Raw genomic sequence first — 288,358 nt, forward strand, 5'->3', positions numbered from 1 at the left:
AGCCTTCTAGTTCTGTCATTCCACGGTTTCAAGAACTGGGCTCAATTAACCACAAACAAGTGGCTGGAAACCTCAGTTAACCAGACTCTTTCCCAAAAGCTCCTTCCTTGAGAGACACAGGCAAAACCTAAGAAAGTGTGGCCACGCACTGTCCTTCTGCAGTTTTCCCCCACTTACCAAGAACTTGGGCCTACCTTGCTTCCTTGGCTCCTTCCCTGCTGTGCAGAAAAGCAGACTGAGGCTCAGGGCAGCCTGAAGTTTTTTCCCAGTCGGGACTAAAGCTTAAAACAAAGGTGGAAGGTCAGCATCTAGAACAGCATTGTGCACAGAGCACATGCTTTATAACAACCCCAGAAAGCACCTGCGTTCTCCTCTCTCTCGTTGGCTAAGCCTATGGCTCTGCCTGTAGAATGAGGGGATCAGATGAAGGGTCCTGCTCCCTGCTGTGCTCTCACAGTTTATCCTCCGAGCACCCAGCACGTGAGGCTGGAATTTGCTCCTGGTCGGCCCTCCAGCCCCAGAAGACTGAGATGCCGCCTATAACAGCATGCCTCGAACATACAGTGGGTTTGGTTCCAGACCACTGCAATTAAGTGAGTCGGAATATTTGCACTGGTGGAGGGTCTTGTCTTCGATTTGTTAAAAAAAAAAAATCTGTGAAGGGCAATGAAACGAGATGTATTCATCTTTGTCATCCTGGACAAGCCTGACCCCAGATCAAAGCAGAACAAGCTATAGAAATGATTACAGGAGGGTGGGAAGAAAGGAGGGAGGAAAGGAGGAAGGAAGGAACAGAGGAAGGGAAGAAGGAAGGGAGCTGGAGTCCCCCCAGGACTAACATTCTATGATCCCACAAAGCTAAGTTCTAAGGCAATGAACCAATGATGTCTATGAGGCACAGCCGCATCAATGGTGGAAACACCATAGGGGAAGCAAGAGAAATGAATTTTAGATGTGAAATGGCATGTTAACCCCTTTCAGCCTTGACACAGCTAACTTCCCAAAGTGCAGGCCCTGTGGGCCCATGTGTGTGTGAAGGCTGCCAGGCTGTGCCAAGTGGGAAGTCCCGCCTGCGTAGTAGGTCCATTGGTGATGCTGGTGTCAGAGGCCATGACGCGCTTCCGGCGACTAAGCTCACCAGTTACTTGGTTCAGCCCGGAGCCTTACAGCTCCTTTTCAGGAACAGGATATAGCAGGATTCTGCAGGATTCAGGAACATAAATAGGAACAGGTCTTATAAATAACTCCTGGTTAAAACAGAGCTGAAAATAAGGAGGCAGAAGAGGAAGCAAATCACTGAGCACTTATGAGTCGATAACATTGGCTTGAGAACCTTAGTGCAAATGGCTGGTCTGGTTTATTTCCTTCTCATCAAAAGATCAAACTCAGGATTGAACCTGGAGGCACCAAGACTGTGTGTTTGTGTGTGTCTGAGGATGTGTTTGGAATGGTGTGGCTCTCCTCAACTGACAGTGCCTTGCATTAGCTCTCATGGTGTCACTTAAAGGACTCAGATGGTGTAACCTTGGCTGGTAAGTCTCTGGACTTCTCTGAGCCACTCTGTCTTCCCAGGAAGTTCTGGTGGCTGGGTTGGCCTCTGAGCTCTGAGATCCTAGACAGCAAATCAGGGCTGAGGCCTTGGAATAAAACTCAGGAACCCCAATGTCTGAATTAAATCTTGCCCTTGTCCACATGTCCCATCCTCAGTATCCCTGTTTTCCACTCTCTGTAGGGTCTTCCTTTAGCTGTGACAAGGCCACTATAGTTTGTGCTGTCTTTCTTCAATGCTAAAATTGAGTGGAAATGTGCTTTATTCACTTGCAGTCCCCAGGGCCCAGATCTTGAGGAGTGACCTAGCAGCATGCTACCATATGCAGGGCAGAGACACAGGGCCCAGACTGAGGCCCAGGGCGCCTAACACAGAGCTGATTCTGTCTGGAAGCCCATCCCTGACTCCAGGCTGGCAGGTCCCAAGCATGAAGCTGAACTACCAAGGGGGTGACAGCTTTTCAGCCAGGTCTTCACATTGCTCTGCCTGGCACAGGAGGGAAAGAAGGAGCCAGGTTCTGGGGACCGGGCAGGGCCAGGCCAGGCTGGGCAGCCAGCATGCCCTCAACAGCAGCTGCAGGTGCCTGTGTGCACACGGAGGATGCCACGGCTGTGCAGGTGCAGGAAGTTGAAGATCTCAGAGGGCATGGCGTGAAAGCCCGGACGGGGCTTGACGTTGTCATAATAGTGGTGAGTGATGTAGAGGCCCGAAGGGTTCATGGGGAAGGCCCAGAAGCCGAAGAGGTGCACCTCCTCACACAGCTCCAATGCCGCCGTGACCAGGATGAGGCCTGTGCTGATGCGCTTGGCCCGCACGCCCAGGCTGAGCCAGTAGCGCGACACGTTGACCAGGTACTGTGGGTGGAAGTAGTAGACGGCCTGCGGCGACTGGAAGTCGTCCAGCACGTACTTGACGCGGATGGACACGTCGGTGTTGCGCGTGTTGTAGAAAGCAGGCAGCAGCACGGACGCGTTCTCGTACACCTGCAGCACACGGTAGAAGGGCCGCCGCCACTTCTCCAGCTTGTGGAACCTGGGCAGGGGACGCAGGGGGAGAGCATCGGCCACTCACTCCTGGCCCCAGGGGCCCAGCACCCTTGCTTCCCCACCCCTGCACTCTGGGGTCTTTTCCAAGGACGCAGGGGTCTTGCGGGCCATCCCTGTCTCCTTTCATCTCAGTCACCTCAGCAGATCAATGTCCAGCCTTCCCTAGAGACCATTATATTTTTGTAAGCAGTGCAGGAGAAGACAGTCTGGACCCAAAGGGACAAATATCTAGTGTGTGGCTGCAAGGGAAGGACTATGCTTAACTCATATGGATGAGGCTGGCCTGGGTGAGCTCAGCCAGAAATGGTGAGGGAGCCAAGGCTCGCCCTCCAGCCCTCAGGGAGTTCGCCTGTACCGCCTTCCCTAAGGTTTCCAATGGACATCAGACTGGCTGCCTGTCCCGTCAGCCTCCGCCCCAGCCCCAGCCCCCTGCAGCCCCTCACTCACCTCCCCTTTGCATCAGACAGCCTCGGGGTTGGCTCATCTCACACCTGTCTAACGCTCCTTCCCTCTGCTGGCTGTCATGTCCCTGGGCCATTGACCCAATTTAACAACTCCCCCTCCTCTTACCCTTCATCTGACCTGGGTGGTGTGACTATGCCCAGGTTGGAGTTTTAACACATTAACCCACTCCCCTGAGGCCTCCTAGACAGATAGATCCCAGGAGGGCACCAGGTAGGGACCTGAGATCTTTGCATGAGGCTTCTCCCCAGTGTTGCCTGGACACACGGCATAGGGAGCCACCCTCCCTGTCACAGCCTGGAAGCTCTCTGACTCATCACTAGGTGAAGGCAGTCTAGACCAGCGCTGTCCAAAAGAAATATAATGCAGGCCACATACACAATGTTGAATATTCTCGTAAGAGCATCTAAGTAGAAAAGTGGGTGTGATTAATTTTTATAATATATTTTATTTAACCTGATATACTCAAAATGCTATCATTTCAACATATGCTCAATGTAAAAATTTCACGAGACATGATCCACCCTCTTTTTCATATTACATCTTGGAAATCAGGTGTTGTTTTATAATCACAGACGGCACTACTCAGTCTAGTCCAGCCATGTTTCAGTGCCCAGTTGCTACATGTGACTAGTGGCTACCATAGAGGGCAGCACAGGTCTAGAAAGAGGGCCACTGACCTCTCTGTAATGATGCTGGGGTTCACAGTGACCACATCCGTCTTCACCCCCACGTCCATGGTGTACTTCTCTGAGATGGGGGGTAGGTTGCACCTGCAGGAGAGACGGGGCAGCCCGACGGCATGTGGTCAGTCATTCCAGGCGGAGCTGGGAGTGGGCAAGGGCAAGGGGAAGGGAGGGCAAGCGCATGGGAGGAGGACTCAGAGGCAGCCAGCTGGGTGGGATCTGTGCGGCCTGGGCATGGACGGGCCAATTCAACCCCTTCCCCACCAACCCTGGACAGTCCACTAACTATGAATCTACACCCCGTGAGAGCCCACTGTTGCCTTACCCCAAGTCTCTTTGCTTTAAGCTCTTACTTTCAATCCATCTTCTTTATCCAGACTAAAGACATAAGGGAGGATCCCCAGAGGTAAAGGGGGCTCTACATAAGGAAAAAGAAATACAAGGACCCATCCCTAGCTTAGGCAAAGCCAGGGCAAAGTACAAATTGGTATCAGCTACAAGGCTACCCTGGTTCCAAGCGCCATCTCTGGAAGAGTAGAGCCATCTGCACAGGGCCCCAGTGAGACCTCAGTGTCTTCCCCTCTGATATGGCTACTTGCTCCCGTTCTGCAGGGGTGGAGGCTGAGGACCTGAGGGGTTCAACCATGTGCCCAAAGGGACAGCGCTGGAGAGGAGAAAGGACAACCCAGAGCATGAGGCTCTGCAAGGATGAGGAGTGGGGGATTAATCATGTAAAGAGCATCACTGAGGGGGTGGCGCACACAAGGGGAAGGGCACAGAGGCAGAGGGCTGTGGGGGCAGAAGCAGCAGGCGCAGACCAGAGCGATTCTTTTACCGGAAGACAAAGTCGGCGCTGTCGATCTCCCTGCCGCAGCGGCTGTTCTTTAGGATGCCTCCGTTGCCCACCACGGCACACTTCTTAAACTGGGACCGGTTGTAGGGCATGTCCTGGGGAGACAGGGGCACAGCCTTCAGCGGCTGCTCTCAACTCCGTACCCACATCCGCCTCCACTCCTCGTGGCCCCACACATCAGCCTTGTAGGGCACGTGGTTATTCCACTTTGCAGTTGAGGAAAGGGACCAAAAGACTTGTTCTCACTTCTACAGACAATTAAGCTGGGACCAGAAGCCATGTCTCCACAGCCCTTTTCAATAAGCCCTGGGATGCTCTAGGTTTCCAGAGTGAAGAGCGGACAGCTTATGGCAAGCCCTGCTTGCCTTTGGTTTTCCCCACGTCTGGAAGCTCAGCTTTCTGTATGGCCGCCAGTGTACCTACCTGAATGATGAATGCGGATATTCTGGAGATGACGGCCGCAGAAATAAGGGCGGGACCACCCTGGGACCAGAGCCCTAAACCTCACCTCTTTCAGCTCAGGGCAAGGTGCAGACCCTCCCTCCACTAGACAAGGAGGACACAGACCTGGGGCAGAAAGGCCATATGGACTGGGGCAGGTGCCAGGACTTGGCAGCAGCGGGGACAAAAAACTGGGGGTGAGCAAGCAAGGCCACGTCAGGGGAACAGTAAGAGGCCGGGATACCCCTGGTCTCTGCAAAGAAAGAGCTCTGAGCACAGGGGAGCCTAGGACTTTCCCTGAGTAATGACGACACTCACAGGCACACTGTGGGTGAGCACCTCACAGCGCTTTGACCTTGTCACGCGTCACCTGGAGGGGTCACCTTGGTCTGGGCACTGGCCAGCCACAAAGGCTCCCTGGAGCTGCTTTCCAGGGGACCACAGGCAAATTGGCAGGAAAAAGCAAATATTGGCCTGAGACTTAGGAGACCTGCTCTGTCATGGCCCAACTCAAGGCTACAATTCCCTCATGGACCACCTGATGCAGTGTCACTGGACAGTTCAGGAGCACAGACCTGGAGTCAAGGGTAGGATGACCAAACATCCCAGTTGCCCAGGACTGGCAGACTTTGCTTGGATGCAGGACTTCCATTTGGCCAAACCAGGAAAGTCTGGGCAAACCAGGACTGGGTATCCCGGTCATCAGCCCCAAGTTCAATCTTGGTTTTGCCCCATACTGAAGTGAGAACAACATAGGTAAGTTTTTTGAGCTCTCAGCAACGTGGTTTTGTAAATCTTATGAAACTTTTTCCAAATTAAAATGTGTGATTTGTGCAATTAGAATGGTCATGTGTGTTTCCTGCGATTCATTGAGATAATGTATAGCAGAGTTTCTCAGCTTGGCCCTACTGACATTCCTTGTTGCTGGGGCTGCCTTGTGTACTAGATGCCAAGAGTTCCCCACAGTCATGACAACCAAAAACATCTCCAGGCATTGCCAAATGTCCCCAAACCGTCCCCCTGTGGAGAACCACAGGTGTCAATGTAATGTAAAGCCTACATAGTGCAGGGCTCAGCCCACAGGCATCTCGGCAAGGGGACCAGGTTGTTATTATTGGATGGCCCTGAAGGCCCCTTCCGTCTCTGACACCAGGAGGCTGCGGGGCAGCTGTCCTCCCGGCACACGCCAGCTGGCCGGCCTGCAGGAGCGCGGCCCCGTCAGCACGTTGGGCTTCCGTTGGGACTGACTTCTAGGCGGGCGTCATGGAAAATCACACTACAACAGGATCGTTGGGAATGAGGCTGAGCCTAAAGGAGAAGTGGCATCATCTGTGGGGGACTGTCCCTCCTCGTGGCCCATCTTCCTCAGAGGGATGGGCCCAGGGGGCCAAGGTGGGGAAACAAGGGTGTCTCATGACCAGTGTGGGAAACTGCACTGCTTGATTTTTATCAGAGAAATGGAAGAAACAAAATCATCTTTGGAGAGACCCTCAAAGGCTTTTTATGTTCTATGTCAGTGTTTCCAAAACTGTAAATCAAAACCTACATGGGAAGACTTTCTGAAAATATGAGGGTCTGGGCCACAGGACCACAGAATCAGAATCTTCAGGGTGGGGATAGGAGACTGAGAAGCTCTGCTTTTTACAAACTCAAAGAGATACATACTTTCAGAGAAGTTTGTGAAATACTTGTGTTGTATGTTTATCTCAGGGACCTTCAAACTATGGCCCCACAAACATCTGATCTATCACCTACTTCTGCATAGCCTGAAAGCTAAGAATGGATTTTATATTCTGTGATGGTTGGGGGAAAATCTAAAGAACAATATTTTGTGATATGTAAAAATCATATAAACAATCTCGTGTCTAAGATGAACATAGTGCCTGAGTGTTACTGGAACTCGGCCACACTCATTTGTTTACTCACGTCCATGGCTGCTTCATGCAAGAACAATAAAGACCAGCTGGCCTGCAGGGCCTAAAATATTTAATTTCTGACCCCTTTCAAAGAACATTTGTCAATTCCTTCTCTAATCCCCTAGGCCTCAGTGCTCCATACCCATGGCCTTCCTGGGCCCCGATGGGTACCACCCACTGGCATTACCTGCCTGAGACGCAAGCTCACCTGCTGTCAACTTCATGCCCCAGGCCTTGCAAGACCCACCTCGTCAAGATGGCTCACACCCCATCATCCTCCAGCACTGTGACGTGGGAGGGTATATTTGACACCTTCAGCCCCTCCTGGTGCCCCCGCAATGCCCTTCTTACCAGTACACTCTGCTGCGAATAACAGAATGCAGAGTGACCCAGGGCTGTGTTTCATTGGCGCTCCCCCGAGTAATGGGGCAGCCCAGGCCCTCAGGTTTCATCCAGGAAGACCTGAGCACACCCCCAATCAGCGTTTCTGCAAATTGGACTCGCAATGTCCTTCCTTGAGCCCCACACTCTCCAGGAGGTGGTAATGAACATGTCCCACGGAACCTTCTCCTCCTTCAATGGCGACGATCAGAATCAGCTGAAAATGCAGCCTCAGAGGTCCGTTCTCTGAGGGTCCAATGCAGCAATCAGGCCAGAGTGAGTGCACGGACCTAAGCCTCAGGAATCTGAGCAGTTCGCTCACACGGATCGCTCACTGTGAGGTCCCCGGGACCAGGGAGCCTCCGCGCGGGCCCTGCATGGGCCACTGCCTCCAGATTTCTTTAATGTGGAAGGAAAAAACAATGCCTATTTTCTTTAAGTCTCTGATATTTTAGATTTCCCCTTATAAGCAGCGAAACCTATTGCTAATCCAAACCCCAGAGTTGCAGACAGGCAGACTGAGGCTTTGAAAAACAAGGTGACCACCTAAGGTTATCCAATACCTGACGAATCTTTCAGTGCCTCGCTTTGTATTGGTTGGTGATTTCTTGGGCACATACAACATTTTCATGGATGTTTTTGCCCTGTGCCTCCCTCAGGTGGAGGACAAGTGCACATCATCCTCCCAGATATCCTCAGGATGTCTTCTACAAGCAATGCAACAACTAAAATTTTACAGCTACTTTCTTGCCAAAAGTCACCCAGATAATAGCCAGCTGGCATTCATTGTGCCAGACAGAAGCCCCAGGAACCCCAGGAGACATTCTACTGAGCCCAAGAGAAGGGCCAACTGGGGCCAGGACAACTGGGGGCAGCAGGCGCAGCAGAGTAGTGCCAAACCACAAGGACATGGCCACAGAGGGCCAGGCTGGACTGGCTCCATCCCCCGCACCCAGACCATCCCGCCCAAAGCAGCACCTTGGGAAACATGCGAAAGATCTCCTGGTTGATGTGGTAGATGCCGCTGGTGTCCACCTCGTACTTGAGCTTTGTCCCCAGGGGGGTGTTCTTCTGGGTGGTGAAGAGGAAGGCCGGGGCATTGCAGCACCTGGACAGAGTGGACCTGCCAGATGGGAGACAGACGGGAGCGACTGAAGACAACGGGACAAAGCAGAGCCTCTCGAAGAACAGAGGGGCTGTGGAACTGAGGCCCCTCAGGGAGAGCAAGGAGCACCATTTTCTACTGCATACCGCCTTCTACCCCACACCTCTGTTCATGTTGTCCCCTCCCCTTTTGATCCTCCTCCCAGTGCCTGGGCCTTTCAGGTTGCAGCCAGGTTCCTCTCCTTTGCCCTGTCCCCACAGACCCGACTGACCTCCAAAGGTCCCACCTGTTTCATCGTCTGCCAACTCCCTCCGCACTTGAACGAAAGGCCCTTGATGGCAGGGACCCCACCTCTCCAGACCCTGCATAATGCCAGTCACACAGGTGTTTGACAACCAGGTGCCTGCCAATTGCAGGACAAATCGTTCCTCATTTGAGCTTTCATCAAGATCCGCTAAGCATTCTACTACTTCCTGGAAACATGCCAATGGGAAGGGGAAATGAGCCCTAATGGAAACCCAGGGATGCAGGTCTCTCCCTTAGGTTCCTGGCCCCACACCAGACGCTAGACAAGGTGCGCACCCTGTACAATGCGGTCAGAAGGCCAGGGCACACACGCTCAACAGAAATGGGCTATTTTAAGAAACCTTTTTAGGAACAGGGGAGGGTCAGAAATTTGGGATGGTGGGTTGATACTGGATGACTTCCTGGCTACGAAAAGAAGTTTTCAGAAATTTATTGTTTAATTAAAAAAACAAAAACAAAAACAAAAACAAAACCCTGTGGTTTTCACTCACAAAAACACTCCTCTAGGAGCTCCCAGAAAGGTTAAAGCTGAGAGGATGCAAGAAGGCTTAAAACACTCTCCAAGGGAGACTGTGGCTGACAAGGCCACCTTGGGAGTCAGCCAGGACAGAGGAGCCTGGTTCTCTCCTCCCTGCAGCTGGCACGCCACTGGCAGTGCGTTCTCCCAGGCCTGCTGGCGAGGCTCACGGGTGGGCTCAGACCCTGGACACAGCTCGCTCCCTCGACCTGGCTGCAGAGGGTCTGGGCTTGACAAAGGATGCAGATTGCTGCCTACTCGTGCTGGGTGGGGACTTTGGGCCCACGAGGACACAGTTTCTCCTAAAACAGCGGTGGGGGACTGCGTACACCCTGGCCTTCTTCCTCTGATACTGGATCCAGGCACGGTCACATCCAGTGTCCACGCACTGGAAGGGACACCTTTTCCATGGAGCCCAGGTGATTAACTAAAATTGACGGAGAGCTGTCTGGAAAGTTCACACCCACAGTCCTGGATGGAAACTTGGCTTGCCGACCAGGTGTCGAGAAGCCTGGGTTCTAGTTTCTGCTCTGTCCCCACCAGCTGTGGGGCTTTGGGCACGTCTCTCCCCCTTGCTGGGCCTCAGTTTCTTCATCTGGAGAATGCAGAGCCAGCTCTTCTGACCCTCTGTAACTCTGTGACTGCAGGCTGTCGGAGCCAGGAAGGTTATACAAATATATTTTTATGACTTGATCTCTTGCGTGGACTTCACTGGGGAGCTCAGCTGACTACTGGTTATGGAGAGCATCCTTTCCTGTAGAGGGCTGGGCTTCAGAATGTGGCTGAGGCTTCCCCAAGGGAAGGCCAGAGGCCTAGCCAGGTAGGGGCCTTTGGTCAGCATGACAACCCAGCCTCTGGCCTGGTTCATGACAAACCAGCCTCTGGCCTGGTTTATCTTTGCTGGTCCAGAAACGTAATCTTGTCAGCCCACTAGGGAGTATCCCATTGCAAGAGACTGACTCATACTAACCAAACTCACAAGTGACTGATACAGACACCAGAATGCCAATGGGTCTACTTTGACAGGACTCCGTTGCTGTACTAGGATGCTCACGCCTGTCTTCTTGCACACCCTCCCGAGCCCCCCGTACTTCACTGCGCCAGGCTCCTGTGAACCTGATTTAAGAATCTCGTTATTGTTCCATGAGCTTGTAATAAGAGCATAGGGAAGTAATGACTAGCTTGAAGGGTTTTCCTTTTAGAACAGGGCCAGACCTGTTGTCACCTCCCTCTCCCACACCTGAAACCACTCCCCCGCCCCCACCCAGAAGGGTCTCAGTTTCCCAGAACCTCTCCCCTGCAGGCTGCTGGCTGAGCCGTGCCAAAGGATCCTATGCTTCTTTCTGTTTTTCTCCTGCCAATTATCTTCCTGTTGCTTATTATTATTTCCTTAGGTATGTGAATCCCGCGGATGAGGCTTCTGGCCACTCTCAGCTGGACAGCACGCTTCTGCATCTCACTGGCCTCGTCTTGCCACTCCGCCTTGCCACTCCCTTGGCGCTCTCAGGCCTCACCCACGGGCAGCGGCAGCGGAGGGAGGGGGCACTGAATCTGCCTGCGCAGTCCCCACAGTAACACCTTCTAAGGGGTGGATTTGGAACAGCACTTGGAGCCCAGACCTTGGACCTGATCCCCTCTCTTCCTCTACTTGGCTCAAGTTCACGTTCTACTCCTACCACAGGTGGGTCTCTGCAAACTACTCTCAGGCCTTACCTGGGTTCCACAGTCTCACAGAGGCCCCTGGTTCAGGGCTGTGGGTGCCTGCTCTTCAAGGGTGATCACTTTAAATGACCACATTTCTAAAAACGTGCCGCCTCAAACTCAGCCTCTAGATGGCCTGGAATTACAGCACACTGGAACAAATGTCTTATAAAGAAAATACAAATAACTTAGTGTTATTTGCTTTTCCCAGCCTCCCAGGTAGGGTTCCTCCATGCTAACGACTCCTCAGTATCTTTAAACTATGACCTGAGTTGCCAAAATCCTGCTTATACCCACATTTCCACGGTCCTATCAAGTCTATTTAGTAAGTTCTACCCACACTAAAGTAATACCGTAGACTCAGATTTTAGAGGTGCCAAGGATTCCTATAGTTAACCATCAGTCAAAACAAGCGTACAAACTTTGCTAGCTGCTTAGCTCTCAAAGATGGGAGCATTTTAAAACACAGCTCTTGTCTCTCTGGGAGCTTATGATCTGGCAGTTTGGTTAGACAGCAATGGGAAAAGAATCTGCAGCAGCACCCACATGTCCAGTATCAGTTGCAAGAACCCACGAGCTCGAAGAAGGGTGGGGCTGCTGAGCTGGAGCAGCTGCCCCAGGGGGGCGGGGGGAGACAGGGTGAGAGCAGAGAAGGCGCGCAATGCGCCTTAACACACAGCCTGCTGGAGACCTCCTGCAAATCGCTTCACTTTCATGAGTCTCAGCGAACCCCAGCTTTACTGGCGATGACACCACGGACCTTGCAGGGATGCTGCAGAGGCGAGAAAGTGGAGGGCGCACCCAACAGGTGCCCGCCTCTGCCTATGTGCTGAGTCAGTACCTCCCTGTTGCCCAGACTCCAAAGCCCTGTCAGGGCCAGCTCCAGGGAGGTGCCCCTGGGGCTGGGCCTTGCAGGACAAAGAGGTTCCGAAGAGGTGGCAGGAACAGAACCCCCAGGGCAGGACAGACGAGTCATATGTACTTGAACTGGTTGGCTTCGGAGATGTTCATCGCCCATTTGCACATCTGCAGGCTTCTCCACCTGTCGAACAACTCCGACTGCTTCACCCTTGGAGAATGGAGGACAGAAGAGTCCATGAAAAGGGCCAGGCTGGACAAAGCATCGTCATTCCCAAACGTGCTCCTTCCTGCCGCCCCACCTGCCAAATCCTGGGCTCGCCCAGTATATTAACTGTATTTTCTTATCTTCTGTATTGTTAATGCCCTGGCACCGCAGGCCTTGCTAATTCCTGGAGATGGCAAACAACGCTCCTGCAGGTGCACTTTTAGTCGGCACGCCAGCCAAGCCAGAGCTCAGGCCTGCAACCGCCTCCTTTATCAACCCAGCCACCAGTTTCCTGTCCTAATCATCCCAAGGCCAGATATCAGCCCCCTGGGGGCAGTCCCTACACCACAGCGCCCACCAAAATTATTCAAACTAGCCAGTCCTAAACCTGCCTACCCCACCTTGCCCATTCCTTTCTGTGAGAACCACAGTGAAGGTTGTTACCCTGGTTTTCCCTCCCCGCTTCTGCCTCCACCCCACGCTGGGGCTTCTCCGTGCGGCCCTGCCAGCGGCGCCTCCTTTCTAGGGACCTGGGAATATAAGACTTCTTCCTTCATGATATCAGTTCCTTTTTCTTTTAAAGGTTTTATATATTTATTTATTTAGAAAGAGGGGGAGGAAGGGAGAGAAATATCAATGTGAGAGAGAAATATCGATTGGTTGCCTCTGATACACGTCCCAAATGGGGACCAAACAGGCAACCCAGGCATGTGCCCTGACTGGGAATCAAACTGGCAACCTTTCAGTTTACAGGGGGACGCTCCAACCAACTAAGCCACACTGGCCAGGACCCAATGTCATTTCTGTGTGTGTATCTTACCATATCTGATTAAAACAAACCAGGGTACATTTTATTTTATGCTTAATTTTTTAAATTGATTCCAGAGAGAGAGAGGGAAAGGAGAAAAGAGAGAGAAACAATTGTTTTGTTATTCCACTATTTTATGCATTCATTGGTTGATTCTGACCAGGTATTGAACCTGTAACCTTGGCATATAAGGATGACGCTCCAACCAACCGAGCTACCCACCCAGGGCTCCAGGGTGCATGTCCCTGCCCTGATGTCCAGGGACATCTGTCTATAAAGGGCAAGGTACTGTTTCCCTAAGGGAATGTCTGGACGCCACTCACACTGTGCTATCACACGTAGGGCTCATGACAGGGCATTCCCTTCTCTTTCTCCCTCCCAAGGGCCGATCACAATCTCCGGATGACACAAAGGAAGAGGTGAGAAACAGGAGTGGTATTCCTTCTGTCTGAACAACCATCTGCAAGGCTTTAACTCATTGGTTTTTAAGCATCTCAGCTTGTGATATGCTAAAGCCCTCTCTGGAAAGGGAATGTCTAAATCACGTAGGGTTCTCCCTCTGACCGAAAGCACCAAAGAGCATTAAATCATGGAACCCTATTTCTACTGAGCAGTGCATCAGACTGGAGTTTCCCTGGTATAAGAAAAAACACAATAAAAAAATACTATAATTAATGAAAGGCAAATACTCACTTAGCTGTAAGACTAAACAAACAAACAGGTTCATTCTACAGAGCTGTTACCCTTTATTTAATTGCAGGGGAAATAGTTGTTCCCAAATAGGGCAAGCGCTCACCGACAGAGGGAATACAGGGCGGGTGGGGGAGGGGTGATTGCTGGGATATGGGGAGAGTCACATAGGATAGCAACAAAGTACATGAATTTGGGACGCAGAGGGGGCCTCGGGCCTCCGAACCAGTTCAGATACCTTCTAACTATGGGATGTGTTTGGAACTGTAAAGAGTTGAAGGAGCCCCTCCCCTCATCCTGACCCTTCCTTCTGGCTTTCCTGAACCTCCCACAGCAGCTCACGTGACATCAGAGGAGACGTGCCATTATACAGCTGCACCCTGCCTCACACACTGCTTCCCTCCCCCACTTCCTGCAACCCACAGGCCCCAGAGCAGCCCTCTATTTTTTGCCAGTACCTCAGACACAGCTGCAGCCACACTGCAGGCCAGGGTCCCAAGTTCAATTGTTACCAATGTCCGAGCCCCATTCTCTGTGCCTCCAATGCCTTTGTCACACACTGGACCAAGATCGGGGCCTGAACACCAAGCCTGGAATCTGCGCCTCATCCCCAACTTGCAATGTGACCTCAGATAAGTCATTTAACCCCTCTGAGGCTCAGCTACTTTATCTGTAAGATGGACACAGTAAACTCTGCCCTGCCCACCTCAAAGGTTGTCAGAAAGATCCAATGAGATAATGCTTGTGAAAATACTTTATAAATTGCTTTATAGATCATCTCGAAAGAGGAAGGGTGGATCCCAGGCACGTATCTCCTTTCTCCCAAGGTACCGACCACTAACACCCTAAAAGAATAAAAAGGGTATAAGCCTGTCGGACAAATAAAATCAATGGGGTGGAGGGGGTCTCAGTAGAAGAGATTTCAACAAGTGTGTGGAAGGAAGAGGGGCGACAGAAGGAGGAACAGCACAGCCCAGAGTCAGAGCCCATTTGCACAGAGAATGTGAAAGGGGGTGGAAGGGGGGGAGGACAAAGTGTTAAAATGCGGATCAGTTGGGAGTCCGTATCCGGAACTATCAAGTCCACCCCTACAGCAGCCAAATACTGAATGTCCAGCAGAGGAGGGACGAAGGATTGAATCATACTGTCAGTTTCTGCTTTTAAAGCAACCATTCCCAGTGAAAAGATCTGGATGTTCTAACAGCAAAAGGGCGGGCAGCAATCTGGAACACCTACCCCTCACGGAAGCCTGCTTGCAGACTCCGAGCTCCTGTCAGCTTTGCATTATGTAAATGAGTAAGTAACCACGGGCCACCTGGTCAACCTGAAGGAAACAGACCAAGCTAAACCATCTGATGAAATGACCAGATAATTTATTTCAAAGAAATCCAAAACATTAATTTGAAAAGACATATGCAGCCCGATGTTCATTGCAGCATTATTTACAACAGCCGAGATATGGAAGCGACCTAGGAGTCCATCCACAGACAAATGCATAGAGTAATGTGGTACACATATACAATGAGATATAACCCAGCCATAAAAAAGAGTGAAATCTCACCATTTGCAACAACATATATAGACCTTGAGGTTATTATGCTAAGTGAAATAAGTCAGTCAGAGAAAGGCAAATACCACAGGATTTCACTTTATGTGGAGTCTAAAATACAAAATAAATGAAAAAACAAAACAGAAACTCATAGAAAGAGAGAACAAATTGGTGGTACACAGATGGGAGGGGGGTTGGGAGAATGGGTTAAAAAGTAAAAAGGATTAAGGGGTAACAATTGCCAGTTATTAAAATAGTCACAAGGATGTAAAGTATAACTTAGGGAATAGAGTCAGTAACAGTGTAATAACTATGTAAGGTGTCATATGGGTATCACAATTATGACAGATGGGTACTAGACTTACTGGAGTTATAATTTCATAGTCTGTAAATATCTAATCACTACATTCAACACCTGAAACTAACATAATACTGTATGTCAACTATAATTGAAAAATAAACTTAAAAAAAGAAAATATTTGATTTTTTGGTATGTTATAATTACGGATATTATTTTTCTATTTTTTGTTTTCATTACTTTTTTTATACTGCTTTTGTGGCATAAATTTCTTCAAAATAGTAGCCTGTATATCTAATTAAACTATTTCATATTAATTATTATTTGTGCCTACATACAAAAAAATAAATTAAAATACTGGTTAAAAAAAAATGACCACAGAGAACTATTGGAGGAACAAAATAGAATTTTAAAATATTCTACTTAGTGTCCCCAGAGATATTCAAGAAGTATGATGTCCTTAAAATAAGAACAGACTGCTCTAAGAACAAGGAAAGAGCTCTTGGGGGAAAAAAAAAGTTTAAATGAGCTAGAAGATAAAGTCAAGAAATTTTCTCAGAAAGTAAAAGCAAAGGGCAAAGAGATAGCAAAAGATGAGATTAAAATATATGAGTGCTAGAGAAGCTCTCGAGAAAAGCCAGCATCCAATTCTTAAACATACTAACAAGAGGAAACAGAGAAAAATAAAGAAAATATAAAGAGACCTAAGAGAAAGTTCGAGTTTGGACATGAGCCCCAGTTTAAGAAGTCTCTGTGGGTGTGCTTCCTGGGGAAACCATCAGGACGCTTCAGAATTGCCATGATCTGAAAAGGCAGGTCCCCTCCAAAGGAACACGCGGTATCATGTCCTGCGGCCCCGGGCACTAGGCGATGACAGAAAAGGTCTTCAGCCTTCTGGAGAGAAATGACTTTCACCTAACATATGAAATGCCACCAAACCAACTATCAAGTAGAAGGGGAAAATTAAGTCATTTAGACACAGAAGGAATCAAAAGTTTACCTCCCGCCCATCATTTTGGAGAGTTTGCGTAAAAGGGGGTAGAAGCAAAATGAAGGAGCGAACCAAGAAAGAAGCAACTATTAGTTCTAGGCCAAGGTGAATCCGACCTAAGGAGGCAGAGAAGGAAGGCCTGGAAGAACGGTGAGTGAGCTGGCAGGAGGGCAGCCTGTCCCAGGTTGCAGCAAGTTGAAGGAGAGGCGGGGGTGGGGGTGGGGGAATAGGACAAAACAGAGTCAAGAGTTCAAGGGGGAGAAGATGACTATAAGCCTCAGAAAAAAGGGGGGGAAATGTACAAGAAAGGAGATGGAATCACTGTTGTCTGATGTTCAACTTTTAGAAACAACAAAGTACAGGATCAAGAGATACTGCCGATATTGGGTAGAATGAGAAACAGGTCACTTAGGGGATCTATAGATAGAAGAACTAAAAAAAGTAATCGTTCTCAACCCGAAAAAGTGGGGAAGGGGTTGGGCGGGGGGTAAGGGAGCTGAATCCTCGCCCACCAAAGCAGGATGTCAGCAAACACTGTGCAGTCGGGGCTCAGGAGAGAGGAGCATGCAGGAGCACTGAGAGGCGAGGGGGCGTCACCAGAGAAACAGCCAAGAGCCGGAAGGGGCAAGGCTCGGGGAGAGGCTATGGGTCAGGGGACCGTCACTTTTTATTATTATAAGGTTTCATATTCTACTTAATTTTTCTAGCATGTGCTCGAGATGGTAATAATAATGAGATGATAGTGGTGCCATCCACTCTTCCACTCATCCATTCACTTAACAAACGTACCCCGAGCCCATGCAGGGTCAGACTCCAGGACCCAGAGGCACCTGGAGGACCCTGCCCAGCCCTGGCCCCCGCCCTCCCTCCTGCCTCAGTGAGGGCTCCTCACCCCAGAAAGATGGGGCGGCAGTGGGGCCAGCAGGTGAGGTGAGGCCATCTGGGTGTGAGCACAGGCAGCAGCTGATTTAAAAATAAAGAGGCTCTAGAATGACTACATTCAAATATAAATAATTCTTACAAGAATAGGGACAATGCATTTTCATAACAAATCATCCGAGTGCAATTCCTCAGCATCTGACATTGTCAGGAAAGGGGTCCTTGCCCATGTGGGAATTTTCCGGCTGACAGACTTTAACCTTTGATGGGAGCACTGTCGGGTGGGAATCATTCCCAGATGAATCGCACGCATCCTCAGACAGGGTGCCAGCCGCCATTCGTGTGCCCGAAGGGCCTTAGAGCGCATCCATCCAAACCCCTCCGTTCACAGGCGAGGATTTAACCTTTCCCCGTGCCTCACAGTCTCCACCCTAAGCAGGGCCCCCGGCTCTGGGCTGGAGCCCAGCAAAGCCCGCAGGTGCCCAGGCGGTGTCAGAACCGCTCAGGTCGGAGGCAGGGTTCTGGGCGCTCCGATTTCAGCCCTGGAGGGCCCACCGGCCCTCAGGCTGAGGACTCTGAAAAGCAGGCACAGGGCCTGCTGCTCCCCGGTGTCTCACCGGGCTCACGTGCTGATGCCCAAGGACAGCCCGGCCTCGCCCTCCTCTCCGACTTCCAGTACCACCAGTGCCGACGCTCCCAGGGCCTGGGGACCACAGAGAGGGCAACTGCCATGGAGAGACAGGGTGGTGCAAGGCCCAGAGGGCACCTGCTGGGATAGTTGCTCAGTTCAGGGACCAGGACAGGTGTCCCAAAGGCAGAAATGAGAACTAGAGCCAAACATGCAGAGGATAAAATGCCACCACCATGAGTCATGACAAGGGACAAAGTGTGGGCACAGATCATGGGGAAATATTAGGCTCCTCATTATACCCCACAACATTCAGGCTGAAAACAAAGGGCCCAGGTAATTTCTAATTTGGTCCCTAAGTGGAAGGTATAATAAGGACTATTACAAGCTGAGAAGTGTCTTCCCCAAAATTCATACATTGAAGCCCTAACCCCAAACATCTCAGAATGTGACTGTATTTGGAGATAGAGCCTTTAAAGAGGCAGTTAAGTTAAGATGACATCACCATGGTGGGCTCTAATCCAACGTGCCTGATGGCCTCATAAGAGGAAATCAGGACAGTCACAAAGAAGGATAACGGTATGAAGACAGAGGGGGAAGGCAGCCATCTAAAAGCCAAAGAGGGATAGACTCAGAAGACACCGGCCCTGCCGACACCTTGATCTCAGGCTCCCAGTCTACAGAACTGCGAGAAAATAAAGTTCTGGTGTTTTGAGTCACCCAGCCTGCGGTCCCCCGCGATGGAGCCCTAGCAAACCAATACAGGGATGAACACCAGCATGTAAAAAATACATGGGTAGGGAAATGGGAAGCGACACAGAAGGAGGCCCAATCTAGGGGGTCTCTCCGGCCCCGCTGTGCAGACCTTGAAGGAACTATGAAGAAACTCTCTGTGTTTCATAATTGACAAAATTAATGATTTACCCTTTGAAGACTCATAAGGGTGCTCTCAAGGAGAGAGCCCTGCCTTCCGCTGTGCGACCTTGAAGGGCCTGCAATCTCGGAATCCCGAGAAAAGGTAAAGGCTCTCTGCTCAGCAGCTTATGGATCTGGCTTCTAACTGAGGTCCAGGCACCCGCCTTCGCCACTAAATCCCAGCTGCTCAGTGGAGTATATTGAACACCGATCACATCGTATCCCCTAACACCTGCTTCAACCCCTTCCCGGTGCCCTCAGACACAGAGAAAATGTAAATCTGTCCCACAAAGTCCGGCCCCTTCCTGCCCTGCTAGCGACATTGCTTCCGTTTCCCCCTCTCACACTGGCACGGAAGCTGCCCTGCCCCTGCAGAGCCCGGGACCCAGCAGGCTCCTTCCTGGCTCGGGGCCTTTGCACAAGCTGCTCCCTCAGTCGGGAATCCTCCTGGCCTACTTAACTCCTGTCACTCTTCAGACCAGAGCACCAGTGTCGCTTCCTCCGACAAGCCCTGCCTCACAACCCCTCCCCGCCAGCCTGGGTCAAGTTCCCTGCCACCCCCTTGTCTCCCTAAGTAATCAGTTATTACTGTCTGCTTCCCCTGCTGGGCTGCAAGCTCCGTGGGGCAGGGTGGGACGGATGGGAGGGTGAGCTGCCTCACGGTTCTCCCTAGAGAGGGCATACAGCCGCTGGGTAGTACCGAGACCATAAAAACACAGCTAACCCCAGCTGGACGTTCGGCCTTATCTTGGAAATTTCCTGCAGCCACTCAGCCCAGAAAAGCTGTTGCTGCTGCCCACGATGGTCCCAGAAAGGAGAAGAAGGGGAGGGGAGGAGAGGGAAGAGGCACATGAACACTGTTGAGCGGCCCCTGTGGGTGTGACTATGAACGTGGGCTGCTGGGCTACTACCTGCAATACGGTATTTCGGCTAGTCTTCACGGCAACCCTTAAAAGCGAGGCTGAGTGTCGCCATTTTGGTAGGGAAGAGAAGGCTCAGAGAGGTCAAGTCATTTGTATAAAGATGCAGGGCTGGTAAGGCCCAGCATTGGCTTTGGATCCCAGGTCTGCCTGAGCCTAACGCCTGTGTTCTTTCTATGACCCATGCCGCCTGCAAACCATGTCAAACAGCAAAAGGGGCCGCCGCTCGTGCCTGTGGGCCACGGGCGGCGCTCCAGGGATCACGTCAGGGGCCCGCGAGTGCACGGGAGGGCCCAGCACCGCCTGACTCTGAATAAACTACATTTCTTCCATATCCATATACAACTGTTTTCAAATAAATATGCATCCTGTCACGAGGAACACAACACAAATTCCTCTAAATGAGTTTGCTGAATTCACGGCCTTCCTGGGCGGGAGGGGAGGCCAGGGTAGGCGCACACACACTAAAATGTTCAGCACGGAGTGTGCTTTTTCTCACACAGATTGTAAAACAGCCATCAGTGATATATTGTTGAATGGGGAGGGGTGAGCACAGTTCTTTTGCCATTTATGGGGAAGGAAGGAAGGAAGGGAGGGAGGGAGGGAGGGAGGGAGGGTGAAAAATATCTATGCATAGGTGCCAGTTTTGCACAGACTTTCTGGAAGGATGCACAAGGATACAGGCAGGGGCTGTTTCTGAGGAGGACTAGGGGACTGGGGGCAGGGGACTCTTCACAGTATACCTTTTTTGTACCTCTTGAATGTACCATCTTAAATTTAAAAAAAAAACAATTTAATGAATATAAAAATGTTTTAAAGACGATAGCAAGAAGGCGGAAGGACTGAATTTCAGGTAAGATGCTCCTATGCCCTCTTCGATTTCTATACATGAGAACCGTGATGATAATCTCAGAGACTGGTAATTGAGCCGGAGACTGAAAGGCCAAAGTCACCAGAGGTGACCTTGCAAACTTGGATTTTTTTCATAAAACGCAATCATCCCTGTGCAGCCCTCTAGGGCTCTCCACATGCCAGGGCCCTGGGAGGGAGACCTAATTCTTGCTCTGCCCAGATCCACTGCGGTTCCTATTTCCTTCTGCCCACTTCCCCACCCTGCCCACCACCCGGCCCTGCCCCACCCACCCGTGCGCCATGCACCCACCACCCACCCCGGCCACACTCACATGGACAGCACCTTCACCTCCAAGATTTCGTTCCTCAGCTCCAGACATCTTGTGGAGTTATATTCTAAAGGGCCCTCGTAAAATTCAAAGTACCTGAGAACCAACAGGGACACAGGTTACTATGCAGGTAAACCTGCCTGACTTTCAGGAAGGAGCCTTACTTTTGAGGACCCTTGCTGTGGGGGGAGTCTGTCCTGGTCAAATAAATAGAGCAAACCTGCCCCACCCACCAGATGAGCCAGTGGGAGGCTCCAGGACCTCTGGGGCCTCCAGCTCGATCATCAGGTGAGCGATTACTCACAGCACCCCCACTCCCCTGGGAGTGTAAGCATTTATGGGAGCATGGCCTCATTTCAGCAAATCATGACGTTCGGAAGCAGCTTCGTTCGGTTCCAAGCTGCAAAGGGGAAGGAAAGGAGGCGGAGGCTCTGTGCAGGTTCTCACCCCGGCTCTTCCTGGGATTAGTCATTGCAGGAGGCAGCACGGCGGTCAAGTGGCAAGGCTGCTGCCTTCAGCCAGTCCTGCCCTCTCCTCCCCTTTATCCTCCCCTTGGCAAAGTTACACAGTGACAGCCACGAGCATCGCTGAGACCTCCTGCTTTTCCTACTGTGCAAGCCTTTCCACTTCCGTCAGCTCGCTGGATCCTCATGCTCACACTGTAACTAGGTGAGACTGACACTTCTTTCTCCTCATTTGACAGCTGGGGAAACTGAGGCCCAAAGCTGGAGCTCCAGGTCCCCCTGTCAGTGCAGGGCACAACAGGCTTGGTCTAGGGGTCCCACTGCAGAAGAGCCCAAGCCCCTTCCGACACCAGCCAGCCCGAGGCATGTCTGAGGCCCCTCGGTCCTGGGGCAGCTTCGTGGAAAGTAACAAATCCAATTTCCGCCAATGCTTGCCGAGTCCTTACCACAGGCCAAGTGCTGGGCCAGCACTTGACAGGGAGGCAGCCACATTTGACCTTTATAACTGGCCTACAAGGAAAGGGAGCGTCATGAGCATCACAACAGGCTCTGGGAGTTCACTCACATGCTCAGAGGCATGCACATAGCGGGTGGCAGAGCTGCACCATGAACCTGCACGTTGACTCAAGGCTGCTCTTGTCTTACTTATCTACAAGGACAGCTGGTGTCCCCTGGGAAGGGCCCTCGGGCCTCCCACAGCCAATGGGCAAGGAGACCTTTGAGGCCTCCCCTTCTCACACCAGGGAAGGAAGAGCATCTCCGGGCGGGGGTGGGGGTGGTGGGGGTGGGTCGTCGAGGGCCGAGGTTTCCCTCAAAGATAGAACACAGTAGTTCCCTGCTGGGCTCAGCCAAGGTGCAGCCTCCCAGGGCAGAAGCCAGGCACACCCCCTTCTTGTGGGCTTTGTCTGGAGGTTGTTCAGAAGAGGCAGGGCAGAGTAAGCTGGGAGACTGGACCCCAAGACAGCCTCAACAGCACAGAATCAAGAAGTCGCAGAGTCAAGCCACTCGAAGTGTGGGGTCCGTGACCTAGCAGTAGGTAGCGCTGGGGAATCAGAAGCGCAGAGGCGCCCCAGGGCTGCTCCTGGGCCCTGCAATCCATGAGCGAGGATTTTTTAAAAAGTCGTTCCTCGGGCATTTCCCAGAAAGCTCCCCAACATGTGTCAGCAGTTATGGTGCATGTCCTCACACATCTGACTGACATGTGCCAGCTTAGATATGGGCTGCCTTAGGGACACTAAGTCATTTTACCCAATAAATCAGCTTCTTCTAGAAATGTTTGTATGCTAAACAACTTCTAATTTCATATTGAATACTTTCAAAAAATTCTATTTATAAATATTTATTTTTAAATTTAATAAAAGTTAATAGTTAATTTTAAAGTATTACTATGTATTTAAATAATTAGAAATATTTAAAAATATTAGAACAAAATATTTGTGCTTTAAATAACTTTATAATTTCATAGTTAATACTTCAAAATATTATATTATAAATAATTTTAATATAATGTAATAGTTAATTTTAAAGTATTTTAAAGTAGTTTAAAACACTACTTAAAAATATTAAAACATTTTATACAACAAATTGACTCCTATTTACAAAATAAGCCAGATCCTTGTTCTCTTGTCATAAAAGAATTGAAGAAGAGTTCATAAGAATCAGGCATTTTCTATGTTTCTCGTGTTTTTGAACTCCTTTCTCTGTCGTCCTCCCGCAGCAAACTCATACTGAGCTTTTAGTACCCAGTTCAAATGCTCCCACTTATGGGAAGTCATCTTGACCCTATCTCCAAGGTCCCAGTGTTCATTGTCTTTTAATTAGCACGAATAACTTTGTATTAAAATAGTCTGTTTGTATATCCATGTCCCTCTCCAAACAGTGAGCATGGGAACTGTGTCATATCTGTACCTTCTGAACTAGAGGCAGGAAAGCCAAGAACTGCATTTCCTAGACTCCCTTGCGGCAAGGGTCTAGATGAAGTTCAGGTTCAACCAATCGGAAGCACTTGCACGAGACAGTTATTGGAGAATGACAAGGCTCATAGAATAGTTTTGCTGGTGCCCAATGGGGCAGAGGCTGCATGGCTCTTGGAAACTGTAGTGGTGGCAGCACCTTCATGATTATATCAGAGGCAGCGGCTTTCCTGGTGGCCTCATTTCACAATGTAAGTTGGGAAGGCATTTCTGGAAGGTCTGCCTGGTGTCTTTCTTCAGCTTGTACCCTTCCCTGTCTGGTTGAATTAGTTCAAATGGATTCTGCTGTCTGCAACTAAGAACAAGAGGTCAGCCTGGGGCCACAAAAAAAGTCCCTGACCTTGGCTCTAACTCACGTCGTTTTCCAGTCACACAACAGCAAGTGAGGTCTAGTGTCCTATCACAGAGATCATCATTGCAACCAGACCCAGTGGCACCAAGCCCTTTGGAATCCACCGGGTCACCTGAAGCCGTGATCTCAGGCTGCTATGAGAAAACCTCCTGATTCAAATGATGCAAGAGATCATGAGGAGGAGACCTATCCCAGAAAGCTCGGGGAGTTGGGAGCCTGTGGACACATCTCAGATATGCCTCTAAATCACCTCTGTGACTCTGGGCAAATCATATCCCCTCTCTGGGCCTCCGCTTTCTCCTCCTTAGAACCACCTGTTTGAACTAGGGGATATTTACAGGCCCACTCAACACTAAAATTTGATATTGAGGCTCCCCTCAGTATTTCTCACTCACTAACCGAGGTAGATTGACACTATGAATTGATAGTCCACAAACAGAAGGAAGTTAAAACAGATCAGCACCTTCTGCGACCAGCTAGCCCCTCTGCTGCCTCCACAAGGCCATCTCCGCCTTACCTCCACCACCTCCACTCGGTTACCCTTCCTCTTGAATCTCCAACATCACTCACATAAGGAACTAGGCAGTACAATGATCCCAGACGGTCTTGTGCCACGTGTTTAGTGACTGTCAGGTGGAGATGCTTTCGGAACTGCGTTCACATACCTTCTCTGCCCCTCGTTGGCCACTGTAGGCCCTGCTCTTTTCTGAGCCTGTTTCCTCATCTGTAAAATCAGCATTAAAAATGCAGCATATGTGTTAACGGGGTTAGGATAAGATATTGATGACAGTTTCAGGGAAACAGTAGCACAGTGCCAGGAAGTAGCACAGGAAGTACCCAAGAAATCTTCACTCCCTCTTTCCCCCTTATCCCTGCTGTTAAAGGGCAAGAGCTGAGAGTGGGTGCCCAGGGAGTCAGACACTCGTTTGCTGGTGGCAGAGCTGAGTCAGGGATGAATAACTCAGGAAGTTTCTCCAGTGTCTGGATCCTCCTTCTGCTTCTGACAGGACACCCAAGGACTGTGTTCCAGAGGTAGCCGTGGAAATCCCTGTTTGGTCTGGATAGAGACCATTATGCAGACATCAAAAATGAGGCTTAGCTCTCTGGTGTAGCTCAGTGGATTGAGTGCCCCTGTGAACCAAAAGGTTGCAGGTTTGTTTCCCAGTCAGGGCACGTGCCTGGGTTGTGGGCCAGGTCCCCAGCCGGGGGGCAGGTAAGAGACAACCAATCGGTGTCTCTCTCACACATTCATGTTTCTCTCTCTTTTTCTCCCTTCCCCTACCTCTAAAGATAAAAATAAATGAAATCCTTTAAAAAAATGAGGCTTAAATTTTTGTGTGTAATGGCATAGGAAGAGGCCCATATGATAATATTGAGTGGAAAATGCAAGTTATAAAACTGTGATCTCCAAAAAGAACTATATATACATGTGTGAATGCATGGAAAAAGGGAGGGACTGTAACAAAATAACAATAGTGGCTTTTTCTGAGTCATTTTAAAAATTGTGAGGGAGTTTAAAAACAGTTTTCTGCAATGGGGTTATGACTTTTATTATTGGGAATCACTAGTAAATGCCCCTTTAAGTCCCAGATGTCCCTCGAAATAGCTCTAGCTTCCTCTTAACCTGTTAAGAGGTTGCGAGAAGCCGTTTCTCCAACCTTCTTAACTCCATTAGCCTCTCAAGGTGAGTTAGTCACTGTCTCTTCTTTCAATTCTGGAAAGACAACCTCTATGCAGCTCGAAGGGGAGGGGACCCTGGCATCACATTCGGGCACCTCACTGGTATAAATAGTCCCAGCCAGTGAGATCAGGAGCCGCGCTCATCTCAGATGCCACTCGGTTTCCGGCAGCCAAGTCTGGTGCTGGTGCCAGGCTGCAGCCGTCCTGCCCCCATCTCTGTGCCCCCGGGACTGAGGTGGGCAAGTCTCAACAGCCCCGGCTGCCCGAGCCGCAGGCGATGGCCTCTACGAAGTGAGCAGACGAATGTAGGAGGCCAAAGGCAGAGAGAGGTGACCTTGGTGGTTTCTAACGTGATTCCCCTCCTCCCACCCAGACTTGGGCTCCAGCTTTACAGGCCACAGAGGCCTCCTCTCAGCAGGCCCAGGGTCTGGTGTGCAGGCAGCCTGGCTCTGTCGCTCTGCCAGCCTTTCCCCACACGTCTGCCCCACAGAGGGCCCCCTGTTGGCCTGACACCGCCCCCCGCTCCAGAGCTTCTTCAGGACCACGGGGTCTTCCTTAGGGGCCACAGTACACGGAGCCCTGGCAACGACTGGCTCGCATAGGACAAGGCCCTGCATTCAACTCTCTACCTAACACTCTGCTTCCTCCCAGACACTGACAGCACCTCAGGGAGCAACAGTCCAGGGAGGTGGTTGTGTTGTGCACGAGCACGACTGTTGGGCCTCCGCCAGCCGGGGAGCCGGCAACTGCCCCAGTTCAGCAACCTAAGCCCCTGGGCTCCTGTCAGGCCTCATACAGGGTCTCCCAGAGCCACACGGTAGTTTATTTACTCTGCAGTGGGTAGGAAACAGTGTACATATGGCCACTCTATGGTACAAGGTAGGGAAAACCACCTTTTCCTCCAGGTGAATTAAGCCACATGCCAGGCACACGGTTTGTCAAGTGAGAGTGAGCTGGATTTCAGCCTCACGTGACCCCCTGGCTGGGTATTTGTGTGCAGTGCCCGCCCTGCACAGCCATACGTGGCAAACTGCCACTAGACTCTAATTTTGTCTCATTTAATCCTCCTAAGCGCTATCCGAGGCAGGCATGATGTCCCCATCTTATACCCAAGACTGAGGCTGCAAGGGGTAAAGTAACTTGCCCACGGTCATTCAGCTAGTAAATGGTGGCACTAGAAAGGGAACCTCAGGTTTCTGTGAGCCCAGAACCCAAGTTCTGACTCTGACAGGCCACGGCCAGGTCACCGGGGTTCCCACAGGGAGCGCCCCCTCCCTCTCCAAGGCCCACAGCCCCCTTCGGGGAGCTCAGTGCTATTTCTAGAGCCAGAACAGCTGCTGCTGTCTCGAGACAGCAACTACCCGCCAGAGCAAACGCACAGAAATCAGAGTCTGAAAATTGCAGCCTGACAACTCAGAGAACTGAAGCGTCTTCCCCAGAAAGGTACAGAGAGAGGCAAGAAGGGCTCGGCTTTGACAACTGCAGGTCACAGCTGCCAGCGGGAGACACTGCCCTTCCTGGCAGTGGACAGACCTGGCTCAGACCCCTGCCTGGACCATGGCCCTCTCTGAGCCACGGTTTCCTCATCTGTCCACAGGAGTCCCCTGGGCTGTTTGAGATATCAGAACTGAAAGCTAAAGAGCCTGATGTTCTGAGTGCACCCCTGGATAGTCTTGTGACCAACCTGCTCCTGGCATGGGCCTCCTGAAGGGTCAGCCCTGGCATGGGGTGGGAGCTGGGAGGTCAGGGGCAAAGCCTAAGGTGACATTTCTCCTTGCTCTCATCTGTAATCTGCTGGGCCCCAGGTCACATGTCTAGCACATTCCTGCAACAGCATATATTCAGTGGCCTTATCTGGGGCAGGGCCAGACCAAGCGGCCCTGAAAAGCTCCCCTTGTAAAATTCAGCTCACCAGCTGGAAGCCTCCAGATGCCTAAACTCTGGTTAGCCTTCCTCGCGTACATCACCCTATGGCTCCTGGGGGACTTCACCGCCATCCCCCAGGGGCCCAAGGCAAGCGTTGCATCCCAGTGGCCTCTTCCTAGTTATCTCCCGCCCAGTCTGATCCCTTCCACTTCCTTAGCAGGCCTCGTCTTCTATTTCAGGGCCAGGAGCTGTAACCAGTCTTCTTTCTCCCCGAGACTGGTCCCTCTGTCTGGAACCATCTTCCTCGCTGTGTCTGCCCAGTTACCACACAGCAGAGGTCAGCTTCCTTCGGCAGCCTTTCCTGCCCTCCGTCACGGCCATTGATGAAGGGGGTGTGGCCACGCACGGCTGCGTGGAGTGGAAAACTGGGACGGCCTCGGGTGCCTCACCTTCTGAGAGCCCCTAAACTGGGCATCAAGTGGGTGCTCAGTTCTCCTGGCCCGACCCAGGCTCTTCTTTCTATTTTCCATTTCTTCCCATTCTCACTCCATTCTATGGCTGCCTGCCTTTGCTCGGTGACTGGCGTCAGATACTTACACATGGTCTAGGAGGCAGGAAGCATGGGGGCCATGAAGGAGTAGAGGAGGGGGAGTGGGTGGCGGTGGCCACTGAAGGGAGTAGCAGACGGACGGCTCGGGGAGCTGGCGTGCGAGGAGGAAGAGGTGAGGCCCCAACAGGCACCCATGATCTTCTGATCGGGAAACGTGGTCCCCGGGAGGGGGTGTCTCCTACCAGCTGTGAGTCAGGGGCGAAGCTGGGGCCAGACTCTACCTGGGAGGTTCACTCAGTGGATCCCACCAGTGACTGAGCAAAGATGAGGAAACTGAGGCACAAAAAGGTTCAGGTAAGTGGTTATTTGTCCAGGAGACTCAATTCAGACCCAAGGCAGGGCCACCACACTGAGGGGGGCCAGGGAGCTCATGGATGCCAGCTCCTGAGGAGCGTCAGGGTGCCGTCTACTCTGCTGGCACCAAGAGCCTCCTCTGGGTCTCACCCAGGCGTCAGGCGCTCGGGAGGAAAGGGGGAAGCCGCGCCATCTTTGTTTCTTTTCTTCCAGCACCCAACCCAGAACGCTCTGCACGGCTTTTCAAACCTGAGCCTCCAAATTCTCCCCAGCTGGCTGGAGCCCAAGAGCTCTGTCCATTTATTTACATATTTATTTTTGTCCTTTTCCGCAGAAGTGAAAACTGACCAGAAAGGCGTATGCTAAGCCAGCCTGCACCGACGATGCAGGTGTGCAGACCAGCAGCTGCCGGGCCCCGACAGCTGTCACCGCAGCAAGAGGTCCGCCGTGGAAGAGTCTATCTCTTGGGGTAACCTTGCCACTCAGGGCTCCTCTTTGAAAGGCAGGATTCCCAGGAGCAGGTGGAAGGGGCCATTTTTTTAGGGATAATAATCAGAAAATGCTAAGCACGAGGACTGGAGTAAGGTATGACACGGAAGATAAAAAGTGGGAAGAAAGAGAGGGGAGAGGAGAGACCCTACAGATCATCTTGCCTGTAGCGCTAATGACAATAGTCATTATAGGAAGGGAATATGTGCATAATCACCTACTTGGGTCAATATGGCCATTTCACTACAGACTAACAGCCAAGCGCTGCGAGCAGGACTAGAGAGTATGAGAGGACTTGGGAAGGAAAGCTGAGGGACCCAGCCCAACCCTGGGTGACCTCTCCACAGCCCAGAAGGAAGAATCCCTCTGTCCAGCCTGGCCTGTTAGTGCTGGGACCCTGGAGTCGCCCTGCATGGGGTGTGTTCCAGTTCCCCCACCTGCCACCTGGAAGTGGTGACTCAGTTTCCTCATCTGTAAACGGGGGCAATGACAGCGGCCACCCCAAAGGTTTGAGGATGGGGAGTCAATGCAGTAAGACGCCTGGCACACAGCCCCCGATGGCGAGGCCCGCGGAGGTCCGAGCCAAGTCCCACCCCTCCACGGGCGCGCCTCTGATTTCTACACCAAGCTCTCAGAGCGCTCGCCATCTGGCCCACACAATTTATTACCTAATCATACACTGTCTTGAAACAATTAGGGAACAATTCAATACCGCATAATAAAGTGCTGAATTGAATTCCATCAGGTTCCTTCCGGCTCCAAAATATGACAATTCCAAACCCCGCGCTGTGCAGCACACGCTGGACACACACACAGGTCTCGCCCCGGAGAGAAGGGCTCTGGCCCAGGCCCCGGACGCGCAGCTTGGGGCTTGCTCTCTCCCGCTGTGGCTGGTGCCGCCCTCCCATGAGGAAGCCCCCGCGCCCCAGTCCGAAGCCCGGCTGCACAGGGAGAATGCTGTGCCAGGGACAGGCGGCTCAGGTGGGTGGCAGCTTGGCCGTCTCTGCTCCAGAACTCAGAGAGAAGCTTCCCCTGAGTCGTCTTTGTGCCCCACTTCCTGCCACTTTATCCCAGACCCGGAGGGCCAAGGCTGCGCAGAGTCTAGGAGACGGGGCCAGCCAGCTGGGCCACCTGTGGGCTGTGTCTGAAGTTAGAGGGTCCACAAGACCCTGCGTACACAGAGGTCCAGCCCAGATCTCCAGGGCAGAAGAGTTCATGTGCACTGGCTGAAGAGTCCTCTGGGTGCTTAATGACAGAAATAGCCCTCTGGGCAGATGCATCTCACAGAATGTAGAGTTAAAAAGGCTATCAGGGCAGGCTTCAGGGAGGTGGTGCCATGGGAGTAGGCACTGGCAGGAGGACAAGGACTTGGATGTGGAACAGGGTGCAGCTGGCTGGCATTGAGGGAAGCCCTTCGTGCTGCGGCGGTGGGCCAGGCTGAGAGTCAGTGCCCAGGGGGCTCCTGCCTTAGCTGCCGTCAGCCCCTGTGACCGCGGGTCCTGAGGCAGCGGGTGCAACACTGGCCACCCTGCAGGCCCAAGACCACCAAGGGCACTGCTGCCTTTGATCACTGAGTGATCGACCACTGGCCAGGCAGACAAGTGGCCAAGCCAGAGGGGTCAAGACACTCAGCTGGCCAGGGAGGACGGTGCCCTTCCTCCCTTCCCTCACCCTACCCATCTACCTTTCCCAGAACCGTGAAGCTCTGGGGGGTGGCGGCGGTTGCCAGGGAGGGTTTCTCAGCCCGTTATTGCAGTGTATAATCTGCTTTTATGCCTCCCCTCTCTTCTGCTGTACCCCTCCCCCACCTCAGTCTCCCTTTGCCCACCCTGCCACGCAGAACTCTCAGACCACACTACTACATGCTCTTCTCAAGAGAAAATTCTCTGATCAACCCAAACTGTGAATGGGTTTATGATTCCAAAGTGGATTCTCTTTCTGGGGATTAATTTTCAAAGACAGGGCCAGAAGAGGCCAAGGTTTAATCCAAAGGAATAAACCTCTAAGGAAGAATTCAAAGACAGTGACATTGAAGTTTGCTTTCTTACCAATAGCCTTTACTATGTCCCTGCTTAATTCCTTCTTGTATTCAAGTAACATTTATTGAGCGCCTACTGCAGGCGGGTGCCATACTGGGAGCTGAGAACTCAAAGATGGAGAGCCACAGTCGGTGTCTCGGGGGGAGATGGAAACATTAACACATAATTTGAACATGATGAGAACTGTCAAAGAACTTCCTGTTTCTTCAAAGCACCCACTTAAATGGAAGTATTTGCTGATTAAAAATTATTCCTATCTGCTCATTAAAGCAGCTCCCCTAAGACGCTATTGGATGCCACTTTTACACCTAGACTTGAAATTATTAAAGCTATATGTCAATGTATAATTTATAACCCACTCGCTTTCCATTCTGGCCTGGACTTCCTCCTGCTCAGGTCCAATGAGAACACCTGGCCACGGCCTTCACAAGCTCTATCTGGCCTGCGTTTTCTTTGTGATCCTGTTTGGTGTCTTCCAGATGGAGCATTTGGATCCTCTCCTTCTCCTTGTGACTCCCGGTTGAGTATACAATTCCCAAGTCATTTGCTTTTTTGGCTCTCTTTAACCCCTGGTTATATATACGGTACCCCTGATTTCCCTTCCAGTTCTGTTAATAACGAACGATAGCAGGTTGTACCACCCTTCAACACACCATACAACTATACGTAGCAAAACATGGCATGCGCTGAATTATTCAGTAGGCGAGTGATGCCACCACCCACAGGCACGGAGGGTGTGCGTGGGATGACGGGCTTCACTCTGCAGAGCGCTTCCCATGCGTTCCGGTTGCAGCCCAATTACGTCCTCCCCCAGGCCCTGCAAATCTGCTGTGGGAACGGGCCTGCCCATTTTGAAGATGGCAGAAGCTGCTCCTCCTTTGAGGTAGGAAAATGATCCTGCACATACAGGTCAGTTCTAATTACTCTCACCATTATTTCTCACATATTGTGGTTTCTCAACCAAAAATTGGGATCTGAAATTGGGAGCACTTGGGACACGTGCTCATCACATCTCTTAGGAAGTCTTTGGTCAAATAGTGGCTCTCCAGAAGGAAATCAGCTCAGCTAGTGACAACGTTGAATAAAGGGCCCCTTAATTCCAAAACCAAACCGACACTGCTAGCAATCTCTGACCCTGAGGGATCCCAGCAGACAGGGAAGGCGAGGCTGACTCAATCACCGAGAGAGGAGAAAATCAAGGAGAGGGACATGAGACAGGTTGTAAGAAGGAAGGAAGTGGAGGAGAGAAGCAGGAAATAGGGACAGAGAAAGAAGAGTGGACCAAGAAAGGGTGGCAGGAAGAAAGGGAGAGAACAGAGGGGGAGGAGAGGCAGAGAAATTAGACAACGTTGCAGAAAGAGGGAGGAAAGAGAAAAGGTGCCAGCAGTCGGAAAAGTTAGAAACAACCCTTGGGTAGTGGTCTCAGCCACAGCTCAGGGACATTAGCCAAAATGGCCCCCAGCAGCCTTCCCATCCTACTCAGCTGTTAACATTTTATAGCCAGAACCTCTTGTGAGCTCTTCTCTGAGCCCCTCCCAGGGAGGCCGAGGCTTGCCAGCTTGTCTAGACCACTCCCCACCTGAGTGGATGGGTCACGCAGCAGAAGGGCCAACACTGAAGGTTCACTGTTTGGAAGGGAAAACCCTGGACTCCTCAGTCTCCCTAGGTGACACCGCAGAGGCCAAGAGGGTGGTGGCTAGGGCTTCCAATACAACTTATGGAAAGAACTGAGCTCTTAAAAGGCCAGTATAACTCTCTGATTCCAGTTCATGGCCTGCAGCCGCCTAACCTGCCGCCCAAGCCTGCGGACACCTCCCAACTGATTTTTGACATTGCAGCCATGTCTTTCCCAAAGCATGGAACAGAATCATAAGTATTGGTGGTCCCTGAAAAACATACTACCTCTCTGCAGGGTCAGTTTGTTTTGGGGTCAATATTAACAACAAAAACACTCAGGCTTCTTTGGCAGGGAAGCAGATTGAGAGTTAGCCTGTACTTAGAAGTGCAAAAATTAAGAAACAAAGCAATCTGCTCAGCCCCTGGAAACCCTTAGCTGGCAGGTTCTGGCCACATGCAGCTCCAAGCAGAGAGAATATCCTGCCTTGTCTGAAAAAAATTCCCCACAATGCCCTCCCTGCAATGAGTGTATCCCACCTGAGAATATTCCATTTTCATTCATTCAACAAATAATTACTGAACTTCCACTGCTGATATGCAGGGTGCCCGGGATCACTGATTTTAGCTCCAAAACACTACAACAGATCAAGAAGAAATAACCACGTGATGGTATGAATGTCAGATCTCAGAGCCCTCTTGATGGAAACAGGTCTTCCCCAGCCAAGGTCAGCCTCACCCACAAGAAGGGGAGGAACTGCCTTCGCAGTGGGATTTCAGGGGGCAGGGAGCCCACACTGACATCCTCCCCTGACGCCCCGCCCCCACACACCCCTACACACACTTGCAGGCTGGTATCCAAAATCCTTGCAGCAGGTATGAAGCTGATGCCCCAACCTCAGATGGAGGCTTGAGGCCCAGGCCACCCCTCAGCCCACCTCCCAACAGAGGGGCAGGCCTGTGAGTCCCTGCTTTGTCGTGGCTGGTCCTAGCCCTCACCCCTCTTGTCGAAGGGGATGAGTCAGGGTCCCCAAATGCAAAGAGCTTTGAGCCATTGTGCGGAGCAGGCTTCTTCCCCGAGGGCAGCTCTGGGGCTGGGCCATGGGGCGGGGGGCTCAGGGTCACCCCAGGACAGGCTTCCCCCTCCCTGGTTATTCACCCGGGTCTGTACCTGGAGCTGGAGTCACTGCCGCTGGGTGACTCTGGGACGTCCGTGACATTAAAGAGTCCCGTCCAATTGGCCAGCTGGTCGTCACTCTGCCAACCAAACTGGAGGCTTCTGGCAAGAGAACGAGGCAGTCGGTACTCACACTCATGTGCTGGGTTAAGCCTGTCTACCAGAGAGCCACACACTGTCCTGTGCCAAGTGACACATTGCCTTCATCGCGCACTTAGTGGAGAACGGGGTGATGTCCAACCAGGAGGATGGTGATAATAAGCCTTTATAGCATTCTCTGTTCATCTACCTCCATCCCCTCACTGCACCTTTGTCGGCAGAGCCGCGGTCACACATAGTACACGCTTAGCCAGACTTAGCCAGACCGAGGCCACTGGGCCCTCCTACCTCCCACAGGGCGCCTCCCTCAGTTCCCGCCTCTAGAGACATGCACCCGAAGAGCTCTCAACGGAGCACCAGCACTGTCCTCAGAGGCCGAACACCCTGTGAAGCTTCTAATGAATCTAGTTTTCCACCGCAGAAGGACACTCCTCTGGTTTAAGACCACGGACTCAGAACACGTGGTTATCACTGCTCCCTCCCCAAACCTGGCTGAAGTGAGAGCAAAGGAATAAATAAGGACATGAGCTTGGAGACAGGGCTAGAAGGGGGCTGGCAGCAGCATCGGCGGAGATGGAAAGCAGGTGGGTAACTGCCTCAGGTCAGAGAGTGGACTCCTGACTCCTCAAGAAGCCAATCTACTCACCGCACATGACTCGGGAAGTGAGGGATGGTCCCGCAATGCCCTCGCTTCCCCTTAACAGCTCATCATCTTTGCTCTCCTTGGATCATTTGGACGGCAACGCACCCTGGCTAAAGTCCAACCAATACATTAATACTTTATGCTCCCACAAAATGCTTCCTTTCCACCAGGGAGCGAAGTCAGGCCTCCAGGGGCCTGACAGGGCCCGAGAGAAGCGGATGAAGTGAGGGCGTGTGCCCCCCGTCAGGGAAGGTGCCCTGAGCTCCAGTCCACTGTGGCCTCGGTGCCGTGTGGGAAGATAGATGCCTACCTCAAAACGCCACTTTGTTCAGTCTTCCAAGAGAGGCTGGAAATCCAGACTTTTAATTCCCCAAATTTTGATCCCAAAATTTGGGAATGATCCCAAATGCTGATCATTCATTCAAACTTGAAACACGGGGCAGACCTGCGACCCCCACGGGCAGGCCCACTGCCATCATCTTGCTTGATCCTGACCTTAGTCTGACGAGGGAGACAGGGAGGGCCTCCTCCACCACAGCTGAGGACACTGAGGCAGGCAGTGGGCTCGAGGCCGGACTCCAAGTTCAGTTCTTCGGCTACTCAAGTTCCAGCTCCTGTCCCAGGAGTCGGCTACACACAGCACACCTTGGGGTCTTCCAGTTTGGGGGCTGGGCCAGCGACCCTCAGCCTCTGCCTCCTGCACAATAGACATGCTCACCACCTCAAAAGGCACCCACAGAGGACGCCCAAGTGAGCCAGGCCTGTAACCACCCCTTTCCCTCCCACTCCACAGAGCACATCCTAGAAATGCCAATGACTGAGCTGTTATTATAACCAGGATAGCCTTGAATCGGCTCTATTAAAAAAATAATAAAAGAATAAAATCATTCACAAAACATCAGTACTTTCCTGGGAGGATAATCTACTGCATTATTCCTCTGGATTTTCCCTCCCCCATTCCAAGAAGGGAGCTTGGCTGTTTTTCCCTCTCAATGTAGCGCCTTGTGGGGTGTGGGGACTGAAAGAAATTGTGTTGGGCCATTCTAGAGGGAAGCAGGAGGGCCTTGGGCCTGCGGGGCAGGGGGGGTGGGTGCCGGCTGCCTGCGCTGGGACTACAGCTGAGCAGAAAACCCCTCAGGCCCAGGAAGCCCCTCTGCCGGGTCTTCCACTAGTTCTACCTTTAAATGGACAGCAAGACCCAGAAAGACTGCCACTTGGGGACCTCAGGAGGCTGGACTCAGGGCTCTACGGCCTCCAGAAAGCACTGAGCAGATCAGCGGAGGCGGGGGTGACCTGGGGAGTGCCCCCATCTTTGTTCCTCCGAAGCCTCCATGACCTTCACACGACCCGGAGTGGGGATACAGGGAAGGCCCTCAATAGGGACAGACTAATTTCCCCACCAGCTGGTGCATACGGTTTAATCTTTTTCTTAAGCAAAAGAAAATGAGGCAATGAGCCATTTCTTTCATACCAAGCTTGTGAAATAAAATGTAGCAACACTCTTCTATTATTAATCAGCAGATCACTTGCATTGGACCTCACAGCTGGCTGGGGATAACTTTCCTTTATCCACTCATACTATTTTTATTTTATTATATATGTATGTGTGTGTATGTATCTCAAGTATTTATTTTGTTGTACTATCTTACAGTTATCACCCAGCCAGGCCAGGCAGGGTGCTGGGGTTCTTCGGTGAACAAACGGAACAAGCCCTGTCCCCGTGCTGATCCCTGCGAGAGGGAGACAGGTGCATCAGCAATGAACAGGCGATGCACGGGTAACGGTCAGGTGGTGAGAAAGGCCACGGAAAAAAATAAAGGGAGGCAGTGGGGAGAGCAGTTTGGGGTGGGTGGGGGATGCTATTCCACATAGCACCCTATGTGACAATAGACATGCTCACATGGCCTTCTTCCTGAAGAAGTGTCACCCGAGCAGGACACGAAGCCGAGTGATGAGGATGGGAGCACGTGGGTCAGGAAAGAAGCTCCAGAAGACTAGCGCCTGCGACGGCCCTGGGCGCGAGCGTGCAGGCTTATTCTAAGGCTTGCAAGATCGTGCACGCAGTCGGGGCTCGGTGAGTTAGGGGCTGGTGGCAGGTGCTGCGGCATCTGTTCAGAGAAGCAGCGCGGCCTTTCTGTGGTCCCTCGAAGCCATCGAAGTGGGGGGCCCATCTTCGGAGGAGCAGAACTCAGCCGGGGCACAGGGTGCCGGTGAGTGCTGGGCCCTTCCTGGGGCAGCCGGGTCGCTCTCCTCCGCCTCCCACAGGCGTCTGCGCTCCCCGGTCCACACGAGGAGCTGGGCAGGCGGTTGGAAAAGACCCCTCAAGGAAGGGGCTGAGACCTTCCCACTCAGATCAAAGCGGAGACGCCTGCCCACTGGGAAGCCTTTCCAGTGGGATGATAGGGCAGAACGGTCAGTTCCCCGGTCCCCCTTGCTGTCCTCACCCCTGACTCACTGGCTAGTGACTCACATATGTCCCTGTGAAGCACCCGATGCTAACATTCCCCCACCCCAAGAACCTGGTGGGGGAGGGGTGGAGGGAAGAGGGTTCATCAGAGGCAGGGACCTTGATTCAGAGAAACAGAGAGGAGGCCGCAGGTGAGAGCGTGCTGAGGGAGGAGGGCGATGGGGCGTTCCTCGGGCTGGCCCCCACACTCTCCACTACCCCCCCAAGAAGGGAAGGGAAGAGACTGGTGGAGCAAGTGGCAGGAACTGGGGTGGGTGGGGAATCTAGGGTGGCAGAGGACTGGCCTTCTTGAGAGGCCCCAGGCCTGGGGCCCAAGGAGCCACTGAGCAGTCAGAGCCTCCTGGGTTCTGGGCTGTCCACAGTTCTGCAGAGGCTTCTGGCTGAGAAGTGGCTGGGGCTGGGCCCAGGGGGAGTCCAATGTTGGCAACGTCCAGGCCGAGGCAGCGGAGGGTGCACATGGGGACACCCAGCCACGGGAGGGTTCCAGGACAGAAACCAGCAAGCTCCAGGCACAGCTGTGAGCCCATCTCGCCACCCCAGCCTCTGCACCAGAGAGGAGCCTGCCCCCCAATGCAGGCCAAGCTCCAAGCAGCCCTGCTCCCCAGCCTGATGTGCCAGACCTCCGCTGCCTGCCCAGCCTCCCTGAGGGGCCAGGGACACACGAGTGGGCGCCCCAGACCATCCAATCGCGTCCGGCCCCTTTCAGGTACTCTTTGTTCAATATTAGGTGAAGATCGATCTCAGGGAAGAGCACACACCAGCCTTCCCGCTCTGCTCTTCCGCCCAGGCCCCAAACTGCGATCTTACCCGGCTATTCACCTCCCTGATCACTGCCTCCTCTCAAACCTACAAGATTTAGTCTATGTCACACAATTATGCGTGTATTTTTCACTGTCTTATGTATTTTTCATGTTTGTCTCTTTCAGTGTTCTGGAGTTCCTTAAGGACATGAATCATACCTAATAATTGTTTAGTAACATCCACTGTTCCCCCAACACAAAGCTGAATGGGTACTTAAGGGATGTTCCTTGATGGTTAGAGAAAAACTTTGGGACTCCCTTTGCAAGCATCCATTCATTCAACAACTGATGTCAGGCGCTGTGCCAAGTCCTGGGAATTCAGAGATGAATAAAATGTCTCTTTCAAGTGTCTTACAAGCTCTGGGACCTTATGCAAGTTACTCACCCTCTCTGAGTAAGTGTTAAATAGGGATGATTCTATGTGTTCAAAAGGACGATTGTGAGGATTAAATGAAATAATCCTCATTCAGAATTTTCTACATAGAGCCTGGCCCATAAACCCTTAGTGAATGTTAATAATGAAGAGTATTACTTGATGAATCCATCACCTGTGTGTGTGTATGTGTGTGGGGAGGGTATCCCTACACATGGGGTTAAGAGCTGAATTAGAGAATTATTGGGTGAGAGACTATTAGATGAGAAGTGAATGGGCCTGGATGAGTCAAAGAGGGGAAGCTAGATTCTCTAAGAGGTAAAAATTTCCAGAAAGTACAGATGTCAAAAAGAAAAAGACTAGAGAGAGATGGGCAAGGGAGCAGAGTGAGAAGGCAGCACTGTGTCCCTGGAGGACAACTGGGGAAGGGACAGGAAGCTGCTGTCTACCACCTGGTGCAGGCCGGGCACACAGCAGGCCAGGCACACAGCAGGCCAGGGCCAGGACGAGAGCCAGGCAAGCAAGGCGCCCAGGGCACAAAATTGAGGGCAGCCCACTCTCAGACCTGTGCAAGAACCAGGTCACCCCCTGAGAGGGAGCCTCCTTAAATTCTGTCCCCTGGGTGCCTTGCTTGCCTCACCCTTGTCCCAGCCCTGCAGCAGGTACTCAGTATAACTTGCTGTGACTAGTGGAACTGTGGGTGTTCAGCCAGTTTACGACACTCCCAGGCGGCAGTCAGCTCTGCTCTTTCCTCCTCTCTAGAACCTCCACCTTGTCCCCACTAGACACCCTTCCCCACCAGAGCCACCCCTTGCTTCAATCTTCTGTCCCATGGTCCCCATCTCCCAGGTCCCCACTGTCCCTAGGTGCAGGGACAATTGGCTCAGCGATGACAGCACTTTGAATATACACTTTGGATACAGCGCAGAGTCAGGCTGCCCTTTTCCTTGACCCAATTTCTTATCCTCAAGTTTCAGGCCTCCACCAGCCACATTCAGGCAGCCCGGATCAACACCCTCGAGGTGCAGGAGAGAGAAAGGCATCGGGAGGAGACAGCGGACAGGAGAGTCCTCCCTGCCCAGGGTTGGACGAAGTAGGCCCGGCCTCCGCTCCTACATCCTGCGCAGCCACACGGAGAGCAACAGGACAGCCCTGGGCAGAATGGGCCGAGCCCAGACAACCCAGGCACGACGGATTCAGAGCCAGGGAGGAACGCCGTGGGCTGCGACCCAGAGGACAAGCGCTATTTGGCCTGGCAGAGAGATGGCTGGGATGGCGCAAGGGGGACACCAGGTGGGAAAAGGCACGGAATCAGGCCAGATGCGGCGTGGATAAGAGACTCCTGGCTGACAGGCGCAGTGCGCTCCTGTAAGAGCGGGGCTTCAGTGCCTGGCCTGGTGGCTCCGCCGGCGGCGCATCCCCCGATCACCAAAAGGTCGCCTATCGATATGATGCTTCTCTCTCACATTGATGGTTCTGTCTCTCTCTCCCTCCCTCTTTAAAATCAATAAAGAAAAATATCCTCAGTTGAGGATTTTTAAAAACGATACATAAAAAAATAAAAAAAATTTTTTCAAAAGAATGGGACTTCAGGCACAGACTAATCAATCAGAGGGGGTGAGACCTGTTTGGGGAGGGGGAGGAATGGGAACATTCAAAGGCCTCCATTTCTGGTAAAATGGCAGATGGAAAACCCTCTGTGGCAGGTGCCCCTTCAGGAGCAGGTGCCCTTCAGGACTGAAGGATTTCTTCCTTACATGCTGGGGGTGCAGGGAGCGGGCAGGCCCCCCTCTCAGGCCCCTCTGGGAGTTGTCGCAGGTGAGAGGAGTCAACTTGACCAAGATACTGCCTCTTCCAAAGGTGGTCCACATCCAGTGACTGAGCACTCCTCACACGGACGTAAAGGTCGGCCCCTTCACACTGTGGCAACTCGCCAGGGTTCCCAGGGTTTCATTTTTTTTCAATCCTCACCCAAGATATATTTATTGATTTTAGAGAGAGAGGAAGAGGGGGAGAGAGAGAGAGAGAGAGAGAAACATTGGTTGCTTCCTGTAGGCACCCCGGCCAGGGACTGAACCCACAACCTAGGTATGTGTCCTGACTGGGGATCGAACCTGCAACTTTTTGGTGTATGGGGACAATGCTCCAACCAACTGAGCCGCCCAGCCAGGGCTGACGAGGGCCTCCTCTGGGGCTGCACTGCAGCTGTTTCTCCCGCGGCTCCATCTCCCTTCTTCACGTGTGGATCCCAAGGACACATCTTACTAAACATGCGCACTCTAATCTCTGGCTTAGAGTCTGCTTTCCAGGGAACCACTCTACAACATCTCCCACTAAAGAACACTAAAATAATGATTAAAATGTGTAAAAATGTCTTCTTAAATGGATGAATAATCTGGCAAGGAAAGAAGTAGTAGATGAGTTTTAAAGCCAGTTGCTGCCTCAGGGGCATCTGCCAATCCCGATAATTCCCGTGCCCCCTGTAATGGCCATTATATTACTGGAATGAGCAAGTATTAACCAAATAGAAGCTGTCTCACTATATTAAACAAAATGGACTTTAAGGCTTAAAGTATTACTAGAAATAAAAAAAGTCACTACATTATAATAAAAGATTCTGTTCATTAGGCAGACGATATAGCTAAACTAGTATACATCTAATAATATCACTCCAATATGCATGAAGTGAAAGTTGATAAGGAGAAATTGATAAATCCACTATCATGGAGGATGATTTCATCATACATCTTAGAAATTGATAGATCAAGCAGAACAAAAAAAAACAGCAATAAGAATAAAGAAGATTGAAAAATACAAAACCACTTGATTGAACAGACATGTAATACTGCACTTATTGAGAGAATCACATTTTTTTCAAGTACACACATAGTACTTAAAAAAATCACCCATACACTAGACACAAAGCAAATCTCAACAAATCTCAAGGACTCAGCATCCTAAATACCATGCTGTCTTACAACAAAGCATTTGAGTTCAAAATTTTAAAAGATAAGTTAGAAAAGAGAATATTTGGAAATTTTAGAAAATTTCTAAATTTGTGAGTGAAAAAAAGGATAATAGAAAATACTTGGAATTCAAAATAATGAAAATACTTCTGGTAGTTACTATGCATAGGACCTTGAACAATGACCTCACTGTGCCTTCGTTTCCTCATCTATAAAATGAAAACAGCAATGGTATCTATTATTTGTTAGAACCCAGTATGGTAATATATACAAAGCACTTGAACCAGGACGTGGCACACAGTAATGCAATACAATTCTGAGTTATTATCATCCTCATCATCCCCAAATTTAAGGGCTATAACTAGAGAAGTACTTAGAGGACATTGTATAACCTTAAAAGTTTACATTGGAAAATAATAAAGACTGGATTCAAGAGATAAGCATTCACCTTAAGAAGTTAGAAAAAGAGCCTGGTTCAGGGTCTGGGTGGCCCCAGGAAGAACTGACCAATGGACCAGGCCAAGTCCTGCAGTGGGAGTAGGGTCAGACCTGGGAGGCGCGAGAGGAGGCGTCGCCACATCTCTGCACCATTGCTGCTGCTGCCTGCTTTAGTTCTGGATGCGCCCTTCCCCTCCACCTACCCAAATCTTATCTTTCCTTCAGGGACCCACTCAGGTTCTACCTCCTCCAGGAAGCCTTCCTTATTTACTTCAGCCAGTGGTGCCTCCCTCCCCAGATATTTTAATACTTCATAACTGTCTCATTTGTGGCCATTTTGTTTCCCCCAAAAAGAATTCAACTCCTCTGAACATCAGGACTACATCATTCTGGCACCTTCCCAGAATGAGATACATACAAATTTTGCTTGCTCGATTGGCTATTGACCAAGTCCCTGTAGTCAAGTCCTGGGCAAGGTGGCATCTGAGACTTAGAGTCCCAGGTTTCTGTGGGGGAGGATGGGAAGCAACTGGTATGCCTGCTGAACTCCAGGCAGCTAACGCATCCACCCGGGGCCTGGGAGGGTTTGCAGAGGTTGAGCTGGCATTGGCCACGGTCGCTGATATTCTCCCACATCTGGCAAGGCAGCAGGGATCCCTGAAGCCCCTGCAGTTCTGGGTAGATGCCAGCAGGGGGCAGGAACCCAGAGCCACCATGCTGAGGAACAAGTGCAGCAAGAGAGGGCTGCAGCAGGCCATTTGGGGCTCAGCTATCCTTGCATAGGGATATGGGGGTGGGGCTCAGTAACCAAAAGAGGAAGCAGGCCCAATGGGATCCAGTAAAGCCAGGAAATTCTCCGAAAATGCCCTTCAAAGCCTCCAGCACCATGCTCATCAGCTGCCTTCTACCGGGGAAGAACACTCTGGGATAGTCAGGAGCAGTGGCTTTCTGGAAGCAAATGTCCCAGACAACGGGCCTCATTCCCCAGCCCCAGGACGTGGAAGCGGGAGACAGCCTACCGGCTTTCCTACTGCGAGTGCCAGACCCAGCAGCAATCCTCACTCTCCTGCTCCCACGTGCAGTTCAGATTGGGGGGCAGGGTGGGGGGGGGAGCAGAAATGACTTAGTGGAACCCAAAGGATGGAAAGGGAACAACTGTTTTATTATTTGGAAGTTCAGAGAAGAGATGGGATGTTTATATAGCTGGAGAGGCATTTTGTTTTCTGTCTGTCCCGGGGGAGGGGCAGTGAGCATAGGGAGACACTGGCAGCAAAGAAAAAACCTCCAGCAGAAAGGAGAGATGGGCTCTTTGCAAGAGATTCCGATGTGAGTGGATCCTATCCTACGTCCGCGCTCTTCCCAGGCCCTGAAACCAGGCACAGTAACCCGAGGCGCTTCTCCTCAGCCAGCAGAGCGGGCAGAAGGGGCTGAGTCTGGGCCCGAGTTTCCGAGTGGGGTTGGAGCAGAGCCCGACAAGGGGAAGGTTAACTTCGGCCGCAGCTCTGACCTTCCGCGGAGGGATGAGAAAGGACCACCCGTTTCAGAAGGGATCAGGTTGTGAGTTTCACAGGTCCAGAGGTTTGTGAGTTCACGCTCCCTGTAGATAAGTCTCAGCCCACTACCACCCCAACATAACCCGACGTTCCTGGGCGAGGGAGGGATTTGCTTTTACTCCCAAGGGCCCTCACAGTTCAGAACTCACAAGGGTCTGGTTCTGAGCCTCCCATTCTCGGGAGCCTTACCTCCAACCAAATGGCCATTGCACTGTAGATTGGGGGGACACCAATCTAGCCCCTGTGGCCGCTCTGGGCATTCAATGGATTCACCGTCAGCTTGGCCACTCAGAATTCTAAACTGCCCCCCCCTCCCATTTTTCACAACAGAACAAAGTTGTTGGGCCCCTCCAGCCAGCGCTGGGCAGAGGCTCCCTTCTCTGGCTGGGAGGAGAGATGCGCTTCGGAGCACCCCCGTGTCCTAAACCCCACGCGGCCGTGCTGGGGCTAAGCGCAGACCCCACGGTCACTCACCCCGGAAACGCCCGGGTAAACGCTGCAGATGCTACCTGGGGCTCGCCCGCGGGCTGTGCTCACTCCCACCCGCACTTGGACTTTCTCACCTCTTGATGTAGTTCCTGCCATACAAGATCTGTTGCAGCAAAGTCACCAAGGCAAAGGCGCAGATGAAGATGAAGAGCAAAGTTCGGTTCCCCAACAAATCCCTGTTGGCCGAGGGGTCCGCGTAGCGCATCCTGGCGGCCGCTCGCGCGCGGCGGAGCGCGGCAGGCGCCAGGGGTCCCCGCAATCACGCGCGGGTCTCCGGGGCCCTGCGGGGCACACGGCCGATTAGGCGCCTCTCGGCGCGGTCAGGAGGATGGGGACTTCTTGGGGCAAAGTTTCCGGCTGGCGCGGTGGAAGTACGGGGCATCCGAGCGTCGCCGGCTCCGGGGCGGCGGGCAGGGCAGGGCTGGTTGCAGGGAGCTCGCCTACGGCCCGGGCCTTCCCTCTGAATGCCTTCACCTCAGGCGCCAGTGCCCGGCATCCGCCGATTTCCCTGCGAAGGGGCAATGCCAGGTGCCCCAAGCTTCGGGCGGCCCCTCCCGCGGAGGTGACGGCCAATGGGGAGCGGGGCCGGAGCGCCGTCCGCGGGTGCGCCCAGGAGCGCCGCGCACCGCCCCCTGCGATCGGGCTCCGGCTCGTGGTCGCCCAGCGCGGTGCCCTGCCCCGCGTCTGATCCCGGGCCCGCAGCGAAGGAGCGCGAAGGCTGGCCTTCAGTTCTGCGGATGGGAGGTGGGGAACAAAACACCCGGACGGTCTGGTTAATGACTAGCGGGCGGTGGAGAGGGGGAGGGGTAGAGCGGAAAACGCCGGGTTTGAATCGTGGAATTTAAAAAGGGGGCAGGAAAGGGAAGCCGCGGCTGCAGAGCTGGACTTGCTGGAGGGGAACATTTGCATGCGGCGCGCTGGGCACTGAGTCACCACCGTGGCCGCGTCCTCACGCTCTCCCAGAGATTTCTCCGGAGAATGCGGAGCAAGGTCAGCCGGGCAGCCCTTCAAGGACGGCGCGCTTGGCTCCTGCATGCTGATGGCCCCAGACGCCTAACTCCTGCGAGGAGGACATTCAGGGCCTCTCGGTCCCTGCCACAGGCCTCCCCTCCCTCCCCAACTGCAGCTCTTGGCTGTTCGTCAAAGACCTTGTTGTCACCGAGACACTGGGAGCTTGTCTCATCCCAGTAACCACTCGAAAATCTTAGGTGAGGCAGCTAGCCGCCTTCGAGTACCACACTCCCTCAAAGCTTAAGTCGCTAAGTCTACAAAGGTTTGGGCTTCAAGAGTGCACACCAGGGAAAATAAACATGGAAATGCAATGCTAAGCCGTGCCTCTTCAGAAACCCTAACCCCTAAATGCGCTCCCTTTTCTTCCCACGCCCCGCCCCGCATGCCAAGCGGCAGCCCTTGTCATCCTCACACCGCAGTCTCCGGGCGCCCGGAGAGTCACGTGCCCGCGGCATTCGCCACCGAGCCCGAGCTGGACGCTTGCAGGGCGCCCCGCGCAGGGCCCTCCAGCCTCTGGGGGAGGTTCTAGAGTCAGGTCAGGGGCTCACCTTGACTCGACCGAAACTCCACCAGCGGCAAGAAAAAGAACTTTGGTGGGGAAGTGCCCTGACTCCACTGCTCTGGCCTTGGCATTTAATAGTTTCTTTTTGAACTGGAAAGACCACAAATGCATGGTCCAATCTCATGATTAACGTTCCACACATAACTTGAAATTCGTGTGAATTCACAAGGTGGAAATGGACCCTGTGCATCTATAAAGAGTTTATGTATAAATAAATATTGCCTGTGAGCTCACAGATATGCTTTTTACCCAATTAAGGAAATAACACATAAACATTTAGATGGCCCATTATAACAAACCTGATATACGTTTGGTGTCTTACACATCAAAAAGTGCTTGCTCTTGCATATCTTAATTAATTAGCGCCCCCTAGCCTCTGGCCGACCTATTTTACAGTGGGAAGGATCAGAGCTCTAGCTGCCCAAACTAGCTCACCTACCAAGGAGTCTTCCGAATCAGAGATGTGGCTCTTTCTCCCTCTCGTACAGGGAGGACTGGCTTCATGGGAGCGGGACCAGTGCCTACTCTTAACGCCCACTCCCGGCTTAATGTCCCACTCGTGCTGTCTTCCAATTCAGAGTAACTTTTGAACAAGGAGACCCTGCAGTTCACTTTGCACTGGGCCACACAAACCGTGTGGCAGGTTCCCCCCCACAGGTCCAAGCTGACAGAGTTCCCACTTTTCACCTAGTTGGCTCTCCACCTGCAGAGGTCGTGAGGCACCACCATCACCACTTCAGGCAAGACGCCCTTTTTTCTTTTCTTTTCCTCCTTATCCTCTGCCCTCATCAGGTGCCCACTCTGACAGTTGTCTTTGGACACATACTTCCTTAAGAAAATAAATCTATTTTAAAGTAATAAATCCAGATTATTCTAAAAACATATGTATTGCTGAATTTCCCAAGCTGAACGCACTCATGTAACCAGGACAAAGACCAAGAAACAAAAACATGATCAGTCCCTCAGAACTCCCTCTTTTTCCAGTTACCATGTACTCAAGAGTAACCACGCCCTGGCCGGTGTGGCTCAGTTGGTTGGAGTGTCCGCCACCTAGACTGAAAGGTCGCAGGTTCCATTCCCAGTCAGAGCACATACCCAGGTTGCTGGTTTGATCATGGTCATGGCTACCTATGAGAAAGCAACCAAATGATGTTTCTCCCTCGCTCTTTCTCACTTTCTCCCCTCCACACCACTCTCCCTAAAAGCAATGAAAAAATGTCCTCGGGTGCGGATAAAAACATAAAAAAAGAGTAACCACCCTTTGACTGCTAACACCAAAGATCAGTGCTTCCTGTTCCTATAGTTTATACAAATGAAATTGGACGTTACATATACATTCGTTTCTGACTTCTTTTGTTCACCATCGATTGCAAGGTTCATCTGCACGTTGTGCGTGGTAGGTGGAGCTCTAAGATGGCCCCCAAGATTCCATCAGCTTCTCTTGGACGCACACCTCTTGCAGTTGGTCAACTGAACATTAACCTAGGTGCTGCTGTAAAGGCATTTTGCAGAGGCAATTAAGGCTCAAATCAGTTTTTAGTGAGATTGTTCTCAATAGATCTGATCGCATGAGCCCTTAAAAGAGACTGGGCTCTTCCTGGAGGAAGAGATTTGAAGTATGAGAGGGATGGATATGGGGGAAGTTCTTCATTGTTGGCTCCAAAGACAGCAGAGTCCACATGGCAAGAGGAACGGCTGGCCTCTGGGAGCTGAGATTGGCCCCTGGCTCTCAGCCAGCAAGGAAATGGGGACCTGACCTCCAGTCACAAAAAGCCCCTCAATTCTGCCACATGCTAAACCTGACAAGCTCAGGGGAGCCCTGCACGGCAGGCCTTAGACCTCAGAGATCTAAAGTAACCACGTAGGATGGTCTGTACATAAAAACTCCTAACTGAAAGCAAGTCACAGCGGTAGTCACGACGTGGGCCTGTAGCTTCTTCCTTCACAACCATCAATCTTTATTTTAAGTAAGCCTGTCTGTTGTCTTTTTGCATCTAAGATAACGTAGCTTTGGAAGTCAGAGTAATCTCCTCTTTTAGACCCCTCCGGGTACACTCTGTACCAGGGCACAAGCCCACAGGACCCCTCATTGTTATCTTATTCCCACAATACCATCTCTATGTCCCGTAAATATTAATTACTAATTATACTTTACCCACCAATGTAAAATTAGTATTTGTCTCTCCATTTTACTCTTTATCCAGTCTCAGAGATTTCCCTACTTTGCTTTCTCCCACCTCCCTATTCTACCAACAATGGATTTCATGTAATCCCTCCGCCACGTCTCTCCTCCTTTGATTCTAATGTATAAAATAAACTGTAAAACTGCCATTCTCCAGAGCATTTTCTCAATCAGTTGAGATTTTGCTTCCCAACGACTGTAAGTTCAGTTCAAATAACCTCATAAAAATTCTCTACAGGTTGGGATGTTTCTTACTTTGACAGGATCCTAGGCTCCAGCCTCCTACACCTTCACTTCCGCCTGTGAGGCCCTCAGCAGAGAGAGCCCCGTTTAGGACCCATGCACTTGCGAGCTCTTTTATTTTCTGCCCTAATTTTGTAGTTTGTGGTAATTGTTTCATTGAGAGAGAACACTGATAGCCTGCGTGTTATAGTTTATAGATAAAGTTAGAGTTTGTTGGATCTTATTGCTGTGTGGCATGCCACTGTTGGACTGCACATACTGTATCCGTCCTACTGTTGATGGACATTTGGGTAGTTGCCACCGTGAACCTTCTAGTACATGTCTTTTGGTGAATATATATGCACGCATCTCTGCTGGCTATCAGTACTTAGAAGTGAAATTTCTGGGTCATAGAATGTGCACATGTTCCTCTTTAGTGAGTCCTGTCAAACAGTTTTCCAAAATATCCATTATTTTTTCAGACTTGCCATGACCTAATAAGGAACTGGTCCCCACCCTCACCGACACTATCATTAACCGACTAATCTGAGAGCAAAAAGCCAAGAGCCAAAATAGTCAAGGGAAAGTAACAGTTTTAAACCCTGGCACTGACCCTCTCCTCAAAGGCCCCGGTCACCTGCCTGAATAAGTGCCAGACAGATGCTGGCACTCGCTGCAGATAGGACTTGGTGGCAGTACTCTGTGTGGGTTAGGTCTGGCTCACTGGCTACTCGGCAAATGATCAGCACTGGCCAGTGCCCCTCTGCTGACCCTGCCCTTCTAATCCTGACGGCGTCATAACCCTGACCGCCTTCACAGCAAGTCAAAGAAGCGTCTTTAATACGCGCACGAACACAAGCATCTGTGCTGGGCCGGACACCGAAAATCTTGCAACATGGAGGTCTGCAGTCCCCGTCGTTGCTATTAATATGGATCTGGGTTCCATTTGAAGCTGAATGCATGTTCTGATTGTAGAATCGCAGCAAACACTCAGAAAGCCTTGCAAACAAAAGAGTAAACACATGCATAAGCGATCACATGCCAGAGTCAGTCAGAACACCATTTTTACATCCTAATTGCCAAGAATGGGGACAGCTGCATCATTGTTTCAAACACACACTCTGCACACAATTAAGCCAAGAACAAATGTCAACACTGGCACAATCTGCTAAATTGCTGATAACTGATGGGCATTGCTCATGCTGTGAGCCCTGTCTCCAATGTAAAATGGAGAGATTCCTCTTTAACAAAGACCTTGAGTTCCTACTGGTTTAAGAAAGCCAGGTTTTGTGTCAGATGGCCAGATTATGTAAGTGACATTCCACCCACGTGTTCAAGGAGTTTGTGATAAGTACATGCTGTTCTTGTGCCTCTTTATATTTGTGTTAACAAGGCAAGCTTCAAGAGGCTGATGTCTGGTTTGGGGATACTTTGTCTGTGACAAGAGGGTCTTGTCGCCCCTAAGCAGAAATGCCCATGGTTTGCCGTGGCGTGGGCAACTGCAGACACTAGACTCTGCTTCATCAGCCTTGTTTTCAATAAAATGTTATTACAGAATAGAACTATGACTTAAATCTCTTGTTCAGTTCCCTTATGAAACGCGAGTTGTGTTTTAAATAACTTATTAAATAATCTTGAACATGGATATGAAGTCACCTTTTGGCCTTCACATCTCCAACCTGAGAAACATCCTCCTCTGTCTTTTTTTTTCCCTTTAAAGTAATTTCTATACATTTATTTAAAAATTTTTTAAATTTTTTTTCAATTACAGTTGATATTCAGTATTATTTTATGTTAGTTTCATATACTCTTTTGTCTTAGCACCACCTCCCAGGCATTCCTCTCCTGCATTTGCCCCAATTTATCCAATTTGTTTCAAATGGTAGGTACATTATTATTATTACTATTATTAATCCATAGGGTTTTATGCATCCAATGCACTCCAGCGCAGAAAGATTCGTTTCCACCGCAGATCTGTCCGATTTCCACAGGTAGCCAGAAACAGCGACACTATTTATAATAAGGTCACTCAAAACACATTCAGATGACATGGTGGACAAAATGGACCTGGACTCTCCTTTGCAAACCTGAAAGGCTGAGCCCTGAGCTGCAAAGACTGGGATCAGGTTCTGCCCTTTGAGAAAGAAGAGTGACAAATTCAGCCGAGAGCATGTCCGTCATTTCCGATCTGGTGCAGGCGCCAGGACGTGACCTGCTGGTGGTCTGTACAGTGCTGGCGTTTCAGAAGAATGCTCTGAAAACAGAGCTGCTTAGGAACGCTTCACACTCTTCGGGTACCTAAGAGAAAAGGGAGGAGTGTTCTACTACGGTCACCCACTGCTAGAGCCCCAGGGGGATCCCCAACACCGATGCCACAGCCATAGCAAAGCCTGTGCCATTTCACTGAAAGAACCCGCCGTCCTGGGATCTAAATAAAAGCTCCAGGCAGTCAGCAGGCACGGGGGGAGGGGCACCTGCATGCCAGGTATTGAGTGATGTGCCAAGGAAAGGGGATCAGCGATTGACAGTCTGTGCCCTTAGCGGGGCCCGTGGTGCAGTGAAGGAGGCAGAGGGACAATAGTGTGCAATAGGATGAGTGTTTCTCCAACCCAAATTGGGGGTGGCAGGGTGGGAATGTGGGCAGGGGGCAGAATGGCAAGGAAGGTGACCTAAACTGTGGCGGGTAAGGACAGTCAGCCAGTGAAGAAGAGGGGCGAGGGGCGCTGGGCGGGGGACGATGTGGGCAAAGGCCGGCTGCGGGGGACGTAGTATAGTTGGCTCAGCGTGGCGGGAGAGAGGAGGCTGGGTTGGGTGTGCAGGGGTCAGGCATAGGGAGCTGGGATTTCACCCATGGAACCACTGCAAGATGTTAATGAGGGAAATGACATGATCAGATCTGCATTTTAAATAAATCAACAGACAGGCTGTTGGGGAAGAGTTGGAGGGAGAAGTGACTGAAAAGGCATGGATGTGACAGTTTATTTTTCTTTTCCCTGACATCAGACCCCTCCCTGCTGCCACAGCCCCCCTGCCCCCACCCACACCCCAGTGACGTCTCATTATTGTACCAAATTGAGAATGAATTCTCTGCCCCTTTCCAGGGCAGCAGGCAAGGAAGGGAGGCCAAGGATCACTGCCTCATGAAAGCTGGCGCCGTATGGAGTGCTTCATCCTCCGATTCATTTGATATTCAAGGAAATGAGTTAGACGTGGTCACTCAGGGCTGGTCCACTGAGCACTGGTACAGTGTCAGAGCTTGTCTCTGGCACACTTTTTTTTGCTCCTTTCTGGGATCCCCTCTGCTCCAAGGTTCCTGGTGCAAAAACACTCTCTTCTCCCTCCCTTTGAAAGCCCTGCTGCTGGGAAAGGCTCTGGTATCTTTTGTGTATATTCTAGTGTTCCCAGTGGAAATTTAACCAGAAGTATCATCTGTGCCCACAAGAAAGGTCATGTCCCATTAAAACTGCACTCAGAGCACTGGAAAGGAACCGCCAGGGGACCGTCACCTGAACCACATCCTCACACATTTTCAATGTAATCTAATGGAGTTTTCTGGAGAGACACATGTCTGATGTCATAATAGGAATTAGTGGGAAAAAATTCTTTTAAAGAAAATGTCTTGTCATCCAATAATGTCAATACTTACATATGAAAAGTAAGAGGCGTACTCTGCACGAGCACCCTAGAAACAAATGTGCCCGCCCAGCTACACTGTGGGTTTGCCCAGACTGTCATCACCGACAGGCCGAGCGGACAGTGCTGCACCCCAGGCGTCAGCGCACTGTTTCTGAAAGGGCCAGGCAGTAAATCCTGCAGGCTTTGTGGGCCATCCGGTTTCTGTTGTATGACTCTGCTGTTGCAGCATGAAAAGTATAAATACTGCAGAAATGACTGGGCATGAGCAGAGTTGGCCATTCCCGTGCGGTATGCAGAACCCCGTGCAAAAAGCCTTGCCCCACTGACATGAACAGCCACAGTGAAAGTTATTCCCCTCTGTCCAGGCATTCTATTTACAAAGGCCTGGTAAATTATAACATGTTAATCCATTATTCACCAGAGATGTGTCAGCATAGATTCATTTGAGGCGCAGCCTGGAGATCATAGGATGACATTTCCATGCCTGAATTGCCCTCTGTATTTGACCGGCTGTCTCATAAATACACGCCCCTTGTCACCACGGACTACTGAGCATAAATATGGGTTGTGTTCCATGAGTCCTGAATTCTTGTGTGTGTCACAAGATCAGTGTGTCAATTAAAATCTTCTGACTAAAGTAACAGGAACCGCAGAGACATTTATTTTCCCATGTATCAGAAAAACTAGAGGTGGGGTGGGCTCCACAATTACCTAATCAGTAGTTCTAGAACCCAGGTTCTTTCCATCCTCTGCTCTGCCTACATCTGTACATCTAAAGTACAGGCTTCTAACGGCCCCTCTGGTGCAGTGGGTGACACCTCAGTCTCCTAACCTAAAGGTCCTCAGTTAAAATGTGGGCTTCTAACTAAGTGTGGGCATCCTTATGGTCATGTGATGAATGCCCACAGTAACTGGGGCAATAGGAGAAGGGAAAAGGGAGTGGGGCGGGGAAGAGAGAAAGAGAGAGACTGACTCTCCCCCAACCTGGCACCAGTAATAATCAGGAGAGGGATGCCAGGCACTGATTGGCTTACACCTGGATCCCTGCACCAATCACTGACAAGAGAATGATGGTATTAGCATCGTTGGCTTAGTCTGCTAGGACCCCATCCCAGGAGCTGGGGTCATTTTCAGCAATCACATTACTGCTCCGCAGTGGGAGATGGAATGGACATTGGAGAGTCAGCCCCCGTGTCAGTCGTCATCACGAGCAGCACTTCTTCCCATTTACGTTCCCCTTTCCTCCTTTAATGGGCTGTGGATGCTGTGATTAGGTAGTGCTGTTGACAGAGAAATGAGAGAGTGGGGAGATGTGCCCTTCAACACCCCAGAAACAGTTCAGAACCATGTACAGGGTCACCATGACCCTATATTCTGCTCATTCCCCCAAACATACACACACACACACACACACACACACGCACACACACACACACACACACAGACCAACCTCCTAAGGAGCCAGGCAACAGGTCAGCCAAGTTACTAATGTGGAAACAGATTATGTTTGTTGTCTGAAAGCCTCAGTGTTTGGCTGCAAAGGCTGTGGCAGGCTGGAGAGTGGCTGACAGTGTCCTGGTGTGTGGGAGGTGCTGTAGAACAGTAGCCAAGATCTCAGGACCAGGAGTCAAGAGGAGATATGCTTTAGGCTACAGCTCTGTGAGCTCTGGAAAGACCTCTTACTCCCTGAAGTCCTCACACGTACACTGGAAAATATAATACCAACCTCCCAAAGTAGAAGTTTGTGATGGTCAAATGTAAAAATGTAAGAGCATCTTGTAAACTATGAAGTTATCCTTGTCTAAGGTGAACAGCATTATTTGCTATGGTCTGCGATAGAGGGAGAGATCTTACAAACGGAGAGTCTCAGCAAGCGTATGCCGGGGATCGGGCGTCCTCTGTGGCTTCCCTCTGCCCTCAGCAGCACTTGACCGACTGCAGCAGGTGCCCGGGACTGTCTGCGGGCCATGGCTCTCCAGCATCCCCACAGCAGCCCAAGCCAGGATCTGCCCCTACACCGTCCGCCCACCAACACTATGTGCCTTCAGTCTCACTACCTCATCTCCTTAATATGCATCTGAAGTTAACCTTCCAGGAGAGTTAACTGCCTGAAGGTTACCTGTTAGCCTGAAGCTAACCGAAGGAAGTACGGAATAGTGGGGCAAGCTAAATTCCAGGTCTGGCTCTGGAGGCTCCACGTCCCACTCACTGGCCTTCTGAACTCAGGCTTGATTTACCTATTGGCAAACTGGGACTTCCTGTTAGCCCATAAAATAAAAGAGAAACGTAGTTTTTAAAACTTTTCCCAGCATAGATAACTAGGCTTAAAAGCAAAAGGGAGCCCTGTGTCCTCTGTCCTCCCCTCATGCCCCTTATTTCCCTAAATGGCAGCCCCCTAGGCACCATCTCAGAATGTGAAGGCTTGAAAGGCACTGGGCTAAATGACCCCCAAGGTCCCGTTCACCTTTAGAGTTCTCTAACTTGGTCTCTACTTCTGAGGTAGTGGCTTCATGCTAATAGGAGGTACTCCTCCCTAGAATCATTTGTATTTGATGAGGAATTCTTATAGCTATATAACCTTATGAAAATGGAATTTCAGGCACCATGCATGTGAAAGAGGTATTTGAGAAATGCCCTGGATCCCATAAAATCATTCCACTTGGGTTATCCTTTCAGTTTTCATATGGGGCCTTAATGTCAGTAATTGGTTAATGGCATTTTTCATGGTGGTGAGAGACCTCTTGGTGTTTCAATTTGGAGCCTGTCAAAGGGTGGGTTCCCATCAGATCCTTGGTTAACCATTAGGCCCAAGGAGGACAAGGAAAGGCCACTGTGTCTTTCATGGGGGGAGTATGTATTAGAATCAGGTTCGGCTCTGAGGCACAAAATCTCCCAAACGACAAGATTTAATACACATAACATTTTTTTCCTCTGTCATATAACAGATAATCTAAGGGAAGCAATCCAAGACTAGGGGAGTGGCTCCATTTGAAAAAGTCTTCAGTGATCTGGGCTCCTTCCAGCTCATCATTCTAATATCCCAAGAATGTAGCTCTTGTCCTCATGTTCCAAAGTAGAAACCAGAGCTCCAGCCATCAAATCTAAGGTCCAGTTAATAAGGTGGAGGAAGAGACAAGGAAGGGTGGGTCTTTCTCCATTTAAGGACATTCCCTAAAATCTCACCTAACTCTTCTGCTCACATCTCATTGGCTAACCTAACTCACGTAGTCAATCTAGAGTCAAGGGAGGCTGAAGAAAATAGTCTTCTGGCTGGGCAGGAGAAGGAGGGCCTATGACCAATGGTGGGTTCCACGTCAGGAGCTAGTCAGCCACAGAAAGGATCAGCAATTCTCAGAACTAAAGTTCCAGGGTCTGTACGTTGACCCAGACTCTTGGGAATTTTACCTGGATATTTTCAGATTTTTAAAGGTAACTTTTAATGTCATTTGAAGAGAGGCAGATGAGAGTTGCATATGTAATAATATAAGTATGAACTTTAAAAATATATTTGGACTCCAGAACTGTATGCTACAAGGTTCCTATTTTGTTTTTAACCTTTAAAAAAACAGTGCAACATATGTCCAGAAAAGTACACAAATCATGGCGTGCATCTCCATGAACTATCACAAAGTGAAGACACCCATATAACTACCACTAAGAAAAAAAGAAACCACCAGCTCCCAGAACCTGCCTGCTGCTCCTTCCAAGTTAAAGTGCCCATCTAAATCCTTTCCTTTTCTCCAGCTTTCTCCCCGGCTCTGCCCGAGCCCCATCTGTTCTTCTGCTCACCTCACTTCCCAGGACTTTTAGACACCCTAGGTTGGGGGCTGGGAGGCGGTCAATTCTTTAGGCTGTTTCGCCTTCTGGCACAGAGGAAATAGTAAGACCTTTGGAGCCAGGCTTATCAAGGTCTAGATCTCAGCTCCTCTGCTTACTAGCTTTGTGAACCTGGGCAAGAGACACAGCCTCTCTGACAGCGACCCAAGTGCTGTCCTGAAGGTTCCATCTGCTGGTTCTTGCACTTCCCGCAAGAACCCATAGCATGCTGGGCACTCCATATGTGGCGGCCTATATGTCACTGCATTTTCATTTCAATTCTTTTGCTTGGGCCTCTTAAAAGCCCTGGGAGGCAACACTCATTCTTTCCGCTTCACAAATTGACACCATGATGCCCACTGAGATGAAATGACTCACCCAGCATCCCACAGCATGTCGGCAGCCGAGTACAGAACCTGACCCTGGGCTCCGGGGCTGGGCCAGTGCAGGACCTGAGGCTGCACCTTCCTGGTCCAGGCGAGCTGAGACTGGGGAGAGCACCCGGACCGGCCCTCACTCCCGTGGCCACCCAGACGATTGTTTGGCCCAGGGGCACCTGGTTCTTTAACAGATTCCCTGTCATCCTCACTGATACATGTGTCAGCCTCACCTGTTTTCCTAAACAGACACACAGATGCCAACCTTATGACACTTCTAATAAAAACAACTCCCTCCACAGGATTGGGTTCCGATGGTGTCTAATAATAACTGCAGCCCTAAAGGAGTAAATAGCTGGCCATGCAAACAGTGGGTGGGACCTCCAGGAGTAGACAGAATGTGGAGCAGTCAGAGCCAAGGCAGCGGCTGCAGCTGGGGTGGGGACAGGGCCTGGAGCCGGCAAACAGGGCACTGGGCAGGGTGAGGAGGGCAACGAACACCGTCAGGTCCCATCCTGGCCACGCTGGCAAAGCTGGGGTAGTTCATGCCATCATCCAACAAACACTATTCGACAACCCGGGTACAGGTGCTGGGTGATACATGGCATGTGTCGTTTGGGAGCTCAAAGGAAAACTCCCCAAGATGCTCAGAAATTTAATTAGAAGGGGTTGGGTCTTTTCTTATATTAGAAACATAAGACTGACAAGCTAGCAGCCTGAGGAGAAGAGGCCTAAGGATGCGTCCACAGTGATGTCCAGGGGATGAGGGTGACAGCCTTCCTGGGGAGGCCGTTTGGCCCAGCCCTGTGGTTTCTCCTTGTCCATTCTGGAAGCCTCTCCTCATCCTCTGCTCTCCTCATCTTGCTCCACTCTGTCACAGGTCCTTAGCTTCTGCACGGAGCTCTGACACAGCAGCATCAACAGGACCGAGTGCTCACCATGTGCTGGGCACTGTGAAAAGTGCTCATCCACTTCATCTTCACAGCCTTACGAGGTAGGAACTATTACTATGCCCCCACACACGAGGGCACAGGCACAAAAGGTTAACTTGCCCGAGGTGGCACAGTGTAAGAGGTGGAACTGGGACCCGAACCTAGGGCCTCTGGCTCTAGAGTCCACCCTTCTCCCGCATCAGCGGCGATCTCATGCTGGGGGGTGCTGGTTCCCTAGACTCCTGTGTTGTCTTCCACGCCTCTGAACTCTAGGGGCAGGGTTGGTGTGCGACGGTATGGTCAGCTCTCGGCTCCTTCACACACTTTCAAGGCCCCCGTCACCACCCTCTCCTCGCCCTGGTCTGTAAACTCAATGTCTGTTACTGTGGCTCATGGCCTTCCCCTCCACCTCATGCCAGGCCGTGACGCTGTGGGGTCTGAACGTCCATTCAGAAGATGCAGCCAGCGGCCACCTCACAGGCCTCACCTCTGCGTGCTTGCGCGCTTGAGGCCCCCAGGGCAGTGTAAGGCAGAAGAGTGGGCGAGGCTAAAAGCTTGGGCCCTGGAGTCACATGCCAACCCAGCCAGTTACCAGTTTTGTCCTCTCAGTTAAGTTTCCTGACCTCTCTGAGCCTCGGTTTCTTTATTTAGGAAGTAGGCTAATAAAAGAAGCTACCTTCCAAAGTTTTGGTGAGGAGTGCAGTTAGACGTGTCAATTACTTAAAAGGAGAAGGCTGCACAGGAAGCACGTGGGAAATGTCAGCACTTTCTGTGACCACATGTTGTGAAACCAACTGTGAAACTGTAAAATCAGAAATTTCACTTTCTAACCACAACATCCTGTTTGCCATTCTTAGAGACCTTCTGCCTCTGACCAGGCTACGCTGCTGTTAGTGCCCCAAGGGCGGGATGCTCCATTCTCCAGTTGATCAGTCACCTCCTGCCTTCTTGTCCTTTCTTATTTTGTTAGGACCCCATGGTCAATCACTATTGAGATTCTTATAATTACCCATAATTTCCCCATACTTGGTCTGTTTCTGTCAAGATTAGGTTCAGTGGCCTGTAATAGAAAACCCAAAGAACAGTCTTTAAAATCATAAAGTTTATTTCTCTCACACACTTAAAAAAAAAAAAATCCATAGTTAGCCAGCCCAGAGGTGGGATGGTGGCTGTCGGTGCATCAAGGACCCATGCTCCTCTTCTCTTGCTGTTCATGCATTTTTAGCACATTGTCTCATAGCCCAAGATGGCTGCCAGAGCTCTGGCCACGGTGTCTACCTTCCAGATAGCATGAAAGAGGAAGGGAGAGGAGGGAATAACAAAAGGGAGAGCCCCAGCAGTCTACCCTCGTATTCTAGAGCCCTTCCATCCAATCATCAGCCAAAATCCAGCCCCTGCTTACTTCCTGTCCCAAATAAAAGGGGGAAGGGGGGAGGCTCTTCCTACCGCTGTACTGGTCTAGCCAATCCACAGCTACTGATGATTTCACTATCCACTTCTACTTCCAAGCTGTCTGCCCCCACTACTGGAGAAAACAGCACAACCACGCTGACAGGCAACGTTGCGGATACACAGCTTGCAGCCCAGGAACCCCTACACTCCTGGACAGGCCATTTTCCTCTCTCTCTCTCATGCCTCATGGCAATTGTTCCAAATGCCCAATCACTTCCCTGAAACGCTCTTCCCACCCTTGTTCCTGGCAGAAGGTCTTGCCTCCGTCCTCCCTCTCATCTGTCATTACACTCCTCTTTCGTTCCTGTAAAGCTGCTCCAGCTCCAACCCGGGGGTGACTGCCACCCTGGCAAAAGGAGGCCACCTCTCCCCTGAGTCCCCTCATAAATCTTAGCACAGAGCTGAGTGCACATCAACAGAAATAAACTGTTGCGAGCCAAGGCGCTGGTAGCTAACAGCTTAACTTGCACATTCTCCTGCAATGGTTTGTTTCAACCAGAGCCTTCAACGCTTCACTCCAAAGGAGGCCCCGACCGGGAAGCTGGAGGCCCCGAGGAGGATGACTCTCGCTATTTCAGGGAGAGTGACCCCCAGCAGCTGATGGGCCTGGGAACAGAGACCAGGTCCCCTGAAAAAGGCTCAGAATCATTGGCTCAGCCAGCCCCAGCCCTCTCCGACACTTCTGCCAGTCCCCCTGGCACCTGGTCACTGGGCACACCATCCGCCTCCAAAGAGAAAAAATGACTAGAGAGAGAATGTCAGTATTTCCCCATGTGAAGGTGTCCATAGTCTTATGAAAGTGTCCGCTTTGCCTTGCTGGTTGCTTGTGAGGAACAGTCTGGGTATGGGCCTGCCTGGGATTGGGGGCGATTGAGGTAGGCCACCCCATTCTTCAATAAATGGAGAGGAAGTGAGAGAAGGGCCAGTATTCAATGCCCACCGCCTGCCCCCTGCACAAGGCTGGGGGGTGCGGGTGGCGCTTGGAGGGCTCATGCTGGTTTTGGGGGGCCCCCAAAGTGCCCCCCCTCCTGCGCTCCCACCAGGCTAGTAAGGGCCTGGGCTAGGAAATCACTGAGGAGCTAAGGGGTTCCTACTTCGGGTGAAAAGTCCGACTTAGAGGTTGCTATAAAAAGGAGCAAAAATAACAGATGTGCCTCTTCGTCAGTCTTTATGTTCCATTTCCTCTGTCACATACGTCTTGCAAGAGCTACTCATTTTCACATTTTCCTCAGTCACTTCCTCCCTCCAACGTGAATTACTTAAAATAACAAGTGCCGCTCCGGGTGAGCCTCAGGGCCACGCAGAGCAGGCTCGCTCCAGAACGAGGACTGCGCCCAGAAGCCGCAGGCGACCCTGCCCCCATCACTGTCCCCCAACTGCCGAAGGGGGCGCTGAGTGCCGAGGCCTGGGGCCTCGCCATCCACTGTAGGGGCTGGAGTGACACTGGAAACTTGCTGAGGACAAGGTTGGTTAGGAGAGCAAGAGAGAGAACACAGGCCATCTGACCCTGGAACAGCACATGACCAGAGGCAGGACCTGGGTCCTGTGCCCAGAAACGTCGTCAGTGGGCTGTGCGGCCGTGAGCAGGTTGCCCCCCTCCTCTGGGTCTGAGACCTTGTCTCTAAAACAGGAGTGTGTGAGGGCCCTTCCTGTGTGGGGTCCATGTCTGGAGCCTCTTCAACATTCAGTCCTGCCTCCTACATCCCTCTTCTCTCCACCCTTCAGCAGTCAGGCTTGCCCATGGCTTAGTTAGCTGCCTGTGTATGCCATGCCTGGCCAAGTGCAGTACATTCAGACTGTCCTTTCAGCCCCATCAGCCCCCACAGCCTGTTCTGCACACCACAGCCAGGCTGCTCAACGCCGATCTCACGCGCTGTTTAAAATCTATTGCTTCAGGGCTCAGCTCTCTGGTGAGCGTTATCACCGTCTTACTCTACCTCTTTGCATAGCTCCCAACCGCACTCGCAGATATGTATGAAGCACCCGCTATGTGCCAAACACGGTTCTAGGAGCTCAGAAAGCAGCATAAGCCCTCAAGGCTCGGTTCAGTTGTCACTCGCCCTGCAAAGCCCTCCCAAGCCCCACTCCCCGATGCCCACGTGCGGGGCGAACTCTGCCTCCTCCTATGTGTGCAAGTTGTTGTACCTAACCCTACTATGAGGTAGCTGAGAACAGGAACCTTCCTCTCCTTCACCGCTGTGTCAGGGAAGTTAATAGTCAATTAATGTTTGCTGAGTGTGATGGTTGTGTCAATCTGGTGAAGCCACAGTACCCAGATATTTGGTCAAATGCTATTATAGGTGTTTCAGGGAAGGGCTCTTTAAGGGTGAGATTACCATTTACATCAGTGGACTCTTGAGTTAAGCAGATTCATCCTCATAATGTGGGTGGGCCTCATCCAATCAGTTGAAGGCCCTAAGAGAAAAAAAACTGATCCCCCCCTCACCCCCTCCCTAAAAGGGAAAGGAAATTCTGCCTCCAGAAGGCCTTCTCCCGGAGCTGCAATACTGACTCCTGCCTGGGTCTCCAGTCTGCCAGCCTACCTGCAGATTTTCTATTTGTCCAAGCCAATTCCTTAAATTTTCTCCCTCTCCCTACTCTCTCTACACACACACACACACACACACACACACACACACACACACACACACGCACGCGCGTGCGCGTAGCCCTGTCAAGATGGCACAGAAGATTAACCATCACATTTACATACAGTAAGATTTACCCTTTTAGATACACAGTTCTATGAGATTTAACAAAACTGGAGTTGTGTAACCACCGTGAAAATTTAAATAAAGTTCTCCAAAGTCCAAATGACCCTCTGTAGGTGATCTTTCCTGCTACCCCATCCCTGGCAATTGCTGATCTCCTTTCTTTCCTTGTAGTTTTGCCCTTTCCAGAATGTCACACAAATGGCATTAAACATTATGTAACCTTTTGATTCTAGTTTCTTTCACTTAACAATGCATTTGAGATTCATCCATAGTATTGTGTATATCAGCAGCATTTCCTTTTTATTGCTAGATATTCCACTGTATAGATGCATCACAGTTTATCCATTCCCCAGTTGAAAGACAATTCTATTGTTTCAAGTTTAGGGCAATTATGAACAAAAATGCTATAATTATTCACGCATAGGTTTTAGGGGGAATACAAATGTTCATTTCTCTTATATCCCTAGGAGTGGGACTGCTCAATCGTATTTTAAGTATATGGTTAATATTATAAGAAACTCCGAAACTGTTTTCTAAAGTGGCTGTTCCATTTTTACATCCTCCTAGCAATGTATGAGTGTTGAACCTGCCAGGATGGTATTTTCTTTTTTTCTTTTTTTCTGGCCATTCTAACACATATGTATTGATATCTCACTGTAGCTTTAACTTGCATTTTTAACAACTAATGATGTTGAGCATCTTTTCATGTGGTCATTTGCCATCCATATATTCTTGGTGAAATTTCTATTCAAATTATTTGGCCCACTTAATAATTAAATGGTCTGTTTTCTTATTCTTGGTTACATATACACACACATATATTGATATTTTTTCTGGACATGTATAAGTATTTTGCAAGTATTTTCTCTTAGTCTGTAACTCATCTTTTCTTTTTTTTAACAGTGTATTTTAAAAATAAAACTTTACATTAATGAAACTCAGGGTACCTTTTTTCTTATTGAATGTGGATGGTGTTGAGCTAAGAAGTCTTTGCCTAACATAAATCATAAAAACATTTTCCCTGTTTTCTTCTATGTTTCACAATGTTAAATATTACATTTAGGTCTATGATTTTTTTAATCCAATATTCTGTTCTTTAGCGGCAACTATTGATATTTAACATATGTCCATGCAATTTTTTAAGATGCAAAAATTTAAACGATTTGCTTGTATACACTGCCTTTTAAAAAACACTTTTTCAGAACAGTTTTATGGTCACAGCAAAATTTAGCAGAAGGTACAGAGCCTTCCAATGTACCCACCGCCCAACCTCTCCCCATACACAAAGCCTCCCCTAATATCAACATACCCCACCAGAGTGATACATGTGTTATAATCAATGAACCTACGTTGGCACATCATTATCACCCACAGTCTACAATTCATATTAGGGTTCATTCTTGGTGTTTTACCTTCTCTAAGTTTTGACGAAGATTTAATGACATATAGCTACCATTACAAAATCATACAGAAGTCTCGCTGCCCTAAAAATCCCCCACGCTCTGCCTAATCATCCCTTCCTCCCTCCCCTCTCCCCCTCGGCAACCACTGATCTTTTTACCATTTGCATAATTTTGTTTTTTCCGGCATGTCATATAGTGGAATTATACAGTATGTAGCCTTTTCAGATTGGCCTCTTTCACTTCGTAATATGCATCTAAGGTGCCTCCATGTCTTCTCATGGCTGGAGAGCTCATGTCTTTTTAGTGCTTAATAAGTTTCCATTGTCTGAATGTACCACAATTTCTTTACCCGTTCACTTACTAAAGGACATCTTGGTTGCTTCCAAGTTTTGGCCATCACCACTAAAGCTGCTATAAATATCCATGTGTAGGTTTTGTGTGGACATAAGTTTTCAACTCCTTTGGGTGAGCACCAAGAAACATGATTGTTGGATCATATGGTAAGAGTATATTTAATTTTGTAAGAAAACCAAAACTGTCTTCCTAAGTGGCTGTAGCAGCAATGAACAAGAGTTCCTATGGCTCCACACCTTTGGAAGCATTTGGTGTTGCTGGTGTCTTGGATTTGGGCCATTTTAATAGATTATTTTAATTTGCAATTCCAGCCCCTGCTGGTGTGGCTCAGCAGATTGAATGCTGACCTATAAACCGAAAGGCTGCTGGTTAGATTCCCAGTCAGGGCACATGCCTGGGTTGTGGGCAAGGTCCCCAACTGGGAGTATGCAAGAGACAATGTCGATATTTCTCTCCCCGTCTCCTTCCCTTCCCCTCTCTAAAAGTAAATAAATCTTTAAAAAAATAATTTGCGATTCCGTAATGACATACGATGTTAAAAATCTTTTCATACATCTATTTGACATCTGTGTATCTTCTCTGGTGAGATGTCTGTTCAGGCATTTTGCCCATTTTTAAAATTAGTTGTTTTCTTATTGTAGAGTTTTTAAAAGTTCTTTGTGATTTAGAATAACAATCCTTTATCAGATATTTCTTTTGCAAATATTTCCTCCCAGTCTGTGTCTTATCATTTCCTTGGCAGTGTCTCTCACAGAGGTTTTTAATTTTAATGAAATCCAGTTTATCAATTACTTCTTTAATAGATTATACCATTGGTGTTTTATGTTAAAAGTCATCATCATACCCACAGTTGTTGAGATTTTCACCAATGTTATCTTCTGGTGAATTTATCATTCATTCTGTTCTTGTGCCTATTTCTCCAAAAAATCATAAAAACCTTGAGGAAAGCATCCTTTTATAAAAATCTTTGTACTCCCCACAGCACCTTGGCATACAGTAGATGCTCAATAAAATAATAGCTGAACAGTCCATAAAATAAAAAAGAAGCTTCCCTCAGATAAAAAGCAGCTTCCATAATCAGAGACCACCCCACATCTTTCTGGCCTCAGCCCACACCAGCCCACAGTCCATCTGCACGTTCAGGCAAAAGGATAACAGCAGGAGGCTGCTGCAAGGCTGTGGCACCCTGGGGCCTTCCGTATCCCTCCCCTCCTTTTCCTATGACCGTGACCCCTTCAGTGGCCTCCATGGTTTCCTTATCTTTCTCCTTGGTGGCTGCCCAAAGAAGAAAGCACTCATATATGCTTGGAGTAAAGCTTATCCACACTAATGCTTGCCAGTTTCTTTCATGCCATCAAAGTTTTTTTTCTCTTATAACGAAGAAACGAGAGTCAGCAATAAGTAAATGAAAGTTTTAAGCGGCTCTTGGTCTGAAATCATGCCATGCCTACCACTGGTCCTGAGGAGTATGGAGCGAGGTCTGGGCCTGTGCCCTGAGAAATGTGGGGGGGTGTGGGGGGGGAGAGAGAGAGAGAGACGGTGTGGGGGAGGCGAACAAGGGAGATATCAGGTAACAGAATACTATAAACATCACTAATTAGGAGTGCTTACAGAGGAAAAAATGTTAATGTTAGCTCTCAATATAAAAATAATATTAACTGCATGTATTTAGAAGAACTGCTTGCCATTTCTAGCACATCACCACGCAGCATGGTAATAAGTACGAGTCAGTGATTTTCAGACCCTTCTTCAAAACCACGCGTTTCCTCATGTTCCAGCACCCACCACATTTCACCTGTGCCACCTCTCTTCGTCTACTTCTAAGGTTTAATTTTCACCAAAGATGAAGAAAAGAGAGTAGGGCCAAGGACAAGGGGGGAAAGAACTCGCAAACCATAAACATGAAAAATTAAGTCTAGGCCAGATAAACTTGTGATTTTAGATTAAATCTTTTTCTCCAACTCTGAAAAAGCAGCACAGTAATAGGGAAATAGCTTGACTTAAAGTAAACGCATTATAAAGTGTCAATCATTAAAACAGCATGGCAGAGTCACTTGAGTGGGTAAATTATTAATGGAACTCAACAGAAAGTAGAGAAATACATCAAAACACACACAGAGATTCAGCAAACAGTAAAAGTGGTTTAGAAGATAAAAGAAAAACAGCAGCTATGAATTATAAAATGCTGCTTAAGTCAGATGAAAAGTCGCCTGAATTCTTGAAGGAGGTAGGCTCTGAAGGGACCCTCTTCTCATTCATTTTTTCTGTGACTTTGGGTCTGCCTGAGCCAAAATAAAATACAGCACTCACTATAGATGTGTGTTCCTTTCTAAATTCAGATAATTCTGGGCAGCTGGACAGCAAGCTGAGCTCCTGCTTCATTAAGCCTCTGTACTGCTGCGCTTGGCTCCTGGCCCCTAAATTCCAATTGGCCTGGGATGTGGCTTGGGTATCACAATTTTTACAACTCCCCTGGAATGTCCAGTGTGCAGCTAAGGGTAAGAATGGCTACTTTAAGTTGTAAGGTATCTTTCCTTCTATAAGCTCTGGTAAATCAGTCTTTGATTATGCATAAGAGCATATTAAAGTACTTTTAAGCTACGATGCTGCCTAAATGTTATCCATTAGTGTCATCAGAATCTTCAGGGTGGGGACAGCGGGGTGAATGTGGTCTCCATCTCTGGGGATGCTCATGTTTGTGCTGGGAGCAGGTGAGGTCTTCCGTGGCAAATGTTGATTTCAGGCTGACCGGACCTCCTCCATGTTTTCTTCTAACAGCTCTACTGCTGCAAAATACCCAAGTCGCTGGTCTCTCCTGGGTATTCTTAGGTGAGCAGGTTTCATGAGCAAAGAAGCATCCCTGCTGCCCAGCCTGGGTCTGAGTCCTGGTACTTTCTCTGCTTCCCTCTCCACAACCTTCTCTCCTGGGAAGGCTTGGGGGATGGGGGCAGTTCGTAAATTGCCATCTATTCCATTACGTATCTTAATGTTAAACACACTGCTTCGCTGTTTACATTGTCTTGTGAGTCACCTTCAAAAAATTTTTTTGTAAACAACTTTGTAATAGGTTGGAATTTTCTACACTTTTTATTAGTTTTAACTCGTTTATTTTAAAATATAAGCACATCTATTTTTATTCATTAGTTCACATCAGTTTAATTAGCTTTATCATGACTTTAGCAGTTATACTTTTTACTTATACCCACTAAGTACAAATAAACTAGCCCACTTATACACTGAATTTTATAACTCTCAATCTTCTTAATAATTTTGGTTTAAAAAACCCTGTGTGTGCTAAATGAGGTAACTTTATAAAATTCTTTCTCTTAGTAATAAAAGTTTCCTGATTTGTCAGCTGTCCCCCAATTTTCCCTTTATCCTAAGTGATCCTGGGTCATAGCTAAATCTAAAGATTTGGGCTTCAGGATGGGATGGGGGGCCTCAGGGAGAGAGCTTTGCAGCCTGCCACTCTGGACTGTTTTTGACCCCTACCAAAAAAACACTCATGTTGAAACCTGAATCCCCCGTGTAATGGTACTGGGAGGTGGGCTCACTGGGAAGTGGTTAGGTCAGGGGAGGAGCCCCGTGAATGGAACCAGTGCTCCCTCTCCTCACCACGAGGACAGAACGAGAAGTGAGCAGTCTGCAACCCAAAAGCGGGCCCTCCCTGGAACGGACCATGTTGGCACCCTGATCTCAGACTTCCGGCCTCCAGAACGGTGAGAAATACATTTCTGTTGTTTATAAGCCACCCAGTCTGTGGTACTTCATTATATCAGCCCAAACTGACCAAGATGCCTTCGAAGTTCTCGTAGGTCCTGAATGTCAATTTTGACTTTGCATCTGTGTTCCTTAGTTGTGCCATTTTATATTTTTTTTCTCCTTGATAGGACCATGTAACCTGATAAGCAGGGGTCAGTGCAGTTCCTTCTCAGATGCTTCTATAAAAACTCAGCACCGTCCTGAGTCCAGGGTAGGGCATCAGTGAATAACTCACTCAGAGGTGGCTTTACCATGAAGTTGAAGAAGCTTCAGCTCCAGGGCCCCTTTAAGGGCCCACGAGGGCTCTAGTTATCTGTTCACCTGGCCACATGTATTTATAAAATTTACAGATAATGCAACACATACAATTATAAATGCACCATGATTTTTTATCATCAGGATTGTGAAAAGTAAAATGTATCAGAATCCCTGTGTTTTTCAAGCACAAGCCTGCAGTGGCCCTGTAGAGAGTGGATACATCTGTTGAAGTTCCACGCTCTGTGCTTCCCAACTATCAGTAGTAACAGATTCTGATCAACTGAATTAGCTTTCTGTCCTCTATAGAAAGTATTATAAAATAGCGAAGAGCATGATAAATATATGAAATGTAATAGGTCGTTTAATCCTTTGTAGAATGCTTTCTTTTAAATTTCTGGCATATGGAGGTCAGTTTACTAATAGGTGGGTTATGGCTGATTATTTGAATATTGTATCAATACAGTTTGCTGTTAGTTAAGCTAAGGGCATAGAAATACAATCCCACTGTGGGTAAACATGTCAATACTCTGGCAGTTTCAATTATGGTGAGTTTCTCTTTCAGGGAAAGTATTAGTCGAGGTAGCATTTTTCAAGTAAAAAAACAAGACTTAAAAAGCTATTGCTCTATCATACTTCCTAACATTGTTAGGAATGTGAATGTTTTTAGAACAATGGTCTGAATGAAATACAATTAGAATGCTAAAACTGCCACCTCCCCCCTCCCCTTTAAAATAAAATGCCTTTAAGGAACTAATCACACTACTAGGGCTTTGAGACATAGGTGGGATGCTTCTGAATTGAGCTTTCATTTGATGACATAACGGGACTGACTCTGAGGAAAGGGCAGATGGGAGAAAATGCGTGTGGGCTCTCTCAGCCTGGGCAAGAGGAGGCACAACCAGTGAGGAAAGACTTTAGACCAGGGAGGCTGGGATAACCAAAGGTAAGCGTTGCCAAACTTGGCCCATACATGGCTCCGCTGGGGAGGGAAAGTGGTGCTTTCTTTCCTTCTCATCTTATTTACTTAAAAAGTATTCAACATGTTCAAGAAACAGCTGGAAATAGTGTTTTGGGGGAAAATTAACATTTAATATTACTGAAAATAAAATCTGCTGCTTCTGCTTCCAACTAAGGTGGACTAACAGGAGTCAGATTTAATCTTCTACCTGAAACAATGAACCAAAGTATATGAAATAGTTCTCAAGACACTGAACATTTGGCAGTGAAAGAAACTGATGCCAAGAAATGGGACAATAAAGCAGCCATATGACTGACCCATCTTTCCTCCTCAAGAGATTTTCAGGCCGCAGGACAATGGATGGGTACATGGGAGGAGGCTGACAGTCTCCTTCATGAGTTGGAGAGAGTCCAGTCCAGCATGAAAGGAGCTCGGAAACTGTCATTCCCACCCAAGAAGAAAAACTAAACAAACTGAAAACCAACAACTCTTCTTAGATCCAGCAGATAACTAATATACAGTGTGAACCACTGCAATGAATACTGGAGAAATGAACAGACAGAAACCTTCGAAGGAACCAGTGCTGGGTTCCTTTTGCCTAGCACATCCTGTCTGGCTTTCAACAAAAAAAAAATCACAAGGCATACTAAAACACACACACACAAAACACAGATTGAGGAGATAGAGCAAGCATCAGAACCAGACGCACATACAGCAGAGATGTAGAAATTATCAGATTGAGACTTAAAACAACTATGATCAATTAGATAAGGGCTCTAATGAAAAAAGTGGACAATATACAAGAATAGATGGGCAATATAAGCAGAAATATAAAACCTCCAAGAAGCAATCAGAAAGAAATGCTGGAAATCAGAAATGCTGCCACAAATGTGAACAATGCCTTTTACGGGCTCATCAATAGACTAGACGTGGTTGAAGCAAGAATCAGTGAACTTGAAGAAATGTTCGATGAAAACCTCCAAAACTAAAATTCAAAGAGGAAAAGAATGGGGAAAAAAAATATACCCGCAAGACAGAATATCCAAGAACTGTGGGATACACATAATGGGAATGTCAGAGGGTGAAAAAAAGAGAAGGAACAAAAGAAATATTTGAAACAATAATCACAGAGACTTTCCCCAAATTAACGACAGATACCAAATCACATATTTGGGAAACTCTGAGAACATCAAATAGGATAAATACTAAAAATATCCACACCCAGGCATATCATATTCAAATTTAGAAAATCAAAGACAAAGAGAAAATCTTGAAAGAAACCAAAGATATACAACATCTTATCAATAAAGGAGCCAAGATTAGAATTACATTGGGCTTCTCTTCAGAAACTATGTAAGCAAAAATGGAGTGAAAGTGTTATTAAAAAAAACAAATAAACCACCAAACTAGAATTTTGTACCTAGCAAAGTTATCCTTCAAAAGTGAATAAGAAATAAAAACTTTCTCAAACATAGAAAGTTAAAGGGAATTAATTAAAAACAGACCTGCCCAGTAAGAAATGTTAGAAAAAATTCTTCATAAAAAAAGGAAAATGCTATGTAGGTGAGAAATGTGAATCTACATTAAAAAAGGAAGAGCATTACAGAAGGAATACATGAAAATACTCATAAAATAAAAATATTTTGTATTTCCTATTCTTATTTGAAGTTTGTTCAAAATAATTGCAGTAACAAAATATTCGGTGACTACAGCTATGGATAAGTTAAATAACAGCAATACCGTAAGGGAAGGGAGGAGGAGTTGGGACTATTCTGTTACAAGATGCAACAGTGTTATTTGAAAGAGGTCATGGGTTAGTTGAAAACTCAAGAGCAACCACTAAAAATGTTTTTAAAAAGTGTAATTGATATACTGAGATGAAAAAAAATGAAATAACATAAAATGCTCCATTAAACTAGAGAAGGAAGATGAAAAGTAGAGGAAAGAAAAACAAAGAACATGGACAACAAATAGAAAACAGGAAAAAATATACTACATATTAATTAACCCACCCATATCAATAATCACTTCAAATGATTAATGTCAAATCATTTTCTTCAAATCAAAAACTTCAAATGTCAATGGTATAAATATACCAATTAAAAGACAGCAACTTGTCAGAATGGATCAAACACAACAGGACAAAACTATACAATGTCTACAAGTACCCCGCTTTAAATATAAAGTCACAGACAATGAAAAGGAATGGACAAAGATGCCAACGCTAATCAAAAAAAGTTGGAATCACCGTATTAATTTCAGACAAAGCTATAAAAATTATCAGTGATAAGGAAAAGACTTATCAATTCTCCACGAAGACATAACAATCCTTAAGGTGTGTGCACCTGGTATTAAGGCGGGTCCCAATCTAGTATGACTAGTGTACTTACAGAACGGGGAAATTTGAACAGACACACATGCAGACAAGACAATAGGAGGCAGACACAGGGCAAAGGTGGTCATCTCTAAGTCAAAAGGAGTGGTCTAAAATAGGTCCCTCTCTCAGAGCCCTTATAAGGAACCACTCTTGATTTCAGACTTGCAGCCTCCAAATTGTGAGAAAATACATTTCAGTAAGTCACCCAATTCATGGAACTTTTTTTACAGCAGCCCCAGAAAACTAAAATATGTAAATTATATCTCAATAAAGGTGCTACCAAAAAACTAAACTAGATGCTGTCTACAAAAAACTCACTTCCAATATGACAACAGGTTAAACATAAAAACTACTCCAGACATTTGCAATAACGTGGTTAACAAAACCAGAAACAGAAGAATCCTAGCCTTCCTGAGCGTTTGGGAGCAATGGCTGTGTGTACCACGAAACATGGGTCAAGGGGCAGGGGAAGGGCGGCGAACCAAGCAAGGTTACACCTACACTTACATTTCCAGGGAGAAATAAGAGAAAAGAAGTTCCTGGTAAGTTAGGGGAAAAAAATGTCACCAAAACCAAGAAACAGAAGGAAGTGTAACAAATGTGGATTTTCAAGTTAGTAAAAGTCAAATCCATGGAACTTGACAATTATGTGTGCATTTTCACTCCAGCAAGAATACTTCCAGAAGTGTGATTCCATCATATCAACTGCTTGCCAATATCCTCAAGATGTTATTCCTATCATTCTTCTGTTCACCCACTTTAACCCTGAGCATTGCTGAAGTCCCTCAGATAAATGGATGCCACTGTAAGGCTATGGTGTCCAACTCACTGCTGTCCTCTTCTTGTCCCTTCTTCCCATTCTCTAGGACCACTACTTCAAACTATCCCTGCTGTCGGTGTACCTCCCTCCTCACCCCTCCTCGCTTCTGGAACTGGCCACATCACTCAGTTTGCCTCACTTGATTCTCAGACATGAAAGCAAAATCATTAGATGAGAACTTCCAATCCCTGCCACTGAAATGACACACACGCCTGTGCCCATACCCATCACTTTATCTGCCTGTGATACGGATCTCAACTTCTCCCTCCCGCTCAGGAACCTGAGTGTACTGACGGTCTTGGCCTGCCTCCCCACTCCCCTGCCCGCCTGCATTTTCACCTCCCCCACTGATTCCATCCCACGGCCCCATTAACATTTACACATGAGGCTCAAGATGTTCCCGTCCTTAAAATTCCTGTCTGCCGCAGTTCCATCGCTACAGCCTCGCCCTTCATCACAGCCGGTTCTTGAGTGGTCCGTATCTGCCCCCTCCGCTACTTCGCAGTCCTCATCCCCCTGCAACCTGGGTGCAACCTTCATTCTCCACTGAAATTGTTCTTGAGGAAATCACTAGATACGGCCTGGGTGGGGAAGTCAAAGGAAGATCTAGATGACCACAGTTCTCCAGTTCTAAGGTGTATATCCGCTCCTCTCCTACATTTTAATGGGCTACCTCTTTACAATCAATGGAACTGAAAGCAATGGGCCACTGCTGCTCGGCCTTTTGGCAAAGATCAAGAGTAGTATCTGTTCTTATCAGTTTAATAGCTGATACACCCTCTATGCAAGGATAATTTATTAACTGGATTTGTAGAGCAGTGAAGATGGAATGGGAGCTTCCTCTGTCCACTCCACGCAACGACCCGATATTGCAGTACTTTGGGGAATGGCGCATACACACACAAAAAAACAATGGGTCATAGTTTAAGTTCTTGATTTATATAAGGACTTAATCAGGTAGATTCAATCAAATGGTGTTTTTAAAATGTTTTTGAGACTTTCACATATCAAAAGCTTTTAAACTTCACTCTTCCTGAAATCCTCTTTTGGCCCCACACCACACCCTTCTATCTCAATTGCTCCTTCTCAATCTTTCTGTTGCATTCATTTCCGAGAGCTTGTCTTTCCTCACTGACTTCTCCGGGTGGACTGTTGCACTTTCATGGTTTTGCGACCACCCATGTGTTGTAGAGCAAGCCTGTAGCTCATCTAATGGCATGTGGCCATGACTTCCAGAGATATCAGATTACAGTTCTGAAGTACTGAGTCCAGCAATGACTTGGGTCAAGTTGTTAGCCTTGAGACATAAATTGGACCATCTGCACCTACAACTGTACTGAGTAATTCAAGTGTAACATACCTGACCTAGATGAGCGGTCCTCAGTCTGTAATGCAGATTACATGCAGAATTTCCCCAGCCTTATACGTAGATACAGTAGGCTGGACCTAAAAGGGGTCACTGAGGCTTTCAGGTTGAATACAACACCTACTCGCACATTTTCCCCACACTATGCATGCCCTACAAATCTCCCATTCCCAGCCCTTGTCCCAGAAGATCTTGGACTCTAGGTCAGTGAACTGACTTTTCCAAACTCCCCAAGCACCTTTCACCCCATCATCTGCCCCAAACACGTACTTCCTCATTTTCCTCTCTGGGTGAACACCAGCTACTCAAGCGTCAAATGATTTCCATAGAGAGCGAAAGTCAAATACAGTTACCCACCATTTTTTCATTCACAAATATTTATTGAGCACCTACTATGCACCACACCATGTTAGGCTCTGGGATGCAAGTGAAATAAGGTTATCACCCCTGCCCTCATGGAGCTTACAATCTAGTAGGGGAAACAGACAGTACACAATGACTAATACATAAAGTACAGGTTGTAATAAGTGCCATATAATATATAAACAGGATGTGGTAAGATTAGGAAACACCTATTTCTTAGAATAATCAGGAAAAGGCCTCTCTTGTGGCTAAAAGCTGGGTTTGAAGCCTGGCTCCTCACAAGCTGCATGACCTTAGGCAAGTGACTTACCCTCAGGGTCTGTTTTCACATTCATAATATGGAGATAATCATACCAAATTCAATACTCATTACTATTAATAACTAAGAACTCTGCATTGCCTTCTCACTGCTTTACAAGGCCCTTCATTTCTGACATACTTCTTTATATTCTTGAGCAAATGTCCAGCCATTGTGAACATTTTAGTCCTTTTTATCTGACAAACTTCCAAATCTACTCTCCTGTTTCTTCTTGTATGTTATGTCCACCAAATAAGTTGTCTCATCAATGTGCTTCTGGAGCACCCTCCACTTAAAGCCTTTTACTGTTGCATTTTAATCTCCTATTTTGTTCTTTTGCATATTCTACCCAAGTACAACTTCGGTGATGGCAGGGACCTATCCATTTCATGCTCCAAGTGCCTGATACAATGCCTGGCATATATAGATGTCAAAAACTTGACACTTTTGTAAGCCAAAGCTATAGAGATGAAAGACATGAAGGAAAGGGGGCAAGTCCGATAAAGGTCCTGAGGGTGACAGGAGGAAAAGGGTGAAAGGTCTACATCATCCTCTGAAATTGGAATGAGGATGAAGATGAGCATAGGTGGGGAGCAATCATGCTGGATCTTCTGCTGGAAGGGGTAATAAACGTAATTGGTGAGAATGGGTGAAAGAACCATGCCATGCCAGGTTAAAGGACTGATAGAGGACCGTGAGGGTGGGATCCAAGGATACTTTCCAGGCTGTGATGATGGAGAGCAGTCTAAGTTGAACAAGGAGAGAAAGAGAGGTGGAATGGCCATAGGGCTTCAGTGGAAGATAGTGTTGGAGGTGACATAACCAACAATCTCACAGGCTACACAGTGGGGTGGACCGTAAGAATGTAGATACTGAGAATACCACCACCACACGTCAGGAAGTGAAACCTTCAGCAAGTCAGAGTGATCAGGCTAACTGGTGAGGGTAGCTGACAGTGGAACCTCTTGGCATGGGCTGCAAAGGTGCAGATTTTTGTCAGAATTATGACAGAAAGGGCAGCAACGGCCACCTCTTGAGATACATGGAATACAGAGACCACACTGGAGAGATCTGCAGGACATGGCTGCACTTCAGGCAACAACCAAATTTGTTATGAAAAGGTTTAGATGCAGCAGAGCATGATTAGGGAGGAGAGGATGGTCAATTGGGAGTGATTAGAATATACACAGAATGAAGACAAATGAAAGCGAAGATGGAAGACATGGAAAATGTGCACTTCTTAAAAGACTGCAGCAAAAAGGTGAATTTCATGGATGCTTCCTTACTGAAATCTCATGATTCTATGAAACTTACCATCATCTCCCCTAGAAGACTGATGTCCATTCTGCCTCCTGTCTCTGTGAACAGCACCATTATCCTGGTTGTTCAGGCTTGAGGAATGGACTCAGCCCCTACACCGATATCCATCCAGACACTGTCTTGGGTATTCCATTGAACGACTCCAATATCCACTCCTTTCCTTATTCCTGTGTCCATGTCTAAAATGAATTCTCATAATTTGTCTAGGCTCTCTTATCAGTCTCCTACGTAGCGTACCTAATCAATGCCACTTCAGTTTAGTTAGAGGGCTGTTAGGCTCCCAAGTCCACTGCAAAACTTACTTACATATGTTTTTTCATTTGTAAAATGGGGACAATACCTCTTTCCTTTGAAGTGCTATTATAAGGAATGAGACATTTTTGTAAAGCCCTTAGCACACTGTGTTAGGTAAGAATCTTGATTTTTTATAACTTGATTATAAACCTTTTGAAGCTTGGGACCAGATCATTTATACTACTGAATCCTACATACACTTACAAAACATACTGAATACATATTTATTGAAGTTTGATGAAGGCCAAAACAAGAGGACATTCTATTTTATAACACAACACTCCACACTTCATTTAAAAGTTTTGAGAATTCAAAATAAGCTTGATAAGCCACTAATAAAAAGCAGTTGGTAAATAATCAATGTGGTATTGTAATCAAGAAATTAACACACAAACACCTGAAGATGGCAATGTTTTTCCTTCCCCACAGCTGCCCTTAGAAACATCCAGCAACACAAAGTGAAATAAGCAAAGCTCGGCCCAGCTGTTGTTTCAGCCTTACCACATTTCCAGTTTGGGTTGGACTGCCTTTGGCTCAGGAGATCCTACTGGCTTTGGGGAGCTCAGAAAGGCCAAAATGGAGCCTATAGGAAGAGGAAAAAAGAGAGCTGGCTACTAAGGGCTTGCCCTAGGCACAAAGGATATTATTTTTAAGTGTCAATATTTTCTAACTAATGCTGGAAAATGTATTCTGGCAGTGGGCTACTTCACAGCGCAAATAAAACTATATAAAAAAATAATTGGGATGTCTACATATAGGTGTTTGTGGAACATATCAGGTATACATGAAACTGAGGAAGCCCAGAGAAATCTCTAATTACCTCCAAATCAGTTAGCCCAGCTCACCAGGGTCAGAAGTGCCCAGGGTCTCAGTTCAGACACCTGCACAGAGGTAAGTCGTGCATGTTCTTGGAATATACAGACAGCTCTTCTCATACCATATGTTTGGAGTATAAATTAGTATATCCACTTGGAAAGGCGATATGAAGCAAGAACTACAAAATGTTCATATCCTTGACCCAGAAATTCACTGCTAGGAATTTTTCCTAAGGAAAAAATTATGCACAAAGACACTCAACTGTAACATGAGATGCAAGCTAAAAGGTCCAATGGGGAAAAGTGATATGAATCATGGCACACTCAATTGAGTATCATGCAATTAATCAAGGTTGACGTAGCTTTTAATGACATGGAATAGCATCTTCAGATTGAGAATAAAACCAAGACACGAATTATACTGAGAATGAATAAAACTATGTAAAAACAAGCACAAAGGAACAAAGAGACTGGCAAGAAATATGCAAAAATTAACTAAAGTGCTTTCTCCCTACCCCAGGTGACAGAATTACTTTGCTGTATTGTCTAAATTTTCCATAATGAGAATGTATTACTGTGTTAAATGAAACAAAAACATTATTGAATCAGGCAAGCAAGCATTAAAGAAGAATGGGCATTTTTATATAGCTTTATTTGTTTCTGCTGGGAACTAGAGTGTGGTTCCTAGCAACAACAATAAAAAATGCTTACAAAACCAGTCATTTATTTGACAGTAGCATCAGATTCTTAAAAAAGCAGAGAAATTCTTAGTCTTTTCCACAAGTTTCACCATATTTCTGTAAAACTGTAGCAAAAAGATGGTGAATCAGAATCAGATTAAATCATAATCTACATGACTGAGCTCCCACATCACATGGATCCAGGGCCACTAAATACAATGTCAAACCCAAGTTTAAATGGCACACTGCTCTACATTTTTCATGATGAAAAAAACGAGAAAAATAAAAGTACTTAAAAAAATTAAATGCTTTTTGACCAACTGGAGGCTAGAAATGCACAGATATCTGGGACTTAAACTAATGCTTTGCAAAAATCGACTTTAAAAAGACACAATGTAACTAATAAAGACTTTATTGGCAGAAGGAAAAGACAATTAATCACTAAGTCATAGGTGTCCAGGATTGGTCTGAAGGCAGAATGCCTGAAAGGTCTGAATCTCAAGGTCAGAACAGTCTCTGGGGAACACTTCACCTAAAGTGCAACATCTTATCTTTCTTCAAATTCCTTAAGATTCTACCCTAGGGAAATTTGTTTTATATCAAGAGTTATAATTGACTTAATTCACAATTTCTACTCAGGGTATTTTCAGTCTAGCGTTCCTGAAACACATTAGATAAATGCCACATAGCCTAAATTTACCTCTACTGTTTCACTGGGCCTTTATAGTTGTCCTAGGACCAATGCCAGGTATTTATACCTTCTGGGCAGAAATGGAAGTAAACTCCTAAAGTGGCTTCACCTAATGGTCAGAAAGTTAGTGAATGTAAGCAGACCTTAGGTGTGAGGCTATACTCTGCACTCAGTACACTGTCAGGAGTTACCAAAGCAAGAAAAGCCCTTAACATTTCTATGGGGATAAAGATAACAGTAACAGGTGGCAGGTGTGTCCCTCCATTAAGAGCCTCCAAACTGCAGATCCTTTCCATATACAGCACACTCTACATAATCACCAGCTCGGTGAAATCTAAGCAACAGTTAAGATGACCTCCTCTGAAACTGCATTACACTTGGTTAAACCAAAAGTCTGGGCTAGCAAAATCGACTGCTAAAAACTGAGGGTCCTGGTAAGAATATTTAGTGACCATACTGTGAGTGAGAAAAGGATAATGGCTTAATAACCATGCAGTTATCATAAGGCCAAAGGCATAAAGGAAAGTGCTCACTTTCAAAGATACATAGACAAAACCCCAATTTTAAGATTATAAACTTAAAAGTGATTTTTAAAAATGTTAAGTCGCCTGCATGAGATAAATTAAAAATGTATATGTAATTTCATTGGAAAGCACCAAAAATGAACACTAAAACTGTTCACATAAAATATCAAAAAGGAAACAAATCACAGCTACAAAAGCAGAGGTATCCATTACAAGAACCAAGTAAATAAACTAATTCCTATTAATATTTTCATTTACTTTATAAAAACTCTGTTGGTTAAATTGGGGAGGGGAATTCTCTGAAAATCTAAAGGGTAACAAAATGATAACAAACATACTTCATTTCTTTATTAACATATTATACCACACAAATCAGCTTACTTTTTCTATCTGATTACAGAGTTAACAGAAATTACATCTGTATTTAAAGCAGCAATATAAAATTTTACCATGACGAAATTCTGTATCTGGACCAAAGGACTGTAACATGAATTAGTACTCTAATGACAAGATAGGACTGGCAACTATGGTGCAACTACTGCAAGTTTATTAGGTAAGGGGACTTTGCAGTCAAAGCGATGATATAGAAAATCACATGAACTTAAATCAGTACAAAAGGTACACACAGGCCATGAAAACTTGAGAAGGTGTAAAAACCAAGCACGTAACAAGTCAGCTCCCTGGAGTTGTAAGGGCCCTGAAGTAATGCGTCTCTATTTTAACTGAAATTGATAGTCTTCATGTGGGCACTTCAGCCTGAGAATCAGTTAGGTTAGTCGTTTTACAAAAAGGGCTTTATCTTTGAAGTAGAAACAGATTAGGGAGAGAAAGCTAAGCATTGGGAAAGTATTAACTCCTTGAGAACTCGAAAATTATTTAGGAACCCAAATGAATAATAAGAAAATACAGAATTCGGATGAAAATGTTTCTCTATGGGTAAACTCAGTTTCTTGAGGAATTTAAAAATCAAATGCACACTGTAAGACAGTGGTTTTCAAAGTGGGGTTCAGGCTCATCCTCCTAACTGCTTCTTAAATTCAAACATTTCTAATTCTGTTTTGTCTTTCATCATTTCAGGAAAGATTTCCCTTTTGAAAAAGAAAAAGGAAATCTGATGCCATCCCTATCTCTTGCTATTTGCTTCCCCCCCCCCCCAACATAATCAGAGCTCTAAAATGTATTTTTTGGTCAGCGTTAGGAAAATCTGAAAAGTTTCAACAAAGATTTGAATATTATTCTATATTCAAGAAAGTAAATGGCAAAAGCAGTACTTAGAAATAAGTAAAATTTTGTTATTCCCACCTCCCCTAGATCTGTTCGTCCACTGCCTCCAAACTCTCAATATTTCTGGATGGTATGAACATAATTCTCACAAACATTCCAGCCACCTTTCTCCAAAAACATTTCCTTCAATGGCTGCATAGAATTTCTTTTTTGAGAAGGCAAGCCCAAAATTTATAGAAATCTCCAGAACAAAAACGTTCAATTATCAAAAAATAACACACATTGTATCAGGGTGGATTTTGCGTAGTGTTCTTCAACATACTCGCTAATACAGAGCAGCCAAATCCTAGAGCTTCTCTCTGCATTCAGTAGCAAACAATATCAAAGTGTAAATGACAACCAAGAAAAAAAATGAGTAACACAAAGGCCATTGTTCTTTGATGGAATCAGGAAGAAAACTGGAACTGCAGAAGAAAAGTGGAACCCAAGCTTTGGCCACTTACCAAGACTTCATCAGTTCAACGAAAGAACAAATCTCCATGTTTAGGGACTCATTTGGCAAGCTTAATTTCTTTCCACATATTTCTCCTTCACATCATGTTAAACAAATGTTGCTGTCATTTCAGAACCATTGATTACATCTTTTTTTTAATTAGAAAAAAGTTTACTTGAACATTTACATAATTTTATTGCTGTTTATTACAACAAAAAAAAAAGTTTAACTGATTTGTAGAATCCATCCAGTAAATTGGAATCCACCTCCCAAGAAGATACAGTTATGGCTGAATGCATCTGATGCTGAGAATACATCATGAGTAAGAAAAGTCTTCTGTGTCATTTGGTTCTTGCTGCAGTCATCTGTGTTTACCTCTCAGAAAGCAAAAGAATCCATTTGACATTTTAATAAATATCAAAGTAATTGTTATCAAAAAAATAGTTTCCACGGACCAGAGATCCAAGAAAGAGCAGTTTTGATGAATGATTCCTAGAATCGAGTGAGTCCTCCTTCAGTCCAATGAGATGATGTCAGGAATGTTACTTCCACTGCTGGTTATGACCCCTGTCTCACTCCTGTTGCTGGATGAACTAACATGAGTACTGCTTTCATGGGGGCTGGTGGTGGTGACAGACGTACTGCTTGCTGTTAAGGGCGAGGTGAGACTATCCAAAAACATAGGAGGACAGTACTGCTTGAAACAAACAATGATGCCGATGAGGAAGAGGCTACATTGATTTTAAATAAAGAGACTAGAAATTGTTAGATATGCACAAGTGAGAGCCACAATTATTTAAATCCTAATGGGATTTAAAATTTTGTCAAATCTTCCCGTCTTTCGATGGAAGGTGGCATGAATTTAGCTATTTTACATTACTCAGTGAATGTAGCATATTCTTGATTCTCTCAAAACTTGTAGAATTTCTTTGTTGACCAAATATATAGGTACAGTTACAAAAATGTCAACAGTGTTTAATAGTACATATGTGCTCCACAATCATGACTCATAATTAACCTCAAAAAGGTTCTGCTCACTAAATGTATTTATACCAGCTTTAAATCACATTGCGAAAGGCTAGTAAATACTTATTTTTAATGGTATTGAACAAAATGCCAATGCAAAATTCAAGAATTCTTTCAAAATTTAGTATCAATCCGGCCATTTAGGAATGATGCTAAATAGTGGCATTTGACTCCTTTGTACATACATGTAACAATACCTGTGTAATTCCAAGGCATCGTTCATCCTAATATAGGCGCATGATAGCTAACTACCACGTGATGCTCGTAACAGAGAATTATCTCACATAATCACAAATTTTCAAAATAAATCTCAAAGCAGATCTAATTTAATCTTCTTGATACCACTCTACAAGAGTTCATATTTTGTTTCCTTACCAGCTCATTTGCTGACTCCTAAACAAATTCAAACTTTAGTTTAATACTCTAGTACTGACCAAGAGGGAGAGAGACAGACAATAGCTAAAAGCTTTATTTTATATAACTGTAGACTATTTTATGTAAAAAACTGCACTGACTTAGTAAAATAAGTGAGGTTGAGTGTATACAAGCGATGTCCTAAGTTTATCTTCAGATTGTATGAAAGATGATCAGTAAGGAAATCTGATCAATATTATCAATTCTAGAGTTAGCTATAATTAGAGACACTAAGTTACAGAACAGGAAATTTAAAACTGAGGTTGTTTAGACTACATGATCTTCAAAAAGATATGGGAATGGCAGCCCCAGGTTTCAGCTGCTAGTCAGTGGGAGAAAAACTAAAATTCAGGCTGCCTTTCAAAAAAGTAATTTAATGTTTAGTATGAATAACTGTCTTGGTTCAGCAATAAAATGAATGCCATGGGAAACCAGTTAAGAGGAAAAATGAATAGTTCTTAAAGAGTTCTAAAAATAGTTTAACTCTTAGGTAGTAAACTTTTCTAAAAGCAAATCAATTTCCTACTTTCCACCACAATTGCAGAAAGAAGCTGAAAAAAAGCCAGACACTTAAATTTTATTTCTCCTACTTCTCAGGCAAATTTGACTGCCTAGTAGTAAGAATGTACTCTTCATTTTTAAAATGAATGCTACTATAGTACTGCCTTGTTACTATAGGCTCTATGCCCTGAATTTTGATAATACTCAGGTTGAAGCTATTTACCTCTAACTCTGTATCCTTTATGTGTATTGGAAACATCTGCACAAGTATAAGAAATCTAATGAGTCTTAAGAAAAACTGAAGGCACAATCTCACCCTTCTATTGGCTTATCAATTAGGTTAGCCTGACACTAAGCACGCCAAATAACACTATGAATCAGAATCCTCTAGGTTCCAAGATAATTTCTTTTAAGGATGGTTCACATAACATCAGTAATATCTTAAGTCTGAAGAATCCATTTCCTAGAATACATACTTTTGCCATAGATGGAATCCACTGATTTCACAAAGTCAACTTAGGGTGAAAAGAAATTCTTCATTCTATGCATGTTAACTTGGGCTCTAATTTCTGATTTTGGCCCTGGCTGGTGTGACCCAGTGGACTGAGTTCCGGCCTGCAGACCCAAAGGTTGCTGGTTCAATTCCCAGTGAGGGCACATGCCTGGGTTGCAGGCCAGGTCCCCAGCTGGGAGTATGCGGGAGGCAACCAATCTATGTTTCTGTCACACATCGATGTTTCTCTCCTTCCTTACCCTCTCTAAAAATAAATAAATAAAAATCTTTAAAAAAAAAAAAGAAAAAGTCCGGTTTTGCCTGTGTGATCAGATACAAAGTAGTCAAATAGGAGGCCATGCGAGACCTGTAGTTAGCAGAATCTGAGCAACCTAGGAAGCGGTGGTCCATGTTCTTTCTCTATTCCCTCCCTACTATCAACACATCTCTCAAAGCCTCTCTTGATTTCACTTTCCCCTTTGGCTTTTCCCATGCCTTTTCCTCCTCTGTTCTGATCTGCTATGTCAGCGAAGTCCATGCTCACTGCAAGGTCTTTTTGTTGGGATTCTAGGATACTAGAATTCGTTATCTCTGACAGAAAGCAGGAGCAACTGATTTATAGCAACTTGAGGTTAGAGCATCCCCAAAGTCTGCATCTGATTGCCTTTATAAACAAGGAAGAATCAAGATAATGATTCAAGTCAGTTTAGTCAGCTTTAGCTATTTTCTCTGTATAGAAAGAGTGTTTCACAATTTCTGTAAAGGTTTATCTTCTCATTGTTTGACACTGCTTTCCCTCATCTGAACCACTCAAATGCTTATAATAACTGCCAAATAATAATAAACTGAATAAAATATAATTAAAAATTCAAATATTAAGGCCAAAACATCATAAATTGAAAAACAGCAACTTTATTTATCCAAATAAAATCGTGAAATATTTATATAGTACTTTCCATCAATTTAAGTAACTGAGAGATGACTGTCCTGATTTTATGCAACTGGTCATTTTTAGTTAGTATGATATAAGCAACAATCAAGTACAAATTAGTTGCTTAAATTCAGGATACATACCTGGGGATCAACTGGAATAAGGGAAAGAAAATCCAAACCTAAAACAAAAATGCTTTGTTAATAGTTGTCTCATATTTTGGAGACAGTAATTATTTCCCAAAATCATTTTATATTTATCATAAATCATAAAACATTTGGGGTAAGTGCTTACCATCTATAACAGGAAAGTTCTATACCAGAAGCTCTAATATTCAATGTGTACAAAACCCCAAAATGAACATACTGTATTATGCTGTGTATAATGCATACTTTTTGCCCAAACTTTTGAGGGAAAAATAAGGATGCACATTATACATGGGTAGTACCTGAAATACCTTGTATCTGCTCTTGTGTTTTATAATTATTTGTTACATAAAATTTCTTGTACCATATGTTCAAAAATAAATGTGAAAACTCCTTTCAAATACAAAACACAAGTATCTAAATATAAATGAATAAAATATTGAATTAAAACCTTAAAACAAAAATTTTTTCCTGAAAGTTTGGGCCAAATACTTGGGTGTGCATTATACATGGCAAAATACGGAATTCCCTGACAAAACATCTGGAAAAATCACTTCCCAGAGACGGGAGGAGTCTCTTAAAGGTAGGAGTCCAAAAATTTCCAGAGAAGTAGGACTAGTCAAAGCAAGCATTTCTTCCCTTCATCACTTGACAAAATGAGAAGCAATAAAAATGATGAGATAGCAATCTGGATATGAACCATTTAAAAAAAATAATACTTAAGATCCTTCACATCTTTTTTTTAGAAACACACCACACTGAGCTTCATCTAAAATACTACTTCTTAAACAGATGTCTATTTCAGGAAATGTTCTCTTTCCCCTTGTACCCACAAGAGCAGTACACAGTTCCATGCTCTACACAAAGCAAGCACTTGGTTCATTTCTGTTCACTAACAAGCCAAATCTTATCAAGGCTTTACTGGGTTATAAGCCAATGCTGTTTTCTAAACTAAAGATGTGAGAGTCTCCAATTAAGCTTCAGAAATAGGAATGAGGAAAAGGTTGCCCACTAGTACCATTTTGAAGCATTAGAGTTATAACAATATATAATCAAAAAACTTCAGGTGTGAAAAGTCTAGCAGTAAACTTCCAAGTCACTTCCTTTAGACATTTGACTAAATTTCAAAATATAAAATAAAACAAAAAAACATACTAAGTATAGGTCACTAAGGTCAATTTCTATTCAATTCTATAGATTTTTATTTGTTGGTGTTCAATGTCACCTTAAATAAAAATCATACAGAGTAAAAGTCTGATATGGGACTATTACTCAAAATAGAGTATTAGTAGGAGTGGTACTTAAAACATTTAATAGCCAAAAGGAATAATTTATAACTAAAAATTCTGAATTATACTTAAGTCCTTTATAATCTCTACTAGGGTTGATAAGATTATCTAGTGATAGGAAGCTGTGGCACCAATCATTGGAGGAAAAAAATCATTCCATTTCTAAAGCATGTAAAAAAATATTGATGTGATTTTTTATTTTGTATGTCTGTTATTATATGATACAGCAGGGTTTGAGCCAACAGTGGACAAAGGGAATCACAACAGACTTTTCCAACAACTTCCCCATTAAATGGGCAATCAGTAGGCGATGTTACCTCCATAAGCAGAGTTTCTTTTCACATTAATGATCTTGTTCAGTAAATCCTTTCTCTGCTTCTGCTGAACATTAATTCAAAATTTGTCTAATGCTTGTAATATCTCCTGGAAGTTTTATATAGTCAACATCTCCATTATTGATTAAGTCACAAAGATACTTTATTGGCATTATCATTTAATTAATTGGCTTTCATTTTATTTTGCTTCTAATGGTGTAATATTTTTCTTTTTATAACTTCTGCTTTTACAGTTTATTTAATTTTACATGTTCAATTATTTTTAATGTTTGTTGAATCACTCAGTCCACTAGAATAACAAACTTTTTTTCTAAAGCTAAGAAAGTACTGCTTTCTCTGTTGGAATATCTGTACTGAAGCCAAGTCACTCAAAAATACTTATTTTCTAAATGTTTAACTATTCCCACTTCATAACTTCCATTTAAATCAAAACACAGGCTTGATGTAATTTTTCAAACTGTTTTTGCAGCTCTAGCACTGAAGGCTGCCCACTGAAATGCAAAAACTTCCTATTTTCATTTTTTCAATTCCCAGCTCTTCAGACCTACTATAATTCTTTATAATTTAATATGTGTGCGCGCGCGCGCGCACACACACACACACACACACACACACACACCCCCATTAATTTAACAGATTTACTTCATCTGTATCTTTTGATTCCTCATCCAGGAGGGATCACTAAAAATGGTGACTTATACAATGCATAGTAAAACACCTAGACATATTTCTAAAATCCTGCTTGAAATTCTAGGCTCTCTCTCCAGCATTACACGAATGCTATCTATACAAAATTCAAAAATGTTCTAATGTAAATATTTCTCACTGAAACCATTTTTTCTCAAACACTATCACTAAAATTTGATATACTATTTCAGATATTATTCCTTCTAATAAACTTCATTATCAAAGTCCTGCAGTTTACATTTTAAGTAGTTTATTAAAACTCATATAGTTGAAGTTCCATGAAGAGTGATTGTTACTTGTCTTATAAGTTTAGCAAAAATGCTGTTTTTCTATTTCACCATAAGTTTCAAATGCAACAGTAGTTTATATTGATAAATATTTATGTCCCTCTAAGTATTTCATGGTTGAAAATGCACTCAATTATTTTTAACTAAAAAGAAGATAGTGTTAAAAACTCTGATGGTACATTCTAAATGTTTGTTCTATTAACATTGATAAAATTGTAGCTTTTAGATTTGAAATGTCTTTAAGTGAACCTGACTCTACATGCCTTATTAATAACACATTTTCCTTACCTGAGCCATGAACTTACAAAACATGATTGCTACATAATTAAATTGGTAAGTGGTTAGCACTTTCAAATTTCAATGACACAACTTTTGAGCACCATTCACACCTGACAATATGTCACTAGTAATAATAAGGCAGTCATATTTTTTTCTTGAAATAATCAAGCTGTTTTCCATTCCATAAATACAAATTATGTTTTATTTTGAATTCAATGTTGCACAGTATCAGAAGACGTTCCAAGCTGCAGTTCATTATTAATATCATTTCTTCTTTGTTCCCCTGCAGATTCAGAAGATTCATGTTTATGATGTTTAAAAAGAATGTTAAGAAATGTATTAAAACTCTGTCATCTCTCCATTCATGGTGTTCTATTTATTATTTTATTATAAATTATTAAATTTATAAATATCAACTCTGTATGACTACATAAAAATTATGCACAAAAATAAAACCAAATTACTAATTACAAAAGAGCACATTAACAATAAAACCAAGGTAAAAACTAAGCTATTTGGATGTAATAACTGCCACATGATTCACAGATGACGATAAACTGACAACTCTTGTAAAGTACAATAGATTCTTTTCTATTCAGTTTATCAGTAGGTAGAAAGCATTTCAATATTTTAATAACCAGTATCACCGTATTGGTTTATATTGGCTAAATACCAACCCCAAATATTAGTCTTAGTTCCCTAATACCAGGGTTGAAGTGCATTCTACACAATATACAATTTATTTTACTGCATTTTTCTTCAAATGTGTACATTTTATAATCTCAATGTATGCCCAAATTTTGAAAACCTGTAAATTCTCTAAAGTTAAAAATTCATCCAGAATCATATAATTTGAAAACTAACAGCAGATTGTTTGTAAATGGTGTCTATTATCCTGTTAAATGGCCAGGGTCACTTTAGTAAATGGAGCATTTATCATCTTTTTTCAGGGTCAATTTTTAATTCTAAGTCTTTAGGAAACAAATCCTTCTGGAATGTTGTTCATAACATATACTAGGATGACATGTGGACACTCTTCAACTTCATTTAAAATCAACCAAGGTTAAGGAAAAATATGGCAGTTAGGAAGTAAGAGTCTCCAAGTTTCCGTCTTTCTTATGGACCATAAAACCTCACCTATCTATTACCTTAGCATCAAGCTTTGTATACAACAAATACTTTTCAACTGGTGATAACTGGATTTACGATGAATTTTTTTTTTTAAATACCAATGCCCAAAGTACATGTGGACATATTTAAGAAGCAAAAGGTACTTAAAATTTTTTGATGGATACTATTTGTAGTCTCTTCTTTTCCATTACATTTTATTTGAATTGGTCCAGATAACATAACTATCAACTATTTCAAACACCACAAATTTTTCCCAATATATATTGTTCTTAAAATAAAAACCTAAGAAGAATAAGGAGAATAAGTCATAGGTCAAAATTAACTTCACAGAATCTAGAAAATTAATAACCTAGGGAAAGAATTACATTACATTGCTAAAAGTGCCCTTCAGAGAGAAATGAAGTCATGAATATTAAGAGGCACTGGTTCTAACTTACTCACATTTGACAGACAAAAAATGTCAGCAAAAACAATAGCTACAGAGAGGTAAGAAGAATTGGGGGGTGGGGGCGTGTTAAATTTATAATATGGCCTGGGTTGCACAAGTTTTGGTATTAAGGTAATTCAAGCAGCCTTGAATATTTTAAATGTTGAGTTAATGTATATATAAAATATATCCCCAAATATTAAGCAGTGCTCTAGGGAAACAGCTGGTAGATACTATTTTTACAGGGGGAAAAATCCATGGGGTAAAGCTGTAGGCAATACTCACCCCACAGAAGATGTGATAGGCTACCAAGAAGGGTATGAGAAAATAACTCTCCCTAACCTGTGAAGCTTGCATAATAAATAAACCAAGAAAAAGCCTCCAAGTACAAACTCTCCAAAGGGGAAATAAATTTTATAAAAATTGACTACTATCCTACTAGATTTTCTATCATGAGGGACCTATAGACTGCTCTTTAGTTAAAATGACAGGAACTGGCTGTGATATTAAAACATATTAAAACAGATGCTACCTTTACATGAAGCTTTCAAATTTCTTTAGCATTTCTATTTAAAATTGTAGAACTCTATTTGCTCCACAGATTAAGATTAAAAATGATAAAAGTTGATTAAAAAACACAAAACAAAATAAAATAACCACATACCTGGCAAATCTGATGACATGCTTGATATTGGCGTGTGGTGGAATGGTACTGAGTAGTCTGTTAATGAAGGCGGAATAGCAGCAGGATCAACCGAAGTCACACTGGGCACCCTTACAGAAGATGGCTGATACATGAGAACCCTGTTTTAAATAGCACGGGAAATTACAATCTGGCTATTAGTTCACAAGAGAGAAGGGCTGTACTACCGGGCTTTCTCAGTGGTTAAGTTCACTAAGTCTCAGCACAACTACATGGCAGCTACTGACTACACAGCACTCCACTCTCCTCTTTCGTTAATAGTCTTCACTTTAAAATGAACATACGTGGGCTCTCAACAGCAGCTGTGATATAAGAGCAAGTCAGCATTAAAATAGAGTGTACAGTGCTGGAGTGACAGATAAAATATTCATCTACAAATAGAAATATACTTTGAATATGCTGTTATTAATGTGTGTAACATATGTAGATATTAGTTGTTTTATCTATAATAAATTTTAGAAATAAAACAGAGGACTCCTAAGATTTGATTTAATCTTCATCAGGGCAACTTCATGAGTGAAGCTACTTACTATATAGCTCAACCACAATTTCATCCATTCTAACTTGAACTGTGTTAATTATTACCACTCTTACCTGGGAATCACCTCAGCAGAAAAAGCCAATTCTAAAGCCTGACAACTTGATGAAAATAGGCAGTAAACAGAAATTAAAATAAGATGACTACTCAGGATTTAAGATATAATATCCAGAAATAAAATGTTGGCCACCATGATGGCCATCTATGTTGGCCATCTACTATTCTAAGAGAGTTTATGACTTTAAAATTAAACATATTTTAAGAAACACTTTACAAATGGTATTTTGTATAATACTATAATTATAACTTTATAATTTCAAGAAGCACTATAATTAAACATTTTTTTTCAAGTTCAGAAATAAAAAGTGACAATTTTGCCTTTTTCCTAGTTAACCTTCATTTTGTCTTTGCTCAGGGCAAACAATTAGCTGCTCTCTAAGTTTCGTGACGCCACCCATGGATGACAAGATAGGCGCCATTAGCCAAAAGAGATGAAGACCCAGTGACCACAAAGAACTGGTCCAAAGGCTAAGTTTGGGACAAGCATAATAACCTATTCTTGTTTGATTAAGCCACATACGACAAACTCTGCAAGAAGTTCCCAACTATAAACTTATGTAACAGCAGCTGTTCTGTCTGAGACCCTGAAGATTCATTTCCTTGGCCAGGGCAGCCCTTCAGGAGCTCCTCAATAAAGGACCTTTTAAACTGGTTTCAAAGTACAACATTCAAGTAATTTACACTGGAAGTACCATGGATGGGGATGCCCCAGCTGCTAGTAAAGATTCATAAACAGATCCCACCTACTGTACATTTTGAAAAATAAAACTTTATTAAATAAGGGGGATGGGCCTGGGGACATGTGAACATTAGGTTAGCATCTCTTAGCGCTGCCAGAAAACTATAAGCTTTGAGAGGCTCTGAATTCTATAGTTGAGAGGGACCACAACAAAGATGAAGAAAGTAAAATTAAGAGAAACTTAAAAGTAGGACCATGATCACAAAGCAAGACTGAGATGACAACAGGGACCTCTAGATGTCCTTTCTGTTGGTTGAAATACTTCCTGTTATTGCCCAGATTATTAAATATTAGTTAAGAGTAAATAAAGACATAATTGCATGACACTCTTCGTACCCTACAAACAACTAACAACTATTTCATAACTTCAATTTAAATCTCAAACCACTTAAATTATCAAAACCTATTTAGACACTGGAATCCTTCTATAACTAATTTGCATTCTGACAGGAGGATCATGTCTAGCTATTATTCTGCAGTATATCAAAAATATAGGTGCCACTAGGAAATGTGCAAAATGAAGTCATCCTGAAAGTATATATGAGATTGTGCTGGCAACCTAGTCTCAAAAAAAAAAAAAAAAAAAAAAAAAAAAGAATTGAATAAACAGCATAGGTCAGAATTCAGAAATCTTAAAAACAGACCCATTTAGGAGACATAGGAAATATACTATGCTTGAGACAAAACGCTTGGTATTTCAGAAGCATATTGCAGAGGGAGGTGAAGATGGAAGGAAGTAATTTTTCAAAGAGCATCCCCTTAGCTTAAAATCAGAAGGTTTCTTGGCCTCCAATGATATCTGGAGACTTAACATCACAAGCAGGTGGTGGAAAATGTTGGAAAAGGCAGACTATGGAGGGATAAAGAGAGAACTTGGGATTAGAGCAAATAAATTATATTGTATTAAAGCACATATTTTCTGGAGGTTTGAAAAAAGTAATGCTCTACAGGAATGAGATTTTCTATAGGAAATTGCCAAAAGTGGATTTCAAATTATACATAATCCTATTTCCCACACTGGAATGCCTATCAGAAATTGTGGGAGGGGGCAGAGGAGATGAGAAGAGAGTTTGGTATGTTAGTGCTGAGTAGAGAAGTTTAGAAAGTGCCTTTGATTATTCTGGCTGCCTCACAGAATTAATATCTTAATTGTAGTTTAAAAATATTTAAGAGGCAAGTTTTTGAAGACATATATATACACACAGGGTAGGGCAAAAGTTGGTTTACAGTTATTGGTATGGAAAATAATACAATAATAAATAAGAATAAACTCTTTTGCATACTCACAACTGTAAACCTACTTTTGCCCCACTTTGTATATATACAAACACAATACACATACACACTTTACATATGCACACATATATGATTTCATTTGTTTTAAAAAGTTCCTATTAAAAGTACATTTTAAACTATTACTTTTCTCTGACATGGAAAGAAAAGGAAAGAAAATGCTCAGGGTTTATAAGGAAAAAAACATGCCCGCCTTCCTCTGTTCCCATTTCTCTTCTTTTAATATATCACACTGGAGATTTTCTTTTGTTTTCATCCCAAATTGACTGTTCAACTTGGATCAGATTTACCAGAAACAACAACAACTCACTCTCCTCCCCCGACCCTTGTATCTGTGCAGGTTTTCTTTTGTTTTCATCCCAAATTGACTGTTCAACTTGGATCAGATTTACCAGAAACAACAACAACTCACTCTCCTCCCCCGACCCTTGTATCTGTGCAGGTTTCAGATCAGCACACTGTCACCGCAGCCACATAATTACTGTACACGTTCTGTTCTCGTAACATGAAACTTTACTTTAAATGATGAACTTTCCTTGTTTCTGCAATACAAAATGTCGACTGCGACAGCCATGTGAAAATGTCAAAATCCAATGAGGGTAGAAATGATTAAATCAACACGGTAAATGTCAACAAACATCTGAAAAACTAAATTTACTATAGGGTAATTCCTATTACCGGAACTTCACAATTATTAACACAAATTAAACTTTACATAGAATGGGTGAAATTAGTCATTTGTTAGGATTATCAAATTATGTACTAATACATTTTTGTTTTAATCAAATCCTCATAAGGACCATATTCAGAAAGGTGAATGATTCTAATGCCTATGCAAATCCCCCCACCCATTTATAGATATGTAATAACAGAATTTGGAGAACTGTAAACAGCTTTGCCCGGGGAAACTGTGAATACAGAAGTGTGATGCTATAAAATAATAAATATTTTTTAAAAGCTTTTACCATTTGTTAGTGCCTCCTCATAGAATTGGCAAATACACAGGCATATGTATAGATACATTATCAATGTGTACATATATACTTTAAATTTTATAGTTTTATGCACATATCACAGCACAAACATAAATTGCTAGAATGCTGCTAGACAGCCAATGTTAGTACTCAAGACTGTGTATTGAATTTATCATACTTAGTCCAAGCTTAAACATCTAAAAATGGGTTAACAATTCAAAAATTTATGGAATTGTTATCCATAAGCCTGAAATTCACTACATGCTCCCTCCCACTTTATGATCATAAAAAAATTTAAAAAGACCCCTGATCAGGTGGCTCAGTTTGGAACATCATCCCGTACCAGGCGTGTTCAACCCCGTGGGCAGCATGCAGCCCAGCATGGCTATGAATGCAGCCCAACACAAAACTGTAAATTTATTTAAAACCCTTTTTTGGGTTTTTTTGCTCAATTTTCTTTATCGTTTGTATATTTAATGTGTGGCCCCAGACAACTCTTGTTCTTTCCGTGTGGCCCAGAGACCCTGAAAGGTTGGACATCCCTGCACCAAAAGGTTGTGGGCTCATTTCTGGGTCAGGGCACATACCTAGGTTACAGGTTCAATCCTTGGTCAAGGTACATACAGGAGGCAATGAGTTGCTGTTTCTCTCTCTCTCTCAAATCAACAAACACATCTTTGGATGAGGATTAAAAATATATATATACACATATATATATTGAATTCTGCGACCAATTCCTAATGATCTTTAATCCACAGAAATACATATTTGTTTTTATTCTTTGTTTCCTGTCTTTAGAATACTTCCATATTAATGACAAAGTAACATTAAATTTCCAGGAAATAAGGAAGGCGCTTAATATTTAAAATTACCTCCTAATGTAGAAAAATACCAGAGATTTTCTAAAAAGTCTTAAATTAAGGTGCTGGTTTATTCTGACAGAAACTACATGACTGCATTTAAGGACTATAGTAGGTATGCAAGTAAAGAGGTTAGAAAGATTACCATCAAAATGTTAACAGTGGTTACCTCTAGGCAGAATGTTTTTTACTTTTGGTACTCTGTAAAACTGTTTATAATTTTTACCAAAACAATACCTCTTAAAAATAACTGCTCATAAAATTTCTAGACTATAACTTAAAATTAGTTTTCCTGGTTTTTCATTCTCCATTCTTTCTGGTTTGCTTACTTACTATCATTGACCAGGAAGTTCTGTGATTAACTTACACAGCAGAGGAAAACCATAAAACTTCTAGATGCTGAGCTACAAAACAGGATATGAAAAGAATGATTAGGAATAAAAGTATTAAGAATTGAAAAGGATTAGAGATGATATAACCACAGCATGAGTCTCCACTATGACACTGGGACAGGTGGCACCCACTTCAGCGTAACATAGAACAGTGATTTTAGCACAAAACACCAACTATCTTGGTGTTCAGAAAGCTCCAGTTTTCCCATGTATCTTTCCTCCACTGGACTCTGATCTACCACATGTTATGACAAAGAATAAACTTAATCCAGTTAATCAATGTCTCCCATTTAAGAACTACAAGAAAGCTCTCAAATAGTCTCTTCTCCTGGTTTAATGGTTCAGTCCTTAGACCCATTCATCCATCACGCTATAATTCCACTTTTCACCACCCAGTTCCCCAACTCTGACTACTCTCATTTGTTAATACCCTTCCTGATGATCAACACTGACTAAAACGGTGTTAAGTGAAAGTCATCAAATCTAAAATTCAACAAAACTGGCATGTATGTGTATCCTCGACACTATACATCTTTTATTAATGCAGCCTAAGGACAAACCAGCTTAAGTGGAGATGCTTTCAAACCGTTAAGTGAATTCTGACATTTCAAAAAGTATCTATCAAGAATGGCTATTAATTTACTGAATGCCTTTCCAGAATCTATTAAAATGACTATATAATCACCAGAGGAAAAAGGGTTAGGGGAGACGTAAAAGAGAGTACAGAGGCGATAAATGGTGATGGAAGGAAACTTGACTTTGGGTGGTAGATATACAGATGATGTATTATAGAACCATACCCCTGAAACCTATAATTTTATTAATCAATGTCATCCAAAAAACCTCAATTTAAAAAAGTAAAAAATAAACAGAAATGACTATATAGTCATCTTTACGACAAAATCCATTTTATCAGCATAATTCTGAATAATTAAGCATTCTTGGATAAACCTTACTTAGTGGTAATGGATATCATTTTACTATATAATTAAATGAGTTCCAAAAACTGAATTAAAATTTTTCATTGATCTCCTAATGTGAGCCTGTTTCATAAGAGTTTTTCTGCATGGCTGTTAATGTGTAAATCTAGTTTGAGTTCTCTGAGTTATACTGACTTCATCGAATGAGATGGGTAGTTGCAATTTTTGTGTGTTGCTGGTTTAGTCACAAATTTCCAGCTTATATTTACAATATTAGTTTTCGTTTTCTTTAACCTACATGAGGAGCCTTACATCTATTTCTATGGTAGCTGACCATGGGAGTGAACTATCCTTATTCCTCTGAAACCATTTCATATTGTTCCCCAATGTATACCCCATTCCTCCAGATTCGTCCTTATCAAATACTGGTAAAAATGTGCTAAAGGAGCCCTGGCTGGTGTGGCTCAGTGGAGCAAGTGCCAGCCTGCTAACCAAAGAGCTGCAGCTTCGATTTCCAGTCAGGGCACACGCCTGGGTTGAGGGCCAGGTCCCCGGTAGGGGATGCGTGAGAGGCGACCACACACTGATGTTTCTCTCCTTCTCCCTCCCTTCCTGCCTCTCTAAAAATAAATAAAATCTTAAAAAAAAAAAAAAAAAAGATAAAAATTTTTAAAAACTGTGGTAAAGGACAGACAGATAGAAGACCCTTATATGGCATGCCTCCAAAGACAACCTCCAAAACCACATCAATTCATAAATCATCATCGTGTACAACCTTTCAACCTGGCATGAATCCATCTAACTATAATACTGTGACACCTGTGTCTTTTCAGCAGATTCTAAAGGATATCATTAGAAAGTAAATTATGTAAATACCACATCTAAGTAAGTATTCATTCTCATGATTTTCCACTCCAGTAAATGTTTCAGAATTTTATTTTTTTATTTAACATTTAAATTATAGAAGTGCCTAAAAGGAGAAATGATCAGCATTCTAGAAAAAACTCACTTGAAATATTCTTCTTACTTTCTGTTCCACTTAAAAAAAAAAAAAAAAAAAAAACAAACAATAAAACTTGCATCCTGATTAAATGGGTAAAAAAAAAATTCCCTTACTGCAGTGTGTAAATCATATCTAGAAACAGAACTCTTTCTAACAGTGAAGAAAGCAGCACGAAAGCTTTAATTCTCCTGGTTACAGAAGTAAATATAAGACAAGAATGTTGCAAAAGTACACTGAGAATACAATTCCATTGATATTAAAAGGTCTAGAATAGGCAAATTCGTAGAGATGAAAAGAAGATAAATAGTTGTCTAGATGTGGGGTGTAAGTGGGGATTAACTGCAAATGCACGAGAGAAGTTTACTGAGTGTTGCAAATACTCTACAATTTAATTGTGATAATGACTGTATAACTCTATGAAGTTACTAACAGTGCAACTGAATCTTTAAGATGGAAGAATTTTGTTATGTAATAAATTAGACCTCAAAAAGCCATTAGAATAAGTGCACTGAGAGGCCAAAAAGAAAACACTGGCACACCCCAGTTTGAAAGAATGTGTCATGCGACGTCAAGAGAACCCTCTCCACTTTCTTGCAGGTTTCAAAATCTTTAGGAAATACCTATTGCTAAATACTGAAACTTGTCACTTATTATAGGTCAGTAGTGGCTTCTGCCAGATGAATCATAAACAATACATACTAGAAGGCATTCAACTTGCCCATATTTTGCCCTGGTGAGGATGAAAAGGGAAGGCAATCTTTATTGAAAAGCTGCCATATGCCTATCACTGGGGCTAAGCTCTTTCGTTGTTACTGAAACAACAATAATCTCATGAGGTAGGCATTTTTTAACCCCATTTTACAGAACAGAAAAAGGAAGCTCAAGCAAGTTAAGTATTTCATCCAACATGACAGTAAGAGTAAGCAATGTATCAAAATTGGAATCCACACCTGGTGTATTCCTAATTCCACACTCCATTACATGAGGCTTCCTCCTTCTGGTCTGTGACAGCAAATTCGCTGCTTATATGAATTACTTACACATGAGAAGACTTCAACTCTCACTTTCCAGAGATGGGAATACTTCTTCACCAAAATATGGGACATATTTCAAATGAATTGAAGGCAAATTAAAATAGCCTTCTATGATTATGCTACTCTCAAAGAGATATTTAGAAATCTATCCCAATAACAGTTAGTTTTAAGTGTACTATAAATAAATAGTGAACTATAAATTAACAAACCCTTTGGTTGGGCTGCTTTGTGTTTCTGACATAAAGATGCACTTCCTTTTGGCAGGAGGGTCTTCCTCTTCATCAGAAGAACTTTCTATTGTTAGGTCAATAACATCCACTTTCTTCTTGCTTGCCTCGTTGGCTACAGTCACTGAACAAGGCTTACTGAGGACACTTGGACCTGCATGTATAGGGAACAGAAAAAAAAGGAAAAAACTCAAAGGTGTGACATAGACTCTGGCCACAGGAGTCTTAACTGTGTAGCATGTCTGGGAGAACACACAGCCAATAAAACCACATACTTGTCCTACGGAAAGAGACCAATTCCCTAACTCCAGACATCTCTCTGTAAAATGACTACTAACCTGAGGAGACAGGATGCGCTCTATGCCTTGACAGAGGGCCAAAAGCCTCCTTCAAACATGCTCTTAGTTATTTCCCTGGTACTACCAATGGTTTGCTCATATCCTGCTGCTCACTCTGTCTCTGCAAGTAAGCAGTCATTCTATAGCCAGACATCTACAATTAGGGGGCTGATTTCCAGCCATGAAGAACACATTATTTGCCTGACTGAGTATTCAGGCATGCGGTAGGCGGTGTTCAGTCATAATCAGATACTTCCACTCTAGAAAAACAATGGTGCTCATGTCAAAGAATGTATATATAGGCTCTTCACCATGAGCCAGAACTTGATAAAAATTTTCACCTTGAAAAAAACTCCAAACTTCTTATTTGTTATTCAGATACTTAAAACTTTTCTTATCAATTATCTACTAATCACCTAGGTTCTTCTCTGCCCACTATGATAGTACATTGTATATTAACTCACCATTTCATGGAAAGTATATTATGCCCTGAAATCTATTTAGTAGCAAGTAAATGCTAGTTGATAATAGAAAAGCAGCAGCAACTAATCAACTAAATCACTATTTTTCTCAGAGATGAGGGAAACCTTGATCTTTCCACCCGTAGGTTCCATAATAATCACAGAATGATAAATATTGACATTAATCCTTTGCTTTTTCCTCCCTTCTTACTCCATTATCCATTACATTGTTACAACATCAAATTTGGAATCCACACCTGGTGGATTCCAGTCAGAGCACAACTCAAATTCAGTGAGTATGGCAGATAAAAGAAACTTTTAAGTTCACACATGGGTTTCAAACATTCAAACTGCCCTTAGTTTCCCTACTCACTGTGGACCAGTGAGGGAGCTGGAGGCTGAATACACATCCTAAGTAACCAAGGTAATGGTAAAATGTCTTCCCACTTTTGTCAGCAACTAACCTGTGACCACCTGCCCCTACCCTCCATTAATGGATGAAGTAACCTCCCCAGCCACACTGCTACCTGGGGTTCCCTCAACAGGCACTCTAAAAACAATTCTGAAAAACTGTTCATAGACATGTCATTTATAACAATTTTGTTACAAACACCATATATTAAAACAGTTTTAGATTATTTCATTTACTTTTATATGAAAAATATTTATAAAAAGGCTGATTATAAGACAGCATAAACTTTGGCACATTTCTTAAGAATGTAAATTAGTTAGGGGAAACTACACATGTAATAGATAACCAAAAGATAAAGTCAGCAAACTGAGCTCCAAATGTAGTTCTAGTGGCCAATGTTAACAATAAAGATAATGCTGCAGGAGTTTTACTGCATTGCTCCCTGGTGCCATTCTGTACATACTTTCTATTTTTGTACATGGCTGGCTGGATACTTTCATAGCCTCTTTCTTCGGCCTCATTGGACACCAAGAGCCATCTTCTTGGAATTTGATCTCATCCACATCAGAACAATCATTGAGAATTTCCATAAAAAGCCTATAAACCAATCAAGTACACAAATGCAATCAGTGACTTTTTCAAAGGGGAAATTGTAAGAAAGAAATACTTATTACCTCAGAGACAAAAGTAATACTATCTGACTTTAGTTTGTTTTCTTTTGGTATTTTAATACTTCAGACTTTAACACAAGTATTATACCGCCTTTCCCCTAGATTTTAGATCTTTAATGGGCAATAAAAAAAGTTAAGTGACTTACTGGGTCATCTAAAAAAGTTATTTGCTAAACAGAAATAAGACACCAGGAGCCTCCTAACTGAGATTGGCAGTAAAGAACAACCTTCAACACAACACATAAAATACACATAAGCAAACAAAAAGGTTATACAAAAAATAATCTGTAAGCTTATTATCAAGGAAAAAGTATCACAGGGGTGGGGAATGAAAGAAGGAAGAGAGAGATGTCTCAATAAATTTAAAATAACTCAGCATACAAGTTATATACAGTGTTTCTTGTATCTTCATCAATAAATGTCTCTGTTTTTCATTATTACATGGCTGGATACCTTCTGGACAGACCTCATATAATAAGAGGGAATGTTATAAAACAAATGTGGCAGAATGTTAACAACTGACCATCTCAGTCAAAGTTACATGGGAGACTGTGCTCAGCTGCAACTTCTCTGTAAGTTCAAAATCATTTCTAAATAAGGTTAAAAAGATTTAAAAAGTAAAAATCCAGTAAAGTTAAAGTTTACATTGAGAAAAGTGACTCATTCACTCTTGATTGCTTCATTCCTCTTATGTAATACTCTTTTAAAACTTAACAAAAAATTGTATCTTTAATAAAGATCCAGGATATAGTTCACTCTATATTGAGTGAAAATCATATGTACATACATACTATGTAAAGTATGATTTCAATCTTTTTAATACATCAGTAACAAAAATCATCACCATAGGATGGAATGCTAATGATTTTAACACTTTTGGGACATAACGGATACGTGCAACTTTTTATAAAGTTATTAAAAAAAGGGTATCTCACTTATTAATAGTTATTTATATCATTTTCCTTAATTCTGAGACATGTAGTATGGTATGAAAGATAATGCTAAGAGTTTGGACTTCAGAGTCTGAAAAACCTGGGTATGAATCCCAGTTTTGAACTTACCAGCTATGTAACATAACTCTCTCTACCCTATAGCCTGCTCTGTCTGCATTTTTGCAAAAACCCTAGTTGCTCTTCACAAAATTCTAGGTAAGCAAAATGACATCACGAAGCAGACCATCACCTCTTTCGTACAAGCTATGAAATATGATCTTGGGAAGCAAAAAGAAAATTACTCTTCCTCTTGCCCCCAACAGAAATTATAGAGATAAAAGTTCCGCTAGCCACAGTTTAAAACTAAGATTGAATATAATTAAGTACAAAGCAGGAAACACATAAACATCTGGACTTTATGCTACAGGAGAATTTATGAGAGTCTGTACTAAAGGGGGACAAAGATAGAATTTATGTTGACACACACTCACCCATCTAAAATTAGACTTTCATAGGCAGCTTTCTTGTCACACACAGGACAAATCCAGGTGGGCTTCTTCTCATTCATTTGCAAATAAAGAGCAGCATCAAAACATTGTAGATGTGTACAAGTCACTGCTCGGCACGGGATTGTCAGCCTCATTTTCCCTAACTACAGGCAGGAAAGAACACATGGGAAACCATTTCAGAAAGGAAAACAAAACCTCAAAGGGAAGAGTCAGTCAAAAAAGTCTGAAGAAGTCATACAAGAAGATCAAAATGAAAAAAATTCAAACCAGAATTTATTTCCATCAAGATTATTGTATATTTTATTAGTATTCACTGGTTGCCCTGTAATTTTTAAAGGATAATTTCACTTTTTTGAAAATAGGTAACAAGTAAATTCACAGGGAGGAAAAGATCTATATACAAGGAAAACATGTTTCTTACTTGTTCTCCTATTTAGAAAAGAGAACCACTGCGATCCATCTCTTTCATAGATATTCTACCCATAATCAAGCGTGTGTTTTAAAAAACATTTTCACACGAATGGCAGCATGTAACACACATAATTCTGAACCTTTCATCAATATAACTTGGTATTTGTTTCACATATATCAGTACAAAAAAAGCTACTACCATATGAAGATACAATAACTGATATGAAGTATATGCTATGAAAGACCAGAACATATGCTTGAAGCCTTGCACAAAGCTTACGAGCACAGAAGGCCCTGGGCCCTGACACACGTCCTATGGGGCCTCTGCACCCGCCTCCGGGCATTAATGTCATCCCTTGTGGCAACTATACCTTTCTGGGTTTTACAACTATAGGTTCTCAGTTTCTAAGGAATCCCAATTTCATGTAATTCTATCCCTTTTCAACAAAGATAACTTAGTTTAAGTTAATGATTAAAGAAAAAAAAGCTTTGGAAGAAAGATATATGCAAACATTGTTTTTCAGGATGGTCAAAAGGTGGACTTATAATCAGGTATTTTTATGTTGGCCAATGGGGCAATATGGTATATTGTTAAGAGAACTGGAATGTTGCCAGAAGACCAAAATTTTTATCCTTGTTCTACTAGTTATTACTGTGCAATTTGGGTTAGCGAATCTTTTAGTGGCAGTTTCCTCATCTGCAAAATGAAAACAACTCCCATACAGGTTTTGCTAAAGCAGTTAAATAGAAGCACCTTATAGGAACTTGACGAATTATTCCTTTCTCTTTCTCTCTGAAACAATTCTTTCTCCAATTAAAAAAAATGTACAGGGTGGGGCAAAAGTAGGTTTACAGTTGTTTGTACGGAAAATAATACATTAATAATAAAAGAATAAACTCTGTGTTTCGCATACTCACAACTATAAACGTACTTTTGCCCCGACCCTGTACATCTCTCACAATGGCGACTGGTCACCAAATGCCGCCCCACTACATTATAAATTCCTGATTCCAGATAAAGTTCCTTTCATATAGAAGGGTCTCCTCCAACAGTACTGATTTTAAAGAAGTCCTCATCCACTATTCCTGACCTTTCCCATCTCTCCTTTCATAATCCAATAGCGCAACTATATGTGGTAAGTACAGTTTTCTGCCTTTTCATGTGAGTTGGTTTTCTCTCTCAAACAGACTATTAACTTTCTAAAAACTTTTAATCAAGTCTTCAGTATTTTCTCCCTCAATTAGCTCAGTACCAAGCACATAGGAGGGCCTAAACTGCTGACTGATTCTACCCATAGTCTCTATGTTAGGAGATATAAAATAAAAATTATTGTGCAACTTAGAAGTACATTACAAATGATTAAGACATCTATTGTCCTGACTGATGTGGCTCACTGGGTTGGGTATCATCCTGCAAACCAAAAAGTCACTTGCCAGTTCGGTTCAATTCCCTGGCCAGGGCACATACCTGGGTTGTGGGCCAGGTCCCCAGGCATCCAATCAATGTTTCTTTCATACATGAATGTTTCTCTCCCTCTTCCACCCTCCCTTCCCCTTTCTTTAAAAATAAATAAATAAAATCTTAAAAAGAAAAAAAATCTCACACATTCTACCTCATTAAAGCAGAACCATCAATTAACATTTTATAAGGTCATAGCAATTTTATTTTGATAAAATGAGCAACTTTCTCTATATGCTTATTATTAGCTGCGGATTATCTACAGCGCTAACTGTAACAGATTGTTCTCAGTGTAAAGCTCTCTTCCCTCTTCAATATTACTGGGTTGGCCAAAAAGTCTGTTTAGTTTTTTCTATAAAATAAAAGACACATTTTTAATTTTCACTAATAACTTTATTGATTTGGAGATTCTGAATATGTCAGCCATCTCCCCCATGGTCTATAATGTTGATGGCTCTCAATTAATGTCTCAATTTGATCGCTATCAACTTCAACTGGTCTGCTCAACCATGGAGAAATCATCCAGTGAGAAATCTCCAGCAGGAAACTTTGCAGACCACTTTTGACATGCTTGATCAGCCACAGCACCTTCTCCATACAATGCACAAATCTTTCTTTGTGTTTCAGTTGCATTTTTACCTTTCTTCAAATTATAAAGCATAACATGCCAAAAATGTTGTGTATTTTCTTCTGTCAATATTAATATGGCTACACAAAAATTCACCAATTTTGGTAAGTTTTTAAAAAAAGCACACTGATATGACAGCTGTCACAACACAATCTAACAAAATTGTTTCAAATGATGTTAAAGACAACTAAGTGTTACTAGAACCATCTTATTAGAAAAAAACAAACAAATTTTTGGCCAACCCAATAATATCCTTTCAGGACTCCTCTTGGTTATTAGTCTGAGGAATGTCTGCATACTCTGGAATTATAATGTTTAATCGTGAAGATTCCTGAGTGGAAAAATGACAAAAGTAAAGAATTCTACCAGTCATTACCACACTTACTTTTAAAAGAAAAGTATCAAGTTATAAAAATTAAAGCACCCTACAATGCTTTGTTGCTCTACTTACAGGGCACATCAAGGATACCCGAAGGCTAGTTGTAGCAATTTCACTATCAGGATCAGCAGTAAGTTTTTCTTTAACTTTAAAAAGAAGGAAAAATAATAATAAACATTTTAAAAATTGTGATGTATGTACAGAATTATAGAAATATCTATCATCTTATTTAAAGTTTCTCAAACACTTTGAATAGTCAAGAAATTTAAAAAAATAAAACAAATAACCAAAATATTAAGTATCAATGTAATAAAAACACAATCATACTTCCACTATTAGGTTAAAGAATTCCAAACCTGCAAAACTCTATACCACAAGTTTAATTGAAATTTTAAATAAAATTGCAGGTAAGAAGAGTTTCAAAACAGAAAGCTATTTAAGATTTAAGAACAAAACAATTAGGAAAAGAACTTGGAAAGCACCAGTTACTCTAAGCTTCAATGCTGTTTTAACACAATTCCATGACCATTTTTATTAGGGAGTATTGGTTGGTTCCAACAATTACTGAATTTGTAAACAGAAAGGTAAAATATTCTTATACTTCCCTTTTGACAACTGAAAAATACTACAGATATGATAATGTGCCTGCAATTTCATTCATGAGGTAATGTATACCAGTTACTGCATATAGAAACAAGTAAGTATATGCACTGCCTTCAGATGCCTAGTTCTCAAAACTATTACAGGGAGAAAGGGACTGGACTGGATACAGTGGAACTGGATGGGGCAAGAAAAACTAGGAGCGAGCTTCCCTAACTTCCAGAGCTTCCAGGTCTAGGCAAGATGATCAGTATTGTGCTATCTGAGAGATGAGAAATGGTCTTAGTTAAGTAAAACAAAATACCATTTCAAAAGCTCTACTTGGCTCCCTTTTCAATCTTTTCTCCTTTCTGGTTCATTCAGTGATTTGGGAGGTAATCAGGGGAAAAATAGTCTCTTTCCCAGAAACATGTCTTGTTCAACTAAATAAAGTTACTGAATTATTTACAGTTTGGGTTGGACTTTTTTCTCTACCTATTATTATATATTATAAAAGAACAAAATAAAACACCTCAGAAGGCAAATATAATTGTCAGTTAATATCAACCTTTAGCAAAAAAAAAAAAAAAAAGCTTTTCATTATTTAGAATTTTTTAAAATGTACATTCCATTCAACATTGGAGGTTTTCAAATGTTGCATTCCTACTCTCAAGCCAACACATACATCAACACTACCATAAACCTGATGCTTATTTAATTAAGTTTTCATGAGAAGGCCCAAAATCAGACTAGCTGGGTTCTGAAAGTGATCCTCTTGGGAGTAGTTTCTAAGAGAAGGGTTTTTCCAATGTATAGGGCTGTGTTCTTAGAATACTTTTAATTCAATATTCATTTTAGGTTTCTAATAATTTTTCCTATATTATTCCTATATTGATATATATGTGAGGCTCCCCCCCGCCCCCGCCCCATTAAAGCATCTCATATGCTCAATCTTACAAACATTACTTACTTAGTGCTCTGGAATGATCAGGGTTTCTAATACCTTTCATTTTTAATCTCTGTAATAACATGGCTGATGTGAGCTGTCGTACAAGATATACAGACATGGAGTAATTCTACAAAGAAAGATAATCTGTATTAAAGACGGAGATAATAGTCTCTTTATTTACATAAAATACTTGTCTAAGAACTTCTGGTTTCTAAAAATAACATTCAAAGTAAGTTTGACAAGGTCAATGACTGCTAAGGGAACAAAATCAACACAGCTCCTTTAAGAAAGATAAAAGCTCAATCATATTAAAGGTATTTCTCAGTCACTTATCACTTTAAAACATCCATGTGAAAGATAACATAGCTTACATCAGTTGCTTTCAAACTGTTTCTAATTAAGCAAAACTGGTACCTTAGGGACCATCATGGTATGAATGAGAATGTACCTACCCCTCCCATGCCAACTTCTGATTAAACTGTTTTTATGTGATGAGCTTTCACAATATTTTCATTGACAAATAGGTTCTACTGTAGAAAGTTCAAACATCAGTGGTCTGAATTAACAATTCAAATCTAGAGTTTCAAAGTTCTAATTCTGGCGTAAGAGACCACTTGCTTCATGGCCTTCAGCAATCACTTAAATAAACCCCAAATCAACTTTTTTCCGAGAGAAACTGAGAAATTGACTCTGTTTTGACATGGACATTTTACTAGGAAAGGAGCACCTAGTGGAGTATGTAAGACATGAGAAAAAATGATAAAAATTAAAAAGACAAGGCCATAATGCCATAGCATCCAGGGTTCCATACCTCTTAGATCTGACAAAAGGAACCTTCATTAGCTATTTATAGAGCTATAAAGGAGTGAAGTATAATTTTATTACCAAAATGCTAAAATCTTACCATTACATTAAACATACAAATCCAATCAATTCAACAATAAGCAGACCCTGGCTGGGTAGCTCAGTTGGTTAGAGCATTGTCCCCATACATGAAGGTTGTGGGTTTGATCCCCAGCCAGGGCACACACAAGTATCAACCAATGAATGTATAAATAACTGGAATAACAAATTGATGTTTCTCTCTCTCTCTAAAAATCAATAAATTTTAAAAAATTCAAAGTGGGGAAGGATTGAGGGTGGAAGGTGAGGGTGGGCGGGGCAAGGGAAAGTGGTGGCACGAAAATGGAGACAAATGTATTTGAACAATTAAAAAAATTTTTCTAATATTTTTAAAAACTCTACAATAAACAAAATACTTTTAGTAGTTGCCAAACGAATTATTTTAAATATTATTTTTAATGTCCTGAAACAGTTTTTTAAAACATCTGAATACCCAAATTAGTGTGCGAATTTTAAGTCAATTAATTATTTTAATTACAAGGTAAAATACTATTCCCATTACGTGGCAAAAAGAAAAAAGCTACCAGCTCTTCAATGTCTACAATTACTTATTCAAAACTCAGAAAGTTAATAATCATTTCAAAAAAATAAATTGTTCTGTTCAAATTCCTCTAAGCTTTAAAGCATCAATCCTTGCTCATTTAATGTCCCTTACCTTTGTATACAAAACCCATTCTCAAGATTTTACTTATTCTTTATAGCAAATAAGCCTCATGGAATTGAGCTACTTTGCCAAAATCAAACAATGACCAACTTGGCACTAAGCCAAGATTTTCTGAACCTTTATCCAATGCTTTACCACTGCACATTCAGTTCATGCAAATGAAAAATATTAGAAATCAGTGCCCTATGATAATACTGGTAAGTTACAGTAAAAATTCAGAAATGAGAGCTCAAAAGAACGATCATTAAAAAGACAGTAATATCTTTATAGTCCAAGAATTAATATAAAAATGCTGTTCTTTATGTCTAGCTCTGCAATGACCTTGGTTATAAAACCAAAAAATTTTTGCTACAAACATGACTCAACTTCTCTACCCATAAAATGGAAAATGGTATCCTTTTCCCTTATAAAATAGCAATATTCAAGTTTATGTTCAGAAATGAGCTGAAATTTTTTGTTATTCTGTTATTTTAGTTATATGAACAAGCAGATCTTTTTTTTCTTTTTGGTTCTTTTTGTTTTTTATATAATCTTTATAGTATTTTTTTCCACTACCATTAGTTCCCTTATACCCCTTTCCCCCAGCAAATGAACAAGTAGTTCTAATACAAAAATCCCTTGTTGCAGGAATCAGTACCTCATAACTGAGATAATGCATTTTAAGACTAAGAATCAGCAGAAAACCAGTTCATCAACCTAAAGGTATAGAGGAAATGAAATAATTCTAAGTAAATATTTTCATGAGATGCCCACATGTTGTATTGGCTGAGGTATTGGCTGTTTATATAAAGGCTGGAACAGATTACTTCTCATGACAACATGAGTAAACGTGACTATTTTCCCAAAAGCTAAATAAAGCTTTTTTTCTCTTCATAAATATGTAATATCACCCCTAAGTTTCCAGCTTCTTAACACAGTATTTAAATACAATTATGATTAAACCATTCATTACCTTAAGCAATATTATAATTATACTTATTTCCCAAGAAAGCCAAGAGATGACAGTCAGGAAACCTTAAAGTTTTTAACCTTAAGAATAACTACACCTCTACCTCTGAATTGGAAATTATTGCTTTTTAGAAATTCCAGTCAGAAAATGAATAAGCTGGAGCTAGTAGCATAAGAAAACACAAAATAAATCGGCTCCTAGTGGGATTGGTTTCATGCTGCCCAGAGGAGAGAATCTTTACCTTTCCAATTTCTGATGCCCAGGAAATAGAAATCTGATTTGGCACAGCTGAAGATAACCTAACTAAAGACGTAATATTCAAAGGGCGTCCAGGGCGCTTCTGTTCAATCCCATTTTTGGGTGGTGGTGCATAGCCCTATAACCATAAGAAAGAAATTAAATTTAATTCTCTGTAGGCAATTAAGTATTTTCTCCAAGATAGATACAGGATGATCTTGCCTAATTTCAGTTACACTGATTATTTTTATTTTATACTGGAAATCACAGAGTCTCACTCAAAGGTCATCAATCCAAAAGAGGAAAATGACCTTTTTAAAACATTATTAAAATATTTCACAAGGTCAGAAAAGTACCCACCCCCACCCCCAAAATCCATGTTCCACCATTAAAATTAAAGATGCTGACATTTTGTCAAGATGGGCTATGAATCTTTTTTTTCTCTTTACAAACGATAAAGCTGCGCCTCTTTGTTCTGCCTCATCTTAGGAACTTCCATTTAAAATGCATTCAAATACTGGGGTTTGGGAAGAGGAATTTCAAAGGAATTATTAAAATCTTGTGAGTGATGCCCTGGCCAGCATGGCTCAGTTGGCTGGAGTGTCGTCTTGTAAACTTAAGGGTCACAGGTTCGATTCCCAGTCACAGCATGTGCCTAGGCTGTGGTTTTGATCCCCGGTCAGGGCACCTATGAGAGGCAACTGACTGATGTTTCTCTCCTTCTCTCTCTCCCCTTCCCTTCCCTTCTCTCTAAAATCAATAAGCATGTCCTTGGGTGAGAAATAAAAAAATTCTTAGTAATAATTGGTATTCAATTAACTTGATTGCTATAATACTGCTATTTATGCTTTATCCTTTTATAATCATTAAGGATTTGCTTTAAACAGCAAATGTACTCACTTTTGATTTATAGTACATCCAATTTTCAATTACCACCAGACTTTTCAGTATGTGATTTTCAAAACCAAAATAATGTACTTTTTAGAAAATTTAAATTCTAAGATGCAAAAATATCTACGTATTGAAAAGCAGGTATCATATTTTACTAAATAAGATGCTACTGATGTAATTTAACTGTGCACCAATGAGAAGGAAAAAACACTAATTTAATGATACAACTGAGTGTATCATTACTTATTTCTGCATAGATAGCAAGGAAATATAAACGGAATGAAAATATATTGAATCTTTTGTATATCCATAAGAATCTTCCAAATTACTTTTCATTTAGCCATCAGTGGATATGTTTCCACACAGTACTCTCCTATATGCTACCACAAGCTCTGGAAATAAAAGTATTCTATATATTTTATTTCAATATAAAATTATACTCTACCTCCACCAACATCTCTCAGATTTCCTTGCAAGTCACTGACACTGTTTCATTAACTGCATGTGTTAATGCAGATACACTCTGGATCTTTGAGAACATACCAATCCATGGTTTCCCAACAACACCCTGGATTCATGAAACTTCCCTAAAATGTACTTAAATCATTTCTTGACTGAAAAACTGAGGGAGTGCAGCTAAACAGTTATACCATGGAAGTAACATCAAGGTTGTACAAGTGCAGGCAATGACAGCACATTACAGCTGCCACCTGGTCATCAGCAACTGTTAACTCTGGATTTAGGTATGTTAAAAATATGCACCTTAGAAAAAAATGAAATATCATGTTGGTGGTATTACACAGCAGGGCTAAAGAATATATTCTATCACAAGTGAGAACGTTCTTCACTGCTTCACAGGAGATAGGATAGTAATCACTAAGTGAAAATTTACATGATAACTTGTAATCTACAACTTTGCGAAAATACTTTAAATATCATTAAAAACAGTTTGTGAGGGGGAATAGAAGACAAAGAAAAGAACTCAACTTCCATTAGACCATGGAAAAGGGAAATGTGTGTGGAGGAGGGTTATGCTCATCTAAGGTTTTTCAAGAAAATAAAACAAATCATTTAAAAAGTCCTCTTACAAAGGCTCTAGAAAACAGTTGAATGAGCAACAGGTAGGGGGAATATCAACACCAAAGTCTGGGTAAATTTTAATAAAGCCTTTGTTTTACCTTAATTTGGCCTGAAAGATAATTCTGTCTTCCAGTATGTCCACTGGTAGGTTAACCAAATGAAAACAATGGCACAGGGTGTGCCAAGAGGGTAAAAACTCATGAACGAGCTTAAACAGTGAACTCTGAAAACTGGAATTTGAGACAGCAAGCAACAATGTTTGACAGAGAAAGAGCACAACAATAGGAGGCAGGAGAATAACAACAACTATAAGAATGAGGTGTTAGTAGATTCAAAGTCAAGTATGGTACTACTCTTAATCATCTCGAGTATTTCTTTAAATTGTTGACACTATTATAGACACCCCCCTCTTCCTCCCTTTCCCCCGCTCCAGCCTTCACCACATTATCATCTGTGTCCATGGGCTGTGCATATATGTTCTTTGGCTAATCTCTTCCAGCACTCCCCCTCCATTCTAAGATCTTTCAGTCTCTTCCATGCATCCATGCCTCTGATTTTACATTGTTCATTGGTTCATTCTGTTCCTTAGATTCCACATATGTATGAGATCATATGGTATTTGTCTTTCTCTGACTGGCTTATTTCACTTAGCATAATAATCTCCAGGTCCATCCATGCTGTCACAAAGGGCTTAAGAGTTCCTTCTTTTTGAACTAATTCTCTATCCCACTTGACTAGTTTGATTTCATTGGTAATTCTGAGTTATCTGTCAACTTGTATGCTCCCTCTGATTATCTGCATCACTCCCATTACCTAGTTATTAAGCATAGGACAGAGTTGGAATTTCGTAAAATATAAATATTTAACCACACGTTTCTAACAATTTTCCGTATCTTAAACGAAAATAAAATGAAGTACATTTGACAGGGGGTCTCTGGAGCAAATACAAAAGCCTTCTAACTAAAGGCACCTGAAGAGCCAGTGAAACAAAGATACATTCAAAGCTTTTCTGTTACACTCAAAAAAGCTATGACACCATCCTATCTTACTTGTAAATTTGACAAAAGTGACCACTACTACTTTAATACTACCAACACAGATTCACTTTTTTACCTTGTATTATAAAAACTTTCATATATAACAGTAGAGAGAACATTAAGTACCCACCGAGCTTCAATAATTATCAACCTGCTAATAATTGTGTTTTGTTCACTTCTGGCCCCACCATCAGCTCACACCAAAACACACACCTCACATATATACACTTTTAGTTTTGCTCCTGAGTACTTAAGTGCCAATTCTAGACATGCCATTTGACCCACAGATACCTTTATAGCATCTTTATTAGTACCTTTAAAAAAAAACAAACACAACCTTACAAAATTAACTGTAATTTTAAAAAATTTTCTAATTTACAGTTTATATTCCAATTTACCAACTGCCTCAGAGATGTCTTTTATCTTTTCACTACTGAAAATTTCCAACATACACAAAAAGAGAGAAAAGCATAATGAGCTCCCATATACCCAATCAATAATTTATTTACTCATAATTAGTCTTTACCTATCCTACCCCACCCTCAAGGTGAATAAAAAGCAACTTACAGGCAAAGGAAAAAGTTTCCCATTTACTTTTATACATAGACTATTGGGATAGTTATCTTCTTGAGGGCAACTTGTCTCTGCCAAGCAAAGTCTGCATTGAAGAAGAAAGAAAATATTCTTAAGTAGTATACACAAACATGCTTACACATTTACAAATTCCTGACAGTATGCACATAGTTATTAGCAAGTGTTATTAAAGCAACTGAAAATTTCAAACTCACCTCAGCTGAACTTGAACTGTATAATCCCTCCTACCACCTGGCAAAAAATCCCTGTTGAAAAGAGAAAGAATTTGGGTTAAGAAAGCACAATGAAAACTCAGTCACATTCCCGCCAGAAAAAAAGAAAGAAAAAACAAAAAACCAACATTAGTATTTTGATTCTCGTTTTTTAAAAGATGAACACTAGCATACCAATAGTACAAGACTTAAGTAAGACACTGTAGTGATGATAACCTTCATTTACTTAACCTTTAATCAAATCTTTATGGTAATTTTAGGGTATTTTTCACTTCACAGAAACTTTTACAATGCAGTATGTATCTCAACAGCAACAGTATTGGTAAACATAAAAAGGCACCCTCAAGGTTCTAAAAGAGGTTAATAAATTAGCTTGCTTATAGTGGTTCTTAACCTTAGCTAACAATTCTAATCACTTGCTCATTTTTTTTAATTTTTATTTTTAATATAAAGGCCCACTCACTAGACAGTCTTACTGGGCTGGGGGACAGTCTGAGCATTAGTAGTTTTTACAGGCACTCAGGTGAATCTAATATAGAACCAGGATAAAGAACTGGTGCTTCCAGTCTCAGTATCTCTACACCAGCAGTTTTCAACTGGGTGCCATAAGAAATTTTAAAACATGCAACACCTGACTGTTTAGTCAGACGCACTGATCTCTTTTCCCTTAGACTGTCAAATTAAAAAATGACAACAGCCACAATAGCCATCCAGTGTGAATGCCTGTCTTTAACCATAAATATATAGGTCATGAAATAAGAGTTGCATCTTACTGGTCATGTTGAATAAGAAGGTTGCATGTAATTGGTTAATTTTTGGTGCCAGAAAACCTTATATACAAGTACAGGCATCTGATGTTTTCAAAAGTCACTTTGGACCAAAAAAAGTACGTAATATATTATTTTTTGTAAATCAATCAAAATTATACCTACCTTTTTTTGGGTCAGATTGGCAAAAATATATTTTTTGGTGTGCTGCAGAATTTTAGTAATTAGTTTGTGTGCCATGAGATGAAAAAGGTTGAAAACTGCTACTCTATACCATGGCAAGTTGATAATTACATACCCAATTAAGGATACAGAACCTCTTAGAATTTCTACATGAGAACCTAATAGAGTCCCACATAAAATATCTTTGGTAGTGACACCTTCTAAATCCTTGCCACTCAAAATGAAATCCCCAGTGGAGCACTATTACTGTTTGGGAGCTTGCTAGAAATGGAGAATCTCAGGCCCCACTCCAGACCTCCAAAATAAAAATCTGCATTTTAACAAGAGCCCCAAGTGGCATGTATGAACCATTTAAGAAACATTGTCCTTAGCCATTATCATAAATCTTGGACTTTGTCAGAGAGCTTATCTTTAGAGATTAGTCCTTTCTTCATTCAGAGTACATTTAGCCCTCATCTTGCTCTAACTGGACCATTCTTCTCACTGTTTCCAGTTCTCTACGTTCACCAGAAGGCAGTAAAGCACAACAGGGACCAGCTTGAGTTCCACTGTCTCACACTGTGTGACCTTGGGCAGATTAACCTTTCTTTCTTTCTTTAAAAAAAAAAAAACACAACAATACTGATTTTTAGAGAGAGGGCACAGGTGAGAGGAAGAGAAGGAGAGAAACATCGAAGGGAGCAAGAAATATCAATCAGGTGCCTCTTGTAGGCACCCTGACCAGGCACTGAACCTGCAATCTAGGAAGGTGCCCTGACTAAGAAACAGACGACCTTTTGCTTTGCGGGACAATGCCCAGCCAACTGCACCACACTGGTCAGGGCTACTTAACCTTTCTGTTCCTCAGTTTTTACATCTGTTAAAGATGGAAAATTACTGCACCTACCTCATGAAGTTGCGATGATTAAATGTGTTAATAATCCACATAAAGTGCCTAAATATAAGAAGTGCTCAGCCTGTGTGAGCAGATGGCTCCTATCATTAACTCTGCTCTCTCTGTTTCCCTTGCCAGAGGTAGTCTCCACCCCTCTAAAACATCTATTCGAAACATCCCAATATCCTAGACAATACAGAGCTCTTGTCAGTAAACCCATTCTCATTCCACTCATTCAATTCAAGGAACATTTTAGACTGGGTGCTGGAACTACAAAGGTAAGACATTTTTGGTTTTGTGTCAGAAGTCTTATGTTGCCAGTAGTTAACAGATACACAGAACTAAAGTAAGATGTGCTAAGTACAACCAGAAATAATGAAAAATAAGTGCTGTAGAAAAAGAAAAATTTCATTGTCTCAAAAGTTCAAGGCAGTTATCACAATGTTCAGAAAATTAGAAAACAGGATTTGTACAGCAGTAGTTCCTTATTCCTACTTAAAAGTAGACACACACTTTCAATACTAACAGTGGCTTCACTAGTGCAGTGATTCTCATCCAAAGGCAAGGCTGAGGATCAACCAGAACTACACAGCAAAATCTCGGTAGGTTAGGGAACATAATTTGAAAAAAGAGAAATGGCAAAAAGAGGAACACATATAGAGAGAGAAGGAAGCATATTATAAATGGTTTTTAGTAGCTCATTAAGGATTTATACTTTGTTCTAGTAAGAGAAATTAACATAAAGTGGGCAATGGGCTAAGTATCTTCACAAACACTACTGAGTAATGACTACGCAACTTCTGACATTCATTTTCTGCCAGTTTCACAATTGTGGGAACTTTCACATGTTGATCTCATTTATCACATATAAAGTAAGCATTTACTATATGACAGGCACTGTGACAGGCTTTTGGAATATAAATATAACTAAGAGATGTTGCTTTCATTAAGTTTGTAAATGCAAGTAGTCAAATAAATGCAACGGTGTTTTCACTTAATACAGTACACAGTACAATGAGAGACAAAGGATGTGTTTGGGGAAATTGGGAAAGGTATCCATCCCAGAAGAGGTAAGACTGAAATTGGCCCTTAAAGCAGAGTAGGAAGGAAGAGAATATGCAAACAGCTGTGAAAGCCTAGTCAGAGTACAGGCTGCTAGAGAAGAGTGACTGGGGATGAGATGATAGAGAAGATGAGTAAATGCAAGATGGTGAAGAAATTGCCAAGTAATGAAGTGTGGACTTCATGAGAAATCACCAGAGGTTTTAAGCACAAAAGAGAAAAAATACTGAATAAGCTTTAGAAAAATCACATGGTCACCTGGGTGAGTTACGAGAGCATTACAATTGTATAGGCAAAAGATGAGGGCTTGAAAGCTCAGAAGTATCACTGAATGATACTTAGATATAGTAAATAATACAACTCAATGAATGACTGACTAGATACAAGAAAGTAAAATAAGGGAAATGGAGCATTTAGGAGCATCAGGTTTTGGAATGGTGCCACTGGACTGATGGTGATGCTACTCACCAGGATAAGAGATAGAGCAAGTTATGACATTCAATAAGTTGAGTGAGGTGGTGATTATTTTTCCAATTTTATATACAAGGTAAATAAAATTCAATGGGCTTACCCAGGGGCACACAGACCTAAGTGGTTGACTGAGAATTCACATTCTAGTTGGTATTAACTCTAAAGACCATGCCAGCTACCTCAAAGGTAGAGTTAAGTTTTACATTTAGAGTTGTGTTGTTTCAAATAAAACGATCAATGGAGTACAGCGAATTTACCTAAGTGGTAGATGAAGTGTGGGCTAATACAAAGAGGCCTCTGTCCAGGCAGATCCCATGCCATCAGTGAAACAGGCAATAGGAGAAATATCCCAAGCAAACATCTCCTTGAGGCAGTTTATTTTTCAACTGTGCACCCCTAATGCCTGGAACATTGTCTGGGCTATAGTAGACAGTAAATCAATATATGCTGTGAGACTACATGATAAATGGAAGAACAAAAGACAAACAAGCAAGTTTGGAAAGAAAGCAAGCACAATTCTGAATGTGCTTTGTTTGATGTGCCTGTGAGAAACCGGAGTACAGGGAGTGAGAAAGGTCTCCAGGGCGAGGTGCTGGGGGTTTTGCATACTCAGACACATTCAGAGTAGGGAAAAGAGAATCGCAAGAGAAGTCAGTGTGAGAGACTAAGATAGCATGATTAGAGGCAACGGAACCAAGTTGGGACGGGGTGGGAGAGAAGGGTGCTGAAACCATAAACAAAGTTAAACTCACCGATCAATCTTCACAAGACGTAATAAAAAGAACAGAACCCAAACTTGAATGTATTCAAGCCTCTTATTTAGATTTTACTATCATTAGAGGCCAAGGGGGAGAGCTGGATGCCAAGGCAATGGAAACACCTGGGGAGCTTTAAAAACTACTGTTGTTTGGGTTCTGTTCTCAGAGATTCTAATTTAATTGGTATGAATAAAACATGGCTATTTGGAGTCTTAAAAGCTCCCTAGTTGATTCTAATATGCAGCAAAGTTTGAGAACCTCAGAAATATAAGTTAAATGACACCACAAGAAGCCCAGTCATCCAAATCCAGAATACATGATATGCTATAGAGTCAAATGAACCACTTTTGTTGTTGCTGTTGTTTTGTTTGCAAGAAAGTGGAATAGGAAATACTGTAAGACAGAAACCAGAGCTCCTCGAAGAAGTGATTAAATCCAGAACTAGGAAAGAGAAATTACAAGATAAACTGGGAACATCTTTGTTATGCCAAAAAGTGATTTAGTGCTCAAAAATGGATGGAGACATAGCAAAAGGGCACAGGACCTTGACTGGTGTGGATCAGTTGGTCAAATGTCATCTCACAGAGCAGAAGATCCCTGGTTTGATCCCAGGTCACGGCACATGCCTGGCACGTGGTTCAGTCCCAAGTTGGGGTGTGGAGGAGAGGCAACCCAAATGATGTTTCTCCCTCACACCCATGTTTCTCGCACTCCCTTTCTTCCTCTCTCTCTCAAATAAATAAATAAAGATAGATAGATATAGATAATTTTTTTAAGGGCATTGGAGTCAATCTGAAAGAATGCCTAATGGCCAAAGGTAGAACAACAACACAACAGAAGTTACTATAGCATTGAATTATAACCCTTAAAGTACCCAAGAGACCATATGGATACAATAAATAAATGGGGGAAAAGATACTGCTCTTCCATACAAAATAATACCCATGTGAAAAATATTAAGGACAATGAAAAAAATCACACCACTAGACCACAAGAGTGTTCAGATAAAGTAATTGCTAAAGACAACATCCACAAGGCAACACAAACTGGTAGGCAAAAATCAAAAAGAACCAGTATGTGCTTAGTCTCCAAGTATCTCCCCCAAGATATTTTTTAAGAACAAAGGAAAAAACCAGCAATTTTAAAGCACAAAAATCTTATCCAATACCTTATCCAAGTGATCAAGGTTAACATTACCAAAATAAGATGTATCAATATTATGTAGCCAAATTATGACACACTGAGAAGGGACTATAACTTGGGGTATTCCTCCAAAAATGCCTAATCTCAACCTAATCATGACAACAAGGCAGACAAACCCAAATTGAGGGACATCTACAAATACCTAACTAGCACTCTTTCAAAAGTATCAACAGTTATGGAAGACAAGGAAAAACTAAGAAACTGTCACAGATTGAAAGAGACAAAAATGGCACAATTAAATGTGATTTAGGATCTTGGATTAAATCCAAGAACAGAAATTCAATGGCAGAAAAACTGGTACAATTTGAATAAAGCGTGTTGTTTAGTTAACAGTATTATACCCAGGTTAATTTCTTGGTTTCAATAATTACAGTGTGGTTATGCAAAATGTTAACATCAAGGAAAGCTAAATGAAGAGTATATCTACAGTTTTTACAAGTTTTCTGTAAATTTATTATTACTTCAAAATAAAAAAATCTTGAAAGTCCAAAATAACACATGGTCATGTTTAAATACTGAAACAAGTCAGAAAACCTGAATATAGGTTACACACAGTTTTATATTAAGGAATTATTAATTTTTAGTGTGATTGTGTTAAAAATTAATCAGAGATGCATTTTAAGGTATTAATGGATGAAATTATATGTCTGTGATTTGCTTTAAAATATTTCAGGAAAAAATGAGGAGAGGTCAGACAGACAGACTACCAAAATGTTGATAATTACTGAAAGCACAGTAATGGGTACCAAACTTTTACTTCCACTTAGAAAGGTGTTTTACTATTTAATTAGACAACTCTGAAATGGCTGGGGTTTATATATATATGTGTATGTGTTTCATTTCTTTTTGGAGGGAGAATTGCAAATAGCCCTACTACTGTTAATTAAAAAAAAATTTTGGTGGTTAAATACAGATTAAAAATTTGATGTTAACCATTTTGAAGTATATGGTTCTGCACCATTAAGTACATTCATTATGGTGCAACCATCACTATCATCCATCTCCAAAACATGATTAAAATTGTAAGTTGAAATTTAAATTTTATTCATTCATTTCTTGATTAGTAAATACATCCACACAGATCAAAATCCAAAAACATGTTTTAAAAATGTATCCTTGAAATCTGTATCTTTAAATCTACTTACTGTAAATAATCTCCTTCCTTCAAAGGCCTACCCAACACTCTAATGAAGTTTTCCCAGACATCCCAAAGTTAGAAGTAATCTCCTCCTCCTGTAAATCAGCTCTCACTTTTCCTTACTGAATTAGCTCTTTTCATATGACACCTCATAATGCCAATGATCATTTTATGTACATAAGCTGGTTCACTAACAAGACTACAAGCAACTTGTAGAACGGGGTCATTTCATATAACATAGCTCTTTGTATCTAATAAAATACTTAGTGAATTCTGATTTCAAGCCAGGGGTTATCCCTGAATAACAAAACTTAAGGTTAATGATACGGTTTTGGACATAAATTATATTATTTAAGTTACTCTATTTACTTGTTTATTACTATCCCCAAGATTGAAAGTACTTCCAATTTACAGAAACTCACTCAATACCTTGCCCCTGATGGACATGAACTACATGAACCTACATTCATTTCACTTCTTTGGTAATTTCCTCCTCTAAATTTTCTCTTTTTTTCTGAAGCCCATATTATTTGAATACTGGATTTTTTGGATTAATACCTGTACTGGTTTTTTTGTTTGTTTTTTGTTTTGAATTTAATTTTAAGAGTGGGAGGAAGGGAGAGAGGAGAGAGACATCAATTTGTTGTTCCACTTATTTAGGCATTCATTGGTTGAATTTTGTATGTGCCCTGGCTGGGGATCAAACCCACCACCTTGGTGTATCGGGACAACACTCTTAACCAACTGACCTACCAAGAGCTAAGGAGAGAGGCTTCAGGAGAAAGCAAATCTGCCAATATCTTAACCTTAGTCTTTAAGCCTCCAAAAATGTGAGAAAATAAATTTCTGCTGTTTAAGCCACCCAGTTTGTGGTGCTCTGTTATGGCAGCTTTAGCAGACTAATACACCAATATTCACAGAGAAATATATTCCAAACATTCCTCTTACCTGGATATGCATATCTCTCTAACTTGTTGAGGTGTCAGAGCAAAAATAAAAAACTTCTCTTGAAATCGTTGAATACTGCTTTGAACTGAAAAGGGGGAAAAAGATAATATTAAAATAACAAATAGAAGGATATTAGCTCCTGCAACAACTATAGGTAGTTTATTTTAGCAATTACACTCCTAGAAATCATGTCAGAGATTGCCTCATATCCTCCCAGAACATATAAAAATGGACAGAGGGAAAGAGGCTGTTTATGATAGAGGCCTAAAAATGAAACAAAACTGTAAGTCATAAACATAACTATGCCGCATAAAATACAAGCACAGAACTGCAGTAGTGTCTCTACTTCTTCAATTCCTACTCACTCCTCAATTATTGTGCGGTTTCCACTTTCTACTTTCTATCACCAATGACTTTTTAACTGTCAAATTTAATAAACTATATTTGGAGATAAACACACTGCATTTTCAATCTTACTTAATGATAGGAGCACCCAGTCTCTCCAGCGAGAAACCCCAAACAGTCCAACACAGGTACAAATGGAGTCCCAGAAGGAGTAAATAGGGCTTAAAAAAAAAAAGAAAATTTTAAAAACTTGCAGAAATAATGGAAGAATATCCCCTAACTTTGGTAGAAGAGAATAAAGCCCTTACAGATCAAACTGTAAACAAAATAAATACAAAGAAAACTAGTCACATCAAAATCAAACTACTGAATATCAATGATGGTTATAAAATCCTGAAAGCAGTAGAGAAAAGACAAACCATACTTACAAGGGAACAATACAAATAAAGGCTGACCTCTCATCAGAAACAAGGTAGGCAAGAAATCATCTTCAAAGTGTAAGAAATTCTCAACTGAAAATTCAATACCCTTCAAAAACAGGGTAAAATAAGGACTTTTATATAAACAAAAGCGAAGACAATTTGTTGGAAACAGACATACACAAGAAATGTAAGAGGAAATTACCAGAATTTTAAAAAATGATACCAAATTCAAAACCAAATTTTCAGGAATGAAAACAACCACTAATAATATGTAAGTGGAAAAGGTACAATAATATGCTGGGGTTTTTTCCCTTATAGTTTCCTTAAAAACGTAACTTTGTAACTTTAAAGCACAAGTAATGGCATTGAAAGGTATGAGCAGCCCTGGCTGGTGTGGCTCAGTGGATTGAGTGCTGGCCTGCAAACCAAAGGGTCACCAGTTTAATTCCCAATCAGGGCACATGCTTAGGTTGCAGGCCAGGTCCGCAGTTGGGGATGTGCAAGAGGCAACCACACATTGATGCTTCTCTCCCTTTCTTTCTCTCTCTCCTCCCCTCTCTCTAAAAATAAACAAATCTTAAAAAAAAAAAAAAAAGGCAGAAAGGATAAAGATGTAACATTATCTACCCAACATGTGTAATTCTTGCTTCATTTTCATAAGTCTCATTATCATAAATCTCCAGAGGCAGATCCACTCTTACTGTATCCAAAATGCAAAGCTAGATGCAAGACCTTCAGTGAACTCACCAATGTAAATGCCAGTATCTGAGGCCCTGTCTACATGACTGAAGTCAGTCTACGCAGAAAATTACCCATAAATGCTTTTATGTTGACAGCAACAAATGAAAAGGAAAAAGACCATGACTCATAGACATGAATCAGATATGACTTTGTTCAAACCCTTTCCTTTTTCAACAATCCTTCAGATTCTATTATTCAAAGATGGCTACAGTATCTCCCACATCCTTCCAATAACGTAACCTTGATGCTCTTCCAATTAACTAGTGAAGTCTGTTATCACCTGAATAACAGTTTGTGACTGTTTCAACCAAAAATATATGGTATAAGTAATGCTATACAACTTGCAAGGCTAGATCATAAAAGCGTCATGCACTTCTTCCTTGCTCACTCTTGAAACCCAGCACTCAGGCTATAAAGAAATTCAAACTAGACCACATGTACGTATTCCAGACAACAGCCATGCTGAGTGCAAGTCAGTAGGTGCCAGAGACGCCAGACATGTTGAGTGAAGAGATCCCACCTTCTAGTCACGCCCAGCCTTTAAGTCTTCTCGGCTAAGATCGCAGACATCTTAGGAGAGAGACAAGCCAAAAAAGATGGCAGAACACAGGCAGAGAAACAGTTAACTATGTTAGTTGATAATACATGAGATTATGAGGTACTTTCCCATTCTGTTATAGTTAAATAATGTTTGAATTTTCAATTACTAGCTTAATGTACTTTTGTAATCTGAAAAGCACGATAAAGAAATTGCCAAGGAAGAAATTTTAAGAAATCAAAGACTCAAAGTACTTTGAAGGTATTTTACAACATACCAAGCACCTAGAGATAGCAACATACAGATACTTTACCACAGGAGAATATACATAATATACCATTATATAAATTTCAAAAGCAAAATAATTAAACATTAATATATACATATGTATGGTAAAACATGCAAAGGAGAGGAACACAAATTCAGGATAGTGATTTAACTAAGAAAAGGCAAGTATGTGGCTTCAAAAATTCTAACACTTTTTTTTTAAAAATGGGTAGTATTTTCACACGTTATTTAATGTTTTATATATATTCTTTTGTACAGGCTGAACATAGACCCATTTTTTAAATAGAAATAAAATTCCTGCCCCAGCCAGTGTAGCTCATCTCTCACACATCAGTTGTTTGGGAGTATCGCCTGTACACCAAAAGTTGGCAGGTTCAATCCCTGACCAGGGTGCATATGGGAGGCAACCAATTGATGTTCATCTCTCTCTAAAATCAATAAACATATTTTTAAAAAATAATAAAAACTTTAAAAAAAGGAAATAAAATTCCCAAAGGATTTCACCTTCAAAAAAATTACCTTAAGAAAAAAGAAAATTGAAAAGAAAAAGACTACCTGTGAGAGTACACCGGAAAAGCTATTTAAGAGGAGGACAGAGATTTGGGCCAGCTTGTTTTTAGATTAGGGATTCTCCACCTGTTACAGTATAACCATAGGTATAGAGAACCTCATTTAGTATTATGTATACTCAGGTTTTCTAGAGGCCAATCTGTCATTTTAAATGCTAAAATATTTTTATTTCAATAATTTTTAATAAAAATAATTCCAAACTGCAAAATATATCTTTTTCTTAAAAAAGTTTTAAATAACTTTTATTTATTTTAGAGAGAGGGGAAGAGAAGGAAAGAAACATCAGTGTGGGGCTGCCTCTCACGCACCCTCTACTAAGGACCTGGCCCACAACCCAGGCATGTGCCCTCACTGGGAATCGAACCTGAGACCCTTTAGTCCCCAGGCCGGAGCTCACTCCACTGAGCCACACCAGCCAGGGTAATATTATCTTCTTAAATAGAATATACCATGTTGGTTTGGGTTTTTTTTGTTTTTGGGGGGTTTTTTTGGTGAAGGGATGGTTAGCTTCAATATATGTGTCATGCTATAACAGCAATTATTTCAAACACTAAAGGGCTTTCGGTTTCAAAATCCTAATAGATTTAGGAATGATATTTTTGACCTCTTGTATTTGTTTTTTTCAACCATGGCTCTTCCAGTCTCTCCCATTCTGTCAGTTCCTACTCAACAATATGTTGATGACTTGGAAATCATCTAATCGATTGTATATAAAACAAAAAACACAAACTGGCTTGCAGGTATCAAAAATACATGCTTTGAAATTTGGATTTGATATCTCTTTTGACTCCTACAGATTATTATTTCTCAGTTCCCAAATGTAAGCAGGTTTCTCCATACCAGTGTCCAAAAAAATAAGTTTTCCCAGAATTAAAAAAAATTTTATTTATTTATTTTTAGGGAGAGGGAAGGAGGGAGAAAGAGGGCGAGAAACATCAATGTATGAGAGAAACATCAATTAACTGCCTCTTGCATGCATCTCCACAGGGGACCAAACCCACAAGCCAGGCATATGCCCTGACAGGAATCGAACCCACAACTTTTCACTTTGTGGGACAACACCCAAACCAACTGAGACACACGGGTCAGAGCTCCCAGAATTTTTTTAAGTATTTTCAACATCATAAAAACATATCATATTACATTGCCTTAGGCATGTGATACAAAAAATTTCAACTAAAGGTCATTACTGAAAAGTATTGTATTTTTTCAGATTTTATTTTGCAGACTATATGGTACTATGCTGATTTTTTAACTTTCTCAAATTCTAAAAGAGCATTTCTTAGATCACTGTTTTATCAATCACACATAGTAAGACTAAATACATTAAGAAAGTTCTTTTTTCTCATGTGTAGAAGGCAGAATAATGAAATGTTTAAGCCTCATTTTAAAACAAGAATCAGGCTATAATGTTTATAAAAACAGTGACAGATAAGTCTCCTGGAAAATATATATTTTTTAGCTCAGGAGTAAAAAGTTATTTTATAAGCTCTAAGGTTATATATATTCCTTACATTCTAATTATGTTGAAAAGACAGGTTTTCTACCTTCAACACAAAATACTTCTGGCATTATTTTATCTAAGCCAAATGAGATTAAAAAAAGTTTTATTTTAAAACTTATAAAAAGCCTACTACTTTTCTTTAACTTTATTGAAGTTCATAAAAGAGAAATTCTATGAAGAATACAGAAAAGCAAAAATATTTCTATTTCTGAACAAAGCAGGGAAGAAAGGAAATAAAAGCAGCAAGTTCCCCCAGAGTTCACCCCTCGGTGCACCACAGAGGCTGAGAAGCAGAGAAGACACACTGCTGCATCTTCTGTCTCCAGTCTTTTCTTCCAGGCATTCAGCCCTGTCTCGGAAACCCCTTCCACTGTAACCATGACCCCACAGGCCCTCATCTTCTCAGTCCCCCACCTTGACCATACTCCAGAGGAGTCCCATGAGGTGGGATCAGCCAAGCAGGTCACTAGTCTAAATCTTTCTCAAAATATACACAGAAAAATAAATTTGCCCCCCGGCTGGTGTGGCTCAGAGGACTGAGTGCTGGTCTGAAAACCTAAAGGTCACTGATTCAATTCCCAGTCCGGGCACATGCCTGGGTTGCAAGTCCAGGTCCCCAGGGGGCGGTGTGTGAGAGGCAGGTGCACGAGAGGCAACCAATCTATGTTTCTCTCACACATCACCACGTCTCTCCCTCTCTTTCTCCCTCCCTGCCCCTCACTCTAAACATAAATAAATAAAATCTTTAAAAAAAGAAATTTGCAATAATTGCTGAGAAAGAAACATGTATAAGCCATGACATTGAACACTGGTAAAAACCAGAAAACCATGACAAAGGGAGGAATAAAATTAATTATGGAAACATTTTAACTAGATAAATGAGGTTGTAGAAAAAAGGAATAACGATGAAAACAAAATCTTTTTAAAAAGGCAACTGAGTAATAAATATTTAAAGTGTTTGCTCCTATTAATTTCAGAAATTAAAAAAATCTAAAAAAGACACGAGTCTTCTTTATCCATCAAAATCACAAAGATTTGTTTTTAATAACTCTTAATAAAGGCAGGAAGTAAAGTGCAATAAGAAACATTCTTTCACTTAGTTTAATTTAAACTGGCACAGCTCTTCTGGAAACTAATTTAGAAATCAATATGTTATCAAGAATAACAGTTCTTACTCTTTGATGCAGTAATTCTATGCATAGGGCTTTGCACAAATAATAAAATGTGAACAAACACAAAATCCTTATTTCAGAATGAATGTAATGAAGGGATATAATGCATTACTCTACCTGCCTGGCTCAGTATTGTTAAATAAAAACAAAGCAAGGAGAAAGGGCCTGGAAGAGGCATGGTCTCCTTGGCCTGCCTACCAATCAGGTCATATTGACCTCCATTAACCAGCTCTGTCCCTCAAAATTTCCTTATGGTACAGCCAAGTAGTACTGTAGTATAATCCTACACAAAGGATGGAAAAGAAAATAATGTCCCAGATTAACTATGAAGTATCACTTTTTCAAACAATTTATTATCAATAAATCCAAATACCTCTGTATATCATTTCACTGGGTAGCAAGAAATTAAGCAGTTACAACACAGAAGTCATTAACCTAAGTAAAAATTTGTTAAAGACACATGTATCAACTTTAATATGATAAAATTTATTTAAATTTTCTGAACAGGAAATCATTAATTAATAGTTGAAGGCCTCTTGTTTTCATTGTTGTCCAGAAGAAATGGACTTATCTAACACTTACCTAAACTCGTGGGCTTGATGAGAACATCAAGAACATCATAAAAGGGCAAGTTTTTTAACTGTACATCAGGATGGACAGGAGGAATGGGGGGAGATGGCTGCTGCATCTCAAACGTGGGTTTATTATCTTGAAGCAACACAGAACCTACAGGGGAGGACGGTGAATGAGGTGTAACTGAAGTGGAAGGCAACGTGTGGATTCCAGCCACAGCCAAGTCAGGTTCTACAGGTGATGAGCTACCATCCAAACTGAAAACCGACGATTTGATTGTGGATAAATCAGAAAGTCCTTCAAGAGTCCGTGGATATCGACGTCTATACAATTCTCGGATTTTAATCTGAACCGCAGGGCTGCAGCCGCTCTTCAGTAAATGCAGCGCCCTCATCAGGAGGTCATGTTTGCGTCCACTTTTATTCCGTCCAGCAAAGCCTAGTAACACTTGTAGTTCAGAAACCCTAAAACTAGAAACCATATTCTAAAAGGAGAGAGGGGGAAAAAAAAAAAAAGACATAAGCCAATAGTCACCCACAAGTATATAAATACTCCATTTAACATATACTACAAAATCTTATTCTTCCAGCATTTGATCAACTGGCATGTGCTGGTAACCTGAATTTCTACATACCAGTTAGAACTGTTCCTGTTTATGCTGCTAGCCCCACGTGACCCAAGTAACATTCAAGGCATGGTGTTAATTATGTTTTGCTGTACTCAATTTTGGTAGCCTACTGGTTTCTTTCAACCACTTCATTGTGTACTTATGCTCAAGTGAAAACTTATAGATGCTTTATGACTATGAAATGTATAACCAACGAAAATGTTCCTTTAAAACTAAGTCCTACAAATACACATTATCATCATCAATTAACCAATTAGATTTTTACAACGCTATAAGCTTAATTTCTGAGGGTAAGCAGTAAATCTACAAAATCAAGGCAAATTTGTGATCCAAAATCCAACGAATTTTTTTACCAACTCAAATATGAAATAGACAATGTAAGAAAATAGTATTTGTTAAAATTAAAGCTAAAAATCCATACATCTTATTTAGCAGACAAATTTCTAGAACAACTGAAGTTCTCAGCTGAGTACCCAATGAGGAAAAGACCTCTGAAGAGCAAGGAAATGAGTAATCACAAATCTCAAAGGTCAAGATTCCCTCCAAGCCCCTGTTGACTCGTTCTTGGATGTAAAATGAACAGGCAGTTCCTGCTTCAGATCTTACCATCTATTTGTTCAACAAAGCTTCATATATACTTTAAGCCCCTCACTGCCTCATAAATCCACCTACTTAATGATTTTCAGTCAATTCTGAACTCAGAAGTAACTCACGCGTGGGTCAGATTTACTTGTACACATGTGCACCATCTAGCCAGAAAGAAGAGTAAGACCCAGAGCTGACCAAACGCCCTTTCAGAAATCTACCCTTTCAAAAATTGGCCCTAAGGAAAGCCTTCTCCCACCTCTCAGTGCAGCACACTCCACAGCTACCTGGGACTCCTTCTCAACCTGGCAGGTATGCACAGGCGCAATACCTAGTGCTGGCACTGACTCATGATATGTAATTCCCCTGTTCTGTACTTTTAAGTCTCATTGATAGCCCAGATGCAATTGTTTAAAACTCTTCTTGACTTTTAAATAGTTGTCAGAAATAGTTGCTAGTTTTCTGAACTGCAAGCAAATTTAAATATATTAAATATAGCTGCATATAAAAGCTGTAACAAACTCGTAATTCTACTTCATATATTATGTCTCTGTATTTCATATTGTAGAGGCAAGAGAATTAAGTAGCAATCCTAGCACCCATTTTTTTCCACTTGATCAGCACAGTCTAACAGAAGCAGAAACCAGAGGCATAATGCTAAGTCTTCTAGTAACCACATTAAAATAAAACAAATTAATTTTGATAATATGCTTTATTTAACCCAATACAGTATATCAAAAGTATTTCTTCAATATGTAATATTTATGATTTTAAAAAATCAAATTTTTAAAAAGTGTCAATGAGATTTTTTTTTCCATACTAATTTTGCAATATCCATTGTGTATTTTACACTTAAGAGTATACTTCTTTTTGGACTAACCACATTTCAAGTGCTTAAGAGCCACACATGGCTAGTAGCTACCACACTGGACAGTGCAGCTCTAAATGATTCTCACATAGCAACATATATCATAATGCCATGGTCATTACACTTCAACTCACTTTATTTCCTCCATGTGTTAAATATGATTTGATTTATCTTACCCCTGTGTTATGGACAAGATTAGGAAAAAAAGATAGAAAAGATGAAAATTCTTAGCCGATCTCATGACACACCTGTTACAGTTTACTCAAGGTTTCATACATAACAAGGAATATGATAGCTTTTCAGAAGTGTCTTCCCAAACAAGAAATGCAATGCTAGTAAATTCTTCAATTGAAGTTTGCTCATATTAGAGCCTATATAAGCAACATTAAATGATGGAAAACACTAACACCAACAAAGGCAGTCATGCAGAAACAAGGTATCTGTATTTCCTTCTAAAGAAATCAAACAAACTGGGAATTCACTGCTCTGCCTCCCTCCTTCCAGTTATTCTCAGGTATTCTTCGTTTTAAGAAAACCTGTCTTACAGAAATGACAGAAGCAACACAAAGTCACTCTACGCTTGGCTTACAAAAAGGAATTTCTGGAGGTCTCATTTCACTTATTTCCAATGATAAATTTATCTGGCAAAGAATGCTAATGCAAAATGACTCTATTAGCTATTTTTAACTATACATACAAAAAGGAAGACAGATATAAAAGCTTAGAATTATAAATATAGAATCCAAAGATTCTGTTCAAAAAAGAAATCCCCTAGTTTGGGGAGAAGCAAAGGAAACAAAAGCAGATAGGACAGTCTGCTCGCAAAATGCTCCAAAAGGTAAAGCACTGCTAGGCACTCCCAAAGATGATAGCTTTGAGAGTCAATGGTGTCCTGTGGAAAAATTTACAGCAGCAATCAGTAGTTGTATGTACCTCAAGTCCTAGCATCAAGACTCAGGACACCTTGGGAGAGTCACTTCAACACTCTGGTCATCAATTTCTATTTAAAAACAAACAACAACAAAATCTGTCCTTTATTTAGCATTTACTATTAAGATAGTCCCTAAGGAGCTTACTAAGTCAAATTCTATGAATGTATTTCTTGACAAACCTCACTGGAACCCATTTCTTCCTAAAGTGAAGCTTAATTTTTTGACTCAGTCTCTGATCAAGTTTCAGTCATCAATTTCAGCTCTTGTTCTCCAATTTTAAAGTGGATTTTATCAAACTATCCTGCTGCCTCCCAAAATCTGCCTCTAATATTCCAGTTTTGAGTGCTATATGCTCTACACAGGGAAATATCTCAATAAATGCTTGCCAACTGACTTTAAGGAAATTCTATGAACTATAAAAAATATGTTGGTATCTGGTATTTAAAAATATATACATAATCTGGATTTTTAAAGAAAAGCCAATGTAAATTAAGACTAGGACTGTAAATCAACTTTATCAGAGCTAAATAACACACAATTATAAAAAATCTGAAACCAGGGACATTTTATAATTGGATTATTATATATAGCAGTAAAGGAAAAGTTGAAGGTGTAACATTTAGAAAACAACTCATCAAACAAGTAAATGTGAGTTACAAGTGATCACCAATAAGTAAAAATATTTCAGAGACTCCCCTTCAACTCTTAAACATAAGATGAAAATAGTTTAAAAATAGCCCAGAACTTGAGGAAGTTATAATAGATTGGAAGTTATGGTAAAGATCAAACACAAACTTTGTAGATCCTACATCTATTATCATATAAAATATGGAAGAGGTAAAGGAAATACTGAGGGGAACTGCGAAATCACATTGTTAATATTGTCTACCCCAACTGCAACATTAACACTATCTACATCTTCATTTATAAGTAGGGATAGATAAAGAAAAAAAACTCCAGATATGTAATAAAAAGAAATGACCAAGATGATGCCATAAGAGAAATAATATGCAAAATCTATAAACATATTCTAATACCTAACCACTACCCATTTCAGAGGTCAGAGCAGTTCCTGGCCCTGCATTCATGTAAAATCACATATTCCCTATAACTGAATCACCTTTTATTTGAGACCTTATGTGAATCTCTTTCTCACAAGACACTGACTAAAATAACTGCTCAGCTAAAGAAATCAAAATTGAAATTCAATTATTAAAAGAAACAATAGAGAATATTACATTTTAAAATCTATAAAGTAAGCCTAAGCTGGGAGAACATCTCCCTAATGCTTCTATTATTATACAAGATTTAAAATAAATGTAGTGAGTTCAAAAAGCAAAAAAGGTAACATGGTCCCTTGGTACCTGAAGGGGACTGGTTTCTTGATGCCCCTATGCTCCACATACAGCTAAATCCACAGGTGCTTGAGTACCTTAGTCAGCCCTCCCTCTTCACAGATGTGGAAGAGGCGGACACAGAAGACTGACTGTAACAACAAAATAAACACACCCTCAAAAAGAATGAAGAATTAAAAATAAAGGAAAGCATGAATCAGAAAGCAAAAAACAGAAAAGTCTGTAAAGTCAGTCCCCCGAAAAAGGGGGTGGGGGGGTCTTGAGAATGAGAAAAGGAATATAAAGACCACAAATACTAAGCAAATTTCCTTAAAAAGAAAATAGCACACACAACTATACTCTAATAACTCACAGATAAGCTATTTCCTAGAAAAATATAAATTATGCAATCTGATTAGAGAGGTATATTATCTTTGTCCCCTCACTTCCAAAAGCATCTACCCTTAATAAACAAATTCTACTAAGCCTTGAAGGTAAAGATGGAATTCTGTTCCTTAAATTGTTCAACAGAATAAAAGTCAGAAAACCCAACACATGTTAGAAGATAAACATGGAAAAGTTTGTTGAACACAAAACACAGTATTTTTTAAATTGCCAAATTTCTTTTTCAGACTTCAGCAGGGAGTCAACTCATACACCGAAACCTGAAGCAAATCCTGATGAAACAAGGGGCCTGGTCTTTCTCATTTCCTAATAGGAACTATAAGGACTGGTTTGAGTCCCAGTCAGGGCACATGCCTGGGTTGTGGGCCAGGTCCCCAGTTGTGGGCATGGAAGAGGCAAACATACATTGATATTTCTTTCCCTCTCTTTCTCTGAAAATAAAATATTTTTTAAAAATAAGTAAAATAGTATCAAATTTGTGAAACTAAGAAAAGATAGAGCAAAAATGCTGGGCAACAGCATATATTTGCATGCATATAACTTGGCAGAGTGGTGAACAGTTTAAAGTATGCTATAGCAGAGAAAGGAAAAGATAGTAATTTTAGACTTATATATGTGTATTAAAACTTCAAGAGAAAATGCACGAAAACTTCAAGAGTCTGTGAAAAAGCACAGCTGGTGCAATGTTTGAAATCAATGCAGTATACCTTATTAATAGCTAAAAAAGAAAATCGTATGACCATATCAATCAATGCAGAAAAAGCATTTGACCACATCAACATCCACTCATGATAAAAATTCACTGAAAAAGAGGAATAGAGAACTTCCTCAACCCGATAGAAAGCACCTAAAAAAAAGAAAAAGAAAGAAAAACCCAGAGCTAACATACTTAATGGTGAAAGACTGAATGCTTCCCTGGAAGATTGAGAATGAGGCAAAGATGTCTGCTCTCAACACTCTCCACCAGCATAGTGCTAGACCTTCTATGCAGGTGGACAAAGAAAAGGAAATAGAAGGCATACAATTGGAAAGGAAAAATAAAACTGCCTGTATTTACAGATCCCAAGGAATCTACAAAACATACAGAACTAATAACTGAGTTCAGCAAGGTCACAGGATACAAGAACATAAAAATACCAACCACATCTCCACATACTACCAAAAAACATGAAGAAACAAGTTAAAAACACAATACCATTTATATTTACTCCAAAGAAAATGAAAAACCATGTTTCAAAACATAAGAAAACATGTACAGGACTTGTATTCTGAAAACTACAAAACGCTAATGAATGAAGTCCTAAATGGATTCTTCATAGATTGGAAGACTCAACAAAATAATAACAATTTTCCCTAAACACATATACAGATTTAACACGATTCCTACCCAAATCCCATCAAGACTTTTTATGGAGATATGGGGTTATCCTAAAATTCATATGGAACAGCAAAGGAACAAGAGCTAAAACAATTTTGAAAATGAATAGAGGATCAGCCTGCCTCCTTTCACAACTTAGCTCAGTCATCAAGATTTTGTTGGGGGTATGGGGATAAAAGGTGATGGCAGGAGACCTGACTTAGGGTAGTGAACACAATACAGCATACAGATTACATATTACAAAATTGTATACCTGAAATCTATATAATTTTATTAACCAATGTCACAAAAATAAAATTATTTAAAAAATGGTTTTGTGATATTAGCAGAGACAAAGACACATAGGTCAATGGAACAGAATAAAGCAGCCAGAAATAGATCTACATCAACATGCCCAAATAGTCTGACAAAGGTACAAAAGTAACTCAATGGAGGAAAGACTGACTTCCAACTAGTGGTGCACATCCACAGACCAAAAAAAATGAACTTGCTCCTCGGCCTCACATTTTATACAAAAATTAACTCCAAGTGGATCACAGGCTTAAATGTTAGAACAAGACTATTAAAAACTTTTAGGGGAAAAAAAATTCAAACAGAATAAAATCTTCAGGCAAAGAGTTCTCAGGGTTGATGTTCCAAATCAAGACCCACAAAAGGAAAAATATTACATTGGACTTCACCAAAATTAAAAACTTGTGCTCTGCAATGCCCTGTTAAAAAGATAAAAAAGAACAAGTAATAAGGTTGGAGAAAGTATCTGCAAACCACATATCCAACAAAGGACTGGCATGTAGTATAAAGAATATACCTAGAACTCTCAAAACTCAAATAAAAAAATCCAATTAGAAAAAGGACAAGACATGAAGAAACATTTCATCAGTGGGGATACACAGATGAAAAATAAGCACATAAAAATATCTTCAGTATCATTAGCCATTAGGGAAATGCAAATTAAAACCTCACTAGATACATGCCAGAATGGCTAAAATAAAAAACAGTGATAACGCCAAATACTGGAGAATATACAGAAAAACTGGATCACTCCATACATTGCTGGGAGGAATTTAAAATGGTATAGCCACTCTGGAAAAGTTGGGCAAGTTCTTAAAAAACTATATATACAATAAACATGCAATCCAGTAGTTGTACTCCTGGGCATTTATCCCAGAGAAATGAAAACTTATGTTCACAAAAAACCTATGCACAAATCTTTATAGCACTTGTATTTGTAATAGCAAAAAACTATAAACAACCTTGATACCTTTAACAGGTAAATGGTTAAACAAATCCATACTATGAAATTCTACTCAGCAATAAAAAGGGATGAACTACTAATACATGTAACAATATGAATAAATTTCCAGAGAATTATGGGGGGGGGGGCCAGGGGAAACTAACCAAAAAGGTGGCATACTGTACAATTCCATTTACATAACACTCTTGAAAAGACAAAGTCATAGAAATAAAGGGTCCCAAAGAATGAGGGGAGAGAAGGAAATAGGTGTGACTATAAAAAGGACAATATGAGGGGTCCTTGTGGTGATGAAAATGGTCTGTATCTTGACTATGTAAATGTCAACATCCTGGTTGTGATATTGTACTAGTTTTGCAAGATGTTACCACTGAGGAAACTGGGTAAAGAGTACACGAGATGTCTCTGTATTATCTCTTACAACTGTGAACAAATTGACAATTTAATAAAAAGTCTGATTTAAAATTACAAAGACCAAGACTATCAGGCAGATTAGTTTTCTTAAAATTCAGTAACATGATATTCACAAGAGACAAAACTAAAATAAAAACACAAAAATTTAGGGGAAGGGAGAATTTTAAAAATCAGCTGACTCCCCCGCAAAAAACTAGTATAGGTACAGTAATATCAAACAGTATTATGTAATACAAAAAGTATGCCTAGACATAGAGTTACTACACAGAGTAAAAGTTTCATTTAACTGGGAAAATACAATAAAGTTAAACTTGTATGTACTACTAACAACTTAAAATATACTTTAAAAATTGAGCTAATGTATCTCTCCAAACCATTCCCCTCTCCTTTTTTGGAGAGTGAATAAAAACTTTACTCTCTAAAAAATAAAAATAAAAAAATAAAAAATAAATAAAAAATGACAGAACTAGAGAGGAAGAAAACACCATTCTAGTAAAATATTAACACACTCTGCCCTCGGCCTTGGCTGGTGTGACTCAGTGGATTGAGTGCTGGCCTGTGGACCGAAAGGTTGCTGGTTCAATTCCCCATCAGGGCACATGTCTGGGTTGCGGGCCAAGTCCCCAGCTGGGGGCATGAGAGAGGCAACTGACTGCTGTTGCTCTCACACATCATGTTTTTCTTTCTCTCTCTCTCTCTTCTCCCCTTTCCCCCCTCTCTAAAAATAAATACATAAAATCTAAAAAAGAACAAAAAAAGATTAACATATTCTGCTCTCTAAAAACATAAAGATATATGACTTGAACAAAAGAATTAACAAACCTAACTAATGGATAAATTTTCACAACACTTAGAAAGTATACATTCTCTTCAAGTACAAACAAAAATTATAAATTGACAACACAGTTTCAATAAGTTCCAAAGGACTGATATACAATCATGTTGCCTCACCACAACACAATTACATATCGGGAAAAAAAAGGAGCTCCTTTATTTTTGAAAACAAAACTTTTAAATAAATGATGTAAGAATCCACAAAAGAAGAGAGACAAGTAAAAATGAAAATGAAAATACTGCACATTAAAACTTGTGTGATGCAGGAAAGGCAATACACAGAAATTCTTGGTCTTAAATGCCTATGTTAAAATTCTGAAAATAAGCAAGGGTGTCCAACTTAAGAAATCAGAAAAAGAACAGAAATAAACCCAAAGGAAGTGTAAGGGGGAAAAAATGAACAGACATTAACAAAAAGGGGGAGGATACATTTAAGAGCACGAAAGATGAAACTTGATTATTTGAAGTCTTTAAAAAGTGGGAAGCTTTTAGCTTTCAACACGGATCAAGGAAAAGAAGAGTTTTTTTAAAAAAGATAAGAGGGACGTTAACTGCAGTTGCTACAAAATTAAGAGATTAACAAATTAATGCCATAAATTCAAGAACACAGATGAAATGAACAACTCTCTATAAAAATATAATCTACTGAAACCAGTTTGAAAACTGAAAAGACAAACAACCCCTACAATCAAAGCAATTGAAACAATGGTTAAGAAGTACCCCACAAAGAAAACACCAGTAACAATTTTACAAGGGAGTTCTACCAAACACTTAAGAAAGAGATCATTCTAATCTTACCTCAACTCTTCCAGAAGAAAGAGGAAAAGTATATTTTTTTTAAATTTTAAGTCAATTATTACACATTAGTAGAGGAAAAAATCCTGAATTAACAACTATTTTCAAACTGAGTTCAAGAAAAAAAGAGACAGATTAGGGCTGACTTTACACTTGAAACACAAGGCTGATTTAAATATTAGAAAATCAATTAATGCATTTCACCATGTTAACAGATTACAGAAGAAAAAAACATTAAGAGATTACAGAATGCAAACATGATCCTCTCAAAAGATGCAGAAAAGGCTTCTGATAAAATTCAAAATCCATTTCTTTTAAAGTGAGCAAACAAGTAATAGAAAGGAACATCCTTAACCTGAAAAGAGTACCTACTATAAACCTACAGCAAGCATCGTAAAACCTACAGCAAGCATCGTACTTAACTGTGAAATTTGAAAGCATTTCCTTTAAAATCAGGAACAAGATCAGGATGTCCCATCACTGCTTCTATTCAACATAGTACTGGAGTTCCTAGCCAGCACATTAAGACAAAAAAAAAAAAAAAAAAAAGAAAGAAAGAAAGAAAGAAAAGGCATAAAAATTGGAAAGGAAGAAACAAAGAGACCGTTATTCACAGTTAGGTCTGTCTACACAGAAAATCCAAAAGAATTCTATAGATTACATCACAATTAGAAGTATAGCAAGATTGTTACACAAAGTCAAATTTTACTTCTATATACCAACAAGATAAAAAATAATTATCAAAAAATACCATTTATGATTTGATACAATATAAGGTATCTAGGAATAACAAAATATCTGCAATAGTTTAGTTGAAAATTATAAAGCTTTATTGAGAGACACTGTAAAAGACCTAAATAAATGGACATTTCAATGTTCATGGTTAAAAAAGTAACAAAAAGTTATTTTTCTCCAATGCATTTCCCATGAAAATCCCAACAGGTTTTGCGTGTGTATCTATATAACTTCAAAAGATGACTCTAAAATTGTATGGAGAAGCTAACAGACAAGAAGCTCCTTGAAGAACTACAATGCAGGAGGAGCTGGCCTACTTCCGTATCTCCTGACTGACTGACTAGACTGTCTCAAACCAACCCTCCCTGAGAAAAACTAGACACTGAACACAATAGAAAACACATCTGTCCGAAAACCACAAAGTACTACAAAGGCAGCAAGGACCTGAAGAGCCAAGAACTGTGGAAAGAAGGGAAGCCTACAACACTGGATGTCTCTTTTCCCCTGGAGATACTTGTCAATGAGAAAAGGGCACTGGATTGCTTGAGAAGTCAAGTAGAACTCTGAATAGGCTGGTAAGGCTGTGGAAACGAGAAGCTGCTTGCAAAATATAACCTGTAAGAGCTGGTAGCTCGGATATATTATGAACTCCTACAAAAAAGTATGAAAAAGACAAATGGCCCAATACAAAAATGGGCAAAAAAACCTGGCAAGTCACATCACAAAGGCTATCCAAATAGCCAATAAGTATATTAAAAGGGGTTTAGTATCATTACTTATTAGGAAAATAATACAAATTAAAACTATTAAATATTCACCAAAATGTCTAAAATTTAAAAAGGAGACAAGAAAGGACATAGATAAACTGGAACTCTATTATTTTGCTAGTGGAAGAGAATGAACAAACTTCAACATGCACGATACTCAGGAACAGAGAAAGGAAAGGAGGGAGGATAAAGCTCTAATAAATTAAAAACATAATTACTGAAATTAAGTTCTATAGAAAAGTTCAAAGACCAAGTCAAGAAACTCTTCCAGAGTGCAATAAACAAATATAGTTTCAATTTATTAAGTCCAACATTTACCTGTGAAGAGTTTGAGAAAAAACAGAAAAAGAGGGAAGAAATTATCATAGAAGATCATTTCCTAGACCTGAAGAGTCTTAGATCTGAAAAATTACCCTCCAGAAGGAATGAAAAAGCCTACAACTAAACACATTTAACAGGCCAAAGGTAAAGAGATCACCATAAAGACCATAAAGGAGGTTACTACAAAAGGATAGCTATCGGATTTGCCACAGGCCTCTATTAGCAACACTGGGTGCTTCAAATTGCTAGAGCAAAGCTTTCAAAGTTCAGAGGAAAAAACTGTATTACCAAGTCAAACTTCTATATCTAAACTTTCAATCAAAAGCAAAGGCAAGCCATTTTCAAACATTCAAAAAAATTACAAAGTTTATCACCAACCATACCCCTTCCTAAAACAACTACTCATGATTACATTCCAGTAAAATAAAAATGCAATACATTTTTTTAAAAAAGGCATGGGATCCAAATAACAGCCCTAACTCAGGAGTGCAATGTAAAGTAATCCAGGATGACAGCTGTATTAGTACATCTAGAAAGCAAGCTGCCCAAATTAGAAAAGGAAAGTGTAGAGCTCCAGAAAGCCTATCTTCAAGAAAAACTGAATGGCTATAAGACGAAAACACAATGTAATACCCAATTTAAAAAATCATATCCATGAGCTGTCCTCACTCAAGTGGGAGTTTGTTGTATTTCTCCTGTAAGGAGCACAGATTTAGTAACAATTTCCTCTGCAGCTCCACACTACTTAGTTCCACGATGACTAATATTCATATTACAAAGGCTAGTTATTAGTACTCAATTTCTAGAATCTCCTTTAGAAGCACAAAGAAGTATAGAAGAGTGATAAATTGTAATATAAATGATAGAAAATTAAGGCTGGAAGGAAAGGAAGTGTGGAGGTAGGTGAAACAATGAGAAATATATGGGTGTTAAGTGCTCAGAACTAAAGAGTTATTGTCTAAAACTGATAGGCCAAGAAACAGGAATTTAACTATTGCAAAAAGTTAAGAATAATCAATACCAGAGTAGTACAAAAAATTTAAGAGTGGAATTAGAAACAAGGTAGAAAACATAATGACCTAAATTCTGTATCTACTAAAAAGTTAAGCAACACATACTGTTTACAATTGGAAGGAAAATCAAGATACAGAAAGATACGTTGGTACTTTTGAGTTTTGGAATTAACCTAAAAATTTTTAAAAAACAAAAACAGTTTAAGGCACTTATATCAGGCGTGGGACTTAGTGGGGAAGGAAGGACTTCTACTTTGGGGATTTTTCTGCACTGACTACACAATTGCTTTCATTTAAAAAAATGAGAAATGGAAATAAGAGAATACAAAATGTTATTAAAACTTGTTCAACAACATAAAGTCAATATTCATACAAATACCAAAAAACATACATACATTCTGTGACATAATAAAGATTTGCTTTTACTGACCTATATGGATAAGCAAATGGAGAGCTCTGAATGTCTTAGGTTTATATTGTTCTCTGCAAAGTGAAAAACAAACAAAAAAACCCAAAACTTAGTTTCAAACCATTTTTCAAAAAAATCTAGGGAAAAGGCCACATTACTAGCAGGTTCAAAATGAGTATTCATAGAAAATAGTTTGGGGTATGATATCAATTGATTCCATGTAACACTTTCACTTCAGTTCACCTTTCCATTTCTTTATGTTGAAGCACCTCAATAAACACAGACTGTCAAGACAACTCAATGGATAAAGAATTGTCTTTAAGGGAGGGGGTAATGGGGAAAAAAAGGGAAAGGGTCAAGTAAAGGAACATATTAAAGGACCCATGGACAAAGTCAAAGTGGGGAAGAATTGAGGGTGGGAGGTGGGGGTGGGTGCAGCAGGGGAAAGTGGTGGTGGGGAAAGGGAGACAACTGTACTTGAATGAATAAATGAATGAATGAATGAATAAAAGGACTGTCATTAAAAAGTGGTGCTGTGAAAACTAATCCCTACCTAACACCATAAACAAAAATTAACTCAGAATAGATCAATCACCTAAATGTAAAAGCTAAGACTATAACATGTTAGATGAAAACAGGCACAAATCTTTATGACTAGATTAGGCCATGGTTTCTTAGATTTGACACCAAAAGCAACAAAAGGAAAAGTAGATAAACCATCAAAATTAAAAACTCCTGTGCTTCAAAGTACATTATTAAGAAAGTGAAAAAGACAGTCCAAAAAAGGAAGAAAATATGTGCACATCATTTATCTGATAATGAACTTGTGTCTAGAATAAAGAATTCAAATTTAATTTTTAAAAAAACCCAATTTTGAAAATGGGCTAAATGTTTGAACAGGCATTTCTCTAAAGATATACAAATGACCAATAAGCATATAAAAAGATGCTCAATATCATTAATCATCAGGCAAATGCAAATCAAAACCACAATGAGACACCATTTCACACTGTGCAACACGAGATGTGGAACCTTTATATACTGCTGGTGGGAATGTAAAATGGTGCAGTAGTTTTAGAAAATAGTACAGGAGTTCCTCAAAAACTTACACATAGAGCTACCACATGACCCAGAATACCACTCCTAGATAACTACCCAGGAGAATTAAAAACATATGTCCAGCCCTGGCCAGGCAGCTCAGTTGGTTAGAGCATCATCCCAATACACCAAGGTTATGGGTTCCATCCCCAGTCAGGGCAAATACAAGAATCAATTAACAAATGCATAAATAAGTTAAACAACAAATCAATGTCTTTGTCTCTGTTTCTCTTTCCTCCCACCCCCCTTCCTCTCTCTCTAAAATCAATAAATAACAATTAAAAAATAAAGTCCTGGCCAGTGTGGCTCAGTTGTTTGGAGAGTCATCCTGCAGACAGAAAGGTCATAGGTTCCATTCCCAGTCAGGGCACAAACGAGAAGACAACCAATCAATGTTTCTCTCTCCCCTACTCCCTCTCTAAAAGCAATGAAAAAATGTCCTTGGGTGAGGATAAAATAAAAATAAAAATAATAAAAATGTATGTCCACACAAAACTTATACATCTGTAGGTGAATGTTCATACTAGTAAAGAAACAGAAACAACCTAAATGTACACAGATTCACGAATGGATAAACAAAATGTTATGGAATATCATTAGGCCATCAAAACGGATAAAGCACTGATAAATGCGACGACACGAATGAACCCTGGAAAGGCTACTTTAATGAAAAAAGCCACATACAAAAGGTCATGTGTATGATTCTTTTTCTATGAAATGTCCAGAACAGGCAAATCCAAAGAGACAGAAAGTAGGTTAGTGAAAACCAAGGGCTGGGGGAAACAGGGTACAGGGAGTCACTGCTAATGGGTATAAGGTTTCTTTAGGCGTAATGATGTTCTGGAATCAGATGGTGGGGATGGTTGAACTTTATGAACAGGCCAAATCACTGACGTGAATGCTTTAAAAGGCTGAATTTTATGTTATGTAATTACATCTCAATTAAAATATTTTTTAAAAAGACTAAGATCCAATCTAAGAAAAACAAAGACAAAAATGCTGAGAAAAATCTGAAGAATGTTTTACTTAGAAAAATGTCAGCTTTAACAGAAAAGATATTCGTGTTCATCAGAGATAGGGTACACACCTAAGGGGCAAACAAATGTAAAAGTGTCTACTATAGATAAGAACATCTGGTTAACTATTGGGAATTATTTACTTCATTTTAACTTAAATAGAGTTGATCCTTGAATACTGCAGGTTTGGGCCACGCAGGTCAACTTACATATGGATTTTTTAAAAGAAATACAGTTGGCCCTTCATACCCATGGGTTTCACATCGGTAGATTCAAACAACCACAGATCAAAAACAGTATTTTCACATTCCCAACCGCAGTTTCCCAACCAAACACTGAAATCACAGTATGGAGTTTCCTCAAAAAATAAAATATGGAACTGCCTCATGAACCAGAGATTCCACTACTGGGGAATTTATCCAGAAAAAAGGAAAAAACAAAAACAACACTAATTACAAAGAATATATGCACTCCTATGTTCATTGCAGTATTTACAATAGCCAAGATACGTAATCAACCCAAGTGCCCATCAATAGAGAAGTGGATGAAAAAGCTGTGGTATATATATACAATGGAATATTACCTGGCCATAAAAATAATGAAATCTTACCATTTGTGACAACATGGATGGACCTAGAGGATACTACGCTCAGTGAAATAAGTAAAAGACAAATACCATCTGATTTCATTTATATGTGGAATCTGAAGAACAAAATAAACAAAACTGAAACAGATACACAGACACAAGAGAGCAGACTGGTGGTTGCCAGAGGGGAGGGAGATTGGGGGACTGGGTGAACGAGGTGAAAGGATTAAGAAGCACAAATTGGTTAGTTTACAAAATAGTCATGGGCATGTAAGTAAAGCATAGGAAAAACAGTCAATAACAACATGGTAACGATGCATGTTGCTGGTTGGGGCACTGGAAATGTCAAGGGGAACAGTATATAAAGTATATGATTGTCTAACCATGAAGCTATATACCTGAAAGCAATACAAAATAATACTGAAAGTAAACAAATTGAAAAGGAAAATTAAAATTTTTAAGTGCTCAGTAAATATTTGCTAAATAATGAATTGATGAAAGAACAAATGAATTAATGAATGAAAAAATAAAGTTTTTGATTTGTGGTTGGTTGAATCCACATATCTGAAGAGCAAACTGTAAAGTCAAAAGACATGTGAATTTCCAACTGCACAGGGGGTCAGAGCCCCTAGCCCCTGCACTGTTCAAGAGTCAGCTGTATTTAGTTTTGAAAGGGCTTTCATAGACATAAACTCAATCAACTGAAGTCCTCCTGGAAATTTTAATTTTGTCCCTTAACAGCTTTGAATCACAGGGTAGATTCTGTTTCATCGATCATATCAGACTATCTTGCCCAATAGCTGGGGGGTAGAAGGGTTGAGGACCTCTAACTTCAAATCCCGCATTAACTTCCCACTCTCCCTCTGCAACCCCAATAGCACCTGAAGCTACCAGGATGGCAAGCTCTGCTAGGTGTAAGGAACCAAACACTCAAGGCTTCTAGAAAGAAAAATCTGTTAAAAAATTACTTAAGCCTCTTAATATAAAATATCTTCTGTTAAATTAATCAGTACCTACTGTTAATAAGGAGCTCACTAGATTGAAGTGGCTCAAATGCTGCACTCAGCAGCACGGTAGTAAACCAAAATCTAAGCCTAAAAATACCTCCAGGGTATGAAAGCAAAGCCTAAGGACAACCACCACAAACAGCCAACTAGGGTTTAAGCTATAGCCAGGCAATAATTTCCTTACTTTGTTTTCATCTTTTCTCTATAAAAAGTTTTTTTTCTTCCAGCTTCTAACCACTTCCAGTTTGGCTCTACCCAATTCGCATCAAGTTTTGTTCAAATAAAGTCCTAAAATTTTCGTATGTCTTAAGTTTATATTTTAACACTTCTGGTGTCAGATGCAGGACTCAAAAGAGACCTTACGCAACCCCCAAAAGCAACGAGCTACCTGGTGAAGGTAGCCACTGAGCCCAGTGGATCCACTACTTTTCTGATGTATCTGGAAGTCACAGGTACGTACCTCTCAAATCTGAGCTCCACAGTTTTTGTATTTAAATGAGTTCTTCAAATTTATTTGAGCATTTCTGTCTCATGACTGGGTCTGGGGTTGGCAGAACTAAAGGAAACTGGACTGGGTCTAGGGTTGGACAGGATCCAGCTTAAGATGGACTGGATTCCTCAGGAAGAAAAAAAGGGGTATCTCTGAGTCCACACAATCTGGGACTCCTCCACTGGGGACTCCTGGCTAACTACATGTATAGAAATTATGGGTCCAGAACTTGTGTGTTTCTTTTAAAAAATTTATTTATTGAATTTAGAGAGAGAAAAGAAGGATTAGAGAGAAGAAAGAGAAAAAGAGAAAGCATCCCTTTGTTGTTCCATTTATTGATGCATTCATTGGTTGATTCTTCCATGTGCACTGACCGGGGATCAAACTTGCAACCTTTGGCATACTGGAACAACACTCTAATCAACTGAGCTACCTGGCCAGGGTGAACCTGTGCATTTCTGAACCAGTGGGTAAAGCTTACCAAAAATAATCCTGAATTACAGTGGCCACAGCAGGGAAGTTTTACCTAGATAACTTTATCCATTCATGAGATACTCTCTAGACAAAAGGGTCCTGAATTTCCCCAAAACAATGAAATGTATTTTTATTGGTATGGAGAAACTTCTAAGAAACTAAGTGAATCAATAATACCTGCTCTAAAAGATTGTTTACAAAAGGCAAATGGAAAATGGAAAACTTAATGAACAAGCTGACTAACTCAATTGACCCTGACTGCTGGGACAGAGCCTTCCCTTTACCCTTTCCCTAAATATTATGAACCTACTAATCCCCTCAATTTCCTTTTCACTCTGAACCTGAGAGAGAGGTTAAACAAATACCTTTTAAACTGAGGTCCTCCAGGATGTTTCTCTCTCAAATCAATGTTTCATCTCTCTCTCAAAATCAATAAAAACATATCCTCAAGTGAGAATTTAAAAACAAATTTTTTAAAAAAATAAAGTGAGGCCCTCCGCTGAACTTGGAATAGCAGCTTCTCCATGGTCACCAACTTCTCCACGGCCAAAGACTGAGCTTAGGGCCATCATCAAAGATCTTCCAATCCCTAAAGAAAATCCTCAAAAACTTTATAAGGAATTTAGAATTTGGACTTTACAATCTGGAACTCCCAGATTTCTACCAATTAATCCATATAACATTAGGAGTTGACGATGTATGCATATGGATGGCTGAAACTACAGGGGAAGAGCCCAGGAGCAATATTAAAGATCCACATACTACTAGTCACTCTGCTGGGGACAGCCCAAAACACACCAGAAGAATAGCCCAAGACCTCTTGAAAGTATTGATAAAGTATTTCTTCAAATGACTGATTGGTCTATCATTCAATCTTACAAACAAACAAACAAACAAACAAACAAAAAATGAACCAATCTCAGACTACAACACAAGACTGGAAACACTTTGTGTAATATTCTGGGCTTTCTTCATTAAAAATAAACACAAAAAAAGCCCTGACTTCCTTATTTATGAGCAGGCTCCAGTCCAACCTAGATAGCCAAGTAAAGCGACACAAGGTGGGCTGGGAAGCTGCCTCTCTTGCTGAGTTAGCTGAGCATTTTGAAAAAACTTTGTAGCAAGGTAAAAATTTTAAAGCCAATAAACAGCTCAACTTCCACATCCCCACTTCAAGCCAGAACTGGAGGGCTTCCACTCAGGAATACTGTGCCCTAAAATATAAGCCTTTATTGCAAATAACCAGGGCACTAGAAAAGGAAATCCCCCCTACTGAACCCATCATTTAATAATCTTCCACCTTTTGCCAGAATGTTCCTACATCAGAAGGTCTTTACAAATTTGATTAAAAATAATCATCATTAATGGGGCTGAGGGATCTTTTGGAAAAGTTGCTCCCCATGATACCTCTAAATGAGCAAGGCAAAACTAAGGTGAAAATTAATGAAGAATCCTGTACCATATTGATGGATACCAGAGCTACTTTATCTACTTTTATGAAACAGCAAATCTCTAGGAGTAAAGATAATATTTCTGTAATGGGAGTTCCCAACCAAATACAGAGGGTACCTGTGTTGGGAGGCTGCCAAAATGAGGAGACAAAGAAACATGGCCCAAATAAAAGAAGAGATCAAAACTCCAGAAAAAGAACTAAACAAAAGGCATATAAGCAATCTATCAGATGCAGAATTCAAAACACTGGTAATAAGGATGCTCAAAGGAAATTACTGAAGACTTCAACAGCATAAAAAGATCCAGACAGAAATGAAGGATTCACCAATTGAAATAAAGAATAATTGACAGGCAAACAACAGTAGAGAGGATGAAGCCAAGAATCAAATCTATGACTGGGAACATAAGAAAGCAAAAAATAACCCAGCAGAACAGTAAGAAGAAAAAAAAATCCAAAAAAATGACAATAGTTTAAGCAGCCTCTGGGACAGCTTCAGCTATTCTAACATTCACATCATAGGGGTGCCAGGAGAAGAGAAAGAGCAAGAAATTGGAAATTTATTTGAACAAATAATGAAAGAGAACTTCCCTAATTCAGTGAAGGAAACAGATATACAAGTCCCGGAAGCACAGAGAGTCCCAAATGAGAGGGATGCAAAGAGACGCACTCCAAGACACATCATAATTAAAATGCCGAAGGATAAACAGAGAATCTTAAAAGCAGCAAGAGAAAAGCACATAATTACCTACAAAAGAGTTCTCATAAGACTGTCAGCTAACTTCTCAAAAGAAACTTTGCAGGTTAGAAGGGACGGGCAAAAAGTATTCAAAGTGATGAGAACCAGGGACCTATAGCCAAGACTGCTCTCTCCAGCAAAGCTATCATTTAGTATCAAAGGTTCCCAGACAAGGTACAGCTAAAGGAGTTCCTTATCACCAAACCATTATCATATGAAATGTTGAAAAGACTTATTTAAGAAAAAGATTAAAACTATGAACATTAAAATGGCAAAAAATACACAATGATCAACAACTGAATCTAAAAAAACCAACCTAAGCAAACAAGCAGAACAGAAACAGAAAAATAAGATATGGAGATCACTGGGATGGTGGTCAGTGAGGAGTGTCTGGGAGAACGGGGGAAAAGGTGAAGGGACTGAGTACAGATTGGTAGGTACAGAATAGGCAGGGGGATGTTTAAGAGCAAGTATAGGAAATGGGGTTGCAAAAGAACTTATATGTATGACTCATGGACGTGAACAAAGGAGGAGGGATAGCCAGAGGAAGTGACGGTGCAAAGAGAGGGGGACAAGGGGGAAAAACTGGGACAACTGTAATAAAATAATGAATTACAAAAAACAAAAACAAACGGTACCTGTATCTAAACCAGTCCTGATCACTATGGCCATTTTGGGGAAACATACTTACTTTCTATGTTACTCTGCTCCAGTAAACCTGTCATGACAAGATTTGCTTTCTAAATTGAGGAGTCATATAAAATTTAACTCAAAAAAAGGAATGATACTAGAATTTCCTATCTCTCCTGACCATGAGCTACTCTGCATCTCTGCAAGCAGGTAACTGATGAAATTGACAAATCTGGAAGCCCCATTCTCTCAGAAGTGCCAAAATGCCTATCAGCTTCTTACAAAGGTAAAATTAAAAGCTCCAAACCCACAAAAATCCAAATAGATCATTCCAAACCCTTGCCTAAATCCCCTCAATATCCACTAAAACCAGAAGGTACTCTAGGGCTCTCACTAACTCTAGAAGACTTAATTAAGCAAGGACTTGTAATTCCATGTACTAGTCCCTGTACCACTCTGATCTTACCCATTAAAAACCAAATGGGTGAAGTTGGGGATTTGCTGCATGTCATTAATAACACTGTGATACCGAGGTTCCCTGTAGTTCCAAATACCTTGTTAATGTACCTACAGACTCAAAATGGTCCAGTGGCAGATCTTTGCTCTACTCTTTCTTTAGTATCCCAGTTGACAAGGAGAATCAGTATTTGTTTACCTTCATGTAGAGAAACTAACAGTATAATATACCTAGACTGTATGCCACAGGGCACACTGAAGCCCCATCCTACTTTTCTCAGGTTTTACATCAAGACCTGGCAACTTTACAGTTCCCTAAAAACTCTACATTCCTTCAATATGTAGATGATTTGTTGCTATGTTCCTCTACAAGGGAGAATTTGGAAACAGATTCAATTTATCTATTATAGCAATGAATTTGTAAAGGCCATAATGCCTCCAAGGAAGAACTGCAATTCTCAAAAAAGGTTCACAAGTTAGGACATGATTTGACTACAAAAGTCATATTTCCCTCTCACCTGAAAGAATAAACACTAGTATCCAATACTTCCCCAGACCTACATGTAAATGACAGCTGACAAGTTTCCTTGGACCTGCAGAATATTGTAGGCTTGGGTTCCAAATTTTTTTCTGATCACCACTCCTCCATATGAACTTACAAGGAACTCAATTCCAGAACACTTACCCTGGAAAGAAAACCATGAGCAGGCCTTTAGCCAACTAAAATTAACCCTACAACAAACTCCCACCCCAGGGTTCCCAAACTTTACTAACCCAGTAAACCCAGTAATCAAAACATACCCAAACTGAAAGCAATAGCCACAGCAACTGAGTTGGTGGAATTTGGGATTTTAGGATATGACTTATACTTAAGTACCTCATGCTGTTGAGTCTATCGAGCTCCCATCAGTTTCAACATCAAGCAGATTAACATCTTATGAGATCCTTCTCCTTTCACCTTCTAAACTCCACTTTAAGCACTGCAACTTGCGCAATCCTGCTACCCTTGCATGACAATGGCACAGATCACCATAACTGTGTAGACATGGTATCATGGTTATTAAGCCCTTTCACTCATTTGCAAAACACACCACTGGGAAGCCCAGATTTAACACTTTTCATCCATGGGTCCTATGCTATGAATGCAGAAGGGAAATATCAAGCATTACATGCTGTAGCAGCGCTCAACCAGCAGAACTACAAGGCCTCACTTTAACTAATATTATTAGCTAGCCAATGGAAAATCAGTAAACATTTATACTAACAGCAGATATGACTTTGGTATGTTAAAGAAACGGAAAGGATTCCTCACTTCTAGTGGAACACCAATCAAAAATGGCCCCCAAGTAAATGAACTGCTCTCTGTCATTCTACTGCCTAGCTGAAATGCAATTATTAAAACTGAAGCTCACATACTAGAAAAACAGAACCAAGTTCAGGAAAATGCTCCTGCAGATGCTACATTAGCTACAACTAAATTGTTCCAATATGCAACTTAAATAAACTCCATAGGATTGACTCTAACCAAATTATTTATAATAATTTATATAAAAGAGAAAAATGAGGCCCTGGCTTGTATGGCTCAGTTGGCTGGAGCATCCTCCCATAAACCGCAAGGTAGTTGGTTTGATTCCCGATCAGGGCACATGCTTAGGTTACGCATTGGGTCCTGGTCAGGGCACGTAAGAGAGGCAGCCAGTCAATGTTTCTCTCCCTCTTTCTCATTCTTCCTTCCTCTTTCTCTACAATCAATAAGCATGTCCTCGGGTGAGGATTAAAAACTACAATACATTTTTTTTAAAAAAGACCAAATCAGGCACCAAAGCTAGAGTAACAATGTTGAGACAAACAAGGGTGCAAATTTAATATTAAACAAGGACTCACTAAGGGCCCAGACAGGCACCTGGCTCTTCCTGTGTCCCTAAAAATGGCATTACCAAAAGCTCTACATTCAGCAACTCATCATGGCACAGATAAAATGCTCGAAATTATGAAAAAGTACTGGTTGAACTACTGATCCAAGGTCTCAAATTTGTTTTATGACCAATATCTGATTTGTCAGGACCATAACCCTGGGAAGGCCATTCCCACTGGTGACCTACTTAGGCCATTAGAACACTTATGAATGGATTTCATTCAACTGCCTCCCACATGGGTTATCAATATGGTCTTGTAATTGTATGTCCTCAGGATGGATTAAAGCCTTCAGAAAGAAGGCTGCTGTCATAACTGTGGCTCAGAAACTTTTAGAAAATACGTACATTTCCTTTACTGAGTATTCCCAGAGAAATCTCCAGTGATAGGGGAACTCATTTCACTGGACAAATAATTAAACAATTAAATACAGCATTGCTGATTCAATGGCATTACTGTTGTCCTTACTGTCCTATATCACCTAGTAAAGTCCAATGAACAAATGGTAACTTAAAACTAAAGCTGGCTAAATTAACAGTATCAACTGGACTACCCTGGCCAAAAGTTCTATCATTGGTTTTGGTGACAATTAGACCAATACTATACAAAAGCATAAATTAACACTTTATGAAATAGTAACAAGAAGACCTATGCCTTTGATGATAAAAACCATGTGTCTCCTGTACTCATAAATTCTGATATGATTCAATATTGTAAAGCTTTAATGCATTACGCCAAAGTGTTTTTCCACCAGGTAAAGGAAGCTTTCCATGAACCTCCTACAGATGGTCAAACCTTCCAAAACTTACAACCTGGGCAGTAGGCATTCTGGAAATGATGCCTAAGAAAGAATGCCCTCTAACCTCGTTAAAAGAGACCTTATCATGCTCGCGTCACTATCCAGAAACAAACGCGATGAACAACAAGACAAACAGCAAAAGCAATTCTTCCATGGATGACATCATAATCTGTGAGTTTCACATGAGACTAGAGCAATTTAACCCTGATGGTGCCTAAGTAGTTCTAAATATAAAGTTTCTAGTCAAATTCTCATGTATGACATAATGACCAAAAGGAGGGAAATTGTTAAATTAATTAAACAAGGAGGCCATTAGACTAGTGTCTATGTAAACAAACCAAAATCTAAGCCAACTAGGGTTTAAGCTACAGTCAATCAATAATTTCCTTACTTTGCTCTGTCTTTTCTAAGTTTTTCCCGAGCTCCTATCAACTGAGTGCTTCTAATCACTTCTGGTTTGGTGCTGCCCAATTCAAACTGATTTTTTTGCTCCAATTCATTCCTAAAATATTAATGCCTCAGTTTATCTTTTAATACCACTAATAGCCTTGAATCACATAGGAGATTGTTACATCTATTAATACCTATAAGACTATTTCCCTGTCCAACTGTTGAGGGATAAGGAGGAAGAAGAACCTCTAACCTCAAACCCCTCTTAACTTCCCATTCATTCTCCCTCTGCAAATCAACAGCACCTGAAGCTTCCAGGATGGCCAGTCCTGCTAGGTTTAAAAAACTAAACATGCAAGGCTTCGCGACAGAAAATCTGTTATAACATTTCTTAAGCCTCAGGTTATAAAAGATTTCCTGTGTCTGGTTTACCAGTATCTATTAAGAAAGTCCTAATCACTGGCTCTTTCACAAGCCCAAATACACATCCAGTACTTAGGCACACATTCACTCTCCTTTTGACACACAAAGATAATGAACTCTCAATGCACAAAAGGGGGTGAGGAATACAGAAGAGAAATTCTTCAAAAAAAATTTTTATTTCACTAGTTGCCCCTCTACTCCCACACCTGAGTGGAGAGAAGTAGAAAGAGTGGATTAACCAGGTTAAATTGCAACAGGGGCCTCTTTATAGGACAGCTGAAGGGCAACACCAATATGAAATGCAACTTGAGGAGAAAGACAAGGGTAAAAAAGGCACTCTGATTGAAGAAGAGGTGAGGGACTTCAGAACCCAAATATTCTGCCTCTCCTCCACCTTTGTGCTTGGCTCTGCTAGAGACTAGAAAGCAGGGTGACAGTAAACAGAGGTCCAGGCCATCAACTCTTATGAGCCTGTCCCAGGTTAATTCACAACTAGTTAATCTGCAAACTAATTATACCACGAACTCCTTCCAATATAAGTGCTGTAAATAAGCAACTGATGAATTGAATAATTTCTTCTCCAGCACCATGGAAGCTTCTAATACGTGACACATTATTATAATCATCTTTGACCATTCAGCCCACAATTTCCCTTCACAGAAAACTTGCCTCTTCCTTTCCCTCAACCCACCAGAATGATCAAATGCAAGGAGAAGGAAAGACAGGCGATTTACAGAAAGAGATGATGAAGCTGACCCGCAAAAGAAATGGAGGGGGGAAGGGAAAGAAGTAGAAAAGCTTCTTCAGTTTCCAAACACTTTGCAGTTTCTAGTTTTACTCCAACCTAAGCGCTAACCATCCTTTCTGCCATATACCTGTAAATAAATTCTTTACTTTTTTATTAAGCTTTGACCAACACTTATAAAAGTGTAAGCATTAGAAAAGTTTTTGTCAACAACAACAAAAAATCTTAGAAGAAGTAAAGTTGTATACATCTGTTATACTCAAAAATTAGGACAATACTGGGGGTAAAATAAATTTAATTTCAACTTGACATCCTTTTCTTCTCATCCTAAACCAAACGCATGAATTCACACAAGTAAGGCTCAGGCCTGGTTGCCTCAAAAGATCCACAGGTGTTAAAAGTGCCACAGCAGGAACGGTAAGACACTAAAACCCTTATACTTTATCATTATCAATACCTTTTACCTACTATCATGGTTCTCTGTATCAACTAGTACAGGGCATAAACTCATTAATACACTTTTCTCTTTATTGGGAATTAAATAATTCTTTTTGAAACAGCAGGAGGGAATATGACAAGCATTATGCAAACTATAACAATCTCCCTTTAGATCAGAACCACCTAGTACTTTCTTTTGCTAATGTCCACCGTAAACAGCCAAGTAACCAGCCAACATCCTTCCCCGACCGGATCCCTCGCCAAAATGATACTAAACATACAAAACTGAATCTTTTACCAGATTCCTTTCCCTTCTTATTTCAAATAACTCTAACATCATACGCCTATGTTATGCAAAAGGTCGGCAGTTAATTTCAAGTTCACGTTCATCTCTACTTTGACTTTGTTTTTAAAATCGGAGTTTCCGTCCTTAAGTATTCCAGTTAACGTCGCCAGCAATTCAGCGAGCCATAAAAATATATCCGCCTCGTTTATTGCCCTCTTGTTCAGCCCAGGGGAAAATATCCTTTCCATTCTACCCCCAGCACACCCCACCACCTCTACTATACAAAGGTATCAACAATAAAGTTATGATATTGTTCTAAGACTAGGAGGAAAAATATTTTTCCTCAAGAGCAAGCCAAGTGCACAAACAAAACTCATGACAACACGGACTTTGCGGATTTCTTACCATGGCACTAAGAAAATATCAAGGTTAAGGCCGAATATTGAAGGCAGAGTTCCCCCAAAACCACGTTTCTCTCCAAGATGCTGAGAAAGCACTGGTGGAAGGGGCCCTCCTCGTGACACATCGGACTAAACCGGAGCATCAGCCATAAAGGAGGAGAGAAAATTCCTAAACCGAACTTCACGTTTCAGAAAACAAGTCTCCCACCAAGTGAGTAGCATGTGGACTTCTAAATCGCCGTCAACATTGACACTCCTCGCGAAGATGGAAAAGCAAATTCTGCTTTCCACCACGGCCCTCAAAATAACGGGGAAGTCGTGTCCTCCCCCTCGCGAGGACGGCCCCGGCCCCCCGCGTCAGGTGTGAGGAGCCTCGGCCGGACTGCCCGGCCGCTCACCCTGAGCCCCAGGCCCTCCGCAGCCTCTCTCACCTCCTAACACCCGCCCGGGGGCCGCGTCGGAGGCGGACCGGAGCTCGGGGCTCCGCAAACCGTCTCCCCGTAGCAAGAAGGTGGCGCCCGGCGACGTTGCGGTTTCCCCACCTCCCCTACCCACCCCTCCCCCGCGGCCTCCTCTCTCCATTCCCGCGCCCCAGCTTACCCTCAACTCCTCGAAATCCGCCATTTTATACCGCCCGCGGGCGCCGCTTTCGCCACAGCACCCCCTCCAGCTGCCGCCAACGACACCGCCGCCACCAGGGCCGCCGCCGCCGCCGCCAGCACCATCCTGCACTGGGCGCCGCCGAAGACGCCGCGGCCGCTACCGCCGCCGCCGCCGCCGCCACCAGGCCCGTCACGTGACCGGCACGGAAGCTCCGCCCCCACGCGCGCGGCCCCGCCCACTTGGTGCCCCCCCGCCCACCCGGCCCGCCACTTTCCCTCCGCGTCTTCCGGCCTCGCTCCCCTCTCGCGTCAGCTCCTGCGATCTTCCTTTGGCCTGCGCGTCACCCAGACGCCTTCCAGCCCCAGGCTCTGTCGCCCTACTCTCCTGGGCTCCGCGCGGTGCCTTCCCGCCTCACCTTTCCGCACGGAGGCCCTCACTCCCCTCCCCCGCGAAGCGCCGTTGTGACTTCAGCGTTACCTGCTGGCCTGAAGATGGGCCTGGCCCAAGGGATTGGCAGACTGGAAGAACTGGCCGGAACTCCTCGCAGGAACATTTCGGGGTTATTCTTAGGGTCCCCTTCCCCTTGCTGGCTGTGACAGAGGAAGCAGCCGCAAATAAAACCATCCCCCAGAGTAGTTGTGTCGAACAATCTAAATATAGGTGTTGGGTGAGCTGTTCTTACCATCTAATGACGCAGGATTGGTGGGACCTCTGGATTGCTAATATCCTTGTCGACTTAAGAAATGTCCAAACCTGTAAGAATTTTTTAGTTTATTTCAGCCTCATGACAGTTGTGGGAACCAAAAATCTTAATGGACTGAGAAAAATGCTCCGGAGGATGCCAGTTTTGCATCTCATTTTTATACATTAGAATCAAAGGATAAGACGGAAGGGGAAGGGCGGAAGAGTGTAACATGAAATCCATTGGTGAGTGATTAGAAAGTCAGGGGATAGCAAAACCGGGAAATCTCTGGGATTGGATAAAAAGTAAAAGGACACTTCTTTTACATAGGAGGGTACAGGATAGTTAGCAGTTAACAATGCATAACAATGACAATGAGGGTTTCTGAGTCTCCTGCTATGATGGGAGATTGTGCCTTCAGGGGTCTAGAGAAAGGAAATTACTCTGACATTCTAAATGTATGTTATCATAGCTGCAAAGACAATAGACAGGCTAAGTTAAGGTAAAAATCGACCTTTGCAAGGAAGATTCGGGCCTAGAACGAGACTATCTGCCACGACTCACTTTTAGTTAGGAGGTTTTAATTTTGGGCCATCTTAACGTGGTTGCTTTAGGTCTCGTGAGTTTGTAAGACCCACAAGGCAGGCTGCCCCTGAGCTTGTCAAGCTGACTATGTGGCCCCTTTTTCACCCACATCCTCAACAGTAACCTGGCTGATTCTGACTTTGAAAGGCAACTGAATGTCATAGACAGTGGAGTTGAGAAGGCTCGGGGGTGAGGGATGCTAGGGGAGAAGTGAAATAAAAGCCCTCAGAAAGGCACTGATAAAAAGTGGAGAGGTCAGGGAAATCTGATAACCAGGAAAGCATGAAATGACAAGGGCAGAGAAGAAAGAAGGAAGCTTGATAGCATTCCCTGACTTGCTGATAAAGGATGAGAGAAGATGCTGAATCAAGCTGGTCAGAAAATTTGCTGGACCAAACACAGGTTCATGTTTCCTTGGAAGAGGTGGATGAAATTCTCCTACAAGAGACATTAAAACACTTAATATTATTTACAAGGCCCTGTTTAATATAGTTCCTACCTACTGCCTCTCCCCACTCCTCACTCCAACAATACTCTTCGAGTCCCTCCATCAGACCTACCACTCCTACCACGTTTTAAGACCTCTGAATGTTTATTTGTGGGCCAAGAATAACTTCCCACTCTTTCCCTCTTCCCCTCACAAACACCTGGTCATCTTTCAGATCTCAGTTTTAAGTATCAGTTCTCCAGAAAGACCTTACTAAACTCACATACCCTATTTTAATTCAAATCCCTCTCTGTGAATGCTCACAGGACTGAAACCTGAAAAACCTGTGTTCGTGTTGCCTGTCACTACCAGAACCAATAAGCAGAGACAGGGATTGAATCTTTATGGAAGCTGTATTCAGATAGCCGGTGATCTGAGAAGACAGCAGGTTATGTACCCTAACAGGCCATCTTAAATTCCACTTTAAACCGACCCTTTTTATAAGGAGAAGAAAAGTGTAGGTAAGGGATTTGGGATTCAGGAGAAAAGTTAATCAAATAAAGCTGCAGCATTCTTTGATCTGTGTCTTCATCTGGAGTACAATGGCTCAGATACCCTCTCGATTGCTTGCAGTCCTGAGGCACAAAGGTGGAACTGTACATGGTCCTCCAGAGTCAAGATGTGTCATACCTTCATTTCCTGGGACAATAGCTTTTTACTTGCATTGATTACTAAGCTTATTGGCTATTACCTAAACTAAAATTTTCCAACTCTTGAGTCCCCCATCAGGACCTGAACTTTTCCTTCGTAATATTTCTCCATGGTAATTATGTAGATATCCGTGTGATTATTAGATATATAATAATTATTTTTTAAGTTTTTATCTTTAAAAAATGTTATTTAGTTATTTTTAGAGAGAGGGGAAGGAGGGAGAAAAAGGGACTGAAACATCTATCGATTGCCTCTTGCACACCCCCAACTAGGGACCTGGCCGGCAAACCAGACGTGTGCCTGACTGGGAATTGAACCAGTGGCCTTTAGGTTTGAAGACCAGCGCTCAGTCCACTGAGTCACACTAGCCAGGGATTAAGTGTTTATCTTAAAAAAAAAAATTTTTTTTTAAACCACCTGACGGTAATGACTGATAAATGCTGACAAACGGTTGGCCTCATATTTGGTTAATGAATAAAATGATGAATGAACAGTATCTAGAGTAGGTTCTAATTCTGGCCCTAGACCATTAACTTTGTGATCCAGCTCGGCTTATTCTTGATCTTAGCTTATTCTCCTTTGTCCTTGGTTTATACGTCAGTACAGTTTAACATTGTTCAACAAGACATTAAGTGAAGGCCACTGTGGGCTAGGAGCTTTGGGGAAATAGATGAATAGAATACAAGAAGCTGTCCTGATTGGTGTGGCTCAGTGGATGGAGTGCTCGCCTGTGAACCAAAGGGTCACTGGTTCAATTCCCAGTCAGGGCACATGCCTCAGTTGCCGGCCAGGTCCCCCGTAGGGGACGCATGAGAGGCAACCACAAATTGATGTTTCTCTCCCTCTTTCTCCCTCCCTTCCCCTCTGTATAAAAGTAAATAAATAAAGTCTTAAAAAGAAATACAATAAGTCTTTCTGCCAAGGATATTACAGGAACCAACATGAACACAAAACTAAGAGAAGCAAGCTGCACAGACTTGTTTTTAGTGTTCATTATAGAGTTGGGTAAGTTTGGCTGCAAAGAGTTCTAGGTGCTACCCCAAATGGGCCTATGCCAATCCTAACTAATGTACTCCTTGCCATGGTGATTAGATAGTAACTCTACTTGTAAATCCAACAATTATAGGCCACTTCCAGGCTTTGCGAATTAGATCAAATGTGGGCCCTGGCCCCAAGTAGGCCAATAAATGTGTGGGACATTTATTCAGTGATTAGAGTCAAGGAGACTTTCTAGAAAGTGGGATGACATAGCTGTTTTGCAACAAGGGGGCCAGCCTGAGGACCAACCTATCTCATGGGCAGTAATCAAAAAAAACAACAAAAATCAGAATTAACTTTGACACCCATTTTCTTTTTCTGTTTTCTTAAGCCAATTCCTTTCCTTTACTGTTTTAGGTAGTTTGAAGTGGGTTATCTGTTACTTTATCAAAAAAAATCTTGATCCTATTTTTTCTCCCCAAGCCAAATTATTAATTTGGCATCTTTTCTAAACTATACTCCTTAATATTTATTCAATCTTTGTTTAAAAGAACGTCTGAGTGGTAAAGGGTAGAAAGAATGCCTCTCTCTTTACTGTTCCGAGCAGTTCAGCTTTGGTCCAAATTTGTAAAATATCCTGCTCATCAAAAAGAAATCTGCACCTATAATGATCTAATTACCTGATAGTATGACATAACAGTAATCTCACTACTATGGGCCCCATACCAAAGTACCATTTCAGCCACATACAGAGCTGTTTCCCCAGAGGAACTCCATTAAGTACTATTTTCTTTATATCATTTTCAATGATAAAATATGTTTTATGGATTGAGGTTCTAGGCAATTATCTGGTTGGGCCACCACCTTAATCTGATCCAATTAAAAAAAAAAGTATTATAATTAAAGTGTCTTAAGATTGCAATAGTTAAAAGTCTCAGGAGTGGCTTTCTCACTTATTAGCTGTGTAGCTTTAGCAAAGTCTTAACGTAATTTTTCTAATCTATAAAACAAGAATGATTATTCCTTATCTCAGGTTGTTGGAGGGGTAAATGAGATAAGGTCTAGGAGTGTACTTTATAAACTTATAAAGTGACAGATAATATATTTTTTTCTATCTAAATAGCTGATAAACACGCCATAAAAAGTATTAAGAAGCACTTATATAGCCTTAGCATATGTCCTAATATCTTTAGAAAAGAGTATTCAACCTAGTTGGACCGTACATGAAATACTGAGTTTAGTTCCAAGTTCTCTCTTGTTAATCCTTTCCCTTCCTATCTCTGAATTCATCAATCTTCCATGATCTCAACATCTCTCATTTCCTTTCTACTGATTTTTCTCTTTGCCTATACCACATTCAATTCTCCCTGATAATTTCAAGTCACCTTTCTTCTTTTGCCAAACATAAATCTATTTTAATCATATTTCTTCACCCTGTTACATTTTGCTGATAGTGTTTGGGTTAACCTTTAATGAAACTAATATCTAGGAAACATTGATAAATTTAACTTTAATTTTATATCTCCAACTTTTTATTCTGAAATATTTAATGTTTTTAAGAAAAGTTGAAAGCACCCCTGGCCGGTGTGGCTCAGTTGGTTGGGCCTCCTGCAAAGGGAGGGCTTACCAGTTCAATTCCCAGTCAAGACATATGCCTGGGTTGTAGGTTTGGTCCCTGGTTGGGGCACATACAAGAGGCAGCTGATCAATGTTTCTCTCCCTTTCTCCCTCCTTTCCCCCCCTCTCTAAAAATAAAAAATAAAATAATTTAAAATTGAGAAAGAAAAGTTAAAAGCATGATGAATACCTGTATATATGCCAATTATAATCAATAATTTTTAATATTTGACCAGTAATTTTATTAAGATATAATTTATATACAGTGAAATTCTCATATCTTAAGTAAACTCTTCAATTAGTTTTGAAAAAATGTGTATCAAGATACAGAACACTTTCAGTACTCCAGAAAGTTCACTCCTGGTCTTTCCCAGTCAAACCTCCCACCAGAAACAACCAATGATCTGATTTTTAACACTACAGAGAGAATTAAAAAATGAAGGAACATTCCCTTCTTATTTTAAAATGCTACTATAACTTTGATGCCAAACCCAGACAAAAGTTAGTTTTCCTATCTAATTAATAAAGAGCTCTTACCCCAGTAATGCTAGCATATATATTAAACAACTCTATAATTTGATCCAACTCACCAACTTAGAATAACCAAAAAAATTTGGATGTAGAAAAACAGAAGCAAATACCTAATATAAAGATTTATCCAGCAAAATCTTAGAAGGCAGTATTCCAGGTAGTTAAACCAAACATCTGTCCTGAAGGCATCTGACAGTATGCAAGTAAAATCTATAAATTCAGCTATGACTTCTGAAGAACTGCTGAGCAAGAGAGAAATAAATCTAAATCTAATACCAAAGAAGATGGAAAGTCTGATCAATACTCCCCAAATTTAATATGAAACCCCGTAGGGCAAAGATAAACAAAAAGTAAATAGCACTTCTACAAATTGCAACAAGATTTTACAGTAATCAGGAAACTTCAAGCCTTAAATATTAAATAAACAGGGCCTAGAGTGGTCATCCACGGGTACTCGGCAGAGACAAACAAAAACCCTCTCGAGATGAAGATATCATCACCCCAAACCTCAAATTATCCTACAGATAATTTTCCAAATAAAATGACCAGCATACAGTCAGAAATCAGAAAAATATTGCAATAAAAACATGCTTACACTAAAAAATTTAAATGTTTTTTTAAAGATTTTTTAAACTTACTTTTAGTGAGAGGGGAAGGGAGGGACAATAAGAGGAAGGGAAACATCAATGTGCAAGAGAGACATCAATCGATTGACTCTTGCACTCCCCCAAATGGGGACCTGGCCTGCAACCCAGGCATGTGTCCTAACTGAGAACTGAACCAGCAACCTTTCGGTTAGCAGGCCTGGCGCACGATCCACTGTGCCATACAAGCCAATGTTAAATAAAAAGTTTGAAAAAAATAATCTAATAGAAACTCTAGAATTGAGATATTTAAAAATTCAATTGATAAGTTTAATAGTATATTACCCACTGCTTAAGCAAGAATTTATAACCAGAACATATGTTAGAAGGCTATTCAGAATGACACACAGAGAAACAAAAAGATGGAAAAAATATAAGAAAATATTAGAGACATAGATTTGAGAGACAGAAGATAATGTTGAAAGGGCCTAACAAATGTTTAATTGGAATCTTTATAGAACAGGAAGAAAACAGAATGAGGTAGAAGTAATATGTGAAAAGAGAGTTTAAGATTTTCCAGACTAATAAAATATACCATTGATAAAGGGTTAACAAAACCCTTTCTCATTCTGCATGAGAACTTGAACTTCAGTTAACTTTTTATCTCTTTTCACCTGGACACATGATAGACAAAAATGACCTCTGATTAGTAAATTGCCTTTGGAACAGATATAAAAATGAACTATAAATATCTGATGAGGATGCCATACGTGGGAACTTTCCGAAGTGAGTTAAATTAACTGGTAAAATAAAGCAATTTTAAATATATATGCACCAAATAACATGGCCTAAATGTAACATACAGGACTACAATGAGAAATAAAATCCACAAATATAGGAGAGCATTTTACCACACTTATTCAGTAATCGATATAAAAGGCAAACAAAAAATAAAAATTTGTACAGATTTTTGGAATGATATAATTTAACAAACTTGACCCAATGAATATAAATAATGAGCAGAAAATGTGTTATTTCAGGCACATATGGAACATTTACAAAAAAAAATTGAACATACACTGATAACAGAGCAAGTCTCAATAAATTTTAAAATTGTGATAAAACATGCACAACAAAATTTGCCATCTTAATCATTTTTTTTATTCTCACTCAAGGATGTACATATTGATTTTAGAGGGAGTGAAAAGGAGGAGAGAGAGAAGAAGAGAAACATAGAAAGTCAGTTGCCTCTCACATGCACCTTGACTAAGGACTGAATCCACAACCTAGGCATGTGCCCTGACCAGGAATAGAGTCAGACCCGTTATTTAAATAGATATTTAAAAATTCAATTGATAAGTTTAATAGTATATTACCCACTGCTTAAGCAAGAATTAATAACCAGAACATATGTTAGAAGGCTATTCAGAATGACACACAGAGAAACAAAAAGATGGAAAGTGAGTTGGACCTGTTATTTAAATAGATATTTAAAAATTCAATTGATAAGTTTAATAGTATATTACCCACTGCTTAAGCAAGAATTTATAACCAGAACATATGTTAGAAGGCTATTCAGAATGACACACAGAGAAACAAAAAGATGGAAAAAATATAAGAAAATATTAGAGACATAGATTTGAGAGACAGAAGATAATGTTGAAAGGGCCTAACAAATGTTTAATTGGAATCTTTATAGAACAGGAAGAAAACAGAATGACCTATACACTTTGGCAGTTCCTCAAAAAATTAAAAATAGAATCATTATATGATCCAACACACAGAGAAACAAACCTATAACCTTTCAATTTATAGGACTCCACTCCAACCAACTGAGCCACACTGGCCAAGGCCCATCTTACTCACTTTTAATTGTATAGTCCAATGGCATTAAGTATAATCACATTGTTGCATATCCATCACAACTGAAACTTTACTCATTAATCAATAATTCCCTGTTCTTTCCTTTTCACAGACCCTGGCAACCATGAATTTGACCAGGTACCTCATATAGGTAGAATTATACAGTGATTGTCTTTTTGTGACTGGTTTATTTCTGTTAGCATAGTATCTTCAAAGTTTATTCATGTTGTAGAATGTGACAGACTCTTTTCCTTTCTAAGGCTAAATAATATTCCACAGTATATACATAGCATATTTGTTATTCATTTATCTGTCAATGAACATTGAGATTATGTTTTAATCAGTCCAGACTACTAAAATAACATACTGAGTGGTTTAAACAACAAATATTTATTTCTCACAGTTCTGGAGGCTGGGAAATTCAAGATCAAGGATTGCAGATGCCAGCAGATTGTGTCTGATGAGGGCCTGTGTCCAGGTTTGCAGATGGCCGCTCTCTTGTATCTTAACGTGGTGGGAAAAGGGAGTTCTGGTCTCTTCATCCTCTTAAAAGGACATTAATGCCATGATAGGGCCTCTACCCTCATGATCTCCACTAAATCCAATTACCTCCCAAATGCCCCACCTCCAAATGCCATCACACTGGAGATTTAGAGCTTCAACACGTGGATCCCAAAAGGACTTAGACATTCAGTCCATAGCACATTGCTTCCACCTTTTAGCTATTGTGAATAATGCTACTATTAACATGAGTGTACAAATATCCTTCAAGACCCTGCTTTCAATTCCTTGGGATATATATCCAGAAATGGGATTGTTGGATCATATGATGATTCTATTTTTAATTTTTTGAGGAACTGCCATAGTGTTTTTCAAGGTGGCTGCACTGTTTTACAGTCCCACCAGCAATGAACAAGGGTTTCAGTTACTCCACATCCTCATCAACACTCGGTATTTTCTGGTTTTAATAGTAGCTGTCCTAATGGGTGTTAGGTCATTCCTCATGGTCTTGATATGCATTTCCTAATGACTAGTGATGTTGAACATTTTTTCATGTGCTTATTTGCCATTTGTATATCTTCTTTAGAGAAATCTCTATTCAAAACTTTTACCCAATTTCTAATCAGTTGTTTATTGTTCTGTTGTTGAGTTTCAACAATTTTAAAGGGCTGAAATCGTATTGACTATATTCTGTGCACAATTAAGCTAAAAATCAATAATAAATAACTAAAAAAAAAAATCACTGTATTTTTGGGAAATAAGAAATACCCTTCTAAATAATCTGTGACTTTAAAAAGATGTTACAATGAAAATTGTAAAGCTTTTTACCTGAATGACATTAAAAACACTCATATTAAAATTTGTAAGTTGTGCCCTGGCTGGTGTGGCTCAGTGGATTGAGCGCTGGCCAGAGAACCAAAGGGTAACCAGTTCGATTCCCAGTCAGGGCACATGCCTGGGTTACGCGCCAGGTCCCCAGTAGGGAGCACATGAGAGGCAACCACACTTTGATGTTTCTCTCCCTCTCTTTCTTACTCCCTTCCCTTCTGTCTAAAAATAAATAAATAAAGTCTTGAAAAAAACTCAAAAATTTCAACAACAACAAAAATTCGACTAAATCTGATTGCACTCATCATTACATTTTACCAGAAAATACTTCAGAATGCACCTCTCACAGATAGGCTTTCAAAAAGTATAACCATGATGCCATGGTCACACATAAAAAAAAATTGTAAGTTGTATCTAAAGTCATGGTTACCGAGAAATTTAAAACCTTAAATGTATATGTTATGAAAGAGAAAAGGCCGGCACTCAGTTGATCTAATAAACAATTTTAAGAAACAGAGCAGAAAAATAAAGCCCAGGAAAGTAAGAGAAAGAGCATATTCAACATAAGAGAAGAAATTAATGAAAGGGAAAACTAACATATAATTCATACACAGAGCTTGTCATTTACTCAAAAATCACCAGGTATGTCAGCTAACAAGATCAAATGACTAAAAACCAACATGGGAGGTCTGCGAGGAGCTGCTACAAGTCTGTTTTTCATTCACTTCTCTATCACAGAGATTGTAATGAGACAGTTTCTTTTGTATCATCTCCAAGTTTTCATGAGATATGATAACAGTATATACCCTTGATATGATGTAATAAGAATGACACTTTACCTCTGTGATCTTCTGCTCAAAAAACCGTAATTGCAGTTTAAACATGAGAAAAAAGTCAGACAAATTCCAGTTAAGGGGCATTCTACAAACTACCTGACCAGTGTTTTTTAAAAGTGCCAAGGCCATCAAAAACAAGAAAAATCAGAAAAACAGGTACAACAAAGAGGAACCTAAGAAGACCTAACAACGAAATGTGATGTGGTATTTTGCCTAGGACCCTAAAATAAAAAAAGGATTTTAACAGAGAACTAAGGAAATCTGAATAAAGTATGAGCTTTAGTTAATAATAATGTGTCAATATTTGTTCATTGCTTGTGCTGTATATACCATATTAATACAAGTTGTTAATAACAAAGGAAGTGGATGGATATATGGAACTCTCTGTACTACGTTTACAACTGGAATCTAAAGCCTATTTTACTTATCAGAAAGGCTTTCAAAATTATATGTGTTAATGAGAGAAAAAGAATGGCTATTAGATTTTAAAAATATAATTTCAACTTTTGAACGATTGTAAACATGTAAAATTTCTTAATTGTATCTAAAGAATTTGAAGACATTGTCATTAAAATATATTAATCAGGAAGTATAGATATTTCAAACATATCTCTTCATAGAAGTGCTCTCAAGCTTTTCATTAAAACTTTTGAAAGGTTTTATTTGGAAAGTTTATACAAATTTAATATTTTACATTTACCTTAATACTTTAGTGGCCCATTTTTTCTTGTAATTAATGGTGAGCTTTTCCACCAAGCGGCAGAACTGGTTATAAATCCCCTCCAGCTTATTAACATGCCACCAAAATTTTATCATTTTCTTTGTGTGTTACGACCTGAAAAGTTTAGGAAACACTAACCCAGAGAAACCCATATTCATGTACATGTGCACTACAAGGTATATACAAGTATATTTATCATTTTTTAAAAGATTTATTTATTTATTTTGAGAGAGAGCAGAAGGGAGGGAGAAAGAGAGGGAGAGAAGCATCAATGGGTGGTTGCCTCTCACACGCCCCAGACTGGGGACCCGGCCCACAACCAAGGCTTGTGTCCTGATGAGGAATCGAACTGGAGACCCTTTGGTTCACAGGCCAGCACTCAATCCATTGAGCCACACAAGCCAGGGCTGTACAAAGATATTTATTACATCATTGTTCGTAACAGTGAAAATTTTAAACCAACTTATTTTGCCCATCAAGAAGAAAGTGTATATATGCATTGTGGCATGTTCCTGCAAAAGAATCCAATGTATAGAATAAGAAAAAAAATGAATAAGCCAGAGCTATGTATGAGAACATGGACGAATCCCCAAAACAATGTTAAATGAAAAAATCAACTTGAAAAAAATGTATATGCCCTTTATATAAATTTTTCAAAAATATAAAATAATGCTGTATCTTTACAGATATATACCTATGTGATAGAAGTTAAAAAACACACGTGAATGATGACTATGAAAACCAGAACAGGGCTACCTCCAAGGAGAAGGAAATGGGACCTGAGGGCTATTTTGGGGAACTTGACTATATATATAAAGTTCTCTTTCTTAAAAAAATAAAAAATCTGTTGCAAATGTGGCCAAATGTCAAGATATGACAGAATTGGAAGCTGCATATACCAATTTATTATTCTCTACATGTGTATGCTTGAAAGATTCCGTAATAAAACACCAAATCTACCCTAGATGCAATCCGTCTTCGCTGCTTCACCGCTGCCGCCCGCCTTGTCCCGGCTGACAGCAGTAGTCTCTAGTTTTCTTTCTTTCTATCTTGCTCCCCTACAACCATTCTCCATGGGACAGTCAGAATGAGATCTTATAAGTGTAAATCTGATCTCACCACCCACCTACTCAAAACCTTTCAACGGGTTTGTATCACTCTAAAAATAAAAACCTCCTTATCACAGTCCACAGGCCCTAGTTTTATTGCCCACATTTAGCCCTCACTCTTCCCCCACAATCACTATTTATCTCCTCCTACTGATTACTTTCCTTTGGAATTTCTCACTATCCAAAATTATATTAATTCATGAATTATAATAATTCATGGTAGTTTCTCCTGTAATCCCAGCCCTCACTAGACTATAAATTCCTTCAGAGCAGGAACTGTTCTCTACTATATCACCATTGCCGAGAACATGGTTTGACTCATATTAAGTATGATATAAATATTTTCTAAATGAATGAATAACTGAATGATTTAATTTTCATTCAAAAGGGCCGGTGTGGCTCAGTGGATTGAGCACTGGCCTGAGAGCTGAAAGGTTGCTGGTTTGATTCCTCTATCCGGGCATGTTCCTGGGTGCGTGCCAGGTCCCCAGCTGAAGGCCAGGTCCCTGTTTGGGGGATATGAGAGGCAACTGGTCACAGTGGATGTTTCTCTTACACATCAATGTTTCTACCCCTCTTTTCCTCCCTCCCCTCCCCTCTCTCTATAAATACAAAAACAAAATGCGGAGGAATGACATTTCAGTGGTAAAAAAAAACAACCCCAAAAAACAATGGTGTAATAAAACATATGGAAGTTGAAAATTACTCAGCACTCTATCAACAATAACAATACCTAAGATGCACTAAATTCACCTCATGTCCAGGCATTTCTTAGCACGGGAACCACATACTTTTGGGGGTACATGTCAGCCTTGCTCTCCTCATAGTCCCCACAAACCTATTTGTGTCATGGGAGCCTCCTCCCTAGACGTAATTGATTGGATTTGGTTGGAATGCTGGCTGAGAAAAGCCGGTCTTTAGCCTGGGGAATCAATTAGATTCTGTTTTTTGAAAATTCGTGCTAAGAGATGGGCAGACTAAGGAAGTTCGAAGATGAGTCATGTTAAAGGCAGGACATTTTTGAGTGAAAGAAACAGCTGCAGAGGGCCTTGAAGCTGCACTTGTACTGCCCTTCCTGAACCTTGGTGCTCAGTGTTTCCTTGGCTTTAATGACGCAAGTTACCATCTATCCTTGAAGGAAATTATATCTATTTCCTTCATTTTTAAAACTAATATGGATAGATTTCTTCGTTTTGTTGATTATTCATTCTCCTAAAACCAAAAAAGGCAAACAATCTCTTAATCAAGGAAACCTAAGATAGTCTTTCCCATGCAACACTGTGAGATGCATTACTGTTCCCACTTTACAGATAAGGACACGAGGCCTGAACAGGTCCGATACCCTTCCTAAAGTCACAGAGCAGGAAAGATTCCAGTCCCGGCCTGGTTAACTCTCAAGAGGGGCTCTGAACAGCTACGTGTGGCTGTAAGGAAGGACAGCAAGAGGACTGCTGCGGAGATGAAGTTAGGACAGGCAAACATTTTGATATCATTTCTGGTAAATTAGAAAATGACACTGTTAACAGTGACAACACCAGACTTCACTTGTTTTGGGCAAACGCCAATGAAAGCTCTTTATACTTACGTATCAACAATTATTGAAAGAGAGAGATTTATACCAACATAGAATGTGTGTATGATGAAAGCTTTTGCTCACCCTGGTGGTGTGGCTCATGGATTGAATGCTGGCCTGCAAACCAAAGGGTCGCTGGTTTGATTCCCAGTCAGGGCACAGGCCTGGGTTGCGGGCCAGGTCCCCAGTGGGAGGATGCATGGCAGGTAACCACACACTGAGGTTTCTCTCCCTCTCTTTCTTCCTCTCTCTCTAAAAATAGAATAAATAAAATCTTTAAAAAAAACCTTTTTTTCTTTCCATTGAGAGAATTGAGAGTTTTTAAAGAATGACAAGCTACATTTCTTAATAACATAAGAAAAAGGAGGTTTAACAATATACATTTAGATATGACTTATAGTTGACTGTCCTGGGGTTTGCAGTAAGGCAGGTGCATTTCCTGTCATTCTTGAAAACTCCCACTCACTCTTGCATGTCTAGAACAGCTCTGCTGAAGACTGTTGACTTTTTTTTTTTAAAGATTTTACTTATTTACTTTTAGAGAGAGGGGAAGGGAGAGGGAAGAGAGGGAGAGAAACGTCAATGTGTGGTTGCTTCTCATGCATCACCTACTGGGGATCTAACCTGTAACCCAGGCATGTGCTGTGGCTGGGAATGGAACCTGTGACCTCTTGGCTCGTAGGCTGGCATTCAATCCACTGAGCCACACCAGCCAGGGTGAAGAAGGTTGACATTTAAGTGAGGTTGTGAATACAGAATTCCAGAAGGTTTACTTGGGGAGAGGCTATCAGAGAGAAAGGGTAAGGACTGATGGATTAATGTATGATTTGAAGACAGTAATCAATAAAACAAAAAGTTTATGACTAAAAAACACTTAGAATTCACCCACTAAAACATCCTTGCTGTAAGAGAAAAAAAAGTGAAATTACTCGTTTTCTCCAAGTTGGACTCTGTTTTTCAATACCTTGGAAAATAATAGCCTTAAGAAACAGTGGTAAGCTTGGAAACATCATTACTGTGCACACCAGACACAATTTTGGTACTTTGCTAATTATTTAAACAATATTTTAAAACTCAAGCATAAGAAATTACAATGTGTTTTACAAAAGGAGGGAAAAGAAAATTTTCTTAGAGGGGAGAGTCTCTTTTCTTTGTGGGTATTAATAGCTTAGCAAGCAATAAATTGATACAGTTTAAAAACCCATTTGGAGAGCATGGAGCCTGCCTTTGCTCACCTCAGGCCTTCACAGTCCCTGGAGTCCCCGTGGCACCGGCCAGGGGGCCACTTTGTGAATGTGAGACAAACATTTGCAAGATGTATAGTGGGAAGCTCATAAAACAGACAACAGAAACTGCAAGGTAAATGGTGGGAAGCTCATGCAACAGACAACAGGAACTGCCAGATGTCAAACACTGCAGTCCCCCACAGGGATGCTGAGCGGCACAGCTGGAACAGGTGTACACTTGTGGTAGCAAGATCCTCTATGTGATCTTTCCTGGCACGCTGAAAAACGCACCCATGTTAAAGAGCATGAAAAAGAAAAGCCAAGGTTCAGGGGCTGGTTGTGAAGAGCTGCTAATCTGAAAATCCAAGTGGCCTTTGAGAGGAAGAGGATGTGGAATGGGACACAGAAATATCTTCCAGAAGTAAAGATAAATTTATCTATTTAGTGGAATTTTGCCACCATGATGATGGTGATGATGATGATGATGATGATGATGATGATGTTATCTGGTTGGGGGGTGGGGGTGCTTACTTATGTATATGTCTTAGGTTTTCTTTTGACATCTTTTTCTTTTTTAAAAAAGATTTTATTTACTTACATTTAGAGAGAGGGGAAGGGGGGAGAAAGAGAGGGAGAGAAACATCAATGTGTGTGAGAGATACATTGATCCATTGCCTCTCACACATCCCCAGCTGGGGACCTGGACTGTAACCCAGGCATGGGCCCTGACCGGGAATATACCAGCAACGTTTTGGTTCACATGCTCGTGCTCAATCCACTGAGCCACATCAGCTAGGGCCTGATATCTTTCTCTTAAGATCAAAGGACATGTTAAACTAAATAAGTATGGTGGTTTTTTATTTTTTTATTTTTTTGAGAAAAAATGGTTTTATCCTAGGGGCAATTTCACCCCTTGTGGGACATTTGGCACTCGGCAATGTCTGGAGCCTTTTTTCATTGTCACAATTTGGGGTATGTACTGGTATCTAGTGGAGAGAGGCCAGGGATGCCATTAAACATCCTACAATGCATGGTTTCCCCACAAAAAAGAATTATCTAGCTCAAGGTGCCAATAGTGCCACGTTTGAGAAACCCTGCCTTAGCCCAACAAATTTGGATAGCAGAGAATTTCAGTGAGGAAAATACAGTTCCTTTCTTAAATGAAAAAGCTTATGCTTTTGCTTTTGTTTTTTTTCTTTTTAAAGCATTAGCTATAATTAAAAAAAATTTTAAGACAGGGTGAGATGAAATTCGTAGGGACATACATGTCAAGATGAGGGGTTTGGATGCCCTGGGCCACCACACAGGATTTTGCAAGTAGTAGTGTGATAAGATCTCTATTCTAGAAAACTCTAGGGGTCACTGAGTCATCAGGTGATCTCTAAAGATCTCCCCTGAGAGTCTCCTTTCTCAGTCTTCATTGTCCCTGTCCTATTATTTCTCATCTAGACTATTTCCATAGCCTCTTTCTGACCTCCTAGCTCCTACCCATCGGCCTTTCAAAGTCACCTTAACTTCTGAAGAATATTTTCACTGGATATAGAATTCTAAGTTGACAATATGCTTTTCTTTCAGAATTTTAAAAATGTATTTCCATAATCATTTGTACTCTTAGGCTGTTTCCATGTCTTGGCTATTATAAATAATGCTGCTTTGAATGTGGAGGTGTGGGTTTCTTTCAAAATAATGATTTATCTTCTTTCTGATATAGTTCCAGAAGTGGAATTGTAGAATGATATGGTAGTTCTATTTTTAACTGTTTTGAGAAACTTCCACAGTGGCCGCACTAATTTTCATTCTTACCGATAGTGCACAAGTGTTTCCTCTTCTATATTTGTTTTCTCTTGTCTCTTCAGTAATAGCTCCTAACAGGTGTGAGGTGAGATCACATTGTGGTTTTGATTTGCATTTCCTTTATGATTAATAATGTTGGGTATTTCTTCATGTACTTGTTGGCCATTTGTATGTCTTCTTTGGAAAAATGTCTATTCAAGTCCTCTGCCCATTTTAAAATTGGATTTAAAATATAAAAATTCCTTAAATATTTTGGATACTAACCCCTTATCAGAAAGATGATTTGCAAATATTTTCTCCCATTCTGTAAGTTGTCTTTTCATTTTGTTGATCATTTGCTTTGTCGTGCAGAAACTTTCTCTTTGGATGTAGTTTCACGCACTGGCTTTTTGCTTTTGTTGCTTCTGCTTTTAGTGCCATATTTAAAAAAAAAAAATAATTGGCAAGACTGATGTTGAGCTTTTCCTCTATGTTTTAGGAATTTTTCAGTTTGAGGTCTTACATTTAAGTCCTTAATCCATTTCAAATTAATTTTTGTGAGTAATATAAGGTAGGGGTACAATTTCATTCTTTTGCCTTGAATATCCAGTTTTCAAACAACACATTGAAGAGGGTATTCTTGTCTCTCTTGTTAAATAGTTGACAAAAAATTATTTCTTAATGTGGGTCTTGGTTATAAAAGTTTGAAAGCCACTGGTCATGTGAGAGAGAGCCTTCAGAAAAAATTACATTAAATTTGCAAAAAAGGCAAAACAGAGTACAGCATGTCCTTTCAATGTTATACTCAAGCAAGAGGACTAGAACTATCCAACAGGACTTTCTGCAATGATGGAAATGTTCTATAGCTGTGTTGTCCAATATATTAGCCATTAGTTACATGTGATGACTCAATACTTGAAATGTGGTTAGTCTGACTGAAGAACTGAATTTTTAACTTAATTTAATTAGTTAAAATTAAATGTAAATGGCCAAAAGTAGAGGAATGTATCTATGTCCATCACAAAAGGAAATTTAAAAAGTTATGGTTTGATTGCCCTGTAGAATTTTAACCAGTTTTGTATCTAACCTAGCAATTTTATTCTAACATTGTTTCCTTAAAATGCCTATAAATATCCAGTTTCTCAAAATGTTCTTTAAACCGGCTTTGCCATCTCATTGGCTCCTGCAATGAGTTAGGTAAAATCTTTGACATGTCTGTTCATATCAGTCATGTTGATAACTTTTTGAAAACTATGTCAACAATAATCCTGACCAGTGTGGCTCAGTGGGTTTGGTGTCCTCCTGCAAAGAAAATCATGTGAACAATAGAATAAGCCTGTTTCTACAACTGTAAACTGGGAGTATTAACAACTTCTCCATGGGGTGTTATGATTAAATTAGATAACCACATAAATCACATAGTACATTATCTGGTGCTATAGGTGTTAAATAAATTATAGCTATTTCTATGAATAAGGGAATGGTCAATAATTTCAAATGATGCTAAATTTAAGTAGGATAAAGAGTGAAAAAATCTCTAACTGGATTTTCTAATTAGGAAGTTGTTAGTGACTTTAGCAAGAACGGCTTCAGAGGAGTAGGAGCAGAATGGGCTGAGAAAGGAATGAGAAGTGACTGAAGACAGCACAGCTAGTCCTTTCGGAAAGCTCGAAGTGAGTGGAAGAGAGGTGGTTCAATTCAACACTTATGAGAGGGTTGTTTGTTTGTTTGTTTGTTTTTGTTTTTTTGGTAAGATTGAGAAGACCTGAATATTTTTGTATCGCGAGGGGAGAGAATGGGTGATGAAGGCTGAAGATAATGAAGAAGGAATGGTTTAGAATAGAATCCACAGCGAGAGAGACAGAAGGGAAAGCCATTGAAGACGCAGAGTAGCTAATACATGAAGAAAGTGGAGCAGAGGAAAATGTGAAGTCTGTATTTGTCCACTTCTTATGAGAGTAGGTCTGATGTGGAAGGAATTGGAGAAGGGAAAGTGTGATGCACAGTTTGCATCCTATAATGCCCTAACAACAACAAAAAAGTCCGCCGCATTTTTTCAGCCTAAGTGGACCACGTATAGCCAATTTCAAAGTAAAACAGGAACTTCAAACATTTACCGTAATGGAGCGGGAGAGGGGCACCTAGAGAAGGAGGGATGTCAAAAGTAGTCTTGGGAACATAAGCATTGGATCATAAAGATCTGAACAACTGCTGAAATAAGGACAAATTCTATGGCACATAAACCTGCATTAACTTGCATTTTACAGACAAAATTAAGAGAACCAAAACAATTGCAACCTGCTCCCCAAGTCCTGCCAATCATCCCCTCTCGGTACCCTGATTGGTCAGTGGCATGCAAACGCTCTGGATTAAACATGCTAATTTTAACATTGATTGGCATGATAAAATATCCATCTTTGCCCAGGGATTGGCTGACCTGTCTAGGCTCTGGCCAATCCTGAAAGGGGCGGGCTAGTTAAGCGTCAGGTTTCCCCGAGCTGCCTTTCTTGGAGGTACTTACCGGTCAATCGGCAGGAGGCTTCTTTTCTCCCTTCTCTCCGGCCCTGTCACAGTGCCTGATGGAGCTTTCTTACCAGGCCCTAAAAGTTACGCATCAGGCACGGGAAGCGGTAAGGAAAGCAAATTATAAAAAGGACTGTATCAGGAACCCCTCTTCTCTTGTTGCAGCAGGCCTAGTTGTGTGTCGCTGGTTGCTATGGTGACAGAGTCCCCCGCCAGAGTGGCGCAAGCGCATGGAGGGCCTCTAGGTCCTTTAGTAAAAGTCCGGGGGCCGGGCTTGAGGTTATCACATGATGCTGATGATTCTGGGACAGAGGCAGGTTTGGGAGTGACGACAGGTTAGATTGAAGGGAAGGCAGGATCGGTTTGAGACTGACGAAGTACGGTGTCGCAGAGGAGGGATTGCCAGACAAGCTGAGTCTTGATAGATGAGTGGGTTTGAGGAGTGGTCAAAAGGAAGATTGTTGAAAGGCAGGATGGTGTGACCCGAGAGTGGGGTACTGGATTCTGGTGCTGATTCGCCACTACCAAGTCCAAGGGACTTTAGGAATTCCCTTTCGGGTTTCAGTTCCCCCATTTGAAAGTAAAGTAATTGGACTGCACTCCTTTTCACACGAATATTACATGAACTTCACAATACGTACAGTGGTTTCCTTTTGTCTATCATCTGCTAACTAGCCAGCAATATTTGTTACAGCAAGGTACATGAACTGAGGACATACTCTACGCCAGGCACTGGGGGAGTAAAATCAATGTTTGTAGGGTAGGAGGGGGATAAATTAAATTAAAGTAAAAAAAAAAATACTGCTATCTGGGCGCAGCTGCAGAGATTCTGATTTACTGGTTTGGGATGGAACCGGTGCATTGATTTTTTTTTTTTTAACTCAGCAGATGATTACAATGTGTAGCCAATGTTATGAACCACTGCTCTAGTGTCTCCCACCTTAAAAAACAAACCAAAAAACTAAAACTAATAATACAAAAAAAAAAAAGATTTATGTTTGACCTCACATCCCTCTTCTCCCCTCCAACAATAATAACCTTTCTTTCTCTTCAACTTCAGGAGAGGGTTGGCTACACTTTCTGTTGCTACTTCCTTGGGTTTGGATTGTACTTAAGTCCATTCCAATCTGAGCATCAGAACCTCTTAGGTTGGCGTTTAGTAAAGCAGAATCTGGGACCTCACTGAAGACTTACTGAGTCAGAATCGTTCTGGGATGGAGTCTTGAAAATTGCACTGTAAACACACAGGTTTGAAATCCAGGTTTGAAAACCACTTCCCTAAATGGTCTCATGCATTTTCATGACTTCTAATGTCATTTATATGCCAACAGTTCCCCAGACGGACTCTAGAATGGACTTTGTAGTTGAGCCTCAAACCCATGTGCTGTCCCAGAAGATGGGATACAGAGAGGGCAATGAATCAATTGATTACTTGACAAACCCAGTGGGGTATCTCAAGTATCTGCATCTTAATTTGTTCAATACCTAACTTAAGGATTGTATTTTTTTATTTCAAGAGAGAGGGTAAGAGAGAGAAAGAGAGGGAGAGAAACATCAATGTGCGAGAGAAACATCAATTGGTTGCCTCTCACACTCCCCCAACTGGGCATCCGGCCCGCAACTCTGGCATGTACCCTGACCGGGAATTGAACCAGTGACATTTCAGTTCTCAGGCTGGCGCTCAATCCACTGAGACACACCAGCCAGGGCCAATATCTAACTTTTCACCTTTCTGGCTAAAACGTATACCTTTCTTTTTCATTCTTCCTCCATCTGGGAGTGAAACCACCATCCACCTAATTGCTCAAATCAGAATGCTGGGAGTCACCCTTGGCTGTCTCTTCCTCTTAGTCCCTCCCCTCTGTCCTCTACATAAGGAAGACAGCAACAAATCTTACTGAGTCTACTTCTATAATGAGTCTTTAGCACCTGTCTCTCCACACCCACGGCCCTGATACACTCAACCATAACCTCTTAGCTGAACCATCGTTAATATCCTCTGAACTATCCCCCCTCTTGATTTGTGCCTCCCTCCAGTCCATTCTTTACCTAATGATCAGAGTTATCTTAAAACTGTGTCACTTATTGGCGGGGATCCTTTTACTCACTTACCATTATATGTGGGCTAAAACCCCCAAACTTTGACCCATGGAGCACTGCAGCAATATGGCCCAATTTCCACATCTGGCCTCTTCCTCATCACTTTCCACTTTGCCTTCCGCTGCTCCATGCACATTGTCTCTGATCTGACATGTCTGTGACATATACTCTGTACCATACAAGTTGATATTTAACTGTGATTCATTTATATTATTATCTGTTTCCTGCCTGTAACATAACCTCTCAAACAGAATTTATGTAAAAATGGCAGAGGCCCAGATTTATTTCTTGTTTTGTTCCCTAGATGATGCTGAGAGCAATACTTAGGTATGCTTCTTGATGGCTTCATCTCCTGGGATCTAAGGGCAGGGAAGTGTGCTGACGAGGGGTCTGGAGAAAGTGGGTGTGGTGATCTGGTGAACTGGTGTAAAGTGGATGGGGTGTCCGGAATTTTGCTCTTTTACATCATCTACTGTAGTAGGATTTCCAGAATACTTCCTTTTTATTGGGTTGATTTTATTGTTGTTTCAAACTATTTATATATGTGTATTTTTTCAATTTAATTTTTATTTTTAACAAAGGAATGTCACACATAGTTAAAATGTATAATAGTTCTACAAACTTTGAAAAAAGAGTCTCCTGTTTCACCGCGCCCTGCCCTCAGGATTGCATCTCCTCCGAAACAACCACTTTTACCTCCTTTCGAAGCTTCTTTCAAATAGGAAGTGTATACTTAGAAATTTTGACTTTTCATTCTCAAATGTAATATACTCACTTTTATGGAAAATGAGCATTTGGTTTTCTTCTCCCTACCTCATTCTTTCCCTTTATTCTACCATCAGCCCATACTTCCCTTCCGCCATTCTGCCAACTGGAAAACTCCTCCATATGGTGAAGCTCACCAGAAGTTTCTTAGTTCCATTAATTTTTTCTTATAGACATCCTTTCTGGTCTTGCTCTATGTATTGTTTCTATCTGGCTTTATCTGAATCATATTCTTTTATAAAATACTTGTGATCTAGTAAGTAAATAAAACAAAACTTGGTACTGGTGTCTTGAGATATCCATATATGCAAGTGTCAACTCTTTTTTGTTTTTAGAGAGAGGGGGAGAGAGGGAAAAAGAAAGGGAGAGAAACATCGATCAGTTACCTGGCTCACAACCCAGGGACGTGCCCTGAACAGAAATTGAACTGGTGACCTTTCAGTTCGCAGGCCTGTGTTCCACCCAAAAAAGCCACACCAGCCAGGGCTCAACACTCTTAATTACCCTTAGGGGATGCCTCCTCTTTTGGTTTTCACACTACAATCTCCTAGTGTTCTACTTTACTTCTTAGTCTCCTTGATGAGCCTCTCTTTCTCTGCTCCTTAAGTTCTTGTTCTGTAGGACCCAAACTTGTCATTTTTGGTCAGCCTGCTTCCCAAACTTGATAAGGTGCCTCTCCCTTATGCCGTGTGTAGAGATCATCATATCACCTTCATCCAAGGAAATTATAACGGAATTTTTCCTTTCAGTTCCTTCCCCCGACCCAAGTAGATTCTGGCAACTTTCTTTTCTTACCAGTAAACTAATCATGCTTTAGCATCGCTTCTCAGTCCCTTATATGCACACTAAACATTGGCTGTTTTGAAAATTTCTATTCTGATCCAGTAGTTCCCAGTTTGAGGGTGGCATGTGTAATATCAGCTCTTGTGTAATGCTGATTCTACTGCTGATCTTTGGGTAGCCAAGATCTGGGGATGGAGAATTTTCTCCTATTCCACTTTAAATTTAGTGTTTAATTAAAATAAGACTGTATTCAATCTGAAAAGCTTCTGCTACTTTCTTTTTTCCAACTTGCATGTAAAATGCTCTAGAATGTGCTAAGGGCAAGAAAACTCTGAGGAACAATTGCTTTGATGTTTTTAATTTGATCACACAATTAAAACAAACAGTAATTGCTATCAATGCATAAGAATGGTATTGGGAAAGCCAAAATTGATCCACACATTCATGTGTACACACAAAATAACCCTGAAACAAAGTCACTTGCATTTATTCTAATGTGTCATAAGTACTTTTCAAAAGTTGTGACTACCTATGTGAAGCTTTTATATTTAAAATATCTATTATAAATGTTAATTAATTAATTAAGTGGTTGACTAGGTTTTTAAATGAGTGTTGTTAAATGTCTCAGCTTTTATTAATTGCAAGGGCCCTTAAAAAAACAACAGAGTAATTGAAAATTTAATTACATCAATGTTTTTCTTCAGATAACTAAGGCTTATTAAACTTTAAATGTTCAAACATTTAAGCATCTATTGAAATACCAATAGCTATAAACAATGTGCCGCTCTAAATACTAATTAAACAAATTCTAAATCACCATAAAGCTAAGCTGAATTTTAAGTAACTCATGTTTTAAGTACTGTGCTCTTACATAAGGACGATTAACCGCTTCGGTACTGACCGCGGCTGCAGGCGTGTGGACATCTTTTAAAGTGTTGTGGCTGCTGCTGAACCATATTCTTCCTGTACTTGGACCCAGACAGGCAGACTGATCAGACAACCTGGAACCCTTTGCTAATGTCACATTGTTACTTTTAGAGAACTGTTCTTTTTTTAACTAACTGAGAATATATAGAAATGAATTTGTATATTTGATGTTTTGAGTTAAAAACATTCTTTATTTTGTAAAAATAACAGTAGGTTTTATTTTTAAATACAAAAAGTATATATCTCACCACCGAGGTAAATCTTGAAAACATTTTTAAAAGTTGATATAGACTTCTGCTTTCAAAGATGATAGAGTAGCTGGTGCCAGACTGTGTTCATGCCATATGCAGCTAGAAAACTGGACTAGATATATGAATAATCAGTCTGTTTTCAGACACTGGACAATGTGATCATGGGAGAAAGCCTTCTGCCGGGAAGCAGTTACTGGGTTCTGGCACAGGAGGGAGTGCCTAAGCAGAGCACAGCAGATGAGACAGAGTCAAGTTGGGGAGGACTTAGGTGGTTAGAACAGGGAAGGAAGAAGACCGGAGAGAAGGCAGTTTATGCAGCAAGATTGCTTCTGTGCATATATACAGTGAAGATGAGTGAAACTTAGGGAAAGACCAATTTCTGTAGGCTCAACTACTGGGGCTCATAAAACATGGAGAGATACTGAATTCCGAACAGCCTGAGTAGAAAAATCTTGTGGGACAACATTTAGAGATTTAAGGAAGGCTATGCATTAAGAGTAAGCTATGCTAGCCTTAGAATAAAAATACAGCTATGTCTTTCCTAACAAAGCTTAAAAATAAGCCTTGATAGCATCAGACTTACCTGCAAATAACTATCTGCCAAAATAAAACTTAACATACTTAAAAAGAAGACAATAAAATCCAGACTTTCACAAAGACTAGCATTCAATTAAAAAATCACTAGTGGTCACAAGAAACAGGAAAATGTGACAAAAGCAGCACAAAAATCAGCCAACAGATTCAAATTCATTTCAATAGGACTATTGATACTTCACAATTTCTTTTTGGTGTAGATTTGGTATATTGTGTTTACTTGGAACTTGTTCATCTCATCTAAAACTTCAAATTTATTGGCATAATTTTTCAGAATAGCCTGTTATTTTTATATAAATATGTGCATGATCTGTAACCATCTACCATTTTTACTTTTGACATTGATTATTTGTGCCCTCTTTCTCTTTTTTCCTTCATCAGTCTTGCCAATGGCTTATCCATTTTCTTAGTCTTTCCAAAGAACCAACTTTTGTTGATCCTGTCTATTGCAAGTTTGATTTTATTTTGTGTTTACATTTTTTAAAATTGATTCTCGAGAGAGAGGAAGGGAGGGAGAAAGAGAGGGAGAGAAACATTGATTGGTTACCTGACTCACAACCCAGGCATGTGCCCTGACCAGGAATTGAACTGGCGACCTTTCGGTTTGAAGGGTGACCCCTGAACTACTGAGCCACATCAGCTAGGGCTTACATCCTTAAAATTATTATTTCCACCCTTCTACTTTCCTTGGGTTTATTTCATTATTCTTTTTTTCTAATTTCTTTAAATGGTTGCTTAACTCAATATTTTTACCTTTTTTCCGCTTCTAACAAGTGTATTTAAGAATTTAAATTTCCTTCCATTCACTACTTTGTCTGCTTCCCATGTTTTAATATGTAGCATTTTCATTCAATTCCAGATATCTTCTAATTTCTACTTGGATTTTTCTCTGACCCATAAGTATTTAGAAGTGTATTGCTTGCACATAGGAAACCTAATGACATCTTTTTGACATTCTCTTCTAGTTTAATTACACAGTATTTCATACAGTAATATTCTAAGTGATTTCAGTGCTTTGACATTTGTTGAGAATTGTTTATGGCTCAGTGTATGGTTAAGTTTATTAACTCTGTTGTTCAAATCTTTTATATCTCGCATATTTTTTTCTTATTCTATCAATTGCTGAGGAAGGCATATAAAATTCTCTCACTGTGATTGTACCTTTTGTCTATTTTCTCCTTATCTTTTGTCAATTTTTGCTTTATTTATTTTGATGACATGTTATTAGGTACATTAGAAATTTAGGATTGCTATTTTTAATTAATTTTTGTGTTTGATGTGAGATAGGAATTAAGCTTAATTTTCTTGGGAAGAGGGTAATCTACTTGCTCCAGCACCTTTTTAAAAAATTTGAATTACATAGGCAACTTTGTAAAAAAATCAAATTACCATATATTTGTAGGCCTATTTCTGAATTCTCTGTTCTGTTTCACTGAGATACTTGTCTGTCTACATGCCAATATCAAACTGTCTTAATATTGTGGCTTTATGTTAAGCCTTGAAAATCGATAGTGTAAATCTTTTGACTTAGCTTTGTCAATGCTATCTTGGTTATTCTAAATTTTCACATAAATTTGAGAATCAGATTTTCAGTTTATTGAAAATGGCCTGCTAAGCTTTTGATAAGATTGCATTGAATCTATAGATCTGTTTTCAGTAACATCTTAACAATATTGATATCCCCAATCATAAACATTGTATCTTCTTTCATTTCTCATAGCTGTATTTTGTCATTTTTAACAGAGGTTGTATTAGTTAGCTAGGGCTGCCATAACAAAATACCAGGTTGGTTGACTTAAGCAACAGAATTTTATTTTCTCACAGTTCTGGAAGCTAGAAGCCCAAGATCAAGGTGTCAGCAGGTTTGGTTTCTTCTGAGGCTCCTCTTCTTGGTTTGCAAATGGCCACTTTCTTGCTGCGTTGTTCCTCATATGGTCTTTCCTATATTGGAGAACGTGCCTGGTGTCTCTTCGTGTGTCCAAATTTCCTCTTATGAGGACACAGTAAGAATGGACTAGAGCCCACTCTAACAGTTTCATTTTAACTTAATCACCTCAAAGTCCTAGCTCCGACATTCCAAAGTATTCAGGGTTAGGGCTTCAGTGCATGAATTGGACACAATTCAGCCCACAAAAGTCTTAAACATCTTTTGTAAAATTTGTTCTTATTTGATTTTTATATGCTACTGTAAGTGGTATTGGTTAAAATAGTTTTTCTAAAGTCCATGTCTGATAGTTCCAATATCTTGGGTCCCATGTGAATATTTCAATTGTCATTATTACTAATGTTTCTCATTATGTTGTTCTTATCTTAAATTGTGCAGAATGGTGTAGCTGATAATTTGTTTTTATAAATAATTTGAGATGAAGGGGGATGTTATCTTCCTGTAGAAGCAATTTAGGTTTGCTTCTACCTTGTGCCTGCAGTGGGGTACTAGAAATTCAGGAATATCTCCATCCAAATCCAGAAACTGACATCTTTTTTCTGGGCCACATAGAGAATGGGAAACTGAGCTGGGGTAGCCTTTTTTTTTTTTAAAGATTTTATTTATTTATTTTTAGAGGGGAAAGGATGGAGAAAGAGAAAGAAAATCAATATGTGGTTGCCTCTTGCACGCCCCTTATTGGGGGTACCTGGCCTGGGAGGCAAGCGCCTGGACTGGCAATGGAGCCAGCGACCCCTTGCTTCACAGGCTGGCACTCAGTCCACTGAGCCACACCAGCCAGGGCTGAGCTGGGGCAACTTAACTTCTCTTCTGTCCTTATTCCTAGGACTGAGCCCTTCATAGGTTTTATGTAGGGTCCCCTATCCTGCTGGGGCCTGGACTCCAACTTTTGTACTTGTAGTGCCTTGAGAGTTTTCAAATGCACTGCTCAGCATTTTAGCCTCTTAGAGGTTTTAGAGGCAGGCAAATGTCCTTGGGAAAAAATGGCTTCAAATGCCAGGATCATGTGTGTGCATTAATGAATATACACACAACCCACACACACACAGGTATATCTAGAGGATAAAAATCCTATAATTGAAAATGCTCTATCAAAGAATTTGTACATGTGCATATTTGACATATGTGCATACACAATTGAACCATAGTACATATCCATATATCCTTCTGGATCCTTTTATAGACAAGTATATATACACACATGTGCACACACTTTCAAGGCAGGGAGGCGGTGGCTGTGGCTCATGGATTCACAGGTGCAACACTTGGAAACTGGAGGAGTCAATTGTTTTAACATAATTTATGGAATTGAGCAATCTATATATCCCCGCTAATTCTGGGTTTTAAAGATATCCCAAGTCTTGGAATTTATCAGATGTAAGAATTCTTGACAGAAATGATTGTGACCAATATTCTCAGTAGGATACATTGGCAGTTCACATAATGCATGATTAGTTACAGAGTAACACATCAAGATGAAAGAAATGATAGGTAACAAGCACAATAAATAAAATAAGCACACCACATTGCCAGTACCCAGATACACTAAGGGTGAATCTCAGCATCTATCCACGTGGCCATCCAGATCCTTTTCTATGTGTAGTGTATACACGCATGGGCACACACACACTCCTGACTGCTGTGGAGCAAAGGTTCACAGGTGCAACACTTGAAAACTGCAGGTGCCAGAGCCCCAGAGTCTCCACGAAGTCAAAGATTCTGGTCTCCTGTGGAAGTGCCATTCCCTCACCCTCACTGTCCTTGTGTTCCTCCTTCAACATTCCATCTCCTAGGCAAGTCGTCCATTCATTATGGGGACAATCTATTCTTGATGTCTTTAATGGTCTTGGCCATCATTGGGGCAGTCCGTTTGCAGGCTTCCTGCGGCTGCTGCTGACCACTCGCGCCAAGTGGGCACTGGAGGTGCTTGTGCACTCAGAAGCCGACTTCCTAGGGATGTTAGAGGGAGCATGGCTGCCTGTTGTGGGCTATAGGGCTGGCATGATCTTGACTTTTCCTGAACAGCTACTGCTCCTCTTTCAAACTAGTTGAAAAGACCATCTTTGCTTGTCGACCCTTGGGTTCATTGGCATTTGCAGATCTGATCTTCAGTATCAGTGTTCGTAGCTGATGCTCTTGGGCTTCCTGAAGCTGCAGGTACATCTCCCGCCATGACTCATGTGCTTTTGGCCTTTCTTTCTTAAAGTGGTGGTGATGATGCACTTTCCATAATTGGTCTTTTTCTTCAGCTAATACACAATTGTATTTCTCTAGGCGAAATAGCTGATCAGGTGTACCACTCTCCAAAACAGGTTCCAGAACAGAATACGGGACTCCTCCCACTCAAAAGAGCAAGCCGATGTTGTTTCTAAGGACCTGGATACACTGCTGGCACAAAGTCAGCATTTTGGGGAGATAGGCCCACCTGGAACCAGAGTGCACACACATCTTCGAGTTCCATCTGAGTCTGGTAAACCCAGCTTCTCCCTCTTCCTGAGGTGAAGACAGTGCTCTTTGCCTCGATGGAAGGAGGATATCAATTCAAAGGCGGAAAACGGATGGTAACTGGGCTGGACCCTGAGTAACGGAAGGTCTGGGAACATGGGTGACCCATCAGTGAGGACACATCTGCTCCAGATGGCTGCAGTTTCTCTGGGCTTGCCTTAGGTAATTCCTGAAGCAAGTCCAAGTTTTCACTAGTGCTTTTAGGATCCTTTTTCTTAAGTCTTTTTCCTTCAAGTGCAATGGCTGTCTTCACACTCTTTGTTTTTCTGCCGGGCTGGTCTTAGGCGAGGTATGCCACAAAAGATGTGGTGGGCCACTCGAATTCCTCCTCCACATCCGCCCCCTCCAGGTCAGGGAGGGAACCCCCTGGCTTCCTACCCAAGTGGGCCGCTCTGACTTTCCCTTCTGGGGCCTGGAGGTTGTCCGCACGCAGCCTTCCCTTCCACCTTGGACGGCAGGGCCCCTCTACCGCCCCCCCCCCACCCGCTGCCTTTGCGGGGTCTAAGACGGCTAGACTCCTTTTGTCGTTAGCCGATTGGGTTTTCTCTGCGTCGTCGAGCTTTGCTTTTTCAGGGGGTTGCCCGAAGCCACCTCAGGCGGAGGCGAAAACTTCTAGAAACTGCGGCCCTCTCTCTCCTTTCCCTTCTTGACACCACAAGGGGATGGTTTCTCCTTGGCACCCTCTCGGGGGAGAGGCCCAGGGTTTTCCTCGCTGCAGAAGACCTGAGGTGACCTCTGGCTGATCAAAGCGGAGGACTTCTCCTGTCCCTTGGCATCCACCTGAGGGATGACCTTGTGGGAAGGTGGGTCACCGCCCCGCTCCCCTGGGGTGCCCCCAGGCGTCGCTGTGTGCCGAGCTCCTGTCGGTCCGAGAGGCTGGGAGGCGGCCTCCTGCAGGCCGCTGGCGTGCCTCCTGGGCCGGGCCGCGTGCTCGCGATCGTCCCCAGATGTCTGGCCAGGACCTGCCGCCGCTGGAAGGGACCGGCCACCAGAAGAGGCCCGCTCGGAAGAGTCAGAGGGTGAAACTCGGTGGCCGGTCCTTTCCTCTCTCCCCTCTCGGGGGCGGGGCCCTCGCTGGGGCCTCTGGAGCTGGGAGGGCGCGCTGGGCTTCCCCTGCCGGCGCTCAGGCTGCGCGATGGCTCGGTGGCCTCCCTGCATCTCCTGCTCCCGGAGAGAGGTCGGGCCCTTCTGGACTCGCTCTCCTCCGAGGCCCTTTCGTCAGAAGCAGTGTTTCCTTCCTCGGGACCTAACTTCTTGCCCTGGGCCCCCGAGTCCCTGGCACGGCTTCTGCTTCTGCTATGCTCGCGTTTGGGCAGGCGGCGACCGCCTCGTTGGCCATCTCCTCCGCTCGACAATGGCCTGGCCGAGATCGCCTCTCCTTAAACCTCCAGCTTCTCAGGCGCGGGGGCGGAGCCAGGTGTGCCCGAGGGCACTGAGGCCTGGGGCGATCAAATTAATTTGCATTTGCAAGTCGCACAACAAGAGAGGAGGCTGAAATTTAAGTTTAGGTCCCACTGGGCGAAGTACCCTCCTGAAGATGGTGAGGAGCGGAAGCGAACAGAGGGAAAGGGATCTGAGTCAATCAACTTAGCCTCCTGAGGCACGCAGAGTCCCTGCATCTGGTTTGCCCGCAGAGCAGTGTCTGGCGGGGCATCGCGTCCATTCTTCTGGAATGAATGACTGAATGGCCATTTTCTCTGAACAGAAGAAGTAGGGCTGGGCTCTGATCAGGCGTATCCACTCCCAGGGTCCTTGAGGGGGTTTACTCTCACCCTATAAGGGCTCAGTTTCATTAATACTATGATTACAACCCCAAAGAACAACTTCAGAGTGTTAACTGACACTGCCAGCCAGCACTGACGTCCTCTTGTAGATTAGATCAGATCTGGTCAGATCCTTCGTCAGCACTAACTCCATCTCCTTGATTCTAACAGGTCTGACTGGATCCTAGCCAGATCTCTAGGAATGCACCTGGCCGGACCCCTTTGCCCCAATCAGGAAGAGTGGTTGCTCTTCCTTGATAGTATATACATAAATTTTTTGATCTCTTGAACAATTTTATAGGTATACCTTTGTTCAATTTTTCCCTCAGATTTTCTAGTTGTCTTAACATTATTTGTTGAGCAGTCTATATTTCCTCTGTCATTCTGGGTTTTAAAGATATCCCAAGTCTTAGAGAATTAATGCAATCTGAGAATTCCTGACAGTTATTGTTTTCAATACTCTCAGTAGTATCAATTGGTGGTTTTAATATTGCATGATTACTCAGAGTCATAAATCAATTTTAAGGAAGGGGCATATAGCAAACACAATAAGTAAAATGAAAACACGACATACCAACAACCCAGATACAGTGAGGTGTTAACCAGAGGTGAACCTTAGTGTATATCCCATGTATCCTTCCAAATCCTTGTGTGTGTGTATATATCCACACATGCACACACACTGTATTTTTTTTATCCAAATGAAATCATATCATAAATACCATTATTTAACCAATTATTTCTCTAACCAGCATCCAATCCAAGGTCATACATTGTGTCTGGTTTTTGTATCCCTTAAGTTTCTTTGAATTAGCACACCTTTTTTCAGCCCCTGTGGCCTTTATTTTTATTTAATATTAATTTTATCTTCAGTGACACTGACTTTTTCAAGGAACTATGCAAACTGTTTTGCAGAACCTCTCCCTTTCTCAATTTCTCTGATTACTTCTTTGAGGTCTCATTTGCAGCCCGTCTCTGGTGAGCTGAGAGTTGGTTCTAAAGGCTTGATGGGTTTAAGTTAATCCCTATAACTTACTTCGCAGATGACACTGAGCACATCAGGAGACTGGTATTGCCTTACTCTGAAGGCAGCCTGATCTCTGCAACGTGCAGCTCTGTTGCAACTAGAAAGTTGCATGTGTAAGCATAGCATAGAATGGAAAGTCCCCTGTGTATCAGTGGATTTTAGACTCTTCTGAAATTTCAAATTCTAAATCAGTTCATACTCAGAATCAACAACAAATGCCCCTCTTCATGGAACATTGTTGCCGAGTGCAGTTGACCAGTCCTGGCTTTGTATTAAATACAATAAATGCCTTCCTGGATCCGTAGATATTCCTTTTGATAGTTCTAGTGCTTTTTCAAGTTATGTGGCTCTTAAAACTTAGGAAGTTTCCTGGTAGAAACAGGAGGTAATCAGGAAACAAACAAAAAACAAATTAGAACCTACGGGTATATATATTCAAGCTTTTAAGTGAATATTAGATGCAGGGACTGTAAAATAGAACTATAATAAAAACATTTGAAAGAAGAAATGTGTCCTTTTTAACTGTTTGTTTTTGAGATGGAAAACGTAATGCAAAATTTGGATCTTATTACAGAAATTGAAATGAGCTCATGCAAATTAATCTCCATTGCACCCGTAAAAAAGAAATTAAAAGCACTAATGTTGCATGTGGTGTATATACAGTAACATTTCCTAAATATCTTCTGGGTCTAAAACTAGGAATGATATTCAATGCTTCCTTTTCCTCAGGCTACAGTATCATAGGATTCAATTTTGAATCTGATAATGGAGGCATTTTTGTTGCACAATAGCCCACAAAGGAAATGAAGGAAGAAGAAAACAGACAGATTATTGAAGCAGAGACAAATGAGATACCTCAGTAAATGTTCACTTCTGGGCTCCCTTTCTTTGGTAGACAGAAATTAATTGAGCATCTAATTGTGTCCATTTCAGGGGCACACCATCTTTACAGTTTAACTTGACCATTTGTTAGTGGCTCATTCTTAGGTTTTAAATTTAGCAGATAATTTTCTGTGTTAGTTTGAATGGCATGAGTAGGAAGATGTTATAGATCTGGCAAACTTTACACTTTTAATTAACAAATTACAAGAACATGTTCTACATTTCAAGTAACAGCACATCTTAAATATTTAACACTAGGCTTGTGTAAAATGGTTTTCATATCTCTTTTTTCTTATTAAATTTTGAATTTCCATCAAGCTTGTCTCAAAGAAAAAGTCTCATTATTATTTCAAGGCCTGGAGACCCCAAGTACACGCTGTCTCACAATCTGCATTGTAATAAAGACATTTGTGAAGCAGCCTCATTACCAAACAGAATTCTAAATCACTGGGCCAAAGGATGTCCCTCAGTTTTCACCATCTGCCATAGATATCAGGACTAGCTGCCAAACTTTGTGATTCCAGCCAAACAACCCTGGGAAGTCTCATGACTGGAACTGGGACAGATACCATTTTCTAGGAATGTAATCAAAACCCTGCATAAGCCTCTCTGATAGGTTATTTATATTCTTTGAAGAATCTGGTCAACATTGCTCAGATCAGTTTAGGACTCAAAGATCTCTTCATCCCAAGAATTACAGCTTTGCCTTCCTACCCTCATCCATTGTGAGATCACTGGGTCAGCTGTTCACTGTTCAAACAGCTCTCCAGTCCCTTACAGGTGTGGCTCAGTTGGTTGGGCGCTGTCCTGCAATGTGAAAGGTCTCAGGTTCAACTCTCCGATCAGGGCACCTGCGTGGGTTGCTGGGGTGTGTAGGAGAGACAACCAGCAGATATTTCTCTCTCAAGGCAACCAGTTGATGTTTCTCTTTCACACTGATGTTTTCTCCCTCCCTTCTCTCTCAAACAACACACACACACACACACACACACACACACACACACACACACACACACACAGAGACTCTCCAAGAATTCTAAAAGGAATTTGAAAAAGAAAATTCTGCCAAATGCTTCAGCTCAAGTTTTGTTAGGGCTGCTGTAAAATGTTAAGGCTTTGCCTGTGGGGGGTGGACAATAAGACTCCTAGGTTTTTCTGCCTTTGTGTATATGCAGTGATTTTTGTTTATATTGTACATATTATCACTGATTTTCTTTTTTTTTTTTTTTGGCCACCTAACTGTTCGGTATTTAGCTCATTCAATGCTGCCTGATTTTTGAAAAACCTTTATTTCTCTTCATTTTGCTGTCATAAGATTTTTTTAAAAGACTGGTAATCACAGTTGTTTGATTCGGTCAAATTTGGCCCCCAGTTTGTTTGTTTGTTTATTTATTTATTTTTGCAAATTAAAATAGCAGCTTTTCTCTGGTCTGCTGTGAATGTGCAGGGATGGGAGTGGAGAATGATGAGGAGGGGTTAGGACAGGGGAGGAACTGTTGGAGGGAAGAGCATTGCCCCAGGAACTAGAAGACTTGGGTTCTGTTTCCAACTCTTTGCAAGCTTTTGAGCAAATCTTTCCATTTTTCTAGATCTCAGGTTCCTGGGACTCAATGATCTCCAGGTACCTTCTAGACTCCTGAAATTCTGAATCAAAACTCCAAGCATGAGTATGAGAATTTATACATTTAAAAACATATGCCATTAATCTTATTACTGCTTGTTTAATATGAGGTTATACTTTTATTTTGCAAACTTGATTTGGACTAAATTTTGTAATGATCGTCATCTTTATTATGGAACTAATAATTTAGACCTACCTAAATTTCATGAATGGCTTCCCCTCCTACTACACTAGATGGCACTATAGGCGAGGCAAATCACACTACCAAAAAAAAAAAAAAGAAGAAGAAACTGATTATCAACACAAATTGGAAAGGCTTTCACCAAGAAAGAGTTGTTGCGTCAACATTTTCAGAAAGATAAATGAAAAATGTTGGACATCTTAATATCAGGATAATGTCATTTTTACAGTGGCTTTCAAATGTTTTTTATTGTGCTCAATTAACACAGATGGCTTAGACTGAGATCCAGAACACATATATGGGCAAACATAACAATAGTTCCATGAACAAGAGTCAGCCTTCTTACCTGTTATGCCTTCTGTGATAAGTCTATTGCTGCTTGTACTCCATTAATGATTTCATGATCTGTAGTTCAAAAACAAACAATTATCTAGTGAACCTGTCAAAAAATGCCAGACTCTACTTAGCACTTGGCACCATGCCAGGTGCTATGTGTGAGAAAGAAACATAAGGATACTTCTGTTTACTGGGAAAGGAAGAGTTAGTTACCTTGAGGGATATTAGACAGCAACCCTGTATGGCACTGAAATTATGTCTACAGACTAAAAATCAACGTAAGAAGATATTTTAAGTGAAGATTTTATGGAATAGTGGGATCATATCTAACTAAGCCTTTACTTTGATAGGAACTTTTGTTGGGGAAATTACATACTGTGGAACAAAACTGGCCACATAAAATAAATGCATATTCCATTCATATAAAGTTCAAAAATATGAAAACTAAATAATATTTTTTTAAAGATACATACACAGTTGGTAAAACCATAAAAAAAAGGAATAATTGATATAAAAGTCAGGACGGTAGTTACCCCTGGCAGGAGGGAGAGGGAAACATCTAAAAGGAACACAGCGGGGAGTTTCTAAGATACTGAAGGTGCTCTGGGCTTAACCAGGGTAGTGTTTGTTGTTATTGTTATTAAAAATAAATGGAGGTTTCCTATATTCTTCTGTATGAATTATATATTTTATAATAACAAATAAAAATAGCAAAGAAGATTACTGTAATTGCTTTGTGATTCTTTATCTCTTCTTGGTAATTGGCTTTTTGTTTGTTAACCCTCCTTGACTAATGGGGTCTCTTCAAGGACAGAGCTTGAAAAGCACCCAATGACGATTTTTAAGAATAGCCTGTTATACACTTTTAAAGCTCTTTTAATGTTATCTGATCTGTCCTTGAGGATGCATTTGGATTCTAGAAGCAGTCAAATCTGCTAATAAAGTATGTTATTAAATTGAATAACTTCAAATAATGACAAATGACAGGATTATACAGCAGCAGAGAGTTGATTAAGTTATGATTCATTCTCTGCAGTTATTAGAAGTCATATTTTAGAAAAACTTTTAATGACTTGGAAAAATACAGGGATGAGCAAAAGTAGGTTTACAGTTGTTGATATGTTATGACTACTACCATTGCTTTATTAACTCAGAAGAGTGTCACAAAGACACAGTGCACTTAGGTACAATCTCTCAAGTGCCTCAACTACCGGCCTTCCGTAATTATACTTTCTGATAGTCTGCTTGCTACACTCAGGCACACTTTGGGAGAGTTCTTTATTGTCATCAATAAACCTACTTTTGCCCACCCTTGTATTTACAAAGTGTTTTTTAAGAAAAAAGAAAATGACAAGTTATCAAAACACACAAGAAGCATCTTCTGTAAGAAGATTGAAAGAATGTGACTAAAATGTTTGTTTTTTTCTTATGCCTTTATGCTTTGTCCCAATTTTCTACATTGGTCACACACTATTTTTGTACATGTGGGCTGAAGTAAGACTATAGTCATTTATCTACACTGAAGACAATTTAAGCAGAGTAACTTCAGAAATGTGTTGAGTGGAATAAAAGCCTGGCTTGCCAAGGTGCCTGCTCTGAAGTGTGACTCCAGCTAAATGTGTTAGGTCTGATGTATTTGTTTAGAAATTGGCCACTACTTTAAAAAATACATGTTATTTTTAGAGCGGTTTAAGGTCCACAGCAAAATTGATCAGAAAATGCACAGGGTTCCCTAATACTCGGCGATAAAAAAGAAGAAAAGTTTCCCCTTTGTGACAATATGGATAGACCTAGAGATTGTTAGGCCAAGTGAAATAAGGCATTCAGAGAAAGACAAATACCATATGATTTCACTCATATGTGGACTCTAATGAACAAACAAAGAAAATGGAGACAGACTCCTACACAGAGGGACAGCAGGATGACAGGAGGGGCGGGGGGCTGTGGAGGAGGGGCTGAGCAAAAAGGAAGATGGACCCATGGACATGGACTACGTGTGATGCTGGGGGGAGGGGCTGTGAGAGGGCTGCAAGGTAATGTAAAAGAGACACAGTGAAGATTAAGTAAAATAGAAAAAAATAATAAGGGAAAAAAACCACAGGATCCCCATATGCCCTCAGCCCCCACACATGCACAAGCTTCCCCAGCATAAACATTCTGCACCAGATGAACTTACACGGACACATCATAATCACCCAAAGTGCACAGCTTACATTAGCGTTCACATTTGCTGTTGTACATTCTAGGGTTTTTAACGAATGTAAAATGATGTGTATCCATCATTACAGTATCACACAGAATGGAATCACCTAAAATCCTCTGTGCTCTACCTCCTCCCTCCCCACCTAAACACCAGTCACCTTGGGTCTTTTTATTGTGTTCATAGTTTTGCATTTTCCAGCACATCATATAGTTGGAATTATACCGTGTGTAGCCTTTTCAGATTGGCTTCTTTCACTAGTAATATGCATTTAAGTTTACTCCATGTCTTTTTATGGCTTGATAGATCATTTCTTTTAGGCACTGATTAATATTCCATTGTATAAATATACCACCGTTTATTTATCAGTGTGCAGGCTTCTCTCTAGACACACATACTCTTTTGGGCAAGTACCATGGGGTATACTTGCTAGATCCTATGTTAAGAGATCCTACACTTAGTTTTATAAACCACCAACCTGTCTTCCAAAGTGGCTGTACCGTTTTGTATTTCCACCTGCAATGAATGCTCTATATCCTCACCAGCATTTGATGCTGTTAGTGTTTTGGTTTTTCACCATTCCAATCACTGTATAATGGTAACTTGTCATTGTTTTAATTTGCCATTCTGTAATGGCATATGATGTTGTGCAACTTTTCATGTGTTTATTTGCCATCTGTATATCTTCTTTTGTGAGGTGTTTATTTATGTCTTTTGCCCATTTTTAATTGGGTTGGTTGTTTTCTTATTGTTGAGTTTTAAGAGCTCTTTGTATATTTTGGATAACAGTCCTTTATCAGATGTATCTTTCATAAATATTTTCTCCTAGTCTAAATCACTATTTTTCATGTTATATATTTTATTACTTCAAGAATTGTTATAATTTTTTCCTTTAATATTCTTTTCTCTTAGAGTTCTGAGAGCTCTGGTTTATTTACAGGGTGGAGCAGAAGTAGGTTTACAGTTATTCATATGGAAAATAATATAATACTTTATAAATATTAACACAAGAATAAACTGTTTTGCCTATTCACAACTGTAAATCTGCTTCCCCCCCACTTTGCACTTTAGATTAAATTCAAGGCAAAACATTTAACTGACAACAACAAAAAGTATGATAAATAAAATGAAGAATCTTTTTTTTTAAAAAGCAGTAACTACTGTTTGAATGGCAGAAAAACACCATAAATTTTGGTTGAACTGGTGGTACTTACTATGCTTCCTTCACAAACTCTTTGAAACACAAATTGCTTTATTTGTTGTATTTTCTAGCAATTTAAATAAAAGCTTATCCTTTTAAGGAAAAAAAATCCAAAACTATATGAGTCATTTTGGATGGATACCTTTAAAACATTTTACCTGCCAACTTAAATAACAAATATTGACCATAAGCAAGCCTCTTCATTATGACTTTGAATCATAAGATAATAGTGCATTCAAAGAACAAGTTGTGGAAAAGGGACAATCAGAGAATAAGAAGAAGCTCTTGGAAATTAAAAAACATTAGTGTCTGAATGAATTCTGTAGAATGGCTCAAAGACAAGGCCAAGGAAATTGCCAGGAAAATGGACACAAGAGATAAGGAAATGGAACACTGTAGGAAAAAAAAAAAGAATCTTAAAAAGATCAATCTGGAATGTCCCCCATTTAATTAGTACAAGCTCTTAAGAATAAACCAGAAAAAACAGGGGAGTAATTTATCAAAGAAATTTTCCAAGAATGGAAGCAAGGGAATGTCCAACTTGACGATGGCCAGCACAGTGAATGGAAAAAGACCTGAGTCAAGAAAGTTGTATAATTTCAGAACACCGAAGTTAAAAATAAGATCCTAAAACTTTCCTGGAAAGAAAAGACACATTACATGCACAGAATCAGGAACAGAATGGCGATGTTATGCCCTTTCAACCATCAAGTTTAAAATAGAAAAAAGACATTTTCAGGCACACAAATTCTCAACCACATTTATCTCCATGTATTTTCACTCAGGCGGATGTGTGCTACTAAACCAAGCGAGTAACCAGGAAAAAAGACTGCATCTCTAGGGGATCCAGTGCAGGAAAAGTTACAAAGGGAAATCCCCTGATGAGCACCCATCCTAAGAGTGAGCACTCTGGAGTGGAGCGGGAAGGTGGAGTGTGTGTGTGTGTGTGTGTGTGTGTGTGTGTGTGTGTGAATGACATGTTATCTAATGTATTTGATGAAAAGGAATGTGATATGGGGGGGTCTTTAGAGGTGTGTTGGTATCTGAAAATCAGCAATAGGTATATAGAAAAGTTTTTAAAATGAGGTAATTATTCATTCCAAAAAAATAAGGTTGTACAGAAATGGAAAAGTACTTTTTGACACAGCAGAGAACATTATTTATATGGTCATAACGATCTAATCACCAAATATCGATATAACTGTGAGGGGAGGGGAGGCTGAGACGTATGTAAAACAGCTTAATCCTCACCTGCCTTAACAGGAAGTGAATAGTTAATGTCTACTATTCATATACCATGAGACAGTGAAATGTTTAGACACATGGAGGTAAATATTGGAAGAGACAGCTAAAGTAATTGAAGTTCTTGCCTCTACTGAATGAGGGGTGGGGGTAGCGTAGTGGAGCTGGACAGATTATCATTTTTCTTTAACAATTTATAGTACCACATTATTCAATCTTAAAAAAGAGGAAAATTTTGACCCACGCTACCACATGAATGAACCTCGCTGACATGCTGAATGAAATAAGCCAACACAAAAGGACAAATACTATATGAGTCCACTTACAAGAGGTACCTAGGACAGCCTAGTTCATGAAGACAGGGAGTAGAGTGGTGGTTGCCAGGGCCAGGAGCGGGGCTGAGAGTTATTGTTTCCTCAACACAGGGTTTCAGTTGGGGAGGATGAGAAAGTTCTGAGGATGGACAGTAGGGGTGGTCGCACAACAGTTTGAATGCGCTTGATGCTGCTCTCTAAACTGTGCCGTTAAAAATAAACTGGTCAAGTTTGTTACGTACGTTTTACTATTATTCAACTAAAAAGCAACAAAAAAGAAGAAACTAGAGTACTATTTGATTTTTAGAAAGCGTTGGATGAATGCCTTGAAAAGATTTTGTATGTGTCGTGAATGTGTGTGTGTACCTAGATTTCATTTAAGATATATCAGCAGGTAAGCACCTGTGATGTACTCGGAGCTGATTTCTGGCTCACACGTTTATTATCACTTTCCCTAACCTGGTCCAAATAGGACTAGGTATATTTCCTCTAGGCAGTTCTAAGCAATAAAATGCTAATTATATCGGCAGTAAGAAGTTAACTAGTAAAGTGCAGTCCTAATTTAAATCATGGCACCTTCCGTTTACAATTAAGAAGTCAGCTCTAAGAAGAAAGTAACAATGGAAAACAACTTTATATCCTGAGAAACGTCAAAGTGCCTTCCAGCCTTTAAGTCATGTTTCTTGGTTTTGACAGGGTACTTTTACCTTCAAGGGTTTTTTGCTATGAAAGGACTGCTCTATCTCGTTGTCCTCCCATCTAAATTTTCCTTTTTGTTCACAGTGCGAGATGAGGACGGAAGCACGACGAAAAAATCTCCTTATTTTGATTTTGCATTATTTAACACAAGAAGGGTATGTTACATTACAAATGTTTAGATACGATTTCTCTCTTTTTCTGACACCCATTCAAAAACAATTAATAGACTGCATTTTTTTAAGAGCGGTTTAATAGTTACAGAAAAAATTGAGCAGGAAGTACAGAGAGTTCTCATATGCTGGCAACCCCCGACCCTGCCCATTCTCCCCTATCATTAAGATCTTGCATTTGTGTGGTATGTTTGCTACAACTGATAAACCAGTACTGTATATTGATATGTTATCATTAGCTAAAGTCCATAGTTTACATCGGGTTCATTCTGGCATTGTACAGTTCTATGAGTTTTGACAAATGCATAATGTCAAGTATCCACGACTGCAGTATCATACAGAAGAGCTTCGCTGGCTTAAAAATCCCCTGTGGTCTACCTGCCCATCGCGCTCCACCCTAGACACACGCTGTTATTGCCTCATTTACTCAGATATTTTCCACATTATGCACTCGAACACTTTACTAACAAAGCTACCCAGTTCATGTGATGCATACCTTTTCCCATTCAGGTTTGAAGATAGTCTAGGCCTTTCACATCAGCTTCCGGGGTCCCCTGCTGGCTATACACACAGAAATAACGATCTTAATCCTCAAATTTTCTTCCTTCAAAATAAAGATGTTGCAATCACCTGAATGACCTGTGCTCAGCCGTTTTCTGTGCAATGCCCATCCTGTAACTGGCAGGGTGGGCAGGGAATTTGGCCACCTACCTGCTATGTTCTAAAGAGTTTCCTGTGTATTAGCAAAGCATGCATCCCCCCTTTCTGCCATGAGATGGCCCCTTTCATCTTGAATCAATGAAAATTCTACTTAAGAGTTGCTAATTTTCCCAGAGACCTGCTGGGAAAGGGACTTATGAGTGAATTATTAAGATTAAAAGGGAACTATAGTAGAGGTAATTTTAAGGACATATCAGTGTCAGAAAAATAGACTTTCCTTTAACAAAATACTAAGAATTCAGCAAAGGGGACAGATTACTGTGGATTGGAGTAAATGATCAGAGAAAGCTTTGTAGAGAAGGTGATGTGAGCTGACCTTTTTTAAAAAACTAATTTTATTTTTCAATTACAGATGACATATAATGAAAGATGTGTAGAATAGCAATAGACAGATGTGATGGACAGCGACATTCTAGGCAGGGGCACAGAAGAAGGGGCATAGCATAATTGGAGCAATTAGGGAAACAAAGGCCAGGGTCCAAATGCATGAGGGAGAATTCGTGCAGACAGTGGAGGGTCATGGATACAGGTTCTTGCGACACCACACGTGCATTTCCTCAGGACTTGGTGCCCGTCAACAGCCTCCCCGCCTCTCCTGCTGGGTCTTGCTTCTTGCAGCTCACTCCTCTTTCTGAAGTCCTGTCCTGTCACTGTGTAGGTTAAGAACCTGTAGTGGCTCCTGCCAACCCTATCCAGTTCAGACCTCATTCAGGCTCAAGTAGTATAACAGGAACACACAGAAGCAGTTTTATTCCCCTGATCAATTAGTTTAGGAAACACGGGACGTGCCATCATCTGCTAGAAATTTTTTTTAAGTCAAAATTCTATGATCCTCAAGTTTCAGATGTACTGTCATGTCAGTAAAGACTACAAGCAAACTATAGTATATGTTTCCATCTTCCTTTTCTTTTTTGCTTCACAAGTGCATATATGTAAGTATATGTGTATTTAGTCATTAAAAATGTTTGGAAAGATAAAGTTAATAGTTATTATCTATGGTGAAATTTTCTTTGGACTTACCTGTATTTTCTTAAATTAGTATACATTACTTCACACTAAACAAAAGTTATTAATGGAGAATGGATTTAGCTCTTCTCTCTGTAAAATGGGGACTAAGACATAGCATAGAAGCTTGGTGAGCCATCAGTGAGTGTGAAGCTGACTGACTACAGCCAGTTGAAATTTGCAAGTTCTTTAAAATTACCAAGGTTGTTGGAATTAATCATGGCAACAACCTTTGAGAAAGTTCAGTCTTCCAGCTGGCCTGAATCTGGGGCAGGGAAGAGAGCATTAAAAAAAAAAGTTTTCTTCTTCTATCTTCCAGATTCAAGTCAAACAGAAAGAACTCTAACCTGTAGCAGGAATTCTCAATCTGAGCTCCTTGGGTAAACCCCTGAAACTGAATGTGAATTTGTGCATATTTACACATGTATACAGTTTCCAGGAGAAAGTTCTTTCTTTTAAAACGAAGTTAAGAACTAAGATTAAGACCTGGAGAGTCTTTCCACTTTCAGAGGATTGTGAAACAAGGCACTTGTTTTTATTGCTAAGACTGCTTAAGTCAGACAGCTTTACAGGTGGACAGTTAAAAATGACAGCAAAGAACCCCTGGTGAAGATGCTGCTTACGCCCAGAAGCAGTCATGTGTGACTGATGAAAAATTTACAAAGAATAATACATCCGACTGGATGACATCTTCTCATACTAAATTTCCTTGGTGATGTTGATCAACATATCATGGGAATTTCCTTCAGGGCTCATGATATATTCTTTTGAATTGCCTCAATGATGACAAATCTTACCTGGTGGGGCTGAACTTGGGTTCTGTCAATTACCAAATGTTACCTAATATAAATAAAGAGGTAATCATGTTGGGCAAATACTCACTTTTGGCTACAAATGAGTAAAGGTAAATCACAAGACATTTTATTAGTTGACTTACATATGTGACTAAGCACTTAGAAAAACTTTTTAAACAATGATGACTCTGGACTTTTACTGCCTGTTTGCTTTTCTTCTTTCTACCCAGAGTTAATTTTTTTGTTTTTTTTCTTCTGTGAAATGGCCAGCTATATCGATGCAGCTAATGCTTTGGAGCAAGAAACTAAACTGGGGTTACGACGCTTTGAAGTTTGTGACAACGTTGATCTTGAAACTATTTTGATGGACTATGAGAGCTATTATTTTATAAAATTTCAGAAATACCCCAAAATTGTGAAAAAGGCATCAGACACAGGTACATGGTTATTTTGTAGAAATAAAACTTTACTTCATTTTTAAGATTATCATTTCTTCCTTATGTTATTCCTGGATAGTTGGTGCCTCTTATGCTAAACTGAAAGAATAGACCAGAAGGATCCTATAGCTTCCCTTATATCCAGTTCAGACAATTTAAATACGATCCTCTGGACATGCACATTCCTTCAGTTATATTGGCATTTGTTTGAGGAATGTGTATTGTAGGATAATGAAAGCAAAATCTCATTGTATCACAGGTACTTTCTTTTTCTCATTTCCAGTTTACATTCAATATTATTTTGTATTGGTTTCAGGTGTACAGCGTAGTGGTTAGACAATCATATACTTTACAGGTACTTTTTAGAAGACTGACATTACTTTCATTTCTTTAGAGATAGAAAGAGCTGTTAGAAGAGGATAAATGACAGAAGACTCTTGTTAGGAAGACCTATTATCTATCTTGAAAATAACATGAAAATGAGCATTGGTAAAGCTAATAGCTCATGTATAGATAATGAAATGCTTTTGAAAGCCATCAATCCAGATGATGATCAATATTTTGCAAAGACCCAGTATAGGTTAGCAGTCAAGGAGGCTGGCTGGAGGAAAGATCTAAAGTAAGGGCCCTATGTTTTGTAGTAACATTGGCTTAGAAGTCTGTAAGTGGGGGAAGTAATTATAAACCAAGGGAGATCATTGTCCTGTTTACAGGCACTTGTTAAGCCACAGACTTTAACATTTCATGTGGGGACCAGGAAACCAAGAGGAACATCAATTAAAAATAGCCAGGGCCAAATATCAGAGCTGGAAGGGGTCCGGGGGAGAGGTGTGTTATCTGAGCCCCCATCCAGCGCAGGGCTCAGAGCTTGGAGCCCTTGGCTGGTGCATCTGGGTCTTGGCAAAGAAAGCACGGGCTTGTAACCACTGGATCACCGGAACTATTATTTACGTGGGCCAACTTTTAAAATGCTAGTTCTGATTTGGCTTGAAAATGCATTCTCCTGGGATACGGATACAACGACTTTTCATTAAGGTAAACTGGCAGAGTATGACTGAAAAGTGTTCCCTGCCAGACTCATCGAATCGTCCTGGTGCCCACGGACCATAGCAAAATGTGGTCAAGCTCATGAAAGCCCAGTGAAATGGTGCCTATAAAGCTAGCCCATATCAGGGCTGTCACTAGGTCCATGGTCTCCAACAGGTTTAATACTTGAGGCCTTTGCAGTCTTTCTCTATGTGGAAATGCTTGGGAAGCCTGGGCTTCTTTCTCTTCTCTAGTCATTTCACTAATCTCTAGATAAGAGTAGTGTAGAGCCATTAAATTCCAAAAGACTGTAGCAAAACTTAAAAACCATGTGAAATAACTAATGTACCTGAAAAATCACTTTCTCTTAAAAACTAAATTCTTTCCTTTTCTCCCAATATCTGTTTTTCCACAGCAGAAAATAATTTAGCACCAAGAAGTGGAGGGAAGACCAGAAGGTAAAGTGAATGGTAATTCATCTTGATCAACTCAACTCTAGGAGTTGGTGGGACCCTTTCCGGAAGATTCTCCAATGTGGCTCCGTGACTGTCTACCATCGATACCAGGCTGCGGTCGTGTGATGTTGGTGGGCCCAGCCATGTGTTCCCCTCATGTTACAGATGTCCAGGATGTGGGCCAGTCCCTGCCAGTTGTCCTGGTTTTACCGCAAATAATTGCATCCACTGATCCTCTGTCTTTCTAAACTATGTGGTATGAAAAGGATGGACCTCAGAGATGTAAGGACCTGGGTTCACTTCCAGGGTCTACTTCTGACAAGCTAGGAGCAGGTTTCTGACACATAGTGAGTTACCAGCACGTAGTGAGCACCCCAAAAATATTATTTTCACTTTTAAAATCATATACGAGTTTCTTTGTGCATACCCATGTCCTGACCTTTTTAAAGAGATATAGGTCTTTCTTTTTTCCTTTTCTGACACTAACCTTATATTCCTTTCTCTAGCTTCTCAAATCCAAGTCTCATTTGGGACTTGCAGCATCTGATGGAGCCCTTCTGTCCCCTCACCCTTCTCGACAAAGTCCTGCCACCCTTGCCTCAGTGTCCTCCTTGTTCCCTCCTTCCCACTCCCGACCCACACCCATTGTCAGAGCCTCTTCAGCAATGGCCAACGCAACGGCATGGCTTTGGCACATGAAGGCCTATAGACTTCTGCTATTATAATAAGGCCCAAGCCTCAAAGGAAGCTTGAAGTGGGGTTCCAAAAGGGGCCCCACAACCATTCAGTCAGTGAACAAAACTTCTGTAAATCTTAAAATGCAACTGAAGAAAAGTTAGACTATCATTACAAGCAACTCAGTAGGCCTTTGGGAGGTATGAGCACCATGTGCCCTGCTAAGTTCCGGGCTGTTGTGACTCCCATTCCTGGTCTGCAGCCTAAGAAGAAAGAGGCAGACACCTCACAGGGCTGATTGGCATCACTTATAAAATGGCTGTGGAGCCCCATATGCGTCGTGATGGTAATACTTTGCCTGAGGCTACCTTTGCTTTGCACTTTTCTATAGGAACAGTTTCATTGTCTTGATCAAAGTGTTATTCTTTTATTTATAGTTTCCATAAAGCTAGTCAGACTCTGGTAGTAAATAACTACTTGTGAATAAAATCAGCGAGGAACATTTCATGAGGCCAGCTTTGGGGAACACATTTAGATTCTGATTATTTTTCAGCCACACATTCATGCTTAGAATTTGCTCTGCATTTCTTACCTGGCAGAACATTCTGTGGGCAAGTGTTGTTGGAGCACTTTGCTTCCCTTTGGGATACAGCTTGATGGCTTGGGGTCCCTTCAGCTCTTCTCTGAGTAGATGCTTATACTGGTAAACAGGAAGGCTGGGTAGCAAATGGCTGGAGTCGGGAAGGATAACTAGGAAAATAATAAATGGTGCTTGTTTACAATTTTATACTCAAAGATATTTATTGAAATGAGAGGTTGTGTCTTGAGACTGGCTATTAACAAACAGAAGTGCCTTTTTCTAATTCTTGTGTCTCACATCAGAAAGCAAGCTCCCCGCTTAGAGATTTGCAGGTGACCCAACGGAGGAAAGGTTCTTTAATGTGATGGACGACAGAATTAGGGTGCCAAAAGATGTTGACAGTTTGGGAGATGGGCCCAAAACAACAGGATGAAATTTAATGAGATAAGGTTTAAGCTCTAACCAAAGATTCACAACAAACAGCTCCCCCATTACAAAATCAGAGACCTAGGCCTCTGAATGAACAGCAGAGGCAGTGTGAGTCAGCAGTGTGGTGTGATTGGTAACATGGCCTCAGGTCTCATCAATGGAAACTGTGTCCAGAAAGCAAGAGATGACTCTACTGTGGTTAGAAGACAGCGGATAAAGGGAAGGTGACCAGGATGAGTAAGATTCTGAAAGCCAGATGACCTTAGGAATGATTGGAGCAACTGGGGATGTTTAGCTTGAAGAACAGACAACGTGGGGTGGAGAAAGTCCCTAAAACAATGCACTCTATGTCTTCACTCTCTAAAGAGGGATTGGACTTTCTTTACAAATTCCACAGGGTACACCGAGGACTGGTGGGTGACTAAAGTTAGAGTGGGGTGTATTAGGTCCCACATTAGGAAGAATTTTACAATTGTTAGTGCTGATTGGAAATGAATTGCACATTATTGCACTTGTCTTTGGTTCTGTTAAAGCAAATCTGTGAATCAGTTGCCTCCAGTAAGAAATCACGGTGGGAATAGACTCCCAGGTCCCTGAGAGCCCTTCATGGGTGTTGAGGCAAGTTTAACTATATATAGCTACATATATTTACATATACATTTAACTAGATATAAATATATGTATAAATTCTGTTAATTTAAATTAATGCTGTTCACAAGGGTTTGCATTTGTAAAACATTTGGTATGCATTTCATAGATATTTCATTGTCGTGCCAGCAAAAGGCCTGAGGGATAGACATTCTTATTCTTAACTTACAGACAAAAACCAGATGTCCTGAGAAACTGGCAGGTGTCCACCTCTTGTGGTGTTCATGCCCGCAAGCCCGACACTGGGGCCACCATGTTTGAACATTGGTGGTATTCGTGTGGATGGCCTCGCTGGCTGATTAGCTCTGCGTTTACATTAGACATGAAGAACTTTTTCTTTCCCACAAAGAAATGGAGTTGAAACAGTAGCTCTCAGACACCACTTAGACCATGGGGAGAAAAAAGTCTAGAAATACCCCCTGCAAATGCACCTCACATGTAAGGACAAGAGAATGGAGGGAACCAAACAGTTGATGATGTGGGTATTCGTGTTCTGCCCCTGAGCAAGCCCCGTTCCTCTCTGTATTTATGTATCACGTCGATACAGGTAAATGCACTGGCAGCCCACCAGCAGGGCCCCTTCCCAGGGAACACCTCTCATCTCCACCTCAGTTAGCCACTATTCTGGTGTTTTGTCTGAAGTACACAATTCTGGTGAAAATCTGTTTTACAGATATGAATGATCTGTGACAAAAGACATGAGGTAAGGTTGCTTTTCTTCCATGAGCGTCTTTTGATGTTTTTTTAATCCTCATCTGAGGATGTTTATTGATTTTTAGAGAGAGGAGGTGGGGAGAGAAAGAGAGAGGGGGAGAGATAGAGACGTGACAGAAAAACATTGACCGATTGGTTGCCCCCTATACGTGCTCTGACTGGGGATTGAACCTACAACCTTTTTGGTGTATGGGATGATGCTCCAATCAACTGAGTTACCTGGCCAGGGTCCCTTTTGCTGTTCATTACAAACAGTGTGATGGGAGGTATTTCAAGTAGTCAGGGTCATACCCCGCACACTGGATAAAGCTGTAGACAAATCCCTGGGCTTCCTTCCTCACTCCCTTCTCTCTCTCTCCCTCCCTCCCTCCCTTCCTTCATCATTGTATTTTTTTCCATTACCACTCCTGGGCTCCCTAATGCTCATTAATTTGAGTAAAGGATTCCTTTTTGTCCTGTACCATCCCTGGTCTGAGTGCTGCTCTTTAAAAAGGATGAAAAGAAACAATGGAAGGATGTTTGTAAAGCAATGTGTTCTTGGGAAAATAAAGCTATTTACAGAAGGGCTAGAGCCAGAGGCCATGAAAGGGAAACGGAGAGAGTGAGTTGGGGGCCTCCAGGAGGAGGCGGGCCCCCTAGCCTGGTCTTGGAGGAACGCAGTGGGTAGACTGAGTGAGTCAGGGCCTGGATCGGCAGGGTAGGGCGATGGTGCACAGGGAAGGGCCCTGTTGTGGTGCACCTGCCCTATCTTTCAAGAACTCTTTTCAAGTATGCTCTGCAAATCATTTAGTTATCTCAAACTAAGTGGTTAGGATAATTTCCTTTAAGGTCTTTGTTTCCTCCCCTAGGGTGATGAGTGGCAGTTGTCAAAATCTTCCCAAGATCAGTCAGCTGAGGCCACGGTCCAAAACCACAGTGGGGAAGCCAGGGGAAGCCAAACCCCTCCCTAAGGAACGTCCTAAACAGGTTGGGAACGCTTTGCTTTGTGTTGGTAAAATCATAGGTGAATGAGAATTAGCCTCAAGAAAATAATCACATTTTTAAATTAATTTATTTGAGGACCTATGTTTTTAAAATTGCTGTACGATTTCATTAAATTGCACATTTTCTTCCAGTTCACTGGGTTAAAAAGCACAGGCAAATCCCTAGTCTTTCCAATTTTCTTAATTTGTTGGGGATGGCTCCTTCTTCCCTCAGCCTTTCCCCTGGTCTGAGTGCCGGGTGACAGGACTCGAAGGGTGAGCCCTGGGCCCAGCCAGAGCGGGAGGGCCTGGTTGCTACAGAGTTCGAGCCTCCCATTTGAGGGAACTGTAGTTGGCAGGCCTTCCTGCCCTGAAGCGCATTCCTGGGTTCCTAAATATAGGCCAGGGTAGTCCTGCGTGCAACTAGGCTTCAGAATCTCCTGTTGGGTTTCCCAAAATGCCCGTGGTTGCTTCCCACCTCAGACCTCCACACTGGGCTTTCTTGGGGAGGAGACAGGCAACAAGAGGGGAGGGTCCAGCAGGTGGTGAAACCAATAGCTCCTGACCTAGGATATCCATGCCTAGAACCTCCTTGTTCAGAACAAAACATACCAGGTTTCAAAGGAAAGAAAACCAATAGAAATTGTGAAACAGAATCAATATCAAAGATGTCTGGAGGGATAGAAAGAAATAATCATGAAACTCGGTCAAAGTTGGTCAAAAGGAACATCTCACCCTCAGAGAGGCGGGTGGTCTGGCCATTGCAGCCTGACCCAGGCGGAGGGGAAGCAGAGGAGCAGCAGGATAAATCCAACAGGAAATGGCTGACCGCTGCCTCTCCAGACTCGGCCACCCCTGAACACAAATGCTTCTGGTCATGGGAGAAAAGATGAGCCAGCGAGTGGGCATGGATTGAGGCCCAGCTGTTTCTGCCATTGGAAAAGCCGCTCAGAGCCCCTGGCTTCCAAGACCGGCTCCTCCCATGGCCCAGGCAGATAATTAATTCCTCTTGGGGCTACCTGGAAGCAGCTGGATTATGCGTGGGGTTTCCCATGTCCAGAACTGATCTCCAGCATTTGATTTGGGATGATGGGATAGGCAGTTACAACCAGCATTTCTATGTTACTTTCCACAGCTGACTTCCACCTGTCTTCCTCTTTCTTTAGGAGGTTGTCAATAATGCCCGCGTGGAGAGCGCTGACTTTGGCTTAAATATATCAGGAATCAACAGAGGCAGCAGAGAAGAAAACATTCGTCCACACAAAGTAGGTGGAACTCATAAACCTGACAATGAAAGGGGAATTTTATTTTTCTTTTTAAAAATGAAAATAAAAACGTTATTTCTGTCAAACAGAAAAGTTAATATGTAATGATCACAGGTTGGCTGTGTGGTGAATTGCAAAGAGCACTGGATAAGGATTAGAACCCTGGGGCTCTGGTCTGAATCCTCTTTCTGGATGAATGAACTTGAATGAACGGTGCCATCTCTAAGGAGCTCAGTTTCCTCCTTTTCAAGTTTAGGGGTTTGGGACAGATGGTTTCTAATGTTCCTTGCAGCTTAAACATTTTGTGATTAAAATGATAAACCTGTCTTCCTCTTTCATGACGGTGGGCATGACTGTTTTGCATTATTTAAGAAGATGTGGCCGCATACTCATTCTTTCCTGCGCTGTCACTGGTTGTTGATTAGTGGTGTCACCTCCTCCTTGGAGTCTGGCTTCAGCTGGAGCATAATTTCCTGTGAACCATGAAACCTCTGTTGCCAGAGAGTTGATCTTGTCCTTGATAGAGATTCTTCCTCCTTCATGATGAGCCTCATGTTCTGATTTGTAAATAATAATTTCTCAAACAGAAAAGACCCAGATTGAGTGGATATAGTCAAAAGGTAGGTAAAACATGTGACTTGGAAATGGAAAGTAGCATCAACACGAGCATAACTCTTGATTGTAACTTCCAGGGTTCTATTTCTTTAAGAGTCATCTTTCTCTCTTTGATCACGTTCTCAAACTCCAGGACGGCTGGCTTACATCCAGCCAACCCTTCTGGGCCATACTCAGCTCTGGGTTGTTTGTGTTTGGAGGGGAAGCTGGGCGCATCTCCTTGGAAAGCAAGGGTGCCGTCTCATTGGCCTGACCTAGCTCCTTTTAAGGGCCTCAATGACATGAGTGATCGCTGGAGATGCTACCATTCGAATCAGTGTCTCCCATGGAGAAATATTCTGCTGTTCACCTTTACAACTTTCATGGTATTTTCAGGCACTTTTGTGCCTAGCAGTCTTATGGCATTGGGTTCTCTCCTGAATGTCTCAAGTTCATATGAGTGGATGTTTCCGATCAGGTCATAAGGAAGGGACGATTTAACCCAGCACTTAACCTTTGAAAGAGTCTGGCTATAAATTCTCCTTCAGCAGAAATGTCCTCAGGGTAAAATGTACACAATTTTCTCCCTAGTGTTTCAAATGTTCATAAACTAAATGAAGGTGTATGGCCAGGGCACTGATCTGCAAAAAGTGTCTCTCATTGCCACGTTAGGGCCCCTAGCTTCAGGATTCCCCAGTGCCCCTTGCGAATGTACTAGGTGTATTACTTTTCAAGGTAATTAATGGCTTTCGAGTCAGCTGGCCTAGGTTCAAAGCCTGGCTCAGACCTTCCCGGATGTGTAAGCCTTGGGCAAGCTGTTGAATCTCTCCAAGCCTCATCTCTCTCCTCCTTAAAATGGAAATAATCATAGGGCCGCTTTAAATGTCGTAATGAATGGAGGGCCTATTATGGTGCCCAGCACAAAATAAACAATAAATGCCAGCTACAGGTATTGTTATTTGTTTTTCCACACACCCTTACTTGTTCCTTCTTCCTAAAGGGGAGACAAGGTGGCAGTGGAAGGAGTGTGGGAGACAGGAGTCCGAGTTTGAATCCTGACCTGAAGTCACTTGTTAACTGTGTGGCCCCAGGCAGATCACTTAACTTCCCTGGCCTTACGCTCACATCTGTGAAACTAGGACACCACGCCTGACCAGCAGAAGTGTTATTAGAGTTGGAAATAATCAAAAGTACAGATCAGTAGTTACAAAACAGTCATGGGGATGTACAGTACAGAATAGGAAATGTGGTTGATAATATTGTAATAATTATATATGGTGTTGGGTGAGTACTGGAGATATCGGCGGGAACACTTTATAAATTATATGATTGTCTAACCAATATAATGTACACCTGAAATTAATACAAGATAATATTGAATATAAACTGTAATTGAAAAACATTTTTTAAATAAAAAAAAAAGAATTGGAAATAATCTTCACAAGGTAGTTTGCATACCTGTTTGGTGTTAGGTACTCCGCTGAGTGGTGAAAATCCATGACAGTAAATAGAAACTATCGTTACTCTTGTGCTGATAAGTTCTTTCTGAGTGTAGAACGTTTCCAAGGGAGGACACAGCACAGGGGAAATAGACATATAAGGAAGCAGATGGCATGTGTCAGGAACAGACCAATGCTTCTGAATTTCTATTCAAACCAACTTCATTCTAAAGAATTTATTTACAACTTGTGTTTTTTTTCTTTCTAGAGTGCCCCAACCTCAGGAAATTACCTTATTCATTATTAGTGTAGGTGCTTTTTAAAGCCTCACTTTAAGTTTGCCTTACACATCAAGGAACATAAATGTGTCTTAGTTTGATGAAGCCGAGCTATTAAACATAGTCTTCCCTCAAGTTTTACTGGTGTAAATAACAGTCACTCCCTTTCAGGGCCAAATCATTGACTTCCGAGGGCTGCTCACAGATGCTATCAAAGGAGCAACCAGCGAACTTGGCTTGAACAGCTTCGACTGTAACCCAGACCCCTCAGTAAGTGGCTAAAATGTAACATTCATCTTGTAAACTGCCAAAATCCAGAATAACTTTAAAATATAATTTTGAGTCCAGAGAAGCCTCGAGATTGGTTAGAAGGTCATAGCGGCCTGCCTCCGTTTGTGTCACCATGATCCCTGCCCTGTTTTTCTTCCTAAATTACGGAGCACTATTATAACGTCAGGTGTTGTGTTCCCATTATCAGGAACGACTGCTGAAACCTCTGAGTGCATTCATTGGCATGAACAGTGAGATGCGAGAACTGGCAGCCGTGGTGAGCCGGGTAAGATCTGACATTCAGTTCGCCAATTTGCGGAGGTGGGTTGGGGCTCCTGGAGCATCGTGGGCTGCTTCTTTTATTAATAACAATAAATATGATCATTTATTTATAAAGTGCCCCCACTTGCAAAGGCTCTCATGTTGTTTAGAGGCACAATAATGCATGATAAATAAATTATAGAATCATTAAATTACAACATAAAAAGCCCACCATCTCACTATAGAGGCCAAGAAAACCAAAAGAAAAAAAAAGATTTAGAAAGTAAGGGACAGGTGAAAGGTTTTAAGCTTAGCCAAGAGTTAAGGGGAAAAAAGCATCTTAGAAAAGGAAAGAACGTATCTGCATCTTGTTTAAATAGTCAAAGCCTAGAAATAAGGATGTCAGGAGTCTGATGATTTCATAAGTGGAAATTTCCATGAAAAACAAGATTAATGGGAAAGAGCTTACCATCCAGACTACTGATTTTTGAACGCTGCCCCGCCGCCGCCATCCAACACCAGCATCTAATTCAGGGAAGTCTTCTGGTTAACAACACAGGCTCTGGAATTTGACCTCGGTTTGATGTCTAGATCGTCTTTCTGGCTATGTGAGACTTTGGGCAGGTTCCTTGGGAATAGAAGAGATTCCTGAGTTATAGGGACTTTCTAATTTCCAGCTATCTTGTATTTTATGTATTCTAATTTCCAGCTATCTAGGCCAGCTCAGGCAGATGTTTAAAACGATGCAAAAAACTGCAGAGTCACCGAGTAATTCAGGGTTCCCAGCTCTCTCTTTCGGTCCAGCAGCCTACTACGTGTCAGGTGTGTGCTGGCAGCTGGGACACAACGGTGAACTCACCGACACAGTCCTTGAATGCAAGTTTCTCATCCCACAAGTGAGGTGGACTTCAAGAACGTAAAGGTGGAGTGTTTGTGCCAAAGTGAGGAAGATATCCAGGAAATAGCCACATGATAAAGAGTATAAGACAATGGTGGGAGGACATTCTGGGCAAAAGTACATACCTGTGAAACCATATTGATTGTGCAGTGTTTCTAGTGAGCCAAGTAAAACGCAAAGAGTGCTGGGAAATGGGGCTGGAGAGAGAGGCCAGGGTTCCTGAGTAACGGCCCGCTGAAGAGGGCCCAGGGCTGGGAACATGCTGTAGGACGTGGGGAATCTTTCAAAGGTGTCCATTGAGAATGGGATATTCAAATGTGCTTTTAGATACCTTGTTCTAATGACAGTGCGGTGGGTGGACATTAAAGAAGTGGGGGCAGGGAGACCAGCTCTGAAGTTAACACCAGTGAGAGAGGATGAGGGATGGAGCCAGGCTGTGGTAACTGGGATGCATAAGAGAGCAGAGAGAAATATTTTTTATGGCCACAAAAATCAATAGTCTCATTACTATTTCTGCAAAAGGATAACATGACTAGTGCTGATAGAGTTGGAGAGTGGAAGTGGCCTGAAATGATTCCATCTGGAATCCTTTCTACAGTACCAGGGGAGGCAGTCATCCAGCCTCTGCTTGAATGCTTACAGTGATGGGGAGCTCACCACTTCATGAGGCACCCCTGTTGAGCACTGACAGATAACATTTGATTGCTATAAGGAAAACCTTCCTATTGAGAAATTAAACACTACCATGTGGAACTCAATGTCAACGTTAGAAGAAGGGAAGAAATACTGCTATTATGTATGAGTAGCTGGTGGGCATGCAGATCCAGGCTTTAAAGAAATGGTAGTTTCTCCCAAGATATTAGAAGATCAAGTCCCCTCTCTGTCATCTCATCCAGGAATGGATCATGCATATTAGGCATGACTCAAGTCACTTGTATGAATAGTATCTCTAATAAAAGTTGTCACTTATGGGACACTGGGAACTGGGAGGATGGAGGACGAGTTGGAACATAACATCTCACCAGCATTTTAAAAATATATTTTTGTGACTTTGAACTTGTGCATGTATTACTTATTTAAAAATTAAGTAAGTTATAAAAGTAGTTTCCAGATTGTCGTGTAGTCATCAAAACGACTTTGGAAAAGAGGCTTTTTTTTTTTTTTTTAAAGTAACACTCTAGATATTCAGTTTGCATGAAACAGCTCCTAATGAGAGAGCCCCCTGAGTGACAGTTCTGAGGCGTCCCGTGAAATTGAAATTTGGAAACTGTAAATGAGTTATCAGTAAAAGCTACCTCAATTGATTACCCCAGGTGGTTGCTACAGGGCTCTTCGTGAAAGGGGAAAACTCACTTTTGCTTGGTTGTCGGCCTCCCTGAATTTTGTAGTAGCAATTGCTCTTGATGGAAGGAGGGAGCAATTACCAGGGAAAAAGAGAAATTGGTTTCAGAAGAGCATTATCTCTTTCACGCAACAAATTAAGAAAGTGTTTGTGAGATCAAGGAGCAAGAGAGAATCTAGGAACTGGCTAGGAACTATGTTTTGCAGTAAAAGTTAATGTAATTTGAAGGCATATTCCTGTAGTTTCTTTGATTATGGTCATAAATCAGCATGCTTTGCTATTGACTGAAGACAGGTATAGTCCGTCTTTAGGAGCTTCTCTTTTTCTCTCCTAAAAGTACCATATTATATTATCGATATCTCCTTCAGGGAAAATCATTGGATATTCTTATGGTACCCCTTTGGTAAACTAATGTAAAATTACAATGTGCATATATACATATATCTAACATAAAAATTTTTTTATCACCAGCTCTTTAAGTCCCACTGTAAGTCAAGGATTCTGCGGCTCCTGTGTTTATTATAGCTGTGGAGGAAAACGTTAGTTTTAACAAAATGATCAAATGTGCATTGCAGGACATTTATCTCCATAATCCAAACATAAAGTGGAATGACATTATTGGACTCGATGCAGCCAAGCAGTTAGTCAAAGAAGCTGTTGTGTATCCTATAAGGGTAAGGATGGGAAGCCTCATGGGGGTTATTTCTTTCATTATCCATTGAACACACTGTATATCATACACCTAATGGGGAGAGAAGCACAGGATGATTTTCTGTCCACAAGTTAAATTTTTGCCTGTGTCACAATACTTTGTCAGTACTGGAGTACCAGGGCCCCGTCCATTCTAAGCAGTTGGAAATGTTACATGTGCATTCAAGGTAGATATCTTTTCTAAGTGGTAATATTAACTCTAAGACTGTAGTATACATGTATACATGTAGTATACATGTAGGTCCTAAATATTGGTTCATATTAGTCTGCCTCCCTAAAAATATACTATAGTAGAAATAGTTCTTGTAGGAGAGGGCGACTCACTTCGTTTTCACAGATCGGCCTTCCCCAACGTACACACACACCCCCCCATCACCTGGGCTTTGCTTCTGGCTGGCTGTAAAGACTAGACAGCCTCCTCCAGGGGTCTGGCCAGCCAAGCTAGCACGTTGTGCTCTCCGCTTGCTCCTGACAAGTCTTCGTGCAGAGTGGCTCACTGAACAGGAAGAGAAATGGAAAACAAGACTCTCCACGTTTGGTTAACAGACGTGATGATGAGAAGATCAGTGTATCACATAGCTTTTGCAGTATAACAGATGCCCCCCCCGCCCAAAATGTAGTGCCTCTGAAACAACAATCATTTATTTGTTTGCAGTTCTGTGGGTAGGCAGTTTGAACAGGGCTCAGCTGGGTTGGCGCCTCCCTTTACCAGGTGATGTTGCTGGCCTCATTCACGTGTCTGGGGCATGAGCCAGGGTGGGTGGAAGAGATGGAGAGGCAGGGAAGGGTGGGGTAAACAGGATAGCTGAGGCGTCTCATCCTCCAGCAGGCAAGCCAAGTCTTGTTCGTTCACATGCTGGCAGAGGGTTCCGAGGCAGAAGCAAGGAAGGGCAGGCAGGTCCCAATCCATGAGTATTTCCCATGCCTATTCTTATATTCTTCCTATTAACTAGTCTTATATTTTCAAGTCTTTTCTTCTAATTGCTAATGTCCTTGTGATTTGCCATTGGCCAGAATCACAAGGCCAAGCACAGATTCAAGTGGTGGAGAAATATACTCTGCCTCTTGGTGGATGGAGCTGCAAATAATTTGTGGCCATTTTTTGTAGTCTAATGCAGTCAGAATTACAAATTTATTAAATAATCTATTTTTATCACTGAGCCCATGCAGGTCCTGACTTTTGGATGCTTCTATCCGAATGAATGAGACAAAAATCAATAAATTTGGATTGTGTTTCCCACCTTTTTTTCCTGTTAAGACAGGTGGATAAGAAATATACTGGTGTTCAGGCCTGGCTGGTGTGGCTCAGTGGATTGGCAGCTGGCCTGCAAACCAGAGGTTTGCCGGTTCAATTCCTAGTCAGGGCACATGCCTGGGTTGCAGGCCCAATCCCCAGTGGGGGGCATGCGAGAGGCAACTACACATTGATGTTTCTCTCCTTCTCTTTCTCCTTCCCTTCCCTTCTGTCTAAAAATAAATAAATAAAGTCTTAAAAAAAAAGAAATATACTGGTGTTCAGAATCAGTAGTTTATTCACCATGTCCTCTGAGTGGATCTACAGTACTAAGGCTTCTGGAAAAGATGGAACATCTCACTGAAACTCTCTGGATGTGTTATCTCCATGGTATTATGAACTCTGTATATTAGAGATTTGATATTAGCATCTGCAAGATACTGATAGCTAGGTATAATTTTATCATTATCTTTCCTTCTGGTTGTTCCCTACCAACCTTACCCACCCTCTTTCAAGAGATATCCAACTTTTGGCATCTCTGAGCCATACTGGAAGAAGAGTTCTCTTGGGCCATACATTAAATACATTGTGACACATAATCATTAAAAAATCTCATAATATTTTAAGTAAATTTACAATTTTGTGTTGGGCCACATTCATAGCCATTCTGCACCACATGTGGCCGGTGGGCCGCAGGTTGGACACCCCTGCATCTAAATTGTTTGAACTTGAAATAATGGGAGAGACTCACTGAAGTCCATGCATGTCCCGTTTAGAGCTAGTGTCTCAAAATGCATTCAGCACTGACTGTTCACAGCTTCTAACTCAGCCTCTACCATAGTTTTGTGCTTTCTTTACATATGATGTCTGTCTGAAAAACGGCCAACCATTGTTGATATAATGAGGATGGTTTGTGTGACATCGATGTAACCTAGCAGCCAAAGAGAGTGGACTGGAATGCGCATGCATGAACAATGATGACTTCACTCTACTAGTCAGTGGGGCGGTAGATGCCATTGAGTGAGCATGTGTACTGTGTGGCCTCACATTCAGAATGGCTGAGTGAGTAGAGCAACAAGTATGCATCAAATTTTGCGTTAAGCTTGAACATTCCTCCATGAAAACTATTCAGATGGTTCAGAAGGCTGCAGCTGTGGGCAACTGGTGATTGGCAGCTTCATCAAGACAATGTGCCTGCTTATGCATCATGTCTCATGCAGAGTTTTTTGGCAAAATGTCAAATCATCCAGGTGACTCGGTGCCCATACCACCCAGATTTGGTGCCCTCAGACTTCTGGTTTTTCCCAAAACTAAAATCCCTTTGAAAGGGAAGAGATTTCAGACCATCGCTGAGATTCAGGAAAACACTATGGGGCACCTGATGGCAACTGGGAGAACTGTGTGAGGTTCCAAGGTGACTACTTTGAATGGGGCTGAAGTGTCATTGTCCTATGTACAATGTTTCTTGTATTGTATATCTTCAAGAAATGTCTTTATTTTTCATATTACATGGCTGGATACCTTCTGGAGAGACCTCGTACACCTTTATTTGCTGGTTATAGTGCTTCTCTTAAAGTTCATACCTGCTAGGTCTTCAAGAGATTGCCAAATGCTCTGCATATAGAACTTGGGGTGGTAGCAAAATGATGTTACGCATGTAAGAAATAATTATTTTAATGGAGCATAAAAGTACCTACACATGCTTTTCTTTTCCTTAAAAAAAGTTGCTCTTTTAAAAAGCCGCACAAATTAAGCCATGCCTTCCGATCAAGTGTGAAAGTAAAGTTGGGATATCTCAGATTTTACACACACACACACACACACACACACACACGCACGCACGCACGCACACGCACACACACGCACACAGCCAGCCTTAATAAAAGGAAACCCTGGCTCTCAGACCTGTGTTGTGTTCAACTCCAGCTTCACTAGGTTGCCTGTGCCAAGGGTGTGACTTACATGCTGATACCAAACCTCATCACTGTTCCTTGTTCCCACAGTACCCACAGCTGTTTACAGGAATTCTCTCCCCCTGGAAAGGACTACTGCTCTACGGCCCTCCAGGTAAGCAGATCGTTCTGGTTTGGTCTTGTTATTAAGTGTGCATGCAGAGGATGAATTGCTCTGTCTGTGCTCACATCGGGATGGAGCAAGCAAGAGCTGAGCAACTTGCTCCTTTTTTTGCTCATGACACTGACTCTGTCTGTAAGCACAGAAAACAAGTTCGAATGCCACTCATACTTTCTCCACGTGTGTTTCTAGGTACAGGAAAGACTTTACTGGCCAAAGCTGTGGCCACAGAATGCAAAACAACCTTCTTTAACATTTCTGCATCTACCATTGTCAGCAAATGGAGAGGGGATTCAGAAAAACTTGTTCGGGTAGGAATTCTTTTTTTTTTTTTTAATGTATAGTTGACATACCGTAAATATCCTATTAGTTTCAGGTGTACATTATAGTGATTTGATATTTATACATATTATGAAATGATCCCCCTAATAAGTCATTTATCACCATATAAAGTTACTACAATATTATTGACTCTATTCCTTATGCTGTGTAGTACATCCCAACGACTTCTTTATTTTATAACTGGAAGTTTGTACCTCTTCATTCCCTTCTCCTATTTCGCCTGCCCCACAGCCCCTCCCCTCTTTGCTAACCACTAGTTTGTCTCATAGGTACAGGGATGCTTGATTTTGTTTTTTTCTAGAATAAGTTCCAGCAGAATACAATGGTACAAAATGATATCACAGCTTACTTGTTTTTAAGTGATATATATGCTAGAATTTATCCTGGATCTTGATTACCCAAAACCCAGGGGGTGGACTGACTATTATATGTGGATATTAATTATACTCCCAACAGCAAAACATGATCTCCTTTCCTTTGGGAATTTGACCAACAGCCCTTTTGTGACTCATGCAATTTAGGAATGAAAGCTGGGAAAAAATTGTCTCTGAAGTGGCCTATATTTTCCTTCATTCACGAAGCATTTATTATTAAGCATGTGCAGTATATTCAGTTAACATTTGTTGAGAGGCTACTACTGTATGCTAGTCCCTGTACTAGGAACTCAAAGGAAGAGTCAAGAAACTTAAAACTTAATTATTCATTCAGATGCTCTGAGCAACCTTTCTCAATAGTGCTCATAGCCTATAGGGTTTTTTTTTCTTTCCTTAAGAGATTGTTTCTGTCTTTACAATATCTCATTCATACTTTATGGTATATTTTATATTATAAAATTTTACTTTTAGAGAATACCTGTTTATGATTTATGCCTCAATGTAAGTTGGGTCCTTCTCAGAAGTCCTGTTAAACTAGTGCACTTTGTAGAATGACTGATAAGTAATCAATACTAAGTGAATACAAATATTATATATTTTCTGAAAATAAGTTAAAATATTATCCTGAAATTATGTTTCTTTGGAGGATTCATTTCCAAAATACTATGGCTTAATTGGAAGGCATAATAGAATATTGTTAAAGGGTTGATTTATCTAAAGTAACTTATTATTTACTATTTTGATATTGTTCCCAAATCGTTTTAAATGGGTATGTTTTTATAAATTATTATTACCCCTTCAAGACTGTAACTCATAGAAATCTATGTTGACATATTCTGTTTCTTTGTTATTCATCTTGAATCTAACTCATCATATCTGAAGATGAGTCTTGAATTTAGCTGATCCTAAAACTGTGGGTTCCTTGTGATTCTAATTAGCTGGATTTTAATAAGTTGAAATCCAACTACCTAGAACCCTCGTCAGCCTGAAGACTTTTTTTTTTAAGTCCCATTTCTGCATGTGGAGGAACAACAAAACTCTTACAGAATGGCCCTAGAATCAGTTTCAATCTGTCTCCTGTCATGAAAAGGGCTGTTTAGAACTTTGAGTGCAAGACACTGAAAGGTGCGCAAAGAAAGATTATGTTATATTCCCTGGACAGGACTTGCCTAGACAGAAGAATGAATTCAGATATTTTATGAATATTCTCGACAAAGACTAAAACTAAGTGGATTTCCTTGTTTGGTGAGCCAGAAAACTTGTTCTGGTTAGCCAGAAAAGTCATTTAGCCAGAACTCTTCCTTCTCTGTGAGCATTTTCTTTAAAGTTTTCTCCTGCCTCAGTATTATTTTGTTAGAATTTTAAGAATGAGGAAATGATTTCTCCCCTTACTTTACCATACATTTAAAGAGTAACTAATCTTTTTGAAAAAAAGTACAAAGGGGTATATAGACCCCTAAGCCTTCTCCCCAGAAGCAACTATTACTATAACATATATATCCATGTGTCAACATAGATACAAGTAAAATGTTTCATATAAATAAATTTCCTTATAGAACATGTATTTATATCTATGTTAACAGCAACAACCACATCATTCTTTCTTTTTAAACACAGGTGGGAGCATACCACTCATACCCCTGTATACCTCACAGAGTTTTTTTTCTCACCTGAACATTGTACCACACTATTAGAGATAGGCAGAGTGTGTTCTTTTATATGTCTGAATGGTATTTCATTGCATGGGTGTGCCCCCAAATGCGTTAAACCAGCCTTTTCTTGGTGAGCATTTAGGTTGTTTCTAGTCTCCTGTTATTATGAACAAAGCTACAGGGAACAGTCTTACCATACACATGACTTTGCATATGTAGTCATGTACTCATGTATACATTTCTTTGAAGTGCAATTTCTGTGTGAGAGGAAATGAACCTCCCGATTGCCCAGCTGCCTACCCACAGCATTGGCCCAGCTTCCACTCCCACCGGTGGTGAGCGTGCTTGCCTCCCCACACCTGGGCCACCACTGTGTAGTGCCCAAATTTAGAAATCTTTGTCAATCTGATATTGAAGGCACTATTTCAGTGCTCAACTATGCATTCTTTCATTCTGAATGAATATGAGCATCTTTTTATAGGTTTAGAAGAAACTGTGTTTCTTTTTCTCTGAAATGAATTTTTATTTTGGATATTTTAAAAAATAAGTCAAGAGGAAAACAGATAACCTTTGCTACTCGTGAAGGATCTCACCATCTATCCTTTCAGAAGCTACTTTATTTTCTGAGCTCTTGAAAAGATCTTCATCTGCAAAGTTTTGGTCATGCTATCAAGCTCCTTACTATGAAGCTTTCAGCTAAAGATAGCCCTTCAGGACCTTCCCCTAAATCAAAGAAGCTTTCCTACCATTCGCTACTCTTTCTATTCCAATTAAGAGTTATTTATAGAGAACCCTGGGGTTATGTTGCTCCCTCCCGTTCTAATGTTCATGCCTCTTAGGAGTTGATGCTATTGAATAGTTAGTTGAGTGGTCTCTTTAGCAAATGCACACACCTGTTGGTGCTTACATCTTCCAACACCACCGCCCCCCACCCAATGTATGATTTAACTTCCTCCAAGTACTTTTGAAAATTTTAGACTAATGCTCTCAGAGCACTTACCCAGGATTCCATACACTCTCTGGCAGTGGAAAGAGCAGTGGCATGGTCTATATGGAGACAGAGGCTCCAGATGTGGTTCTCCTTCCACTTCGATGTTTGGTCTTGTTTTACTCCTTGGTCTCTCTGTATCTTAGGGAGCTCCTTAGAAACATGAATGGTTCTAATATTCCACTTTTTCACTGGGAAGATTATTGCCATCCTTAATATCAAGTGTATTTGGACCCCTGTTTTTGTGACAAGGAGAGCAATTACTTGCTTCTAATGAGGTGGTTTCTATTATATTTAAAAGGCACGTGTGATGAATGTCCCGGCATTGACGCCACTCTCTCAGTTCATTAGGCTGGGCCAGTTGTCTTGGCCAAATGGAACAGGACTCTATAAAGGGAAATACTTGAGCATGAGCAGGGATGCACCACACGCGTGAGCAGTTTTCCCTTCAGTGCCAGGGAGACCTGAAAGGGATGACCCGTTACTACTCATGAAATCCTCAACCTGGCTTTTTCGGAGCCTTTCACCTTTGCGTTTATTCTGTGATGCTTTGCTCATGCTAAGTGACATGCAGAATAAATCCCCTCTGCCTATTAAAGAACCGCTATTCTTTTCTAAATCTCTGCTGCTTTCTCCAATCAACCAGTGAAGAATTGTGTATGGTGCTCAAGAGATCAGTTTCGGGGTTAAAAAAAAAGGTTTAGTTTTTTTATATTCTTTTCATCACCACCGCATCTCCCTTTAGAGCTCTTTATTTTGTTTTTATATGGCTGCTCTTTCACTGCTTGCTTTCCTGTTCTTGTTCAGTCTGTAACATTTCATTCTGGAATGGAACATTTTATTCAGCTGGGAATTGCCTTCAATACCCGAGGCTACAGCAGTACTGGGGTGGTTTGGGGACCTTGTGGAGTGATTTGGGAGCAGAAAGGGGCAAAACCCTTTGGTCTTTTTCACCCGTGACTGGAACTCTATCCTTTCCCAGCCATTCTTCCTTCTGAGCATAACCCTCTCCTTGTCCCTAAAGGTTTAGGAAAAATTATCAGCTGATTTTACACACTCCTAGGCTCTTGTGTCCCTACGAAACACGTCACTGACAGGGTCTCAGGGATTAGCTAACGGACTGAAAGTTCAGGAACTGAGTTTTATCTTAAGCTCTCCTATTTAAGATTAGTAACTTTGAGATAACTGCTTACTCTGGCTCTGATTTTTTCAAGTGATAAATGGAAATAATTGGCCCATCCAACCCCACAGGATATTCTGGGGAGAAATAATTGTGATGATTATAAAGTTGTTAGTGAAATAACAGAGTGTAGCATAACTGGTTAATATTATAGTATGATTTAACTTCCTCTAAATGAAATGGTTAATTTAATCTCTGGGAGCATCCGAGGACTTTAAATATATGAATTTGACCATGTGGTTGCTTTTCTCCCAACCAGGTGTTATTCGAACTCGCTCGCTATCACGCCCCCTCCACCATCTTTCTGGACGAGCTGGAGTCGGTGATGAGCCAGAGAGGCACGGCTCCTGGGTAACAGACAGGGTTTTTTTCGGTCATCACTTCTCCCCTCTTGTAAGTGTGTTTGATGGTCGGAAGCCCATCGACATTTACCAGCAGAATGAGCCTATTAATAAGCCCACAAATTTTCTGCAGACACACGGAAAGGTCTTTAAATTAGATCCTGTTAACTGAATAGCTGATTTAAGTAGTTTTTATAACCGGAGGAAATGTCATCCTCCCTTCCCCCCTTCCCCACAGAGTGGTTTTCAGGCCTGAAGACCCCCCAGTCCCAGAGTCCCAGGCTGCGAGAACGTAACAGCTCTGCTGGCTTAAAATAGCCGCAGCGCCTCCTCTGGAGCCAGAGGGGCTGCCTGTGGGGACCGGGGCTGCAAAGAGCCAAGTGCCCAGAGGGGCAGCCCTTGACAAGGTGTGCGAGGCCAGGGAAGCCACTGCTTCTCTGTGACAACAGGTTGTGGCTCAGCACGTTCGAATTTAAATATGCCACTTATTTCATCTCTAAAGATGAAGTGTCTGCTAATGTCCCCAGCAGGCAAGCCTGTTTATTTCTAGTTCACTTCGCAGACTGTAATGTGCTTTCTCTGTGTATGTGCGTGTGCTTTCCAGATGCCTCCCCGTCTTTTTATTTTCAAGTCTCCTTCCGTCAGCATTTACCCTACGCCCTCTTCTACCTTGCCCACCCCTCTGGCAACCATCAGACCTGTAGTCCGTGTCTATGAGGGGTTTTATTGGTTTTGTTTTTATTTTTGCTTAATCCCTTCACTTTTTTCCACCCAGCCCCACCCTTTCTGTCTTGATCAGAGGTATTTTTCCCTGAAACTTTTTAGGAAACTTGGCTTCTCTGGCTTGAAAAAAACAGTTCTCTGGGAAATCTCAACACAACTGCATTTATTAATGGCCTCTAACAGCCTATCATCAAGGCAGAACTAATACTAATAAAAAGCAAATAATTAGCTTGTTGGAAGTATAACTAGAATATAATTTATGAAATTTTACTTATTGAAAACCATTTTCCCAGCAGGAAAGAACCACCATTAAAGCCCATGGGACTTTTGCCATTGATTGAAATGGGATGATGATTCCGTGGCTTCACGGGTGCCGTCAGCCCCAGGCTCGGGCACTTGGCCTCCCATATGGGGCCTGATGGGAGCCGGCAACTACACAGGTGCCAGGCTGGGAGCCACCAGACCATCCTAGTGGTCATTCCCTCTGCAAAGGCCTTGGCCGCCTGGTCTGCCTAACCCTAGTGACCTGTGCGCTCGCTCTTACATTCGCTTTGTCAGCCTCTATCCCCGGGGCCCCCACAGCTTGGACTGAGCTAACCTGGAAACTCTTCATACGCTACCCTTGAGTGTGCTCCAGGTTTTGTACTGAATGCCTGTTTCCTTGTCTGGAACTTAAACTCTAAAACTAGAATCTTCAACTTGTCAGGGAATCGGGGCAGGTGCTTGGAAGACTTCTTGGGTCCTCTTATGTTAAAAGAATAATAACTAGGAGGAAATATAAGGGGTTTTCTGTGAAAACCACATACCTGATGTGGGTCGCCACCATATACGTGCAGAGAAGAGAAGTTGAATGTCATGATGTCCAAGTCAGGCATTTCTTTGTCCTTTTTATGTCCTTTGATGCAAGTGAAGAGGAAAGGAGAGCCTGCCGGATGCCAGCATGTAGAGCCCCTTTAGACGCTGGGGTCCTGCAGTGCGCTCTGCCTTGGTGGGAAGGTCTCTGGCAGCGGGGCTGGGGAGCTTGGAGGATGAGTTTGCAAGAGGACTGCCTCCAGCCGCTGTGCAGGCAAAGCACAGGTCCCATGTCCTTACTGCTCCTCTTATTAGAAGAGTGAAACAGATTCAGACTAATAGGGGATCTCTTTTTGGACAGTTTATGTCCATACATTATACTAAAAGAAATACTTCCCACGAAAGTTATTTTATGCCTGCTATATAAATGAAAAGGATTATTCTTAAATAGGCCGTTTAAAAAGGGGTCAACAGTACTACAGGTGGACAGAGCCGGGCTGCATTTAATCTGCCAGTGGCACCGTCTGCCCCCCGGTCATTTTCTAGTTCACTGCTAGCCTGTGGTTTTCTTTTCAGTATCATCATTCTATTCATTTACTCTATTATTCTCATTCGGAAAATAATGCCAAGCGGCTTGTTTTCTCCCTCTCTAGTAGGAGTGGCTCCTGAGAACGAGGCAGGGAAAGGGTTGGCTGTCAGAAGAGAGCGCGCTGCGCAGTCACTGAGTCGTCGCTGTGAGTGCTGCCCCGTCCTGGGAGCGAAGGCCCCGCAGGGGAGAACCTCACCTCCTTGTCTCTGTCTAGGGGAGAGCATGAGGGAAGCCTTCGGATGAAGACGGAGCTGCTGGTGCAGATGGACGGGCTGGCTCGCTCCGAAGATCTTGTCTTTGTCTTAGCAGCGTCTAACCTGCCCTGGTGAGAGATTTTGAGAGTATGTTGTGAATGCATGTTCATGAGCCACTGAGTACAGATGAAGGTATTATATTGACCACTTGGGGCAATGCCTCGTTGTTTGGTTCCAGCCCCAGAAGATTAATCTGAAGGCTTTTCTGTTCAAGTCCTCAATCCTTGGTATCTGTACCGTGAAAGAAATCTGCCTTAATAGAAGGAACATGGACCAGGGCTATCACTCACAATATTTAAAAGTGAACATTTTGAGTTTAAAGATAATTTATCTACTGTGTTTAAACAGGACTTTGGCAGAAAACTATAAAATGCTAAAATCTCCAGGACTCAAAAATATTTCAGAACTAGCATGTTTGGATTTTAACAGTATTAAAGTTCAACTTTTTTTAAGTTAGGAGGAAAATCTTTTCTTTAATATTGCACAGTAAATAGGAAGCTAAATAATCTCTAATTAAAAATATGATCTATTCCCGGAGCATTTTATTTAAACTGTATCCCAGAATAGTTTAAGAACAATCCTGGAAGTGGGATTGGGAAATAAGAGATGTTGACTAGGGAAAAACAACGATCTATGTGGAAAGCGTATTTTTAAAATCATTATAATTTCTTTATAGTTCCAAGAATATTTTCACCTCCATTATTTCTTTTGAGATGCAGGTAAGACACAATACAGAAGGGGACCAAGGTCAAGGGAGGTCAATCCATCCAAAGTCAACATAGAATAATTACCCCTATAATTACTCTAGCCTAAAAGTCAAATTTGCAACAGAGCTCAGACTTGTGACACTCTTCCATCACCTCTGCCCTTCCGCTTCTGTTTCCACCCCAGAGATGGGACTCTTCTGGAGTGCACGCTGATCGTCCAGCCTCCCAAAGTAGAGGTCACTGAGAGGAGATCATGACGTTCATGTCTAATCTGTTATTTTAAATATATATTCATAATTTAAACCTGATTCCACCTCCCCTCAAATTTATCAGATGTTTTCTAGTGTGCTAAGGTGATCAGCCTTTTACATTTTGAAAGACACAGGTTATTTGTAGACAATAGTAAAGTGGGGTCCAAACAGAGACACATCATTTAAATGTGACTGTAGAATCCTTCAGAGAAAGTCTCTGTTCCTTCATCCATTTGAAACATGGTTGATCAAAACAATCTACTTGTGTCCCAGGGGATGTTGTGTGAAAACAGTAAGTTCACTTGTGGCTCTTGGAAGGTCTATGCACCCAGAGAGATGTACACATTTTCTGGAGGAATGGAGAACCCTCTACTCCCAGTGACATCAAGGACTTTGTTGAGAAAGTTAGTATGCTGCCACAGTTTCCCTAAGGTGACCAGTTTTTTGGTAAGCTCCAAACAAAATGGTTCAGGGGGGCAGGAGAAGAAGGAGGAAAAGGATGAGGAGGAGAAGGAGGAGGAGGAGGAGGAGGAGGAGAGAAGGAGAAAGGGAAAGAGAAGAAGGAGAAGAACAAGATTCAGTAACTAGCAAACAATTAAAGATCAAATTAAAGAATTGCCTCTCAAAATGTCAAATGACAAATGCACACATGCCTTTAAGCTTGGACTCTTTTATATCACAGATTGCTTTGTTACAATAGACCTTGGAACCAACATGTTCTAACCCATATAATCTTGAGCACTGCTGGGATTTAAAATAACATTTTATTATTATGAAAAATTCCAAACACTAAAGAGGACAAAGCAGCACAATGAACCTACCATTTCCCAGTTTTATTTAGTAACTAACAATCTTGCCCAACTGATTTCATCTATTCCTGCATTCCCTCCTTTTTTTTCTGCTGAATATATTAAATTTTATCCCAGATTGTTATTTCCCACATATACAAGGACAGACAAGAAATCCGGAATTTATTTATAAAAATTGTGTATTTATTCGTACATGTTTAAACTTTAGTCACCTTCAAAGTACTCTCCATTTAATGCAATACATCTATTGATACTTTTTTTTCCACTGCTCAAAACAGTTTTTGAACTCATTGATTTTGGTGCCTTTTGGTGATCCTGCCATTTTTTTATTTTGCCTTTCTCACATTGGCAAAATGTTTCCCTTCAAGGACTTTTTTCATCTGAGGAACAAAAAAAAGTTGCTCGGGGTGAGATCGGGTGAATAGGCAGGGTGGTGAGCGGGGGTCATGCTGTTTTTTGTCAAAGACTGCTGAATACTCACCGTGGTGTGGGCAGGTATGCTTGTAAATGACCCACCATAAAATGGGCAAACGCGCTGAAAGAGTCTTGAATAAAAATTCACTGAAGCCAAACGCAGCCTTTCACAACAACGCCAGTGGTGCACTGATACAAGTGGGTTCCTGCAACACCCACCTGGCAAGGGAAGCCTGTGCTGCAAGGGACCCGTCCTCCAGAAGATTATTCCATGTAATTTTTTTGGGGTCCCTCCTCGTATACTTCAGTGTACATCTTTCAGAAATAAAGACGTTTTCTTACATTACTACAATGCCATTATCAACCCCAACAAAATTAAAATTAATTCCTTAATATCATATAATAATTTATATTCAGATTTTCCATAATGTTCCAAAAATGTCTTTTTACAAATGATTTACGGAACTGGTATGCAAACAAGGTTTGTATTTTGTAAGTGGTTGTTCCCCTAAGTCTCTTTTAACCTAGTACAGACTCCCTGTCCCCACCCAACCCCCAACTGCTATCACCTTGACTGCCAGGAAGATGGTCCTGCAGAATGTCTAAACTTTCTGGATTTGGCTCATTGTATTCTCATGGTAGTATTTAGCTTCTTTTCCTTACCCCTATAATTACTCTAGACTAAATGTTAGATGGATTAGATTCAGAATCAATATAATTTTTTGGCAAACATACTTCATAGGTGATGCTGCCGACATCACTTTGCACTGCATCCAGGGAGAAGTAGGTAATGTCCTGTTGTCTAGCTTTGGGGAATGCCGAGATCAATTGGTGGATTCAGGTGTACAGTTTCCATCCATGTTTTTTTTAGCATCTATTGATGATCTTTGCCTGAACCACTTATTTCAGTAGAGGTGTGATTCTATCATTCCTTCTAATTGATAGCTGGGATTATTCTCTACAATAGAACTTTCACTCATCTAATAGGGTTATTTGGTTACCCTGAAATATAATCCATAATAGAAAAGCAAAATTCTTTCTTTCTGATTTTTTGATTCATGAGTTGGTGCCCTAGCAACCTCCACTGGTAACCAGCGAGTGTCTTTCTCTCTTCCTCTCTCTCCTTTCTCTTCCCACCCCTCTGCCCAGATCTAATAACTTGTCAGGTGTGGCCTCATCAGATTTTTAAAACCTTTGTTGAGATATAATTCACATACCATATAATCACCCATTTAAAGTGTCCAGTTTAATGGTTTTAACTGTATTTATATAGTTGTACAATCGTCACCATAATCAGTTTTAGAACATTTTTCTTTACCTGCAAAAGAAATCCTATACCCATTGGCAATCACCGCCCCCCGCCCCACACACAGCAGAGGCAACCAGTAATCTATTTTCTGTTTCTATAGATTTTCCTCTTCTCATAACTACAAGTGGAATTGTTAAGGTAATTCTATATCTAATTACTTAAGGGATTGCAAAACTTTTCAAAGTGTTGCACCATCTTACATTCCTACTAGCAATGGATGAATGTTTCAATTTCTCCACATTCTCATCAACTTTTGTTATTATATTTTTTTTATTATAGCCATCCTAGTGATGAGAAGTGGTATCTCTGTAGTTTTGATTTGCATTTCCCTGATGACTAACGATACTGAGCATCTTTCCATGTACTTTTTGGTCAATAGCATATATTCTTTGGAGAAACGTCTTTTCAAAATCTGTTGTCCATTTTCAAATTTGTATTTTCATTACTGAGTTATAAGATTTGTTTTATATATTCTCTTTTATATAAAACAGATATCTTAGCTGATATATAATGTGTAGATATTTTCTCCCATTCTGTTTTCTCTTCCTTCTTTCCTTTTTGAACATATTTGCTTCCTTTCTCTCCTTGTGCTTTTGCTAAACTTCCCATGTCTGTTCTTCCTAGGTCTGGAGCTAGGAGATACTATAACTGGTTATTTTACAGCAGCGCTGTTAAATAGAATAGAATGTGAGGCACAACACACTTAAAAATTTCCTAGTAGCTACATTAAAAAATATAAAAAGAGACATAAAATTCACTTTAATAACATTATATTTAACCCAACAGATCTAAAATATTACCATTTCAATATGTAATCGACATAAAAATATTACAATATTTTACTTTATATTTTTCATAGTAAGTCTTTGAAAGTTTTACACTTATGGCACATTTCAATTGGGACCAGCCAGATTCCAAGTGTCCAGCAGTCACATGTGGTCGATGGCTACCATATTGGACAGTGCAGATCGAGAGGCTCAATTGTCTGCCCCCAGGCTACTGTGGCAGAGATTGATCATGGCCTCCCAATAGTCACTTTACCCAAAGTGGAATTTTGGGGTTCTGCTTCTTAGCTGTCCTGCTGTTAGGTGCGACCAAGGCCAAGCTTCTTTGTTATCTGCACAAGATGACCCAAGTTCCATGTGTACATCCTGCTCCAGCCCTGGAGTCAGCCACTGATTCCCAGAGCTCTGGTTCCCTTTAATGGGAAGTGATATTTAGAGAGTCACAGTCGCACAACTGAGGGTGCTCCTTGCTACTGGATTATCATCATTCCTTGGCCTGTTGATCAGGCAGAGTTAAGAAATACATAGTTTAAAAAAAAATTTAATTCCTTGTACACGATGTGGGCAGTGTGGCTCATAACGGGACAGAGGCACAAAGCTGCATGACAGAGGCCTTCCTGTTTCAGTGTTGCTGGTGCTTCTCACTTCCCACTCCGGCCCTTGGTAGACAGCTCACCTCCTGCGTCTTTTCAGATGGGTCACTGACTCAGTGGTTGAATTTTTAGCTTTCTTTCTTTTTTCTACCTTTAAACCTTATTGGCCTTTTGATTTTCCAAATATAACTGTAACTGATTTACTCTAAAGGATTTAAATGATTAGAATTATATAAAATAGAAAGTACAAGTCCCCCATAATCCTCTCCTCTGTCTTCAGGATAACTGCTCGTAGTAGTTTGGTGCATACTCTTTCAAAATCTCACTTTTTAAATTATTAAAAAATTTTTAATTAGGAAATATTTGATACATATAAATACATCATATATGTCAGTTGCGAAGCATAACACTGAAAATCATACCCATGAACCCAGCATCCCATTGAAGAACTGGAATATTCCCTACATTGTTTTTTTTTTGAGGGGGGTTCAAAAATTTTTTAAAAATTTCAATTACAGTTTACTTTCAACATTATTTTCTGTTAGTTTCAGGTGTACAGCATAGTACATGGTTTTCAAAAGAGGCAAATAATGGTTTTATACTACTATTTCCCATTCAAATTTAAGAGTACAAGGTTTTCAGTTAAATTCTTTGATTTTATATTTGTATGTTTTCTTTAACTGTGAAAATCTTAGTTCTTAATAGTGTCAATATAATTAATATTCATTTTATCCTAATATGTAAATCTATTTTACATTTGTGTATATAACAGTGTTTCTCAGTAATAACACCAACACTCCCATAACATTTTGATGAGGAAAATGGTACAGACTTGGCCTAACTAGGACAGAAGAGCTAATTCAGGTCTCCTAACCTCAGTGCTACTGACATTTTGGGCCAGATAACTCTTTGTCTGGGGGGCTGTCGTCAGCACTGTATGATGCTGACCAGCATCCCTGGCCCTTCCTCACGAGAGCCAGTAGCATGACCCCACAGTTGTGATGACCAAAGTATGTCCCCAGACATTGCCAGATGTTCCCTGGGGGGCAAAATCACCCCCCAGTTGGGACTCTTTGGACTAGCAGTAGGAATCGACAGACATACAGATTTAAGTTGTTACATGCTAAACTCTAGAGGATTACTTTTTCTTTAAGAATTTCACAAGCTAACTGAACTTGGTTTACTTACACGAAAGGAAACATTACATAACTGCTCTGTATCTTGATTTTTTTTTCTTAATAAAATATTCTGGAAATCTTTCCAAATAAATTCAGAAAATTTTTCCTTACTTTCTTTATATCTGTGTATGTGCCATTCAGTGCATACGGTAATCTATCCCAATAACCTAATGATGGGCATTTGGGTTATTTCTAGTCTTTTGCTATTACAAATAGTGCTGCAAAGAGTAATGTTGTGCATATATCACTTTGTGTATTTGCCAGTGTATCTTTGGAGTAGGTTCCTGGAAGTAGAGTTGTTGGGTAAAAGCGTTAATGTGCATGAAATTATAGTAGAGATTGCTAAATTTTCCTCTACAGAGGTTGTACATTTTGTATTCCCACTAGTGTCCTGCTTTCAGTACGTAATAATATAGTAAGAACATTTCCAATGCTATTAAATAATCCTCAAAAATTGGATTTTGTAATGGTTGCCAAAAATTACCACATGTGAATGGACCACAATTTAATCATTCCTTTGCTGTTGAACATATACGATGCTCCCAATTTTTCTCTGCTGTAAATAACACCAAAACAAAATTCCCTGAAAAAAAATCTTTGACAAAAATCTGGTTATTACTTTAGAACAGATTTCTAGAACTGGAATTACTGTATCAAAAAGTATAGTTTTTTTTTAAGTACATTGCTACATATTGCCCAAGTTCTTCTCTAAGAAAGTAGCATATTTTTATTGAGAACATTGGAATAGACCTTTATATTGGCTTCAGAGTCTTACATGCAGGAGTAAACTTACCTGGTTCAAGCAGTCTGTCTCCCTGGGGGAAATAATTACATCATATCAAACTATGTAAAAACCCAGCCCTAAAATTCTCAAAGAAATTCTCTTTGGGTGGGTAGTGGTAGCTCTCATCCACAGCATCTTCCAGGGCACTAGGCTGCCCTTTACTGCTTGCTGACTTATCACTTTCCCCAGACAAATCCATTCCGTCTCAAAGGGGCTGTCACTTTCTCCCTTCTCAGTGGTGAGGTGACATGCAGCATCTTTGTTTATTCAGCACTTCACCTCCAAGGAGCACCTTCCCTTGTCTATAGCATCCCAGAGAGGACAAGAAGAGAGCACGGAATCATAGCTCATCTGTGTCACTTGATGTGCACATAAGCAAGGAGAAGGATAACACATGTTGCATTGTTAATATTACTGCTTAAAGTAACAATCATATAAGAAATGTTTAGTGAGCACAATGAAGGCTAATCGGACCCACCTTGATTGTTGAGTATTCAAAAACCCACACTTAGGAATCCAGGGGGAAACAAAATACTGAACAGGGCCATTAAGGCAAATGCCATCTTTAGATATCTATTTAATTTAATGGTGGTTTGTACAAACAAGGTGTGCAAATTGCATGTGTGAAGCATGTTGAAACTCATTTTTTCCTTGCTATTTGCAAAAGGGCTAGAAATTTCACTATCCCTCTTAAAAATCAGACATCTGGTATGACCAAACTCTGGATTAAAAAAATAAAAACATCCCAAATCCTAATATTTAGAAGCAAGCATAAAATTGAAGAGATTAGTGCACTGGGAATGGGTAGAAATACACCTAGATAAACCACTTCTTCCCATATGAAGTCACTCCTAGCTGGTACGATATTTCCATAGAGTGTATGCATGTGATTGCAGAGCTCAGCAGGTGTAACCCCGGTGCCGTCCACAAAAGCTCCACACATCCACTGGGCTCCAGGGTGAAGCTGGCCTGAGCGGGAAATGTTGGTAGCAGCTAGCTTACGCAGGGCTCACTGCGGGAGAGGAGGTAACCTCAACGCTTTATTCATCAGGCTCCCCATCACCTACCAAAGAACACTCCAATTCCTTAACCTGCTCTTCGGGGATTGCCATGCCCACTGACTTCATGTCGGTTATGGATGCACTGCAAAGACTTTGCTTATAAAACTTTGCTTTTCTCCAATATGCTGAGAGTTTGAACTATTAATGAATGAACTAGAATTATATTAGGTTTCCAGATTCTGTACAATTTGGAATGATCTCTGTCCCAGGAACCACATGGTTTAGCAGGGAGACGAGCTACAGGCTGAGGAGCCCAGGTGCTCCGATGCCAGGCTGTAGAGCCCACGTGAACTGTCCAGGTGGCCAGAGGGCAAAGGTTCAGTGGCCGGGCTCTGAAGTCCGTCACCCTTCTCTGTATCTCACATGTCACCCTTACTGGATGCTTTTGACCTTTGAGGTGATGGAAGCCCCACATAACCAAAATAAAGAAGACATGAGAGCAGAATAACTAGTCAAAAATCCAAGTGTCAGAGCTAAAGGGAGTGTGTTCTGGTTGCCACAAGTTAAATTTTTTCATATAAATATATTGGCATAAAGAATAATTCCTGGGTACATTCCATTTGTCCTTTGTTTCCTCCCTTGTATGATTGTATTATTATTGATGTCATTAAAAGTGCATTCATCAGGCCCTGCTGTCAGAGAGTTGCACTTATTTTGTGCCCACAGGCAGTTTTGAGGTAAATCTCTTGCTTTAGGGCATTAGTTGATCAATACAGACATCTATAGTGAGGGATTGTTTTCCCACCTCCCTCTGCATGAAGTCACTTTGGATGGAATGGGGAGACCAAGAAGGTGCCCCTGCAGAACCTTCAGAACCTTCCTTCTGCAGGCCCCTGCCTTTTCAGGAGGGGGCAAGGAAAGGCCCCCTGATCCAAGGAAAGGCCTTAGAAAAAATATGGCAGTTGATTACCTCCTCTGCCATTTCTTTCAGCTTATTCACTCTTCCTTCCTGGTCTTCAGCCTTTTCTCAAGTCTTATCTTTGGTGTTTACGGGACCAATAGTCCTATACTTCAAGCCCAAGACCTCCCTGTTATTGCCTTTTATTTATTTATAAATGGGAGTATGTCTTATTCATTTCTGTATACTGGAGACTTAGTAGTGACAATACACTTGGCAGGTGGTTAATATGGCTGAACTGAACTAATTCCTAAAATGTGAGTTCAGTTGTTTCATTTATCTACTAAAAGATCTTCTCCTGCTCTCTCTCCTTTCCTTCCCCCTACTCACCTCACCTTCCCTCCCACTCGTGGAGCCACGTCCCCCTGCTGTCTCAGTCACCTCTGGATTCGTTCAGACACACCCAGGTACTCTACCAGTTTCATCTTCTTGGAGACATGTCTTCTACAGCCTTCTTACCTACTCCAGACTGAACTGGCTGTCCTTTGCCCCAGTGTATAGAGGAGACCCTGGAGCCTCACCTCATCATCCTGGGAAGTTCCTTCTCTTTCTGTGTCAGGCCATCTGTTTCTTGGATCCCATGTGGCCCTTTGGTGTGGTTTACTCTCTCCCTCTGGTCCTCCAGTACTTTCCTGATAAAGGGTACATGGGAGGTAATTTTTTTTAGGCTTTCCATGTTAAAAATACCTTTATTTTATCTCCCATGTTAATTAATGGTTCAATCAAGTGTTTTCCTCAGAATTTTGAAGGCATTGCTTTATCTTCTTTTAATATCCGATGTTGCTGATGAGAAGTCGTCTTCTTAATCGTCTGTGTGGAATCTGTATTTTTCTCTCTGGAAGCTTTTAGGTTCCTCTCTTTGTCCCCAGGGTTCTGAGAGTCTGTCAGGATGTGACTTGGTAGTCTGCTTGGCAGTGACTGTGCTGGCAGCGACAGTGACTGAGGCACAGGCTCCCCAGTCTTACTCTTTGGGTTCCACTTCAGTGCCATGAGTCTCTAGCTCTCTGTCCTCAAGCAAGCTACTCGACCTCTGTGCCTCCACTTCCTCATTTTAAAATGGAGATAATAATAGTATCTACTTCATAGGGTTGTCAAGAGAATTAAGTGAATTAATAGTTGTAAAATGATTAAAACAGTGCCTACCATTTAGTGAGTTTTATTTAAGCATTATCTTTTATTAATATTCAAATATGAAAAAAACTCTTAGAATTCTGCAAACTTTCCTTGACCCTGTGCCTTGAGGAGGAATGCTGGCCTTGAGAGGGGGACTGGCTGGACAGGGGAAGAGGTGGCCAGGCCTCTGACGTGAGATGCATTTCAATGGGGTGAGGCTGACAAAGAAACAGGTGACTGTTATTGCCGGTAAGGTACCCCTGGACTATGGATTCTCAGCCCAGGATTGGGAAACTAACAGGGAAAGAAAAGACACAATCTTTGAAGAAATCTGGTCACTCCAATATAGAATTCAGATATGCTCCTGGAAGGGTGTTTCCATTTTTCAATTTAGAAGGAAATATCATGACAAAGATTTGGAAAGACAGTAAGAAAAATGGAATCACGTTTTGGATATTTTCAGTGTTGTTATGAAAGAGAAATATATGGTTATCATGCTATCATTATTAAGTCTTTATTAATGGTTAAGCTGGATCGACACATTGGCATTTCCTAATTTCTATACTAGGAAGGCAAACAAATGTTATCTTCCCTTCTAGGAACTTGAAATTTTAACATATAAAGAGTTCACAGACTTACCCTTTAAAATGATATATTGATAATAGAAATGATGAATTCAGGATAACCAAAGGCTCCAGTTAACGAGGGAAAGCGCTAAACTAATAATTTAAAATAATACATTTAGAATAAAAAACATTTTAAATCACCATTTTATACCACTCTTGTGAAGAATTGATTCAACACCATTAGCAAATGTGGAAACCACTGGTTGAAAGGGGCTGGGGAAAGAAGCACTCACATAGTGCCAGAGTAGTGTACATGGAATACTCACTATTTGCCAAGAGGCTTCCTTTACAAGGGAGTGATACGCTGTCACCAGATGATCCCAGGAATTACACACCACATCACTAATGGGGAGACAAACAAGTAGATCCCAATATAATAAATATGAAAACATTTTCATCTATGAATATACTTGGCAAAAATGTTTATCCTAATAATTAAGCTTTTTGATCTGACTTCCATCTTAGAGAACACGGGCTAGAAGAACCAGTTACATGTTTCCATGAGGAAAACATCAAGTGAATCCAGAATATGGGACATTCTACCACTAGCCTCCCCTTTTTAAAAAGGGGCTAGGGCAAGGAGACGAGTCCTTTATGAGATTTAAGGGATATAACCATATATAGTGGATGATTCTTGATTGGATTTTGGTTGGAAAAACTATTGATATTTTTGACATGACTGGAGAGATTTTTAATATGGAATGAGCATTAGACCTATTATGCCCTCGATGTTAATTCTGTCATGTGCCATAATAGTATTGTAGCTACGTAAGAAAATGTGTTTTTTTTTTCGGAGTCGGGGGTGGGGAATCCCAAAAAAGCATTTAGGGGTGGGATTTCATGATATAATTTACTTTAAAATAATTTAGCTAGACAAGTAGATAGGAAGCAGATACTGCAGAATGTTAGCTGTTGTTTAATCAAAATGGTAGGTATATGGATATTCACTGTTTTACTTCTCTTTTTGAAACTTTTATATTAAGAAATTTAAGGGAATGGCCCACAGATGCAAAATGGCATATGCCTGGCCAGATGGTGTTTTAGGAAGGAGTACAGCGAATGTGCCAAAGGGCCACATTTGCACTGGGCGCCCTGGAAGGAGCATTGGCTCTTGGAATTCAGCAGAGCAATGGAGTGAGATGCTCATTTGCTCCAGGATGTATGAGAGTTTTGGAACAATTAATGTACTTCCCAGAGTGCCCAAATTATTGTCAGGAATAATTTACTCACTGGCAGGATCAGCTTGAATAATTCATGTTACAACTGCAGTGGAAATGTTCCTTGTTTGGTTGTTGTTAGATTATTTTCCCCCAAATTAAGTCACTTAAAATGACCTTCTTTACATACGCTATTTTTAGGCTGTATTTTCTTTCTTCTTTTTTTTAACCATTTTTTTCTCCCAAGCAACATGAAGTAATTGTCCTATCCATTCAGGCATAGATGTAGAGTAACAGTTAAAATGCAGAATTGCTTCCTGCAGTGCAAAACTGTTCTTGAACTGTACTTGTTGCTGAGGAAGTGAGTTTCCTGCCCCAGCCAGTTCCTCTGTTTCTGCCATGATTTCAGGGAGCTGGACTGTGCCATGTTGCGCCGCCTGGAGAAGAGGATTCTGGTTGATCTCCCCAGCCGGGAGGCCAGGCAGGCCATGATCCACCACTGGCTGCCCCCGGTGAGCAAGAGCAGAGCCCTGGAGCTGCGCACAGAGCTGGAGTACAGCGTGCTGAGCCAGGTTAGCTGCCTGTGGAAAGGCATCTGGAGGCCAGGCGGCCACCACATGGCAGTCCTAGGTGGGATCTTCTCATGAGCTGTTCAGAGCCTCTTCCTTGAGTCACTCTGAAAAGACCTGAGCTCCCCAGCAATGCAATGGGCCTCTTTTTTATGAAAGAATGAGCTTTCTGTCACTTGGAAATGCTCAAGCAGAGAAACAATACGGTACAGTAGGAATAGCATAGGGTTTAGGCTTGGAGAACCAATGGCCAAATCTTGACCCTGCCAGCAGCTTACTAGCTGTGTGACCTCAGGGGAATCAGTTGCTTTCTGAACCTCAGCTCCTTTGTCTATAAAATGGGCAAGATACACTGCCAGGAATTACTGTGATGATTAAATGAAAGTTTCACAAATGCAGCTCTAGGTACATGCCTGTTGCCTTCATTGTCTCTGCTATCATTGTCTCCTATGAGTAGACATTTGAACCAGATGTTTGTTGATGTTCCTCAAAGGCAGCTATGGTCTTATATACAAAAATGAAAATGTCTACTAAATTTGATCATTCTTGGATTTGGTGCAAGGGCCCCATTAGGCTAATGTGGGTGGTCTGGTCCTTCATCAACATCTTATAAAGTATATTTGGGTGGAGTTAGGAAGTTGTTTATTGCCCCCAAGCATTATCTATCTGGGAATCTTTGTGTAGTGCCCATGGCGGGAAGATACAGAGTCTAAACAAGTGTTGTGATCCTGGGTCTGCCCATAAGGATGTAATCACCACCAGAGTTCTGCCTGCTGGCTGATGGCTGATGGCTGATTTGTGGCTCTTTCAGGAGACTGAGGGCTACTCAGGCTCGGACATTAAGCTGGTCTGCAGGGAAGCCGCTATGCGTCCTGTGAGGAAGATCTTCAATGCACTTGAAAATCATCAGTCAGGTAAAGCTGGGATCATAGCAAAGGTGCACTGGGAGGGAAATTTGGTTTAAAAATCCAACTTTCACCAGCAGATGGAGCCTTGTGTCTGTTGTTGGTGGCTCTTTACACTTGCCCCGATTCCTGGCCAAATCGTCCTTCCTGCACTCAACTTCTTCCTCTGGTGCTGTTTTGGATCAACTTCCCTCCCAGATGATAACTCCTCAGAGCTCAGGCTTTTATTTCTCTGACACACCGTGATGGTGGGCTGAATCCACTGCGGCACTATATAAATATTAAATAAAACGTTGATGATACATTTAAGTCACATATTTTTGTCTGGGCTTCAGGGACTAAGTTGTACATTAAAGAATTTTTTTTCTGAGACCTCTTTAGCCTTGCCTTTTCTGCATTAACCATTAAGAATGCTGCATTATGCATCGTCTTGAAGGAAGGTCTATTAGCATTTTAGGAGCATTGATCACCCTAAGGTCGATTGTTGTGCTGTTACTGTTGTTTCTATCCAGAGAGCAGCGATTTACCTGGGATCCAGCTGGACACCGTGACCACTGCCGACTTCTTGGACGTATTAGCTCACACCAAGCCTTCAGCAAAGAATCTGACTCAGAAATACTTGGCCTGGCAAAGTGAGTTCGAGTCTGTTTGAAATCACATTTACTCGGACCTGGCCACAAAGGCAACCACAGGGACTTCTGGTTTATTAGCATAAGTGGAAGAACATAATGACTGGAGTAAGAAAACAATTATTCCTGAAGACTGAATTAATTTGGACAACTGTATTGCTTTGGAAATATGAGATATTTTCATTAATTTTTCATATTGATGTCAGCAAAATATTAAAGATTTCGATTACAGGTATATGTGCTATTAGGTCATGCAATGGAGAGTTTTCTTACAATTAGACTCTATGAAATTTTGATGAACAATTTCTTGCAGTGTTCCTTGCTTGTGACTGGTGTTTTCATTTTAAAGGAAAAGATGTAGTTAGTAACACTCTGTTGAATGCACAGAGTGGTTGTGAGTTGGGAGCCAATTAGAAGCTAAGCTTGACAGACCATGTGACCCACTGACAGTTCAAGGGTGGATAAGGATGGGAGTGGGAAAGGAAATGTAGAGTCTATTTATTTTGATAATATTCTGAATCTCATCAGCTCCCCTTAATTCTGACCTCAATTGATCAGCAGCAAACCTCTACCAGACTGGGCCTCATTCAGAAATGTCATTCCATCTCTAGAGGTGACTGTTTTGAGTCTAGGGCTAATAGCCATAGTGACTAGCACATTACCACCACTAGCAACAAGTCTGAGCATTTTGAGTTCTGACCCCTAATAAATTTTTTATCCTCATCTGAGGACATTTTTTCATTGGTTTTAGAGACAGGGGAAGGGATAGAGGGAGAGAAACATTGAATTGAGACAGAAGCCTCAATTGTCTACCTCCTGTAACCCATGTACAGAACCCAGATCATAGAAGCTTGGATCAGGGACCAAACCCACAACCTAGGCAAGTGCCCTGACCAGTATTCGAACCTGCAACCCTTCAGTTACAGGATGATGCTCCAACCAACTGAACCACACTGGCCAGGACCCTAACAACATTTTTTGACTCTACACATCTCGCGTGTACTTGCTTCTCTTTCCATAACCACAGCAAGCACCTCATTGGATCCAAAGCTTAGAATGGAGTACCCGAGCTTCTAGGATAGTCATCCTGTGTCTTCCCTGCTCTTAGGTTCCTCCATATCTCCTTATGGGTTATAAACAGCTAGACGCATCTCCCTCAGAAACCAGCAATCTGAGAAGCATCTACTTTCAACTCCTGATAAATTCTGAAGGCTTCCATTACTAAGTAATGCCATCCCTGTTCCCAACTAGAACTTATCTACAGTAGGTCACTTTCTTTTCCCTTCTTTGCTTTGTGTTCTTCATCTTTACAAGACAGGCTCCTCTTCCAAAGAAAAACCTCTAGGAAATGGGGCATTTTCGATAGCTAAATATTCTAAAGGTCTTTAACTTTTTAAATAAAAACAAAGCATTTGGGATGTATTATTTTGAGCAAAATATTCTCAAATGCCCTTTAAAATGCAATCATGGAAAAATGTAGTCAAATTTAAAATATATCTTGATAACAAATTTGAAATCAACAAAGATATTTTATCTTAGGATATGCTAGAAAACTTTGTGATCATTAGGTATTACACTATGCTGTGCTAGAGACAGCTAAATGAATAGGTCTCAAAACTAAATGACCACAGACTGCTGTACTGTTCAATTTCCAACATCTGCTTTCTGTGCTTTTGGGTTATTTTCTTGGTCAGGCTGCCAGCTGACATTTCCTGTAGCTGTTAGTCCATTTACTTGTGGCTGCTACCATCCTTTCTGATGTTATGAAATCCCAATTAGACAGAACCTCCACCGTTGTTCATTCTCTGTGCTTGGGAAGTGAGTTTGCACTTCATGTGTAGTTACCAGTGGACAGGGAAAGGGGGCAGGAGACATTCTTGTGGCCAACATCCTTTGTAACACTACATTTGGGCCCCTTTAGCTTATTGCCCGTTCCTGACTCCACTCAGGGTTGAGTAGTTTTGCCATCCCTCACAGTAAGTACATGCAATCTTCCACTTTCAAACCCACCCCCCCAGTCTGCTGTGTATTTAACATATCTCCACTTCCTTCCTCCATTCCTTTTAGAAATCTCCAAGTTCATCTTTGTAATACTTCCACCTTCTTTCAGTCACAGATTCAATCCTTCTCTCATCTTTCCCTTGCGAAGTCTGTCTCCAAATAATTATGCATGTCATGCTATATTTTTAGGTCGTGCTTTATTTCAGTGGCTTTTTACAAATCAGTCTTATATATGAAAATTTCTTGCTTTAGATGAAATAAAATGCAGCTCTTCATCCCTCTGCCCTGTCCCCACCACACAAACATGTCTTTCCCCATCCTCCCCCATCGTTACACTATGATTTTAGGTGAACTCTGTAATCTATATTTCTATGAGAACTATACATTGTTCGTTGCAGAGCCAACTAGTGAGTCAGGGTTACATTTGCTTTTCTGGGGAGCTATGTCTTTCCCTGAATTAATAACTGCCTCTCCACTTTTTTCATTTGCTCAGTTTTCTAAGTTTTTTTTTTTTTTTTTTTTTTTGCAACACATCCTCAGATCTGTCAGATATCCATCAGTATTATTTTCCGTATGGCCAAATATCAGATACATTTTCAGTTCCATCCCCATGCTCTGTGGTGCTGGTGTTTTAGGGGGAAGGGAACTGAGGACCACTTGGTGTAAGGACACGTGTCCCTAATTCCCATGCTCAGCCCTGCATCATCTCCCCTGGCCCACGACCATGCCCTCTGTCCCCAAGACCTTAACTTTCATGGTTTTACTTTTTCAGAAAAGAAATCTCCATTCTCCTGTCTAGGCTGGAGGTGATCTGGCTGCTCAGGGTAGGAGGGTCTGGGGCTCCAATCATATTGTTTGCCCACTTTGAACCAATTCCTTGCTTCTCGACTTCCTGCCTCACCCCTCACTTCCTCACTACCTAGTGTCTCCAACCTTGAGTCTTTGAGGTAGTTCTTTAGGATGAATTTTGAGTCTTGTCTTTGCACTGATTTTAATTATCAAGACTCTATCCACTTACCATCTTCCAAACTATTGTACCCTCTCCCCCATGGATGTCTCCTCTACCATTCTCTTGTGGCCTGTCTTTGTGGATTTATACTTTCCTTATTCCTTTCCTCTTATTTTAGTGGGGCTTTGAGAAAGAGAAAACTAACATATATGATTAATCTACTATGTTTAGAGTCTCTATGTTTTGTTTTTTTTAAGTAGATTAAAAGCTTGTCTAAGTTTACAGTGTATAGATTGGCCTTTTAGTTACTGGAGGAATATTTAACCTAATCCAACATGTGACATTTTCTTCTAAAACAGAGGTCACAACTCAAATTCTTTTAGGAACCTGGAATGTAGTAACACATGAGTAAAGCAAGCTGGGTGTAAGGCAAGGAAGAGTCGGGTGTGGGGCAATGGAGAGAGCCAAAACTATTGGAATGACGCCAACCGTGACTTAGCTCCAGCTGAACGTAAAAATTTGGACCTAACATTGCCAGATCTTCTGCTCTTCCTAGGAAAACCAGCACTTGATCTGCACTTGAAATACCTGAGTCGGATGTTGGCAATAAGATTAACTATCTGCCTCTAAAATTCTGGCTTGTTCCCACACTTCATCTCATCTAAAATAACCTCCTCACTCTTACTGGTTTTATTCATCTTCATCACTTATAAATATCTCTGTCATAGTAAGTTGTATGTTTCATCTGTATACCCTACTCAAATGTTAACACCATGGTTGTGATACTTTTTTCATTGCTATTGAATGAATGAAACATTCTTTAAAATGGCATGGGCCAAAGCACTTAGCTCATTGCACATACTTCTTTTCTGCAAGGACTTACAAAACTGTCTTGAACTTGTCAGCGCCCTGTGAACTGTTAGATTTATTTTTATATGCATCAATTTACCAACTAGAAGATATATATCTAAGGACCTGGAGCTCCATTCTGCTCTCCCTTCCTTAGTGCTTTACCCACAGTGAGCATCTAATAAATAGTCTGATCTCAGGCACATCAGCCAGTGAAATAAATGGGTGTTGTGTATGACATGAAGGTAATCACTGAAAAAAGTAAGGTATTCAAAATTGTTTGCCTTTAACAGATATGCAGTTGAAATTATGATCATTTCTGGTGCTCAGGCACCTTGCTCTGGTTGCCTCTTAGAGAGCAGCATGCTTTGGGGTAGAGGCTTTGATGGCTGGCACACTACAAAATCAGCAAAAGCCTGTGCATTTGTGCTGAAAAAGACTTTTGTGATTTATGTCAAAGAGACCCGATAATGCAAACATGGCTGTGCAAACAACTGCATATGAAAAAGGGATTCTACTGCTTGAGGCAGTTTTTAGTGAAACAGATTAGAGCAATTTTTAAAACTCTTCATTACAGATACCCAAAGTTTCCCGGTTTCATATTACAGGAACGACGAACTGAACCAACTGACCACAGTTCTGTGTTTGACTTACTTGTCCAACACACTACTGCAATATTCAAGTGTGAAATAAAGGGTGAGGTGCCAAGGGAATTTCTGACAGCTCCCAACTACAGGTATTTGATGGAACTGTCACTTAGGGTGAGCTCCCTTTCTTTTCCTACATTTTACAATCAGTTCTGACAGATGTAGGGTGGTAGATAGGAAGGCGAAGCTACTGCAAAACCAGCTGCTCACGGAGGCATGAGTGCAGTGGGTGCAACCACCATGTGTCTCCTCCGCCGGGCTGGTGCTTTGTCCCCCACACCTAGCAAGCGCCTAGCTCGCGGCAGATCCTCCATGACCGTCTCCTGACAACGGGTGTTCTCTAATGCCCTCTCTGGTCCTACTGTGCCACCTGGTCCCTTTTCTCATGCTAGGACAGAATTACAGTAAACCTGATGCAAATACTGTCCTTAAGGTTAGTACTACGAGATAGCCCTTTAAATGGGAGGGATGGAAAATGAAGTCCTTTAGATAATTTAGTTTTCAAATCTCCTCCATAAGTTCCAAGGCAGACCACCCAGCTAAGCTGGGTATATTTATATTAACCTGGAACTAAACCAAGATTTATTTATCCTCATGAACCTTATTGTGGACAGGTGGTTAGCAAGCCCTATATAATGCCTGTTAAATCAATAAAATATCAAACTGAGATTTTAATGGCCCATGGGGCCAAACCAGAATAGAGGAAAGTAGAGAAGCCATTTTTCTGGCTGGATGCGTTATGCTCAAGTGATCTCACCCATTCCTGTCACTCTGTTTAATTCCTGACCATCAGTGATGCCTACATCTTTGCTTTAGCACTAACCTGTCTCCAGAGCATCAGTTCCATTATTTCCAAGTGTGTAAGGGGGCTCCCCCTATGGCAACAAGTCTAAATGAATCTTATTTTCTCCTCCCTCCCCAATGTTGTACCTTCTAGCATTACATTCCTGTAATATTTACAGCTAGCTTTTTATTGGTTCAGTAACCATCTGAGTGCCTATCTGTGTTGTAGCAGATATTTTTAAAAATGAGACAACAGTCCTGTCTGGTGGGGAAAAGAGATGCGTGAAGCCTTAAATATAATCTAACAAGCGCCACACGGGCTCGAAGGAGGGAACACCTTATTCCATCCTGCGCCAGGGTGACATCGCAGAGGAAGGATGGAGTATTCATCATGTCTTGTGTGCTCTCCTCAGTTCCTCAACCAGTAAGACTCCTCAAGGCTAAATCCTTTTCCTGCACGCCTGTGTTCTAGCCTGGCACGTAGCACGGAGCAACTAGCAAACAAAGGATCACTGATGCAGGTGCCCAGCTAACAGGCCAACGTTAAACATGGCCCATCCACCAGGCACCAACCAGCACTCGCTACCTGAATGCTAAGCTTTCTCTCTGTGCGGCTTCGCTCTCAGGGGGTTTCAATGTAGCATAATTTCTCTCTCTCTCTCTCTCTCTAACCCTTAGGAAGACTCTCCTCATTGAACATACAGAGATGAATTCTACCAATCCTTTCCAGATTGTTAAACATGGATATTCCTGCTACATCTCCACCACAATGAATAACTGGCATTGCCTGATTCTATTCTAAGTACTTACTGTATGAATCATGCATTCAACGTCACAATAAGCCCATGTAGTGGACACAATCATTATCTCCATTTTACATATAAGGAAAGGAGGCATGAGAGGCTGACTTGACCAGGGTCACAGAGCTAGTATGTGCTGGTTAGGCCCCCAGCCTAACTTTATGCTTTCTGCCACTCCACTCATCTTCCGATCTGGGGTGGTGGTCCTGTCACATCTTATCTTTTGCTCTCTACGGTGTTTAAGGACCAAGTTGGTGCATCTGCAAAAACAAGAACAGAGTGTTCACCAAACCACCAAAAGGAGAGGAGCTGCCATTTATTTAGCTTTGCTCCCTCCCATCTAAGACCAAGCTGATCTCTAAACAAGCATCAAAACCCGAAGCTCATTAACATTAGTGTGTGCTTCAATAAGGTGAACACTACAATGATGTACAATTACATGCTAATAATTCAATGCCCAAGAGTCCTGTAAAACAATTGCAAAGGCCCAGGATTATCACAGTATGCAAATGCACTAGGAAAATCATTACCTACTTAGTCCCCTTCATTTTGGTGGGTTTAACATAAGAATAATCCATGTTACCAGACGAGATTTCATTTTACAGCTGTAGTAACCAAGTACATAAAAGCCTGAATCTGTCCCAATAGCTTCTAAAAGATTTTTCCCATAGTGTCAGAGGCAAAAATAATGAAATCTTGCAAATGTACAGTTAATAGGACCCTGGTGGACACTAACTTCAAAAATGCATGGTCTGTAAGACATTAAAGGCTTGATTTTAGTTTCTGCACTGTTCCTGTTAATAACAATGTCTAATTAAAACATCTGTAAAATACTGATAGTTTTAATTTTACATAAAATTTCCAAAACAACTGTTACACAGTATAATAGGTATCTGCAATGAATAGGTTATTAATGGAAATATTATTTTAAATTAAAATCAGGTTCTAAATTTAAATTAGTCATCTCTGGCTAATGAAGAGAAAAAGAAGTCATCCGTGCTGGGAATAGTACAGCACATAATCTAGTTTTCAACATCCGTTAAAGCAAATTCACTCAATCACTGGGGCTAAAGGACAATTTATTTTGCTGCTTCTGACATGTACTCTACTTGGCACGTCTGAAGGGTTTCACAGCTGAACTCAATATTAAAACTACAGCCTAGTGCACCTTTCAACTTTATTCACAGTCTGAACCCACCCTCCCAATTTACCAGTGGGGAGACCGCAAAGAACAGGACTCCCTGCAGTAGGTTCTCCCTCCTAGCCCTGCTGATTTGATGAATATTTTAAAAAGAATGGCATAAAATCCCAGCTTTCCATTTCTTTGGGTCTCATCTTCTTTTACAAAATAAAACAAAAGAGATAAGCAGGGCTTAGTGGCTGGCTGTAATTCAATACCTTTCTTTCTAATTAATGCACAATGAAAGAGGGTTGCACCATGTCAGTGCTGAGGGGTGTGTCTGCCTATGCTGCCATTGAGTTGGTGAGGGATTCATTCCCGGCGATGAAAAGCTGAGTTTCAAGTTGCTTCGTATTCATGTAATGATTCAGAGTAGATGCTGCAGAATGTGGTCCACAGCATGAGGGAAACTCTCACAAGTTAAGTAAGGAGGTGGGTTAATTTTTTCTTCATCTGCTGCTCGGTATTTACCTGAAATGAGAGTAAAGCAAGTGAACAAAGGCTACTGCTGGAATGCCACAGTGACCGCACCCCGTGGACACCTAGGCTACCATTGAACCGCCCCTAGAATTACTAGAGAATCAGGGGCTCCATGTCTCTCAAAGCATCTTTTATTGAGGCTTCAGGATGCAATGAGGAAATTCAAGAAATGTCACTTTCAGGATTCCCCAGTCCTCCAGCCTTTCAAAATGGATGATCAGAGGTATTGGGTCACCTAACAGCTAAGGGTGCCTTCAGATCTCCACAGCGGATGAAATCATTTTCTACCCCCACTGGCCCTAAAGATAGAAATGGTGAGTAAATCAATGCTTTTAAATGGAAGCTCTGACCCCACGGGGCAGAGGCCTTGTCAGCTCCCGAGGGTACCTAACTGCTGCTGAGCAGGAACCCTGTTAGCACAGCCAATGAGAGCACCTGGCTTGGGGAGGGACAGAGTGATGGATACTCACAGACCTGGGCCAGGCAGGACATGCCGCATGTACCGCAGGGCACCACGGGGCAGGACACCACCTAAGTTTCCCCAGACTCTGGATTTCAAGACCTACAACTAAACTTACCAACACAACAGAGGAACCATTCCACACAGCCGCCACAGAGAGCTTTTACAAATGTGAATCAGATGACACATGGTCTCTCTTTAAACACCCTTCATGGGTCCCCATACCTTTCAGAAGGACCTCAAGTCCCTATCGTTGCCTAGCAGGCCCCAGCGCTCTGTAGCTTTAGCACGTGTGCCTTTCACGAGGCTGCAGTCTTAGGCTGGACCGGGCTCTTGGGAGGACCTGATGTTCCCCTCTGCCTGGTACATTCTTCTCGCCTGACTACCACCCCCTCACTTCAGGTCAGACTCCATGTTCCCACCCAAATTAGGTCCCCTCCCTGTTATTGTCTCTTAGGACACCTGTTTCTTTTTTTTTTTGCCTCCACAATATTAATAACAATTTCTTATTTTCTATATATATTTTTTGTTTGTTTAATGTCCATCTCCCACCTAAGACTATTAAGTTCTCTGAGAGGGGCCTGTTATATAACTGCGGACTAAGCCTGTTATAGTCCCCAATGTACCCCCAGCACCTGACGTAATGACTAGCATACTGTGCACATTCCACAGTTTCTTTGTTTTTTGAAGAATGGAGGAAAAGAAAGAAGGGAGGAAAGGACTGCAAACCACTGCTTCAGCCAGGCCGTGAGGAAGAGACCAACGGTGCCATTCCAGCTGCCTCTGGACTTGCCCCTTCTCCTTGCTCTCTAATCCCTTTTTCTGTGGCTCTGCTATTTACTTTTTTGTGTTTTCCAGTATTCTCTGCTTAAATGCAGCTCCCCCAACAACAGACCCACCATTTTCTGTAATTTCTTCCATTTTCTACAACTACTTCTTTCTTTAAGAGGCTTTGCCCAGCAAACACAAAGCCTGAAAACCCTCTGTTCCACAACTTTGCATTGTGGTGAAGATGCTTCTTGCCCTACGGATTGTGAATTCCTACAGGAAAGGAGCCAGCATGAAATGTACAAGGGTAATGAACATATACCTCACTTACCTTAGCATCCTCAAGGCACCTGTCCACCGTATGGACCACACAGCAAACTGCTGCTGGTTTTTTGTTCCCCACCCCAAACTTAAATCCCTTGACACATTAATTCCTTTGCAAGGTTTCTATTTAGTCTCATAGGTAATTTGATCACTAACTATTGCTCTATCACATAATCCCTGCATCCAGTGATCTAAGGGCAAATGTGTGAAAGTCAAGTTTCTTAGCCATATTGATAAGGGCCTGCAGAATGCTTTTGCATACTCTGGGCCAGCAAGTGGGATTTCTACAAAGTACAAATTGACACAGTGGCTCATATATGTGTGATAGTCCTAGCACCTCGCATTGTGTTTGGCATACAGCCCATACTCAGTAACAGTGGCTGAGTGAATGAAGTGGACCACCGTCACCCAAGCCTGACTTACTCACTGTGGCAGTCTGTGCTTTCCTGGATGGATAAATGATGAACGAAGGGAGAAACATGGGGTCGTGTTTATGATATTAGAGAAAGAGTAATCCCAATTTTTCTAGGTAAATTTTTTACATGGTCAACAGAAATTCTAGTTAGGATGAGTCAAAAATCTTTATTAACAAATCATCGAGCAATTACATACTGAGCATCTAGGATATGCTACTCATTAGGAAACAAAATTGCTTGACCAGCACAGCTCAGTTGGTTGGGTGTCAGACTGCAAAGTGAAAGATCACTGGTTCAGATCCTGGTCAGGGACCCATGCCTGGATTGCAGGTTCAGTTCCTGGTTGGGGCGTGTACGAGAGGCAACCTATTGATGTTTTTCTCTCACATTAATGTTTCCTTCCCTTTCTCCCTTCCCTCATCTCTCTCTAAAAGTAAGTAAAATCTTTTTAAAAATTGCTCAAGACTAAACACAAAAGCACTCGTTACTGAATAAGTTAAAATTCTTTATGATAATTCTCAACACTGGGAAATGTAATACTTGTTCAAATGCCCTGAGTTCAAATTTACCAGTGAAGTTGGCTATCCTGCATGCTTTCAGATACTGGGCTTACTCAGGATTTTTTTGGACCAGAGATGAATAGTTCAAATGGGACTGTTTTAATGAGCTGGACTTAGCAGCTCTACCAGTTACCCACTTTAGATTCGATTGTGCTATGCTGCTGGCACTTTTAAGACTACCTGGATGCCTCTGTGATACGCTGATTACAACCAAGCGCCAGTCAGAAAAGAGGGTAGGGCCAATGCAGACCAGCTGGGGGAACTGGGCCTACAGACACTGGCACAGGACCAGCTCTGATGCTTAGTGTAAACCCTCAGTTATGTAAGCCAAAGAAAGGAAATGTTCACGGGGATAATAAACAAGAAAAAAAATAGTTATCTGAGGACTTCTTTAATGAGCAGAAAATAAAATGGTAAATGGCAAGAATTGAAAAATTAAGATATAGGGGAGAATAATCAGTGTGGCTATTTTTCTTGACTTTTTCTGAAACTTCCTCTTTTTTGCAAGGGCAGTAATGTTCCTGGGAATGGGGAGATCATTTAGACAGAGAAATCTGAAAAAAAACCCCATTAAGTCTAGAGTGAATGGTGTCAGTTGAACGTCTCCAGTGGTTCACCTCAAACCATGTAATTGATATATTATATTGATAAGGTATTATAGAATTGTACACCTGAAACCTATATAATTTTATAACCAATGTCACCCCAATAAATTCCATTAAAAAAGAAAAAATAAATAAAAATTATATTGAAAACAAATAAATACAAATAAAAAGTACAAACATTAACACAAAGCATCAGATCACTTAGCCAGTTAGTTCCTAATGAGATCAACTTCATCTTATAGCTGGCACAAAAAGGAAAAATATTTTTAGAGAGCACCACAATCAATAGGCTTTGGTTCATTCCGATGTAGTATTTGTGTATCTAGAAAATCATATAAATGTTAATTGTCAACTGTGTATGGTTATCTCTGGCGAAGTATGAAAATACCTCTGAACTCTCATCTTCCTGGTATTGTACAGCACGGGTCCTCCCATTGTATTTTTCCCCTGTAATACACGGATCATTTTATTTTTGCTTTGTGGCAGAAAAAGAATTAAAGTGCCCAGTGGGCTTTGCCATTTCTGAAAAAACTTTTCTTTAAGCATTTGTGTATGCTACCATCCTGTTTCAGAAAAAGGCTTACACAGAAGATACATACCAGTTTTTACTAAGATGCCCAGCATGCCGACATTCTGAGCCCCTCCAACGTCATCCCTGCAATCCTAGAAAAGCATAAAGAAGGCATTTAGTATAAGGTCTTCAATTAACTTAACAATGAAACCCTACAATTGATTTGACTTACTAGGTTGGATGGCCAACTGTAATTCCATGGTTTTACCTTTTTTCTTTTTAAGAGATACTTTTTTATTTTTTAATCTTCACCCAAGGATATGTTTATTGATTTTAGAGAGAGAGAGGAAAGAGGAGAGAGAAACATTGACCAGTTGCCTCCCATACATGCCCTGACCAGGGACTAAACCCATAACCTAGGCATGTGTCCTGACCACGATCGAACTCCCAACCTTTCAGTGCACGGGATGACACTCCAACCAACTGAGCCACCCAATCAGGGCCTCATGGTTTTACCTTAAAATGAAAGACAGGAAGATGTAAAAACAAATAAATCAACACATGATAGCCTGAGGAAGCATACCATTTGGAAAGTGTTACAGCAGTGGAAGACATACAAGAGTAGTAATTCTAGTAACCAAACACAAAGAGCAGTCCCGGTTCTTCAAGTTTTGCCACATGTCTGTCGATCTCCTCTTAAAACAGGTTATGGAAAAAAGCATTCTATCCACTTGGCAGGTTTTAAGGTGAATGACCCAGCTACACACAGTGAATGAACTAGATTCAGAAGATGGCTTTTCTGCTGCCCATATAATACATTATCCTTACTTTCTAGCCGACAGTCCCCAACAGGTGCAATCAAGTCATATCAGCATGCTTACCCAGTTTGTGGGACTGTCTGACATTCATTTTGCACGTGGGAATAACAGAGTAGTAAGAAAAGGAGGTCCTTGTCCTGGCCAGGTTGCTCAGTAGGTTGGAGCACTGTCTCACAACCCAAAAGGTCGAGGGTTTGATCCCCAAACCCCAGCCGGAGCACATACAGGAGGCAACCGAGCCATGTTCCTCTCTCATGTCGATGTTTCTCTCTATCCCCCCCCGCCACCTTTCCCTTTCTCACCCTCTTTTTCCCTACCCCCCACCCACTTCCTCTCTCTCTGAAAGCAATGAAAAAAATGTCCTCTGGTGAGGATAAAAAAGAAAGGAGGTCCTCTTTCCAATTCTTACTCAAGATGGGGATGAATATACTTGGTTGGCTGTAATGATAAATTCAAGGTAATAAAATCCAAGGACTGGAAGAAACATGAAGCAAATCAATCCTGCTAGGTCATGTCTATTAGCAGGATTCATTCAGACCATGCCTGAAGAAAGTACTATTTTTTTTTCCTGTTAAAATCATTAATACTATTTGGTAACCATCCTTGGAAATGAGTTTTAGAATGTCAAAATCTTCATTCAAAGTCTAACTTAAAACCTTTTCTGTTGCATCTCAACTTGCCCTTTTGAAGCAGTGAAGGTGGAGGAGAGGAGGAGAAGGAAGACGGGAGGTCTGGGAAAAGTGGTCAAGGAAAGGGAGGGGAAAAACTGCCACTCTCTGATCCCAGAGCTACTGTCACATGCCCGCCCCACCTCCCAGCCCATCCCCAAACCAGATTCTCCCTGGACAAAGCACTGTGGGTCTCCAGGCCCAGATGACCACTTCTTCAAACACACACTTGCCTAGCAAAGTCAGCTGAAGGCTTGCCAAGAAGAATAAAGGTGAGTGAAAAGATGATTTCTCAGAACAGTATTCAGTTCAATGATTCTCCCACTCAGTGTAAGGTGAACAAATATATAGAGAAGTGGAAGAGGATATCGGGAGGACCATGGTACATCTGCACCACCACAAGTTAAGAAAGCAAGGGATCTACAGTTTGTCTTGGAGGAAGTCCAGAGCCTCAAGTTCTACTTCCGGCTATGCCATTAATTAGTTACGAGAATTTAGGCAAAGAGATTTACCTCTCCAGGCTTCAGTTTTCCAGTCATAAAATGAGGAGATTTAGGCCCGATAGTCTTGATGGTCCCTTCCAGCCTAACACATTATTATTTAAAATTGAAATATAATCCTTGCTGCCTGCTTACCACAAGGCAGTAGGCTTTCTAGCTCTTCCTCCCCCATGGCACACATAGAAAATATCTCCCCCATGCACCGGGGTAATCTGACAAGGTGCTCATGGCCAGAGGTCACCAGCTATGGGCCTCCAGCCATCCAGGTTCAGACCTGCCACTCAAAGGGCTGAGGCAATCGATATCTTTAAGCTATTTGTGGCACACTGATTGGGAAGTTCTTCCACACAGCCTATACTGAGAAAAAAAATCAATGGTAGAACTCTTTAGGTATAGGTTGTTCCCCACATAAGTAATATTTGAAAAATCTAAATTTCTGTAAAAGTTTCTTTAAAAAGATATATAAAGTATTTACTTGACTTGCATTTAATGATATGTTGAATTACATGTGTCACATCACACTATGGAGAATGTCAGAAATAATCAAAATTTCAGTTCTTTAGAAGAATACCACTAAACATCTACTGGAAAGCCTGTTTTACAGGCAGCCACTTACTGCCATCTGCCATCACCAGCAGCACAGTCTGCTGGTGTTTCAAAGAGGGGCTTTGAAGTTGGCTCTTCCCAGCATGACAGGTGAGCTCAGGGCATGTCCGGGGCTCTTCTACTTACGTCTCCTATCATGACAGCCTCCTCAGGTGCACAGCCAGTGCCCCGCAGTGCCTCCAAAAAGAATGTTTCCTCTGGTTTTCCAACTACTGTGGCTTTGGTATCAGTGGCGTACTCCAAAGCAGTCACAAACGGTCCAGGCCCCAGGGCTAAGCCATCTTTCCTCTTGTAATACCTGGCTTTGTGGATTGCAACCAGCGGTGCCCCATCCAGGAGTAACCTAGAGAGATGGAGAAAGTAGAAACTGGCGAAAAGCAAGGCTTTTATGATTGGAAAAGAATGTCAGACTTACAAAGTGGTTTTATTCACATTCACAGAAACAAAGAGTTTCTTATTAACTTTTAATGACTTGCTGTCTTCTAATGAATTTGCTAAGAACTGCTGGGAATTACACTCAAATACACTAAAGAAAGGTGATAGATTATTAAATTTGGGATTGCTTCAACCTTTTACCTTTCGTGGTTCCACTTTACCCAAATCACCAGGGAAAGAATTAAGAGAAGTAAAGCTAAATAAGACACTCAAGGGAAGAAGCTTAACTTAATGAGACGAGTTGTTCCAACCTTCCCTAATGGTAAGCAGGGGGATCTCGGGCCCTTCACAACACAACACAACTGTTGCTGCAGTGACACAGTCAACTGACTCCTAAACACCTGATTTCCTGTTTCCTCTCCTCTAAAATGCAAGATGCTTTCTAATTCAGAAATTTAAAATAGGGCATTTTACCAATATTTTCTGCTTGTACACCTCCTTGTTCATTCTACCTTTTGACTGCTTCTGACATTACTTTAGAAATCAAGCTATCTTCCCTGAAGAACAAACCAACAAGTGTGTGTGTGAGTGTGTGTGTGTGTGTGGGGGTGTGTGTGTGTGTGAGAGAGAGAGAGTCTGTGTGTGTGTGTGTGTGTGTGTGTGTGTGTGTGTGGTGTGGCATGGTTTAACCAACAAGGTTTAAGGGAGAGCCTTTCCTGCCAAATCTCTTTCTTTGTCCTGACATAGGACAAATATCTCCATACCAAACAAAAGGGCACAAAGCATTAATTTGATAACCAAACCCTATAGATAGCTAAGGATTTCTATTAATGACTCAGGCAAAACATAGCAAAACAAGTCCAAAAAACCCCACCAACTTCTTAATACTCTCCTCCCAACCCCTATCCAAAAAAATCTACCAGCCACCCCAACAGTGCAGCCTGCAGTCACAGAGCAGAACAGTCACGCATATATTATCACCTAATGGAATGCAGGACATGATATATTTTTTAAACTGCTTTTAACCAATGTAATAAATGATCTCACTAGCTTAATTTACTTTAAGTCATCTACTTAGTTAAAATATTTAGTATCCATCGAGGAAGAATTCATCACATCTTACCCTTCACAATTATGAGTAATTAAGCGCTCAACTATGAAACTGCTAAATTATTCTTGTTGGTGGGCATGAAAATGCCTTCCTGTGGGAGATGCAGAATTCAGACATTTATGATTAAATATTTTATTAAGTAAAAACCAATACTAGACTATTACAGGGCCTTACTGTTAGTTACTACAAATTGCTCACAGCACAGGACAGATCCTTCAAATTTATTCACTAATATTAATACAAGTTTATTTCTTAGAGCAGATCCTAAAATCCAACTGTTAGGAAACCTGACAAAGCCACTATGCGGGCCTTAAAGAACTACAGCTGATGGCAATGAGATAACAGTGGGTGATTTATCTACCTCCCCTCCTGTCACCCGCCCCTAATCCCATTTATTTGCTACTCTACCACGGAACTGGAATTCTTTATGCAACAGACCTCAAAATTGCTTTCCACTTATATAGCTAAACTAAAAACTCATTTGATTTGGCTTTGTTAATATTTTATTATGTATTAACTGGGTATAAGACTTATCAGCTTGATTGATGTGTGTACTTAATTCCCAAGCAGTACTTTAGTGCCTTCCCTGAAAGGGCTGCAACTGTGGGTTCCTCTACATTTCTCTAAATGGAAACTGGTACTACATGAGGTTGGGAAAGATAGATATCTCTCAGGGAGCGGTTCCTGCTTCTATCACGCTCTGCACAGCATAAGCTTTACTGAGTCTTTGAAGAGCCAAGGCATATTCAGGATAGACAGAAAGATAAACATTTTCTAGGACACAGATTAAAAAAATCTTCTATAGTTAAACACTTAAAAAAATATCAATAATAGACACTTGGGAGTGTTTTTACACTTACTAGACAGGGAAACAAAGGGTTGGCTGTTTTTGACACCAGAAATAATGTATCAGAAGGAAATCTTCTGAGGATTTTCTGTCTATAACTATAAGCCCACTGAGGTGCAAGAAGCAAGGACAAAAGGATGCAAAGAAGGCTCGATGCAAAAATCTCTGGCTGTGAATTCCTTGTAGGCAAAGGGAGAAACTGAAAATCCTAGTGAGGGAGCAGGGCCACAATATAAACACAACAGGCAAACAGCTAGTTCAGTGGTTCTCAACTAGGGACAGTTTTGCTTCCCAGGAGACACCTGGCAGCATCTGGAGGCACTTTTGGTTGTCACCACTGGAGGAAGAGGGGTGCTCCTGGTATCCAGTGGGTGGAAGCCAGGGACGCTGCTCAACATCCCACAGTGGAGAGCACTGCCTCTCCCCCGCCCCCTGCCCCCCCAGCATTTGCTGGTCAAAACGCAGTATTTACACTTCTTAAAATAGGTAACAGCAAATCACTTCCCATTTGTAGGCCTAGGTTTCCTATCAACGAAGGGGATGAACTACCAGGATTTTTCAACCTTAGCACTACTGACATTTTGACAAATTGGACTCCATTAGAATTAAGAACTTCATGTTTTCATAATATTAAGAAAGTGAAAATGCAGGGATAAGATATTTGCAGTACATATATCCAACCAAAAGCTAGTATATATAACAAATTCCTGCAAATTGGTAGGAAAAATACAACCCAATCAGAAAAAGTGAAAGATTTTAATAGGCACATCGCAAAGAAGTTATCCAATGGCTAACAAGTATATGAAAAGGTTTCAAGAACATTACTCGTCAGGGAAACAGAAACTGAAACACAGTAAGATGTCACTATAAACAGCAAATAGAACAGCTTCAATTACATAGACTGGCCAGAGACTGGTGGGAACTTGGAGCAACTGAAACTCTCATTCACAGCCAGTGGGAATATATGACTTGCTATAATGACTTTAGAAAATTGTTTAGCAATATTTACTAAAGCTAAACAAGTACTTATCTTATTACCCAGTAATTTCGCTACTCTGCAGACCCAAGAGAAATGAGTGCATATGTCCCCCAAAAGACATGTTGAAGAATGTTCATAGCATCTTTGCTCATAACAGCCAAAACTGGAAACAATCCAAATGCTCATTAACAATAAATAAATAATTTGTGGAATAATCATACAACAGACTACTACACAACAAAAACAAAGAAGAAACAAAACAACAACAAAGTACTGCTACCTGCAGCAACTTGGATAAATCTTAAAAACAGACAAAAATGCTACAATTGCATGATTTCATTCATATGAAGACCAAGAACTAGCAATACTGGCAGGAGTCAGGGTAGTGATTACCTTAAGGAAGGAGTGGTATTGACTGAGACAGGAAGCCTTCTAGGGCACTGGGAATGTTCTAGATCTTGATCAGAGCGGTTATACAGGTATGTGTAAAATCGTAGTGAACTGTCTACTGACAATTTGTATACTTTACTGTGCATGTTATACAAGGGGGGAGGGACCAAAAAAACCCCAAAATTTATTTATAAACAACTGTGTATTTATTCTTACATGTTTAAACTTCAGTTACCGTCAAAGTGCTCTCCATTTGATGCAATACACCTACTGAGACATTTTTATCCCCTGCTCAAAACAGTTTTTGAACTTGTTAATTTTGATGCCTTTTAGTGCTTTTACAGTTTTTTGTTTCACCTATTCCACGGGACAAAACGTTTCCCTTTGAGAATTTTTTTTTTATTCAGGGAAACAAAAAAAGTCGCCAGGGGCAGAATCAGGTGAATAGGGAGGGTAGGGCACAGAAGTCATGCCCTTTTTTGATCAAAAAATGCTGGACATTCAGTGTGGTGTGGGTAGAAGTATCTGTAAATCACCCATCATGAAATGGGCAAATACATTGAAAGATTCCTCAAAAAAATTCACTGAAGCCGAACGCAGCCTCTCACAACAATGCCAGCCGGTACACTGATACAGGTGGGTTCCTAGAACACTCACCTATCGGGGGGAAGCCTGGACTACCAGGGGCCTGGCCTCCAGAAGATAATTACGATTTTGTTGGGTACCCCCATGTACGCCAACTTTTAAAAATGTGTAACAGAATATATTTATGTGTTTTTTTCACCTGCAACTTTTATTTAGAGTAGGCAAGAGTCGCCTTGATCATATAACAGTCTCCTCAAATTAAAAAATAGGAGCAGTTAGTGACTGATATTAAATTCAATTGTGTATTCTGTGAATTTCAAAGTGGTATATAAAGTGGTTCTCTTGTATACACTAATGGAAGGCTTTAAATAACTCAAGTTCTTTAGTCTTATTCAATTTCTCATAGTCTGGACTTGAATTAAAAAGACCACACAGCAGTCAGCCCTTTCACACTGAGTAAAGCCCAGAGAAATATTTCTAACTGGAGTTCTGCTACCACACTGTTCTGGAACTCCTTGTGCCTAGGGCTCTGAAAACTTAGAAAAGATTCCGGAGTTACTGTACAAATGCAGTAGTAACTGAGGTTGCTGTTGTTGATCTTTTTTTCTCCATTTCTCTTCTTCCCCTTCTAAAAAATTGAATCTATTGGAGTAATCAACTTTTAATTTTTTCTTGAGGAGAAAAGGGGAGAAAAAGCAATCCAACATTCAACAAGAACCATTTATGGTAATAAGGCCCTCTTCCTGAAAAACAAAAAAAGCCTTAATCTCAGCACATCTTTAAGACTTTTTAAGATTACTGTACCTTGTAATAACTCTAGAAAAGAAATAATTAACTTCAAAATTAAGTCATTTTGAAACTTCAACGTATTATTCTTTTTTTAAAAAAGGATTTTATTTATTTTTAGAGAGAGGGGAAGGGAAGGAGAAAGAGAGGGAGAGAAACATGAGTGTGTGGTTGCCTCTCACGTGCCCCCGACTAGGGACTTGGCTTGCAACCCAGGAACGTGCCCTGACTGGGAGTTGAACTGGCGGCCTTTGGTTCACAGGCCAGCACTCAATCCACTGAGCCACACCAGCCAGGGCTCAACATATTGTTCTTAAGCAGCCTTCCACTTTTTGCATTTAAATGTGGAAGTTGTGATGTTACTTATTTTCAGATAGAATGACATTTTAATAAGCTCCTCTAGAAGCTGGAGAGCAGTTGATTTTATTCAAAAAACTTGAACTTTTCCTAGGTTAAGCAATTCCATGCAGCTTTCTTCCTCAAAATTCCTATGATCCAACAAACTAAACTTCTGAAAAAATCTTAAGGAACAAAAAAATATTGCTTAACAAACATTCTCAGAAGCTGTTTCGTTTTAAAACTAACATCAAAAACTTGGAAATAACCAATAGGGAACATCTGGCTAAGTGGAATATGCTGTGGGAATCAAACATGTTTTAGAATATTTTACAATATGGAAAAACATGCACAATATATTGTTGGGTTTTTAAAAAACAAATTTCAACATAGTATACATACACAGTCTCATTTTTGTCTAAGTATGTGTGTGCATGGAAACAAACTAGCTAGGTGGAAAAATTACAGATGATTTTGTTTATTCTCTTTTGTGCATTTAAAATTTTCCACAATGGAGACATATTACTTTTGTGCTTGGATATTTTTTAATCTTGTTAATGCTAAGTTCAAATTAGATTTGCCCAGGTAGCCTTCCTCGTAATAGAAATCATTAAATTTAATTATATTGATCTTTTACTAAAATGCTCAAGCTTTGCATTTCTAACTTAGGTCAGAAGATGAAAAAGGCCTTGCTACAAGCTAGTACTGCAGTTGTGAAAATGAGTAAACTGGAGCTATGGATATGTATTTTGAGGAATCATTTGGTATTACTAAGGAAGAAAGCAAATTAATAAAGTATAAAACATGCAAAATAATACTCTATACTGTCTAGGGATGCCTACATACGTGTTATAGTATGTTTTAAAATGCATGCAGCCCTGGCTGGTGTGGCTCAGTGGACTGAGCGTTGGCCTGTGAACCAGTCACCGGTTCGATTCCCAGTTAGGGCACATACCTGGGTTGCAGGTCAGGTCCCCAGTGGGGGGCACGCAAGAGGCAACCACACATTGATGTTTCCGTCTCTTTCTACCTCCCTTCCACCTCTCTAAAAATAAGTAAATAAATAAAATCATTTTGTAAAAAATGCATTCAAATGATAAACACAATTCAGAATCCTGATTACTTTTGGGTCTTGGGTGATAAAACTGGGAAAGAATATGTCGGGGATATCAAATGATGACATAACTTGTTTTTCTTAAACTGTTTGATAAGCATATGGGAGTTTGTTATATTATTCTTTCTATCTTTTAGTCGTATGTAAATGTTTTCTAGACTCCAAACCCCGAAATCATATCTATTCCTTATAACTGATTCATATTCTTCTCTAATATCAATTCTCTAGAATGCAGTGTTCTCAATTTCATTCAGACATTTAAGACATATTTGTAGCCAGATTTTACTATGCATTTTGGGGGGCCTACCCAATTGAAACAGTAAATAAAAAGCAGTGTAATGTGGACGGCTAATGCCTCCACCTGAGGGCAATATGCCCCTGAAGCCGGTATTCAAGACAGCTATGCAATGGGGTTTAAAATCCAATGTTTATTCTCATTATCAACCTGAACAGTAATTTAACTAATCGGTGGTTCATTTGAGATGTCTATATTTGCCACTTACAATCCAAACAGCTGTAGTCATTGGTTGCAAGGCACAGTCTCTGTGGAGACATCAATATGCAAAGAAGAGCAAGACCTAAAACCTTCTGTTAACTCTCCCCCCAGCTGTTAAGTGCATTTGTGAAATTAGAGTTGACCTACAAGTGCACTGTAATGCTTTCAAATGTAGTATTTAGAAAAATCAATATGGTTAGGGAAGTGTACTAATTAGACAGCATCCGAGCAATTATAAAGTCAGTATTATGTCAACATACATTTTTATTACCCTGAGTCTAGCATTCATCTAAGACAGAGACCTATTAAATATGTCCTTCCCAAATTACCAGCTAAAATCAATCAATACCTTCTCCTTGAATTCTGTGGTAATTAGTAGGGGTAGATTCGGAAGTAAGAAATTACAGTAGGTTCTCTATTTCAAATGAAAACTGATTTTGGTATAGTTGTAAACCTTACTCAAGGAGCAGGTGATAGGATATAACACGGCTCCCCCGCACCCCAACCCCAAGAAGCCATAGTAGAATAATTGAAGTAGGTGAAGCAAAAGAAATTTTAACACCATGTGCCCCCAAGTGTATCTCCATGCAATGTGGCATAACAGTGGACTTCCACAAAATAACTATGGTAAACAGATACTGAGCAACTGAAACAGCAAGTATGTGCCTTTTAAACAAAGGCTTAACTTCCATAATGACTAAGTGCATTAAGTAGTCATAGTTTCCATTAACTGAGGCTCTAAAATGCACACAGGGAAAAAAGGTGCTATTTATGGCTACATAGATTATACACGAGAACAGCCATTTTCAAGATCAACAGCAAATAATGTGCCCAGATGTGTGAGCCTTGTAGTGAGTTTTAGTTTCCTACATTCTGATTCTAGGACATATACATCAAGAATTGAATTCTACATCAAATATACATTAGAATGATTCTCATAGATCTTTGTACTGGTAAGAAAATGATGTTTTTATAGCATCCTGGAAGTTAAATACCAAAATTTATCAAGCCATTAAAAAAACTTTTTAAGCTAGCTCAATGCACCCTTATGTAATATTCTGAACTACTCGTCATAAGTTAAAAGATAAATTATACTGTTCAATGGTTTGACAAGAAGTAAAAGTTGAAAAATGAAAAAAATCCAAGGGAAAAAGTCACAGTCTCACTCTGGCGCAGATTTTTTGGCAAATTTCGATCCAATTTATCTTAGAAAGTATGAGAAACAGTATGTAGCTGTCCTTTTGGAAGCAGCAGCAAGAAGTTCATAAAAGTAAAATGCATACACAGCTGAAGATTTATAAGCTATGGGTTAGCTGTGTTTCCCCAAATTTCAATCAACAGCCACTGGAACATCTCCACTTCACTACGCCACCTGCCAAACAGCCCCAATGTGAACTTATCACCTCCTGAACCCCACCCACACAGGGAGCGTTCCCCACCCCATGTGCCCAGGTTAGAACCTTGAAGTTCTCCTTGACTCACTGTCCTTCTTCAACTCCTAAACTCAACCATTCATCGAGCCACGTTACACTACCTGAATCTGGTTTTCTTCGTCTCTCCTATCCCAGTTTAGACTGCCATTATCACTCAAATAATTTCTCTGAAAGTATGGTTAAATATGTCCATTTTTTTTTTTCCATAGCCTGCGTTCTCACTAGAGGAAGAATCACATTTACAGTTTTGGGTGCATTAGCCTGGGTGCTGTTTTCCATCAGAAATCAGTATTGTCAGTGATTCATGGGAGTGATGATAAAAGATAAAACTGCTAGCTTTAAGACTTGCAACTTTATTATGAATTTCAGCTCCAGACTATTGATTCTATAAACCAAAGAAACCCCAATGATCATCATATTTTAACATACTGATCATCTTTAAAAAACTAAGTAGGACCGTAATAAATATTATTTGATGTTGATCTTCTGATTTTGAAGATATCTGTCCCCATGTATGGTCTAGTGGCTAGAAAGTAAAACACATATAACCTTACGTGACAAAGACTCAAGAAGGGAAATGGAATATGATCAAATGAAAAATACATAGCTAGAGAATTACCGGAATGCTTGATTCAGAATTTGATAATGAAAATGTTCTGGTGCCAATCCTATGACCACAGCATTAGGATCGCTTGTTTGTATTCCTGGGAAGGGAAAAAAATATGTGATTGTTGAAAAATGCAATTTAAAGTAAAGTCACATTTTATAATAATGCAGTTTTAGTCAATCAAGTATAAATTTTTGCTGTAACAATAATCTAAAGTTTAAGAAATTATCCTGCCCTGTGCATTTTGGAAATATTATAAGAGATATTTGAAAGAAAAAGGTCTCCTAGAATTTTTGCATATTTCTTTTGCATGGTTTTACAGCTACTCAGTAATTATAATATCTGAACTGCAACATGTAACCTGATATTCTCAAATACGTAATTTCTAATTTCAAAAAGCTTTACTGATTATAATCAACAAGAACAGCCATGAATTCTCTATGAGCTATCAGATCAATAGCAACTGATGAGGGAATGAAAATCTAAGAGGCAAGGGAAATTAGACACTCTAATTGACACAGCGGAGGTTAACACATTCATGATAAATATGTAAGGCACTGTAGATTCTACTATTTTCTACATAAAGCCTCACTTACTTCTAGTGTCACAAATATTACCCTATAATTTAAGCATATTTTAAGGCCTTGGCCCCCTTAACAGGATTTCAGATGTGACAACCAAAAGGGTACATTTACCATCATAGTTATTAAAAGTCTGACTAAAGGTTCTTTGGATTATCCATATACCAATTCCTATTTGCCTTTCTTATTGCTTGCCTTTAAGTATTTTTCACTAACGAGTCCACCAAAATGTAAGGGAAAGAAATAGGAAGAGTAGATGTCTAGGGTTTCCAATTTTCCCACTACCAGCAACCATGAGTATTGAGTAATTGATTGAAGTTTATTGAAGGAAGAAAACAAAATTGTTGGCTATGGTAAAGGGTTTTTTTTGTTGTTGTTGTTGTTCCTTTTATTAGTTCATCTACCACTAGCAAAGATACTCAATGACAGCAAAGATATTTCTTGCCTTTCAAAAACCCATCTACTTTGGGTATTTTCCTGTATATAAGGATGTTTCAAATATTGCCCAATATTTGAACCAAATATTACCAAATATTGAACTGAATGACAAAGAATCCTTCCATACCAGGGACCCTGCTTATATAGCCCAACACCAGCTCACTGCTGATACAACTAGAATATATTTTTTTTAAATTCTTACCCAAGGACATGCTTATTGATTTCAGAGAGAGGGGAAGGAAAGGAGAGAGAGACAGAGAGAGAAACATTCACTCATACATGCCCCTGACTGGGGACAAAACCCAAAACCTAGCCATGTGCCCTGATCAGGAATCAAACCTGCAAGCTTTTGATTTATGGGATGACACTCCAACCAACTGAGCCACACTGGCCAGGGCATAACAGGAATCTTAATTTTTTTTAAATAAAGTGAAAAGAGAAAAACCTGATTAAAATATTGTTTTGTAGTACTTCAGCTAACCCAGAAACACAAATACACTCATTATAGGGTGTATTTTTCATTATTTTTGGTTTTGCCCAGTTTCTGAATACCATTCTTATAATCAGGTAATTCATTAGCTCATAAGGCTTGGTGAGAAGCAGAGCTCAACCTACAGTAACAGAGGCTTAAAACACCAGACACGTTTCCCACCTCTCTTGCAGCTACGGGTGCTAGCATGAAACAGAGGCTCTGCCCATCAGAAATACCTACCCAAGGTTCTGAACTGGAAGCTAGCAAAAGAAACAGAGAAAACCTCCATTGGAAGAGGTAACTGTTGCAGCTTCAAATTCTTAGGCAGCAGCGCTGCCTGAAACATCCAATCTTCAGTTCCACTGGAGTCAACTGGGCAAGCTGCAGAGTTCAAAGCTTTAGCAGGGACAATCAATGGCATCTGATCAATTCTGCGACAAGATGCTGCACACTGTTCCTGGCTGCACAGCCCCTAAGCCTACATCTCCAGGCTCCCCCTGACAGTTTTGTGGGCTACCCGAACAGCCTTTCTCTTTGTCATGGAAATTTTTAGAAATATATAAAAGTAGAAAGACTAGTATAATAAGCCTTGATGTACCTATCACCCAGCTTTAGCAATCTTATCTATTATTCTTACCTATCATTCTCTACATTTTTTTTACCAATGTTACCTATCATTTTCTACATTTTTTGAAGCATTTTCAAAGCAAATCTCAAATATCATGTCATTCATTTCACCTTTTCATATTTCAGTGTGTATCTGTAACTGATAGACTTAAAAAAGCTACCTTAACATTGTTATGCCAACAAAGTTGATAATTTTTAAAAATATCACTCTAGTCCACATCTGAATTTCCCCAAATGTCTCAAAATGTCTTTGTACATCTGATACGTAATTGGCATCCAACAAGGTGCATATAGTACATTTGATTGTTCTGTCTCCTCGCTCTGCAACAGCACCCCTCTTCACTTATCAGAGCAGCTAGATCATTAATCCTGGAAAATGTCCCACGTTCTGGATTTGGTTGATTTCTTATACTATTATTTAATTTGCCCCTTTACCTTACCTTTCCTGTCAACTTTTAATTAACTTTATAGCCTTCATAGATTCACATTCAATTTTAGGCAAGATTTTTTCATAGGCAATGTTATAAAACTCCTAATTATGTCATGTCACGAACCACAAAAATTCCATTTGTTCTAGTACTAGTGGTGTTAAGACTGACTGACAGGTTTAAGTGGTGTCAGGCTGATTCCTTCCTTTTAGAGTTTCCCATCAGCCCTTAACTAATGTGTTTAAAATCTATTGATGTTGTTGCCTATTTTGTTAGGGCTTCCCAATGGTGATTTTTTAATTCTGTCATTCCTTTTGCATTTAATAGCTAGAATTCCATAATGAATGTACCCTTATCAAATATTTGGTTACTCTAAAATATAGTTCAAATAGGAAAGGCAGGATAAATGCTTGTTTCACTCCCTTAATTTTTTAATTGATTTTTTAGAGACAGAAAAGAAGGGCGATGAAAGGGGGGAGGAGAGAAAGAGAGAGAAACAAACACAGATTTGTTATTCCACTTATTTATGCATTCACTGGTTGATCCTTGAGTGACCTGACCGGGGATCAAACCCGCAACTGTGGTGCATTAGGATGATGCTCTAACCAACTGAGTGACTTGGCCAAGTGTGTTTCACTCGTTTAACTTATCAATTTTCAGAATAATGATTTACTATCCTAACAAACTCCAATAGTGACCAATGAATTTTGAGGGAATGAGTATCATTTGAACTCACAGCATTTTATTTTTTTATTTTTAAAAATATTTTATTTATTTTTAGAGAGAGGTGAAGGAAGGGAGAGAGGGAGGGAAACATTAAAGTGGTTGCCTCTCACACACCACCTTCTGGGGACTTGACTTGCAATCAGGTATGTGCCCTGACTGGGAACCAGTGACCTTTTGGTTTGCAGGCCACTACTCAAGTTACTGAGCCACACCAACCAGGGCTGAACTCATGGCATTTTATTCATTTGCGTTGCAATCCATTGCAATCATTACTCTTTTTGATGATCAAATATCCCTTAAAATTGGCCCCACTGTCCTTTAGACATGACCTCATTAGTCTTCAATAGTTTCCTTACTAACACAATTAGTTATCCCAAACTCATACAACACCTTCCCAGATCTGGAATTAGCCACTACTCCAAGGAACTAAATTGGGAAATGGTAGTTGATCCTACAGTCTGAGCACTGGGTTGCCATTGTTTCTAGGTCTTTCAAGTGGAAGATCTAGATAATATGTGTTTTTCAAGAGAACAAGGGAGTTGATAATGGTATTTTCAATTACAAATTAATAATACACCGCTTTTAATTAATTGATTTTTTAATTTGTATGAGTTCTCATTTACACTTAAAGTCTTGGATCTTAATGATACTAGCGTTATTACTACTTTGTTTTATCCTATATGTATGGTACAATATTATATATAATTTAAATATAGCAATACCAACAATACTAATAACACTAAACTACTGAATGCAGTTTAAGATGTCTTTGCAGTTCTTTTTATCCTTAGAATTTATCCTACTATGAACAAATAGTCAAAATACCATATTTCGAAGTCATTTCAAATAATTCTTTTCTCTGAGTAGTTAAGTCACCAACTTGATATAGAGTTTAAGTTCATTTGTTCCAATTTGCTTTTAGTTTTCAGGTGCTGGGTTTTTTTTTTACTGTTTAATTGTCTTTTAAATATGTAAAATATTTACATAGTTCCAAAGTCAAAACTATGTAACAAGGTACTTTTAAATAATTCTCATTTCCTTCTCCCTTCCTCCCCCTTTACATGACCATTTTTAGTAGTTTTTCATTTATCCTTCTTAGCTGCCTTTTATAAACATTGTGTGTGTGTGTGTGTACGTATATATATACACATTTCCCTCTTATGAAGATCACTTCTTATCTGGGCATAAAAATCTTGGTCACTACTCATTTGCCAACTCCAAAGCATTCCATTTGGTGGATCTATCACAATTTAATTAATTAATCACTTCCAATGATCATTCAGGTTGTTTCCAATCTTTCATTATTACCAATAAGGCTATAATGAACAACCCTGTTCATATGACGTTGTGCATTTCTGTAACTATATCTTGGAGACAGAGTCCTACAAGTGACAGTACTTGCTTCATACACACATTTGCTAGCTGTTGCCACATTCCTCTCCACTGGAGTTACACCACTTTATATTGCTGTCAATGCCCAGATTCCTCTAGTGAACTTATTTTGTTTAATTCAGCCAAAATTGGTTTATTACAAATTATTATTATAATAATTCTTGATACACAGAGAGTAAAAGTTGTGAGGTTCTGCTCAACTGTATATCCACGCTGAACTTCCCTAATTGTTATTTGTACAGCCATTACATGGTTTTATGTTATATTTATACCCATTTTTCTATATTATTTCATTTCAGTCTGAGTATCATCTACAAAACAAAGCAATGTGGCAAAGCTTCATAAACTAGAATATTTTTCCAGTCTGTTAATTTTTCCAAAGAGAAAACAGTTTTACTTTCGATTGATTGAAAATATTTCATGATCATCGCAAATATTTCATACAACACAGAATGACATCTATTTTTAAAAAAGGAAATATTGGATTATTTCATTTAATCAAATGAATACAGTGGCTCATGGATCAAGGATTATAATACTCAAAGTAATTTTGGCCTGTGCTTTTTCAAACGGTGGGCCATGCTCCATTGGTAAATTATAAAACTAATTTGGAGGGCTCTAAGCAGCAACACAATCAAATAAACAATTAAGTAAACCAAACAGAAAATAAGGTACTTCTCACACAGTTAGTATTGTGTATCATATATAAACACACACATATATGTACTAGGTTCTATGTAATGTGTTTCGCTTACTGCGGACTGCAGTCAGAACAGTTTTGAGAAACACCAAATTAGATTCAATGATAGGAGGAAATCTGAATAAATACTTCTACGCATTCAGTTTGAAGAATGATTTATAAGAAGATATGAAGACCCAGTTTTTAAATCCTTCCAAATTTCCCCTACCTTGGAAATCGGGTAATGCCCGATCATCAACTAGCAGCATGGGCCGGACTTGTTTCTGCTCTACTAAATTCCTGGCTGCAGTCAGAGAAGTAAATATCTCATCTTCAGAGATATCAAATTCCAACTTCTTCAGCCTTTCCAGTAGGTCTTTCTTGCTCTCCTTGGTTGTGTTGGTCACAAACCTAACCATTAGAGAAGTACCACGTAACCTGGAAAAGTAAAATTCAGATGTCAACAGGGCAACTTTCACAGTGTAGCCCCATAAAAATCTTCTAATTTGGTAGCACTTGCCAAAGGTCAGAAAGTGAAAGTAAATTTTTTTTATTACCATAGTCTTTAATGTTATCTACCGATAATTGCGTGCATATTATCTACCTCCTCTGGGCTGCTTTATTACCAGAGGCCACAAAGTCAAATTGTAAAAGCTGTGTCTACCTTTTGGAGAACCTTCTGTACTTTAACAGAATTTTACTGCAGGGTTTTATCAAAGAAATGAGTAAAACAAAACTTAGTAACCACTGTACTCACAGAATATGAGAGGTGAAAGCTACCTTTTTATTAGTACGATCCTCTCTTCTTGAGGAGGAGAAAATTGAGGCCTAGAAGAGCTAAGTGATATGCTAAGCTTTATACAGCTGGGTAGCAGCAGAGCTAAGACAAGAGCTCCAATCAATGTCCTGGTATAGGACTTGATCTCCTATACTAAGAGAACAGGGGACATCTCAAGGTGTTTTCTTTTTCTTAGCCAATTAGACACTGGCTAAATCCTAATGTGTTAGCAAATTTATAAACAGAATCTATCTGGACATCTCAAAGAAACATTACATTTAAAAAAATAATAAAATGTGTTTTCCCCTTCAACTACTTACATACAGGATTGTTCTGATTCTGTGATGTGCTTTCGGAACTTAAACTGGCAATCAGATATCAGAGAGAGAATTCATGATAGTCTAGCTTTCTTTAAAAATGAAAATTACTGTCTTGTTCCTACAGTTTTTAAATCCAAAATCTAAAAAGAATTTTAATTTAGCTACAATTTAAAATTTTATTTTAATACCCTATTGCTTTTTATTTTGTGCCTGTCCCAAATGGACACAAGGTGTAAAAGCGCTCACCATAATTTAAAACAAGCAAGCACATAAAACAGAAGAGATTTTTAAGTATTCACACAAAGAACATTAACTAGATTTGTATGATTAAATAGTTCACTGTAATAATGATTGTCTCTATAATATCTAGCTTTTCTAAAAAACACATTAAAATTTGGTAGTTTCTCTCTCAAAAGAAAAGTGATTATTTCAATATAACTATTATCCTAAAGATTAACAATTAGAAATACTGAAATAACCACATCATTTTTAATAAAGGTTTTAAAAAAACTTTTATTTTTTATTTTTTACTGGTCCCTCAATTTCCCATAGCCTGTTTGTTTCTATAGAAATCAAAACCAGCCAAAACAATATGGCAATTTCCGTGGATGGAAATTCACCAATGCAATTTGTAGGCACCGGCCCCTCCAGAATGGCAGGCTCACAGTAACAGAGATTCTTAGTGATGCCATTCATTCTTCAACATAAATAAAAAGGTTTTTCTTTCAATCCAAAGTAGAAAGCTTACTTTTAGAACAGTAAAAGCTCCTGTCCACAACCTTTCCCAGAGAAAGCCTGACTAACAGACAATGTTAAGGAGTCAAGAGAAAGTCCAACTATGCATCTACTTTTCTTTTGGCTTTACACAACACATTGTCCACCTATAAGATGAACACTACCTAAACTGACAGCTTCCAAGATAAACAAGTCTCTTTTTATTTGTTGATTCTCCAAATGGAAAGTAAGCTCCCTGAGAGAATGCAGGCAAGGTCTGTATCAATCTTTTATCCTAACACCTGGCACTGCGATACTAGCTACTAGATTTTCTACAGAAAGCATACTATTGGCTATTTTAAGGTGGGAAAATGATAAGCACTGCATGCTAAGTACTGCTGACTTTGAAAACTTCTCTAAATTATTTTAGTACGAAAGTGCTTCATACCAATTATTTGTACTGTTGTACTGATGAATATTTTTTTCAGGACACGCTGAAGTAAACATTCACATTCAGTTTACTTTAACAAATTTTTACTATGTATCCTGTCTTGTATCTAGACGTGTTAATTACTGTGGCTGATACATTAGAAATATAAAACAATCTAACCTTCTAAGGCATTAAATTTAGTTGATGGAAATAATCCTAAAATTTCAAGTCCCTTAATTAAATTTTATTCGAGCAGCTGCACGCTCAATGCTAGATCTCAGGTGAAGGGGAGTGCGTGGCATTACTCCTTTGTGTCTGTGCATGTTTCACTGCGAGATTCCTTCATTTGTGATTCTTCCAATGCCATTTACTCTACATTTTCGAATCTTGAGTTTTCATTCACAAATTTACATTACTGACTTATGAAAAGACACACACACAAAGAACAAAGAAACTAGATCAAAAGGCCAAACCTAATAAAGGCTTAGAGCACAATGTTTGGAAGATATTACAATGTGTACATCTTCTAGCTAAATCCAAGGCAGTTTTTGCGTATATGGAAGCTGGTGAAATGCCATCTTAAGGCCGTCCATTTGGCTAATGATCTGCCTTGGTAAAATGGCACTCTCAAACATGTTTGTCAGCTGAACCTGGAGGAGAGCTTGCCTTTTAAGAGCTTCCTGTGCGCCTGGCACAGCTGCATCTTCAATGTGAAGTGTGCCATTGAGATCTACCAGAACAGCTTTTAACGCACGGCGTGCTGCCATCCTTCATTCCTAGGAGAGAGCAAATGAAATGAAAGATACAGTTTAGAAAACAATGGACAATTAAAAACTGGGAAGTCTTCAAAAATATCATTTATAACCAAAAAGACACTGCTTGGTGCTAAGCTGTTTCTTTTGGGGGAAAGATGTGTTTTTTGAAATCAAAAGCTAAAAATTGACTCATAAAATTTTCATAATGCTTGAATTTAAAAAAATCTTGAATTAAAACTAGAAAGAGAAAAAAGGAGGTAATAAAATACAAGTTACTATTTACTTTTAGGTTCTTAACTTTTTGGTGTAACAACTTATTCATTTATTTTATTTTTAATTTTTTATAATCCTCACCTGAGGATATGCTTATTGATTTTAGAGAGAGTGAGAGAGAAAAACAAAAACAAAAACATTGATGTGAGAGAGAACATCGACTGGTTGCCTCCCGTATGTGCTCTGGAGATCGGACCCACAACCTAGGTATGTGCTCTGACCAGGGATTGAACCCACAACCTTTTGGTATACAGGATGACACTCCAACCAATTGAGCCACTCAGCCAGGACCATTTATTTCATTTTTAAATATAAGAATAATGCACTCTGAAAAGGTGTGTGTAAGCACTAAATCATTGGCAAATCTTTTTGATTTTTGTTTCTATATGATGAAAATCTTCTAATCGCCCATTTCCACTGTTATATCCTGAAATGGCATACATGGCCAAGGAGCTAACAGTATTTACAGGTCACTGAGGAGAGAATCCCAAGCCATACAGTAATTTTAAAGTCAGGAAATACTATCCTTACATTACAATGTGAAAGTTCCCTTTTGCATATTTTCCCTTTAAAATTTATTATGAGCTATATCCTACATACAGTAGAATATAAGGTATGATTTAAAGATAATAAGGGAGTAGGAACAGTATAGAAACTAAAAAGGATGGGATTTCATTTTTAGTTTTTAAAAACTCATTTTTCCCATATTTTTGTTTTTATAATGAATTATTTCAGACATACAAAAAAAGGTATCAAGGGTAATATAACCACCTCCTTTACCCATCATTCAGTTTTAGAAATAAAACATCACAGATGGAGTTGGAGCCCTCTGCATACCCTCTCGGATCCGATTTCCTTTCTTCCTCTCCCCAAGAAAGCTTCTCTTCCTGATTCTGATAAGTTGAAAGCTTTGTATTAGTGTTATTCTTTCTATTTTAGCGACTCATTTTACCACTTCACATTAGGCTTGGAGGATGTGCCCATGTTAACACACAGAGCCACTGTTCATTTTTACTACTGAATAGTATTCCACTGTAGGGATATACAGCATGTGGAATCTATTAAAATAAACTGATGAACAACAGAGAAACAGAGGCACGGACAATGGAACAGAAGGACAGCTGTCAGAGGGAGGGAGAGGGAACAGAATGAAAGAAGGTGAAGGGATTCGCCAAAGAACATATATACATAACCCATGGACACCGACAGCGGTGCAATCATGGCCAGAGGGAAGGGGAGGGTGGGGGCTGGGTGGAAGTGGGCAAAGGTGGGAGAAGCGGGGACATCTGTAATAGTGTCAATAATAAAAATACCTCCCCACCAAAAAGAAAACAATTTGAGACGGTGAATGTGTACATAATAACATGTACTCTAGTAAAGAAAAGAAAATAAATGAACTACAGTTACACACATCATCCTAGACACCTCTCAAAAATCTATTACGGAAAGGAAGAAGCAAGAAGAAGAAGACATAGAGTATCATTACATTCCAATAGCATTAAGATAAAGGCAGGCAGGCATAGGTGATAAAAGTGCTGATAAAAGTGCAAAGAGAAGGGAATGATTCTCAGGAGGATCAGGACCTCAGGAGGGTCCTGACAGTGATTCCTCCAGGGGGTGGGAGGAGCTGCAAACCAGGAGCACACAAAGGGGGCCTCTAAGGTCTTCTGGAAACAGACGGTGAGTAGATGAGTGTTTTTTATTTTATTAAAATTATTAAAAACTTACATCTTTGTTTTCCATACTCTTGTGTAAATGGCATATTTCATAGTAAAAAAACCATCTTGCTATATTTTAGTCAGTCATTTCTCATACATTTGATAGAGTTAAAAAACACTAAAATTAGTCCATACAATTTTTGTATACTCAGTATAACTTCTATCCCTCAAATATTTTGATTTTTAAACAAATCCTTGGTTCCGTTTATCTTTTATAATATGCCTGCTGGGAGGAAAAAGAGTGAAAAGGAAAAAAAGGATAGTAAAAGTTCCAATTAATCAAGGTTAAATTGCAAAATCCCCTCTTCTGTAGTAGCTCTCTTGTGTTACTCCGTTTCTGAACTGTATTGTGACCTTGAAATGAAAGATTACATCAACAACAGCACCAACCATTACCTGTCTAAGAGGGGAAACAGTCAAAAGACTAGATGGTTCCTAGAGGCTGTATTTGAATATGTAACAAGTATTCTTTAACTTAAAATACACTGTACCACAAAAGATAAGGCTACACAAAATGAAGACAAAGCAGTATTTTACATGCAGAGGAACCTACAATTGCTCCTCTTAAAACCCAAATTTTGTAAGAAATCTCATATTCAATAAAAAACGTTAACTCTTTTGTTTTACAAAATACAGACAAGACTGGAAAACAAAAGGAGTATACTGCTTTAAAAAAAAACTACAACTAGAACTAGTGAATGGTCCTAATGAATACAGATAATTTTAATCCTTATTGAAGCATCCACATAGGATAGATGCTACAAAAGCATTTTAAAAGCCTATGTTGCTGCTTTCATCAGTCCCACAGAAGACACTTTTTACACTCTAAAATGCTCTTTGGAGCATTATATATCTGAGAGTGGCTGATTGAGGCCCAGAAGAAAACTGACATGCCCCACTCAGCTCTCAAAACTTACTTCTTCAGTTAGCCCCATTAGAGGTCTTGACTACTTCTGCCACAATCTCTTTTCTAGTGTGAACCTTTATAATACTGGTTACGTAAACTACAACTTAGTATTTGATCAAATGTAATTTAAGCATACTTATGATCTCTTTTATACGTGGACTCCCCCCACCCAAAACAAAAAACAAAACAAAAAAACCCCCTGAGGTCACAGATACAGAGAACAGATTGGTGGTTGCCAGAGTACAGTGGTGGGGGTGGGGAGAAATGGGTGAAGGGGGTTAAAAAGGGGTCAAAAGCATGGTGACTGTAGTTAATACTGTATCACATATTTGGAAGTTGCTAGGAATAGTTCCCAGGAGTTCTCATTATACGAAAAAACATTTTTTACCTATGTATAATGACAGATGTAAAATAGACCTATCATGGTGATCATTTCCTGATGTATACAAATCAAATAATTGCTGTACGCCTGAAACTAGTATAATGTTATATGTCATTTATGTCTTAATAAAAAGTTACTTCAGAATTTTTTTTAAAAGTGCTAACTGTAAAATATTAGCTTAGTCCCCATAAGACCTGTAAAGACTTCAAACCTAGTCCGTATTTTTGGTTCACCTTGGGTCCATGTCCCACCATCTCCCAGTTTGATCAAGTTACATAGAATATACCTTAAGAAGAGTCATAAACAACTGATACTGGTACAAAGTCATTGCAAAGTAAATTCTCTCTCATCCTAAGAGGAACTCTTCAAGTTACAGCTGAGGACATCTCTCCTTGAATATCCCGGAGGCACCCCAATCCAACGAGTCCTTCGTCCCCTCAAAGCTGCTCTTTTTCCTGAGAGGCTCATGAGTGAATGGCAGCACCATCAATCCAGATACACCCAGCCGGCTCTCCCACTCCTTCCTCCCAGCCAATTGCCTAACGTCAGTTCTAACCCCTTTGCAGTCTTGAATCCACTCACTTCTCTTCTCATTACTAAAACTTAGTCTGGGCACCATCACTTTTCATCTAGCCCCGTTCAATAACTTTCTAAATGTCCTTTCTGCTTCAAATTTTCTATTTCCAGCTCCAAACCCATTCCCTGAAATGCAATAGTGCGGTGGTGAAGGACAAGAACTAAGGAGCTGTACATGTCTGCATTTGAACCTTACTTTACTAGCTGTGTGAAGTTGGGCAATTTTTTTAACCTCACAGCCTCAGTTTCTTTATTGCTAAAACAGAAAGGATAACACCCATCTCTAATGGGTGATAGGAGGAGAGAAAATAAGACGTGTATTGTAAACACTGTTCCACGCACAGAAAGGTTGGGTTATGTACAAGGGGGGACTCCACAAAAAATGGAATTATCTTCTGTAGGACAGGCCCCTTGTAGTACAGGCTTCCCCCAACAGATGAGTGTTCTAGGAACCCATCCGTATCAGTGCACCAGCTGGCGTTGTTGCGAGAGGCTGCGCTCAGCTTCAGTGAATTTTTTTGAAGAATCTTTCAACACGTTTGCCCATTTCATGATGGGTGCTTTACAAACACACCTACCCACACTGCGCTGAGTGTTCAGCAGTTTTTGACCCAAAACTGCATGACCCTCATGCCCCATCCCCCCTATTCATCCAATCTTGCCCCGAATGACTTTTTTTATTTCCCCGGATGAAAAAAAGTTCTCAAAGGGAAACGTTTTGCCGACGTGGAAAAGGTGAAACAAAAAATGGCAGGAGCACTAAACGGCACCAAAATTGGTGAGTTCAAAAAGTGTTTTGAGCAGTGGAAAAAACATCTCCATATGTGTATTGCATCAAATGGAGACTACTTTGAAGGTAACTGAAATTTAAACATGTAAGAATACACAATTTTTTATAAGTAGATTCCGGGTTTTTTGGGGTTCCCCCTCCTATGTGCGGGTGGGGGGAGAGGAATGGGTACATAATGGGTGTGTCAAAGACTGCAAAAATCACAGAATATGCTACAGTGTCCTAAACGCAGGGAGGTCTAACCTTTTGGTGTCTCTGGGCCACACTGGAAGAAGTGCTGTCTTGGGCCACACATTAAGTACACAAACACTAAGGAAAACGAAAAAACTCATAATGTTTTAAGTAAATTTACCATTTTGTGCTGGGCCACATTCATAGCCATCCTGGGTCGTGGATTGCTTGAGAATTTGAGAAATATTTTATACCAAAATAAGGATAGATTGTGGCATACAATTCAAAACTTGCATAAATATTTAAGATAAAACAGACTTAAATAAAATTTTTCTCCTAGGAGGTTGGGGCTGTTCAGAATTTGCCTCCTAGAACCCGTGGCGGGGGTGGGGAGTGGGAGGAGATTCTTTTCTTTCTTATATGGGTCCAGGAGAAAAGTCTGGAACCACTGCATGCACTCGGTAAATGATGTTATTATCCAGTGGCTCCCCAATTTCTGCAGGATAAAGTCCTAACCACCAACACTGGTTTACCTCTCCGACTCATATGCCTATGCTCCTACACCAAAGTTCTACTGCAGTCGGGCAGGAGTCCTATACTTGACCTCCCTCATGGCTGGACTTTTGTCTGGGACCATTTTTGCCCCCTACATCCTCCTTTTTTCTGGCCAACTCCCTCAGCCCTGGGGTCTCAGGTATCATTCCCTCTGGCATTCCAGAGTCCAACTCCTTTTGTCTCAGGGCTGGGCCAGGATCCCCCAGGTGCTCTCATTGTTACATTTATCACTGTCCCAACTGTTCAGCTCTGTGAGGAAAGGGGCTGTGTTGTCTTTTCCACTGTACTACTTGGCGCTCAATAAAGCCTTCTGAATCACTAAACTTAAGAATTTGGGTCTCTGATTACTAGAACAAGAACCATTCATCACTAAACAGCGAGTCCCGCCGTCTCCTAGTGGGAAGGGGCCTCCAGGGCGGGTCACTGCATTGCTCCAGCCCATGTTCCAGGTCCTGGCAAACGCCAGACAGACTGGAAGGGACGCCAGCTTCAAATACAGTTACGGGGCACATCCCGAGGAACCACCAACACCCCTGACTCGCGATATACCGAGAGCACCTATTGACCGCCCACACCCAGGGCCCGGCGGAAACGCCTCGTGCACCTCTCAGCGCACGCACTAGAGAGCCGCGGCCTAGGGGGCGGTCTCCCTGCGGAGGGTGGGACAGTCCTCCCCGAGCGAGCTCGTGGGTTGGTCCATGTCCTACGATGGGGGCTGGCCTAAGGACGCAAACAATTAAGCACTCGAGCCCTGGCCCTCTCACAAAGAAATGCAGCCTACAGAGCGGTTCCTCACCCTGCTCCGCTCGCCGTCCTCAGCAAAGGCCCGCTAACAGAAAAGTCAGCACAGTAGGGCAGTGTGCGGAGTCCTGGCCACGGGTCCACGACGCCCCGGGCTACTTCCGGATTGACGCCGGAAATTGCACCCAGGGCTGCACCGGAAGTCCCGCCTCCCCGCCTGCATCTCCCTCTGGGTCCAGCAAGGGTTCCTTCCCAGGTTCGGACGTCCAGTACCGGGTCTAGTCCTACCCCATCGCCACCATTAGGACGAGGTTGTCGTTGAGACCCAGTTCTTTAATGGTGCGGCCTGCTGAGCCAGCCAAGTTGCAAGAGGAAATACAGAACCTCTGCCTTTGCTCAGTAGCTGTTTCTCTTCCCGCAGCATCGTGGTGGAACCACGTTTCATTGAGTAACTTTACTGCAACCCTCGCCACCACTTCCCCGTTCCGAGGAGTAACTCAGAAGTAATCTCCTAGACACTTTCCTTGAAACACCCAATCTCTGAGGTTATTTTCTGCTTTGCTATTTGAATAGCATCTGGCACATACTGCTATCAACCACTGCCTCAGGTGGCGTTCCTCTTTTCTGCATCAGCTATTCCAAAACTGGTGTTACTCACCCTGACTCTCATTAGAGTGCTACCGCAGGCCTTACCTATCATCTCTAGGGAAGAAATATCTTGGGATAGAACCATCTCCCTCATTGCTCCCCTCCCACACACGTTGGGAGTCTCTACTTTTCTCCCCTTGATCCAAATAAACTACTTGAGGACAGAGATGGTCATTTTATGCATGCTCTCTGAAAGTGACTAAATGAAAAACTTTCTTGAGCAATCTGACATAATAGGATATACATCCTGGTTTGTAAGTATGGAATCCTTTGACAAAACTGCTGCTCTTTCGTCGACTGGAAACTCATGCTGCTAGAACACCACCCAACATCCCTTCTGCCCAGCGCTGCACTCAGCCACATTATAAGCTATAACCCTTTCTGTTCCCTAGACTAGGGGTCCTTTGCTTTTCCTCCCCACTGGGTGTGAACGTTGTTATTCTTATTCATATTTGTTAAGCCTAAATTTTCCATGTGAGGATGTGGGCAGACAAGCAGGGTACTTAAAAAGGAAAGGGAACCTGTTTTTACTTTCCCTTTCAGAGCTAGATTAAAACACTACTGAAGGATTTTAAGCGAGTGGGTACTATTAAGACATGAATTTTTCCTAAATGCTTAGTCTGGCTGCAATATGGGGAGTGGGTAGGAGAGGTGCACGAAGGTACTGCAGGGTTATGACAGATGCTTAACCTGTGTAGAAACAAAACCAAGAAAGACAATTTCAAGAGATCTTTAGGTGGTAAAATAGTCAGAAATTAATGATAAATTGAGTGTAAGAGAGAACAGGCATCAGGATAATTATTAGGTTCCAGGGTTGGTCAATTGGACAGTATAACAGTTGCTATCATTTATTATGTGAAATAATGAAAGAGGACTAATGGCTTTCTCATCGAAAGACTCCAATGGCTTTGCTGCCAAATGGCAAAATCAGTAAAAAAGGGATGGACCTCAAGAGGGAGGGGCTGATTTGGGAAAAATATGGCAGTGGAGATATAAAGAAAGCAGTATCAGCACTGAAACAAAAAGAGTAGGATTCCAAAATTTATCTTGATCACTAATACCATTGGACATTGCCCACCGTGTTCACAGAATGTTTTCACAATATCTGACATCTCATGACCAATCAGGGCCAAGGCAAATTGTAGCAAAAAAAAGAGTTCCATTTTGCATGGTATCAAAATTTTATTATTGGTAATAACTTTGAAACTGTAAGTCAAGGAAAAAGTGCTTTATTTCACCAAAAACATTTTACTTCAGGAGAACATCTCTTTGGTTGAGGTACATTTAGAATTAAAGCTTAGTGATCTGAGAAAGATATATATAAATCATCAGTTTTACAGATGAAGCAACCCAAAACTGTGGTTTTAGCAGTTAAAGCCATCTAATAGATTCTGCTTGGCAAATTAGAAATATCCTGCCTCCTACTCCTTTTACTCAGATATATTGCTTTTTCTCTAGACATTTAATGAGTGGATACACATATATGCACAAGTGATTACATATACCTAAAGAGCACAGATCACTTTGCTTAGTCTAAAGCAGGGAATTTTAAGCCTGACAAAAGTGGTAGGTGAACAATAACAGGTCCTTGGGCCTGGTTGCTGCTTCAAATAAAAATAGACCTGCTTCCATCTGTTTTAGGTATTGGAGCATTATAATTGTTATTGCTCCTTTGAAAATAGTTCTGCTGTTAGAAGTTTGAAAACCATTGTACTCGATTAAGGGTTAGGGCATAAATTTGGTTAATTAGACTAGAGACAAGATCTTTCAAAACAAGTCAGAAACATACATGTGCAAGATCAGAATAAAGGACCATAAGTATCTTGCCTATTTGAAAATCAGAAAGATCACAAATTGTTAGTTCTGAGAATGCTTGAGGATGCAGGCAGGCAAGCAGGGCACTTCAATTACTGCCTACTAAAATAAGATACTATGGCTACTAAATCACAACTGCTCTGGGGAAACCAGGGTTAACCTGTGAAAGCTTGCAGACCTCCCTTCACACATATTCAAGTTAGAAATGCCTAAGTGGCCTCCAGAAATGAAATATTTTGATGTTTGTTGCTTTACTTTTCCCAGAACTACTTTGCTACAGAATACTGATCTGCCCCGCTCTGACTGCTGCCCAATTGTGAACTTGGGCCATATGTGACACTAACTCACCATGAAGATGTTGTAATGTCTTACACGAAAATGGCATCAGGACAAGGTCTCTTTTCTTTTTAAAATTCTGTATGGCTCATAGCCTGTGCTTCTTTTGAATCTGTTCAGTGGCTTAAACTCAGATTCATGCATGAGCTCTTTGTAAAGCCAAAAGAACTTTGCCTCTTAAGTGCCAAATATGTTACCCACATGAACCAAATAATCAGCTATGAAACCCTGGTACTTTTCTTTGGTTCAGCTACAGGCTCAAGGCACAGGGATAATCCATCTCTAACTCAGAGACGGCCAACAGGCATCCAACATCTGCTCCAAAGTTTTAGAAGTAAATTAAGCCATAGAATAAAAGTTGCTCATGAGTCTTCTTGATAGATGCCAGCAACTCAATTCATTGGAGGAAAAAAATGGACTGTGTTTGCTCTCATGAAATCTGTGCTTAGTGATTTAACAGCAAAGAATATAAGTGTTACGCACAAAATGAGATTAATTGCATTAACACTGACAGGTACATACTAAGGTACAAAAGCAAGTGTTTGACTTGGAAATTTAACTTTATTTACAAATGTCCTATAAACAAATATGCCATCCCACCCCTTTAAAATATTATAACTGATAATTTCCATAAAAACCATTTACAGTTTTATCTTTTTGCATAAAACTATATTATGGGGTGAGTAAAATATAGGATGGTCTAAGACACGAAATCAAAACAAAACAAAACACCTTATCCAGCATGAATGCCCTCATGACAGATGGAAAGAAGAATTAAGAATCACACCCCTTAATATACTACTCCAAGAATTGAAAACGTGATAATTTAGGGAGAGGTAAATGTTTCACAATAAAGTCCTCTTACACAGTACAGTTTATAACTGTGATTGTTTAGGATTGCTCTTGCAGGGTAATATTTATGCTGATTTCAAAAAAATAAGTCGTCATTGTAAAAAGGGCATAGACTTTTCTACTCAGATTTTTCTACCAATGAAAATATATAAATACTGATCTGGTCTCATCATTCAGGCCAATTATTAAAATAAGAAATGCATGAAAAGAATTTAAAACAAAGACACAATCACCATCCAACTATCTGACTTACAAAATTATTATTCTCCCTGAAGTCAGATTGCATTGGCCCTCAATAGTTACTATAAACTTGAATTTTTCATAACCAAGACAACAGAGACAAAATGTTTAACAAAAGAGTTCAATCACCTCAATTATCTGTTTATCATTTTATATGTGGTAATTGCTTTTTTGAAATCCTTTACATTTTGCCTAGGAGGATAACCTCTCTCTGAGCATCATAGCTAAGTCACAAGGAAATTCAAAAGCTAAAAAAAAAAAATCATCCCTGAGAAGTGAGAGAAAAAGTTCTAAAAACACAGAAGTGATAGTCCTGCACCTTTGAACAATCGTTACCACGCCATGTACTTTTTATTAACAGATAGCAATCAAGTGTATCTCAATCCTGGAGAGTTACTGCTTCGGATGATTTCCATCTTTTTGTAATGAAACTGTAAGTGCAATATTAAAAAAAAATAAGATAAATAGGGACTCTGGTTTTATCAGGTTTCCATTTTTGTCAAGTCCAAGGACAAGCCAGCTAAGATATGTATCTTCCAACAAAGACCAAAGTAGTAACTTCTGCTGGCATCTCTTCTTCTGAGTTTCCATTTCCCCAATTGATCTTCACCCAAATAGTAAAAGTAATACAATTACAACTGAGTTAATTATTATCAATGGCACTGCAAAAAAGAAAAAAGAAAGTTTGTTACTATAAAGAAAATATCTGAAAATAACTAAGTCACAGTTACTAACATCCAGGAAGGATGGAAATACCTAATAATGTGTCATCATAAACATGCTGCCAATACTTACAACAGGAATATTCAAACATCACTGGATCATAAAATTCAAAACTTAATTTAAAGAGCATTTGTGTAACTTGGAATAAAGGTCACATAGTTACAATTATATTAATATGAAAACATCTATAGATAGTGCTGGTGTAGCTCTGGGAACACAGAAGCACACTGGACCCAGAGAGAAGTATTCATAGACCCATATGGCTGGCTACCAGTGACACTTGACATTAGAAATGCATCGCAAAAAGATTCCATAGCTTCCTCACTAAATTAAGAATGAACTTATCACTCTATTCAAAGTTGTGAGTAAAGCAGCTAAAAAAAGAGGAAGACAATGAGACAGAGAGACAGACAGACACACACACACACACACTAGTTTTAATGGTTTTCAAGAAAAGGTTTGAACTCTTCTTTATTGAGTTGCTCTAAAATATTTTCTAAGAGAATAGCAGATATGGGACCTTACTTTTCTCTTGAAAGCCTTATAGGACTCTAGATGACTTTACTACTTGGAAGCAACAGAGTTCCAGCAGGCAAGAATATCATTGTCTTTTGACTTTGAGAGGTAACATACAGATTACCACTGAGCATTCCATTTGCATCAACTGGCTTAGAAGAAGCAAACTAAGAAAGAAACCAATAAAGCCAGGTTAAAGAGAAAAAAATTTCCTACTACAAAGACAGTATGTGATAGTATTCACACTCAAAAGATTTGCTACTTAAATTAAACCATGAAATTAAAACTTACAGAGTGCTACATGAGTTTTTCTTCTTACCTCTCATTACGGTTCTTACAGATCGAATAAGGTTCATTAGCTGAGATTTAATTCCTGGCTCCTCTCCGAATCCGCCAATTCCCTGGTCTGTTCCCCAGCCAACTGCATAATATAAAAATGATTAGCTGCGTTAAAATTTATTATGCACTTGCCTTGCTCCCTCATTAGTCATTTTCTAAAAGATTATCTTGAGCCTTTGTTAAAGATATAAAATATAAAGTCATATGACTTAAAAGTAAAAACACTACCAAGTGAAATACTTTACAGTATATTTTTTACTTTTGATAAGCAACAAAAACTCATTTCATTTCCACTTTCGTTTTATTAAATAAACCACAGTCTAATAAATTCTTCCATGGCATTTAATCCAATAAAGATGACCACTGTAATACCTTGATTGGTTTTTTACTCCTTTCTTAAACTAACAAATATTTTTCAAGTAAGAACTGAAAAAGCAGTGTCAAGTTGAATAATGATTAATTAGCTCCATCCAGAATTTATAAAACCTAACGTAATTATCAGTCTAAAGACATTGTAACTGAGATTCACCGTCTGCATCACACGGGGGACTTTGTAACCAACCCGTGGTCACAGCTTGGTTAGGCCTTCACAGCCTGCTCTACCATACCAGTGGGCACATCTTCTTTTTCTTTTTTTTCCTTGAGCATTCTTCATTTCTCAGTTTCTAAGGTGAGGAATTTGGCCCACTATCCCACTTATTTTCTGTAAATGAGTCTTTTACCTTCCTCTACATCATTTGTCCTGATTATTATAAATCATTATTTCTTTACCTGTACCTGCTAGTTCTTTTTTTATTGCCTGACACATTCTTCTAAAGATTTACATGTCCTCATTTCTACAATGTGTCCTTCTCTTGTCCTCATTTCAGGTTCACCTGTCATATCTCAAATGATTACATTTTTTAAATCTCAAATGACTTAATTAATTCCTGACATGTTAACCCTTAAACTTGAAGACAGAGAACAAGTCTTTATTTTATACAAGTATCAGAAAAGAGATTTCACTTTGCTTAATGATTTTTTGTTTTGGCAGCCCCAGATGACTAATACAGTTTCATGTTTCCTTTGCATCAGTCATCATTAGTACTAGATATAATGCTTTTCTGATTTTTTAAAAATATGTGGTTTTTGGCTTAGTGGACTGAATACCAGTCTGAGAACCAAAGGGTCGCTGGTTTGATTCCCAGTCAGGGCACATGCCGGAGTTGCAGGCCAGGTCCTCAGAAGGCTGCGTGTGATAGTCAACCACCCACTGATCGTTCCCCTTTTCCCTCCCTTCCCTCTTTCTAAAAATAAATAAATAAAATCTTTTTTTAAAAAAGTATGGTTTTTAAAAAACAGCTTTATTGAGATACAATTCACTTTCAAAGTCTTTATCCCAGGCTCAATGAATTATTCGTACAATTATTTTAAAATACCTGTTCTCCTGTAAGATATATGAGGTGCAGACATTGCTACATCTTTTCAACCTAGCATGTAGTGACTGCCCATTTGTTATAAGGAACTAAGAAAAACTTCCTGCCAACGAATCTAGAAATTACCAGCTTCTCAAGCTAATCATTCCTCCCCTTTCTTTATTTCATTTCATTTTATTGGATTTATTGGGGTGACTCACAATAAATGATTCACAAAACCATACAGGCTGCAAGTGTCCAACTCAGTAACGTCATCTGCACACTGCAATTGTGTGCCCATTGCCCCAAGTAAAGTCTCTTTCCATCCCCATTCCCTCCACCTACCTCGCACCCCTCTTTCCCTCTGGCTATCACCACACTATTGTTTGTGTGTATGTGTTATCTATATGTTTTTTGATTAATCCATTCATCTTCTTTTATCTAGTCCCCCGACCCCCTCCCTTCTGACAGCTGTCTGTTCCTTGTATCCATGCTTCTGTTCCTATCTTGTTCATCAGTTTATTTTGTTCATTGGATTCCACATATGAGTGAAATCATATGGTACTTGTCTTTCTCTGACTGGCTCATTTCACTTAGCATAATAATCTCTAGGTCCATCCATGATGTTGCTTTTAAGATCCACCCTCCCCGCCCCACCTATTTTTTTATGGCCAGGTAGTAGTATTCCATTGCGTAAACGTAGCACACCCTTTTTCCCCCTCTCATCTACTGATGGGCACTTGGACTCTTTCCGGATCTTGGTGATTGTAAATCATGCTGCAATGAACATAGGGGCGCTTATGTTCTTTCAAATGAGTGTTTCCCACCTCCTACTTAATGCCATCTCCTCCAGCTATGCCTTAGAACCCATCCCTTCCCCCCTCTCAGAATCCTTAGGCTACCAATTTACCTCATTTCTCTCCTATCTTTTATTTCACTCTCACTACTAGATTCTTTCCATTAGCAATTCCTTTTTTAACTTTTAATCGTGAGAGTTTTAAAACATACGTATCGCTCAGATTTAAGAATTGTTCTATGTGCGTTCCTCTTTCTTATGCTTGAGCGTTTTGTTGGAGAGAGCGGCTTGGTCCTCACTGGCACCACTGCGGTGCGCTCCTGCCTCTCCTGTCTAAAACAAAGCAACCTCCACGACATGTGCCCTGGCGCCCCGACAGCTGCCTTGTCTTCACTTCCTGCAACTTACTGATTATGTCAGACAACCCTGCTTTCTCCATTTTGTCACTTTCCACTTCCTTCTCAGCCCATTAAAATGTGGATTTTACCTACTGCTGTAATTGTTTCTGTAAAATCACCAATGACCTGACTACCCTGAATCCATAGGACACTTTTCAGTCCTGACCTCACTTGGCTTCTCAGAACATTCCACTGCAGTACTGTCTCGTCTTCCCACATTCCTTGCCTTCTTGTGAAACCCCACTGCTTACACTTTCCCATTTCTCCGTTTTACTCACTCGTTTCTCCTGTCAGCTCCTCTATCTCTACCTATACATTAGGTATTGGAAGAGATTCAAGGACTGTATTGGTCACTAATTCCCTCTGTACTCTTCTTTCCCGGAGCAATTTCATCTTTTCATATGGCTTCATTTATCATCTGTGGTCGACAAACTCAAAGTTCAACCTCCACTCTGGCTCTTGCTCTGTTTTATGGTTTTAAGTCCAACTGCCTACTCCACATCTCCACTTGCATATCTCGCAGACATAATCTCAAACTCAGCATGTCCAAAACGTGCTTCATGCTCTTCACCTTCTTACCGGCACTCTCAACTCAGTAAAGGTGCTACCCTTCATTCAGTTGCTTAAGCCAGAAAACAGATCTTTGCCTTTTTCCTTTCTTCCTCATTCCTAGTGTCCAAACAGTAAATCTGCCTTTTCTGCCCTTTGAGGCAGAATCTCCTGATTTTTAACAGTTCCCTAGGACTACCCTAACAGACACCACACACTGGGTGGCTCAACACAACAACAATTTATTTTCTCACAGTTCTGGAGCCCAGAAATCCAAAACCAAGGTGTTGGTAGAAATGGTTCCTGCTGAGGGTCTAAGGGATAATCTCATCCAGGCCAGGCTTCTAGCTTCCCAAAGTTAATGGTAATCTTGGCATTGTTTGGCTTGTAGCTGCATCATTCCAGTCTCCGCCTCCTTCCCACTGTTTGTCTTTGTAAATCTGTATCTCTCCTTATATGTACATCTGGTTGGGTATGGCCCATCCTATTCCAGAGTGACTTCTTCTTAACTTGATTATACCTGCAGAGACTCTATTTTCAAAGGTCACATTCACAGATACCAAGGGTTAGGATGTCAATATATCTTGGGGGAGGGTGGGGGGTGCACAATTCAACCCACAACATGATCCCTTCTACCTTTCTGTACGGCTAGTGGTGAAGAGATGGACTCTTGAGCCAGGCTACTAAGTTTCAGTCCTAGGTCTGCCACTTTCTGGCTGTGTGATCTTAGAAAAGTTACCTACTCTCTTTTCTGCTTCAGGTTCTCCATCTGTAAAGTGGGGATGAAAACGATCTCACAAGGTTGCTGTCAGGGTTACACAAGTTAATATATGTAAAGCACTTAATAGAGACCCTGGCACACAGTGTTGTTAAGTATTAGTTGGTATTAGCCTTCTTACGCCCATTGAACTGCTAGTGCGCCGCCATCTCTACTGGCCCCATTTGGCAGGGTGCTCCCCGCCGTCCACTCCTCTGCTCTCCCAATCTGTTCTCCACACTGTAGCCAGGGGATCTTGCAAATAACACACTTCTGGTCATATCACTGCCCTGCTTACAACCTTGTCTTCCCCTGCCCTAGAGTTTCCACACCTTCTCAACTTCCCCCAACCCCTCACCTTCACCTGGGCAGGGTTTACTTATTTATCAGATTTGGAGTTAGACACACTTCCTCCAAGAAGCTTTCTGATTCACAGGTTGAAATTTCACTGCACTTCTTCATAATATTCTGCATCTTTGTTATTGCTACTTGTTCAGTTTTGTTTTTACATTTTAACTTCCATGAGAAGGGCAGGGTGACTGCTGTAACCTCAGCTCTTATTACCCGGGCCTGGCACATACTTTATGCTCAATAAATCTCTTCCACAGTAATATTGTTATTGGGTTTGAGTTTCAGTGATTCATAGAGACATAATAGGTACCATGTGGCAAATGATAGACACAACGCAGTATCCTGCCTCACTTTTGCCTCTTACAGCAAGAAGCAGCCGGCCCAGGATGGCATGGAGGCTGCTGCATTGTGAGGTCCCAATTGGCATAACTTGTGTCTTCATCTTTGTGTGGCTCTAGTACAGTTCCTGGCATATCATGGGCACCAAAATCTATGTGCTAAATAGACTTTCTTGGAATGCGGGTGCCTGGATGTCGTGATAGCCCCAACATTTTCCCTTTTCTCTTCCCAAAGCCCCGGGAGCCCCAAGGTCCTCAGTTCATTCAATCATCTAGTCTACAAATGAGCCACGCCCCTCCCTCTTTAGCTGAACATGCAGACCCCAGGTTTTTGGCCATTAAAAGCGATCACAGAGAACTGCATTAAATTACTAAACGAAAGTATTCTCCGGCAGGGGCGTCCCTGACGCAACTCAGTATCCCCCTCACTTCCACCCCCACGGGCCCGGCTCACAGTGGGAGTCTGTTTGGCGATCTTTACCCCGCTGCTAAGTTCAAATCTGGTGAGACGAAAGTGGCTCGGCTTTGCCCCGCAAGGAAGGGCCCCGAGAGCCGGGCCCTCGGCCGCTCGTCTGTCCGGCTCAGCTTCTCCGCTCACGAGGCCCGACTTGGGTCCGCACCCCCCGGACTCTGCCGCGGCCACCTCAGCCCGGTCCCGCGGCCTCACTCACTGTTCTTGAGGAAACGCTCCTCATGCAGCACAGCGATCGCATTGACGCAGAGCAGGGCAGCCTGCAGCAGCGAGTACAGGGTAAAGGCCATGGTCACCGGGAGCCAACCCGAGGCCCAACTGATTTGTCTGCAGCAGCCGCAGGGAACGTGGCACCACCTAGGCCGGCTCCTTCCTACGGCAGCCGGTGAGGACTAAAACGCGTTCTCCGAGAAGCTCCGCCCCCAGCTGGCTAAGCCCCGCCCCACGCTCACTTCTGCAGGGCCCGTCTGCTCTGCTGTCTAGACCTGTGCTGTCCAATGCCAGAGCCACCTATGACTGTTCAGCGCTTGAAATATGGCTGGTCCGAATTGGGGTGCAGCAAGTGTAAGATACACAGTGGATTTCAAAGACTTATGACGAAAACAAGAATGTAAAAATCTCCCCCAAGATTTAAAATATTGATTACACGTGGAAATGATATTTTGTATATATTAGGTTAACAATTAACATGAATTTTGTTTATTTCAATCTTTTAAATGTGGCTGTGAGAACATTGATAATGACGTGTGAGGCTTCAATTATATTTCTACTGGACAGGCTTTGGCAAAATTTTTTTTAATTAAAATAAAATAACGTCTTAAAATTACTCAGTGAGAATCATTCCCTGCTTGATCAAACTCTACCCAGACTCCTCTGAGCCCTCTATTAGTTCTCAGCCGTGGCGTATACAAACTACAGATTCTCAACTCAGGATTTCATTCACTCTTATCCCCACATTAAAAACATTTTTAAAGAAGTTAACAGTTTCTAACAGCTCAAGGCCATATGCCTGCTTGAGGGACGTTAAGGGTGCCAAAGAACTTACTTGGTTCTAACCAACAGCTGCAAATAGGCCCTTGACCCACCGTGTGTTAGAGCACTTCTCTAAAGGGCTTGAAATTGTGAGTTCTTCCTTTGTCCTTTAGAGATGTACATAAATCTCCCACTATTCCTGAGTGTCTTCCTTAAGGACCTGAAGGCCATAACTAGTACAATGTACCCCCGAATCTTGCCGCCCCATGGGTGTATGATGTGCACCCATGTTTTTGGCCTAAATTTTCAGGAAAAAAATCTTCTGTTTTAATTTTTTAATTCAGTTCTTATTCATTTATATTTAGATACTTGTTTTCTATATTATAAAGGAATTTTAGCATTTATTTTTGAACATATTATGATACAAGAAACTTTATGTAACAAGTAATTAGAAAACACAAGAATAGATATAAGGTATTTCAGGCATTGCTCATGTATAATGCATATCCTTATTTTTCCCTCAAAAATTTGGGCAAGAAGTACACATTTTACGTGGCAAAATACAGTAATCATCAGGAACGATAGAGCCTCTGTCTCTCAGTCTCTGTGGTAGGGCAGGATTCTAACTGATAATTGCCAGCTAACAGATGGCACTGGCCTAATCAACATTTACAATGACCACACTTCGTATTTTTCACTTTCTTACCTCTACTGAGCTCTCCTCCGTTTCTCCTCCCTCATTCTCCCTTTAAAACGCCCAGTCACCTGTGCACAAATTGAAGTTGAGTTTAGTTCACACTTGACCCTCTTCCATATTGCAATAGCGCATTACTAACATACTGTCTTTGCCTTTCTACTTGCCGTCCCACTTCATCTTTGACAGCAGCAGTAAGAGGTTGAGTCTGATCAAATTAAATTTTAGATATTGTTTGAGGGCAAGTACAGTACACAAAGCAACTAGTAGAGAGAGAGAGAGAGAGAGAGAGAATAATTAAACTACCAAGGAAAAAGTAAGCTTAAACAGGTCAACTAGTTAATGCCTATAGGGAAGAAGAGATGTATTGTTTCCCACGGATGTACATAAATACTATCTGCAAAATAGTCCCTAAGTGCAAGTTAGGTTGGGACAGACTTAGTAAGATAAGTAACGTGAGTGAACAAGATAACAGGCTATCCACAAATCCTCCAGTTTTTCAAGGCCCATACAACTCTAGACACTGGTGATGGTGATGGAGAAGGAAGGTTGCTCATGTAAGTGGACAGTGAGCACTCAAGGATTTCTTCACTGGGCTGACATAGGGAGACAGCCTATGGGGCCTTGTTTGGAAGCTCTGGTTGAACATTGAATCAGTTTTTACCAGATTGTAAATTTACGGAAGAGAGGGGTGAAGGGGGATGTCTGGAGATTATAGAGATGGATGGAGTGGAGCTGGGACTAAAGACTCCCACAGTTACCCGCTTTGTGTCACCTGCCACTGGGTTACAAATTACATGATCCAATTCTTTTACTCTCAAAAGAAACAGGTTAACCTCTCTGGGCCTCTGTTACGTCATCTATGAAATTAGGTAATTATGATCTTAAGGCTCCTTCGGTCCCCAGAATCTCTAGATCTAGAAAATGCAGCTTAAAATATAAGATGGTGTAAGTATATAAGTACTAGTACCATGTTATCTAATTCATTATTTTTCAAAAACCCAGGCTTGCAGCCTAAGCTGATAACAGCAGATTATATCCTTTAAAAGAATGATTCTTCTGATGTTCTTACTTCCAAAGATATTCAAAAGCCCAGAATTTTAAAATATATTTTAGAAATAATTTTCTCAGTTTTTTAAAAAATCACCCCCTAAACAAAGAAGAGGGTAAATTACAGATTCTGCATTTTAGCAACTTGTATAAAAATGACTGGCAATATAGCCTGTTTAAAATTACAACTTGCTGCATGGTGCTGAGCTTCTGATACATTTTCATGTGTTCATGTTAGATATCCTGTCAGACGCTGCTTTTGAGGATGAAACTTCAATTTCAAACCCAGAGGTCTCCTTATCATTTACTTCTTCAAGTTTTGTTTCGCTTTTTACTCTTCTGTTAGATGGCACACGTGGGAATCTAGGAGCATCTTGCCACAGACTTTCTTTGTAACTAGTAATATGGAATCAATGTTTTCATTCAACTGCATATTGAACTCGAATTTTTACCTGTCTCTGTATCAATGCCTTTGTCTTATTATTTTACTGATCCTTGACTTTGGATTTAGTTATATAACTTGATTTGTCAATAGAATAACGAGGAAGTGATGCGGTGTCAGCTTTGAGCCTAGACCTCAGAAACTGTACACTCTTCTGCTTTCTTTCTTGTGCCTGTGAAACTGTGGGGGAGGGGGGAAGGGGATGGTGGGGGATGGGAACATGCCTGGGCTAGTCCTCAGGTTCTAGGATAAGGGTTAGAGACACCTGGAGCAAAACCAAATATCCCCAGTCAAGCCCAGCCCAGCACAGATTAGCAAATCCTCATCCAACCACAGATCTATGAAAATACATGAGTGCTATTTTAAATGAGTTTATGAAAGCAAAATTTAGCCAAATGAAGCAGCAGATCCCTATCTATGTCATTCCCTTGGTAATCTAACTTATTCTAATGGTTTAAAAACATTCATGTACTCTGAAGACCCCCAAATTTATACCTCTTGCCCGGAACTCACTCATGAATTCCTGGCTGATACTCCCAGCTGACTACCACTTGGGTGTCTAACAGTTATCTCAGACTTACCTCGCCCCCAGCTGAATTCCTGGTTTCTCTCTGAAACTTGCATGTCCTGCGGCTATCGCACTGAAGTTCATGGCCGCGCCATCCTTCCAGGGTGGATCCAGGCAAACCCTTGGATTGTCCTTGCCTCTATTTCTTTCTCTCGCACCTTGTGTATAATCTATCAGCAAATTTCTTGACTTAAACATACATTCATATCTGACCACTTCTCACCTTGTCTATATTCAAGCCCTGGTCCATAGATTAATGCGATACCTCCTAACTGGTCTCTGGTTCCATCTTTATCTCTAAACAGTTTATTCTCACCAGAGCAGCCGAAGTACTTCTTTTAAATCCAAGCAAGGAATACAATTTGTTTGTTGAGAGAACTGGGTCATTTATCTTGTAGAATTTCCCACATTATCAGATTTTGCTAATTGCATCCCCGTGGTCTTGGCTGACTTAAATGTTATACATAATACCAGAATCTTCTGTAAAAAGTGAAAACACTTGCTGATTGAAGGCAATAGTCACTATCTAAACTGACTAAAACCTTTTACTAACTCAATGGAAAATATCAGGTATGTGGTAAAAAAAAAAATTTCGCAAGTTAAATCTTAGAATAATTCTTCAATAAATGTGTTGTCTGCTCTTTCCACTCATTTTAAAATTTCAGCATTTTTATTCTTTCATTCATTAAAAGTAGTTCATTAAGGTAAGGATTATACATGTTATTTATTAAAAATTTAGACTCACCTTGCAGGATGATAAAAATGGATTATTGGTTTTAAACATTTTTATCCTAATATATTTTAATAGATATATTTATCTTATTGTCTGTGCCTGAGATATGAATCAATGATGACTGGGGTATGTTTGCTTTTAATCCTGCTATTTACAATGAAAACTTTGAGCTTAAATGGGTTTATGGCAGCAAAATTCAGCCAAATGGGTTCTATTTGAGGTAAGCATTGGACTAAAATAAGAAAATCCCACAAGAAGAACCTCATTCATGTTTATGGATTCATATAAGCTATTCCTGGTATGAAACTCAAATGAAACCATTTGAAAGCCAAAAGCTTGTGCATTATGAAGTGATTCTGGAAATAGGGCTATTGGAAATGGAAAGTTTCTTTAAAAAATAAAAATGAGTCACTGTATCTATTTTTAAACAGATTAATCCTGAATGGCTACATATAGCTGACTGGGGTTGTTTTTTTTTTTTTTTAATACCACCTGAGTAAATAAAAGCCAAATAAAAAACTAGAGACACAACTTAATCAAATGCATATCATTCTTTCACATACATTCATTTGTTCATTCTTTTATTCAAGGAGAATTTACTGAACTTCTAAGATGTGCTTTACATTGTGCAAGGGTTTAGGTGAGGTGCAGTAGGTTAAACACAAATAATAATCAGACATGCTCCTACTCTGATGAAAATTATCAACTAGTAAGAAAGATGGCCCTGGCTGGGTACTCAGTTGGTTAGAGCATCATCCTGATACACCAAGGTTGTGGGTTCGATCTCCAGTCAGGACACATACAAGAAGCAGCCAATGGATGCATAAATAAGTGGAACAACAAATGAGTGTTTCCCTCTCTCTCCCTCTCTTCCTTTCTCTTTTTCAAATATATATACATGCCATCGAATGCAAGGAGTTACAAAGTAGTAACTGCTCAGTGATTCGAAGAAAGGGAAAGTATTAACAAAAGATAGTTTAGAAAAGGGTCTCCCGAACTTGGCTGATCATCAGAATTACCTGGGAGCTTTTAAATATACTTACTTGTCTTCTAATTCAATATGGTGTATCAAGTACATGTATTTCTTTTTTTTATCCTCACCTGAGTATATATTTATTGATGAAAGAGAGACAGAGTTTTTTAGCCAATCGAACTATTAATGGTAAAATAAAGATTTAAAAAACAAAAGCGAAACTAACATTATGAACAAAAACTATTTTTCAAAAAAGTTTTTAAGTGTGCAGACTCAGTTTTTGCCTAGTCAATCAACATATATGTATTGGGTATCCATTTTGGCATTATTTTAGGCAACAGAGATACAACATAAACACGACAAAGACCTGCCCTCAAGAAACTTATATTCTAATGGAAATAAGTTTCATGCATCCTTTTTGAAAAAGTTATTTGAAGATGTATTCCAGCAATACATTGGTAGAAAGCAAGAAGTTATAAGAAATAAAAGAACTAAACTGGTCAATGAAAAGAATCTAAGATGAGAAAGGTCTGCTTACAATCCTAAATAGTGTTGATTCAAATTATAATGAGAAGTCAGTGTGCTTGATGAAGAATTTCTTATAGAAAAAAAAGGAATAAAAATAGATTCAACGTGACAGATAATCAACTAGAAGATAGAAGTAATTTGGTAGGGTAGCAATTATTAATATTCAACAATATCTAGTTCAATCCTTCCTGGGTACATAAAATGTCTACATTTCTTAGTGTTTCCTACAGTTAGGTGGGACTGTGTAATCGAGTTCTGGCCAGTGAAATGTGAGATGCAATTTCAGGCCAAGACAGTTAAGAAACAGTGAATTTTGTGTTTGATCTTTCTTCCCTTTGTTAGCTGGATGGACTGGATCCAATAGAAAACTCCAAAGATCTCAGGGTTGCCAGAGCCACAGCATGGAAGGAAACTTTCTCCTGACACACAGCGGGTGGTGATATGATCATGAAATAAACTTTTGTAATGCTGAGCCACTGACTGACTGAGACTTCGGGGTTTTATTTGTTACTGCAGCATTTCTTAATCTGCCTTAACTACAAATATGATAAAAAAGGAAGAAAGAGGTGCCCTTTTCCTTCAGTAAGAAACAAGAAATATAATCAGGACTCAACAAAATAAAATGCAGAACAACAAACACATGATTCAATTAAAAGTCAAGATAAATGTGGTCACATGTGAAGGCAGGACGTAGGTTCCAAGGAGCAAATGAATCTATGAAGAATTAAGAAAAAAGAATTGAAAGAGACAGGAAGGAGAAAAAAGGCAGCAGCTGAAGAAGAAGGCAAAGTTCAACAACGACCGTGGCAAGTTCATTTATTCATAAATCCAGGGACACTGTACAACTACTCACCAGAGTAATTTTCTGGTGTTGGTGGACTGAACCTACTTCGAATCTGGAGCAAAGCAACATAATATATGGAAATTGTAAAGTCAAAAAGCACCTGTGTGTACAAGCAGAGGGGCAGACAGTTCAGTAGTGGGTAAGGAGGGATGATGATAATGAATGAAGTGTGGCTCAGAAAGAAGAGTAGCTTGGTTGGCCACATTTCTGTATATTGATCCTCCCCCAAGTTCTGATAGTTCTCTGCAAACTTGTGCACAGTTTACAGTAATTAAGACATCCAAAGCATCTGCATTAGAAAACACTTATGGAGCAGCTGCATTTATCCAGCCGAAAGTAGTGCAATGTAGGACTGGGACTATTGTTCCTGCCCTAAAGGAGTTTCCTGTCTCTTCGGACACACGTAAGTTCAAGCAATAAGAAACCCAAGGCAGCATATGAGAAGGGCCAAGTGACTGAGGCAGAAAATCAAGTACCCTTGCAGGGGTTAGAGGAGGGGGTAAATCTGAGGGTTTAGCAAGCCAGGGCCAGGGATGGACTTGAGCTGCTGAATCTTGAGCTTAGGCAAGAAGAAAGGAAGGAGAAATGGTGTCGGCAAAGGCAAGAAGGTAGGCATTGGGAGCCAATGAAGAAAAAGAATTCTGCTGTGAGATCGCAAATGTAGACTGGCTCCACATTATACAGGGCCTTGAACAATAGGTATGGATTTGGGGTTTATTTTGTAGACCAGTGATTTTCAATAGGTGTGCTACAAGAATTTTTTAAAACATGCAACACCTGACTATTTAGTCAGCGACACTGACCTCTTTTCCTTTAGATTGTCAAATAAAAAGATGACAACAGCCAACACAACTATAGCCGTCCGGTGTGAGTGAATCAAAATTATACCCATTTGGTTGTCAGATTGGCAAAAATATATTTTTTGGTGTGGCACAGAATTCCAGCAATTAGTTTGTGTGTGCCATGAGATAAAAAGGTTGAAAAATCACTGTTGTCAACAATAGGTAGCTTCAAAAATTTTCAAGACAAAAATGGTGGTATAAACCCTTATATCACATGTGTTTTTCTGGTATCAGTTTTTAAGCGTTTGGATACATGAGAATACCACCTCCATTCAGCTTGGGTCTGGAGCAGCTACAAGGGTCAGTTAGCCTTGGCTTATTGAGAGTTAAGAATAAAAAATTCTGTTCTTGAAGAGGGAACACCCATCTGTTGTTGCCAAGATTTTTCTTTCCTTGTTACTTAATGTTAAAGGAAGGAAACCTCTTAGGAGTTCTGAGAATTAATTAGTATCTCCTAAGGGACATTCTTATGTCTGTTGTTACTTATGTAGCCTATTAAAGAAAAGCTCTCTCTTTACAAACATGACCTTATTAATCTTTATTGAATCAACCTCATAGGCTCAGGAAAGATGAGGGCTGAGTGGGTAGGGAAACCAAAGTATATTAGGAAAGGTATCTATAGACATTAGAAAAGATCTGGGGACTGCAAGGTTCTGGAAACTGTTTTATTTTGGAATAGCTTTCCTTTTGCTGAGGAATAGGCAAACTGCATAGTCCTTTTCCAACATGCTTTTCCTTTGAAGTCACAATGGCCATAGGTTCAAATCCCTGATTTTCCACTTACGAGCTGAGTGACTTAACTCCTTCAAGTTTCAATTAAATAGTTAAACAGTTCCGGCCTCATAGGGTTGTTAAATGGAATAATGCATTAAGACATTAGCGCAATGTAATCACTCAGTGAAAGTTGGCTGCTGTTATTATTATTGTCTGCCAAGTAATTGGATGGATGATTTTGCCACATAAATAGAGGGATGAGAAAGCAACTATATAGAAAATCAGTTCACCAACGATGGCTTAGTACGTAATTCAAACTGTATTTAACCATGTTTTAAAAGCACACAATTTGGGGGAAATGTTGATTCTTTAAAAAGTCAATCTCTAGAGGGCCATAAAAGCTATTTTAATCACTACAACTAATTACAAGGAAGTATAAATCAATAGACTTTGCTAAATGATCTAAAATATAATAAAGAAAACCATTATTAACAATCGTCCAGGAAGCCACTATCTTTAATAGTGAGATGATGTTGAAGTTGGATGAGAAGAATGAATTTTATTATTTGAAAACTCCGGACATTAACAATGCTTTCAGGGAAATTCTTAATTTAGTACAGAGTTGTGGCTTCTCACAATGATTATTTACTTTACATAACATGAGTTTATTACTTCTAAGTTATATGGGTATTAGATCTGCTATGGAAATAAGAGGCCATTTGCAGAAAGATATTCTGCTCTTGGTGTTTTTTGGATCCTTTCTCAGTTCAAAACCAGCCCTCCTTCCACTCTTACTGCTAAAGCTGTAACACTGTTTCAGAGCCCAAATCAAGACTGGAGTCAAGCTGCGTTCAGAAAGCCTTAGATTTCTTCTCCCAGCCCTGCGTGGTGGCTACTGGCCCAAGTCTGGGAGTCCCAGAGCTATCACCTGACCCCTCAAGCCTACCTTGCCGCCCTCTGACTAGGACAGTCAATGCCCACATGGGTTCCTAAGCCATGTTGCTCTCATCTTGGCACATTCCTGAGTCAAGGTCTGGGTCTGCTTCTTGCCACCCTACTTACTCCAAGGCTGGAACCTACGCATGAACGCTAAGTGTGCAACAGGGTCCCATCATCATGGATGATGATGGCTGACAACCTCCTGCTCTCAGCCTTGTCTGTCCTGCTGAGCTCTATTCCCTTGTAGGTCCTGGCTCCACACCTGGTCACAGCTCTGTTTGCATTACATGAGAACCAATGAGGCCTCCAGGCCTCCAGCCTTACCCCTGTCCTACCCTGGAGAGCGGATCGAGTTCAGATCTAGCCTCTTTCCCCATCTTCACCTGCCTATATCGCAATGCGGGATATCACTGTATTACAGCTGGCTTAGTTGTGATGGCGAGGCCAAGAGATTGAGCAGAAAAATTTGCCATGGCAGTAAGAAGGACTGGATTTAAGGCTTTACTCTCCAACTAACTAGACTTCATATCCACTGACCTCCCTTAATTGAACCAATGACATACATAGCATAACTATGCATTGGAAAGTTGTCACATAAATAAGAAATTGTAATACCGTTGGTTGAACAGAAGCCCCAAATAGAGAAGGAGTTTTGTAACAGTTCGAATTAACAGAAAATATAAAATAACAGTGATATATAAAATAAGAAGATAGAACATCTTCTCTCTCCAACATAAAACAAATTTGGAAGTGGTCAGTCCAGAATTGGAATGGTGGCTCAGAAGTGGTTATGGACCCAGGCTTCTATTATTTTCCTGTGCCATACTAGTATTTGGCTTCTATTTCCAGTCACCTCATGGCCCACGATGGCTTCTGAGGCTCCATCCACTTTACAGACACTGAAAAGAGATAGAGAGAAGGGGAAAAAAAGAAAAAAGAAAAAAACAACACTGCCTAAGTCAAGCTCTTTTGAAGTGAACTTCCTACAAGTTCCACATATCTCCACCTACATCTCATTGACCAGAACATAGTCATGTGGCCACATCAGCTGCAAGCAAGTTTGGGAAATGTAGTCTAATCAGGGGTGCCCAACCTGTAGCCGGCGGGCTGCAGGCAGCTCAGGATGTATATGAATGTGGCCCAACACAAAATTGTAAATTTACTTAAAAGATTATTAGATTTTTTTTTGTGATTACATGTTGCAATGTATTTAATGTGTGGCCCAAGACAACTCTTCTTCTTCCACTGTGGCACAGAGATGCCAAAAGTTTGGACACCCTGATAGATGCATTACTCTCTGAGAATGGATGCAGTTGGACATTAACTAGCAATTTGCCATACATACTCATCTGAACCC

The 288,358-nt window shown here is 41.1% G+C and overlaps 5 protein-coding genes and 1 non-coding gene across 15 annotated transcripts; 2 read left to right on the forward strand and 4 right to left on the reverse strand.

Moving 5' to 3' along the window:
- Positions 1-674: 674 nt before the first annotated feature.
- On the reverse strand, positions 675-74,278 carry ST8SIA5 (ST8 alpha-N-acetyl-neuraminide alpha-2,8-sialyltransferase 5). 3 transcript variants are annotated; one of them, XM_054583601.1, is made up of 8 exons: positions 43,349-43,851; positions 33,441-33,548; positions 20,892-20,984; positions 11,946-12,032; positions 8,313-8,457; positions 4,579-4,691; positions 3,738-3,830; positions 675-2,581 (listed from the first exon to the last, which is right to left on the reverse strand). In XM_054583601.1, the coding sequence occupies exons 1-8, from the start codon at positions 43,477-43,479 to the stop codon at positions 2,113-2,115; spliced, it is 1,239 nt and encodes a 412-aa protein (XP_054439576.1). In that variant the 5' UTR covers positions 43,480-43,851; the 3' UTR covers positions 675-2,112. The 3 variants fall into 3 exon arrangements, with proteins under 3 accessions (XP_054439576.1, XP_054439578.1, XP_054439577.1); XM_054583603.1 differs by lacking the exons at positions 33,441-33,548; positions 43,349-43,851 and adding an exon at positions 74,253-74,278; XM_054583602.1 differs by lacking the exon at positions 33,441-33,548.
- On the forward strand, positions 70,819-71,010 carry LOC129078932 (U2 spliceosomal RNA). Its single transcript, XR_008530007.1, has one exon. It is a non-coding gene; the product is annotated as a U2 spliceosomal RNA (small nuclear RNA).
- On the reverse strand, positions 74,073-149,523 carry PIAS2 (protein inhibitor of activated STAT 2). Of its 6 annotated transcripts, none has more exons than XM_054583600.1 (14): positions 149,332-149,523; positions 122,729-123,203; positions 116,567-116,651; positions 109,145-109,195; positions 108,924-109,014; positions 105,353-105,487; positions 102,617-102,722; positions 101,140-101,213; positions 98,173-98,333; positions 96,542-96,675; positions 94,850-95,021; positions 86,789-86,928; positions 81,687-81,724; positions 74,073-74,334 (listed from the first exon to the last, which is right to left on the reverse strand). In XM_054583600.1, the coding sequence occupies exons 1-14, from the start codon at positions 149,353-149,355 to the stop codon at positions 74,314-74,316; spliced, it is 1,707 nt and encodes a 568-aa protein (XP_054439575.1). In that variant the 5' UTR covers positions 149,356-149,523; the 3' UTR covers positions 74,073-74,313. The 6 variants fall into 6 exon arrangements, with proteins under 6 accessions (XP_054439575.1, XP_054439573.1, XP_054439570.1 ...); XM_054583598.1 differs by lacking the exon at positions 74,073-74,334 and adding an exon at positions 74,383-78,846; XM_054583595.1 differs by lacking the exon at positions 74,073-74,334 and adding an exon at positions 74,383-78,872.
- Positions 149,524-167,779: 18,256 nt separating this feature from the next.
- On the forward strand, positions 167,780-229,764 carry KATNAL2 (katanin catalytic subunit A1 like 2). Its single transcript, XM_054583862.1, is given in 17 exon segments — positions 167,780-167,841; positions 168,440-168,509; positions 189,823-189,893; positions 192,698-192,864; positions 194,306-194,348; positions 198,240-198,357; positions 199,520-199,618; positions 202,101-202,199; positions 202,408-202,485; positions 205,276-205,374; positions 208,649-208,712; positions 208,911-209,029; positions 213,514-213,605; positions 215,914-216,024; positions 228,048-228,210; positions 229,019-229,121; positions 229,625-229,764. Coding segments are annotated over 17 exon segments (1,698 nt in total).
- A 6,205-nt stretch (positions 229,765-235,969) lies between these two features.
- HDHD2 (haloacid dehalogenase like hydrolase domain containing 2) lies at positions 235,970-267,324 on the reverse strand. Of its 3 annotated transcripts, none has more exons than XM_054583605.1 (7): positions 267,234-267,324; positions 260,977-261,086; positions 258,298-258,506; positions 252,738-252,822; positions 243,793-244,009; positions 241,163-241,226; positions 235,970-237,421 (listed from the first exon to the last, which is right to left on the reverse strand). In XM_054583605.1, exons 2-7 carry the CDS (start codon positions 261,075-261,077, stop codon positions 237,318-237,320), a joined length of 780 nt encoding a protein of 259 aa, XP_054439580.1. In that variant the 5' UTR covers positions 261,078-261,086; positions 267,234-267,324; the 3' UTR covers positions 235,970-237,317. The 3 variants fall into 3 exon arrangements, with proteins under 3 accessions (XP_054439580.1, XP_054439582.1, XP_054439581.1); XM_054583607.1 differs by lacking the exon at positions 267,234-267,324 and adding an exon at positions 266,064-266,091; XM_054583606.1 differs by lacking the exon at positions 267,234-267,324 and adding an exon at positions 262,176-262,201.
- Positions 267,325-270,518: 3,194 nt separating this feature from the next.
- Positions 270,519-278,071, reverse strand: IER3IP1 (immediate early response 3 interacting protein 1). The gene is made up of 3 exons (XM_054583608.1): positions 277,902-278,071; positions 272,628-272,729; positions 270,519-271,731 (listed from the first exon to the last, which is right to left on the reverse strand). Exons 1-3 carry the CDS (start codon positions 277,990-277,992, stop codon positions 271,676-271,678), a joined length of 249 nt encoding a protein of 82 aa, XP_054439583.1. The 5' UTR covers positions 277,993-278,071; the 3' UTR covers positions 270,519-271,675.
- Between the last annotated feature and the right edge of the window lie 10,287 nt (positions 278,072-288,358).

This window comes from Pteronotus mesoamericanus, unplaced genomic scaffold, assembly GCF_021234165.1.
Source record: "Pteronotus mesoamericanus isolate MK-2021 breed Mesoamerican mustached bat unplaced genomic scaffold, CSHL_Meso_final contig_74, whole genome shotgun sequence".
Classification (NCBI taxonomy): Eukaryota; Metazoa; Chordata; class Mammalia; order Chiroptera; family Mormoopidae; genus Pteronotus; species Pteronotus mesoamericanus.

What these genes read in the sequence shown, in the direction of transcription:
- ST8SIA5 (XM_054583601.1), bottom strand. Translation starts at nt 43,479, where the DNA reads ATGCGCTACGCGGACCCCTCGGCCAACAGGGATTTGTTGGGGAACCGA. An exon ending in GGCAGGAACTACATCAAGAG is followed by an intron (nt 33,549 to 43,348) that starts GTGAGAAAGTCC and finishes TTCTCTTGCCAG; the next exon opens with AAGCCTCCAGTTTGGTTGGC. An exon ending in TCTTTCGCATGTTTCCCAAG is followed by an intron (nt 4,692 to 8,312) that starts GTGCTGCTTTGG and finishes CTGTCTCCCCAG; the next exon opens with GACATGCCCTACAACCGGTC.
- PIAS2 (XM_054583595.1), bottom strand. Translation starts at nt 149,355, where the DNA reads ATGGCGGATTTCGAGGAGTTGAGG. An exon ending in GAAAGTCTAATTTTAGATGG is followed by an intron (nt 96,676 to 98,172) that starts GTGAGTGTGTGT and finishes ATTGGTTTATAG; the next exon opens with GCTTTTTATGGAAATTCTCA. An exon ending in TTATTCCAGTTGATCCCCAG is followed by an intron (nt 78,873 to 81,686) that starts GTATGTATCCTG and finishes TGTTTCAAGCAG; the next exon opens with TACTGTCCTCCTATGTTTTT.
- HDHD2 (XM_054583605.1), bottom strand. Translation starts at nt 261,077, where the DNA reads ATGGCAGCACGCCGTGCGTTAAAAGCTGTTCTGGTAGATCTCAATGGC. An exon ending in AGGCTGTCATGATAGGAGAC is followed by an intron (nt 241,227 to 243,792) that starts GTAAGTAGAAGA and finishes ATGCTTTTCTAG; the next exon opens with GATTGCAGGGATGACGTTGG. An exon ending in GGGCATCTTAGTAAAAACTG is followed by an intron (nt 237,422 to 241,162) that starts GTATGTATCTTC and finishes CTCTCATTTCAG; the next exon opens with GTAAATACCGAGCAGCAGAT.
- IER3IP1 (XM_054583608.1), bottom strand. Translation starts at nt 277,992, where the DNA reads ATGGCCTTTACCCTGTACTCGCTGCTGCAGGCTGCCCTGCTCTGCGTC. An exon ending in GGAGCGTTTCCTCAAGAACA is followed by an intron (nt 272,730 to 277,901) that starts GTGAGTGAGGCC and finishes TATATTATGCAG; the next exon opens with TTGGCTGGGGAACAGACCAG. An exon ending in TGTAAGAACCGTAATGAGAG is followed by an intron (nt 271,732 to 272,627) that starts GTAAGAAGAAAA and finishes TCTTTTTTGCAG; the next exon opens with TGCCATTGATAATAATTAAC.